The sequence below is a fragment of the Arvicanthis niloticus genome, chromosome 20 (genome assembly GCF_011762505.2).
Source record: "Arvicanthis niloticus isolate mArvNil1 chromosome 20, mArvNil1.pat.X, whole genome shotgun sequence".
NCBI lineage: Eukaryota > Metazoa > Chordata > Mammalia > Rodentia > Muridae > Arvicanthis > Arvicanthis niloticus.
Window position 1 is genome coordinate 12,399,002 of NC_047677.1, and position 212,999 is coordinate 12,612,000.

Sequence of the window (212,999 nt, forward strand, 5' to 3'; positions counted from 1 at the left end):
TACAAACTGAATCCAAGAACATATCTGTGGGGAGCCGACAGAAGGCGGCTATCATCCTTGCAGCCATCTTGAGCCATATAACCTGACAAGAGACTTGATTACAATAGCCTACAACAGCTGAGCACACTCTGATAACATCTTGTTTTAGATACCCAGGTTTTCCCTTGGTTTTCCCTTGGGTGTGTGAGACTTAAAGGTGTTTGACTTAAGGGTGTGACTTAGAGATCAGATTTAGAGACAAGACCTAAGGGCATGACTTAAAGATGTGGCTTAGAAGTGAGACATATAAAAAGGTGAGAGGCAGACAGAAGAAATTATTATTATTAAGTATTAGGCCCAGGGAGTAGGCACTTGAGACTCAAGACAGGCAACTATTATTAGGCACTTAGCACTTGGAGAAAAAACTTGGAACAGAGAAAGAAACTAGCAACTAGAACTAGGAATTAGGACCTGAGACTTGGTACTAGGGACTAGGGACTAGGGACTAGGGACTAGGGACTAGGGACTAGGGACTAGGGACTCAAGACTTGGGACTTAGACTAAGAAGAGAGACTGAAGAATAAATGGGATTGAGTTACACTCTGTCTGGTCTCCATTCTTTGAGTCCGTCCTCACTCTCTCTCTTGCTGAACCCCTACCTGCTGACCAGAGCAGCTTGGGGCAGTGTGGGCTCTAACAACTTAGCCCCCAAGGCTTTTGGCAGTGTGGTTTCCAACATTGACAGAGCGGTCCGCAACACATATCAAAATTATCATCAGCTTTATCAAGTAGGCTTTACCTCACAGATGCAGAAATGATTTAATATATGAAAATCAATAAATATAATTCACCATATAAACAAACAAAAGCCAAAAACCACATGATCACTTCATTAGATACAAAAAAGGCCTTTGACAAAACCCAGCACCACTTCATGACAAAAGTCCTAGATATTAGGGATACATGGGACATATATAAACATAATACAGTCAATTTACAGCAAACCAACATTAACTTAAATGAAGAGACACTCAAAGCAATTCCACTGAAATCAGAGATAAGACAAAGTTGTCCACTCTCTCCATATCTATTTAAGATAGTACTTCAAGTTTTAGCTAGATTAATAAGACAACTGAAAGAGATCAAAGGACATAAATTGGAAATAAAGAAGTTTTAAAGTATATTCATTAGTAGGTGATATAATATTGTACATAATCTACCCTAAAAATTCCACCAGGGAACAAACAATTCCTACAACAGATGATAAACCTTTCAGTAAAATGGCTGGCTACCAGATTAACTTGAAAAAATCAGTAGCCTTCCTATATACAAATGACAAACAGACACAGAAAGCACTCAGGAAAATTACACCCTTTTTAGTAGCCACAAATAACATAGATATCAAGCAAGAGAAAGGCTTGTATGATAAAACTTCAAGACTTTGAAAAATATTATTGAAGCAGTTATCACAAAATGAAAAGATCTCCCATGCTCATGGATAGGTAGAATTAACATAGTAAAAATGACCATTCTAGAAAAGCAATCTATAAATTCAGTGCAAGCTCCACTAAAATTTCAATATAACTCTTCACAGATCTTGAAAGGATAATTTTAAGCTTCATGTGGATACACAAAAATAACAGGATATCTAGAAAAATTCCCCCAAATCAAAGAACTATCACCACCCTCAATTTCAAGTTGTGCTAAGAACTATACTAATAAAAACCACATGGTAATGTCATTAAAACAGACATACTGATCAATGGAATTGAATTGAAGACTCAGACATGGTATTTTTTAATAAAAAAAATCGATAAATACACTGGGGAAAAAAAAATCTTCAAAAAGATATACAAGATGTCTGCTTGTATAAGAATAGATTCACACTTAATACCCGTCTCAAAACTTAACGCCAAATGGATCAAAATCTTAACATAAAACCAGATACTCTAAACCTGATAAAAGAGAAAAGTGGGGAGTAACATTGAACTCATCGGAACAGGAAAAAAACTTTCTGAACAGAACACCATTAGCACAGGTATTGAGATCAACAGTTAATAAATGGGGACCTCATGAAACTGAAACTCTTCTGTATGGCAAAGGACACAGTCATTAGAACAAAGTGGCCTCCTACAGAATGATTAAAAAAAAAAAACAACAACTCCATATACAAAAGAGGACTAATATCCAAAATGTACGAAGAATACAGAAAAACTTCATATCAAGAAATCAAATAACCCAATTTTAAAATGGAGTGGAGATATAAACAGTAAATTTTCAGGAAGGAAATTCAAATGGCTAAGAAACATTTAAAGGCATGTTCATCATCCTTAGACATCATAGAAATGCAAATCAAAACTACTTTGCGATTTCATCTAATACCTGTCAGAATGGCTAAGATCAATAACACAAAGTGACGTCTTATGCTGAGGAGGATGTGTAATAACAGGAACACTCACCCATTGCTGGTGAGAGTGAAAACTTGTAAAAAAATTACTCTGGAAATCAATATGGTGGTTCCTCAGGAAGCTGGGAATCAATCTACCTCAAGATACAGCTATACAACTCTTGGACATATAACCAAAGGTGCATCATCCTATCACAAGGTCACTTGCCCAATTATGTTCATTGTTCCTCTATTCATAATAGCCAGGAACTGGATACAACCTTGATGTCCTTCAACAGAGGAATGGATAAAGAAAATGTGGTCCCCTCTGTCAACAGGCAAAGAAACACTTTGTTGGTAGTGTTGTTCTTATATCAGTCAGGTGCAGAACAGATAGCAATCCTTTGTTAATTCTAGCTTGATGCCTGCCTTGGTGGTCAAAGTTGTTTTATGCCTAAGACACATAAAAAACTAAATCAAATCCAGGCAGTGCAACATGGGAAGAGGAAGACAGACACCTGTGTTCTACCATGCAACCCAGGGTTGGCTGGGAAGGATGCCCACAGACATGTCCTCCAACCCACAGCACAGGCAAGTCACAGATACACAGAGCTCCCCCACCACCATGCAGACAGAAACCTGGAGACTGCCATGCCACCCACAGACCTGCCCTTCAGCTCACAATACAGACAGGGCCATAGGCACCTGCCTGCTACAAGGCCATACTGTCCAGATGGAGGATGTCAGTCAGCGACCCACCAGCATCGTGACCAGTCTGTAGCAGGAGCCACCACAATGTGCGAGTATGTGGTGGACAGGTGAGAGAGAAAAAGAAGTAGAGCAGCTTGAGCATCATGAAGAGAGGGGAAACTGGGACTTGAGGATGAAGAGGAGGAGCCTGTTGTCAGCGGCCAGCCATGTCACTGAGAGCCATTCTGGGTCCATAGGTATGCATCTGCAGAGGTCAGCATTGATGTCTGAGGCTCATATTACCACTAGAGAACATAGGAATGTTACCGTTGGGGGCAACCCCTAGAGATCATGTGTATGTCCAGGGGCTGATCACCTTGGCGAGGCACAGGGCCTGCTCTCCCAAGTGCTGCGGCCTGTGAATGCTTAGACCAGCTCTCCAGATTACTCTAGCCAGTTAGGGGCTCTGAGGTAGCCTACCTCAAAATCTTTGTCATCTGTGAATGATTGGGATGTCCTGTTCATCCAAAGCTGAAGGTTTTTCGTGGTAACAACAGGAGGAGTCCCAGTGAGGATCCAATATCAATCATGTCACAGAGGGCAGAGACATGGAACTAGAGCAATGACTGGTTGCAATGAACATTTGCAAGTAAAAATGTGTGCACAGAGAGATACATTGTGAGACATACTGTGACATACTACAGCTTCCACAATGAGATGTTTTTCTGTGCTTTGTTTGGTTGTTGTTGTTGTTGGTGGTGGTGGTGGTGGTGGTGGTGGTGGTGTGTATGTATTTTATGTGGGGGGAAAGCTGCAAGATTGAAGGGAAGATATGCAGGGGCAGGGAGATGAGCAGGACTGAAGTACCTGATATGAAACTCGTAAAGTATCAATAAAAAGTGTTTTAAAAAAGAGAAAATTTGGTACATTTACCATAGTGGCATATTACTCAGTTGTTTACAAAAATCACACTGTGGAATTTTCAGGCAAATGGATGGAACTAGAAACAAAAATCATCCAGAGTGAGGTAGTCCAGACCCAGATAGATAAACATGGTACATATTCACTTTTATGTGGATATTAGCTATTAAATAAATGATAAACAAGCTACAATCCATAGACCAAGAGGGGTTAAATAGAAACCCCAGAGAAAGGGTTTAGGATGACACATATATCTCCCTGTAAAGGGGAAATAGAATAAATTTTATGGATGGACTTGGGGCAGGCAGGGATGGGAACAGGAAAATCAAGCAGAGAGGAGAAAAGAAAGATAGGCTTGAGAGAGAAAATGTGGAGAAGGAGCTGACTTTGGGGGGTATTGGAAATATAGTACAGTGGAATTTTTCTAAAATATATGAAGGTGACTTTTGAGTTCTCCTAATACTAGGGTATACAAAGTCTCAACTGGCTGTCTCTTGTCACCAAATGAGGTAGTGGAACTGAGTCGCATTAAACAGAGTTATTAGGCAAGGGGGTCCCAAAGAAATCCCAACCAACCCAATCTGTTGCCAAGACAATGGTTGCTCTCCACAAACTGACAGCATGACCCATTGCTGAGAAGAAAACCTTCACAACTCTTTGAACACAGAGAAGTTGAGCTAGCTCCCACATGAAGCCTTCACCACTTTGTTCTAGAGTCTTTGGTGTGGAAAGGTACTTTGCAGGCTACCAAAAGGGTAACATAAACACCCACCAAAACATAAAACCTTTGGCTGACAATCTAGCCTGCCTAAAAATTATGACAGGACAAGGTGGCACAGAGCTTGTGGGAGGAGCTTTGTCTGATTTGACTTAAGGCCTTCTCCATGAGACAAATTCCATACAGAACACAGCTTAGGTAACCAAGAACCAAAGACTAGATATTTCAGAGACCTAGAGTAAAACCAAACACTACTTCTCTTAAAAAAAAAAGAAAAGAAAAGAAAACAAAAATGTACCCATAACATTGACTCCTACTGATCTGATATTCTGCTATACTTATAGATCAGTTCTTTATTTACTCATTAAGAAGCTTTCTCCTGCAGCAGATAGCAATAGATGAGGAGAACCACAGCCAGACATCACACACAGAGGATCTAAACACACAGGTATGTTTCCATCAAATCCCTCCCCTCAGAGCCCAGTGAACCCTACGGAAGCGGAGACTGAAAGAATGTGTAACAGCCAGAAGGAAAGGAATGGAGCACACTAGGAGAACAAGGCCCTCTGAATTAACTCAGCAAGACTCATGTGAACTCACAGAGACTGATCAGCAAGCATGGGGTCTACACAGGCCTGCACCAGGCCTTTTACATATATATTTTAGTTTTTAACTTAGTGTTTTTATGGGTCTCCTGAGTGTATAAATGAGTGGGTCTCTGATTCTTGTGCCTGTTCTTGGGGCTCTTTTCCTTCTCTTGGGTTGCCTGTCTAGCTTCAGTATGGTGGTTTTGGTTTATCTTGTTATATTTTATTCTGTTGTGTTTAGTTGTTATCTCTTAGAAGCCTTTCATTTTCTAATGTAAAACCAAAAAAGGACTCTAGAGGGCAGGTGGAGAAAAACTGAAAGGAGTAGATGGATGAGAATCTATTGTCAAGATATATTATATAAGAAGAGGATCTATTTTCAATAAAAGGGGAAAAGGGAGCAGCCACTAATAATTACTTGACACAGTCACTATGAGGCTGTCTTGAAATATCCTCTGTCAACACCATTAATCCAAAATTCTTCAGTTTAGCCTCAGGCAGATTTTTTTGGAAAATGGCAGAAAGCAGCCACATTCTTTGCCTAAATTTCACAAGAACAGTTTATATGCCACTTACTAATACTCTTCTCCTCTAAAACTTCTTGAGCAGAGCCGTCATAATCTACATTGCTCTCAGAACCACTGTCTTCCATGGTCCTACCAGTATGACTCATTAAGCTCAGCTTAAAACATTCAACTATGTTCCTAATCCAAAGCCCCAAAGTCTACATTCTTCCAAAAGAAACATCGTTAGGCCTGTCACACCAATACACCAACCCCTGGTACCAACTTCTGTCTTCATCATTGCTCTATTATTGTGAGAAAACATCATTATCAAAGCAGCTACAATAAGAGAAAACATTTACTTAGTGGCATGATTATATTTTCAGAGGTTTATTCCATCACCATCACGGCAGGAACCATAGCAGCATTCAGGGAGACACTGAAACAGGACTGACACCTATACCCTAATCCATAGGCAGAGAGAGAGAGAGAGAGAGAGAGAGAGAGAGAGAGAGAGAGAGAGAGAGAAACAGAGACAGAGAGAAAGAGAAAGAGAGAGACAGGGAAAGAGAGAGACAGAGAGACAGGCTCTGGGCTTGGCATGGGCTTTTAAAAACTCAAAATCCACTTCTAGTGGCACACTTCTTCCAACAAGGCCACAGCTCCTAAACTCTTCAAATAGTGCCACTCCTTGGTGACCAAGCATTCAAATATATAAATTTATAAAGACCATTCTTATTCAAATCACCAGAGGTCACATAGTAACTTAGTATCCCATTATCAAGCATTCATTCAGTTTCTACCAAGGCCCAATAGAAGAAGGGAGAATAGTTGTCGGCAGATAGTGGTAGAGCCTTTCTTCAAAATCTCAAAGGTCTCTTCTGTGATTCACCTGTAGGGAATTACCAAAGGCTCCAAACAGCACCTGAGTCTGCCATTAACATTTCAAGTACCATTGAGTCACTGGATAAAATGGTTCAGTGGTGGAGAAGACTGCTCAGCAGTCTGGACCTGTTAAATATCCCTTTCCTGTTCCAAGCCCCACAGAAAGCTAGCAGCTTTTCAAGTCACTTGATACATGGGCCAAAGTAACCCACCCAAGTGAAGTTTTGCTGTCTCCAGAACCCAAATAGACCCGATAATGTTATAATTCTTTCTTGATGGTGGGAGGAGCCACCATCAAGAAAGAATTATAACTTAATAACTTTCAGCTTAGGAAACATATCTCTGTATGTCCCACATCACTAAATTAAGAATTTCACTGAGGCAGAAGGCTCTTGGATTTTGGTTGGATATTTTCCCATCCTCTGATGTGCATATGTGTTACTAAGAATCACAAAGTAGTTGCTACTTCCTTCTCACTTGGTCCAATCAATGTAATGCCATTAATATAATGAACTAGTGTGATATTTTGTGGGAAAGACTGATCAAGATCCCTTCAGGCTAAGTTATGACACAGGAATAGATTGTTAATATAACCTTGAAGTAAGACTTGAAAAGTATACTGATGGTCTTGCCAACTGAAAGCAAATTGTTTTTAATGATCTTTATGAACAGGTACTAGAAAAAAGGCGTTTGCTAGATTGATAGCTACATACCGTGTATGAGATGCGTTAATCTGTTCAAGTGAAGACATTATATTTGGTACAGCAGCTGCAGTTGGAGCTACTACTTGATTGAGTTTTGGTCATTTTCCATGATCCATCTGTTGTTTGCACTGGCCAGATAGGAGAGTTAAAGCAAGATGTGTGGGGGCTGCTACCCCTGCATCTTTCAAGTCCTGGATGGTGGTGCTAATTTCTGCAACTCTGCCAGAAATGCAAAACTGTTTTTGATTCACTATTTGCCCTGGCAAAGGCAACTCTAAAGACATCCATTTAGACTTTCCAACCATAATAAGGCCTCACTCCACAGGTCAGGGAGCCAATGGGAGAATTCTAAGTATATCTGCCAACTTCTAATTATATCTATCCTAATTATACATTCTGCGACTGAGAAAATATCCACAGGATGAGTTCAGGGACCCACTGACTCTATTGTGAATTGGACTTTCACCAAAACTCTGTTAATCACCTGATCTCCATAAGCCCTACTTTAACTGGCCATAATGTTTCTTGGGGTCTCCCAGAATCAGGGTCAATTCAAAGCCACTATCCAACAGACCCCTGAAAGTCTGATTGTTTCCATTCTCCCAGTGTACAGTTACCTTTGTAAAAGGCTTTAGAACCCTCTTGGAAGGACTGGAGAAGACTAACAGAAAGCTCTGAGGTATTTTATCAAGATCCTTCCTCAGGGGAACCTGGATATCCTTTATCCAATGGGCTGTCTATCTGCAAACTTGCTCAAGTGTGGAAACTGTTTCACAGGCTGAGATCCCTCTTTGCTACAATTATATGTAGCCTTTCTTTCATTTGTTTGAGATTGTTTTCCCATTTATACAGACCAAACAAAAATTCAGTAGGCTTTTTATCTATTTCATGCTTAGAAACATTGTAATCAACTAGCCAGTACCAAAGGTCCATACAAGTCATAGCACCATAAAATCTACTTTGCTGTGCCGACCATTATGGTTAAGACCACTGTGAACATTGTTTTGTCTATGCTTCTAGTCTTAGTTAGGGTTTATATTGTTGTAATGAAATGCCATGACCAAAAAGCAAGTTGGGGAGGAAAAGGTTTATTTGGCTTACACTTCCATATCACTGTTAATTGTTGAAGGAAGTCAGGGCAGGAACCCCAATAGGTCAGGAACCTGGAGGTAGGAGCTGATGCAGAGACCATGGAGAGGGGCTGTTTACTGGCTTGCCTTCCATGACTCGCTCAGCCTGCTTTATTATAGAACTCAGGATCTATAATAAAGATGGCCAGTCCAGGATGGCCCCACCCACAATGGGCTCTGCCCTCTCCCATCAATAACTAATTAAGAAAATGCCTTCAAGCCAGATCTCATGGAGACATTTTCTCAATTAAGTTTCCTCCTTTAGATGACTCCAGCTTGTGTCAAGTTGACATAAAATTAGTCAGCACAATAACTACGATCACCTTGACTTTGATGAGTCAATGCTGGCCCCTGGCCTGTGCGTACGCCCACTGCATTTAATTTATCCAGCTGAGCAGCAGTATCTCCAACCCTAAGGTCTGGCACAAGGAAAGGGGTGACAACAAAACTCTTCAAATATGCTGGTGCCCCCTCACCATTTTGTCTTGTAGGATTCGTCAAGGACATGCCTTCTGGGCCTTCCCATGTTGGAGGGTTAGGTTATTCACAGTTTACCCACTGGCATTTCAATGTCTCTGAGCCTTAAAATCCCTTTGTTAAACACTAAGCCAAAGGATATTAGGCATCTCCCATTCCTTTGCAGTAGGCCATTTTTCTGTCAAATGCATCAGCCAACCACTCAAATTTTGACCTCTTATAACTGTGCAAGCTTCTATACTAAACCTAAAATATCCACTCAGAGGGCCTTTGGCAATAAATCCATCCTCCTCCAGTCTTATGTGCTCCCACCATTATCCCACACCCTTAAAATCTATACTAGCACGTATCCCCCAGACTTCTACTCGAACGAATTTGTAAACTTACTAAGCTTTTTAGTAGAGTAACACACCTTCTCATGGACTATGCTTCCTCTCTGCCCTTCTAGGAGCCGGATAAGCTTTGTCCGATTACAGGTCCAGAGGCGGCTATTGGCGGGCCTTCTTTTAGGAATGTAATCTAATGATCGCTGAGTTCATTGTTGACCTTCACCACATTGTGAGATGCCAGAAGCTCATTAATATGATCACAGAGCTCATGTCTCCTTTAGTTTGCAAAATAGTTCAGGAAACAGCCAGAGAGAATGACACCCACTTGCTCAACGCTCAACAACCCAATTAAAACACAAAACAAAACAAAAATGTGGCAATGAAAATACTCTAGCCAGCTCAAGCATGCAAATGGGGCTTGGGCAGGCTGTTCCTGCCTTCCCATTGCCTCTGCCTTGCTAACAATCATTAGATTACATTCCTAAAAGTAGCCCTCAGCGTCTAGTCCTTTATTTGGCCAATTCCTCCTACTGAGACTATCAAAGGTTCAGCTATCAAAGTATCGAAGTTCTCAACCAAAAGCCCCCTTTGGCGCAACTAACTAATATACCCAACTAAAATTACATACCTCATCCTAACACAGAATTTCCCCCTTATACATTTATAAACTGCCATTTGCCTATGTATCACATCTGTCTCCTCTCTATCCAGAAGCAGTCCTTTGCCTGATTCAACAAATATAAATATCCCTTACCCCTTTGGCTGTCCGCCTCTTCCCCCTCTCCCTTGTTCCCTTCCCCTTCTTCATCTTTCTCTATCTCCTATCTTTGTCCCTCATCTCTTTGTCCCTCTGGGGCAAATAAGTCTCATTTGGGCTGAGAACTTGATCTTGGGGGTCCTGAGCCAATATTTCTTCTTTCACACGCCAACGGGAAGTCCAAAAATATAGCAGCTGTTCAATTCCCAATGTTGGATATCTCATGTGGTCTTCAGTATACGCCAGAATCTTGAAGAAGCAGGCTCTAATGCCAGTGAAGGAATGGACATGCCAGAGAAAGCAAGCAGACAAAGAAATCAAGCTTCTTTCCTCCATATCACTTATATAGGCAGCCAGCTGAAAGTCAGACACATGTTAATGGTAGATCTTTCCATCTTAAAAGACCTGGATTAAAAATAGGCCTTCCCACTCCAAATGATTCAATTAAGAAAAAGTTCCCACATAAGTGTGCCTAGCCGCTTGGGTTTGACCTAATTCCAGATGTGGTCAACTTGATAGCCAAGAATAGCCATCACAGTAAATATTCTACAATGGAACCACACGCCTAGATCATTGTGTTATAAAACTTAGAACATATATGGATAGCTACTGGATTGATGAGACGGTTCATTCATAAAGTGCTTGCCATACAAGCATGATGATCTGAGTTCAAATCCCTAGAATAAAAGGCAAGGTGTGGCAGCACGCACCCTGTAATCCCAGTGCTGGGAAGGCAGGAACAGAGGGATCCCTGGGACTCACAGGCCCATTTGAAAGAAAGTCCCAGGTTTAATGAAAGACTTTGTGTCAAAAAAAAATAAGGTGGCGAACAACTGAGAAAAACACCCAAGGTTAGCCTCTGACCTCTACACACATACACACTGTTGCATGTGTAGTTTCACATACATGTACATGTACACAAATAAATAATAAACTAAATCTGTTGCCTTGGATCAGATACTGGTCTCTGGTACACAGTATCACACAAAAAAAGAAAAAAGATCATGAACTACAAAAGGAAAACTATATAAGATATTAAAATTTTTGTTCTGCTCTACAGGATAAGAAGAAATATTTTACGACTATATATCTAATAAAGAGACCTGAACACAGAGAACATGTTCAACTCAGTAAAGACAAACAGCCCAATTTAAAACTGAGCTAAGGATTTGAATGACATTTCTCCAAAGATATATACAGAGCTCTTACACACGTGAAAAAAACATTTGCTTAAGCAAAAACATTATCGCTAGAGAAGTATAAATTAAAACCACAAGTAATATTTTATGATCACTAGGATAGCTGTGACTAAAAAGACAGATTATAATATATGATCACAGAAAATGTGAAGAAATAGAAACCCGTATACGTGTCTGTTGAGCATGTAAAGTGGAGTAACTCTTTGGAAAGCAGGCGATTGCTCAAAAATTTAGACACAGAATTGGCATACAACCAAAAATCACATACTGAAAGAAATGAAAATTTTTTTCCACACTAAAACTTATTCATAAATGTTCATACACTGCAAGCCAAAAAAGTGCTGTAGCTCGAGAGTAAATGTATAAAATGTGCTACATCCTAGCAAAAGATAATTATTCGGCAAGAAAAATGAAAGTACTAAGATTTGATCCAGTTGGATGGATTTTAAAAACATGCCAAAGAAATCAGTCTCAAAAGACCACCTACTATATGATTCTCATCGTAAGTGCAAACCAGAGTAAGCAAATCTGTATAGGAATAAAGTAGATTGGTGGTTGTCTACTGTGGGAACAGAACTGAGGATGTGGGGAGAGAGGTATGGCATGACGAAACCCAGGAAATCAGACTCCTGAGACCAGCATCAGGGTGCAGATATGAGCACATAAGCTTATATACAGCGTTTCAGCCAATCCCAAGCCCCTAAATCCTTGGCCATCTCTCCACACTATCACCATGCTCCAAGGAAAGCCCTGTCTGATGAAGTAACTAAGAAGGAGTGGGGTGAGGAGGTTGGGAAGATGGAAGGGTGGGACATCATGATCTGTTAGGACTTCTTCCATGAAGGCGGAAAAGCAGCTGCCACCCTTGCCTCGGTTCCTTTTTTGCTGCTTTACCCGTGTCCCAGGAGCCATCTTAGCTCTAATGCAGTGTAGGGCAGATCAGGACTCCTCGAGAAGTCGAAGGAACCTGTGGTGCCTCGCTCTCCATCCTTCTTTTTCCTCCATGAGGTTGCCTTCCACATCCCCACAGCCTAAGATGGAAGAAGTGTTGACTAATGGACACCTAGGGTTCTTTAGATGATGAAACTGTTCTAAGGTTAGATTCTTTGATGTTTGCAAAAACCCTACAACGGACATAGTAGCCCTTCTCTCAGTATACCACACTCTATGATTAACCCTAGATAGCCCACACATTCTGTGGCCTGGGTCTATAAGAATTGTGTTCACAGGGAACCTTTTACTCCTGAGCGGGAAGCAGAACCCATGAGACCAGGCTTTTATTCTCAGCTCTAATTACCCAGTCCAAAAAAAATTAAAAATAAAAATAAAAGCAATCTAAACACAAAAGAAGGCTGTGACAGAACTAAAGATGTGTCTGAGAACATCTCATTTCTCACACTAGATCCAAGCCACACTATTTGTTATGTGTCGCAGTTAGATGTCAGCTTGTATAATCTCAGCTTCCAGTCAGTGTCCTGCTCACAAATGCTGCCGATGTAATTTCCAGCATCAAGCTTTGTGCTGGACAGTTTTATGTCAACTTGACAGAAGCTAGAGTCATTGGAGAGGAAGGAACCTCGATTGAGAAAATGCTTCAAATAAGAATCAGACCTGTAATTGATGTGGAGGACCACCCTTGGGCTGGTGTTCCTAGGTTCTATAATAAAGCAGGCTGAGCAAGTTGTGGGAAGCAAGCCAGTAAGCAGCCCTTCATGGCCTCTGCATCAGCTCCTACCTCCAGGTTCCTGCCCTGTGTGAGCTCTTGTCCTGACTTCCTTCGATGATGAACAGCAATGTGAAAGTATAAGAAGCCCTTTCCTCCCCAACTTGGTCATGGTGTTTCATCACAGCAATAAAACTCCTAACTAGGACAATTTTGAATTTCACTTAAGCGAGATGTTCTGAGTTGTTTTGTTTCAGGGGCTTAAATTTTAGAAGACTCCTATTTTGATTCCATTGGTGTTAATGTTTCTTTTATTAAATTTCTGAATCCATTCACAAATGGAAAGAGAGAGGTTCTTATATATCTAAATACCTTTCACTACGCATCCCAGAAGACAAATCTTTTCTACTCCAGACTCTACATGGTCCGCCTTACATGAATACAAACTGGAGTCATATTACAGACATAGTAATGACTTAGCACATTGGATGCAAACTGCTATTAAAAACAGTGTATCTCTGCCTCTTCCTATACTCCCACACTGGCTTTTGTCTGGCATTCTCTCCCTAGTGTAGATGTTTCCTTTTGTTGTTACAAAACTGTATCCCTGAGTCTTGCTAAGTCAGTTTTCTCCTCACTAACCTCAATGTAATTTTCACATCAAGGTGTTTCTATAGTCTGGACAGAGTTAGAGTTCAGCTTCTTCTAGCCAGAGTGTTTAAATCTGACTAGACAGCAGCAATTGCTTTTTAATCTAAGCAAACTGATCTGTCCAAGGCAATCAACTCAAGGAAGTTATTCCGGGAGGATCCTAATGATACTGATGAATCACGCTGCCCCGAGTGAGACCCAACCACTGAACTGCTGCCATAGTGTGTCACAAGCACTTAGAAGAGTGAGTCCATCCAGCTGAACTCTGCGCTGACACTCACTCTCCAGCCTCTCATGCAGAAGTTAAAGATCAGGACAGTCAGCTGATGAAGAAGCCCTCTGCTGCTCTGCTGGGTGTGGTGTCAATTCATGTTCAATGATGTTGTAGCAACTAGGCCTCACATTCCCACTGCCGGCTGTCAGTGTGGTGCTGATCTGCAATGTTAATGAGTTGTCTAGAATCCAGAGTCATAGCGGGATGTTTCCTATCACCACTTCTCATCTTTTAAACCAAGATTTAAGCTAGCATCTGCAACATTGTAGCAACACCTGTATCTATTTAGAACTTTGCAGTAACCAAGAGCTGTTAAGCATTCAACATCCGCTGGATGGTAACATCATTGACACTGTGTATCAGTAAGAGAACTGAGAAATCTAGATCTGACCAAGTGAAGCTTGATCTTCCTGATGCTTTAAATTGGGCTACTGGGACTTTCGTTCTAATATTAGTATCACTGGGTTGTGGTTTGGATATCTGTCACCTCCAAAGCTTAAACTTCAGTTGCCATATGGCTGGAAACTGGAGCCTAACAAAAGGTTCTGACATTATGAAATCTCTGTGATGGTTACAATACCAATTCCATGATGAAGGAATGTTCAAAGGGACTGGAGAGATGGCTTAGCTGGGGATCCAACACCTTCTACTGTGTAGCTCTTCTGATACATGCATTCCTGTGCACAGACCCACATGCAGACACACGCAGGCACAAATAATTTTAAAATAAAAATAAATCTGGGGGTGGGCTGTGGCTCTTGGTAGTTCATCTGCACCCTTCCACTCCTCCATCCTAAAAGGACCAATAGCTAAGCACCATTTTGGAAGTGAACAGGTCCTTAACAGACAGCAAAATTGTCAGTGCTTTGATCTTGGACTTACTAGCTCAAAAAATAAATATGTTGGGTTTGGGGAGTTTTTTTATGACTAAGTCTCCCAAATCTTGTCACATCAACATCAAACAAACTGAAACAGCACTGAGGGATAGGGAAAGTGACAGTGCTGAAAGTTCTTTCTGTGAGTGGGTAGTGCTGCTGTGTCCCACCCTCACAGAAGCCTACTAGACTCTATATGAGAAAAGGAGATGAAGAGGCAGCCATGAGGAGTGGCATCTGCTCGGGGCTCAGGAGAACGTTCTCTGGGGTGTGGTGGGTGTTCTTCAATGGCCTCCTCTTATTAACAGTTGGGAGGTGGTTTTAAGAGAAATAATAACATGCATTTGATTCAACTGAAGGACGAAGAGAAAGCAGATTATCTAGAAGGCAAGGCTATAATAATAACAATACCTAATACAGAGAACATTTAATATTTTCACAAATCTAAAGTACTGTGTGTACCTATTTATTAGATCCTTATCATAAATCCATGAAGTATTATTATTTTGAAGAGAAAAGTAGACAGTGGGAATTTGTTTCACTTACCTGCTTATAAATGCTAGAAGACTTCAACCTACACACACTTTTTCTTCCACTTGTGTAATGATTAATGAAGAATTTAAGAGGACCTTCTGTTTTTAATAAAGCCATTGGCTGTAGGAGGTATAAGGCAATCTTTGGTCCATCCAATATGGAGCCTAACAGCTGACCTCAGAATGAGGTTGGAAACTCAGATCCTACTTTTGCACATTAGATATTAAAGGATGATGTCTCACTCCCAAGTGCTAATGTAGAAGAAAAAAATTCTCACCTAAGATTTTTAAAACACTCCCAGCTTGGTGACACACAGCCTAGGTAGGCAGAGTAAGCCTAAGATGACCCCCCCCCCCAGTTTAGGGTCATTTGTCTTAGGTATCAGACAATACCAAAGACAACCCCTGCCCAGTGCCACATGGCACAGCCTGGGCATAGCTCTCCCTGAGACCCCAGATACTCACCACCAAGATGAGCAAGTAAGTGATGAAAAGATGGAAGAGACAAAGAAACAGAAGGATGTGAGCACAGTGAAGAGAGGCAGAACTGGAGACTGGAGGATAGTGAAGTGAGTGTAGGGGAGCTAGCCCTGCCACTTGTCTGCTGTGCAGTGGCATGGGGAAGAGAAAGATACCCTTGCCACAAGCAGCAAGCAAGATAGCTGGCCCCCAACAAAGACCTGAGAACAGGAGAGCTGGCCCTGCCGCTTGCCAATTATGGTAGTGTGTTGGGGGCCGACTTTTAGCAGAAAGCGGCTATCAGCTTTGCAGCCATCTTGAGCCATATACCCTGACATGAGATTTAAATTACAATAGCCTACAACAGCTGAGAACACTCCGATAATCTTGGTTTAGATACCTTGAGATTAAAGGTGTGTGAGATTAAAGGTGTGTGACTTAATAGTATACTTAGAAGTATAGAGATCAGAGTTAGAGACGAGACCTAAGGGCATGATTAAAGGTGAAACTTAGAGGCGTGGCTTAGAAGTGAGACATATAAAAGGCAGAGACAGAACAGATCAGGATTGAGACATTAGGGAGACACAGCAGAGAGAAGACATTAGGGAGACGAGAGAGAGAGAATCAGACACATCAGACATTAGGTAGAGTCTGCCCTCACCCTCGCTGTTGCTGAACCCCCCCGACCTGAAGACCGGAGCGGCAACTTGGGCCGGGATACAGTGGCCACCCAAACATGGGTCGGCCCAGGCCTCAACATTTTGCCTGGGCTGCAACATTTATTTTGGCCGCCCAAACGTGGGGCTAGTGTGGACCCCAACAGTAGTGGGTGAGCTAGCTGGGACAGTGCTGGAGAGTTTGCCTGGTGCTGTGGGTGTGGGAGATCTGGTGGGCTGACCAGCTCAGGTACTACCAGGCCCAGATCCAGGCATTCAAGTTTGCCCACGCCAACATCTACCCCAGTTTATGAACTGCTGGACCACACGAAAGGGCCAGACCTACAGATCCAAAGCTGCAGGATCTCCATGACACAGGGAGACAATAGGATGACAGAGAGGATCCAGTATTCAGTGTGGCAGAAGCCAGAGGCCTCAAACCAGACAACTGACTCATTGCAATAAACATTTGCAATCAAAGCTATTTGGATAAAAGGGTACACAGTGTGACACAGTGTGACACATTACAGCTTCCACATCAAGATTTTTTTAAGAATTTTGGTGGGGAAGTTGTGTAGAAACTTAAGATTAAAAAGAAGCTCTGATTTTGGTTTTAAACTCAAACACGCCGGGAAGAGCACATTCCAAAGACTCAAACAAACATTCCAGAAAGAAAGACCCAAGATAGGAGTTTATTAGAGAGATTGAGCCCTTAACACAATAAACTTGGGTAAGCAGAAGCCACTTAAGCTGACCCTCTTTGTTGTAAAAGATAAGGTGCAAATTTGAATTACTTAGAAACTGGGCCTGGGAACAGCTGTTTAAAATCCTTTACGGTTACTGTCTAAAAAATGATTAACTGTCCTTGTGAACTCTGTAAAAATGGTATATAAGCTGCCCTTAACTTTAGTTCAGGGTTCCTCTTGTCTGCATACAGGGGAACCCCAGTATACTGGTTGTCATCTTATCATCAATAAACCTCATGTTATTTTAGCAAATCCCGTTCATGAGTGTTTCTGGGGGAGCGCATCCCCTGGTTTGGGATCTTTAGGTCCGACAGTTGCAAGGGTGGAAGGTGGATATGAAGGGCAGGGAGATGAGTAGGATTTAAGGCCCATGATGTGAAATTCACAAAGAATCAATAAGGAGTTAAAAAAAAAAATAAGAGCCTTCCCCAAAAAGATTTCTAAAATAGATGGATATAACTTGAGAATTGTTTTTGTTTCTAGTTCAAATAAAAAAAATACAGTGCCTCCAACTTATACAAAAGCCCATGCCTGTGGAGATTATAGGCCCTAGAAGAAACCTACTGTTGTTGCATTAGATGGCCATGCTGTCAAACTGCCTTCTATATACCCATGTTTATGCTCAGAGATTTGTGTTCCTCCCAAGTTTGCTCAGGGACACTTCTTTTTACGGTGGGCATCAGTTAATACAGAAACTCACAGCTAGTTAATGTGCTGACTAGAGTAACTCACAGCTAGTTAATGTGCTGACTAGAAGAAACTCACAGCTAGTTAATGTGCTGACTAGAGTAACTCACAGCTAGTTAATGTGCTGACTAGAAGAAACTCACAGCTAGTTAATGTGCTGACTAGAGTAACTCACAGCTAGTTAATGTGCTGACTAGAAGAAACTCACAGCTAGTTAATGTGCTGACTAGAGTAACTCACAGCTGATTAATGTGCTGACTAGAAGTAACTCACAGCTAGTTAATGTGCTGACTAGAGTAACTCAAGGCTAGTTAATGTGCTGACTAGAAGTAACTCACAGCTAGTTAATGTGCTGACTAGAAGTAACTCACAGCTAGTTAATGTGCTGACTAGAGTAACTCACGGCTAGTTAATGTGCTGACTAGAAGTAACTCACAGCTAGTTAATGTGCTGACTAGAAGTAACTCACAGCTAGTTAATATGCTGACTAGAAGTAACTCACAGCTAGTTAATGTGCTGACTAGAAGTAACTCACAGCTAGTTAATGTGCTGACTAGAAGTAACTCACAGCTAGTTAATGTGCTGACTAGAGTAACTCAGGCTAGTTAATGTGCTGACTAGAAGTAACTCACAGCTAGTTAATGTGCTGACTAGAAGTAACTCACAGCTAGTTAATGTGCTGACTAGAGTAACTCACAGCTAGTTAATGTGCTGACTAGAAGTAACTCACAGCTAGTTAATGTGCTGACTAGAAGTAACTCACAGCTAGTTAATGTGCTGACTAGAAGTAACTCACAGCTAGTTAATGTGCTGACTAGAAGTAACTGTTAGATGCTCAGCTGTGGATAAACCATCTACTTAATGTTCTCCATCCAAGGCTCAGACAACATCAAATTGAAGGCAGAAAGGATGTTGTAGCTGTTAGAGAGGAGGGGTGCTATGAAATGTTGACTTCTGGACATCACATAGCTGTTACACAGATCCACTCACAGAACCTACGGCAACCCTACACAAGACCAAACTGGTCAGCAGTCATGGGGCAAGGGCCCTTAAGAGCCAATCCTTAGCAAAGGAGATGCTGACAGTTGATGGCTGCCAATAGAAGGAACATGATCTGGTAGGCTTCTCATGCCACAGTGATGGTCTCATACCCAGGTGCATATGGGAGGTGCTAATTGTACCCAGGGGGTTATTAATAACCAAAATATGAGGTCATGAAGTTGGGAAAAAGACAGGGTGGAGGGGCATTTGGAGCAGTAGGAGGGGTTAATGGTGGATATGTATTTAATTGCATAGTATCATAATATAATTGCATAAATATATGTAATTTTCAAAGAAAAATTAAACCACTATTAAAAATAATTGAAGACTTGAAAATAAGAACATGTTTTTATGTTTGTTTTGGTTCTTTACATATTCTGATACTAGCAATCATGAAAAAAAAAAACGATGTTTTTTTAATATTCCTGGGTTGGTAGTATATGCTGATGCCAAGAAGATGCAAAAGCAAAAATAATTCCCATAATAAAATACCTCAGAATAAAGTTTTGAGTATAATGGCATAAAACAAGAGTGCCTCAAGTGCAGATCCACTGGAATTAGTTCTAAGACCGAGACTCAACCACATGACACTTGTGGAAAATGCTAAGTCCAGTCTGGCAGTGCCTGGCTCTTATTTCTCATTCTCTGTCTCTCCATTTCTCTGGCATCAGTCAGGAGATTTCAGAAATTGAGGACGTGCTCATTAGACATTACCCAGAAGGCAACATCCTAAGGACAACTTTGATGGATGTCCAGCACAATCCCTGTTTGTTCACTCGGATGACATTCGACAGCAAACTGTTTGCCTGAGAATTTAAAATACAAACAAGGGTTGGTTGTGATGGCACATACCTTTGATCCCAGCGCTCGGGAGACAGAAGCAAGCAGATATCCGTGAACTGGGGACTAGCCTGCTCTACACAGTGAGTTCCTCGCCAGCCAGAACTACATAGAGAGACTCTGTCTCAAACATACATACATATGTATATGTATATATATATATATATATATATATATATATATATATATATAATGTGTGTGTGTGTGTGTGTGTGTGTGTGTATTTGTGTGTGTTCTTGAAAAACAGACTATAAAGCATAAATAAGATGACTTTGGTAGGAAAAAAGAATTTTTAGAAATAAAAACTAATTTTAAGAGAGTGGTTAAATGTAGGAAAATATTAAGCAACTAAAAGATAAATCTACTTTTTATACAATACAAAACTTAAATGCAAATGTGGAAAATATAGACCAGCAAAGAGAAAGTAGCTACAAAAGTCAAAGTGAAAATTCTAAAAGGGACATTTGACAAGATAATAGTCAAAGAAATAGCTGTAGAATTTTCAAAATTTAATATCTTAAGTCTTCCAAGTCACAGAGTCCTACTGGGAAAAGAAAAGGGTATAGAAAAGCTTGAAAAATAAGAATATAAGTGAGATGATAATATTTGAAAAAGTATATTTATGCAAATGGGAAAATAAACCTATTCAAAAATCAAGATTATCAAGTTGAATTTAAAAATTAAATTTTACCTGTAAGGTATTTTACAAAGCAGGCTGTAACAACAACAACAAAAAAAACTGTTAAAGTCTGAAGAATGAAAATACACAGGCTGGAGAGATGGCGCAGTGGGTAAGCACGTCTGCGGATCAACCATGAGGGCTAGAGTTCTGATCCCAGCTCCCTTACAACCAACCAGCATATCACAAAGATACTGCCTACATCTCCTGCTCTATGGAACCCTATCACAAATAGTTAAGTATTTAAAAACTTGCAGATGAATACTAATCCTAATAAATCTGAAGTTATATATTATCACCAGAAAAAGTAGATTTTCACATATATATTCTAAACTCCTAAAATTATGTAAAGTAAAACTTAAAACACTTACAAGGCAAAATGTCTTAATACAAGGGTAGAGCTGAAGATGTCAGGATAGCTCTCTCAATCAAATAGAAAGAAGCATCAGTTAGAATGTAGATTTCAACAAGTTTTCCTTAATAGGCATTGCCATGGTTTGAAAGTGTTCACCCAGTTTCTTGTATTGGAAACAATTCCAAAATTCACTGACATCAGCAATATCTGGAGATAGAGCCTTGGGTTATTAGAGTCAGACAACAATGATGACGACAACAGTAATCACCAAGAAAGGTACAGCCCATGAATGTTGTGACATGGAATGAAGGCCCTCATCAGAGGCTGGGGCATTGCCAAGAACATGTTCCAGGACTTCCAGCCTCAGAGTCAAGGCACAAATAAATTTCTGTTCTCTTACTCAGCCTCAGGTCTCTTATGTAGCAAGAGAAAACAGGCAAAGATAAACACAAAGAGAACATTTTGCTCAAAGAATAAATAGGCATCCAAATATGAGATGGTAATTTACAAGAATTAAACATTTGGAGCTATAAAACAAGATTAAGCTATTTTTAAATGATTACTATCTTATAAGTTCATTTTATCTTGTATAGATAATAATTAGTGTAATTTATAGTACAAATAGCGTAATTTATAGAATGAAAAAAATGGGCATTTGTAGAATTTATAGAACATGGCCAGTAAATTGTTAAAAATTTTAGTATTGGAGGAAATAGAAATTAAAACTACAAAAAAAGAGAAAAAAACAAAAAAAAAGAAATTAAAACTACAGAGATAACATTTCTTAGTTAGGGTGTCATTACTGTGAAGAGACACCATGACCGAGGCAACTCTTATAAGGGCCAGCATTTCATTGGGTCTGGCTCATGGTTTCAGAGGTTTGGTCCATTACCGTCATGGTGGGAAGCATGGCAGTCTGCAGGCAGACCTTGTGCTGGAAAAGGAGCTGACAGTTGCACATTTATCCAAAGGCAGCCAGAAGAGATTGTGTGTCACACTGGGCATGGCTTGTGCTACAGGAGACGTCAAAGCCCACCCCCACAGTGACACACTTTCTCCAACAAGGTCACACCCAGTCTAACAAGGCCTCCTAATAGTAACACTCCCTGTGGGCCAAGCACTCAAACACACAAGTCTACGGAGGACATTCCTATTCAAACCACCACATACCATTTCATATAATTCATAGTGAAAGACATTTTTTTAAATCCGGCAATCTTAAAAATTTTAATACTGTACTTCTTTGCATACTGCTAGAAAGAATACTGATTAGTATCGCCATTTTGAAAAGCAATCAGGACCTGTAAAGCTGAACCTGTGACTTTCCCTGTGACTCAGCAATTTTACTCCACAAGGTCCAGCTCATATGCAAATGGACAATCTCCACATCAATATTTTTTCAATAATAGAAGCAGAAGTGATTTAAACAGAAAATAATATACCTTTCTGTACATGTGTGTAATTTCTCTGGAAAATGCAACAGGTGAATGTATGCCATACTGTCTATGTCATAATACATATAAAATTTCTTTTTTTTTATATAGAATCCTTTCTAGAACAGCCATACCAGTAAATGCTCAAAAGAAAGCAGCTGTCAAGCATTCTTCTTTACAGTTCGGTATTTTCCGTTCTCTAATATTTGCTATTCTGATATAGAATCTAATTTTTATTTTAAATTTGCCTTTATTAATCTACATGTTTAATATATTTCTTTAGCCAGTTACAAATCTCTTTCTGCAGAGTTCCTAACTCTATCCTGTGTCCATTGACTATTGGGCTTCCAGCCTTTTTCTTGTTGATATACAGGATTTTTTTTTCAATAATATATATAATATATAACATATATATAGTTGGATTTAGACATTATAGATTATAGATGTCTTTGCTCAGTGGGTGATCTCTCTGTTAACTCTATTTCTGCTATTATTCAAATGGCATATCATGCAGGCGAAACACTCATACACATAAAGACATAAGAATAAAGGGGTAAGGGCTAGTTATAATATTGAAAGTGGGGAGCAACTAAAACTCATGTGTATTAGTCAGCATTCAGTCACTGTGACAAAACACCTGAGGGTGTTGAGAGAGCAGATGTTGTTCTACAGGCCAGTAATCCCAGCACTCTGGAGTCTAAGGCACATGGGCACTGACACTCAGCCAGAAATACACAGTGAATTCTGCTGTGCTTGGTCTAAATGAAGCTTTTAGAGCCATGGGATGTCACAGGATTCTGATGTCATGGGACTCTCTGATGTCACAGGACCATCTGATGTCACAGGACTCTCTGATGTCACAGGACCATCTGATGTCACAGGACTCTCTGATGTCACAGGACCCTCTGATGTCACATGATTCTCTGATGTCACAGGACCCTCTGATGTCACATGATTCTCTGATGTCACAGGACCCTCTGATGTCACGGGACTCTCTGATGTCACAGGACCATCTGATGTCACAGGACCCTCTGATGTCACAGGACCCTCTGATGTCACAGGACTCTCTGATGTCACAGGACCCTCTGATGTCACAGGACCCTCTTAGCCACAGTTTTACTTGGGAAGATCTAGTCCTCAAAGATGGCATTGTACAAACTATCAGGCCTCTTGAGAGCTTTTGCTTTTTGAACTGGCTAAGACAGACTTCTCCTAGCTGTAAAAGCCACATCCTTCCTGCTGAGCTTTTTCTCCAAATCTCACACTAGCCAGACTTCAATTTTCTGGAACAATTTTGGTTGAAGAGCAGAAACAAAAATTCTGACAGGTTTCTGACCACCACCAGCTTCATTTTCCAAGTTGGTCAGATTTCAAGCCCTTACTGGAACTGAGTAAGCCCCTGACCTGCAGAACACCCTCTTGCTGGTCTAGGAAGAGCAAATTATACCTTCAAAAGGTAAAGTCTACCTAGATACATTACAGCCCAGGAATGAAACCATAAAACTTTCTCAGCTCAGTTCACAGGAGGAAAAATATCAACTAAGTCTGGACATGAACAGACCCAATTACTAGGGGCCTCTATTTTGAGGAATGGAACATGGCTGTCTTGTTCTGTTCAAAGTCTCCATTGCTCCTTTATTTTTATGTGTCCCCTTTTTAATTCTAAAATGTGTTTGCTTCAAGATTAATCATCTCCAATTTTATTCAGCAGTATGTGACATTTCATTAAAGGCTAGTCAAAGTGGCCTTTCTTGAAGTGTCATTATCCTACGGAGACACTGTCTCCTTTATTGGCACTCAGTTTCTTGACATGCAGTGTCATCTGCTTGTCCGGCATTTGAAAAGCAGCCTAATGTGACAGTTTAGTGAGGATTCCTCAGCCAGACTTTTTGAATTTACATTTTAGCTCTGCCCCTGATGTATGACTCTAATGAATCTGATCAATATGTGTGTCTCTGTTTCACATCTATAATACTGGTGTTTAAAAGATTTCAGTTATGTAAACCCACACTCCCATGGACACCTGATTTTTTAATAAAGAATCCAGAAATACACATTAGAAAAAAAAGACAGCATCTTCAACAAATGGTGCTAGTCAGACCGGATATCTGCATGTAGAAGAAAGCAAATAAATCCATACTTGATGTGGATGGCCCTGGTATTTTGTATTCTAATGTTAATTCGGCTCTCCTGGGCGGGGCTGCAGACAGTACTCAAGGACTTCTTGTGAACCATCCCAATGAATAAAGGAGCCAATCACTGGGCGAGTAGGAGGCAGGACTGCCGGGTTGCATGGAAGAAGAGAAAGAAGAGGAGAAAATAGGGGCTTTATTGAATGGGGTTAGCACATGGGTAAGATGTAGCTGACAGTGTTTCTCCATATCGTGGTGGATCTGCAAGATCTGCCACCGGAGGATTAGATTTAATAAGATTTACAAGATTAGGTTTTAGCTGTTGCACCCAGAGATTGAGTTACCACTGTTTGTGTGAACTAAATGTGTGTGGTGTTTTTCTTCTCAAGGTGACTCAACGGAGTTCAAGAGAGAATGGTACAGCAGCAAAGTGTGGGTTTGCGTGATGTGCCCCACAAAGGCCGTGAGGATTTGAAGCATGGCGATGGCAGGGAAGTGACCCACCAGTGAGAACTTAGCGAGCTGGGTGGTGAGATCTTGGAGCTCTGGAGCTCCGGTTGGTGTTGGCAACAGTGCTGGAACTTGGCAGGCAGCCGGTCCAGGAAGCTGCCAGTGGATCCTTTTTTAGTACCTCCTGTTACTCATATGTATCACCCTGCACAAAACTCAAGCTGAAGACCCCCATACTCGGGAGACCCTTCCTCAAGTCTCAGGAAATCACAACCACCCACAGATCACAAGAAACCATACCTGGATGCAATCAGCAGAGGCTTTATTAGGGAAATTGGCCAGCAGTCAAACCACAAGCACTCTCTCTGAAGAGCAAGGTTTGGCCCAGAGTGATGGGTAAGGAGTCTTTTAAAGAGCAAAGCCACAAACCAGGGCAGTGGGGAGGGAGTGAGGGGTTGCCAAGGATACATAACATAAGAATAGTGAAACATTCCAGAGAAACCCACCCTGAATGGTTTACCATGTCACTGTATCCCCTGTCATTTACCAACTATTTCAGATTAACTATCTTCACTTCTTCCGGCTATGGCCCCACCTAGGTGGCAGCATCTTTATCTGTAGTCAGGAATGTGTCTTCCTGCTTTGGGCCTCTCCCACCCATAGGTAGGCCTACTGCCTGAGGCTTGAGGAATGTAATTCATCCAGCAAGTGTCCTGGGGGGCCTGAAATCTTATTTTCAGTTCCGAGTTCTGGGACCTGCATTTTTCTGCCCAGGTCTAAGGGCAAAGAAATCTACACATATTTCATAAAATGGCCTTTATAATTTTTCACTCTACAAAGCTAAATGGATCAAAACCTTAACATAAAACCAGATACACTGAACCAGATAGAAGAGAAAGTGGGGAATACCTTTGGACACATTGGCAGAAGAAACAACTTTTTGAACAGAACATCATTAACCCAAGTACTAAGATCAACAATAATAAGTGGGACCTCATGGAGCTGAAAAGCTTCTGTATGACAAGGACACTGCCATTTAAACAAAGCAGCTGCCTACAGCTCGGGAAAAGACTTTACCAACTCCACGTCTGAGAAAGGGCTAGTGTCCAAAATGTATAAAGAACGCAAAAGAAACTTGATACGAAAATATCAATAATACAGTAATAATCAATAATACAGTTCATGCTGGTGAGGATATGGACCAAGTGGAACACTTGTCTGTTGCTGGTGGGACTGCAAACTTGTCCAGCCACTATGGAAATCAACATGGCAGTTCCTTAGAAATAGATCTCCCTCAAGACCCGGCTATATATACCACTCTTAGACATCTACTTAAAAATGCTGCATCCCACCACAAGAACACTTGTTCAACCGCGTTCGCTGCTGCTCTGTTCTTAATAGTTAGAGACTGGAAACAACCTAGATGTCCCTCCACAGAAGAATGGAGGCAAGTGGATGGAGCTAGCTATCCTGAGTGAGGCAACCCAGAAAGAGAAATGTGATATGTATTTACTTACAACTGGATACCAGCCATTAAATAAATGGTAACCAAGCTACAAGCCATGGACCCAGAGAGGTTAGGCTTAAAGCAAGAAACTCGGGGGAAGACACATGGAGCTCCCTGAGAGGGGAAATAGATGAGGGGTGTAGTGGAGGGAAGTGTGATGAGAAGGAGTTGAACAGGTAACAGTGGCAAGAGGAGAAGGGCTAGAGAGAGTGAAGGAGGAGGGGGACAGACAGAGTTGAAGAGCATCTGAGGGGTGTTGGAAACAGTGCACTGAAACTTTCTACAATATATGAAGGCAATCCTAATGAAGTCTCCCAGTAATGAGGGAGATGGAACCCCTACTGGCTATCTCTTGTCAGCAAACAGAGCTTCCAGTACTTGGGGACTGACTTGAGTTGTTGGACAACAGGGTCCAACAGAAATTCTCTAAACAAGCCAGGCTGTTGCCAAGATATTTTGTCTCTACAAAATGACAGTAAGGTCCCATTGCTGAAAACAAGAACCACACAACCCATTGATCGTGGAAAGTTCGAGCTGAAACCTTCACCCCCACGTTCTAGTGTCTATGGTACAGAAAGTTCTCTGAAGTATAATAAAAGAAAAAAACTAAACCCCAACCCAACCACAAAACCTTTGATCTACAATCAGATCTGCTTGCCAAATATGCTAAGGCAGTGATGGCACAGAATGGCAAATCAATGTCTGATTTGACTTAAGGCCCACTTCATTAGATGAAACCCATACCTGACACTGCTTCAGTGACCAAGAACCAGAGTTTAAATAGCTAAGAAGACGTAGGGTAAAACCAAATACTGCCGCTCTAAAAAAAATAAATGAAAATGAAAAAAGTAACAATAAAATGACTCCTAATAATATTCTCCTATACTCACAAATCAGTGCCTTCTTCAGCCACCATCAGAGAGCCTTCCTCCTGCAGCAGATGGGGACAAAGGCAGAGACCCACAGCCAGACATTATGCAGAGAGAGACTGGGAAACATGCAGCTCTAAGGGAGATGTCTGCATCAAATCCTTCCCCTCACAGCTCAGGGATCGCTGTGGAAGAGGAGGCAGAAGTGAAGACGCAGGAAGGCAGAGGACATCAGGAGAACAAAGCCCTTTAAAACAACTAAGCAAAGCTCATATGACTTTACACGGACTGAAGCAGCATGCACAGGGCCTACGCCAGTCTGCACCAGGTCCTCAGCTTATATACTAAAGTTCTCAGTAGTTTTATGGGACTCCTGGGTGTGTGAATACATGGGTCTCTGATTCTTGTGCCTTTTCTTCGGGCTCTTTTCTTTCTGTCGGTTTGCCTTGTCCAACTTCAATGTGATGGTTTCGTTTTATCTTATTATATTTTATTTTGTTATGTTTGGTTGGTCTCTCCTAGAAACCTGTTCTTTTCCAGTGAGAAACATAAATGGGAGAGGAAGTGGGAACTGGGAGGAGTCGAGGGAGGGGGAACTGTATTCAGATATTATTGTATGAGAATAGCGTCTATGTTTAGTAAAAGATTTCAGTCACTGGGGGGTGAGATGGCTCAGCAGGAAAGGCTGCTTGCAGCTAAGCCTGAAGACTTGAGATCCATCCCAGGGACTTACAGTGGGGAAGGAGAAAACTGAGTCTTCTAACCTCATATGCACGCATGCATGCCATAATACATGCTCCTCTCTCTCTCTCTCTTTCTCTACATATATATATATATGTGTGTGTGTGTGTGTATACATATATACACATACATACATATACATATATATGTATATATGTATAATACATATATATCACAAGATATAAATAAATGAAAAGAAAAAGCATACATTAAAAATGCTTCTATTGTAAATATATTTCAACACTACCACCTTTAACCCTATACACAAGACACTTGTCCACGTCCTAACCCCAGAACCTTTAGATAGGTTACATTTCACAGTAAAGGGGAACTAAAAGGACAGCATTAAGGTGGCTACTATGCTGACCTTGGCAAAGGGATAACCATGTAGTACCTTGGTAGACCAAACATAATTACAGAGTCCCTCAGAGTGGAAGAGAGATTCAGGAGAAGTAATGCATGTGAGAATCAACTGGTGTTACCATTGGCTTTCAGGGTCTAAGGGACTGTGACCCAAAGAATGCAAATAGCCCACAGAAGCTAGAAATATAGAAAAGATTCCACTCCAGAAAGGAACACAGTCTTGTCGACTGCTTGATTTTAGTCAAGTTGTATCCATCTCACGTGTCTGAACTCCATAGCTTATAACATTAGGAATGCGTGTTGTTTCAGCTACTAAATTCATGGTGATTTGTTACTGCAGTGGTAAGAAATTAATATAACATGTAATCCTCATCTTGCATTCCCATTACAAACTGGCATAGAGAAGTTAGTGTTGTGGTTTAGATGTAAAATGTTCTGCTCCCCTGCAGGTTGCTTCAGCCATAGACAGTGATGCTATTTGTATGGTTTGGTGGTGCCTAGCAGGAGGAAGTAGATAGCTGAAACTCAGGACTTGGAGTATGTATGCCTGCTTCCAGTCCTGTCTCTACCCAGATGTAAGCAAGCAGCATCATGCACATGTCAGCACAGTCTCCAGCCTCTCCATCAGCCATGGTTGACGGTGCTCTCTCAAACCATAAGCCTAAATACTTCTGCCCTAAAATTGCTTCTTATCAATGTTATCAGGTGTAACATTACTTTAGTTATGAAAGTTCTGAAGTTCACACAGATAATGAGCCTATCGCCTGCCCACTGCAAAGCCTTCGTTTGGGAGTCTCGGTTGGGGAAACCGTTTTGCAACAAAGGCCCTAGCACTGAGAATGCACTCCAGTCTCTGAAAGGAGCTGCAGCCCCAAACCGGGAAGTCTGACCAAGTGTGCAAGCCCCTTTCTGTTCCAAGCCTGATCTAGTAACCCACGGCCATAGACAGAGTGCTCTAGGTGCGTCAGCCAATGCATCCTCAAGAAGGATTTAAAGGGAAAACTTCAAAAACACTTTCTTTCTACCTGCTCTTAGTCCCTGATATGTCCACTTTTGGAAATGCTATGGACAGAGGCCGGGCTCACAAGAACACAAATGGCCCCTGATGGAGCTATGCTGTAGAGCACTACAGCAAATGTTCAAACTGCTGTGAACAGTCATCTCCCTCCCTTCGCCTGCACGCTTGCTCTGGGAAAGGAAACAGAGGAAGCCACAATACTTTCTCAGCTTATAGTCTTACTTATACCATCACAGTACGAGAGAGTAAAGGCTAAATACTTTTACTGCCTTTTTTTTTTCTGTCATTGTACTCTATTAACTCTTGATAGCTTAGCTTTTGTCCTCGATTCTATTGTGATCCTGGCAACCGTAAAAGCTGGAACTAAAGCTGAGGCTGGCTTGCTCCTACAGATCTGTACTATTAGCATGATAATGTACTACTTTGTGTGTGTGTTCAACTGTAGTTCCGTTGACAAGTTCATGAGCTGATTAATTGATGATATACTGAACCAGGTAACTCGACAACAGTTGATGTTGGCTTCTCTGGGTAAAGAACTGGTTTACTGCTGGAGAGAGAGGGCTCAGTGGGTAAGAGCACTTACTGCTCTTTCAGAGGTCGGGGTTTGAGTCGTAGCCCTGATATGGTAGCCCATAACCATTTGTAACTCAAGTACCATCTGATGCCCTCTTCTGGCCACCATGGGCACTGCATGCATGTAGTGCATAGACATTACATGCAGTCAAAATGCTTGTACACATAAAACAAATGAACAATCTTTTAGAGCAATCAATTAAAAAAATCTTCTTGAGCCACACATTAAATATACAAACACAAGCAAAAGATGATGGGTAAAAACAAGCAAATAAATACAGGTCTGTGTATAACTTGCCAGCACCGATAAGAATATATAATTCTAATTATGCAGAGTCCTGTTTGGAGAGTCTTTTAAAATTGTGGATCAAATCCCAAGTTTGTAATCATTAATCACTAACAAAGAAAATGGACATATCTAAGTAAGGGAAGTTTCACTGATTATTTTTATTACTATTATTAAAGAAAATTATTTATAGTATAGTATATATTACATAGTATATTGTCTATATTATAGTATATTATATATAGTATAATATATAGTTTAGTATATATAGTATAATATACTATATTATATATTGTGGGGACCCGTCAGAAAGCGGCTATCACCCTTGCAGCCATCTTGAGCCTTATACCCTGACAAGAGACTTGTTTACAACAGCCTACAACAGCTGAGCACACTCTGATAACATCTTGTTTTAGATACCCAGGATTTCCCCTTGGGTGTGTGAGACTTAAAGGTGTGATTTAGAGATAAGACCTAAGGGTGTGACTTAAAGGCTTGGCTTAGAAGTGAGACATATAAAAGGCGAGAGGCAGACAGAAGAAATTTTTAGACAGTAGGCACTTGAGACTCCAGACAGGCAACTAGGACCTAGACACTTGGACTAAAGAACTCGGATCAGACTCGAGACTAGAACTTGGAACTGGAAACTTGGAACGTGGAGGCACTAGAGACTAGGAACTAGGGACTAGGAACTCAAGACTTGGGACTTGGACTAGGAAGAGAGACTGAAGAATAAACGGGATTGACTCACAATCTGTCTGGTCTTCATTCTTCGCATCTGTCCTCACTCTCTCTCTTGCTGAACCCTGACCCGAGGACTGGAGCAGCTTGGGGCAGTGCAGGTTCCAACATTGATAGAGCGGTCCGGGACATTTCTGGCCCCCAAATATGGGGCAGAGCGACTCTTAACATTTTTGGTGCCCAACATGGGGCAGCTTGGTCCACAACAATATATTATAGTATATTATATATGATAATTATTATAAAATAAAATCAGGTTATCTTATTATATATAATATTATAAAAGAAAATAGGGTTACAGGCTATGGAGAAATCAAATTGGTACCGACCAGGATGCTTCCTCCCTGGTGGGAAGCTTTTATTGTACTAGAAGGTGATAAATAGGCTGCTAGGGGGTGGGGAGAAGTCATCTGCAGTCATTCCCAGCCTTGAACCTTGTGAGCTACAATAATGTAAAATCTGTGGTTTCCTCCCACCCCCAAGCTCCCAAAATAATAATACACACACACACACACACACACACACACACACACATCTTGGCCATAAGCTTTGGCTGTTCCCCAACATAATTACTACACCATTTATTCTGATCTAAGGTTTTCCATGTGGCTAGTTACCTGGTCCTAAGTTGCATGAGATCACCCTTCTCTCTGTGCAAGCTGACTCCTCTCCTACCTACCTGTCTCTTTTCTGGAATCCTTACTCCCATCAGATGTCCCACCCTCTATTTCCTGCCTCAGCTACAGACCAATCAGCTTTAATCAGGTGTTGCATCCAAGAGACATTCTCTACACTAATGATGAGCAATGTGGCAAGATCAGACCCTGGATACAACAGTAGCACATACACCAGGGGTTAACCAACCATTTTCTGATTGGATTTAATGCCCACTCCAAAGGAGGCTACACAGGCCTAGTATTGCAAATCTGTCCAAGAACCCATAGTTGGGGAACTCATATGCCCCAATAATGAAGCTACTACTATTATTTTGCTAAATGGGCACAATATCAAACTGCTCTCTAACTTCATACCAACTCCCTACACATAGGTTAGTGAGACTTTCACACCTCACTAGAAAAACCCCTTGTGCAGTGACTGGGGGTTAACACAATAACTCACAACTGGCCAAAGTACAGCATGGAACATCTTTATCACACCCCCTCACTCCAAAGTTCAGAGATCATCACAGAAGAGGGGGTGGGAAGACTGTGAGGGCCAGAGGCCAAGGAGGACTGTTGGAGATTGGTTCTAATGCTCTGATTCAATCGGGAATCTGCATGTCCAAATACTTATAGGTCCAGTTCCTAATTGGCTTTTGATCGATCAATAAAGATGCCAATGGCCAGTAGCTGGCCACGGGGTGGGACCCTTAGAGTTACGTGGGTGAAGATGCAGAGAAGAACGGGGCAGATTCGCCATGACTTGGGGAAGAAGGATGGGATGTCATGGCGGCAGGAGATAAAGCCAACCACCAGCCATGTGAGATTTCTGGTAAGTGGCCACTGGCTACTTCCCCCATTGGTCCTGGGGTAGCAGGGGAAGGTTTAGGAGTGCCCAGCCTTTGAGGTAACCAAGGCATTTAAAAATAAGCTTGTGTGTTTGTGTGTGTGTGTGTGTGTGTGTGTGTGTGTGTGTGTGTGTGTGTGTGTGTGTTTCATTCAAGAATCCATTGATAGCTCTTGGGCGGGTGCCCACATGTGATCCCCCGGTAGCCGAAGTGGTATAACAAAACCCACTGCTGCAGAGGACTGCAGCAAAGCTCTGTCTTCTGGACCTGGCAGGACCACTGCACTCAGGATCTCAAGGCTGCTGGGGCTGCCTGAGCAAGATCAAGTGGATCAGCATTCCAACCTGGACGGGAGAGGGGTTTTTGACCCCTGACCTTTAACAGCTGGTAGTTGTAGGAAGAAGAGTCAATTTTCTTTAAGTGTATGAGCCTTGGTAGACGGGTCATGCTATAGTGAATGGTCCCACACCCAGGAGTAGATGGGTAACACACATGATCATAGTATATCATTAAAATAAATAAATAAAGATATGAAGCTAGGCAAAAGGGGTTTGGGAGAAGTTAGGGGAAGGAGGGCTAAGGGTGGATATAATAAAAATATATTGTATGAAATTCTCAACCAGTTAATAAAAATGTTTTTTCAAGAAGAGACGCTAAAACTGGTGGGGTATTTCATATTTGAGAAACTAATGCTGTTTTTAATTTTTATTATATTTATCTATCTATTGATTTTATTTTTATGGTGGGGCACATGTATCACAATGTCTCTCTCTCTCTCTCTCTCTCTCTCTCTCTCTCTCTCTCTCTCTCTCTGTGTGTGTGTGTGTGTGTGTGTGTGTGTGTGTGTGTGTGTAGATCAGCCCTTCTCTTTCCACCATGCGAGTCAGATCAAACACAGCTCGTTGGGTTTGGTTGCAAGAATCTTTTGGTTTGATAGGAGTAACTGCAATTCTCATTGAGTTCTCAGCTGGTCATTGGATAATTTGGTTCTAATTTTACTCTTTGCGTGTTCATATTTGTGAGGTTTGTATGCACAGGTGTATGCATGTCTACCTGAAAACCTAAGAGAGGTTTTGCCTAGTAGCTGTGAAACCACACAAGTAAGAACATGTTTCACATAAAAAAAAAAAAAAACTTCATTATTAAAACAAGATAATGTGTCTTAAATGCTGAAGGCATTTCACATGCTGAAAATACCCAAAAATGTAATATTGGCCAAACAGCTACTGATATACACACTCTCCAACTGGCAAAACATTGCACTTCAAAGGCTTAGGAGTTCATTTCTGGAAACACCATAAATGGAGGTGGGGCTTCAAGTTTAGCTCCCAAGAAAACAAATGACCCTTAATACAACAAATACTAAAACTCTGAGTCCTACAAACAGGCCGTGTCATATAGAAGGTGAGTTTTCCCTTTTGTAACTTTCTAAGTTGGTATACAAGGTAATGCATTTATTATGGTATTTTTGTAAACATACATTAATATACTTTGTTCTTTTCAACCCTCTCCCACAGTGCCCTCCCCACACTCACCCTCAGCCCTGCTGGCTGGCTCCTTTTCCTCCCAACAAATGGTCCACACCCTAATCCATCTTCATACCACAGGCATTCCACAACCTTCTCTTTCAATCTCTTCCCTTAAGATGACTTCCTCCCTCCCGTCTCATGATCCTCTTTCTATTTTGTGATTCACGTGCTCGAGTATGTGCACACGCATTTAAAACTACATCCTTCATATGAGAAAAACATGCAGTGTTTTTTTCTAAATCTGGCTTATTTAACTCAAATATCTCCAGTTTCATCCATTTTTTTCTAAAAATTATTGTTTGGAGACATTCAATAACTCTATTAGTTCTTATTAGAACCCAGCCAGCCTCCCCTCCCCAGTAGTCGAGACACACAGTCTTATCAATTTATTTAATTAGCTTTAGCACAGTTTCTAGGCAATTGCCCCCAAAGTATTTTACTGTGCCTGACTGGCTGTTTCCAGTTGTGCTCCCCAAGATACTTGCTATTTGAGTCTCTCCTTGTCTCTGTTCCGCCGATCTTTCCTCAGGGTGCTTTCTCTCAGCCACGGGCTCCTGGTTCATCCTGGCTAATGGAGACCTGTTCCCTCCATGTTCTTTCTCCCTTTCTCTGTCTCTCCTCTCATATTCCCTACCTGAGACTCCCAGTCAGGGAACCAAAGCCCTGCCTACCTCTATTCTCTCCAGTAACTGGCTATCAGCCACTTCTATTTAACCAGTCAGAGAATAAAAATGATCAAAGTTTATACAACATCACTTGGTGTGTGTGAGAAAGTGCCCATCTGGACTAATTAAACCAGATTTAATTAGCATTTGAATACATAGCAGCTCCAGAACAACTCCCAACAAGAAAAAAAAATTTTTTTTTTACTTTGCTTTCTTTTCTGAGTGTTATACTTTATTCTGCATAGAGATATTAAGAACTTTTTTTCTCATTTGTCTAGGGATTTGGGTAATACTGGTGCTAAGAAAGGTTTGTTATTCTGCTCTTTTTTTTAAAAAATTACTTAACACTTTTTAAAATATAAATATATTTTGATCATATTCTTCCTTTCCCCCAAGTTCTTTCAGATCCTCCCCCTACAGAACCACTCAATTTTAACTTTTTTTTCAAAAACAAACAAAAAACCCAATGCTTTAACAAGCCTCCATGCACAAACCAAGAAAATATAATAAAACACCTGAAAAGAAAAACAAAACAACAAACTGTATGCACATAAAGAATAACTGAGGAGTTCGTGATCTGTTGGTCCACTACTCCTGAACATGAGACCTGCCCTGGATTGGTTGATATATCCAGTGTCACTCCACTCAGGAAAACAGATTTTCCCTCTCCCAGCAGGAATAATTGACAGTTCATTTGTTAATCTTTATTCTAGTGTCTAGGTTTTCATTCATTCACCCATCCATTCATTCATTTCTTTAAGTATAACAAAATAAAGTATAAAATAATAGATAAAACAAAAGTCATTATATTGAAGTTGGACGAGGCAAATCAACAGAAGGGAAAGAGCCCCAAGGCAGGCACAAGCATCAGAGACCCAGTCGTTCAAACACAAAAAGACTGAAAGCTTTAGTATATACGCAGAGGACCTGGAGCAGACCCGGCAGGCCATGTGCCTGCTCCTCCAGTCTCTGAGTTTCTAGAGGTTTGAATACGTTTGACCCAGAAAGTGGCACCATTTGGAGGTGTGGCCTTGGAGCAGTAAAACCCTAACTAAGATGGAGTTCGCATGAGCTGTGTTCATGTTGACTTAGAAGGTCTTGTTTTCTTGGTGTCCTCCATCTCCTCTGGATGTTGCACTCTTTCTACCTCCTTTTCTTCAGGATTCCCTGAACTCTAAGAGAACAGATTTGATGGCGATAACCCATTTAGAGCTGAGTGTTCTAAAGTCTAACTCTCTGCAGAACTTCTGGATTGCTGGATTATTTTTTTTCCCATCTGCTGCGGGAGGAAGCTTCTCTGATGATGGCTGAACAAAGCACTGATGCATGAGTGTAGCAGAATGTCTTTAGGGGTCATTTTATCACTATATTTTTATCTTTCATTTCCTTCCTTCCTTCCCTCCTTCCTTCCTTCCTTCTTTTCTTTCTTTTTAGGTTCAGTATTCTTTGGTTTTACCCTAGGCAACAGCAGTATCTAGTCTCAGGTTCTTGGACACCCAAGCAGTGTCAAGTAAGGTTCCATCCTGTGGATTGGGCCCTAAGTAAGATCAGTTACTGGTTAGTTGCTCCCACAAACTTTGTGGCACCACTACCCTATGTATCTTGCAGGAAGGGCACTATTGTAGATGAAGGTTTTGGGGCTGGCTTGGTGTTTGGGGGGAGTGTTTTTTCATGTTTGTTTGTTTTTGTTTTTGTTTTTGTTTTTTGACAGCATGAAGAGTACCTTCCTATACCAAGGATGCTGGATCCTAGGGGTGAAAGCTACATGTAGACACAAGCTCAACTTCTCCATCTTCAACTAGTTGTATAGGAGTTGTTTTCAGCACTGGGATTTTGCTGCCAGTTTTCACTGCGAAACTTGTTGTCTTGGCAACAGTATAGGTTGTTTGGGGATTCCCATGAGGACCCTTTGGCCAACACCTCAATTAGATGTAACCCAATCCCAGTACTGGAAGCTTCACTAAGGACTTTTTTTTTCTACTTCCATCTATTTGCCTGAAAATTTCATGATGTCATAAAAATAAAATTAAATTAAAATTAAAAAAAAAAAAAAAAAAAAACAATGCTTGAGTAACACTCCATGGAGCAAGTGGAACTGAATCACCAGACAGAAAAACTGGAAAGATTAAATCGATCAGATTAAGAGACCTCAGCAATTCTCATAATTGAGAATACTAGGTGTTTGAATCTGCTCCCGATCAAGTTCCTGTCCTGGAGCACATGACCACGACACTCCACTAAGAAGACCATGGCAACTGGCCATGTAGCATAGAGCCCAGAGTTGTCCATGCTAATGAGGTACCTAGATGGACTCTGAGGGTTTAGCCAATAAGCTTCCCTTCCTGGACATTCCTTCCTTCAAAAGATATTTAATCTCTGACCCATCCTGAGTAACTTGTATGTATCCATGTTCCTGTCATGAATAAACAGTTTGGACAAACAAGGATTCTTTCTCATCAAGAACTGACATGGAGAGAAGCCTTCATTACCAAGCCCTGCCACCTAAGTCTCCCATAGGCAGCCCCTCCGAGAACCTGGCACTCACCCTGAGCTAAGCTGGACTCCCTCCATGAACCACTCCCCACCCACCTACCCCCTGCCCCAGGCTCATCTCAAGCCCACAGCCCCATTCCCAACTCCCTATGGTTCCCAGCAGTGTCTGGGTGTCTCAGAGTTTGGGAACCTCAGCCTCAGCCTCAGCCTCAGCCTCAGCCTCAGCCTCAGCCTCAGCCTCAGCCTCAGCCTCAGCCTCAGCCTCAGCCTCAGCCTCAGCCTCAGCCTCAGCCTCCTCAGCCTCAGCCTCAGCCTCAGCCTCAGCCTCAGCCTCAGCCTCAGCCTCAGCCTCAGCCTCAGCCTCAGCCTCAGCCTCAGCCTCAGCCACAGCCTGCACCATTTCTCACCCGGGATGGGACCTCCATCTTAGGCTATGATGTTCCAACACCCCTGAGAGAGTGTCCGCATCCAAGAGCCTGGAACCCTGATGGCAGCGAGGACCGAATGTAGCAAAACACCTCTGCATTTCTTCTGTCTAGGGGCGTTCACACACACACACACACACACACACACACACACCACTAATGAGGCAAAACTTGGACCCACAACACTCCGTTTTGTAAATGTATCCCATTTTCTTTATCCATTCTTCTATTGAAGAACATCTAGGTTATTTCCAATTTCTGGCTACTATAAATACAGCAACAATGAATATGATTGGTGTCCCTGTGGTAGGATGAAGCATCCTTTGGGGATATGCCCAAAAGTGGTATCGCTGGATCTTGAGGTAAATTGATTACCATCTCCATGAGGAACCATCATGCTGATTTCCTTAGTGGCTGTGCAAGTCTGCATTCCCGCCAGCAATACTGTGTTTCTTTTACCTCACATCCACGCCAGCATGAGCTGTTACTTGTTTTGTTGACTTTAAATATTGGCAGGTGCAAAATTAAATCTCAAAGTAGCTTTGATTTGCATTTCCCTGGTGGCTAAGGATGTTGGACATTTTAAGTGTTTCTCATCCATTTGCATTTTCTCTATCGAGAATTCTTTCTTTAGATATGTATCCATTGTTTAATTGGGTTGTTTTCTTCATATCTACTTTCCTGTGAGTGTGTGTGGGGGGGGGTGTTTAATGTATTTTGGATGAACAGTGTGGTGGTTTAGATAAAAATGTCCCCATAGGCTCATATATTTGAGTGTTTGGCCCCTAATTAATGAACTATTTATGATGGATTTTAATGTGTGGCTTTGTGACATTATTGGAGTAGGTGTGGCCTTGATTGAGGTGTGTCACTGGGTGTTGGTTTTCCTGACACCAATGACTGAAGAGGTTATTGAGATCAGGCATTGTAATACCTCCAGCATTGTCCTTTTTGCTTAAGGATTGCTTGAGCTATTTAGGGTCTCCTGTGCTTCCATATGAATTTTAGGATTACTTACATAGTTTTGTGAAAAATATCATTGGATTTTTATGGCAATTGCATTGAATCTGTAGATCACTTTGAGTAACAACCAAGTGTTACAGTGTTGATTCTTCCAACCCAGGAGCATGAAAGGTCTTCCCATCTTCTAGCATTTCCTCCCATTTCTTTCTTCGGGATTTCATTTTTTTTCTTTGTAGAGGTCTTTCACTTCCTTGGTTAAGTTCATTCCGAAATTATGTGCTTGCTTATTTGAAGTTATTGTGAATAGAGGTTTTTTTTTTTTTTCCTGACTTCTCTCTTGCCAAGCCCATTATTGCTATAAAGACAGGCTACCAACATTTTGTTTATTTTATATCCTGCTACTTTGCTGAAAGGATTAGATTCAAGACTTTTCTGTTGAAATTATTAGGATCCTTTTAGGATTCTATCATCTGCAAATAGGGGTTGCTGTGATAAAACACCATGGTTGAGGCAACCTGTAAAAGACAGCATTAAATCTGGGTTAGAGTCTCTAGTTTGTCATTAGAGTCCATGGATAGCAAAGTGAAGGACCGGCTGAGAAGTCACATCTTGATTCACAACCTCAAGTCAGAGAAAGACTGGGAATGGCAGAAGTCTTTTGGAACCTCAAAATCTGTCCCCCGTGACACACCTCCTCCAACAAATCACTCCTCCTAATCCTTCCCAAACAATTCCACCAACTGAGGACCAAAGAGTCAAATATATGAGTCTATGGGTGCCATCCATTCAAATCTCCAGCTACTTGGACTTTCTCCCTTCCTAAACACAACTCTTACTTTTCTCTTTGCTACTACTCTGAGACTTTGAATACTATAAGGAGCATTGAGAGTGTACGCCTTTCTTCATATTAGGGGAAATGCTTTCACTTTTCTCCATTTAGTATATGATATTAACTGAAGGATTGTCATATATAAGTTGTATCATGTTGAGATGTGGTTTTTGAAGTTGAAACTTTTTTTTACAAAAAAAAATTATAATTTTATTGTATATTCAGTAACCACTACCCCACAGACATAAAGATTTATATGGATCCTCAAATTTTTTTATATCCTCTTAAAGTACAAATCCAATCTCCCTTAATGTCTGTCCATTGTTTGCTCATATATTACTTGATATGATGGAGAATCTAGTAACTGACTCATTGAAACCTATAGCACAGTCAGTTTGCTACTCCTTTGTTTATGTTTGATAGCATAATATTTTTCCTTTCCTTTTCCTCTCTCAAACCCTTTCTGTTCTTCAAAATTCATAGCCTCTATTTTCTTTTCTTTTTTTTTCTGGTAAGTAAAATAAGTATATATATATATATATATATATATATATATATATATATACACTACCTTTAATAAAAAATTTAAACTTTGCTGCCTGCTATTTGCAAAAACCAAAAACCAAAAAAAAAAAAAAAAAAAAAAAAACTGAACACATTTAGTCACCTGGAAAATGAAAACATAGACTAAGGAAATGCCTCCATTGGACAGGAACATAGGCATGTCTCCGGAGAATTCTTTTCTTTTTCTTTTTTTTTTGCTTTATTGAGGTCAGTTCTAGGTTGAGGAACTAGCAATACAATAGATGCACATAGTCATGAAACAAGCAAGACAATAAACACAAATAGTCAAAGAACAAGCAAGGCAATAAACAAAGTCTCATGATCACTGTTTCTAAGGGTTTATCAGGATGACCAAAATATCTGAGCCTACTTCCCTGTCCTAGCCCAAAGTCATTTTCATGCCTAAAGCCTACTTCTTTGTTCTAGCCTAAAATTTAGATTCCTGCCTGAGATTACTTCTTTGTTCTAGCCTAATGTCAGATTCCTGCCTGAAGCTCATTTCCTTGTCCTTGGCCAATGTCAGATTCCTGCCAAGCAGCCCCCAAAGCTCTCCATATATCCCCCTTTTTTTATTTCATAAACAAGACTGAGACTGTCTTAGATTGTTCTGAGAAGAATGCCTTCCTTACCCGTCATGGAATATGCATTATCAAAAGCAATGCACTTATGTCTTAGGTTGGTAACACTCTGTGCAGAATCGTATCCATCCTTCGCTTGTCAGCCTGTTAAATTAATAACTTTGTCTGGGGGTCCATTTTCAGTTTCAAGTCATGTACTTTGGCTGCCAACATGTTGATGTTGTTAAAGGCAAGCTTTAACATGACGAGCAGGAATAAAAGTATTCCTGAAGTGGAAACTTAAGGGTTATTTGGAAAGTCAGTTGTGTTGAAGGGTGTTTTCCTGAGGCAATCACATGAAGAAATGTTTTCCTGAAGTGGCCACAGGTGAAAGGCTAAGGCAGACTCCTGAAAGAGAGTTTGGCTAAAGCAGACATAGGACAGAGGATGTTATGCTAAAGCAAGCATGTAAAAGTATGTATGATGAAGGATTCTTTACCAATTACACGCATGTATTGGTCTGCCTTAATTGCATAGTTGAGCTCCATTTGTCAGGACTCCATAGAGAGAAACACATTAAAAAACTGGTGGTGTGCTACAGCTTCTTGCCACTTCAGCAGACTCAGGCTGATTGGCAGAGTAATGTCAGCTGAGACAGACACATATGCTGAGGCAAGACCCGTGGAGGACTCATGATCTTTGGAAGGCATATAAAAAAAATTTGAGTGACAGAGATGGAGACAGAGCTAGGCTTGCTTATAGAGCTAGCTGTGCAATGCTTGTTAGTCTCCTGTCACATGTTCATTGATCTTCACTTTGCTGAGAGAAGCACAGCCAAGAATGTTTCTTGGCATTCCTGTTGGCCCTGGTCCCTCCCTCCTGCTAACTTGTACTGAGGCTGAAGCCCGGCTGTCTCTGCTAGGTAGTGCCACTGTTGCTGATTCGTGTTTGCTATCCCAACTCTACTGAACTGCACTGCTGGTGTATCCATGAAGTATTTGCAAGTGGATCGAGCTGCCATGGCCAACCTGTGAACTGAACTGCCCATTTCCAGAAAACACAGATGGGAGTTGCCCCCAAGGAACCTTTCTAAACAGGTCCACTCCCCACCCCCACCCCCACCCCGTCCCCTATTTCCTTTCTTTTCTACCACCTGGTGGGTGGTGGGCTAGAAGAGAGGGTAAAACATTTAAGAACCATCATTAAAAGTAGACTTTGAAAAAATGTAAAATAACAGTTTTTTTCTATTCCTAACTTCTTTAGGACTTTTTATTATGAACAGATACTGAATTTTGTCAAAGGTCAATTTTGCTACTCCTTATGTTACATTTATTTATTGACATATTTCAAAATAATTTTGTGCCCTCAGTGAAGACATTTTGGTCTGGTGATCTTTTGAATGATTTTAAAAATTCAATTTGCAAGTGTTTTATTTAGAATATTGTGCCTGTATCCATCAGAGAAACTGGTCTGTAATTTTCCTTGTTGCTATGGTTGCTGTTGTTATGATGATGCCCTTATCTGGCTTATATATCAAGATAATACCACTTTGTAGAATGGATTTGGTAGTGTTCCTTCTATTCCATGAAACAGTTTTAGGAATATTGGTGTTAGACATTTCAACCTGTCCAGCCTTTGGCCCAACTCTGCACCTAGGCAATTAATTGAAAGTTTACATTGCACCTATATTTAATCTCTCTTTTTCACTTTCAAGAGTAAAAACACTAAAGAGTAATCAGGCCTCCTGCCCAGTTCTCATAACCATACTACATTAGTTGACTTTGTAACTTCCTAAATTGCAGGAGTGAGTGTGTTGTAAAGAAAGTACTGTGCTATTGGCTTACTGAAAGAATGGGCTCCAAGAAGTAATAATCTTCCTTGGAATCTTCTATTGCAAGAAGGGGCCAAAGGTCTAGAGACACCCAGAGAAGTAATTTGTCTCCCAGAGGAAAAGAATGTGTCTCCTAGAGAAAGATTTACAAGACAGATGGATTTGAAGGAGACTTACTGCTGAGACAGTGGTGTCAAGGGACCACATTTTGGGCAGACTGTTTATTTATATTAACATTCTATTTAAACCCTGCCCTTATGACAGGACCCCAGAAGTGAGCTTGGTATCAGTATACCTCTTTTATCCTCCTTTCACTATACTTTAGCTTTTTTAATTGGCTTAAGAGCAGGTGTCTGAAACTGGCTTATTGGGGTATACTTGTGAACTCCCCAAATTCAGTAACAATTTGATAACTGAAACAACTAAGTGACTGATGAGTGGGTACCATATACAGCACAGATACACTGGATAAAGGAAAGGCTCACCTCCAGGTGAGGCAGAGCAGAAGGGTACAAGATTGTATCATGTAATGTGAACAGCCAATTAAAAACCTATGGATTGTTTACTTCTGGTGCAAATTCCATTTAATCATTTTGGACTAGAGTTATCCACAGGGTAGCTGAAACAATGAAAAGTGATGGCTCAGAGGTTAAGAGCACTTGCTGCTCTTCCAGAGGACCTGGGTTCAATTCTTTCCACCTACATGGTGTCTCACAATCATCTATAACTCCAGTCCCATGGGAATCTGATACTCTCTTCTGGTCTGTGATGACACTGAATGTATGTAGTACATGGATAGACATGCAAACAGGTAAAACACTCATATACATAAAGTAAATGTTTTAAGATAAAAGTATACTTAGGTCCATTGACAAATATATCCTGCTGCACAAGGGGAAAAGGGGACAGGGTAGCTTAGAGTTGCTTATATTACATGAGGCTATAGGCTTGATTCTCATCACCAAACAAGTAATAGAATAGAATTAGCCTAGGACAGAATAGAACAGGAGTCTCCTCCACACTAAGGAAAAAAATCTTATCCTATTTGTTCCTAGAAATTACCAAACACATATTCATAAAAGTGCTAATATGTCATACAGTAGTTTAAAAAGTCACTTCCAAAGGAGATGGAGACATAGCTCAATAGTTAAGAGTTCTTGTGGCTCTTCTAGAGGACTCGGGCTCAATTACCAGAACCAACATCTCACAACCATCTGTAATTCCAGTCCCAAGGGATCCAATGCTGTATTTTAGTTACTGCAAGGACCAGGCACACATGTGGTGCACAGGCAAACATGCAGACAAAACACCCACACATTGAATGACTTTAAAAAAAAATTACCTCCTAGGTTTTCACTATAAGTTAAGATTAGCAAGTATTAAATTCTATTTAATATTTGGGAATTAACCTATAGGCAATTAAAGTAATATATATATTTTAAAAATCAATGGTTTTGTTATAAATTTTGTCCTGAAATAATAATTATACAATATGCACATGTAGAATCATCAAAGAACCTAGTCTCAAAAAATATGCAACTTGCAAGGCCACCCCACCTTGAGCTGTAGGACAGAGACAGCCAGGCCTCTCCACCAAGAGGCACAGGCAGCGGGCACCACTACGATGAACAAGTATGTAATGGACAGATGGAAAAAGATATAAAAAATGGAGTGGTACACGCATTGTGGAGAGAGGTGGAACTGGGGATGAGACAGCAGCTAGGAGCAGGCTGATTTGAGTGCTCTACACTGCCACCTGAGACCATATCTGGGTCCCTACTGTCACTGAGGGCCATGTCTGAGTCCAAGGTCCTATTGCAGCCAGGGTCTGTGTTGATGTCCATGAGCTGTATTGCTGCTGGTGGTGGCCATGTTCTTGGTCTGTGCTGTCACCAGGAACCATGTGAAAGCCCAGGATCCATGCTCCCATTGACTGTAAAGGGCAGTGATGTCAATGACTGCAGACGCACAGCTGAGAAAGAGGGACATGGAAGGCTGCTGTGATAACCCCTACCCCTGTCCCAACCCATCCCCCCACCAAAAAAAAAATCAACCCCCCCCCAAAAAAAAAACAAGTAGCAGGCTAAACAGCAAACCACTGAAGAAAAGTCTTTGAATGTGATATAGAGATGCTGAAATTAGCTTTCCACAATTGCTGGCTTCTAGAAGGGGTACCAGAGGGAAACAGCTATTTAAGGGGCAAGCCACTGAGAGTTTGACCATGCTCCATAGATGCACAATTGGACTTGTTCAGCTTTTTTCTTTTTAATTTTAATTTGGGGAGGGTGAAGGAAGTCACAAGGTGGGTGTGGTGGTGGGGGTGCAGACCTGGAAGAACCGGGAAATGTGTGTGATCAGGGTACATGATGTTTAACAAACAGTCCCATGCACCTGAACTGATTTGCATTTAAGATGTAAATCCACTACTGATCCAGGCAACCTTGACAGTGAGAACAGCTGCCTGATCCTTCCTGACTCCCCGAAGTGTCCATCTGTAACACTCAAGACTCATGCATGGAAGGGATAAAATGGTCCAAAATGTTTAAAACAGGACAAGCAAAAACAACAACAAAATGGTGTGGTGGCTTCTAAAAAAATTGCAAAAATGATTTACCCCCAATGCTTGGAGTTAAGTAAATTTCTAATCTGGTGTGTTGTTTTACCTTTAGTACACATTTTCTGATTAGCCAACACTTTTCTTGTGCGAGAAGTTCCATGCTGTAAGGGTCCATGATTCACTAAAGAATGACACCCAGACTCAAATAGTATGTAAACACAGAGTGTTTTATTCTGCAGAAGTCCAGCATGCGGGGGTCTCCCATTACCAAAATAGAGAGACAACCAAGTAGGCTTGCAGGCCTGATTTAAAGCACATTAGGGGATTCCAGGGTAGGTGACCTTTATCTTGCTCCATCTCTAGGGACATTCCATTACTGGGGTGTGATGTCCGGAAACTGTTGTTGAAGAAGTCTGGAAATTGCTACTGACCTCAGGCCAGGTAGTGGGGCAGCCTCTAAGGCCTGGACTTGCATGGACTTGCCTAGTCCTGAACTACCAATTTGAAACATGTCATGGAGTCAGCCTAGCCTTCTCAATGCTACAATAGCAACAGAAGGGCTACCTAGCAATCTCCTCAGAACCATGATAGAGGACATTTCACTAGTTATAAAATAACTGATTATTACAAATATAATTATCTCTGGGCAAAGACCACTCACCTGGATTGCTTGAATCAACCACTGAAGATAAATTCAGAAAGTTTAAAAGAGGAATTAAGCAGAGGTCCCAGCAGCAAGAGTTACAGAGCAGACGAAGACTCTAGGATACAACGGGAGAGCGGCCTGAGAGGGGATGGCCATTCAATTGTCTAGAGGCTTTTTGTAGGACTTACTGCAGAAACTGGACAGACAACTTTACTGAGAGGCTGATTAACTTCCTGGGCACATTGTGGGTAAAGCAAATGGGGTCCACATGGTACTGACATGTCCCAGTAGGGGGTTGCTTATGGCCATCTAGGGGGCTGTTCCTTCAATGATAACCTTGGTTCTTGTCAGTGGCTGGCCTTGCAGGGTTGCTGGTCTTCAACCTTGCTAAGTCTGCCAGCTGTTAACTAGACTAGAGGCCAACTGGCATGTACCATCCAGGCTGTGTGCACTGCTCTTACCATTACTACCAAGATGGAGCTGCAGTTTTTCTTGGCTACTTTGGTGGTCTCCTTTCTGAAATGGGCAAAGACTTTTTAGAAGCCATTTTCACTCACAGTTGAGAGTGAGTGAACGGCAATGTCTTCCCAATGTTTCTCAAGAGGGGCTTCACTGGAGACAGCTGGAACCTGACAAGAAGTGCTTGTGTTCTGTGATAGCCCTATGCTTCCTCTCATCTATTCAGGCAGGCTCTCTCACATCCAGCTACCAGGGCTCTTATTTACCTCCACAGCATTCCAGAACTCTGTCTACACTTTGGTCCTAATATTCCAAAGATCTGTTTTCACCATAACACCAACATGTCCTGTACACAGTGTATTAGCATTGTTTTAAACTCCACCTCCACAGTTACCTGGCAACAGCCAGGTATGCTCCTCCCCACAGTTACCTGGCAACAGCCAGGTAGGCCTGGCCCACTATAAAAGGGGCTGCTTGCCCCCTCCTCTCTTAATCTCTTAGCTCTAGCTTCTCTGTCCCCTTGCCCCTCTCCCTACGTGGTCATGGCCTGCCTCTGCTTCTCTGCTCCTCTACTTCTCTCAATCTCTCTCTTCTCTTTCTCTCTCTCTCCCCCCCCCCTCTCTCTCTCTCTCTCTCTCTCTCTCTCTCTCTCTCTCTCTCTCTCTGCCTCTACTACCTTCCTGCCCCCCCCCATGCCTTGAATAAACTCTATTCTATACTATACCGGTGTGTGGCTGGTCCCTCATGGGGAGAAGACGCCTCTGCATGGGCCCGCTGAGACATCCCCTTCCCCATACCTCTCCACACCCATAGAACATACTCTCTTTATCTTGTTACCTTTTTATAAACACTTCACAGTGGATGAATTCAAATACTGTTGTTGGGGCATGCTATATGAAATTGTCTCTGTCCCTCCTCACCTACCTAAGGCAATCTTTGATTGGCTTTAATAAAAAATCTGATGGCCAATTAGCTGGGCAGGAAGTGTAAAGTGAGACTTCCTGGGAAGAAGGAGTCCTGGGAGACGAGGAAGAGGAAGAGGAGAAGGAGGGTCTGAGATGACAGGCCTAGAAGATATAGCTAGCTATGAGGCTGGATGGGGCTAGATGGTTGGGTTAAACTTAGATAAGGTAGTTAAAGAGTCTGCCCGCTAAGACCTAAGCTTTGAAATATTAAAAGGTCTCTGTGTGGTTGAGAGAAAGCTAGTTAAGAAACTGCCGCTGTATTTGTTTCCAGCATTACTTCATATATACATAAAATAGTAATTTTTATCTAAAGCCCAGTTTGATTGTGAATGGTTCACTTACAAGGACTCTTGATAAGTGAGCCTCAGTCTTTCAGGGTTATTCTCCTAAATATATGGTCTCACATTTTATACAGCATTCACTGACTGCTGGAAGGCCCCACTTCCTTCATCAGAAAGAACACTATTCAACTGATAACCGAGTGTTCCTTACTTAGCTCCTGTGAAACTGACTTGTGAATCCACACTAAGATCAAATAAGCCGATTTATGATGGTGACAAAGGCACCAGTGCCTTAACATTTTTGGTCAATCTCTCAAAACAAAGAACTAAAAGGGAGACATAATTAGACTAAATATGACTTGTGACATCATATAAGCTGCATCCTAACTTCATACACAAACAACAATATCCTAATTTAGGACAGCTCACTCCTGTCAGAGAGGCAGCCACGTGCTCAAACTACCTGACATGACAAACGCTGAGCTATAAGGAACAACCTCATTTCTGCTTCTAACCTGAGTATTGTGCAGAGACCACACCATGTTGTTAGAATCGGTCATGGTGCTGAGAACTGCCAGATTCTAGAATCACAAATAAAAGCCAGTTATAAAGTCAAAAGCTAGGTTTGCTGTAATGTTGTTTTAACAAGGTTGTAACCTTTTCTATAATTTAAAAAAAAAAAAAGCACTTGAATCTTAATGTTAGAGCTAGTTATAAGAAATTTCTTTTTTAGTGCAATCTGTTTCTTAAACAACAGGCAATAAAACAAGATCCCAAAAGATACACTGTTTGTGTGTACTTTGGGTTCTAATTTACTACTTTCAATGTGTCTCTGCCTCAAATACCACTATTTGAAACCAGATCTTTAACTTGTTCCCAGTGGCAAAGTTCTAAATGTGAGAAAGGCCTCCCAGCATATCTGTGTGCGCACTCCTACCTCCCCTTAAAGCCAGGCTGTAACTACTCACGCTGTGACTGGTCCAGTGTGTCTTTTCCAAAATGCTCATCCAATGCTTTCTATCAGGCAGATACCACTTAGAACATAGCATTCTAATCATATAAGCAAACGTAAGAAAATATTACATATTTAAGTTATAATCTGCAGATTATATTACTTTTTCTTTCTTTTTTTATATTACTTTTTCAAGTGTGTCATCAAGCTTAGACCAAATAATGGAATATAAGACAAATATATTTTAATTTTTTCTTCAGTATAAATTAAGGCATAAGAAAAACAGACTACACAATATATATATATATGTATATATATATACACACACACACACATGCACACACAAAACCAAGCACAGACAAATGCAAGTAATTTATATAGTATAAGCTTTAATATATAAATTAGATGTCACTTTATCCATTGTTTGTCACACCAGTCTAAACTTTATACCATGTATCAAAATACTAAAAAGCTAAACAACAACAAAAAATAAAACCCATTGCAATATAAGTATAATGTGGGAAAATACATATTTATGGCTTTACACAATCTAAATTAATCCATTCTATACATTTTTCCAAAATAGAAATGCTACTTTACATGCACTGGAACATACCAGCTGGATGTCCTCACAGAATTTACAGAAAATATCCTTTAAACTAGACAGGTTCACAGCAGAGGTGGAATGGAGAAAAGGAGTTTGCCTTAACACAGTTTTAGATAAGATTAAAGAAACCTTAATTAAAAAAAAAAAAAAGACAGTGTCTACTTCCAATTAGCATTTTAAAAATGAAGTCTACTATGATTTTATATTTTCTAATTGTGTCACAAACATAGAAAAAGAAAACACGGCAAAAAAACGTAAACTAGAAAGCCTGATTGTTTCTGAGTTTTCAGCAGGAGCTGCGCCTGTGAGCCGCAGTGAGGCCTTTCTGACAGCGGCCTGTTATGTCTGCCACTCTGGACTGTGCATCAGTTGTTAGTTCCCAGGTTCACTATGCCATGGTGTAACCGTAGCTGCCACAGTGCAGTGCTACCAGGAGTCTGTCCTTGAGGATTTCTTTACTTGGGTATTCAGGTAACTTGAGCATGTTGATGCTTTAAAAAAAGAAAAAATAGACCACCATTAAACAGAGAATCTCTGAAATTCCTTGTTTTATCTAGCAATAAAAACACTGCTTATAATTAACATAAAACCATTCTCTCAAATTTGCATTGAAATTGGAAAACCCTCAAGTGATGTTTAAGAACTGCGGCTCCTCCCAGAATGCAAATGAGAGGATGAAAATAAATTTCCAGACTAAAAACAAGTAACAGGGTGATACACATGAAAGTGTCGCTGCACGGCATCTTAATGTTAGTGAGAACCAATTCCGTTTTGGGTGGTTTGTGCCTGCTCCCAAGTTCTCCCTACGAGAAGATGACCCAAACTTGTAAGCACTAATTCATTTGTACGTCCAGAATTCTGAGATTACGGTGATGCTCTCCTTTCACTACAGAAACACAGCAGACCACAACTGTCACCGGGCAGACAGGGTTCCAATAGTTCTGGACCGCGGCCAGCACCAGGCCCTCCTCTTACCCCATCTCCTTTCCTTGGGGTCTCACTGCGACCCTAGACCTTCTTCCTACCAGGAACCACAGCCAACACGTGTGGCACAGACCTAGGTAAGTGTGCAGTACACCTCAACCCTCAAAGAAGCTGTTTTCAGAAAGCCACCAGTCACAACGTAGAAGACAACTGACTACAGGAGGCTCCGTCTCCAGTGATACATGTACTACACAGCTTCTGCAACTAAGACTCGGGGGGGGGGGGGGCGGAGGGGGGGGAGATCAGCAAGAGGGATGGAAAGATTTTACAAGACAGAGGACCAGGAAGTCTGCTGTGAGGCCGTGACATCTAGCTAAAACAGGGAAGCAGCCTGTCATAAAGTCCCAACAGTATGGCTCCCTAAACAAGACCTGAACAATCCAACAATAGTTGGCGTCCCAAAGCAGGAAATCTTTCAGGGCCTTCCTGAGAGAGGGAGAGTTGGTCTCCCCACTACCCCTCTCCGGCTAAGCTGAGAGAGGGAGAGCTGGTCCTCCCCCTGTGCTGAACTAGGAGAGGGAGAGCTGGCTGGTCCTCCCTGGGGTTGAGCTCCCTCACTGGTTTCCAACACCAATAGTCTCCCTATTATCATACATACAATGTGTACTGAAAGAGTCTCAGGTGGCTGCAGTCTTACATGAATTCACTGATATGTGTATGTAACAACATTAAAGAAGGCTCTGTGAACCTGTAAGGGAAGGAGGAGTATATGGGAGGAATAGGAGGTAGAGGTGTAGGAAAATTAGGAATTTTGTATGATAATGAAGGTATTTAACAACAAAAAAAAATGCTTTCTCAAAAATAATAACATCAAAACAGAGCAATGTAATGTAACTACTGAAGGCTTTGGTTATTTTTTTCCCCTACTATAGTAAAATATACATAAATTTAACATTTTAACCATCAAAAAGGAAATATAGCAATTACTTTTGTTAATTCAAAATTAATAAAAATATTCCATAATTCATTTGAATAAGTTAGTTTAACTTACCATGTGCTAGAAGTTGGCAAAAGATTTGGAGTATATGGCACAGCAGCAATTGTAAAGTTTTGCAATCCACTTCCACCCATAATATTGGCAAAGCCACCATGCGGGACCCTGGAACTAAGAGTTTGTATCATCAGCTGTGATCAGGAAAGAAAATCTCAGTCTGACAGACACGTTTTAAGTTCTAAGTTAGGATAAGAATATATTCGACTCTCAAATGACAGAATGACATTTTTGAGTCTGAACCTCCCAACTCCTTCTTGTCTATTGCTTCATAGTCAGTTAGCAAGCTTCCCAGGAGAGACCTCTTTATGCTTCCAACAGCTAAACTATACATTTAACTGGCCACATGACGTGTTTACAACACTGTGCTGGCTAGTGTTGTGTCGACTTGACCCAGCTAGTCTTTCTGGAAGGAGGAATCTTGAGAAGTGTTCCCACCACACTAGCCTGTATCCAAGCCTGTGGTGCATTCTGCTGACTGATGACTAATGTGGGAGAGCCCAGCCCTCTGTGGGCAGTGGCTGGAGGTACTGGGTGCTGTATGAAAGCAGGCTAAGCATATAGTGCTCCTCTGTGGCCTCTGCACTAGCTCGTCTCCGGGTCCCTGCCCTGACTTCTTTGCTGTGGAAGTGTAATCAAAATAAACCTTTCCCCTCTGAGTTACATAAGGTCATGGTGATTTGTCACAGCAATAAAAACCCTAAGAGAATTGTGTGCCTCTCTATTAAACTAGGACTCTCGAACATGTCCTATTTTATGTTTTTTCACTGGGATTTCTATCCTCAGGATTAGCAAAACTGCCTGATAAGTAAAGCTGTTAACACTGGCTGAATAAACAGACTGTGGCTGTTCCAATGGGGAATGTCCTCCATAAACTCATGTGTTTGAATACTTGGTCCCTGATTTGAGGGTTGTAGAACCTTCAGGACAGTGGTTCTCAACCTATGGGTCACCACCCCTTGGGGGGGAGGGTCAAATGACCCTTTCACAGGGGTCACCTAAGACCACTGGAAAAGAGATATTTACATTATGATTCATAATAATAGCAAAATTACAATTATGAAGTAGCAGCAATGAAAATTATTTTATATTTAGGGTCCCCACAACCTGAGGAACTGTATTAAAGGGCCACAGCATTAGGGAAGGTTGAGAACCAGTGTTAGGAGGTAGAGCCTTACTGAGGAGAGTATGTCAGTGAGGGTCAGTCTTGATTTTTATAACCTGGCCTTACTTCCTGTTCCTGCCCAAGTAATGCCTGTTTGCTGCCATACATACACACCTTCCCCAACATGGTGGACTACATCTGCCCTGGAACTGTGAGACACAATATAGCCTTTCTCCTTGCGTGTTGTAATCCAGTGATTTCCTTATGTGTGAAAAACACCTAGGCATAAAGCACATTTCCTCTATTTTGTTCTTCAGTGAGAAAACAACAGTTGAGAAGTATCTAAATTTCTCTCTCCAGATATGGAGAACAGCAAACATGTACCGTCTGTGATTTACATGCGTGTGCTCACCTGTGCATGCACATGTAGAGGTGACTTCAGGCAACTCCTCTATTGTTCACTACCTTGCTTTTGAGACAGTGTCTCTCACAGAATCTGAAGCTCCTCAGTTCCTCTACAATGGCTGCCTCTGTCCCCTGGTACTAGGGTTATATGCGCACACTAGCGTACCCAGCCTTTATATAATTTTTGGGGATCCCAACTCAGGTGCTCACACTTATACAGCAAATAGTTATTTCAAACTATCTTTCCTCAAACATTATTTTTTTAACTGTTGTGTAAAAAAATTAAGACCACAAGAAAGCTAAAATTCAATGCATACTTCATTAACTGAACACTTTAACCCCAGACACACAGTTATAGAAAATATAATTACAATTTTTCAAGTTCTATACATTTTAAATTAATATTTCAAATTAGGCTGAGTATATGTCACGATTAAACAAATCCTGGGGGGGAAATATCTTGCTGTGAGCAGGGAATGTAGCCAGTGGAAGTGTACTTGCTTAGTAGCACAAGAGTTTGGACCCGCCACAAGAATATAATGGAAAAAAGGCTAAATTACAATGACACACTATAGTGTCTCGAGGATACATTAGAATATTGACACACATTTACTGCAAAGATACTAAATGTGAGCTTGCCATATCTTTTCATTGTTATCACACAGAGTAGCTGGGCTCCATGACAACGGTTTCAGGCACATTCATTCTGCTGTGTTCTTACTCCCCCTCCCGGCAGGTCTTTCCTGTGTACCTCTCCTCCTTGCTGACCCCTCATCTTTCCAACAGTCCTTCCTCCCATTTTCATGACACATATAAGCCCAACTGCCTTCTCTTGCTTCTATGGCCCCTCCTCGCAGATCTCCTCCCCTCTCATATACTCTGCTTACTCTCATGGCCAACATACATGCATGTTTATACATAAATTTTAATCTAGATTCTGTACGAGATGAGTCATGTGATAGTTTCATTCTGACTCTGGCTTATTTTCATTCTTTGTAGTTGATTAAAATTTCATTTTAGATACACATACATACATAATTTTAAGTTAATTTTTAATGGAAATTTAGGATGGACCAAATGTGAGCAGACTTAAAAGGTTTTCTGCTATGTAAGTCACAGCCTACAGGTGTCTGTGGTGCTGTTGACTCCTTCCTATCAGGAGCATAGCATAAGAAACTTCAAGATCAGTCTGGACTACAGGTACCAATGTAATTCAACACACTTTGAAAAGACTGTTGATTGAAAAACCCAAAACAAGCCTGGGAAGGGTGTGAAGATGCGCACCATTTGATTTTACATTTATTCTAGAAGTACAGTCAAGAGTGTTACGACAGACATACAGAGCAATAAGTAAAACAACCCAGAAATACGGCTCTCCAAATGTCATCTACTTATTTTTGAAAGAGTGCCAAGAACATACAGCAGCGTTCTGGAGATACATGCTAGGAGACCCTTGTTTATGTCTCAGTACTGTATATAACCAGGAACAGTAAACCATGTCTGAAATCCCAGTTCTCTGGGTATAGAGAGAAGAGAACCAGGAAATACAAGGTCATCCTTAGCTACACAGTGAGGTCAAAGGCAGCCTTCCCTTCATGAGAACTTGTCTCATTGCCCCACACCTCCTCCCCATCCCCAAAAAACTTCAATAGAATGGGGAAAAGGGCTCATTCAACAAGATGTGTTGGAACAGCTGAATTATTTGCTATAAAATTTTTAAATGAAGTTGGACCATTACCTTATATCATATAGAAAGATAAACTTAAAAATAGATAAAAGACTTAAGCATCATTATTAGAACTATAAAACACATAAGGAAAATACAGAGGAAGACCTCCTGGGATGAAGGTAAGGACAGATATCCAGAATACCTAAAGATCTTAGAACGAAACACATATGACCTCACTGAGACTGCTGATGCATGCACAAGGTCTGCACAGGTCTAAGCCAGATGGAGTCCCAGTGCTGCAGGAGGAAGTAGATATGATACCCCATCCCCAACCCAGAAGCTATCTCCAATTCACAACCACTCACAAAGAAAGAGTTAGTTTTCTCTAATGGAATTTCACAGGCTATACAAGCCACACTTAAGGTATATCCCATATCCAGCTCAATAGTATCTGTAGGTTCTTTCTCTTATGTTATCAGGTCTTATAGTTTCCAGTTTTGTTGTTATGGATTTTCTATGTGTGGGAATGAGAATGTCTCTGTGCCTATGTGTGTTTCTTGTGCCTTTTCTTTGGCACTTTGTCTTTCTATTTACTAGTTTTATCCTATTTCAGTTATTTTTCATCTTATATTCTTTCTTTTTTAGATGCCCCTTTGTTTTCTACTGAGAGAAATAAAAGGTGTGGATTTGGGTAGGTGGGTAGGATCTAGGAAGAGTTGGGGAAGGGAAACTATAATTAGAAAACATTTAAAAAACTGGTTTCAATTTTAAAAAAATACAGTAAAAGTTTTTGGCTCAGTGGTAATGTACTTGGCCTAGCACACATGAAGCCCTAGGTTCAATCTCCAGTCATTCAGAAAACAAAAATTCTGAATCTTTTTAATAAATCACAAATGTGTGAGGATAACAAAGCAAAACAAACAAAATGCCAAATGTAAAAAGCAATACAGCAAGCCCATAGCCAACATCAAATTAAATGGAGAGAAACTTGAAACAATCCCACTAAAATCAGGGACTAGACAAGGCTGCCCACTCTCTCCCTATCTATTCAATATAGTACTTGAAGTTTTAGCCAGAGCAATTAGACAACAAAAGGAAGTTAAAGGGATACAAATGAGAAAGGAAAAAGTCAAGGTATCACTATTCCTAGATGATATGATACATTACATAAGCAACCCCCAAAATTCTGCCAAAGAACTCCTTTGGCTGATAAACAACTTCAGCAAAGTGGCTGATACAAAATTAACTAAAAGAAATCAATAGCCCTCCTTTATACAAATGAAATTAGGGGAAAAAAGCCTTCACAATAGCCACAAATAATATAAAATACCTTGGTGTGAATCTAACCAAGCAAGTGAAAGATCTGTATGACAAAAACGTCACCTCCCTGAAGAAAGGTCTCAGAAGACGGAAAGCTCTCCCATGCTCACGGATCAGTAGGATTGACATAGTGTAAATGGCCATCTCACAAAAAGCAATCTACAGATTCAATCTAATTCTCATCAAAATTCCAACACAATTCTTCACAGACATGGAAAGAGCAATTCTCAACTTCATATGAAAACACGAAAAGCCCAGGATAGCCAAAACAATCCTGAACAATAAAAGAACTTCTGGAAAACTCACCATCCCCGACTTCAAGCGGTACTACAGAGCAATAGCAATAAAAACTGCATGGTATTGGTACACAAACATACAGATTCATCAATGGATTTGAATCAAAGACCCATGAATAAACCCACACACCTATGGGCACTTGATTTTTGACAAAAAAAAGTCAAAGCTACACAGTGAAAAAAATAAAAATTTAAAATAACAACACAACTGTTAACTGGCTATCTTAAGGGATTGAGAGAGAAGTGATTAGGCTGTTTATTTTGTCTGTTTTGGCTTATCTATATAAACGGTCTAGCCTTAGAAAATATAATGCTGTTTAATTATTTTAATTAAATTATTCAAATCTCTGAACATTTCTTAGCACTCATGCAGAAAACCAAGTTAACCAGGCTTTCTTTCATATCTTCAGTCTATAATCTGGTAAGAGTCATGTCTTACTAACTCATTAGAACCTGATTAGAGAACAGCTTCACCTGGTATCCTACTTTATATGCCTTAAAGATGTAGCAGGGAATAAGCAGATCAGTGTGGTCACCACTGGGTGTTGGAGATTACCTAATGGGATCTTCATTTTCTTTCATGTCCTTTATTTTCCAAATTGTCTAAAATTTTTGTATACTACTTGTAAAGTAAGAAAACAATGGTCTCTTTCAAAATATATATGATATATATTCACAATTATGTTGGTTGGTATTTTATTAATCTGATGGTACAAGGTTGGGTCTTCTGGAAAGAGGGAACTTCAATTGAGAAAATGCCTCCATCAACTTGGCCCGTAGGCAACAAGTGTGCGGGACATTTTCTTGATTAATGACTGACATAAGCAATCACAGCCCACTGTGGGGGTTCAGGGTCGTCCTGGGCTGTACAGGACTGAGCAAGCCATGGAGAGCAAACCAATAAGCAGCATTCTTCCATGGACTCCCGGGTACCCTTGGTGATACACTACAACCAGTAAGCCAAATAAATCTTTTCATCCCCAAGTTGCTTGTTGTCAGTGTTTTATCACAGCAACAGAAAGCAAACTAATATGACACTCGTAATATTTTTTAAATACACAAAAAATAAAGAGCAGTAAATACATTAAGTTGTATATAATAGCTGCTGCTGATAAAATAATGGAATAATACTCTGTTTCCTGACTTTTGGAAAAAAAAAACATTACATTCATAATGAAAATAACTGAACTACATTTTCATAAACAGAAAAAAATAAATGAAATTATAAAGATTTTTAAGATATATTTCCTAAGTATAAAAAGGCTTAAGTCAACTAGTTTACTACCATTTATTATATTTGATGTCATATAATTGGAATTCTTAAATACATATGTTACATAAATACAGGCTATGAATTTTAACATTTTAAAAATCAGTAAGAACTGGAGAAAAATGCCATGTGTACACAATGTGCACTTAAGTGTGTGTGTGTTTGCTGGGTGGTTTTATGTCAACTTGACACAAGCTAAAGTCATCTGAGAGCAGGGAACTTCAATTAAGAAAATACCTTTTTAGGTTGGGCTGTAGACACACCTGTAGGGTATTTTCTTAGTGACTAATGTGAGAGGGCCCAGCACATTGTGGATGGTGCTATCCTTGTGCTGACGGTCTTGGGTTCTATAAAAAAGCAGGCTGAGCAAGCCATAGGAAGCAAGCCAGTATGCAGCACCAGCACCCTGTGATAGACTCTGCATCAGCTCCTGCCTCCAGGTTCCTGCCCTGTGTGAGTTCCTGTCCTGACTTCTTTTAGTGATGGACCACAATGTGGAAGTGTAAGCTAAATAAACCCTTTCCTCCCACACTTGCTTTTTGGTCATTGTAAACAAAAACCCAAATTAAGACTATGTGAGAGACAAAGATCGTGTGTGTGTGTGTGTGTGTGTGTGTGTGTGTGTGTGTGTGTGTGTCCCCAACCATAGAAACTGAGTGCCTTTACTGTTAAACCAAACAGAAAAGATAAAAGATATTAAAAATTCAGGTTTACAAAATATATTAAAGATTTAGCACTATTATAAATATTTTGTCTTCAACATCTAAATAATCATTTGTTTAATACCTAAAATATAGACAGAGTAATGACTCTTCATTTTGGTTGTTTTTCTCTGTTTTTACTGTCTTGGTCATTAGAAATGAAATACAATAAATTCTTTCAATGTTATTATAAAAGCACTTCTTACCTGCCAGTAACAAACTGCAAGAGAAGAACTCTCTCTTCTTGAGTAATGTCTTCCACAACTTCCCAGAACCACTACCAAGAATAACAACAATTTAGCTCACATTTCAGAGCAAATCATAGACTTATAAGAAGCAGAGACCATGCAATATTCATAAAGCACATTTTATTCTCTGAAACTCATTTATCAAAGATGATTTCACAAAAGGCTTTCATATGCAATATCCCCAAAGAAGAATTTATGCAAAATCTTTACTTTGTTAATGGATGTAGACTTCCATCCAATAGAGCTGGAAAGCTTACAAAATTAAATAGCAAACTTAACTTCATTCTAAGCTCCAGAGAGATTTTACCTGAATAACTGGATCTTCTCTTTCATAGCCACTTGTGTATTCTGTGTTTTTGATCCAATCATTCACATCAATTTCCGGCATGCCAGAAAGCAGTAGCTCCTTTGGGGAAGAAGAAAAATATTTCATTAATTTTCCTTGGGAAAAAAAGCCATTATGTTTAAATAGTAAATGTGCCTTAATTAGAAACTAATCCCATATAAACCTGGTTTATGTCTATGACAGTTTCTACATGTCATCAATAATAAGTGCTACATAAGGAAGAATCTGCCACAGTGACACTTCAAATGTGACATGAGGGGAAGGATCCACTTTGATACACTCTAAAATATAAAAACCGTCTATATTTATAATAAGCATGTACAACAAAGATTTCTATGTACACAATTGGTAAGTACTCCCTCTGGTTCAGTTTTATTTTTATTTTAATATGCTTTATAAATGTGTTAAATCCCACCGGGTTATAGTCTCAACATGAAAATGACATAAAAGCCTAACTATTATGCAAATGAAAAGCTCATTAAGAAATAATCAATTTTTTCTTCTTTTTTTTTTTTTTAAAGGATTCAGCCTCATATGAATTCTATTTTGGAGTAATCTGGATCTTTTGAAGTCAATCTTCTCCAAGGTGGTGGTGGTGGTGCTGGTGGTGATGGTGATGATGATGATGATGATGATGATGATGATGATGATGATGATGATAAAAAACACTATTTCTAGTGGCTCTGTCTACAGTGCGAGGCATGGGTCCTAGGGGTCTTGTATATAACTAGGCGGGCACACAACCCCTGAGCATAACTAGGCGGGCACACAACCCCTGAGCAACATCGCTAGTCCTCCTACGTACATGACTGGCTTTTGTCCAAGATCATCAAACACACAAATCTTTATCATGTAACTAAAAGTTACATCAGGAAAGCCAAAATGTTCATTGTCAGGTGTTTGAGGGGAAGACAGGAGGAAAAGCGTGTCTGCATCTCTGAATCAGCCCACATTTCACAGATGGAAACACTACAGTGGAGTGAGGGACTGATACATTCTTTTAACGGGGACTGAGAACATACTTCACGTCATGACTTCCAACAATGATTATTAAGTGTATTGGTAATGTGTACTTAACTGGGGCGGCATATGCTCTATCAAAGGCAATACTAGGCAATGTCTGAGAGCCCTGAAGAATTGTTAAAGCTATTCAGTAGGTCAGTACTAGTCTCCATTTTCCATATGAAATTGGATTTTCTTCATATACTTCAGGCAGATAATGAAGTACAACTGATCATACACAGAAGCAGATATGAGAATACAGTATATTTAGCCAAGCATCCTACATCTGCAAACATCTTTCTCACTAGTTTTGTTCTGTTTTTGGATCAGCTTTTATATCTAAATGTCAGTTACGTTAACATAATTAAGAAAGCATGTTTCCCTTCTAATTTAATTTCAAATACAGGAAATATCCATTGGTACAATAACCCACATAGGCAAAGGGTTTTTTGAGGGAGATCACAAGGTCATGGAATTGAGAACTGTCGGTGTACGTGTCCCAGTCCTTAGCAGTCTCCTGACTCTGAGTTAGCCCCCTGACACTTTCTGCACGCCTCTCTGCAGACTGGCTTTTTTGCTTACTAACTGTAGATAAGACTTTGGCCACTAAGAAGCACAGGCCAGGCCAACAGGTAAGGAGACTTCTCTGCTCCCTTGAGGTTTCTGTGCTGTTGTTCTGTAGTGACTACTCCACAGAGCATCTCCTTGACACTCCTCTCTCACACAGGGCCCTTCACTTCAACTCTCCTACCTGTAGTAGCCACAACACAGGCTTCCTATTTTAGCCAGATCCTCTTTATCCCTTTAAACACTGCTTTAATAGTCCCTCTGTTAAGGCTTCCTTACTTGAACCACCTGAAAAATAGGAACACCTTTGCCTCCAGGCAAAAATTAAGGGCAGCATGTGCCAACCCCCCTATTTTAGGGGGCTGTTTTTGTTTTACATACTTAATAAACATTGGCTATTATTTTATTGTCAGAACATGACTCAGAAGGGAGTTGTATAAGGAGACGTCTGACTGCTTGTGAGGAAAAACCAAGAAACCAAGGCAAGAGTCTTATGACCTCAGTTTCTTGTAAAACACAGAATTGTTCTGTGTTTTTAAAATTGCTAACATGGAATGTGTTTTCATGCTCCTCCCAGGTGTAGTGGAAAGGAATGAGTTTACTTCAGACTATTCATTGCAAGTGGCTACTGTCACTTGTTTATGTACGTCCATGGAAAAACATTTGGTCGCATGAGGCTTGTACGCCATGTGTGACTTGCCCTTCTGCTGTGCATGTGATTCATGTCTTAACCCTTGGAATATAAATTGTCCGATGCTCTGAATAAACATGAAACTTTAGTCCACCTCATTTACGGGCTCCATTCTCCCAGGTCCTACTACCACTAGAGCAGTGACATTTAATGACTTCTTAAAATTCTTATAATTAACAAAAAAAGTTATTAAGATGACAAATAACAAAAGGGAAATTCAAAATAAGAAGTACAGATAGCAAAAGTATTATTAATATTCAATAATTAATTTCTTGACATTTGGGGAGGAATAAGGCAGGGTCTGACTATGTAGCCCTAACTGACCTTGAACTCACAGAGATGTGCCTGCCTCTGCTTCCTGAGAGCTGGGATTAAAAGGCATGTAGCACCACACCTAGACAATAATTTATTCTTGATACAATAAAAGAACTAAACTTTTTAAGATACAACAAAGTATAAGGCACAGTGCCCATACCTGTGATCAGCTCTTGAGAGGTGACAGAAGGATGACTCAGGAGTTCAAAGCCACCCTCAGCTACACAGCAAGTCTGAAGTCAAGTTGGGCTGTATGAAACTCTACCTCTAAACACAAATATAAAACTACAAACGTGTGTATACTCAGATGCACACATAATCTAAACATTATAAAGGTCACACTGATGGAAAAGCATCACAGAGATCAGAATGCCTAGAATCCGTATGACTTGGCGTTCTGATGCTCCAGCATCATAGATGCAACACCATATGAGAGGATAACCACTCGGGCATCTGGCATGAGCCTTCTAAGTGTCACTGCTTACACACGTCTTAGGGTAATCTTTGCCACTTCTTGAGCTCTCTATCCACAGTCACTAGTGACAGGATCCTGAGCTACTATATGCTTTCTCCTCACTAAAAATCTAGAATCAAACATGAAGCCTTATGTACACAAAATTATAAAAAGTTTTCTTTTATTTTCAAATATTTTTATTTTCAAAACAGATAAACCTGCCAAATCCAACACAGCAGGCAACACCCAGGTATACTTGGCCAAAATCTCAAGAAAATAAGCTGGTGAAAACCAGGGTATGGGAGAGGCATCAGAAAAGCAAGGGACAGTCTAAACAGCTAGGAAAAACAAGACACACTCAGGGCAGCAGCCAAAAGTAGAAAAGGAAGTAAAATGCTCCCCTTGGGCTGGCCACTTAGCACTGGCATCAACAGAACAAAAGCATCAGAATCCCATGACATCCTAGATCAAGTGGACTACAGAACATCATCCCAAACACTGAAGCTTACACTTCTCAGCAGTCCACATAACTGTCTCTAAGACAGATCATATATTAGGACACAAATCAAGTCTCAACACACACACACACACACACACACACACACACACACACACACACACATAAACTGAAATAACTTACTGCATTATCTCTGACCACAATGGAAAAAAGCTGCAAGGGAAACTACAGAAAATACACAAACTCATGGACATTAAACAATGCACTACTAAATAATGAATGGATCACTAAAGTAATCAAGAAACAAAGAAAAAACTTCCTAAAGTTCGAAGAAAATGAACACACAGCATTTCAAAACTTCCAGGATATAATGAAAGCAGTCCTAGGAGAGCTCACAGCGATAAACACCTACATTGAGAAAAGAACTCTGGAGAGACCACTGAGGAGGCAAAGGCACCTGCCGCCACACCTTGGGATCCAGTTGGATCCCAGGAGCCCACATGGTAAAAGGAGGGAACTCTCACAAATGCTCTGACCTCTATACGCACACACATGCTCACCATAGCAAGCAGACAGACACATACCATTTTTAAGGTTAAAAATGATAAAAATAAGGTCCCTAATCATAACAGAAATTATTCAAATAGAAGTTTTAAAAATACAAAGAATCAATGAAATAAAGAGTCAATTCTTTGAAATATAAACAAAATAAAAAAAAAGCCTTTGGCAAAACTAAGAGAAGATTCAAGCTGTAAAATTAGTGATGAAAAGGAAGGGATTATAGCAGTTACCAATAAAATCCAGAAAATTGTAGATGTACCTTGAAAACATATACCACTCAATTGGATAATCTAGAAGAAATGGAGAAATTCTAGACACATATGACATACCAAAGTTAAGATAAGAAGAGATAAAGAATATAACAGATTTGTAGCAAGGAAAAAGATGAAAGCAGTAATTAAAAATTTTCCAAGTTAAAAGAAAAAAATGTCCATGCCTAGATGTAGGTTCACTACAGAATCCTACCATCCTTTAAAGATCTAACACCAACCCCCTCTCCAGTTATTCCATAAAATAGGAAAGGGGAGAAGCACTATCAAACTTACTTTACAAAGCTGTATCATCCTGATATCAAAAACACATAGACACAACAAAGTAAGGCAACGACAAGGACTAGAGAGAGGCATCCGCTGGTCAAAGTGCCTGCTGCCAGGCCTGATAACCTGTACTCAAGTCTGGAACCCAGACAGGCAGGGAGAAAACCAATTCTCACAAACTGTCCTCTGGCCTCTACACTGATGAGCGGCACAAACCTCCTAAGAGTAGCCCATCATACTGTCTTCTAAGTAACTATATTTGTGCCCAGGAAATTAGTGCTACTGCCAACTTTAGTCAGAGAGGCTTCTTTATGCCTTCATCAACAATGGCTGCAGAGATCCGTGAATGAGTGTTACATGGCTAGCCATAAAGGGAACATCTTTATCACCCCTTCCAACGCCCAGGGAAACAAGACAAAATGGATAGAAAGCATGTACAAGCCAGAGAATACAGTCAGTAGTGGTGTGGACTGCTTAGCTCTGGGCATGACCTAACTGTCCAACTCACGAAGAGGAATTACTGCCTACACAAGACCTGCATATGGTCGGGCCATCTCAAACCCTGTCCTGGAGTGTGGAGGGACTCCTGGAACAAGCCTACTTCTTCCTTGGAATGTACCTGCAGTTAGACAGCAGGGTGTAGCCACTGATGAAGTGCCTATGCACCTGATCAGCCTTAAGAAAATTCAATGGGTCACCAAAAGCGGGGTGAGGGGCGTGGGGGGCAAGGGGAGGGAGATGGAGATGGAGGGAAAGAAGGGCCAGTTGGAAAGAGAAAAGGGAAAATAGGAGTGTGAGGGGATAAGAAAGGATAATGGGGGTGGGGCGGGGATATGATCAAAATACACAATGTACATGTATGAAAATAAGATAAAATCCATTACTATGCTAATAAGTATTTTCTTTTACAAACAGTTAAAGTTATGACTTTAGTACTCAGAGAGTAATTATTCTCCATGGGGGACAGTGACTAGAAGAAGACAAAAAATATCTAGAGTGGTAGGGTTTTTATTACTTTATCTGGCTGTTAGTTTGACAGGTTTGTTAATTCACTAACATATAATTAAATTAGAAGCATTCATAGTCTATAAATATCAGTAAATCATCAAGCAACATTTTGTCAATTATTTCTGCTGTTGCAATTTATTTTGTTCATATACATAGACACAAAAACTAAAATTCTGTCTTGAATGTCACAAAACTAATTTAAATGAAGTATAATACATCAAAATTCAGGTTCCAGTCATGTATATAAACAATTCTTAACTACTTCTGGGTTTGTTTTGTTTTGTTTCTGAGACAGAGTTTCTCTATGTAGCCTTTGCTGTCCCGAGGCTCTCTCTGTAAACTAGGCTGGCCTCAAACTCACAGAGATCCACCTGCCTCTGCCTCTGCCTCTCAAGTAACTATTTGTGTTTTTAAATGCGAATGATAACATAAAACTAAAAAAAAAGAAAACAATCTATGCAAAATAGCTAAAATAAGACAAAAAACCTTCAAAATTTAACATTCAATAAAACTGAGGCACAATGGACTTCAAAAATTATATTAATTAGAAAATGTTATTTGTATACTATGTTACATTTTTCCATTATCTAGAATTGTTTTGAATTATTATTTTTTAAACAAGAAAGCAATTTGGTTTGACTTTAAATTACCCTTCACAGACTCTGTGTTTGCACACTTGGTCCTCAGACTTTTAAAACGTAGTGTTCAGCTGGAGAAAGTGGGCAGCTGGGAGCAAGCTTTAGCATTGTGATAAGGCCTCTACTTTCAGCCCAATCTGTCACTAATTGTTTTCCTTCCTGGTCTGCCAAGATGTGAGCAAGCATCCTTAACCTTCCTGCTACCTCGGCGAGGAGGAGCAGCCCCCCTCTATGCCTTCCCCACCTGAACTAACTATATATAACTTCAAACCATGATCCAATTATGTGCACCTTTCCTCCCTATGCTCCCATCTGTTGGGCACTTGTCAAAGAAATAAGAAAAGTAAAATACTGTGTCTTATTAAGGATTTAGACAGATCAAAAAAGTTTGAAAATAATTTATTAGTGATAAGAAAAAGAAAACACCCAAAAATAGACATTAACATAACAGTATAAATTCTGTTAAACCACAGTAGAAGGCAGGCAAACTGAAGGACAAAACAAAACATTCACTGGGCACTTTCAACAAAGAAAGTAAACTACACAAAACACGGAAATAGAGAATTATAAAAATTATATACAGCAGATACACACACACTCACATGCATACATACATTAAGACAAAAACTGGAGAAGACACATAAATACAACAAGAAAAGCCCTTCTTAGTTATTTAGGTATAGGTATCCTTTACCTCCACGTCACCAAGTTACAATCTCAGAAACAGCACACTGTTTCTGAAAAGACAGGTCTTCTTCCATGTCAAAGCCAATAAAAACTTTATTTCATTTTTCGCCATCCTATCTGGACATTTCACTAAGGGAACTGTTAATAAGGTTACTCAGTTTAAGAGAAGTAAAACCACATGTCTGCTTATAAATTTCTATGCATAATTCTAAACAATAACGCTTCATTAAAAACATCCCATTCAGTACTCTAGAATCACTACTGCTTTTATTATTTACAGGTCTAGGGATGAAACCCAGGGCCTTCTGTGTGCTAAATGTAAGGCAAGCGGTCCACGCCTAAGCATCATCCCGGCACTCAGCATTTCTGAATGACAACAGATGGAGTTGTGCTCTGCTGTAACAAGAAGGAACAGGCTCTTCCTTACCAATTCATACTCGTCGAACAGCTGTATGAGGGAAGGTGGGATGAACATATGAAACCCCTGTAAAAACGCATTGATCTGAGGCTGAATGGCTCTTGTCATCCGGAGTTCAGTAACGAGCTGGACATACTCTGCCTAGAAAAAAGAACATTCTGTGATGATTACATTTTAAATCTCATACACTTAGGCCAGAATGGGTGCATCTGTTTCTCAAGTAAGACACAAAGGTTTAGAAGTAACCTGGCACCACACTCACTCCTCAGCAACCCAGTAAACACACTGACTAAGCCATCAAGGCCATATCTCAGCAACCATGACTTCCTGCATGCCATGTACAGGGCATGATGCACACTCTCGTCTGGCTCGGCTACAGTCTCCCCTCTCTCACACACCGCCGGCTGGGATTATGGCACATGTAGTTGCTATTCCCTTTTGCACCTCTGAACTGCTGTCTCCACAGCACAGGCACAGGCAACTTGAGGTATTACAACACATACATTGAAGTCACACCACTCTTCCCCTTCCAGACTTCCTGGGAGGGAAAAATAAAATCCAGATATACTTCTACTTCTAGTTCTTAAGGCCCTAAATAAGCTGTCCTCACCCTTTTTTGCTAACAGTATCCCCTCCCCTTCCATTTTAATTTCTTTGACCTTATGGCTACTGTCTAAATGCAAGCCTGTTGGCCTCCATGTCCTTAAACTTCCAGGGTTTTTTTTTTTTTTTTTTTTTTTTTTTTTGACCAAAATACTTCAACAGAGTGTATAGTATATCTCTGAAAATAAAAGCTTTCTATATCAGTATATATTCCCACATGCAAAAAAAAAAAAAAAAAAAAAAAGAGCTGCTACCTTATGTTCAATAAATGTTAAAAAAACAAATGTATACATCCTTCAAAATACTTTGAATGTGGTTAATTTTACTATAGCCAGTTCAATTCTGAGTTAAAACAGCTTACTTTAAACTAGCACATGCCTTTAATCCCAGCACCTGGAGGCAGAGGGCAGTAGAATCTGAGTTCGAGGCCAGCCTGATCTACAGAGCAGTTTCCAGGGCTACACAGTGAGGCGTTGTCCTAAAAGCCAAAATCAAAACAAAACAAAACAAACAAAAAAGCTTATTTTATCTATTTTTAAAATTTTTTTCTTTATTATCTTTTTCTTTTGAAATAAATCTAAGTAGCCTAGGATTTTCTTAAATCTACAATCCTCCTGCCTCAATTTTCTAAACATTCAAAATTATAATGCATTTTATTTTAAACCACATTTTCCTCATAGGAAGCAGAATCACTTAAAATTCATCAAGTAATAAAAAATTGTGTTTGGTATAAAATTACCATAGTGTACATAAACTATCAAATGTTAGGTTATTTATGTGTTTTTAAAAAAATGCTTCTAAGTAAGATTTATTTAAAATTATGATGCAAATACTATATACATTTCTCACCAACCAGAAATGATTACTCTACACACAAAATAAAGAACGCCTGCTATAATAGTGAGTAGGTTTCTGTCAGCTTGACACAAGCCAGTCACCTGGGAAGAGCGAACCTAACTGAGAAAACATGGCCATCAGACTGGCCCAGAGAAGTCTGTGAAGCTTGTACACCTCTGGGAATGCTGCCCTAGGTTATACAAGCAGCAGCCTGAGCAAGCCAGTAAGCAGTATTCCTCTGTGGTCTGCATCAGCTCCTGCCTCAAGCTCCCATTGATTTCCCTCAATGATGGCCTGTGAGGAAAATAAAATGAACCTCTGCCTCTCCAAGTTTCTTTTGATTTTTACCTCAATAACAGGAAGCAAACTAGAACATCTGCTTTAGTTTCCTTCTATTTTCTTGGCACTAATCTAATACTTTCTTTCAAAGGCACTGAGCCAGTATGTTAATACATGACTGAAGACTATGAATTCTCCACAACTCTGAGGCTACAGAAGTGTCAGAGTAGACTGATTCTTCATGATCCTCCTAAAGCACATTTGGCTACTTATATAACCTGGCACAAGGAAAGCAGTCACTTCTGGTTTCAATCCACCACCATCCCTGACTCCTATTTGCCCACTATTCAAAGTATTAATTACACAGGAATACTCAAAACTATCATACAGGAACTAGTCAGTTATTAGCAATTATACTCAGGCCATTATTTAAGAGTCAGGTATGTGTCCCAAACAATCAAACAGTAATAAATACTACATTTCCAGGATTTGACCTAGAAAAGTCTGCACACACACATACCTACCTAACGCCTGCCAATGACAACAGCAGAACTGTCCATTCATTTCTCGCATCCAACCATCATCTAGTTCATGTCTACTCTCACCCAAGCTGTTCACTGAACGATCCTCACGTTCCAGCCCCGTTCACTATTTATACCGTTAATATGCTCAAGGTACAGGGAACCCTGTGCAAGAGGAAGCTCGAAGAGTGTAAGGCAGAGGAGATGGAGGATGCCAAGAGAACAAGGTCCTCCAAACCAACTGAGCAAAGCTCATGTGAACTCAGAGACTAAAGTAGCAAGAACCAGGCCTGCATGGGTCGGACCAGGTTCCCTGCGTTTATATTAGAGCTTGAGTTTGGAGTTTTATGGGCACCTGAGTGTGTGAATGAGCAGGTCTCTGACTCTTGTACCTGTCTTGGAGCTCTTTTCCTTCTGTTGGTTTGCCTTGTCTGAATTCGCTGTGATGGTGTTTGTTTTATCTTATTATATTTTATTTTGGATTGTTTTGTTGTTATCTCTTAGAATTCTGTTCTTTTCTAATGTGAGGCAGAAAGAGCATGGCTCAGCAAGGGAGGGCAAGTGGGGAGGAAATGGAAGAAGTAGAGGGAAGAAAAACTATAATCACAATATACTGTATGAAAAAAGAATCTATGTTTAATAAAAGGAGAAATATGCTTAAGGTGCTATTTTTCCTAAGTAAGAATTACTTTCTTGTTAAGGTTTTGGTTTTGTAATCTTAAAAGTTATTATTTGATAACTATTGTTTGAGACCATATCAAATTACAAAACATTCATGCCATGGAAGTAGTGGCTCAGTGGCTAACAGGGCTTGCTGTGCAAATATGAGGAGGGCCTGATCCCAGCACACTGGTCAAAAGCTGGGCCTGGCCTCATGCAGGCCTGTGACCAAGAATCACTAGGGCCAGCTCCTGTTCAGGAAGAGATGCTGTCTCAGGGACTAAGGCTCCCATGCACACACCCCACACACATATGCATGTACATACACAATACTCACACATACATACACTTGTACACAATACCAATCTTATTGAGAGACATGAAAATATTCTGCACTGCTCAACTGAACCCTGCCTACTTTAGCTGCAGTCCACATGTGTAGAATAGCACTATCCACACACAGTGTTTAAATTGGCTCTTGTAATTATACTATTCTTCACATTTGCTTCTTTTCCTTCTAAAAGGATTTTCCACATTAATTTCAGTATCCAGACCATAATTACCAGATGCTGATTTGTAAATATCAGCTCCTTCATATGCCAATTTTCACACTAACACTAAAAGTATTTTGGTATCAATTATTTTTCAGTAGACTAATAAAATTCTAGCACTACAAATTTGAATTGCTCTGACAGAAACTGCATTGATAGAAAAACTCCAAACTGTTTTAAATGTTTCCTTATCTCTTTATAAAGAGTACATCTTCAAAAAGAATAAATAATAAAAATCAACATCTCTTGACAATTATTACTCAAACCTCCACTATCACTGTCCACACTAACATTCCAGCTGGAACTCAGGAGCCTCTAATCTTTGCCTTGTGAATGCTAGTATCAATTTTAAGGCAAATGACTATTTTTAAGAAGTGTTATATCTTAAAGATTTTACATATCAGCGAGGTGTGACATCACACACCTGTAATGCTAACACAAAAAAGCGCTACGACAGGACTATCATGGTTAGTTGAAGACTAGCCTGCAATATGTCAGAAGATCTAATTTGAATGAGAATTGCCTTCATGGGCTCATATTTTAATGTTTGGTCTGCAGTTGCTAAAACTATTTAGGAAGAATTAAAAGGTACGGCCGTGTTGGAGGGAGCAGGTTACAGAAATAGGCCTTGAGGTTTCAAAAGCCCAAGCTATTCCCAGTATGCAGACACAGACATACAGACACACACAGATACACACAGACACACAGACACACACACACACAAACTGCACATCAGGATGCAAGTTCTAAGTTACTACTTCAGCACCTGCTTTCTGCCTGATGCCATGACCCCTGTAATGATACATAGACTCTAACCTTCTGAAATTAAAAACAAGCCAACAATCGTTTTCTTCAATAAATTGCCTTGACCATGGAATCTCTTCACAGCAACAGAAAAGAAACTAAAACATGATCACAAAAAAAAAAAAAAAAAAAAAAAAGAGGATTGTATAATACTAATGACTGGTCTAATGACTGGTCTATATTATTAACAGCCATTGCCAATCCTAATCATTTCAAAATTCTGTAAGCAACTAAGTAACTAGTTAAATTGTTTTGAGGTCCTTATTACCACAGTATTTCAATCTTAAACAAGATTCACATTCCCAATGAATGTCCCCCTCAATATGATCATATTATCACTTATATTTATGCATCACTTTCAACAAAAGATGTAAATGCAAAATAACTAATAAAGTAACTCTTTTAGAACTCTAAATAAAAGTCATATGCGAGTGGAAGGGGCTACTAGGAGATGCTGCTCCTGTGTGCAGAGTTAACGAGCACAGAGTTGCATGAAAGCATCTTTGCACTCTGTCACTTTCCGTGCATCTGAACGGAGTGGAGATCTACTCAGCAGATGCAGTATCATATTTAAGAACTATGTTTAATGCCTACAGGTTCTGTTGAAATGTAATCACCTGTTTAGTGAAGACTACGATTTTGTACTACTGAGTGTAGGTCTTCAGTATAAACCACAACAGTAAATGTGATGCAAGGTGGACACGCCTACAAAGAGTGCTCAGAGGGTGAAGGCACGTGTAGCCCAGGCCAGACCACCCTGGACACCACACAGAGGTGGAAGGAGAGATCCAACTCCAAAGTTGTCCTCTGACCTCCACACATGCACCATGGAAAGTGCACATACCTACACACACATCATATACTCAATAAGAAAATAAATTTAATTTTTTAATTCATTAAGCTCATATAGATTTTAAAATACAAGTACTTTACTATTTGTTTTATTAATTCAGTTTACAGACTAACAGAGTTTGACTCATTATATTTTTAAAAATTAAGTAAGTTCTTCAATATCATTACTGTTGCACATAGGATAAAGCCACTCGACTTGAGCTCAGGAGGCTTAGACTCTGCTACCATTTTGCCACTCATTCTTCCTCCATAACCCCAAGGAAACCAAATCATCACTATATGGAAAAATCAGTGCCACCTGGGACCAGGGTCACCAGACCAGATGGAAAGTCAGCCAGTATGTGATGAGGGGCTGGAAAGAGGCTGTTCCCAGGGTCAGATAGAGCTGAAGACGTTGCTGAGGGCTGCCCCCCATCCCACACTATCAGGGCTCAAGGCTGCAGTCAGCACCGTGCACAATTAAGCCCAGGTAATGTCCAGGCCAGGGCCACACAGTAGCCGTCAATGCGAGGAGCAGCCCTGTAAGCAGACTGAGGATCATCCCCAACTATGTTACCACTGCAGGTCAAGAGGTGGAAGGTACTCAGTTCACTACCTACAGTGGCCAGGTACCAGCCCAGAAGCAGGGCCACACCTCCCTTAACACCCACATCAGTGCTGTGCTCACACAGAGGCCCAATACCTCTGAGGAGAACCCTTTCTGAATGCCCAGAGTCATCCCAGCCGGCAGTACATACATGATGAAAGCCATGGTGGGGATAGAATACACAGGTCAGAACCACTGGGGCCTTTCTGTGGGGCAGAGGTACATCATGTCTCTACGGCATTTTCCAGTTCCATGTGCGGAGGGGAAGATCAATAGCCCTAACTGCTTGGCTACATAGGCTGTGTCCAGCTGACCCCCTCACTCCCCGCACCAAAAAAACAAAACCAAAAAAACTTGAATTTGTTCACAGACACAGAACAATGCAACTCTTTGTGCACTATGTCCTTCCCTTGAGATGCTATGAAGCTGCCACAGGCTATAGCCAATCTGGCCCAAACAGTGGTTGACACTGAAGCTCCTGGGGCTGGGTACCCTCCTGGTTGGCTGGAATATCCACCACTTGTATCACCAAAAACAGAAGAGGGGTCTGGAGTTGCCTGGGCCCTATGCTTGGATCTGTGGGCTCCATATCCCGAGTGGTAAGCTGGCTATGACATGGCCAGCTGCCTCAAATTGTAGGTATGGACACCACTGAAACAGCTGCTTCTCTCACCCAGCACTGACCAGAGTGACCCAGTCACCCAACATGTCCCCGTGTTGATCGACTGCAGCCACCATGCTCACAGCTCACCATTCACTCTTTAGGCGTCCATGTGCTTTGTATGTAAGTCCACGTGGAAGATAAAAATATCTCTCAGTGAGTACAACCTCAGCTCCCAATTCTATCACCTATAACTGAAAGTGATCTTTTTATGTAAGTAAAATACATAAAGCTTAATGTTTTCAATTCATAACTATGTGAAACAACATACTTTTTAGACTACTATCCCCACCCACCCCCCAAAAAAAGACCATTTTGAATTGTTTTTTCACTTAACAAAAGTGTTAGTAACAATTCTCTATATAGGATAGAGTACTGAAGTCAAGGAGCTTTAAATGTGACCATGACTGACAAAGAGCCCAATGCAAGAACTAGATACTTCCTTCAAGTTATGGTAAATATGCCCTTGAGGCCTGTTTTCAATACAGCCTAATGCAATTGCTCTTGGTTTTGGGGTTGTTTGTTTGTTTGTTTGTTTGTTTTTTATCTAAGCCCCTACTGCTGAAGATGCTATACACACTGATCACAGGACACAGAGAGATCAAGTTCATGCTGATTCCCTCTTGCTGGTTAGCTTTCACAAAACTAGAAGGTGCTAAGTAGAAGATGCTCCTGGGGGACAAGAGGCATTCACAGTCTTTCTCAGCTGTGTGCCTTGCTGCAAACTACAATAATGACCAGCATGACACGATCTGGTCACAGGTGCAATACTAGGTCAGATGCCATGGGCGTGACCAACCACTTTCTGCTGGCAATTAAGGTCCACTCCACAGAAGAAAACACATGCTGTACTGTAGACCTGGCAAGGAGCCATCCCTAGGGAGCTCACAGGCCCCATGAGTGAACCTACTACATTATGTTGCTACGTGGATACAGTCTCAAGCTGCCCTCAGACTTCCGCGTCCCTCTCTGACCAAAGACTAGTGCAGCTCTTACACGCAGCAGAGCAATGCCTTTGTTCAGAGGCTGGTGGCTAGCCCAGAACGTCGTAACTGGTCAGAGTGCTCAGCTAGTGGAGTGGAGTGCTCAGCCATAGATGGGACATCTGTATCACACCGCTCCCTAAGGCGCAGGGTCACAGGAGGCGGAAAGACTGCAAGAGCCATAGGATGAGGATAATGGAATCAAACCCCTCTCTTCCAGACATGACAGGACCACTGTACTGGCGAATTCTCAGCAGCTGTATCTGCCTGCAGAAGACCTGTCCAAGAACAAGCCGACCAATGTTCTAGTTCAGATGGGAAGGGGCTTGTGAGCCACCACCCTAACTGAGGGGCCACCGTAGCTCGACGGCTTCTGGAGGCTGGGGAGACGTGGGAGCAATCGGTTCTCTTTAAGGATATGGCTCCTGATGGCTGGGCCACACTCCACTAGACGGCCCCACACCCTCAAGTAAAGGAGCAAATAGATGGCAAACCTGATCTTAGTGGACTATTTAAAAAACAAGAGGGGGGGCACAAAACTGATGAAGGGGAGGGAGGTAGGAGTGGATCTGGGAGGAGCAGAATGGGAAAATATGATCAAAATACAGTGCACGAAATTCTCAAAGAATAAAGATACTTTTTAAAAACATGATCATGTCTTTGAGCCTTTTACAAATATTCCACATTTTAATAAATCTACAGTCTGAACATTTTTAATATGTACAGCAATATAAAATATTATATGTCACTGATTTTTAAGTCAACTTTAAAACAAATACCACCTATATATAACCTATAAGAATAAAAACAAGTCATGTATATGTGTGTGTTATATACATAAAAAATCAAAAGGTATTATTTACTGGACCATAAAAGCACATACTAAGTTTAAACACTGAGATTTCTTCTCTATGTTAAAACTCTTTAACCTACTGCAGAGAAGACGATTCAGTAAGTAAAGTGGTGTTTGCTACATAAGTTTCAGATCCCTGGAACCCGTGTGAGAGCCAAGAACAGAGGGGTGCATCTGTAACCCCAACTTTTGAGGTGACAGACACAGGTGACTCCTGGAGAATCACTGGCCAGACATGGTGAGTTCATGTGCATGAGAGATACTGTCTCTCATGGAAAAATAAGGCAGAACAAGCAAAGCCAGTATTGAGTCAACCCCTCAGAGACACAGGAAGGATAAAAGTGGCTATCCTCTCAGCCATCCCTAGCTCTCTGAAGATCTTCCGTGTGTCGCTGCGAGCCTGTCCACAGGTGTCTGCGAATATGAGTGAGTAAATGCTCATCCACAGAGCTTCGCATCCACTTCACACATTACCCGGCCACGCGTTTTCTCACTCCGCAATGTATTCTAGAAAGCAGGCTATAGAGAGCTGTGTCACACAGTAACTGCTGTGTGTGTAACCTGCTTCTCAGATCACACCCACTCGTGTGGAGGATTTTTACACACACCTGCACCTATGCAAGTGTCCCCAGAGGATAAGTTTCTAAGACAACTGTCACACCAAAGTATATAGTTACACTGAGTGTCAATAAATACTGTTAAACTCTCCACACCCATAAAGGCAAAGAAACAACTGAGAAAAAGAACCCACTGTCAATACCTGGTTTCCATATGCATCTGTACTGAAGACAAACCTGCTCACACACATGCAAATACCATGTACATACATACATACAAATAAAAAAACTCCTGAATATCTAACTTTTAAAATATACAATACTGATTCCTGTACATGGTTCCATCACTTAGTTTACATTATCAACCTTTTCAAAATGCAAATGCTTAGCTTCTACAATCAGCTAAACAGTAGTCTAAGTTACACTAATAACCAAGACATCGCAGCACTGGACTCCAATGAGTCTTTCTAACTCAAGTCTTAATGCGTTAGTTTGTTTAACTCCACTGTTTTCATCTACTTGCAAATGACAAAGTAAGTTTTTCTAGCAAATGCTGGAATAGTTTAGAGAAACTGGCATCAGGCCATTCTGAAGAATGACTAAGGCAAACTCTGGATACTTACTTTGTTATTTTGTGTCACAAGAATACTTCCGCCCCCAGGCTTTAAAGGCACCTCTTCCATAGCTCCAAACACATCAGTCTCAACAGAAAAAGTCAGCTCTAGACCCAGGTCACTAATATCATTATCTAAAATCCATTGCAAATTTTTGGCATATTCTGGATCAATAGATGCTACATCTTGGTAATTTACAGGAATACCTAAAAAGAAAATTGCCAAGACAGCAGTTACAACATAGGCGCTTCTGACTTCCCTTTACCTATTTAATAGTGAAATGCTGCCCTCTACAGATACTCTGAAAAACCACAAAATATAATCAAATTTGCAGCATGTTCTAAATGGACGCTAATTTCTAAATTTAGAAGTCCATTAAATTAAGCTGCTGCTCCCTCTTCATCTTTACAATGCTGTCTTTCTTTGAAACAGCTATTTAGGAAGTTGTTATAAGCTTCAGAATTGCCAATTACTTTAGGTATACACATAAAAAAACGGATGCTTTGTATAAACACATACACACTAAAATAGAAATGCAAAAAAATCTAAAGGTGATTTAAAAAAAAAAAAAAAGGCAGAACATTTTTTCCCTCTAGCCCCCAGAAACATTAGGAACACAGATGGTCTCTAATCAGAACAGTAATTATTTCAACAAAAATGGAAAAATGGGCACTACTTATCCAATCCGTCCTCTCTAAACGCTGCAAGAAAAGCAATGTAAATGTCTTCAGAAGTGAGAGTAAATCCATACCAAGAATGTGCTTGTAGAATGATCGTGTGAAGTAAATATTGACCAACTGCCTGTGATTCAAAGCTAATCCCAAAATCTGTCCAGCAAACCGGAAATAGTTCAAGTGATCAGGATTGACATAGGAGTTGCTATTGGGCTGAAACGTTGTTCCTATTGAAATAAATGCGCACAGTAAGATCTATATGCAGAAGAGAGAACATCACAATGCAGTCACTATATTCACATGTAACTCAGCATGGCTACCGTTACATTATGCAGACTCCATCATGCAGTTCTTTGTGGAATCTATTCAGAGACAGTAGAACTGGAAGTATAAAAGATAATCATCAGATCAGTTCACACTTGAGAGAAAGTTATAAAATACTTCTGACTGACGCCAAAGAGACCCTGGTAAATACAATAAAAGATCTCACACATATGCAAACATTCTTCTAGGAACTGCTAGGGACTGCAGCAGTGACTGTTCAGCTATAAACCTGGTAGACACTGCTTTCGTCAACTGTACATGCCCAGTATTCACTAGATTTTGCATATTAAGATATACAAACTATGAAAATAACCATTCTTTAAAAATCTAATTACTGAATATGATGCCTATTAATACCAATCAATGACTGGAAAACTCTACCCACCTAAAGCTCATCTTGTTCTTTCAAATGACAAATAATGAAGTTTAAACAACTACTAATGATGTGAAAGTAAAAACAGCAACCGTATGGTCACCCAAAACTATACAGTAGTATGATTCCATCTTTATGAACCATATGAAATAGACAAATTTAGAATAGAGCCACAGTAAATTAGTAATAGAGGAAGCTGAATCAAAGGTACAGAGTTTCTACTCAGGTTGATGGGACAGTTCTGGACTTGGTGATGACTACACAGCATAGGAAAAGTACTTAGTGCTAACAAACCATCTACTTTCAAATGGCTCCAATGGTGAATTTTATATTTTACCAAAGAAGCAAAGGAGGAGGAGGAAAAGAGGAGAGAGAGGGGAAGGGGGAGGAGAGAAGAAAGAAAGACAAACTGACTTCCAAAAAACCTAGCAAAATTGTGAAATCTAAAGCCACACCTTGACTTTAAACACACACCCCCCTTAATCCTTTTTCTGGCCTTTAATGTGAATTACAAATTCATTTATTCATCGAGGAAAATACACACTGAGTTCGTGCTTTACACTACTTTTCTAGAAACAAGACAAACAAAGACAAACTGATAAAATGAATGAGATAGCACCAAAGCAAAGTGGGCAGGTGTTAGAAGATGGGTGGCTAGTCACCTCGAATACTTGCTGTTTCAGAGGCCCTTCATTTGTCTGTGCAATACTGAATTAAACTGCTGTTTACTTAGGTGCGAAGAAACAGATTTGGAAACCTGTTTGTGACTGAATGATTTAAACAGGTATGTGAAACACACCAGTCACCCTGAATTGCCTCTCATCATGATTTCCTATTGCAAGGTCAGAGGAGACGTTGACAGCCAAAAAAGACTTCAAAGATAGATAACCGTAATTCCAAAAGTTAGTCTGAGAATAACCATACTCTTACCAATTTATGTGATAATACTTTGGTTATAGATAAACTGACAGATTCTGGTGACTCTACTTTCTTCTCCCAGTTCTGCATATTCCTTCACTATCTACTAAGTTTCTGAAAAAGCTGGTTCTTAGAAAGAATAAACAAAAATAAACAAAAAACCCTAAAAATAGTACATAGGCAAAAACTTTCAGCAAAGTACCTTGAAAACTACTTAAAATAATAAAGGTTTATGTTAACCCTGACAGCTTAAGGTTCAGTATTAAAAACCGTTTAACTGGGCCTAGAGTGGTGCTCAGTGGTAAGGTGCACTTCCTGCTTTCCAGAAGATCAGAGCTCAGTTTCCAGCACTCATGTCTGGTAGCTCACCACTGCCTGTGATTCCAGCTCCCGGGGAATCCAACGCCTCTGGCCTCCATAATCATCTCCACTTGCATGAACATACCCACACACACACTCACACACATACACATAATTAAAAATAATTTTTAAAACTATAAAAATATTTTTAAAATTATTTTTAAAGTAAAAAAGGTTTATTAAAATGTTTTCAAGAAATAGTGAACATTATTTCAGGAGGAAAATCCTACTACATAAGAAAATATTTCGAAAACATAAGTAAGAACATCTAAAATTTACTGCACATTTCCCATCTGCCAGGGGCTGAGCTGTGATCATGTATCAACTAACTCAATTCTTATTCTAAATTACAGGTTATCATCATTACTAAGTGAGAGATCTGAAGCTCAGAAAGGTTAAGTTCCTGGCCCAATATTCATAGAAAGAAAAGTCCAGAGCCAGGATTCACACCTACCATCATCGCAAAGGCCAACTAAACAACTTTCAACCACTAAACTACACTATGTATTGATCTTAATCTGACAAGAAATAATTTTACAATACTATAAATATTAGGTTTATCTAACATTCCCCACATCACAAATTCTAAATCCTAAATTTAACCCCTTCATGACAATCAAACCTGTAACAGGGAATATTTCACTGAGTTTTAAGTTACTAATACTATGGACGTCCCTGCCCCACCACTGCTAAGAAAAGACTCACGTGAACTACAGAAATAACAAATCAACACCTTAGTCTGTATGAGTCTACAAACAGCTGTCACCAGCACCATTAGGAAGTACTCTTAAGGACTCCACATATGCAACTCAACTGACCCACAGTAAGGAACTATAAAGAAAAGAAGTAAGACTATAATACACTGAATCTAGCTTTAAAAAAAAAAAAGGCCTGTGTAATTAAGATTGGTGTTTTATTAAGCTTGTCATAAAAATCACAAACAGCAAATTCACCTCACAGCCAACGATCAAAGGTTCCAGGGTTGAAGCAGGCTGCCTCACATCCCCGCGTAACTAATCACTGCAGGTGTGCCAGAGACACTGCTGCCCGGTGCATGGCCACGGCCTATGCTTCCCTCCTGGTGCCCCCTTCACTCTTATCCTTAAACAGACATGTGGCCCTCTTTGCTAGCAGCAGTCAGAAGTTATAATCAGTAAGGTACTCTCTTCTTTCAAACACTGGGGAAATAGTATTTTCAACCCAATCTTCACTTCAAATATGTGTTATTAAGTTAGATAATTCTCAAATACACCTCCCAAAATGAGTTGTAACTACTAGTGTTTAGTTTACAGTATCATATCATATCTTTATATAGTTGCAAGAACCGTTTCCACAAGGGTTCATCATATTATATACTTAAGTACATGCTTCTCAGTTCTTCAATTTTGATCTCTTAAAAGGACTAAAAATAAAGTCAGTGAGATGAAACATCACAATTGATAGGCTTTGATTTTCATGATAGATTTTACAAGAAATGCAAATAGGGTTAGCAAAAATTCTGTTTCCAAATAAAAATGTAATTAAAATCCATCTACTACCATTTTATAAAAGAAAATGTTATCTAAAAATAATACAGTAAGGCAGTCGAAGACAGAAACAAATAATCCTTAAAGTAAATAGATTCTAAGGTTCTCAAGAGAACTTTTTAGGCCCTGAGACAAGCATTTGGAAACTGACTGATTAGAAGAAAGCTATGTGACCGAGCAGCAAACTCTGACTTCAGCTTTCTCCTCTGAGACATGGGAACACCCACCTAGACATCAGGGCTATTAAAGGAAACAAAGTTTCCTGATAGTTTGAGGACTATGACAGACACAGAAAAGCTCTAGACGACATAACTTACCATCTGCTGACTGGGTGAACAGTGCATAATCAGGATTGACTATTTCATTAGACAGAATATCAAACCACTCACGCACAACACCTTGACCCTGAATTCAAGAAAATAAAATTTAGCAACAAAAATATATTGTATTTAGTGCTTTTATCTTAAATAATAACAAAATTTAAATGATACTCATTTATTTATTTAAATGATACTTCATTTAATGTGTTCCAGTCTATATACCCACCATGCCTTCTTCTCCATGAAATCGTACAGCAATCCCCTGCTTTAGCTTTGCACAGTTTGCTTTTGATACAATTTCACAGCTACTCCTAAAAATAGAATCTAAATATGTAGTACTGGTTAATTTTAATATATTGAAACTTAAAATAACACTTTGAGGCTTATCTATCTATCAGTGTCTTTGTTACACATACCTCTGTGAACCAGGAGGATATCATTTTCATTCACTGGTCTGTGTACCATATCTGAGTCTGGCTGTCCTGAGTGCAAATGTTCATAGAACCATTCACAGCGATCTTTAAATGGCTATCCCAAAAAATGACAGTAAAAATGATATCAGTATTTAAACCACAACCATTAATGTTCTAACTTTTCAATAAACATTTGCAGAAAAGTGATCTTAATGAAAATACTTTAATGTATTTATAATTCCTGTTTTCGACAAAACTGACAAATTATGTCAAAAAACTTAATATCAGATATGTAATAAAATATTCTGTTTCTTTTAAATCTAATATTTATATGAATACATTTTCATATCCAGAAAATTTATACTGACTATATCATTTAATTGTTCAAAAAGTAAGCTTTGAGCTTGAAAAATAACTCAGTAGTGAAGAACACAGTTCCTGCAGAGGAACTGAGATAGGTCCCAGCACCTGCATCAGGCAGCTCACAAACACCTGCACTCGGCTCCAGGGGATTCAATGTTCTCTTTTGGCTTCATAGACACCTGTACTCAAATGCACACCTGTACCCACATGCACACCTGTACTCACATGCACATAACAACACACATACACTCATGTATACACATTACTAAAAATAGGATATTTTAAAACTATTCTTTCATACATAGTTCATTCTTATTACTTTTCTTAGGAATTTAGACAATAGATAGACAGAATGTTATCCTTTAGCCTGCCTCTCCTTTACCTTAAAAATAGAAAATTAAGAACTCTTAAAAAGTGGAACAAAGCTCTATATTTTACTCATCTGCAAGGGAAAGCAAACTCAAATTTTTATGGTTGTTTAGAAATTAATATTAAAGATATATGCAAATACTGTAAGTTACTGAGTATATAAGAATAATAGAAATTTTAATTTCAGATGAAAATTTCTTTACATAGTTAAAATGTTGAGGTAATATAGAATAATATACTATGTATATAATGCCAAGTTCTCAACAGTGACAATCAACTCACTAAAGACTAAAAAACTATGCAAAGGATGGGAAGAAAGGCTTCGCTGGACCACAGTGTGAACTATGACTTTAAGTTGAGTAGAACTTGCTCAGGAGGCAGGAAAACAGGCAAATCAATTTAAGGGAGACAAGGAGAAAAGCACAGAGGGTGAAACTGGGTCCTTTTGAAAGATGTTGCGAAGATACTGGCATAACTGGAGATGTATCCCTAACATGTTGAAGGAGGAATGATTGTGAAAGTCCCTGAGCACATAATTAAGGATACTGAGATCCACATAAAGATACAGGAACTCAGACAATCAGGTATAGGTGATACTTCAGTCCAGAACCCTATTTTGTTCTGCCTTCTAAAACCACACTTGACACACACACACACACTCTCAAAACAATGTACCAGGAAACCTGAGAACCACCTCAAGTCCCCAGCAGTACTGAGCTATATGCACTTCCATCTCTGACCGACCTACAGTACAGATTCGTGTATTCAGGTGAACTTCTAATATATCCAGTACAAAGAATTCGAGGATAGATCTGGCCTGAACTGGTTTTAAGTTCATGAGCAGTAACTGTTTCCTCAAGTAAAGTTTTCAGGAGAATCACCTATTTACTATCTTATGCCTATGTATAATTAGACATGCATATGATTAAAGTCAGATACATTATGGGAAGGGATTATATATTCTACAGTATTAATCAAACAGGAAACTGCCCATGAGTCCTGAGCAACCAAACTCCATAAAAGGAAGACCCTAACAACAATGTGACTCCTAAACACTCTAACTCATGGGGCCCACAGTCAATCTTGACAGTGTCACCATTTATAATCATACTATCACTTCCTTCTAATAAAGGCAACTTGTCGTTTTTGTAAATTTGGACAAGTCCTTATTTTCAATTATTTGGTTAAGAAGCCAAGAGCCTGGAATGTTCCAGATCCCCACTATTATGGTCACTTGGTCAAAGGAACCATGGTAACCATGGTAATCAAAGAGTACAGAATACAGAAAGATCACACAGGAAGCTGGGATGGGGTCTGGTTGCAGTTGAAAAGAGAGAAAATAAAGTAAATGTGGCCGTAGTGTTTTAGTACAGCAACAGTAACCTGACAAACACACTTCCTTTCTTAAGTTGCTTCCTGTCAGGGTATTTTCTTGCACCAATAGGAAAGTAACAATAATATACTAACTACCTTTTCTAAGGGACTGCCAACTTCTTCTATTTTGTGGTTTTCTGGTGACTAGTGGTTTAAGAGGGGAAAGATTTTATATTTCGGTATGAATACTATTAGGAAGAGGTTTTAAAATTAGTCTTTTTAGCAACATGGGCTATACCTAGCCCACCACCCCCCCAACACACACATATGTAGCAGATGTACAGCTTGGTCTTCATGCAGGTCCTGAACAACTGAAACAGGGGCTGTCCCTGAATCTATTGCCTGCCTGTTGATCCTGTTCCCCTAACTGGGCCACCTTGCCTCGCCTCACTGGGAGATGTACCTGGTACCAAAGTGATTTGATGTGCCATGGTGGGTTGATACCCAGAGACGGGGGGCTAGGGGGAAGGTCTCCCTCTCCTCAGAAAAGAAGGGGATGGGGATATGGGGAAGAGGTACTTGAGATGAGACACTGGGAGAAGTTAGGGCTCTGGTCAGGATGTAAAGTGAATGAATGAATGAATTAATTAATTAAAATCAGAATTTTTGTGAATTATATGGGGAGGTACAGTCACTCAGAAAGCTGAAATATAAAAGCATACCCCTTCAGCTGTACTGGTATTATGCATCTATATTTTGATCTTACAGATACTTTTGCTTGCTATTCTTTCTTTACTTCAAAATGTTGGCAGTATATCGTTTTCCTGAAGCAAAGTCACTCCTTAACACCCTAGTAAACATGAAAGACTCTTCCATCTGTCAATCAAACTCAATAGCATCTGATGCAAACCTAACTTTTAGAACTGTATCTTATCTGCGGCAGGCACCAGTGTTCAACACTTTCCTATTTTCATGCTCTCATCCTCACAATGGCTATGATACTCATCTTCTCTTTCACTCAAATTAAAAATTCACAAGTTTTTCAAGCTTTTCAGAGTCACTTTAAAATCTACTTCCTTTTTGAAATCTCTTCACTATAACACCCAAAGAAATCTCTTCTCTTAAAAGAACCTAGTAATATGACAATGACTAACTTATAGACAGAATAATTATCTTCCCTGTTGGATTTGGTTGCAATCTCTTGGAGGGTCTGAAGAAACAGCTCACTGATTAAGATGACTGGGTGTTCTTCTAGTCCCAGTCCCCATGTGGTGGCTAACAATTGTCTGTAACTCAAGTTCCAGAGAATCCAATGCTCTCTTTTGGCCTCCACGTACACTGTATTCATGTGGTATACACACATACATGCGGGTAAAAACACTCATAAAAATAAATATTTTTTAAAAGATCCCCTTTTAAGACAAGTATTTCTAGCTCCAAAACTACCACAACATACCAAGAACACACTGTAGTCTTTAGTCTTTCTGATTCCTATGGTCTCCGGGTTTTAGGTGACAAAATCAAGGACCCATGGGAATGCAGCTCAATGGCAGTGCTTGCTTTCAGGCTGCACAACAACTTGGTTTAATCCTCTGCACCAGGTAAACCAGGTGTGGTGAAACTCGCCTTAATTGAACACTCAGGAGGAGAAGAGACAGACAGGGGATCCGAGGAGAGGCTGGCCTGCCTGAGAACCTGTCTCACAAGTTTTAAGTTATTAAAAAAAAAAAAAAAAGCAAAACCCAAGGTTCAAAGCTATTTAAAAATATGGCCATATCACATAACTAATACAGAGCAAAATGAGCTTTCCCTCGCATATTTCATGAAACACAGACAAGTGGAAAAAACAGGTAGACCCCTAGTAGAAAAAAGGCTGTCCAATGAAGAACATTTGGAGAACTGTCATGTTAAATCACTATTTTTGCAAAAGGGTTTAAGAATCCTTTAACATACTACTGATGTGTTTTATAAATTCCTAAATGGCCTAGGTGTTATTTCCTAAATGTATTTGGAAAGAAAAATCCTTTCCTCAAAGACTTTACAAAACTAACTAACCTATTTTAAAATGTGACAATGTATTGTTATCCGTATACATTCCTTTCTACATAGTAGACACACAACAAGCATTCCTAAAATAGGAAAATCAATTTCTCATACTAAACTACCATGGTTTCCATCTTTCATGCAGTAATTTTCAAGTAAAATTACCAAACAAAATTTAAAATCTAAAAATTAATTTCAGAGGTCTGGAGAAATGGTTCAGAGGTTAAGAGGAGCAGGGTTCCCAGCATGAATGTGGCAGTGTACAACTCCAGTTTAGGGGACCTGATACCCTCTTCCGGCCTTCACAAGACACCAGCCATGCACATGGTACACAGACATAATACCCATATGCACAAACATAGAAATATAGTATTTTTTAAGTGACAAAATTCTAAAAATTACAATAATAATAATTTAAAAAAATATTTCATTTCCCTGTATCTTTTCCCTGTAAAGATGAATAAAGTCTGTACCTGTGCTTTTATGATATGCATGAATCTTGACATCAATTCAGGACATTCAAGAAGAAAGTGAAAATGGTCAAATATAATTTTGGGATTTCTAAAAGAAAAATAAAATGAACAATAATTATCATTGAGTGAAATGCATATTCAGACATACAATGCTGAAGTAGAAGAAAAACATAGTAATCTCTACCTGCTATACTTTTGTTAATGCTGAATACTATTTTGAATAATAACAGAATTAATTTTATCTGTTTAAATGAAAATGTATAAATAGAGAAAAGGCTGCCAAGACAGTCCAAGCCTTACCATATTCATTATCTTACCCACAAAGCCTTACCTATTCACAAAACATTTTAACACCTCATCATGCTTGCAGACAAATTCAATGAAATGAGGCGAAGTCATTCTGGGGTGTGGGGAGAGAAAGCAATCAGAATACACAAAGTTGGCGATACAGTATGCAAATCCAGTACAGTAAGGGGAACTGGCTTCTAGACAGAAAGGAAGAACTATATATCCTCCTTACCAACTTAGGCAGTCTGTACAGTGACATAATACCTGTAACGTGGTATTAACAAATGATAAACAAGTGACTACTAAAATTATAAAACTTAGTACAGCTCTTTATGAAGTAGCATTCACCAATTTACATAAAAATAAATGTATATACCTTTACAAAATGTCAATATTTTTACCAAGTCTGTATTAGTACAATGAGTACCCTAAGACAAATATGACTAGAACCTTTATAAAAAACTTTAAAAATTATGTCTTTTCTGAAATTATAGAAATATTGCAGTTTTTCTTCATTCCAAAGACAAATCATACTAAGCCGACCTTTCTTACCCTGGAGGCATCTGACAGGAACAGCACATGTAAAAGGCTTGAATGACGGCACTGAGCCGGTTGGCTGTCACAGAGATGACATCCTGACAGTCCACACTGGCTTCCTGCCTCCCTGTAAGCACATCTGGTTCGGACTCCCCTGGACCAGTGGACAGGCTTTCGTTGCTCCCAGACTCTGGGGGCTCAAATGCTGAAACAGAAGTGGCCTCTTGATCCTGGCCTTGTTGTTTCAGTAAAATAGAAGTGATATCCGTTGAGTCTTCTTTGTTCTTCATTAATTCTGTGGCTATTAAAACTAACCATTCATCCAATGAGTGCCAAAGCAATTCCAAAGGCTAAAAAGAAAAGAAATGGGCTTTTAAAACAACATTCTTAAAGTACATTCATTATTTTTTTAAAGAAAAAGACAAAACTAAACCTCACTTACAGATGTAGAGTATAAGAAATTTATTCAAAACATTTTTATCTTCCCAAGTCTTAGTAAAGCATAAAGGTAATCAAAGTATACAAATGTTAAAAAAAGTATTCATTTATTTAAAAAGTATGTGTATTATTCCTATAATTTATAAAGGAAATAAAATCTAACAAAAACTTTAAGCAATAGTCCATTTTCAAGCAAGTACTTTTAAACCATTTATTGCCTTTATAATCCCCTAACATTTATTATCATGATGTCAACAATTTTCAACCAAAAGTATTTTTTACTTAAAAACCTGAAAATTGCTAAAACTCTGAGCAAACTGTTTAGTGCACAGTGCTTCTTTAAAAGCATTCATACCTTTTTAAATAACTTATAATAATTAAATTATAAGCTGGAACATAATGTAGATGTGTATATATTAAAATATACTTACATATACAGTTCATCTCTAATAATTAATAATTTTTAGAATTACCTTATTATTTTATTGTGTGGGTGTTTTATGTACATCCATAGCTATGTATGCGTATGTGTGTGCAGTGCCCAATGAAGCCCGCGGAGGTCAACAGATCCCCTAGGCATGGACTTACAGATGACTGTGAGCAACCATGTGGGTGGGTGCTGGGAACTGAACCTGAATCTCGTAGAAGCGCAAGTGCTTTTAACTGCTGAGTCATGTCTCTAGCACCAGTAACCAGTAATTTGAAAGACAAGAAGCATAATGACTAAATTATCAAACTAGAGACTTGGCAGGACAGTGAGATGGCCAGCAGATTAAGGCATCTCCCTGCATGAAACAGAAGAGTAACTGGCCTCTGAGTAAAAATAATCGTGACACAACTATTGAAAAGCTACAGACTGAAATAAAGTATTAGGGAAAGAATTAAAAGAAACTGGAGGAAAAAGAAAATCATTTGGAGCTTTTCTTTCTTCTTTGTTGTTTTGTTTTTCCTCATTTGTATTATCCTATTTTCTTAAGACATATATTCAATAAAGCCAAATTCCAAACTGGGTATGACTTTACCTCCCTGAGTATGTGATAAGAGAAGTCATTTGTTGGTTACTGAAGAGAGCATTGTGGAAATACCAAGCTCTAACTATAATAACTAGCCACAGGGAAAAAAGAACAAGATGAAAATCAGAAGCAAAGTACTAGGGCAGAAAGGGGGGGCTCTGTGATATACCACTTGTCTAGTAGGTGCCAGGGCTCCAGGCTTGATTCTGAGCATAAACAAAAATTAAATAAACTATTACATGTCATAATTATGGTGCTTGCAACATTTATTTATGGATAACAAAATATATTGGAAGCAAAGCATATATACCAATGACTACTGAAAAAGGTGAGCTGGGGGTGCGCGGCTCAGTGATACTAAGAGTACTTCAGGACTCAGGTTCGATTCCACATGATGACTCACACCTATCTCCACATATGCCACAGGGAATCCAATACCCTTTTCTGAATTCCTTGGGTACCAGGCATGTGACTGGTATACAGACATACATGCAAACAAAATATCCATACATATAAAATAATTAAGAAGAAAAAGAAATCAATAATAATAGGAAATATGTTAAGTAGGTTCCTTGACAGTACCAAAATAACTGCTTCATTTCATAAACTGAGTGATCACAGTCACAAACTTACATTTCTACACACAGTAACAGTAATATAACATAATCACATATAATTCACAAACAACCTTAAGTTATACTCTAAGACACGTGTGTGTGTGTGTGTGTGTGTGTGTGTGTGTGTGTCACATACACAACCCTAGGCTTACTGGGAAACAGTCTTAAGATCTCAAGATATTCTGAAGTGAAATCAAAATCAGACAGGAAATGCAACTTAAGTTAAAGTAGTACTTTGAAATCCTGTTCTCAACTAGATAATATCCCATGACACACACACACCCCCAAAAAAGGCACAGCTTACTATTAGGAAGAAAAGGATATATCACCATGCATTATACTCACTGGTCCAATAACAAAAACAATATTCTTCAAATACTGCAAGGCTGCTAGACACTAGAGAAAAATCTCTTAACACTGCAAGAGTGGTGAATGAAGTGTTAGGATTAACTTAAAGGACTTCTCAAATAAATCAGAAACCTCTAATAACAGGATGTTAGACTATTTCACCCACTAAAACCAAATGGCCTATAAACACACTCAATTCTAATAGAAGGCCCATTAGGTAATCCTAACAATAAAGTGACATGCTATAGTGCACAGTTAATGAGATGGCAAGTAGGAATCAACTGCTACCTTAGAATGTGGTAAAGGGAAAACGAAAAACGTATTTCCAGTCCAACATTACAGCAAATAGTCCAGGAGTTTACAACTTGATCACCCCACAATGAACTTAACGTGAATGCATAGCAACAGGCTCTAATTTATCTTTACATACAAGAAGTCAGATGGTTTCCCCATCACTCAAATATGCCATATTTAATTTTAAAAGCTAGACAGAAAGAGACTAACAGAAACTTTAACCGTTAATACTTAATTTCTGTAGCATTTTATTTTTTAGTCAACTTGTAAAACACTTGCAAATCAAATCCAAGAGTACACAAAAACATCACCCACTATGATCAAGTCGCCTTCCTAGAGACTCCAATAGTTCAACATACGTAAACAGATAAATGCAATCCACCATTTAAACAAACAGAAAGACAAAAACCACCTGATCATCTCATTAGATGCAGAAAAGGCCTTCAACAAAATCCAACACTCCTTCATTATAAAAGTCCTGGAGAGATTATGAATACAGGGACATATGTAAACATGATAAAGGCAGTTTACAGCAAACTCATAGCCACATCAACTTAAATGCAGAGAAACTCAAAGCAGTTTCCATAAAACCAGGAACAAGACAAGACTGTCAATTCTCTCCATACCTATTCAGTACAGTACTTGAAGTCTCAGCTAGAACAGTAAGACAACTGAAGGAAATCAAAGGGATACAAATTGGGGGGAAAAATCAAAGTATATTTATTCAAAGATAATAAATAGTAAACATAAATATCCCAAAAAATTCCACCAGAAAACTCCTACAACTGATAAACACTTTTAACAAAATAACTGAATACAAAATTAACTCACAAAAATCAGTAGCCTTCCTATATACAAATGCCAAAGAGTCTGAGAAAGAAATCAGGGAATCAACACTTTCACAAAAGCTTCAAATAACAGAAAAAGTCTTGGAATATCAGTAATCACAAGTCAAAGAACAGTCTAATTAAAAGCATCAAGTCACTGAAGTAAGAAACTAAAGATATCAGAAGATGGGAAAACCACCATGCTCATGGATCATAAAATGACCATCCTACTAAAAGCAAATTTACAGACTCAATATGATCACCACCAAAACTCCAACACAATTCTTTAAGGATCTTAAAAGGACAATTTTTAGCTTAATATGGAAAAACAAAACAAAACCAAACAAAAAACCCAGGATAGCTTAAACAATCCTGAATAATAAAAGAACTATGACCATCCCTAATTTGTAAGTTGTACTACAGAGCTAATGAAAATGTCATGGTACTGACACAAAGACTTTCATCAATGGAACTGAACTAACGACCCAGACAGAAAATCCACACACATGACACTTGATTCTTTGTGAGGAAGGAAGGAAGAAAGGAAGGAAGGAAGGAAGAGAGGGAGGGAGGGAGGGAGGGAGGGAGGGAGGGAGGGAGGGAGGGAGGGAGGGAGGCAGGCAGGCAGGCAGGCAAGCAGGCAGACACGCATGCACTCATGCATGCATGCACACACGCGCCAGAAATACACCCTGGAAAAAGAGTATCTTCAACAAGTGGCACTGGTCAAACTGGCTGGCTACATTTAGAAGAATCCAAACAGATCCATACCTATTACCCTGCACAAAACTCAACTCCAAATGGATCACAAACCTCATAAAGCAAAATGCACTGAGCCTGATAAAGAAACAGTGGGAATAGCCTTGGACTCACAGGCAGATGAAGACTATCTGCCAACACTATTAGCACAAGCAGTAAGATCAGCAATAGATGGAACCTCACAAAACTGAAAACCTTCTGCACAGAAAAGGACATGACCAGATGAACAAAGCAGCAGCTTACAGAATAGGGAAAGGTGTTTTACCAACTACACATGCAACAGAGAGCTAATATCCAAAACAAAGAGAAGCCAAAAAACTAGATATCAAGAAAACAAATAACTCAATTTTAAAAATAGGGTACAGATCTAAACAGAGAATTCCCAAAGGAGGAAACTCAAATGGCTGAAAAACACTTAAGGAAATATTCAACATCCTTAGTCATTTGGAAAATGCAAATAAAAACTACTTTTGATATTTCATCTTACAGCAGTCAGAATGGCTTAGATCAATCAATAAGCCAATTGACATCTCTGCTGGTGAGGATGTGGAACAAGGGAACTCATCCATTGCTGATGGGAGTGCAAACTTGCACAGCCACTACAAAAATCAATGGAAATAGATCTACCTCAAGATCTTGGGCATGCTTCGTCCTACACAGAGACGCTTGCCCAACCATTTCATTTGCTGTTCTAGTCATACAGCCAGAAATTGTAAATATCAGATGAATGGATAAAGAAAATATGGTACGTTTACACAATGGTATAATTTACATTCAGTCAGTGATTTAAAAAGCCATAAAATTCGCAAGTAAATAGATGAAACTAAAACCTATTCTCCTCAGTGAAGTAATCCAGATCAAGTGTGGATGCTGGCTGTTAAGTCGATAATAACCAAGCTACAATCCATAGAGTAACAGAGGGTAGGCATACAGTAAGGGACTCCAGGGCTAAGAACAGATCTATCTCCCTAGCAAAGGGAAATAGAATAGACAGTTATGGAAGGATGAAGGGAGAGAGAATGGTATAGGAGGATAGAGTAAAAAAGGAGAGGAAATGGGGGATGAGGGAGGGAATAAGGGGACAGCTAAACTTAAGTGACATTTGAAGAGCACTACAGAAACCTAACACAGTAGGCTCTTCCTAAAATACATGCATATATGATAGAGATCTAAATAAAACTGCCAAATCACAGGGGAGTCAAAGCCCCAACTAGCTGTCTCTTGTCACCAAATGAAAATTCCAATATTGAGAATGAGATACATCTAATTGAGTTGGTAGCTAAAGAGGTCCCAGAGGACCCCATCCCTCAAACAAACCAGGCTGGTGCTGAAACTATAGTTCGCTCTCCACATACTGACAGCAAGACTCATTGATGAAGACAACACCTACAAAACACGGAAAAGGTGAGCTGGTACCTACATAGAATAGGCACCTGCCACACCTAAGTGGTACAGAAAGGTACTCTTCACCCAAAAAGGCAAATATTCACATCAACTAAGATGCAAATCCTCTCATCTATTATAGTGACCTGCCTGCAAGATATGCTACAGCAATGGTGGCACAAAGCCCATGGAAGTAACCAACTGATCTGACTTAAGGCCCACTCCACAATCTGGAACCCATACAGAACACTGCTTGGGTGACCAAGAACCTGAGACTAAATAGCCCAGGGACCTGGGGTAAAACTAAATAAAACTGGCCTTAAAAAAAGAAAATGTAGCCTTCCAGTCTGGACCAGAACACTGAGCAGATCTTGGGTGGCAGCTCTGCCCCCAATATCCAAGAACCCAGAGGAAGCAGGGATCCCAGGCACTCAAACTCAGGCAGTATCCTAGGTAAGCAGACAGCAGGGCCCGCCCTAAGCAGGGAGTAACTGGGAACCAAAAGGACCCAGGAAGTCACTCCCGGCCCCGAACACTGGTTCCTTCCAGTCTGGGCCAGAGCACTGAGCAGATCTTGGGTGGCAGCTCTGTCCCCAACATCCAAGAACCCAGAGGAAGCAGGGATCCCAGGCACTCGAACTCAGGCAGTATCCTAGGTAAGCAGACAGCAGGGCCCACCCTAAACAGGGAGTAACTGGGAACCAAAAGGACCCAGGAAGTCACTCCTGGCCCCGAACACTGGTTCCTTCCAGTCTGGGCCAGAGCACTGAGCAGATCTTGGGTGGCAGCTCTGCCCCCAACATCCAATAACCCAGAGGAAGCAGGGATCCCAGGCACTCGAACTCAGGCAGTATCCTAGGTAAGCAGACAGCAGGGCCCGCCCTAAGCAGGGAGTAACTGGGAACCAAAAGGACCCAGGAAGTCACTCCCAGCCTGGAACACTGGTTCCTTGCAGTCTGGGCCAGAGCACTGAGCAGATCTTGGGTGGCAGCTCTGCCCCCAACATCCAAGAACCCAGAGGAAGCAGGGATCCCAGGCACTCAAACTCAGGCAGTATCTTAGGTAAGCAGACAGCAGGGCCCGCCCTAAACAGGGAGTAACTGGGAACCAAAAGGACCCAGGACGTCACTCCTGGCCCGGAACACTGGTTCCTTCCGGTCTGGGCCAGAGCACTGAGCAGATCTTGGGTGGCAGCTCTGTCCCCAACATCCAAGAACCCAGAGGAAGCAGGGATCCCAGGCGCTCTAACTTGGACAGTGTCTTAGAAACTAGTTCTCAGATCTGAGGCCTAGATCAGACCTCTGCCAGGTCTGCTGTTGTGTGGACCCCGGATTCCACATGAGACATACTGGAAGGTCCACTCAATCCAGATCCACAGAGGAACAAATGAACTCAGAGCTTCAGACAACATATCCTGAGATATTCTAGAGACACTGCACCCAGAACAGCAGACACCTAGCTGGACTACTACCTTGGAGGCACCATATCCTGAGGCATCCTAGAGGTACCACTGTAATCAGTGCAGCTGGAAAAGATCACAGAGACATATGGACCCCTAGGAGATCAGACACAAGCTAGATAACTAGAAAGACAGGCTTCAGTCAGAGATAGCAAGTACAGGCAGCACTAGAGTTAACCAGATGGCAAAAGGCAAGAGCAAGAATGTAAGCAACAGAAACCAAAGTTACATGGCATCATCAGAACCCAGCTCCCCCATCAGAGTAAGCCCTGAACACCCCATCACACCAGAAAAGCAGGAATCAGAATTAAAATCACTTCTCATGATGATGATAGAGGGCTTGAAGAAAGACATAAATAACACTCTCAAAGAACTTAAGGAGAGCACTGGTAGACAGATAGAAACCCTCAAAGAGGAAACACAAAAATCCCTTAAGGAATTTCAAGAAAATGCAACCAAACGGGAAAAGGAATTAAACAGAACCATGCAGGACCTAAAAATGGAAGTAGAAACAATAAAGAAATCACAAAGGGACAATACCCTGGAGATAGAAAACCTAAAAAAAAATTCAGGAGTCATAGACACAAGTATCACCAACAGAATACAAGAGATGGAAGAGAGAATCTCATGTGCAGAAGATACCATGGAAAACATTGACACAACTGTCAAAGAAAATGCAAAATACAAAAAGCTACTAACCCAAAATATACAAGAAATCCAAGACACAATGAGAAGGCCAAACCTAAGGATAATAGGTATAAAGGGGGAAGACTCCCAACTAAAAGGACCAGTAAATATCCTCAACAAAATTATAGAGGAAAACTTCCCTAACCTAAAGAAAGAGATGTCCATAAATATACAAGAAACTTACAGAACTCCAAATAGTTTAGACCAGAAAAGAAATACCTCCCGCCATATAATAGTCAAAACATCAAATGTACAAAACAAAGAAAAAAATACTAAAAGCAGTAAGGGAAAAAGGCAAAGTAACATATAAAGGCAGACCTATAAGAATTACACCAGACTTCTCACCAGAGACCATAACAGCCAGAAGATCCTGGACCGATATTATACAGACCCTAAGAGAACACAAATGCCAGCCCAGACTACTATGCCCAGCAAAACTGTCAATCATTATTGATGGAGAAACCAAAATATTCCATGACAAATCCAAATTTACACAGTATCTCAACACAAATCCAGCACTTCAAAGAATAATTGGTGGAAAACTCCAACACAAGGAGGGAAACTACAACCTAGAAAAAGCAAGAAAGTAATCTTCCAAAAACCACAAAAGAAGATAGTTACACAAACATATCTCCATGGATGTTAGCCCAAAAGCTTGGATTAGCGAAGACTCAACCCACAGACCACATGAAGCTCATGAAGAAGGAAGACCAAGAGGGGATGCCTCAGTTCTACTTAGAACGAGAAACAAAAATGCTCAAGGGAGCAAATAGGGAAACAAAACACGGAACAGAAACTGAAGGAGGGGCCATCAGGAGACCTTTCCACCTGGGTATTCACCCAGTGTACAACCACCTAATCTAAACACTGTTGTGGATGGCTGGAAGTGCATAATGTGAGCAACATGATATAGCTGTCTCCTTAGAGGTCAGCCAAAGACTAAAACACTCAGAGGACAATGTTCACAATTAACCACTGATATGATCAGGGGTTTCCCAATGGAGAACTTAGTGAGAGGACTGAAGGAGCAGAAAGGGTTATTGACCGCAGGTGGAAAGCAACAATACCAAACAACCAGAGCCCCCCAGGGTCTAAACCACCAGCCTGGGAACACATAGGGAGGGAGGGACCCAAGACTCCAGAGGTATATGTAGGGGAGGATGGCCCTGTCGGACATAGGTGGGAGAGGAGTTTCTTGGTCCCATAAAAAAAATGAATGAAAAATGAATGAATGAACACACAGTGGGAGGGGGGAATGTGAGGGTGGGGAGGGGATAATGAGGGGGGTAGGTGTGGTCACTGCCTCATAGAAGCATGAGGAGGGGGATGGGATAGGTTTCTGGGTGGTGGGAGGAAGTAGGCTAAGGGGATAAAATCTGAAACGTAAATACTACAACCAATTTTAACAAGCGGGAAAAAAAAGTCTTCAGAACCAACATCTTTAAAAAAAAAAAATATCAGCCCCCTGGGGGTGGGAAATTTTTTTTTTTCTTGATACTAAAACTTGTTCTGAGAATTGTATATTGCAGAATACACAGCCTTGGTGTATCTACTCATCAAGCATACTGAGCAGACCTGCCCAAACCTCTGATGTCCTGGAATTCCATCTGGATTCAGTGAAGACACAGCATCAGAGGCTTATCAACTTACTCTTCCCCCCAACCCCTCTTCTAAAATCTCAACACCCTTAATCAGCTTGAAGAAGTTAAAGAAGAGTCAGCGCCCCTATTCCCTAAGCTTGGGGACTAATGTAATTAATAATGGTCTGTCTTTCTAGGGACAAGTAGTGGTTTTGTTGGAACAGGGGGGATTAGCTAGGACTTACTGCATAGCCATAACCTATTGGTAGAAATCTGTATAATTATTATCAAGATGAAGTTATAATTTCTTAAATGGTACAAAATTTACTTTGATCTCAAATTTAAGGTTTTCATTGGTATGAGGCTCTTATTAATATAAAAATGGGATGAATATTGATACAGTCATGGGCATTGTGCCTGTATAACACATTTAGGAATACAATGCCTAGACCCAGCCCTTTTTTAACTTTTTTAACTGATTTGGGACGGTTAACCTATGAGTTAAGGGACTATAGCAAATTCATATTTTTGAGTGTATTGTTAGGGTGTTTTCCATATTTTACTTAGAAATAGCTGAGAGGAGTTAACAGAAAACAGTCCAGGTTACCTTACATGGATAGTTGGTTTTCAAAACATCAGAAGTCCATAGAACTGATGCTACAAATATTTATATATTAATGTTCATGTTGATTAGAGACCTGTCTGCTCCTGACAGCTTCCTGTCGTGGATTCTAAGAAGAAACTGAGCATCCGTGGAGTTACTCCAGTTGTGTGGTGACAGCCACTAGGCAAGAATTGCCTCTCTCCATCTACAGACAAATTACTGTCCAGAAAAGGACACACATGCAGAATAGTCGACTGATTATATCTGCCTAGACAGAGTAATCAGTCCTTAATAATCCTGCATCACCAAGGTCTGTCAGATGATTCTGGGCCAGAAGGCTGAAGATTTGATGCTCCAACGTTCGGTAGTATAGGGGCTTTTCAGGTGTTCAGAGGTCTCTATAAATTGGCTAAGTTTTAGAAGCTATGCTTTGTGCTTCCCACAATTATAGTTAACTCAGTCATTCTGGATTTCTGACGGGGTTGAAAACTTATAGCTATTTACCGTAAGAGAAAAGATTTGAGTGGATGGTCGTCAGCTGACATTCATCCTAAAGCTAGGTTCAGAACTAAATGTTTTAGTTAGGATAGATGACAGAGGTGCTGGTTAGTCAACAAAATGATGGACTGGGTATTAGGACTATCTTGTACCTCACTGGTACAAATTGGCATAATTATGCTCTAATTGTATTTTGAGAGAAAAGTTTCATTTTAACAGGAAGGGTGATGTGTAGGAGGAGCTAAGGTAGGAGGAGTACTGAGAGGAAGAAAAGGAGTAATAAGAGGAGGAGAAGAAGGATAGGAGAAGCTAGGTGATGAAAGAGAGAAAGAGGGGGGAAGACAGGGAAGCAGATATTCATGTATCTCCACCAGTCAAAGATAGTTGTTATATCTAGGTTGGTCAGTGGGTTACACCTCTGATTGAACAATTCCAAACTTATAACACTTATGATTAACATTATTTTTTTAAAAAATGTATAAATGCAAAAAGGAAAAGGGGGCATAGGATAGGAGTTTTCTAAGGGGGCGGGGGAATGGGGAAAGGGGATGGCATCTGAAGTGTAAATAAAATATCTAATAAAAAAATACTATGAAAAAAAAAAAGAAAATGTAACAAAAATAAGAAAAGAAAAACATAGCAATTAGTGACTCCTGAAGAAATTCTCCTTCACTCACACATCAGTGCCTTGCTCAACCATCATCACAGAAGTGTCCTCCTGCTGCATTTAGGGAAAAAAATCTAGAAACCCAAGGCAGATATTATGCAAAGAATGAGAGCTCTTGGATCACTCAGCCCTTAAACAAGATGCATCCATCAAATCCTTCCCCTCAGGGATCAGCAAGAAGAGGCAGAAAGAGTGTGAAGAGCTGGAGCAGATGGAATAAGGGAAGAAAACTCTCTAAATTGAGGTAAACAAAGGTCATGTGAACTCAGAGACTGAGGCGGCATGAGGGTCTGCATGCATCTGCATCAAGTCCTCTGCAGATTCATTAGGGCTTTCACTTTAGTGCTTGCATGGGGATTCCTGAATGCAAACACAAACAAGGGGGCTCTGTTTCTTGTACCTTTCATGGGCTTGTTTCATTTTGTCTCTTTGTTTTGTCCTACCCTGATATGTTAGTTTTTGTTTTATCCTATTTTACTGCATTACTGTTCCATAGAAACAGGCTTGTTTTCTAGTGAGACAAAAGAGGGTGGACCTAAATGGAAGGGGAGGGAGAGGCTGAGAGAAGCTAGAAGTGAAGGTAGTGAAACCACAATCCATATATATTATATAAGGAAAAACAACTATTTTCAATAAAAGGAAAAATTAAGCTAGAAAATTAATTAATTAAAAGGTAATACCATAGATTCAGCGCTGTGCTCAACCCTCATCAGAATAAACTTCTCACAACAGATGGGAATTAGCACACAGACTCAAACTGGACAATGCACAGAGCAGGAGACTTTGAAGCACTCAGTCTTAATTGGATGTTGTGGTTGGCATATGTTGTGGCCTTGTTGGAGAAAGTGTGTCACAGTGGGGTGGGCTTTGAGGTCCTATGCTCATGTTCCTTGCTGCCTGCAGATGCCAGTCTTCTCCTGCTTTCAGATCAACATGTAGAACTCTCAGCTTCTCCAGCACCATGTCTGCCTGCAGGCTGCCAAGTTTCCGATCATGGTGATAATGGAGTGAATCTAAATCTGTAAGGCAGGCCTAACTAAATGTCCCTGATAAGAGTTGTCTTGCTCATAGTGTCTGTTCACAGCAATGGGAAGCCTAACTAAGACAGATGTTTCAACAAACCCCTCCGTCAAGGTTCAGGGAATTATCCAAAAGAGGAGGCAGGAACACTTTAAAAGCCAATGGTGATTCATGACCTAAGGAAACTGCTTTTCAGACACAGCAGGACTGATACTCACATGAACTTACAGACACGAGCACACACAAGCCCTACACAGGGATACGCCAACAGGGTCCTATCACTGAGAGGGAGAACTAAACATGGAGTTCCACCCCTAACCAAGAAGCGATTTACAACTGATACTTGCTGTGAAGTGGGAATCAGTTTTCTACAATGGAATGGCACTGGGTGTATCAACCACACTACTGGACAGGCCCTGTGCCAGGAGTAGCTGGCCAACACAAAAGGATCTTGGTTTTTGTTTCTGTATTTTTTTTGGAGGGGGGTGACTTTTTGTTTGTTTTATTATGTTTTTTCTCATTGACTTGTTGATTTTCATTTGATTGAGAAAGAGAGGAAGAAAAGTAAGAAGGGAGAGGAAAGACAAGACACAATGAACATAAAGCTTGGTGGGCAGGGTGGTGCGGGATCTTGGAAGAGTTGGGGGACAACATGATCAAAACATGGTATAAATACTTTTTAATTAAAAGCTATTAAATGATCAGAATACAGCTTAATAACAGAGCACCTGCCTAAAATAAATGAGGTTCTGAGTTCATTTCCAATACAGCAAAAAAGAAAACCCATAACTATATGACAAAACACAAAGTCTGGAATTCATTAAACAAAGAAAAAACATGTCACCTAGCATATGTGAGAACTTATATTTAAGTCTCAACACTGAAAAAACACAACAGGAGAGAGTAGTAAACAGTATCTCTGACATATTTTTCTACAGTTAAACCTGTACTGATTAAATAGAAAACTAGCACCAGGCAGTGCTGGCGCACACCTTTGATCCCAGTACTTGGGAGGCAGAGGCAGGCGGATTTCTGAGTTCGAGGCCAGCCTGGTCTACAGAGTGAGTTCCAGGACAGCCAGGGCTACACAGAGAAACCCTGTCTCAAAAAAAAAAAAAAGAAAAAGAAAAAGAAAAAGAAAGAAAGAAAAGAAAAGCCTAAAAGCCTAGCAATAAGCCAACTGTTATATGTTTCCACAGAGCACATCAGCAAGTCAGACTCAAATTTCAAAGAACAATGACCACTGCCTATACCTACTATAATTCCTACTTATCATTACAGCCAAGTAGAAAGTAAAATCCAGGGAGTCTGTCCTAACATAGTAAACCAAGCCATAGTAATACATTAAATACATTAAGAAGAACATCATACGATGTCGTGAGGAGTAAACCTCACTGAGAAAAGCACGGACAAAAGAGCAGGTTGGCCACTTGGGTGGAAATGCCACAAGAGTCGTAAACTGCCAATCCTAACTAAGGAAAGCAGGACTAAGGAAACCAAACAATGCTTGGTTTTCTTCTTCCAGAAGGTGGCACAAAAAGTGAAAAACAGAAGTAAAAAGAAACAAATTATATAGCTAAAAATTATCTTTCCTGTACTGATTCCAAAAAGGGGGCGGGGAGGAAATGTGGATAAACAGGTGCCTTTCTAAGGGGCTATCACACCTATTCTTAGATTAAAGAGTACAGTGTTGGCAAGCATAATGGCTCAGCAGGTAAACTGCTACATGAGTTCAATACTCATGGCCTACAGAAAGGCAGAGAGAGGACAACCAACTACACACACCTGCACTCAAATACACACATACTCACAACAGTAATACACAAATAATTTTTAATATACTATCAAAATGGTTGAAAGCCATTTATCTGTTAAGTAGGTCAAAAGTTTCATGTAAGATAGAATTATTTAGATATAATAACCAGAATTATTTAGCATATAACATTAACTTAGATTCAAGTTTTATAAACAGTAAATCTTTTCAAGTGATACTATATAAAAAATATATTCCTTACTTGGAGAGATAACCTAAAGATTGTTGCAAGAAATGTCTTTGTGAATCTCAAAAGTAAATTTTAAAACACAGAAACCTCATATTATCCTTAAAGATAATACAAACTAAACTGCTCAAAGTGTGACCCACAGGTAGAACATCTGCTATGCACAGTCATGCTTCTTTGTTGTTACTGCTTGATTTTTTTTTTTTTTTTGTTGTGTTGAAGATCAAACCATGGCCTTACATTAAAGATATAACAAAAAAATTAATATCAACAGAGACATAGCTACTTCATAAACATATAATTTGATATGGGTAATAACAATGATGCATGTTAAGAAAGGCAGCCAAAGTAATGCAAAGTATTTTTTAAAAGCCCCAAATACTCTTCATTAAAATAATACCAGGAATTGTTAATAGAACTATTAGGTGAGAGTAGTTTTTCTTCTAAAACACATAACACAGACACAAACACACAGCACGTATATAATACAAATGAACAAAAGGAGACTATTTTAATCTTCTAGTAAAACATTTTTAAGATGATGGCTTACATTTTGCATTAAAAATTTATCATTTGAGCTGGACCTGGTGGCTAAGAGTTGTAATGCAGCTACTTAGGAGGGACAGGATGATGGCAACTTCAAGGCCTGCCTCAGCTACCAAACAAGGAACAGGTCAGTCTGACCAACTTAATAAGATCCTGTCTCAATGTAAAAAGTAAACCAGGGTTAACTTAAGTCAAATCCTTGCACTGCACGCAGATCTTATACTACATAAAATAAATAAGCAAACCTGTAATTCCGTACAATTACTTTAATATTAAATATCTCTATCCTTAAAAACACCAATAAGATTAATTTATGTGTAAGAAAAACTTGACAAGCTTACCAATTAAATCTTGTTCATTCGACAAAACTGAAAGGGAAGATCCGTAACAAGTTACGACGCAGGCTTACACCCTGCTCATGGTTTTAGTGAACATGTGCTGTGTCACAGTCATGTCCCTTACGTCGACCTCCTAACAACGACGTTTCTCACCTTGAACACCTGGCTTCTTGGGGTTTTATTCCCATTGTAGCCCATATCGATCCCATTGCTGGGGGACGAGGGGCCGATCCGAAAGACATGACAGAAGATCCTCACAATCCTCAAGAGGCTCTTCATCTGCGCATCGTAATTGCTAGATAAACTGAAAATGAAAAGCGTAACACGTCAACAGATTAGGTGGACCCAAACAAATTCATCTTCAAATACTTATTTTAAAACATATTTAGTCCTCTAACCAATCGTCTTATGAATTATCTGTGGTAAGATAAGTTCTTACCATTCTAGGAGACACAATAGATTGTTGAGCAGAAAATATATTATTAGTATATATTAAAATGTACCATTAAATATATTAATATGTACTACTAAATATAGTATTTATTATGAATCAATGAATTTAGAATTTGTAAGCACGTAGAACATAACCAATAAATATACCACCAATATAGCACAAACTATCAAGAATATTATCTTGAGATACAAACTTGTATTGGGTGTATTGTTGGTAATTAGTAAATATACTTTTGGAACTAAATAAATTTCCTTAATTGCCAACAATACACCCAGCCTCAGTTTACCCTGGCTGTCAAAGCTACTGTTTAAAATTAGTATACAGTGTCTGAACTTACAACTGAATCTGGATGACTCCAAAGCCCATAGCCAATGGAGGTTTTTGTTGTTTGGTTGGTTCTTTAACGTATAGTTTTAAAGTCACAAATTATACCCCATTATATTATAAAGGAGCTGAATGGAAAAACTATGCATATGCTTTCAGAAATTATATATGCATACAATGCATCGTGATCAAACCCAGCCCCCACTCATCCCCCTCTACTTCTTCCCTCCTATGATTTAATTAGCCTATCTAAGTCTATGTTTCATCAAATACATGAAACTCCTGGGAATGAGTGAGGAAAAGTAAAAGGAGTACATTATGGAAGCCTCAGCTCCAGGAGTCTTAAAGACAGAAGAATATAAAAGGGCTTCCAAAGAGAGTATCAAAAGCAAATCAGGAAATACAAACAAGTAAGAAGATGACACTGGTCTGAATTAGCAGAAGACCTTTCAAGTAAAGAACACAGGAGCACAGAAAGTAGCCGAGAATAAGTAGCTCACAAATGAATTCCCACATCAGAGCATGGATCGTGAAGATAACAAGTTCAAAGCCAGCCTGAGCAAGACCCTATCGAGAAAGAGAAGGCAAGTTTTGGGGCAGAATGACTTTCATGGGAATAACAGTAAGTCTGACAATGTAGCTTTCTATTCATATTTCTTATATACTCCGAATATGTTAGAGAGAGAAAGGTTCTGTAGAACTACAAAAGTGAAAGGTCTCACAAACTGCCACTGTAGAAATAATTAGTGAAAAGTCATACAAAGAAGAATGCACTCAAATTACAAGAGGCCAAATCCGTAAGAAACAGTAACACATTAAGTACTGGGTAATAGCTGCCTATTCTCCTAATAGGAGTGGCTAATCATAAAGCAAGAAGTATAGCATATATAGAAGCTATACATAAAGGTAAGTAATATAAAGCCTAGCTCCTTAGACCTAGCAATGGGTTGTCAAAACCATACAATCTTCTAAAAAGAATTAAAAACTGAACTGGGGAGAGGCAGTATAAAAAAAAAAAAACTTTATAATGGATCATGAAGGAATACTGAACATTTAAACAGTGGGGGATTTACCCAATTCTCTAAATCAGAGATTCAGATTCCTGAACTACTTTCTCATGTAGCCCTGGTTGGCCACAAACTCCCTATGTAGCTGAGGATAACCTTGAACTCCTAGTCCTCCTACTTTTGGTCCCAACTGCCTGGACTGAAAGGAAGTATGACCACACCCAAGGTAACAGTGTCTACTTCACACATTTACTTTAGGACTAATCTTAAGTAATCATTTCACAAAATTCCATACACATATGCTACAATTCACATTAATATGCTCTGGGTTTCTTTATGAAGTCTCTTGAATGCGCTGATCAGGCAGGGCTCTTCGACAAATGGTAAATGTGGTGGTTTGAATGAGATGGTCCTACAGCCTGGGCATCTGCATGCTTGGTCTGAAGCCGGAGGCACTCTGGAGAAACTCGGGGGTGCAGCCTTATTGTTACTCAAGGATGCTAATGACCTGGACAGGGACTTTGAGAGTCTAAAAATATGCACCAGCTGGGCAATGGTGGCGCACGCCTTTGATCCCAGCACCTGGGAGGCAGAGGCAGGCAGATTTCTAAGTTCAAGGCCAGCCTGGTCTACAGAGTGAATTCCAGGACAGTCAGGGCTATACAGAGAAACTCTGTCTTGGGGAAAAAAAAAAAATGCACCACTTAGAGCCTGCTCTCTGCTTCCTGTTTTGAGTCAAGGTGTGACTCCTCAGCTTCTGCTCCTGCTGCCAAGCTTCCCTGCCAGGATGGACTTTTATCCTCCTATTAACCTTAAGTAATAATTACCTTATTTTCCCTGCCAGGATCGACTCTTATCCTCCTATTACCTTAAGTCAAATAAATCCTTCTCTAAGTTGCCAAAGACATGGTGTTTTATCACATTCTAGAAAAGTAACTAATAGGGTAAGTCAGCAAAATTTTTAAACAGCTCATCAATGACAAAAGATAGCTAATTACTGAGGCGATCAAGTGGACAGACACTACTGTGTGCTGACTCACTGGAATGCTTACATGGACACTATTATCTACTGAGTCACTGAAATGCTTACCTAAGCAGCTTATGGCCATTTGTTGTAGCAACTTCAGCAAGGCCTGTCAGGATCTTTAGGTACTGGCTTTCACTTTGCTGAGACAAATGCTGCAGAACTTGCCGTAACTGGTTTTATATAAATTAAAAACAAAAGTGACTACATAGTAAGTAACCCATTAAATTCTATCAATATATACACATGTATTTGTTTAATAAATGCCTTGAAGCCAGTTAACTAAAATCAAGAACTTTATAATTATTATACTTTATATAAACTTAAGAGCCAAAAATATGAAAAACAATCTTTCTTCAAAATTATCCAGTTTAAAAATACATACAGGAAATCAAGTATGCATGTAAAAATTTAATTCTAAACTTCTGAACTTTATGAAGGTTTCTAACTCTACAATTTTTCAACACTATCGCTATCACAAATACTGAGCTTGGAGTTGTAGATATAGCTCAGGAGGCATGAGGCCTCAGGTTTACACCCTAGCAGCACAAAACACCAGGAAAAAGAGCTCAGTGACATTACAAAGTATTCCTCCCTCACGTTCTTGTCCTCTATCCATGAGGAAGTTATCATAAGGAGAGACCAAAGAGTCACTCTGATGATTCAGAGTGTCACTATCAGATGAGATGTTATTATGTATAATTACACTACAATATTCCTAGTAACTCTAACTTGTCCATAAGTACCCAAAACCTCTAGATGCTCAAAATTTTTATAAGAACTGAATATATTCAATGCGTATCTTCTCATAAACTTAAAATCATCTTCACATAATTTCTCATGCCTAATAAAATATAAGTGCTATGTAAATAGTTGCTATACTGTATTTTTTAGGGAATGATGACAAAAAGTCTGATCATTTTTAATTGTAGTATTTTGATCAACAATTGATTTTTTTTGGCTGCAGAATCCCCATATATCAAGGGCTAACTATAATTCATAGTTACATAATCCACAACCAATTCAAGTTACTAAAATAAACATGAGAGAATTGTAATTATTACTCATTTACAAGCTATTAGCAAGCTTATGCTACCATGTTTTCCCGAAGGTCTTCATTCTGTGTCATTTGAACAACAGTCTGGAAAAGTCTCGGGTGATACTGAATTAACACTTCGCAAGTCTGTCCATATCCACCCTGAAACAACATTTACAGTTATTCAGGTTTAAAAACAAAGAGACTTTTAAAGATCATACTTTTCACAGACTAAACATCTTTACACTCTCGTTTACAAAAAACATAATTTTATTATTTATAATTTCTATCATAAGTGGACTTGGGATAATATATTAAAAGCATACCTGTACACACAGATCTAGAGGGGTTACTCCATTTTTATCTGGTAAATACTTGGCTCCTCGTAAAAGAAGAATCTGTGCAGTATCTCTCTGACCATGACTGTACAGAAATAGAACCAAATTAAAAACTTAATCTTTTAACTTAACTTTCCTCTATAAATTAGAACACTAATATCCACTACAGAGACACATCACTTCATAGCAATAAAGACTATGCAGATTTCCCAGAAATGTAAACAAATTAAAAACAAGCTGATTGTATTTCAATCAAATGGCACTGTATAAAACAATAATTTATAGCCAATTTGAATTAAACATTCATAGTGCCCTGCTATGAATTTAGTGAACAATTATAATAGGTTTTATCATTCTGTTGATAATTTATGACAACAGTAATTACTGTCCTTGATATATAGACCAACTGGCCAGAACTAACTTAAGAATAATAATCTAGGGAGTTGGAGAGATGGCTCAGAAGTTAAGAGAACCTCTGCTCTTCCAGGGAACCAAGGATCAATTCCCAGTACCTAAACGGATGCTCACAACTGGGTGTAACTCCAATTTCACGTTCCAAGAGATGTAACACCCTCTTCTGTCCTCCGCAGGCAACAAGCACACAAGTGGTGTACAGACATATACTCAGGCAAAACACATACACATTAAATAAATAAATAGACAGATAGATAGATAGATAGATAGATAGATAGATAGATAGATAGATAGATAGATAAATAATTTTGGTAGTAGCCAAATTTTGCCAGCAAAAAAAAAACCAAACAACTAGTAGATCAGTCCTTGAAAACAACAGTAATTAGCATTATTTTTAATATTCAATAAGAAATCTCACTGTGTAGTTCAGGCTGGCCCAAACTCAGGACAATTCTACCTCAGCCACACAACTGCTGATATACATAAAGCTTGGAAGTCTTCACCAGGCATCAGTGTAGTTATGCTGGTGTACCAGCCAAAGTATTACCCAGCTATTATAACAATTGTTAATTCATACTAGCCTATGCTGGGTGCTCCCTATCATGCCCAAAACTAAAACTGAAAAGTCACCAAGATAAACTGAATTTATGTCAGAACACAGTGAGGCCTCTGCTAGAAGTCAACAATCTAGAGTAAAAAATAAAATAAAATAAATAAATAAATAAAATTTAAAAATAAATAAATAAATAAATAAAATAAAAACAATTTCAATAACTCATTTACAGTTGCTTAATGCCCATATTTTCAGTCTTTCCATTGAAGTTGCCAACTTCAATTTTTTACATTTATTTTATATGTATGTTGTCCCTACATGTCTATGTGTGCACCATGCATTTGCCTGGTGCCCTCGGAAGTCAAAAGAAGGAGTCAGATCCTTTAGAACTGAGGTATAGATGGTTGTCAGTTCCCATTTAAATGCTGGGAACTGAACACTGGTCTTCTGCAATAACAAGTGCACTTAACAGCTGTGTCATCTCTCCAGCCCCTAAACTGCCAATATCTAGAAAGTAGACTTATTCTACAGCGCTGAGAATTGTAGTGGGCATATAACACATACACGTCACATTTTATAAATCATACTCTAAGCTTTAACATCATATTTTATACAATTGATAAACATTACAAAATGGATGAATAAAGAAAATAACAAGTAGAAGCCTAACACAATTTCCTAGAATCTAATAGGTGACAAAGGTTATCTTAGTCCTTTTGTCATCAGGGATGTAACTGTGACAGTTATGTTACATGAGTTGCTAAGTAAACAGGAAACCATTAGCCTAAAACATGTCCCTGTGCTTCAGCTCCAATGTTGTTCATAACAAATCTTCAGATGTGACAGTGTGTGTGTGTGTGTGTGTGTGTGTGTGTGTGTGTGTGTTCACCCACTTTCTAGCTCTTACTTATTAATTTCTTGTCATAAGTAACTAGAGAGATAGGCTAAAAGTATTTGGCCTTCTGGCCTTGGTTCTTGAAGTAGCTTTGGAACAATCAAGTAAAAGACAATTTTTGTTAGACTGTTAGGACCAAAACCTCTCCATTACTATCCTGTCCCTCACTGAGCAGCTCCTTGTTTCGCCAAGGCAAACTAACCTAGTTGAGCCAGAGAAAGTAAAAATATACTATTCTGACATTTTTCTGACCTACCTTGTCTAAGGATCCATCACAAGATCCGAAGTTCAGACAGTGCCCTACCTCGTACCTAAAAGAAAAGAATGTTGCCCAAAGACCATGAAGACTCTGAACAGAACATCTGCTGGGTTTGCCACTCTGTCCTAACATATGAAGTCAGACCTCTTTTGGTCCAGTAACATTTCTGCACAATTGTGCATGTTTCAATCACACCAATGCAACAAAGCTTCCATTAAAAAAAAAGATCAGGACTGGAGAACTCCTGGTTGGCTGAGAAGAGAAAGCCTTACAAGAAGGTGACTAAGAAGCTATCCACCTGCCCTGAGGATAGTGCATCTCACTGCACTATCTACAAGAAATGAAGCTACACTTGAGAGCCTTCTAGACCTTGCTCTATGGGTCTCTGTGTCTGGTGCTTATTTATGTCCCTTAAAGTATCTGTCATAATCTAGTAACACAAGCATAGTTTCCTGGAGATCTAAGAGCCACTCTGGCAAATTATTCCAACCCAAGGAGGGAGTCCTAGAAGGCCCAGCTGGCAGCCCGGTGAGAAACTGCAGAGAAGACCTGCTCCAAGCACCCAGGATGCAGAGCAATCTATCAGGACTGAGCCCACAGCTTTGGGGATCAGACACTATCACCCAGTAGATGGAATAACAACTGACTCAGAAGAGGTTCAACTGATGGTCACTGCATAATCAACTGCTGCTCCCTGACGTGAGGAAACGCCTCGCATCTCTGAGTGACAGGACCGGTCTGTATGGTGAGTAGGACACACTGAGTGTTTTACCTTTGTGTTCACAGATTAGGTTTCAGCCAACACATCAAATCAGGTACAAATAAGCCAATTCCATGGCTGTCATCACTCCACACCATCCACGCGCCTCAGAGCTCATGTTCAGATACTAGTAGCACAGAGCTCTCTGAATCCCTGCTGGTTCTGAGCACTATCTAGTTTATGTGGTGTTCTTTGTGCAAATCAACTGTGCTTAATCTAATCTATCTAACGTTTCTTTTTAAAAGGTGCAGCCAGTGTTTCAAGAGTAAATGTAGTTGCTCGAGATCAACAAATAAATACTACACAGGTGTTTTTTAAGCCTCCATATAAAAATTTTTGTCATACACATAGTAAAACAAATAATTACCAAGATGGCTAGAGAGGCAGCTTAGTGGCTAAGTGTATCTGAGCTCAGTTCCCAGCAAACCCATGTCAAGTGGCTCACAAACACCTGTACTCCTGCACGGAGGGATCCAATGTCACCTGTGGACACCAGCACTTCGGTACATACGCCTATATACAGACACATACATATATGTAAAATAAATCTTGGGGCTGGAGAGATGGCTCAGCAATGAGGAACACTTGCTACTCTTGCAGAAGATCAGGGTTCAGTGCCGAGCACCCACACGGTAGCTCACAGTCATTTGTTACTGCAGTTCCAGAGGATCTAATGCCCACTTCTGAATGCCGTGGGCACCAGGCACTCAAATGATACAAAGTCATACAAGCAGACAAAACACATACATAAACATTTTTAAATCTTATTGTAAAAAAAGTAATAAAAATAAGTCTTTAAAAAGAATAATTCACATGAATAAAAAGAAATGTCACTACATTTTGAGAAAGCTGTATTTCTAAAACTACCTGAAAAAAGAAAAATCACACTTACAATGAAGTGATACTTCATTTCAAAAATGGATTAAAAACAAGAAGCAATTATTTATGTGAAGAGCACAATTAGTATTCCAAATGCCACATCTATAAAGCTGTAATAGTCTACCACTATCCTATGACAGACAATAAAGAACTGCAGAAAAAATTATTTTTTGTTTGTTTGATTTTTGAGATAGAATCTCACTATGTAACCCTGGATGGCTTGGAACTTGTTTGGTAGACCAGAATAGCCTTGACTACAAAGAGATCTGCCTGTCTCTTATCAGCAACTAAATACTAGGTGATACTAACCAGTATCAATTCTACTGATACTAAAAACAGTTATATTCTGCCTGTGTACTTACACTAAAAACCAGCACTACCACACCTGGCTAAGAATTTATTTTAATTGCCAACTGTTTTTAATAGGCAGATTTATAGCTATATCCTTTCTCAGCTTTATAATTAAATGCACTAAAATAAAGAGAAACATAAAGGATGCTATGCTATACGCCGCCTTGTATCTAAGACACAAATGGAGTACAAATATACTCAATGGGAAACACTGCAGTGTATTTTGGGTTACCCCTCATAGACCAATGTTTCAAACAACTGACTGTATTAGAGCATTATTTAGCACTAATATTTTTTTTAAACTAAGTAACTACAGAAGTTTACTGAATAATTATTCTTTATAAAAATTAAGGCTAATTATATATAATACGTTTATTAACCTTGATAATTTCACACTCATCCTACCATTCCTCCTCCTAAGTCCTCCCAGATCCTCCTCCATCCTTCCATGTCCTTTTTTTCTCAGTAACCCACTGAGTCCAGTTTGTGCCAACCACATACTCTCGTGTGGGGCATCCCGTAGAGTGTGGTCACCCCAGCAGGGGCCACACTTAAAGAAGACTCCTCCTCTCCCTAGAAAGACTTGTATAACACTCTTTCCAAGGTCATAATGTAGTTTATGAAAACAGAACTGTTTCTTCCACTCAGCTTTCTAACGCTGGGCTCCTTCAGCCTTAAATGTCTAAGAACTTCCACTAGTGCATATAATAGTGGGAGCCAATGCTGTAACATTTTTAATTGATTATGAACAGAATAGTTTACTAATTTGTATATTTAAATTTATGGGTTATTTTCCTTACATATTGTTCTAAGTTTTCTAAGTGAAAAGAATTGCTTGGCAGGAGTTCCAATCTATGCTCTGAAGCTTGTATTTTTGTAACAGTACAAAACCTCTAAAACTCCACCGACAAGTTACCTATATATGTTCAATTTATCTTACTTTACCTAATAAAAGTTATCTGTAAACAGAGAAAATACCTGAGAATCTAGAAACCATAGTATAATTAAACCCATGCCTTGAGGGCTGCAGAGAAGGCTCAGTGTGTTAAGAGTGTACTGGGCAAGCATGAGGAACTGATTTGAAATCCCCAGCACCTATATAAATAGCCAGGCACACACACCTCTAACCCCAGCACTGTTGGAGGAGCAGAGACAGGAGGATCACGGGGGCTTACTTAACACTTAATGTTCTTCTCTGGCCTTTATGTGCATGCGGTAGCTCACACACACACAATCAGGTGCCACCACACAAATTAAGACACAGTTTAAAAATAAAATGAACAGTGCCCCATATATCATTCTCCTACAATGAGAAATTTGTTTGTTTGTTTCACTTCTTACTACCTTTTCTCAAAAAGATCCAATGCTTGCTAAAGTAAAACTTAACAGCCAGCTCAGTGGTCATGCCCATGCTGAGCATTTAGCTGAGGAGAAAGGACTGTCATGAGTTCTAGGCCAGCCTTGTCCATGTAGTGATAAGCCAGACCGGACTAGAACAACACTGTCTTTAACATAAAAATTAAGAACAGCTTAGCATAGCACAATGTCCCCGTGTTTAATTCCTAGTACCGCATACACAGGCACACAGCTGAGTTTTAAAAAACTCTTTGGTATAAATATGGAACAAAAAGTAAATACTTTTAAAACAATCTCTTAATCATAGTCTTGTGTTCAGACAAGCTACAGGAATAGTCCAGTTCTGCATAAAATACATTATATTAAATATTTTAAATGTCATTGTTTTGTATGTAACTATAGTGATTCACTCGCTTAAAGCACTCACTTGAACATATAAGTACAAAATACTGGACGAATGTTAGATAAAAAGCAGTAAAAACAAACATTCATTCCACTTTCCCTGAAGCTGAGACACACGACAAACTAGTACATAAGTAGTAGAAGTAAGTAGCAGCAAGTAAGGAGTACAACACACCACAGAGGCCACACTGTGAGACCACCATAGAAAATCTGTGAAGAAATTTTAAATTGATCAGAATTGTGTTTCTAAAAAGCAAGTTAAAGCCAGGTTTTTTGGTTGTTTGTTTTAACTTGACAGAAGCTAGAGTTACCAAGGAAGAGAAGCCTTGATTAAAAACCTGACTCCATCACACAGCCTATAGGCAAGTCTGTAGGGCATTTTCTTACATTAATGATTGATAGGAAAGACTAAACTGGGCAGTTCACTGTATCAGTGCCACCCCTGGAGTGGCGACCATAGATGGCAAAAGAAAGCAGGCTAAGCCTCCACAGTCTCTGCTTCAGTTCCCGCCTCCAGGTTCCTGTCTTGAACTGCTGCCTTGGCGTTCCTCAGTGTCCTGTGTGACCGGGCATATGTAGGCCAAATAAACCCTTTCTTTCCCAAGCTGCTTTTGGTCAGTGTTTTGTCACAGCCACAAAAGCAGACTAAGACACCAGGTATACATGTCTATAATCCAAGCTCAGGAAATGCAGAGGCAGGAGAATCACAAGGTTGAGGCCAGCCTGGATCACACTCCTCTCTCCACCAAAAGCAGGTGGCAGGTGTCAAGCAAAGTTAAAGCCACACCGAATGCCTAGCAAAACTCAACAGACAAAACATCATGGAGAAAACCACAGTGGATATTTGCACTTAAAGAACGCAAAGGACAAGCATGGCTAAAGCACAGTGAGAACTGAGTGAGTGAGTCTCAGGCCGCGAGCCAGGAGCTAGGCTTATGTGAGATGCACCGAGGACACACCGAAGTGGCAAAAACTTTATTTTTTTGGTTGTTGTTTTCAAAGGGCCTTTACTGAGGAAAGAATTTACTAGCCAGAAGCAAGAGCAGAGTGAGGGAGCAGGTAGACTTCGGCAGTTCTCTAGATGTAACAACTTTCAAGAAGCTTCAGAGAGTCTCCAGTTGCAGGAAATGTTCTAAAGGAAGACCTTAAAGAACTTACTAGTAACAATAGGTTCCAAATGCAGTCAACATGCAGTAATGATCTAATTTCTGCATTCAACACGTAGGAAGCTCAGATACATGTGAAAGAATAATATGAAGAGGAAAATAAGATGTTATATTCTCGACATGTTAAAATCTGAGATTTTCTATGATAATGCAACCAAACTGGGAGCCTCAAAGGAATTTCTAATCTAAAATAAACACCAAAGATATAATATAAAAAAAATTTCTAAAGTAATTCGGCTGAAGAAATGATTCAGCAATTAAAAGCACTGGCCACTCTTCCAAAAGAACAAGTTTCAATTCCCAGCACCATGGAATCTTACAACAGTCTGTAACTCTAGTTCCAAGAGATCATAACCCTCTTCTGTCCTCCAAGGGCATTGTATACACATGTATATAGACATACACATAGGCAAATCATCCATAAACATAAAAATAACAAAGTTTCCAAAAAAGCTTTAATATAAAAGGTAGAATATTATTCCAGAAACTCAAGCTAATATTTTTCATAAATTCATGACATAATGAAAATTGGTTATATGTAAATGTGAACGTTGCTTTTATTTTTTCAAATAAAGTAATAAGAGCCATACCCAGGCTTTTGAAATACACGGCTTTGGCTAAGCCCATATAGCTAGATTCTATCTAAGTATTCCTAGACCTAGGCCTAAACCTGGAAGCTTCTAGACCCCATACAATCTAATTTTCTACAAGCCTAGAACAACTTCAGCATCTAACCCCCATCTACTAATCTAGGCCTAGAATGTTTCAGCTTCCAAGACTTACTGCTGAATAAACTCACACTTTCTAGCTCTTTCTGAACTCTGGCTGGTTGGTTCAACTCAGCTGTTCTGGCCCAAACTCCTCAAAGCTGACTGACTGTTTCAAATTGTCTTCTCAGCCTCTCTCCAAACTGCTTTTCTTGGAAACACTGCCTCTGCACTCCATGAACTAAACTGAGCCCTGAAGTGAATTGAATTCAATTTAATTCTCTATCCCTCACTACTCTTCAAGTAGCCTCTTTCCTGTCTGTCTTCATGAGAGTTGGGCATATCCTAGCTCTGACTCATTCTGTCAAATCTTTCTCTGATTTGTCACTTTGTCTGCCCCTCAATTAGACATCATTGTTTGGCATCAATGGTGTGTGATAAGGGTGTGTATTCCAGCCACAGGGATTAAAGGTGTGTGGCCTGTTTACATTCCAGCTGGATTGTAAATTTGGATGTGATCCCTTGTCAGAGCAACCATGTTGCTGGATTAAAATTCCTATACATTATTTATCAACCAATGACTTAAATCATAACAATAAGATAATACTGAACTCAGACATGAACTAGAAGACTAAAACTCAAAAAGCTGCTGTATGTAAAAGCCTCAAATATAACAGCTTAACTAAGTTTTATAACTCACATAATTTAAAAAATAACAACATGGGTTATATTTACATCCTTAGGTGTGTGTGTGTGTGTGTGTGTGTGTGTGTGTGTGTGTGTGTAACAACAATTAAAGAAAAAGAGGCCATGAATTTTGAGAGAGGACAAGTGGTGTTACATGAGAAGAGATGGAATGATGTGATTATAAATTTTAAAAATAATAGAGAGAGATACACACATAACTACAGTATTTTGTAAACTGCCTCAAATAAAGGGTTTAAGAAGGCTGGAGGAAAAGCTCACTAGTTTAAAGTATGTTCTATTCTTGTAGAGGGCCTGAGTTCAATTTCCAGAATGGGAGGTCATTGATAATCACCTCTAATGCCAGCACCAGGGTATTTGACATCTGACACCCTCTTCTGGCCTCCACAGGCACCTATAATTACATACGCATACCTCCAAAAAACACACATACACATAATTAACATTGAAACTTTTTAAATTAATGGATGGTCTAAATCAGTCTGAGGCACCAATGACAACCAAAGCAGGAAAAAAGCACATCTTTCTGCTGAAGATAAATCTCTAGTAAAATGATATAAAAGAGGGCTGAAGAGATTGCTCAGCACCTAAGAGTGCTTGTTGCTCTTGTAAAGAATGCAGGTTCAATTCACAGCATCCAGACGGCAGCTAACAACTACCTGTGACCCCAGATCCAGGAACTCAGACACACTCTTCTGGGCTCCACAGGTACCAGGTATACACATGAGGCACATACGTACAACACATACACATAAAATCAAAATAAGCAATTTTTAAAACATATAAAAGAACAGTTTCTAGAATCTCTTAAAAATCAAAATGAATGAATACAACTAACATACAATCAGCCATCCACACCTATTGGTTCCATATTGACTGAAAATACACACAGCCCGTACAACTATTGTACCTATACGGAGTATGTACATACTTTTCCTCTTATTTCTGAAACAATATGGTACAACAACTATATACACAGCATTGACATTAGATGCAACCAATGGTTAATCTATATAGGAAGATGTTTAAAATTTGTATATAATTTATATATAAATTTTATAAAATTTATATACTATAAATATATAAACATATGTATAATAATATATTATAATAAATAAATGTATAAAATATACATTATACAATTTATAAAATTTTATAAAAATTTGTATATAAATAAATGCATTTTGCAACGGAGACTTTATATTAGATATGGCTATCCATCAGTGGTGAAATGCTGTTTTAGAGCCAATACACAAGGCTACCAAGGGACAACTATAGGACTGTAAAGCAAACAACAACAACAAAATTAATTACAGTAGGATTCTACACATTCCTAACTGCAAACTCCCTCTATGTGACACATTACAAACATCCATCTATAGGTACGTGTGTACGGTTACAAGTATAAATATAATTTGTACATTACACTTCAGGGTTTGTTTTGTGTTGCTGATGCTGTGGCTGGCTTTTTCACTGCCCTGGTGCTGGGGACAGAAGAAAGACCTTTCACACATGCCTAGCCAAGACCTCTAGTACACCCCAGGCCTGGTTTATCACTGCTTACTAATTCTTACATGTATATCTGATACAGAGTGAATAAGCTAAGTACCTGCTGCTTACAAGCTAGAAAACAAAAGAACAAGTCAAGAAAAATAACTAAGACAGGAATGCAAAAACAGAATACATGACACAAACTTACAATGATTCAACACTTTTTTAAAAGTTATATAAATAAAGAAAAGACTTAGCTCTGAACCAAGGCACACTCAACAGTTTATCTCAAAGGAACAGACCTAGGTACTTAATAAACTACAGAACTCACTGAATTACTGCTTTGTCCTAAAACTGAAGTAGTCAAGTAAATAAAAACAGCTCCACTGATAAAAACACAGGATTAAATGAAATGCTAAGTATGATTGTTTATACTTATAACCCCAGCATTTAGGAGGCTAAAGGAGGAGAACCTAAAATCTAATGCCAGCCATGAGACTTTACAGTAACGTAAACTACACTGTGCATTCTAAGCAACCCTGGGCTACAGAGGAAGACCTTATTTCAAATGACAATATTAATAGAAAATGCTTTCTCTCCTGCAATTAAGTAACAGAATGGTATTTATCATGCTACATAAAAGCAAAGCATTTGTAGGAAAACAGAGCTTTAAAAAACATACACAAGTCTTTATGTGTAAAAATATAGTTGAAACATAACATTCATTAATGAAAGTATATCTGAAAATGCAAAGTTTGGTACCTGCAAGCAAAGTACAGTGGCGTGGCTCCTGATACATTCGGCCTGTTAATATCAGCACCGCTGTCTAGTAAGCACTGCACTGTCTGGGGAAAAAGTTAAAACAGTAAAGCCAGAAAGGCAAACAAAAGATACAGTTATTAGAACTTCAATCCACATAAGAAGAATTCTCCCCACAATTAAGGGTTAAAAAGAAAATGGGTGTGCAGGCTCATGATGGTTATGACAGTGAGGAAGTCCAACTCCGTAGAAAGCTCTCTGACCACTCAGGTACACTGCGACCTCTGGGCACCTGCCAATGGAATAGGCAGTGTACTTGCCTGGGAGAGCCCTCAATCATGGGGCAGTCAAAAGTCATGACTACGCAAGACATGAAATGGGGCTAATGAAACCAAGACACAATTATTTAAAGTTGCATAGCTACAAAAGGCTAGCAAAGTAGACACTATTACATTTAAGTACCTAAATTTTAAAACTAAAACTTTTTACCTCTTGAAATATAAAATTTAGACCCAGAGCTGTACGTCTCCAAAAGCCAGAGTGTAAATGTTGAAATATACCATGCTAAAAGCTAAGACCTTTCCAATCAATACAAGTCCATCCTAGCACACATTCTCGGAAACTCAACGATATATATACTTTGTCATATATATACTGTAGTCAGCCATCTGATTCATACCGAAAGTGAATTCACACAAAATCTTAAAAATACATGTTTGAGATTCAGAATAGAACAAAGCCCACCTAAAAAACCTCAAAAATAAGGTTTTCTAATTTTATTCCTATGGTCCTCATTTGAGTTTCTCTTAAAAAAAAAAAAAAAAAATGAAGAAAGTATACAAAGACATTAAAAAGAAAACAGCTTCAGAATTAAATTGTTTTAGTATTACTTCTGGATCAACCACACATACTGGTACTCTAAACCTTAGTCCCAGGTCAAAAACAAGATCACAATGCACACCCACACAAAGAGAAAGAAGAGTCCAAGAGCACACTAAGTCAGTTAAGTTCTCCACAGGGAGCATTTGGCAACACCAGATGATATTTTGATTTTCCTGACTAGGGAAGAGAGGACACTATTGGTTAGCTAGTGAGCAAAGATCAGAAATACAGAAAAACATTCTACCATGTAAAGCACAGCACTCCCACCTCCCCAACCCCCAAAAATTGAGTTCAAAATATAGACAGTGCCACTAGAAACCTTAGTGTACAGCTAAGCCAGGCAGTAATTCTTCTCCATGCAATGACCCTAGTTGGTGCCCCTTACTATCTCATTACTAAATATGAGTGAACAAACAATATTTAAGATACAACTAAAGCAAACCTCTAAGAGGGAGACGAAAATCAAATCAAAACAAAACTCAGAGAAATACAGAAAATAAAGGGAGCCATACAAAAAAACTAGAAAAGTATCTGGACAGGGTCTCAGGGGGCTAACACAGTATTCCAAGTATAAGGACAGCCTGGGCTATAAAGCAAGTTGGAGGTCAGCCTGGACTACATAATAAAACCTTGTCTCAGAAAGACAGGATGGACGGAGGAAGAAAGGGAGTCCAGGAAGAAGAGAGGACGATACCCTTAAGGGGGAGAAAAGGGCATTTTAACCATAAAACAAGGGTAGAAACCTGGGGAGAAAAGTATTTAGAAAATGAGAAAAATTACAATTTGTAATAGAAATAATAACATTTAGAAAGATAATATTTGGGACCTCAACAAGACAGAAAAAACAAATAAACAAAAAATAAGATGAGAAGATCGGTGAATCCACACAGAGAGACTCACTGCAGAAACCGGGAGCAGAAGGGCCTGGCATCACACAGACACCAAGAGGTAACCAATCCCAAGTCTGCCCAGAACTGAGCAGCACAAAGAGCCAGATCTGAACAACTCACCAAGTACCCAGTCTCAACACATTTAAAGAACTTCAACAAAGCAATGTCGCTGTAACAGTTTTTAGTAGGAAGTATGAAAGACCTCAGAGATGACCTGAAATCAGGTAAATATTAAACTTCATAAATGTAACATTAAATCATTTTAAAGCCTTCCAGTTTTTAATTATTTCAAAGGTATAAATCTCTAGTCACTCATGATAATATTCAAATATATAATCAAAATGTCTTTTTTTATATCTGAAATATCTTTTGTAAAAATTATAAATTAGGGGAACCTTTGCACCCCCCAAAAAAATGAATTAAAACAAAAAGAGAGATGATATAGAAACCAAAATAAAAGATATTGAACACAAAAGACAGTAAAAATTATCCAGATTGAGGGGGAAAAAAACAGAATTGGCAGACTACCTAACACACTTGTCTTTGTAGACAAGAACTCTGCAATGCTATGGCCATATGAGGAAAACTGCTGATCCACACAAACAAAACTGAAAAACTGGGGCTCACCGAGTGGCTCAGCCCTGACAGCCCAAGCTCAGTGCCCAAGGCCTGCTTGCTACAGGAGATAAAGGGCTCCACAAACTTTTCTTCTGGTTTCTACATGTCCATGGTGGTATACCCATACACCCATAACACATCATACGATACACCACACAAACACCAAAAAACAAAACAAAACAAAAAAGACCACAGAGGAACTCAATTACTAATTTTAAGAGTGTTCACTGCCCAATAAAAAGAGCCACGTTATTCAAACCTTCCCCTCAGGGTTCAGATAGAACAGGTAGAAAGACTGTGTCAGAGGAGACGGAGGACACTAAGAAAACTGACTTCCATACACAAGAGCACTGATGCACATATAAACTCATGAGACTATGGCACTGCTACATGGGGTCTACACAGGTTCAAGGCAAATGGGGTTCCACCCTAAGCTGGGAAAGTGGACACAAGCTTCCTCCCCTAACCCAGAAACTATCTCCCACTGACAACTGCTTGCAAGGAAAAATGAGTTTTCTCCAAAGATTCTCACTGAGGATACTAACACACTTGGGGCTGGACTCACATCAGCTGAATATGGCCAATACAGAATGAACTGGTAATTTTGTACTTTAGTATCACGCTGTTTTGTTGGGGATTTTTTTTTTTTTTTTTTTTTTTTTTTTTTTTTTTTTTTTGTCTTATTGAGCTTTTGCTTCTACATGACATTTTCTAATTTTGTTTTTATTAATTTTTGTGTTTCTTCTGTTTTGGATGTTTTTCAAATTTTTATTCTGCTTTGTTTGTTTTCTAAAAAGAAAAAAAGAATATGGAGAAGTGGGAAGGAATGGGAGAGGCTTGGAAAGGGGAAACTATGATCATATTATATTCTATGAAAACCTTTTTCTAATTCTTGACCTTAGAGCCTGAGCCTTTGGAGTTCTGTTTAGGAAATTTCCCCTGTGCCAATGACTTCGAGGCTCTTTCCCACTTTCTCTTCTATTAGATTCAGTGTATCTGGTTTTATGTTGAGGTCCTTGATCCACTTGGACTTGAGCTTTGTGCAAGGTGACAAATATGGGTCTATTTTCATTTTTATATATACAGTCTGCCAGCTAAACCAGGACCATTTATCGAAGATGCTTTCTTTGTTCCACTATATATTTTTGGTTTCTTTGTCAAAGATCAAGTGTCTATAGTGTGTGGTTTTATTTCTGGATCTTCAATTCGATTCCATTGATAAATGTGACTGTCTTTATTCCAGTATCATGTGGTTTTTATCACTATTGCTCTGCAGTATAGCTTGAGGTGAAGGATGCTGATTCCCTAGAAGTTCTTTTATTGTTAAGAAGGGTTTTCTTATTGATTGATTGATTGATTGATTGATTGCTATTCTGGGGTTTTTTTTTCCCCCAGATGAACTTCAGAATTGCTCTTTTTATGTCTTTGAAGAATTGTGTTGGGATTGTGATGGAGACTGCATTGAATCTGTAGATTGCCTTTGGTAGGACGATCATTTCTTTTTTCTTTTCTTTTTTTTTTTCTTTATTGGCTATTTTCTTTATTTACATTTCAAATGTTATCCCCTTTCCAGGCCCCCACCCACCTGGAAACTCCTTATCCCATCCTCCCTTCCCTGCTTCTATGAGGGTATTCCCCCACCCACCTAATCCTACCTCCCCACCCTCAAATTCCCCTACATTGGGGCATCAAGCCTTCACAGGATCAATGGCCTCTCTTCTCACTGATGCCCAACAAGGCCATCCTCTGCTACATATGCAGCTGGAGCCATGGGTCCCTCCATGTGCACTTCTTGGTTGGTGGTTTGGTCCCTAGGAGCTCTGGGGAGTCTGGTTGGTTGATATTATTGTTCTTCCTATGTGGTTGCAAACCCCTTCAGCTTGCTCCTTCAGTCTTTTCTCTTACTCTTCCATTGGGGACCGCATTGGGAACCCCCGTACTTAGTCCAATGGTTGGCTGCGAACATTCCCTCTGTATTTGTCAGGCTCTGACAGAGCCTCTCAGAAGACAGCTATATCAGGCTCTTGTCAGCATGCACTTCTTGGCATCCACAATAGTGTCTGGGTTTGGTGACTCTATATGGGATGGATCTCCAGGTGGGGCAGTCTCTGGATGGCCTGTAAGATGGCCATTTTTACTATGTGAATTCTGCCAATCCATGAGCATGAGAGATCCCTCCATTTTCTGACATCTTCTATTTCTTTCTTGAGAGACTTGAAGTTATTGTCATACAGGTCTTTCACTTGTTTGGTTAGAGTTACCCCAAGATATTTTATATTATTTGTGACTATTGTGAAAGGTGTTGTTTCCCTAGTTTTCATCCTGTTTATCATTTGTAAAAAGGAAGGCTACTGATTTATTTACTTAATTTTATATTTTTTTTGTATATTATATTCAGCCACTTTGCTAAAGTTGTTTATCAGCTGGAGAAGTTCTCTGGTAGAATTTTTGGGGTTGCTTACGTATACTATCATATCATCTGCAAATAGTAATAACTTCACTTCTTTTTTCCCAATTTGAGTCCCCTTGATCTCCCTTTTGTTGTCTTATTGCTCTAGCTAGAACTTTGAGTACTATTTTAAATAAATCGAGAGAGTAGGCAACTACACAGAGAAACCCTGTCTCGAAAAACCAGAGAGAAAGAGAGAGAGAGAGAGAGAGAGAGCGAGAGAGAGAGAGAGAGCAGCCTTGCCTTGTATATGACTTTAGTAGGATTGCTTCCAGTATCTTTCCATTTAATTTGACACTGACTGTTGGTTTGCTGTGTATTGCTTTTATTATGTTTAGATATGGACCTCGAATTCCTGATCTCTCCAATACTTTTAACATGGGGGGAGGGGGGGTTGTCAAATACTTTTTCAGCATCTAAGAAGATGATCATGTGATTCTTTTCCTTTGAGTTTGTTTATATAATGGATTACATTAATGGATTTTCAGATAGTTAACAGGACTGCATGAAACTGGAAAGCTTCCATAAGATAAAGGGCAGAGCCAACAGGATAATCAGCTGCCTGCAGATCAGGAGAAACCTTCACTCACCCCACATCAAATAGAGGGCTAATATCCAGAATATATAACGAACTCAAGAAGCTAACCACCAAGAAACAAACAACCCAATTATAAAAATGGGGTACAGAACTTAACAAGGGAATCTCAAATGGCTGAGAAGCACTTAAAGAAATGTTCAAAGTCCTTAGTTATCAGGGAAATGCAAATCAAAACAGCCCTGAGATTCCATCTTACACCGATCAGAATGGCTAAGATCAAAAACTCAGACAACAGCACATGTTGGGGAGGATGTAGAGAAAGAGGACACTTCTCCATTGCTGGTGGGATTGCAAACTGGTACAACCACTCTGGAAATCAGTCTGGAGATTCCTCAGAAATTTGGAAATAGACCTACCTGAAGACACAGCTATACCACTCTTGGGTATATACCCAAAAGATGCCCCACCATACCAAAGGGGCACATAGTCCACTATGTTCATTCATAACAGTCTTATTTGTGATAGCCAGAAGCTGGAAACAACCCAGATATCCCACAAGAAAAGAATGGATACAGAAAACGTGGTGCATTTACACAACAGAATACTTCTCAACTATCAAGAATGAGGACATCATGCATTTTGCAGGCAAATAGATGGAACTAGAAAATGCCATCCCATATGAGGTAACACAGACCCAAAAAGACATGCATGGTATGTACTCACTAATAAGTGGATATTATACAAGAAAGTAAAGAATACCCAAGATACAATCCACAGAACTCAAGGCTAACAAGCCAAAGGGCCCAAGTGAGGATGCCTCAATCCCACTTGGGAGGGAGAAGAAAGCAATTACAGGACAAAACGGAGGGAACCTTTCCCTGGGTGGGAAAGGGGACATGGAGGGAAAGAGGGGAACATGATTAGATATGGGGATGGGCGGACAGGAGTAAAGCCCTGAGGGTCAGCAGAAAGGATGGAAACAAGCAACCGCAACCTCGGGAGGTAGAAGGTGGAAGGACCCTCTAGAATGTACCAGAGACGGAGATTCTCAAGTCTCAAAGGGAGGGACCTTAGATGAAATGCCCTACAGTGGACAAAGGAAACCTGTAGAGTCCACCTCCAGTAGAAAGACAGGGTATCAAGTGGAGGGATGGGATTGTCATCCCACAGTCAAAACCTTTGACCCAGAATTGTTCCTGTCTAAAAGAACTGCAGGGACAAAAAATGGATACGAGCCTAAGGAAAAGGAGGTTCAGTGTCAGGCCCAAACTGGGATGCAATTCAAGGGGAGGCCACAAGGCCTGACACTCTTACTGATATACTATGGTGTGCTCACACAAAGGGGCCTATCATGACTGCCCTCCGAAAGACCCAAAAAGCAGCTGAAAGAGTCAGATGCAGATATTTACAACCAACCAAAGGACAGAAACTGGTGACCCCTGTGGTTGAATTAGGGAAAAACTGGAAGAAGCTGAGGAGGAGGAGGATGACACTAGAGGAAGACCAGAAGTCTCAATTAACCTGGACCCCAGGATCTCTCAGACACTGAGTCCCCAACCAGGCAGCATACACCAGCTGATATGAGGCCCCCAACACATATACAGCAGAAGACTGCTGGGTCTGGACTCAGTCAGAGAAGACGCACCTAACCCTCAACAGACTTGAAGCCTCAAGGAGTGGGAAGGTCTGGTAGAGTAGGGGGAATATGGACATCCTCTTGGAGATTGGGAAGGAGGTGTGGGATGTGTAATAGTCAGAGAGTGAACCAGGAGAAGGATAAAGTCTGGACTGTTAAAAAAAAAAAATTAAAGAATTTAAAAAAAATTTTTCCCAGTAAGGAATATATATTTTAAAGATGTTTACAATTTGACTCATCAGTAAAAAAAAAATAAAAAATAAAAAATAACCTAGCTATATATAAATATTACCTAAAGAAAATGTATAAATCCATAAAGAAACAATATACAAGTGTCAAAGATTGAAAAATAGTCATAGCAACTTAACTATTTGAAGACATACACCAAAGAAAAGCTTAAAACTTGAACATTACCACTTCAGGTGATCTTGGTTTAAAAGAAAGAAGGTTTAACAGACTGTTACATCTTATTAAGAGATAATGATAAAAGACTTAATTATACAGTAGTCATATATTGCTGCCTGAATTGCCTAATATTTCACATGAATTCTAAAATCTAAATAGTCTAACACAGTTGTAGGTTTTCTTTTTTTTTTTTTAATTGAGCAAACACAGATTAAGGGAAACTCAGAAATACTTGATGATAGGAGAGAACAATACCACTTGAGTGGAGTTGGTTGTTTTGTTCTGTAACTTTAGGTGTGTGCTGAGTATATACAAGGCCCCAGGTTCAATCTCAAGCAGCAAAAACAAAAGATTATAAAAAACCATGGCATGGCTTTTCTGTAACTCAGCAGGCCTGGGTGTTTCAGTGTGATGTGTTCTGAGTGCCTCTGCTGGGTGCTGTAAGAGGAGCTCGGCAAGCTCAGAACTCCACACATGAAGGTAGTGACCTATGAATGACGTGCATGTGGACTTCACTCAGGAAGAGTGGGCTTTGCTGGAGCCTTCTCAGAAGAGTCTCTGCAAAGGTGTGATGCTGGAGACCTATAGGAATCTCACAACTATAGGCTACATTTGGGGAGACCATACAATTGAAGAACATTTTCATAGTTCTAGAATACATGGAAGGCATGAAAGAAGTTGTGCTAGAGAGCACAATCTGAGTTTATTCAATATGGTAAAGCCTTTGCATATCAGAGTCATACTCAAATGCATGAGAGAACACATAATAAAGAGACACTCTATGAATGTAACCAATGTGGTAAAGCCTTTGCAGGAAGCAGTGATCTCGAGAGACATAAATGATCACATACAAGAGAGAAACCTTTTGAATGTAACCAATGTGGTAAAACTTTTTCAAAAATCAATAGTCTTCACGTACATAAAAGAACACATAGTTGAGAGAAATCCTTTGACTGTAACCAATGTGGCAAAGCTTTTTCATAAAGCAGTGGTCACCAAAATCATACACGTACAGGAGAGAAACTTCTGAATGTTATCAACATGGTTTTAAATCTTTTTCACAAAGCAGTGCCTCCAAATATATAAAGGAGCACATACAGCAGAGAATGCCTATGAATGTCATCAATGTGCTGAAGCCTCTTACATCGCAATCATCTTCAAATTCATAAAAGACCATGTACTGGAGAGAAATCCTCTGAATGTAATTATTGTGGTAAAGCCTTTCCCAAAGAGTCATCTCCTAACACATAAAAGAATACACACTGGATAAAAACTCTATGAATATAAGCAATGTGGTAAACCTTTTGCAAGTCGTAGTGTAGTACTCTCCAAGTAAATAAAAGAAGATGCACTCAAGAGAAATCCTATAAATGTCATCAATGGGCTAAAGCCTGTGTACATTGCAATCCTCTTCAAATACATAAAAAACAGACAGGTGAGAAACCCTATGAATGACAGCAATGTAGTAAAGCCTTCACATGTCAGTCATAATCAAAGGCATGAAAGAAACCATAATGTAGAGAAATCCTGTGAGTGTATTTAATATGGTGAAGCCTTCGCACATTTCCATAGTTTTCATCACCATGAAGCAATCCATACTGGAAAGAAATTTATGAATATATTTAATATATTGAAGCCTTTACAAATTTCCCAAGTCTTCGTCATCATGAAAGAGAAACCCTATGAATGAACTCAATATGGGAAAGCCTTTGCACATTTCTACAGTCTTCATCATCATGAAAGTAATCGTACTGGAGAGAAAGTCTGTGAGTGTAAACAACGTGGCAGAGCCTTTCTGGTATGGGGTCCTCTCAGATCCAACACCACTCAACCTCAGGTAATGGAAATGAGGACTTTATTGTAATAAAGCTGCTGCTGGATCATGACCAGAGAGCATTCTCAGAACCTCATGTGTGACCTACAACACACTCACCTCCCGACTGTGAGCCAGAATGTTACAGAGCCGCCACCCTACAGTCAATAACTTTGACCCAGAATTGTTCCTGTCCAAAAGAACTGCAGGAACAAAAATGGAGAAGAGCCTGAGCAAAAGAAGGTCCCGTGAAAGGCCCAAATTGGGATCCAACTCAGTGGGTGGCCCCAAGGTCTGACACTATTACTGATGCTATGCTGTGCTTACAAACAGGGCCTATCATGAGTGGCCTCCAAAAGGCCCTTCTCAACAGTTTCTGGCTATCTCAGATAGTTTGAGCTCAGAGGTGCTGTATGAAGAGACAGGCTGCTCAGTAAGCAGAGAAAGAGGTAGACAGTAGAGGCTGCCTGAAAGCTATAATCAAATAAAGAAAGGGAGATAGATGAAATTTGTTTAACTGTTTTTAAGGATAAACGAGATATAGTGGTAACTGTTTAAGTATTTGTGAGTATATATGAAATAAAGTAATCCAGGCCTTTGATCTCAAATATAGGAAACAAAGGCATGAAGACAAAGAGATACTCTATCTCAACAAATAATAATAAGAGGAATTAATCTCTACACAATGGAGAATGAATAGAAAAAATGCTTCAAAGAAAATTTTAAAAGTCTATGCCAGGGCAGGCCCTTTGGTTCTTTGACTGTGGGCAACACAGGAATGCTGGTATTGCTTGGCCAGGTATGACAAATTAAGAGCCTGAAACTAGGCTTATATACAGTAAGTAGAAGGGAATTTAACTGAAGGTAAATAAATAGGAAAGAATGTTCAAGTCATATAAAGTGAAAGAGGATGTGAGGGTGTGGGTGTGTGTGTGTGTGTGTGTGTGTACACACTGATAGAGATATTAAATCTCCATAGAAGGGAGAATTTAAGTATACATAGATAAATAAATAAATAGAGTCTATTGATCTTAAAACTGTAGGCCAAGAGCACAAGATAGGCAGAATAACCTTATCCCAGACAGACAGTATGAACTCAGGCCTTGATTTCATGTAAGAACAAAGCAGGAAATAGTGGAGGAGCACTATCTCAAAGGATAATAACAATTGCTTAGATTGTTTTGATTGTTTTGAATTGTTTTAATTATCAAAATGTGTGTGGTTATAAGTTTGGTGGTTATGATATTAAAAATCCTCTGAAAGAGAAGTCAAAACAGAGCTGAAGAGAAATAAAACAGAGCTCTCAGGAAGAGCCTTCTTCCTGAAGAGGAAGAAGGCTACTGATTGAATCAATCCATACCATTGATGATTTTGGGTTACTGGAACAAGGACATGCTATTATGGGAGAGAGGCTCTATATTTGTGCTAATAAAAGAAGAAAAGGCTTTGGACCCCCTTCCAGAGTGATATGGATCAGATATGATAGGAGACGTCCCCCTGAAGATCTTGGCTACAGAAAAGTTTGAGAAAATCCAACAGGCAGGAAACATGATTTGCTGATTCCTCCACATGGGACAGCCTTGTAACTAGCCTAGACATAAAAAGTCTCTAGCCAAAACTTCAGCTAAAATTAGATAATACGTATTGTTGGTTATGGAGAACTTAAGATTCATCATGTCATCCTTCATATGGCATGAATGAAGATTACAATTAGTTATTGATCAAATTAACTCCTAAAAGGATAGTTGTCTTTCATCTGCTCAAACAAGAAGCAAAAATTAATCCTTAACTGATCTGTGCACCTTGCACAATCCATATGAATATCTTAATAGTACTGAAATCTTGGCTGAAAGATTCATATATTGCAGAATATGTCCCTCTGACAAGATTCATTGGTGGGGATGCTGAGATGACTGTTGTTCCAGCTACCTGCCTCCAGATGCTGTTTCCAGAGACTTGCTTCCAGAACAGTTTCAGAAACTGCTGCTGACTCAAAATGGATTCTGTTCATCTAGTCTTTCAAGACAGATCCCTGAACTTCAGTCAAACCCTGAGTCATTTAAGCATGAGAGAACAAATGCTAAAGCTAGCTTTCTTAATTGTAACCAATTTTTCTAATCTTCCTACCCCTTCCCACCCCTTTAACAATTGCATTGCCCTAGTTCAACAGGAAGACATTGTGGAAAGCTGTCATCCTGATCCCTTACATTTGGGTATCTGGTTATGCTATTTTATAAATTATAGTTATGTTGTCATTTTAAGGGATAATTTGGAAATGGTCCTAATTTTAAACAGTGAAGAAATATATGAGATGGGTTACTAAATTTATTGAAAAAAAAACACCGTATAACAATAAACTTACATTGGTAGGAATCTTTTTATTTGTTGCAAATGTGAAGTTACAATATCTTGCATTCATACAGAATTTATATATTGATATAGATTTGAGTTTTTCATTGGTATAAATCTATGTATACTGGTACAAAATTTGAAGTTAATATTGTTACTCTTAGATAGGCATTGTGCTTCTGCAACTTATTGAAGAACACAAGCCTCTGAAGCAGTCCTTCTATAGCTATTACAAACTGTTTAAAATCATTAACTTATGCAATTTAAGGGCCAGATAGTAAACACATGGTTATATTAGATTGTGATTTAATTATAATAAAATGTTTTTAATATTATCCAAATAGAAATAGCTAAGCATAGACAAGGTTTAGCAGTTCAGATATATTTTATATACAGTCTTCAAAAACATCAGAAATCCACAGACTCTAGCATTTGTAGTATTTCATTATTATTAGAATTTTGACTAAGAAACATGTCGGCTCCTGACAATGCCCCCGTCATGGTTCAAAGAAGATACTGTGCATCATAATCTCCATATGGAGTTGTTCCAACTGTGGCAAAATAGCCACTGGGCAAGAACTGCCCTACTTCATCTACAGACAGAATATTGCCCAGGAAAGGACACAAGATGCAGAACAATTGACAGCTTACCTCTATCAAGAAAGAGTAAGCTAGAACTTCATAATATTTCTGCTTTACTTAAAGTCTGTCAGATGATTCTGGGCCAGAAGGCTGAAGACAGTTGCTCCAACATTTTGAAGAACAGGAAACTGTACAGGTAGTCAGATGTCCCTGCAATTTGTTTCAGTTTTGAAAGTTACATTTTTTGTGCTTCCTATAAATGAATTCTTTCTCGGATCTCTGATGTGGTTGAAGAGTTGTTATAGTCTCATAAATTTAAAGTTGTTTAGCATTGAGGAAGATGATGTAGATTTGAAAGGATGGTTTTCAGATGGTAATGCAAATTAAAATAAAAATGTAATTCAGGTCTAGAATTGTAAACTCTTTAAGCTATGTTAGATGCTAGAGTAATGTACCTAAATTGACAAAATTGATGCACTGGATGTTATTAGTGTATGTTATACCTTATAGTTTACATAACTGAAGGCTTTTTTAATGGATGAAACGGGTAAAATGTTGTGGATTGGTTCTAATGCTACTTGTATGAAATCAGTTCCCAAACTGCACGATAATCAGACATGTGAGATGCTGTGAGTTCCTATCCCCAGCTGGTTCTAACTGATATACTTGTGCTGCTGCTGTCAGGGAGTAGAGGGAACTAACCAATTACCATTACACCCAATATTTGGCTATCAGTCATTTTTCAATAAATAAGACAATAACCACATTAGAGAGAAACCCAACCAATGTAATTAATGTGATAAGGCCTTTTTAACAACACAATTATCCACAAATAAATAACACAGACTGGACAGGAATCCTATGAATAAGCAATTGGTAAATCATTTGCATGTAGCCATATTCTCAAATATCGTAAGAAAAAGTCACACTGCAGAAGAAGCCATATATGTAGTCAGTGTGGTAACATTTTGCACTTTAAGGTTCCTTTAAACAGGAGTAAAACATTCACTGTATAATCAATCTTCAATTCTCTGCATATGACAGTAGTCTTTGAAGGTGTAAGGATCCACACTGAAGGGAATCTATGACTATAAAGGATTTAATAAATCGATACCCAACACACAAGATTATTTTTCAGAAGAATAAAATGTGTCAACAATCTATTCAAGCTGTATGATGTGATGTCCCTCTATATTTTGTTTTAAATTGAATCATATTTCTCTTCAATTCCTCAACCAGGTGTTACACTTGTAGTAATGCCTTCTCTGTTGCTATAATAAAACCCAATATCTAAAGCAACTTATAAAAGAATGTAATTTGGCATATGGCTTTAGTGGTGTATGAGATCACATGTGATGTGGCAACACAAGTGTTAAAAATTCCCTTCAGATGTTATGAGTTGTTATGTAGCCTGGCTTGGATGTCAGTCATTATTAGTCAAGGCTATATTTTACCTCTTGGTTCTCATGTGTCAGCCTACTGAATACAAGTTACAACATAGAAGATGCACCCCAATGTACCCTGTTTTGTCAACACATTTTAACAATGCTAATGTTAAAATGTTTAATAGAAAAGAATAATATAATAATCATGAAATACTTCATATGTATCCAAAACAGCATTTTCATATATCTGTTAGAGATATCATTAAATTGGATAATCAGCAACTTAAAAAAAAAAAAAAACAACAACAACAACAACCTTATGGTATCTCCTATCCATTTCCTAGGCAAGCAGGACCAGGGAGAAGGCTCAGTGGGTAAAAGTGCTTGCTATGAAAGCAGGAAGACATGAGTTCTATCCCCAGTACTCACATAAAAGCAGGCATGGCAACACATGCAGGAAGTAACCCAGAGATGACATAAGGGGCCAGGCAGCTCAGCTGAATTGTGATGAACATCAAACTCAATGAAAGGCACACTGCCTCACACAAGTGCCAAGGAGTAAGAAATGACTACCCAGCATCCCCCCTCTGGCATCCTCCACATGAGCATGGAGGAGTATTTTAAGACCGAGTATTTGGGTCCCTGGTTTTCAAGAAAAGGCTTATATGTGCATTTTGATGCTGGCTTCACCTTTCAGATTTCTGCCCTGAAAAGTCAGCTGCATCTGGTCTCAAAGCAGGAGTGAGATGGGCAGTCATTAGTGTCCACTGATATTACAGAATTTATAGACAATGAATTTTAATTTCCCAGAAGATTCAGGAGTGATAAAAGCAAGTACATTGAAAACACATTTTCAGGAGCCAGAGACATGGCTTAGTGGTTAAGATCACTGGCTGCTTTTCCAGAGGACCCAGGTTCAATTCTCAGCACCTACATGGCAGCTCACAACGATCTCTAAGTCTAGTCCCAAGGCCAAGGATGTGTACCAGGAATGCACGTGATACATAGACACAGATGCAGGCAAAATCCCATACAGAAAAAAAACTCATATGTAACTCAAACCTAACAATATAAAAGTTAAGTATTATAACATATATAATAGTTAAAACTACATGATGGTATAATAATATGAATAACCTTAACATGTACCCAGATACTGTGCTGATAAGCACCTATCCATTCATTTAATGTCTCCACTTCTGTAAGCAGGATATTGTATTTCAAAAAGGTCAAGTAATTTATACTCCAGCATATAATAAACAGATATTAAAAACCTAGGCCATGATCAAAATAAGAATCCTTTTCTCCATAAACTAGAAATTCCAATTTTTATAAATTCATATTACTCCATAGTTTTATCTTCATAAACTACATTTTATTAGAATATTCTATTGACTTTTAAATGTCAACTTGCCACAAGTTAGGATGAGGTGGGAGGAGACTTCTGTAGAAATGTCTGTGATGGATGGACTGTCTAACGGCTGCAGCAGGACTCACCCTGAACACTGAAGGCACCAGCTCATGGGCACCAGCTCATGGGCTGGGCCCTGCCTGGCTGGAGGCTGCACTGGCCACTTTTCTCTGCTCCTGCTGATGAATATGGTGTGAGCAGATGGCTCTAGCTCCTGCTGCTATGGCCTCCCTGAGGCAATGAGTGTAACCTGGACGTGTAAGCTGAATGAACCACTTGCTCCCTTTGGGTGCTTTTTGTCAGGATATCTTATTAAAAGAGAACGTACTGATGCCCTAATCCTTACCACAATCTATAAAGCAGTCAACTAGTGCCTAAATAGTAGCTTGTTTGGTTTTTAAATACTGCCATCTTGAAATCATTCCACTTTTTACAGTGCTTTTGTATTTTCAGTTATACTGTAGAGCTTTCAGGATAAAACTAGTTTAACCACAGACTAAATATTTCTTTACTATTTTCAAGAAAGTGGTCAGACTATCTTCAAGGAAATCATAGCAACAAAGTGTGACCTACAGTTTGAAGTGTCAATGTTGCTGTCACATCCTCGTATATATCTTGCAGACATTAAAATTCTCTTTCTTATGTACTTGTCATCTGCTTGCATGACCTAACAGACACTAATAAAACACACTTGATTATGTTAGTAGCAACGGCTGATTCTAGCATTTTCTTTTCCATCCAGGTAAGTACTTTTTCCTGTTTTAACAAAATTATCCCAATTAACATCCTCAGTACAGACTGGAGAACTGGCTCAGTGGGAAGAGCATTTACTGCTCCTCCCAGTTCACTTCACAGCACCCATACCAGGCAGTTCATAACCACAAATCTTTTTTTTTTTTTTTTAAGATCCTCAATCTATGCTACTATTAAGGTATTTTAAGGTTTCACTTGTAGGTAAATGTTGCCTGCAGAAGAACAAGGGGAAACTACTTGCTCTAATGTGAATGGAAACAATGTATAGCTAAGAATCTGAATGTAAAAATATTACTTTTGTAATTGCATTAAAGTGACTGAAAAGTGCATGCCTTTAATCCCAGCACTGGGAGGGAGAGGCAGGTGGATTTCTGTGAGTTTAAGGCCAGCCTGGTCTACAGAGCAAGTTCTAGAACAACCTGGGCTACAAATAGAAACCCTGGGGGGAGGGAGAAAGAAATTTTTAAAAAGTCATCAACCACTGAATTTTTTAATTGCATGCTGATATCCTTTTATGAAAGCTCTAAAACAGGAAGAGAAATGACAGTTAAAGCTCATTCAACTGTTGATTCCACACACAGGAAAGGTAGCAAGAAAGGGCAGGCAACTGCAGTCACAGCGTTTCTGTAGGTGTCCAGGCACAGCAACTGAGGGAACTAAGGAGCGCTCATGACAACAGTCAGCACACACACACAACTCCCCATCACCTTCCAGGTCTAGCAGTTCCTGCGGAGCCCTGATGGGAAGCAGCCTTCCTCAAGCCCTTGCCACGCCTCCAATCCACAAGGCCAAGGCATTCCCAGATGATCCAAAGCAATGGTAAAAAGGGTCAATAGTAAAACAGAAGGCCTACTTGCAACAACAAACTGATTTCTTGCTAAAAAAAAAAAAAAACTCTCATGATGTAGAAGTGAAACATCATGGAAAATAAAACCTACATAAAATTACACTGAAGTATTTGTTGTCAACGCTTGTGCTGCTCTTGCCAACATAAGTTTCAAGACAGTATGCAGTCTTAGAAATACTAAAAACTAACAAATGCTTCCAACTTTGTAAAGATGCTAGTGTACAGATAATGGATAAAACTCAGGTGGGAGAACACATTCTCTGAGCATTACAATTATGGATTAATTAATTATATAATTAATCAATACACCAAGGGTCTTGAGGCAATGCAATTTATAGATTTTCAGTCATACCAATAAGGCACAACATAATTATTAATTTTCTGAATCAATTTTTTTAAGTCCTAAGTATTCTCAAACTGTAAGATTTTTAAGCAGACAAATAAGTCAGATACAGTTATTTGTAGAACTAGAGCTACCAATATACACACACTCCACTTAAAGATTCAAAAGAGAGAGAAGACAAGTATTCACATGCAGTGCAAACAGTGGACAAATGCCACTCACTTAAGCTCCATCTTAAACAATCAAACTCTCACAGCAGATTGACTGAATTTAGGGAATCATGAAATATTTAGCAACAATAAAAGGTTTCTGAATGTGCACTGACTGAGGACTAATTCGAAACCAACTGTGCAGTGGATGGGAGCTGCTCCCAGAAGCACTGGCATACACCTTGGCAGCCTTGGTCCTGACCACATGCCATGAACTGCACAGGCCCTCACACCCAACACAGCAACTCTTGACTCAGACTCAAGACAACTATTATGAACTACTCAAGTGTTTTTATTGAACATGCAAAGCTTTCTACTCTTTAGAAACAATAGTTTCATTATGAAAAACAAAGACTTAATATTTTAATATTATCTTATAACCATTCCTTGGCATGTCAGTATCAAGTTAGTGGTTTTTGGATTACACTGGTTTTAAATTTTGTTTTTGAGTTACTAAATATATATTTACACACACACATAAGAATGAATGAATGAATGAGCTAGAGAGATGACTCTGTGACTGAGATCACTACCTGCTTTTCCAGAGGTCCCAAGTTTTATTCCCAGCACCCAAGTAGCAATTTACAATTGTCTATAAATGGGAGATCTAGCACTCTGACTTCTGAGGGACTAGGCACACATATGTAGACAAACATGCATGCAGACAAAACACCCACACATATAAAAATTTAAAAAGGAATCTCTTTTCAGAGGCTTAATTTTTTAAAAGAAAACATTAAATTAATTTTGATTTGGAATAACTTCTGAAGTAGCCCAAAACATACTTCTGCCATGTATACGATTTATTTATGCAAAGCAGTGGTCTCAACATTGGTTATAACAAAAAATATTGATCAACTCTGAAAAACTGTTGAAGATGCTCTATGTCCTGTAGTATTAAATAAACAGCCAACTATTAATAAAAGAAATTCATCTTAATAATATAAAAATGTGTCTATCTTTAATAGACAGTAAAATTATATTTATATAAATGAATTGTTTTTAAACTTTACTTACAATTTATTATCAAAAAATATTTTATTTATATATCTATTTTATGTAATGATATACTAGAGGTTACATAAAACTTTCTCAGGCTTTTGAAAAGAGGTTGTAAATAGAATTTTTAAAACCCTGCTAGGGACTAGAGAGATGGCTCAGTGGATAAAGTTATTGCCAAGAAAATAAAAGAACTGGAGTTGTAATCCCCTAAACTCCAAACAACAGTGCACAGCAGCTACGTGAATCCCAGCAAAGAGCAGTTGGACATAGGAATCCCAAGGCAAAGGGGCCAGCCAGACACGCTAGACTGCAGCAACAGCAGCAGGTCCAGACTCAACAAACGAGAATGGGAGACTGATCAAGGAAGATGACCTAACCCCAACTTCAGACGTAAACACATACTCACATACCTACAAATACACACCCTCAAAAAAAAAAAAAAAAAAAAAAAAGAGGCCACAGTATAAACTATTTTAAAAACCAGAAATATGAGAAAGAAAGGACACAATGCCATCTTTTGAGATAGGGTCTCACTGTGCAACCCAGACTGGCCTCAAACTCCAGATCCTCCTGCCTCTGCCTCCTGCATACTAGAATTAAAGCTGTGTGTCAGCATGCCCAGCTAAAACCCTTTTCATGAGTTTACATTATACCAAGGAAAGAGAGACCAAGAGATAAAACAAATAAATAACACATAGTAGCCTGCTAAGTGTGCTGATCAGTTTTACCCAGAAAATAAAGCAGAATTCTCTTTCATTTATTTTAGAGTGCCTTGCCTTGAAATCCTACATGCAAGCACCTTCATGAAAATGGTCTGCATTGAGCTATAAGCCATAAAAGGTCCAAAACATGTAGCTGCAATTTGCAATGATGATCATTATTTCTCATTTTCAAACTACACAGCTTCTTGTTTACCTGTTTAAAAAAAATGTGTTCAGAGCCAGGTGGTAGTCCCAGCACTTGGGAGGCAGAGACAAGTGGATCTCTGAGTTAGAAGTCTGAGTTTGTTCAAGGTCAGCCTGATCTACAGTAAGCTCCAGGACAGCTAGGGCTACACAGAAAAACTCTGTCTCAAAAAGAGAAAAAAAATAAATAAATAAAATAAAAAATAAAAAAAATAGTAAGTTCAGTAGATCACAATAAAATATAAACATGTAAAAACATATCAACATAAATATCTAATGATTACCTATATGTTTTTAAAATATAAAATTTTTGATTTATTCTTGGACAATTTCATGAATGTACACAATGAATTTTGATCATAATAATTCCCACTCTTCCCCTCCATAATCTCCTCCAACACCACATCCTCTTTTTTTTTCTTTTTTAAATATAACCAATGAGTCTAACTAGTTCAAGTCAGATATACATGGGTATGGGGGTACCCATACATTTTAAAGTTAATTTAATAAATATAACTTTAAAAACTACTAAACTGAAGTCATTTTTGTATGTCAAAATCACTACAGCAAACTAAGCTCTTTAAACAGTTGGGGGATTCAGGGACAGAAAGATGGCTCAATGGATAAAGTACTGGACTTGCAGCCTAACAATCTGAGTTCAAGTCCTAGAACCCATGTAAAGGTTCTCATGCACACACACACACACACACACACACACACACACCAGTATTGTCCTTAAAATTAAAATTTTGCTGGGGGAATGATGCAAACATGTATCCCAGAAATCAGGAGTTCAAGGCCAACCCAGACCACATAGTGATTTCCAAGACAGTGAGGCAGACATGGTGAGACCCAGTTAAAAGGAGAAAAGATAAACCAACTCCGATAGCAGTCACGAATTAAAACAAACAGCGGTCCCTTCTCTCTATAGAATGAGAGGCTGTTCAGCATAGACTTAGATGGGAGGAAAGCATGGAAAGGATTTCCACATGATAAGAGATCCTTAAAAACAAACAAACACAAACAAACAAAACAAAAAAGACACATTTTTAACAAATTTCATAGCCTTCCAATATCCCTGCTCTTCCAACACCCCTGCTCTTCCAATACCCCTGCTCTTCCAATACCCCTGCACTAACATGCAATCTCATCACTTAATTGAAGGTGGTAATGAGACCACCTGTACCCAATATACTGCCGAAGTACAATTCACAGAAATCCCAAACAGCTCTGCTTGATCACTGTCAACTCTCAGAATAACACTGATTAAACTGTAAAAACAGTAAGATGTGTACAAACATCGAATAAAACAACCTTGGAAGCATCCTCCTTTTTTTATTTTTCAAGACAAAGGTTTCTCTGTGTAGCCTTGGCAGTCCTGGAACTCACTCTGTAGCCCTGGCTGGCCCTGAAATGAAGACATCTGACTGCTGTTAAGGCCTAGTTAAGTGTTGTATGTCTAGTCAGCCATCTTATGCTGTTACTAGCAAACTTTCTCATGCCTGAGTTGATTGCATATTCTGTTATGTTCTGTGCTCTGGTGCTCTTGGAAACCAGTCATAAGAGGTCACTTAGAACTGCTTTGCATAGTTAACTACAGTAAGCTTGGACCTGAACCAACCACCTGGCAGCACTTGCCATGACTGCATATGAGCTTTTAAGATGCTTTTATAAGCTGGTCCTGGGATGGACCCCAACTTAAGAAAAACACCTGCACCAATATAAGAAGCCATTTGGAATAAGACTTCCATTTTGAGTAGAGGTCAAGTAAAGTTTTAAGTTCCCAAGACCTCCCTGGGAACTGACATCCTACTTGGCAGAAAGGTTATAAACCTGGGTAACTGACATCCTGGTTGGCAAGTTAAGACATGAATGTTACACAAGGCAAGTGCCTTACCACAGCTGAATACTCCATCCAATGTGAACAGGATAAATGTACCACAACATGTTCATAAGGAAGCTCCCTATTCCTAAATCCTGAGTGGTGGAATAACGTGGCACAGATGTTTGTCTATTTCAGGCTTTAAAGCTCCGCCCGATTTTGACTCATGGTCATAGTCAAACCGAGTCTGATCTGTGGCCCTGATCACTCAATCCTGGGGCGAATGCTAAATAAATTATCCCTGTCTAAGATCAGTATATGTGTGGTTTGTGGGGTGACTCCTGGACCCCAACAATTGCCTCTGCCTCCCAAGTGCTGGGATTAAAGGTGTGAGCCACCACCACCCAGCAGAAACACCCTTATTTATTAAATAATTCTAGTGATGAATTACAGCAAAGAAGAGTAATTTCTATCCCAGCTCCACGCTGAGTGATGAGCTGCATAGCTTCCTTACAAGCCTACCCTCTTACACCTCTGGACTCTGACCCGTTATGTGATAGCCAACAGAAATCATTACTATTCAGTGGTGTTAGACAGACAAGGATCAGGAGGAATTTTTATCATCTGCTCACATTTTCCAGAAGCACTGGAATAAAATCACTCTGAACATAAAATATATTCTGAAACATCTGTCTGCTTACCTCTATGCCCCAAGGCACAACTGTATTAATGTTTTACATGTGTGTAGGTAACTCTAGAGGGAAAAAGCTTGAAGCCAGCTTAAGATACCAAGAGAACCAACAGTACAGAAATGGCCATTATTCACAGTAAGTCTGTAAGTGCATCCGTACAACAGCAGAATCACACAACTGTGTTCATGTTTCAAGAATATAAATCTACCCAAACAAGTGTTCAACTGAAGTTTTATAACGCTTGGGAAGCTTCACATATTAGGTTATATGAATTTAGGGATTAAAATTTACTCTTTTAAAAGTAGAATTTCTTTTGAAGTAAGTTATAGTTTGGAGTTTAACCCTCTATGTAACCTAACATGTACACTTAGACTGTCATTCATGAGATTTCTGAATCCAAGTTTATCCAATCTATCATTTATGGCCCTTCGGGACATTTATAATCTTAAAGATAACAAGAAAAAAAATGTACCAAATAGTAATTTCAGTTCTCTTCCAAAAAACCTCAGTGAATTGTGGTTGCGTGTGGACAAGAGTCTCACTAGCATTCCTAACAAAAGAACAAACAACAAAACCAAACAACACAACGCCTTGCCTCCAAGCACTTTCCTCTACCAGACAGAGAAACATCAATAGCTATTGCTAGTAGAACAGCTCCGGAGGCAACCATAACAAAGTAGACCCAATGTCTTTTTTTTTTTTTTTTTTTTTTTTTTTTTTTTTTTTTTTTGCCTCCTTGGAGCTAAGAACCAAATCCAAGGCTTTGCACCTGCCCACTGAGCCAACTCCTCAACCCCAGCTCAAATTCTTAATCATGAAAAGAACCTATTTTCCAATTCTTTTATCTTTGAGGAAAGTAGTATGAATCTGAAAAAGTACTGCTTGTCAAAAAGGCAAGAATATATATTTATTTGTAAATTTCATAGTGAGTCCCTATATCAAAAAATAAAATAAATAAAAGTATGCACCTATATGCAGATGGACAATTAGATACTTTTTTGTTACTGGTAATGACTGGTTTTCAGCTCATTTTGGTATTGTTATGGTTAGTTAGCAAATAAAGAGACTATATTCTATCATCAAGGTTAAGAAAAACCAGCATACACAGAACAGGAAATACAGTAAATCAGAAAGGCAACCTAAAACCTTATGCTCTCCATCTGTATACAAAGCAGCAGTCTCCTAATGAAAAAGCTATCACCAGTTAACTGTCTAAATGACAGTGACAGGAACCTAATACCACAGGACAAATACGCTTACAGAAATCTAACAAAGTACTGACAACTCTGGTTCCTTTAAAAACCCAGTAATGTATGAAAATGATTTTGTTTTAATCTCAAGTGTGGTATAAAAGGCTGCTTGCTTCAAAGCAGGTAAATATGACTCGCCTCATGCACTAGGTCACTAACAGGGATGTGATTTTTGCTAGCTGCAGATAGTTAAATTCTGGGGACTCTAGAGAGAGTATAAATGAGAGAACCCCAAGAGGGCCTATGAAGGTTTATGCCCTGCAGCTCCTGGTTGCTATTGTTACAGTTTGACAGAGGATGTGAAAACAGAGACTGGCCTTGCTCCAAGGAACCTAACTCTCTTAATCAGCAGGAAGTAGTCTATGTTGTTGGTTGACAGAGATCTACGACCCCTTTTCCCTCTAACCTTCTTTCTCTCCTACCTAGTGTTGTGGGGCTGGGACTAGGGTGGAATAAGGGTTGGAAGGGAGGCAGAAGAATAAGAACCCAAGTAAATAGCAAAACAAATGTGCCAACAGAAAGTCATTTGCATCGTGTGGAGAAAACAGAACTGTGATAATCCAACTGAAAATATTAAAAAGCAGTATCAATGTTCCCCTTACACACTCTTTGTACAATTGATACTTAATAATAAAAAATGTTTGGTACTTGTTAAAGCTGAGATTAAACATAATTGCTTAAAATACATATAAAGACACACTAATTTAAAAAACTTAGTAATCATTTATTTAAACTAGAATCAGAAATAACATCAAAATTATAACTATTCTGAACAAAGGCAAAAGCACTACTTACTATTCCTCTGCCCAGACAGAATGTTAGTCAGAAGTCCATTCAAAACAGAAAACAGTATTTTGCTATAATGCAGCCATGTTCCCAAATGCAAAATGAAAACATTCTCATGAATTCAAACATCTTTAAAACAACACATGCACTCCCTTAGCATCTCCATGGAGGGATTTACCGTTTTGTGGCCGTTCTGGCAGGCTACGTGTAGTGCTGTCTGCCCCATCGCATCCTCCACATCCACGTCCGTGACGTGCTGCACGAGGTCATGGAGTAGCTCTGTCCTCCCGTTCACAGCCAGCCAGTGGATCTGCAAAGCCATGTTGTTATGAGCATGTGTGCAAGGCAGGTTCACTTAAAGTTAGTACATGAAGAGTGCTATTTCTCTACTGAGCACAACATTCAAGCTAAAGATACTGTAACAGCTTTTCCTTGCTTTTAAGAAAGAAAAACACATGCACCAATACGTTGGCTATACCACCATATATTATAAAATCAAGAATTGAAGGACTCAATACAGTAAGTATCCTAGGCGAGGTCACCAGACTCTGCTTCTTAGATGGCACTGGCCTCTAACGGCTTACTGCTACAGAAAATAGGTTAGTATTCTTCCTTCCCCAGAAGCAAATGCATAAATAAATAAAACAACACAGTTCTTGTAGTTATAAATAGCAAATATATCCTACACTAATAATAAAATATGTAACAATTTTTAAAAGAAATACAAAAACCTATACCACTAAAAGATAATATTAGAAATTTCCAACTAGAAACAAACGAGGAAGCTGGGCAGAACAAACCTGTAATCCTAGCACCTGGTAAGCAGGAACAGGCAGATCAGGAATTTAAGACCAACCTTAGCTGTACAGCACACCTGAGTCTAGCCTAAATGACAAGAATCCCAATGTCAGAAAGACACCTTACATCTCAGCACTGGAATAGCAGAGGCAGAGGCCAGCCTGGTCTACAGAACAAGTTCCAAGACAGCCAAGGCTATACAGAGAAAGCATGTCTCAAAATGCTTCTCTGTTGCTGTAATAAAACACCTACCTAAAGTAACCTGAAATGGACAGGGTTTATTTGCCTTGCAGGTCCACATCACAGCCCATCACTAAAGGAAGGCAGAAACCTGGAGGGAAGAACTCAAGCACAGACCACGGAAGAATACTGCTTACTGATCTGCTTCCCCTGCCTTGCTGACCTACATTTTATATACAGCCCAGGCCTACCTAGCCAGGAATGGTACCATCACGTCAACCAAACACAAAGAAATATAGGCAACAGAGTACAGTGAGAAGCAGTAGAGGTAGTCTTCCTCACAGAGGAGCACACCAAGACAGGCAGTCCAATGACAAAGGACAAAGGGTCAGCTCTGAAAATATACATACAGAGAACATTAAATGGACTGAACAGGTTTTGTGCTTGTGTGCATGTGTGCTGTTGTTGCATACATATATGTATATGTGTATGTGGTGGTGGTGGGAGGAGGGGTTGATCTAATGCTGCTTGTGTTATGTGAATCTGGGTTCCCAAAATTGCACAAGAATCCACATGTCCACAAGACACTGAGGGTCTCTGTCCCAGTTGGTTTTGATTGGTAAATAAAGATGCCACAGCCAATGGCTGGGCAGGGCAGACAAAGGGGGTTCTTTTAGGATTCCTGGGCAAGAAATGGAAGAGGGAGGAAAAAGGAAGGAGAGCCGCCATGTTGGGAGGAGCTGGAGGAGAGGAGACAGTGCATCTGAGGAGTGGGTCAGAGAGCTTAGCCACCATGTAGGAACTAGAGCAGCCCCAAAAGGGCTGCCTGACTGGGTCCTGGGCAGCAAAGATAAAAATAGAGAGCCGGGCGGTGGTGGCGCACGCCTTTAATCCCAGCACTTGGGAGGCAGAGGCAGGCGGATTTCTGAGTTCGAGGCCAGCCTGGTCTACAGAGTGAGTTCCAGGACAGCCAGGGCTATACAGAGAAACCCTGTCTCGAAAAACAAAAAAACAAAAAAACAAAAAAACAAAAAAACAAAAAAAAAAAAAGATAAAAATAGAGATTTTAGTAATAATGACTTGGGAATATCGGGGGCTGGAGGGGATGGTGGATTAGCCACATGGAGGTTCAAAAGTGGCCCAGCATATAAAAATATAAAAGCTGTGTGTGTATGTCTTTCATTCAAGAACCCAAAACATTGGGGTAGGTAGCAGAGAACGGGCTGCCACCAGCAGGATCAATTTCAGTATTTAAATGGATATTACATGTATATGTGTGTATACTTACACATACATGCATACAATAACTAGTGAAAAGAAGAGGCCATGGATTTGAAGAAGACTAGGGAGGGGTGCATAGAAGGATTTGGAAGAAAGAAAGGGAAAGGAGAATAAAAGAGAAAAAACTATTGGAGCTGGAGCAAGGATGTGGTGATAAAGAGTATGTACTGGAATCCTTCACCGAGAATCACCTTCTTGCCAGGTGATTCTAGTTTCTGTCAGGTTGACAAAAATGAGGCAGCACAGACACTAATATTATAGCACAGTAGTCTTCAACCTTCCTAACACTGTGACCATTTAATATAGTTCCTCATGTTGTGCTGACTCCCAAGCACAAAATTCTTTTGTTGCTTCTTCATAACTGTAATTTTACTATAGTTATAAATCATTATGTAAGTATCTGATAGGCAGCATATCTGATATACAGCCCTCCCCAGGGGTCATGATCCACAAGGTGAGAGCACTGTTATAGCTCATATGCTTAGCACATATAAGGCCTCAGCACTAAAAACTGGGGTGAGGAGCCCTGCCCCTCACCTACTACAGCACTCCAGAGAGTGGGCCCTGCCCCTCACCTACTACAGCACTCCAGAGAGTGGGCCCTGGCCCTCACCTACTACAGCACTCCAGAGAGTGGGCCCTGGCCCTCACCTACTACAGCACTCCAGAGAGTGGGCCCTGGCCCTCGCCTGGACAGCACAGTAGAGCTGGCCCTGGATGTGGGGGTTGCAAGTGAGCTGTCCCGAGGGTATGAGTCTGAGAGTCAGACTTCCTGAGAGTCAGTCTGCTGAGTGGTAGCATTGAAGAGGGAGAGATTTCCCTGTTTCCCTCACCACCAACAGCAGGCAGGAGGGAGAGATGGACCCAACAGGGTGGTAAGAGCACAAGAGCTGGCCCTGCCCCTCACCTGCTGCTGCACTTGGGAGAACAGGCCCTGCTCCTCACCTGGGCAGCAGAATAGAGCAGACCCTGGTCGGGTGAGCCAGCCCTGAGAGTATGAGTGTGGCCCTGAAACTTGTCTGCTGTGTGGCAGCGAGAGAGAGACAGATGCTTTCCTCCATTTTCACCCTTGCCACCATCACAACAGGCAGCAAAGCTGGCCCTGAGATCCTGAGAACAGGAGAGCTGTCCCTGCCCCTCACCTGGGCAGCACAGTAGAGCTGGCCCTGGTTCAAGAGGAGAAGCTGTTACTGGTGAGCATATAAAACAAGCAAAAGCAAAACCTAAAAGTAAAACAAAAATGTAACTGTGAATATTAAAAAATGTATCTTAATACTCTCAGAGAGAAAACAGAGTGTACCCTTTAAAAAGAATGTTATACTAATTTTTGCAAAGGAAAGTGCAAAAATAGAATTTAAGAAATCAATACTGTGACGGGGACATGAAATAGTAAAAAGAAATTCAGAAGAATATGTTGAAGAAGTCTCCCAAAAGCACACAGAAAGTAGAGAAACAATAGAAAAGAAAGTGGTGCTTTACTAAAACTGACCCACCTGAGAGGTTTAATCTCCAAACAGTAAGAGTGACAGACAGGGATGAAGAAATCATCAAAGTCAAAATTAATGTAATGTTTCCTGAGTTCCTATTCCATGGGTTTCTATGTTAATAGTGTCTGATTATTATGAAGCATATGGATAAAACATACAAACAAGACATATCATGAAATTCTAGGATGCTCAGGACAAAGTAGATTACAAACATTTTTAAGAAAAAAAAAAACAACAAACAAACAAAAACAGGTTTCATATAAAGAATCAAGAAACAAAATGGCACCCAACTTAAAAACAGAAAACCAGAACACAGAGATGCAGCACTCTGGACATACTCAGGAATAACTATTATGTCCAACCTAGAATTTTATTGTGAATTATCAAATAACAAATTCATAGCCATTTTCAGATATACAGAATAGCAAAAAACTTACCATGATTTCCTCAGTAAACTATCAGGCTAGAGAGATGGCTCAGTGGTAAAGAGCACTGCCTGTTTTTCCAAACAACCCAGTTCACTCCCGAGCACCACATGGCAGCTCACAACTCTAACTCCAGTTCCAGAGGACCCAACACCCTCAAAGCATACATGCAGGAAAGAAGGTGGAAATTTCTACAGTGATGAGAAGGAATAAGAAACACTCTGAACACCAGGCAGTGGACCTAGAATCAAATCAGCTCAGCATACAGAAGACACAAATTTCTATAAGACATTCCTTCAGGGCTTTATTAAGTATATAAAAGACACTGAATGCATTTAAGAAAGATGAATAAAAACAGGCCCGAGAGGGCAAAGGGAGGGCATAGTGAGAATTTGGGTTTCTTTTAAAACACAGGAATGTTACAGGAATATGTTTTGGTTTTATTCCAGGTGCGGGTGCTTTACAGCAGGTGACTATTAAGTGTTCCTGCTCAAAAGGAAGGGTGTCCTGGAACTTGGAAGCCCAGGAACCACACAGCTCTGAGAGGAAGCCTCCTCAGCAAAGGCCCTGCAGCTCCCAGGGAGGGGATCCCAGCTGAGCTGAGGAGCTCAGGAGCCTCAGGCCCACGCCTTCTCTTCACTTCTCTTCTCTTCATTGCTTCTTGGCTTCTTCAGGTAAGAGTTACACCCGGCAGCAAATCTCATAAAAGAGATTTATTCTAGGGTCCATGGTGTGGAGGGACACATCCAGGAGTGGCTCTCTGCTCCTGGGGACAGACAGCAAGGAACAGAACAAAGGGCGGGGCATATACAGGATTTCTTACAGGAAGGAGCTTTGGGGGCAGATTTGTAGATTGAGGACTGGTAGGATTTCAAGTTCTGAGCTTGGGGGAGCCCAAGAATTGGTATGGTTTCCTTTTCAGGAATTGGTGAGTTCTTATGCTCGGGGATTTGTAGGGTTTTGTAAGAAGCTCAGGGATTGGTGGGTTTTCATGCTTGGGGATTGATGGCTTTTTTTCATCTCCCTTTCCGGGCATCAGAACATGGGTTAGGACAGGAAGTCCTTTCTGGTCACAGGCAGCTCTGGTTAAGGGCATCATCTCTGTGGAACTTCTCAGGGAAGATGGAGCAAAGGTGCTGCCACCATGGACTGCTCATGACAGCAGCAGGATTGAGGCTCCTGTAGTGGCCTCTTAGGGCTGCAGGCTAGGGCAGAAGGAGGGGCCTGCTGCAGCTCTGATGGCTCTGAGCACACTGCTCAGGGTCTGTATCTATAACTTAGCTAGTGTGCTAACAGGGCATGATTTCACCAGCTGCAGATAGTTTCTGCAAGTGCATGACATTTGGGATTCTAAGGGCTTTTCAGAGGATATATAAATGCTAAAACCCCAATAGTGGAGGCTGCATGGCCAGTTGATGGCTGGATGCTCTTGGTTGTAGTTTGTCAGCAAACAGACAAAAAGAAGCTATCCTGATGGCAAAGATCAAACTTGTCCCATGGAACTGGATGCCCTAGTTAGCAGGAAGCAGTCTAACGATATTGTTACCCCATTTCCCATCTCTGACTTTATACCTGGGTTTCTTTCTCTCTCTCACACCTCCTCTATCCTTCTTTCTCTCCCCATTAGGAGGTTGAAAAGAGAAAAGAAGAGGTGGGATTAAGATGGAAGAAAAAAGAACTCACAAAGTAGTCAAAAGTCTGTGTAAGACTTTTACTGAGAGACTGTCTCAAAAATAAATAAAAAGGCAGATAAATGGATGGATAACCATTGTGTCATTTATCCTGTGTGCCTGGTCCTTTAAAGGATTCCCCAATTTCTCATCAACTACTCCTTTAAGAAGCCTTAGCTGGGGCAATGGTGGCGCACGCCTTTAATCCCAGCACTTGGGAGGCAGAGGCAGGTAGATTTATGAGTTCGAGGTCCTGGTCTACAGAGTGAGTTCCAGGACAGCCAGAACTACATAGAGAAACCCGGTCTCGAAAAACAAACAAACAAAAAAGAATCTTTAGCGGATAGAACTGCTTGACCCTATGACCTTCGGCGTTGGTTGCCTCTTGGATTTCTGGGAACAGCATTTTTTTAAGCCAGCTGAGGTGGTCTAGTGAGAAGAGAAATCAGCTGGAAGTGAATTAGACTTATATATAGCATGAGAAGTCAGTCAGTGCAGAAGACACTGTTAGGAGACAGTTGAGCCAGGAGAAGCCAAGCTGATAGGTTAGAACAGTTGCTATAAGTTTGGAGAGGCTAGTACTGGGAAAAATGGGAGAAGTGACTATTTGAGCAGACTGTTGGGGGACGGAGGGAGGAATGGCTCAGGGAAACATTTGAAGGGGCTGAGCTGGAAACTGGGAGGAAGAATTGAGAAAGAAATTAGATTCAGAGATCTTCCCATCTCTATCTTCTACCTTCTACCTTCTCTCTAGCCTATCTGTTAGGAAGCGAACCTTAGGGGATAAAGGGTAGGAAAAAGAGGAACCCACAAAGTCGCAAAGGCCAGCTAGTGATAACAAACAGCATCAAATTCATAACAGACGTCAAAGAAATAAAATAAAATTTGAGACTTGAAAAGAAAATTATCTATACTTACAGATTATATTACCTATGTAGAAAATGTCACTGAACTCATAAGGAAAAAAAACGATGACGAGTTCGGCAAGGATGTAGACATAATCACACACACACACAGTTTGCAGAAATCAAGGGAAGAGTGAAAATACTTGCTGTGACAGCTCAAGACCATGAGTTTGGTCCACAAAAAGACAAACGTGGCAGCACACATTTATAATCCCAGCGCTCCTCGGAAAAAATGGGAGGCAGAGACAACACATCTGCAGGCTCACAAGCAAGCTACCCTGGCGCATGCTCCAAAGCAGGAGAAACAAGAAAGGCACAGCCTCAAAAGGTATATTCAGGGCAGGAACCAAGTCCCCAAAATTGTTCTCTGACATCTACAAACATGCCATGGTACGTGTGTGCCTATACTCCCACACATACAATTCAGACACATGTGTGCATGCACACACAAAAATATTTTTTGTAAATTTTGCACAAATCCAAAGTAAAAAAACAAACAAACAAGCCAGTAGCACTTAGAAGTGCCCTGAAGAAAATGATAGACAAGAAATGCTATGTGCTTAACAGAGCATGCAAAGTCCCTTGCTAAGCAGTACGAAATGCTAACGAGAAAAATCGAAGACCTACATGAGTGAGCACAACGGCCGAGTGTGATTCCAATCAATATCCCAGCAAGTACTTCTCCAGACACAAACCAGAATAACTAATGCAGTCTTCATAAAGAAAACATAAGATGGGGGGAATTAATCTTCTGACATCAAGACATACTACATACCTACAATAATCAAACCTGAGTGGTAAGAAGCACATGGATATGACAGAACGAATAAGAAGCCTAGAAGAGCATCAACAGAATGAATAGAAAGCCCAGAAGAGGTTGACTCAAACATACCCAGCTCATTTTTTGAGAAAGATGCAAAACCAATTTCATGAAGGAATAGATTATATATATATATATATATATATATATATATATATAGAGAGAGAGAGAGAGAGAGAGAGAGAGAGAGTTTGTTTCTTAAGACAAGGTTCCTCTCTGTAGTTGACTGGCCTGGAACTCTGTAGACCAGGCTGGCCTTGAACTCAGACATCCACTCACCTCCACCTCCTGAGTGCTAGGGTTAAAGGCGTGTGCCACCACCTTGAGCTACAAATACATATATAGATTACACATGGATTATAACCTTTCATCAAATGATTCCAGGAGAACTGAACTCTCACACACAGGCGAAACTAGTGAGCAGCAACCTAAAACTAGTGAGCACAACTCATAAAATACTAAATGAAACCGGAAACGTAGAAAACTAAAACTATTAATACTTTCAGAGAGAACAAAACTTTCAATACCTAGGGCTAGGCAACAAGTTCCTTTAAAAAAAAAAAAAAAAGTATGCTGTATAAATAAATTAGAAAACATGTCGAAATTAAAACTTTTTACTCTTCATATCATCCTGGTAGTCCAGCCTCATGTCCCACACCTGTCACCTCAGCACCCGGGAGGTTGAAGCAGGACTGTTTTGAGTTCTGGAGCAGCCTAGACTACATAATGAGACTGTCTCTAAAAGAGACCCTATTAAGTATTTGGAAAGACAAACCAAAGATTTGGAGAAAATACTTGCAAATGAAGTATATGATAAAGCACTACTCTCAGGGCTGGAGAGATGGCTCAGTGTTTAAGAGCACTTGATGTTCTTCCAGAGGTCCCAGGTTTGGTTCCCAGCATCTACATGGCAGCTCACAACTGTCTCTAACTTCAGGTCCTGAGGATTCAGTGCCCTCTTCTGACCTCCGTGGGACCTGATTGTGCACGGCATTCATGCATACAAGCAAGCAAAATACCCATACATATAAAATAATAAAAATAAACTTAAAATAAATAAACCAATAAAGCACTCTTTAACATTAATAGTTTTAAAATTAGTAACTGGACAAAGAATACTGTGGTAGTTTGAATGTAATTACATCATTGTAATTCCCTCAGGCCCACAGAGAGTGGCACTATTACAAGGTGTGGTCTTGTAAAAGTAGTGTGACCTTGCTGGAGAAGTGTGGGGTTGGGCTTTGACGTCTTGAATGTTCAAGCTATCCCCGGTGTGGCACAGTCTCCTGCTGCTTGTGGATCAAGATGTAGAAGTCTCAGTTCCTTCTCTAGCACCACATCCACCTGCACATGGCCACATCCTGCTATGATTATGGATTAACATCTGAAACTATAAGCCATCCCCAACTAAATGGTTTCCTTATAAGAGTTGCCATGGTCATGGTGTCTCTTCAAAGAAAGAAAACCCCAACTAAGTCACATATGAACTGGTATTTCATTTCACATAAGAGAGATATATATGCCAGCCAGGGTGGCACATTGCTTTAGTCCTAGAACTCAAGAGGAAGAAGCAGGTGGATCTCGAAGTTCAAGTCCAAACTGGTTTGCAGAGAATTCCAGGACAGCCAGGACTACACAGAGAAACCCTATCTTGAAAATACCAGGAAGGGGCAAGTGTAAGGTCCACGAAAAATAAGCTTATAAAAAGATACTCAATGCAGGCAATGACATGACCTCTACAGACAATGGTTAGGTAGTGTGCTTTAAAAGCAAGCACAAAACACAGCAACTGCATTCCCAAGTATTTATCTTAAGGAAATAAAACGCATACCTTACCATATATGTTTATATTAGCTTATTCATAACAGCTCAAAACCCAGGACTCAACTGTCTTAACAGGTGAGAAGGCTGAAGGGCACGTATGCACCATGCGATTCCATCCACCATTATAAAGGAACACACTCTTGATATATACAACCCAGATGAATCTCCAGGAAATAAGCACAGAAGAAGCCAGGTCTGAAGACTGCAGTATAGTAGAATCTGCTAATTAACATCCTTGAAATGACAGAATTTAGAAATGGAGAGAATGGCTGCCAAAGGTTGAGTGTGGCCCAGGAAGGAGATGGCAAAAACTTCTTGTGGTCCTGGAAATCTGCAAACTCTGACTGTGGTGGTGGTAACCACATAAACACACAGAATTTAATTCCTACAAACAGGCGTATAAATAAAACTGGAGAATCTCCAAGAGATGAACTGTATCCATAGCCTGGTTGCAGGATCATATTATAGCTTTATAAAATGCTTAGGAAAACCTGGAAAATGTGCAAAGGATTTCTGCACAGTACCTACTGGAAGTCTATAGTCTACAATTACCTCAAGATTTCATAGGCAATTATTAACCATAGAACAAAATGCAAAGAAAAGAGGAATAGATATGAATCATACTCAGTTAAAAGTAGATTTTGAAAAGTTAACTAAAATGACAATGACTATATTGGATAGACATGAGAATTGTTCTTATATATGAAGAAACAAGTGGAAAGACACTAAAAAAGGAATAGATTCAGCTGCAAAATGTAATATGGTCACATCTAAAACCAGAAAGATTGCTACCATGTAATATTCAATTACAGAGGCATATAACTATTTAAAACACCTGAAAGACATTTCCTAAGAAGACCAGAGGCTTGAAGGGGGGAACTAAAGGGGAAGAAGGCCAAGAGCCTACACAGAGGTCTTGCAAAACCACTAATTTTTTTTTTAAAATAAAAGATGTTAAATATTTTCTACTCTAACTTCCTTGAAGCTCAGGAATGAAGATATGTTGCCAGATACAAAACTATGCAATTAAAATATGACAACAGTTGAACTGGCTGGTTTTATGTGTCAACTTGACACAGCTGGAGTTAACACAGAGAATGGCGCTTCAGTTGAGGAACTGCCTCCACGAGATCCAGCTGTAAGGCATTTTCTCAATTAGTGATCAAGCAGGGATGGCGAACTGTGGGTGGTACCATGCCTGGGCTGGTAGTCCTGGGTTCTATAAGAAAGCAAGCTGAGCAAGGAAAAGAAAGCAAGCCAGTAACATCCCTTCATGGCCTCTGCATCAGCTCCTGCTTCCTGCCCTGTTTGAGTTCCTGTCCTAACTTCCTTTGGTGACGAACAGTGCTGTGGAAGTGTAAGCTGAATAAACCCCTTCCTCTCCAACTTGCTTCTTGGTCATGATGTCTGTGCAGGAATGGAAACCCTGACTAAGACAGCAGTGAACATGTTATTCTGCCTCAACTTGCTGTACTAAAGAAAGATCTGTGTCAGTTCTAAAGTTTTTTAACTCTTGTACATCTCACATCTCTATGCATTCTGTACTCAGAATGCAAGATTACCTTACAGAGTAGATGCTATCATTCTACTAATATATACAAAATCTGGACTGTCACAGGACTTACAGATACTATATAATAATCATGGTTGAGCCTACCCTATACTAAGCCACTAACAGATCATTTGAAAACTCAGGGAAATGTTCTTTATGCCCCATATCCAAAATAAATAAGTAAATACACACACACATATACATATATGTATATATCATAAGAGCCAGGCATGGTGAGACACACTTGCAATCCCAGCACTCAGGAGTTGAGGCAAGGAAACTGTCATAGGTTCAATGCTAGCCTGGACTATACAAAATCTTATTTCAAAATTCAAAAGAGATTTTAATTAAAACTGTCTGGAAAACAAGTTTGATAAGTAGGTATTCAATATTCTTCTTTATTCACAAAAAAAAAAAAAAAAAAAAAAAAAAAGATTCAAAATCTACAAACGCCAGGCAAAGGTACACACTTTTAACCCAGCACTTGAGAAACAGAGGCAGGCAGATCTCTGAGTTCTAGGCCAGCAGAGTCTTATACAGAAAGTTCTAGATAAGCTAAGGCTATATAATGAGATAGTATCTATGTTACCATAGGAAGGTTAAACTCAATTTAACAAGTTACATCTGCTATGCTTGTTCTTAACACCTTCTGCTATGTCTTCAAAACAGCTGCTCGGTGATCATCACATTACTCTATTTTATCTCTACTTGAAAAGTAAATACTCCAAAAGTAAATTATAATTATTCAATTAAAATCTTGAGTTTTCTTAACAATCCCTTCAGCAGTACCCAATACCATTTCCCAATATGTAAATCAAAATTATATTAACTGGGCCGGGCCAGTGGTGGTACAAGCCTTTAATCCCAGCACTTGGGAGGCAGAGGCAGGCGGATTTCTGAGTTTGAGTTCTGGTCTACAGAGTGAAGTCCAGGACAGCCAGAGCTACACAGAGAAACCCTGTCTCGAAAAACCAAAAAAAAAAAAAAAAAAAAAAAAAGTATATTAACTTATTTTTGCATGGAAAATGGTAAGAGCAAAATGGATTTTAAAAACTACTAGTTTAAATACAATAAAAGAATCTGAAAGAAAATGATGTTAATAGTGGTTATCTGAGTACAGGGACTAGTGCGTTCTCCTTTGTTACCTTTGACCCTTTCTACAGAGGCATACAATTTCCCTACAATAGATAAAACAACAGTTCTTTAAAAGACATAAAGGAAACTAGCTCTTGTATAAAACACTTTTTCCCTTTAGTTTATATTTAGCTTCTAGAGACAGGTTTCTCTATGTACTCCTAGCTATCCTGGAACTCACTATGTAGACCAGGTTGCCCCTGCCCCTGCCCCCCCCCCCCAACCCCTTTCCCCACCCCTGTCCCTGTGTGCTTGGATTAAAGGCACATGCCACCATGCCCAGCCCAGCCAGTAATACACTTTAACAGGAAAACTCCCTTGAAAGTCACTGACAAAATCAAGAAGAATAAGGCTTCAAAATAAATGAAAGTTATGAACCTAAAGAAGAGTTGAGATGAACATGGCATCACTTTTCTTAATAAACTTGCTGAATACCTCACAAGCACTTTACAGATGTAACTCCAAAACACACTGGGATTGTAATTTGCATCTGCAGCACATTCACCATTTTTTTCTAGAGTATCTTTTTAATCTCAAATAAAAGTGATAGCACATACTGCTGTGAGGCCTTCATTATTACAAATGTTGACATCCGCACTGTACTCCAGTAATTTACTCATGCATTTCTTCTGTCTGAAAAGAAAAAAGACAGCAACAGATAACTATGATAGGAAATGTACAATGGCAACTATTTGACTGAAATACTAAAGATAACCGACATTAAAATACAGATATCAATATTAGATAACAGCGCTCTCCAAAATTTCAAACTAGCTCCAATATATAAACACTATTTTGAGATAAAATAGAAAACTGTTTTTATGACCTAAATAATAGATTAAAGAAAGGACACAATCCATTTTCTTTTGTCTTGTTTTGTTTTGTTTTCCATTTCATTGGGACAGATTTACCCTTCAGATTGCTGAGGAATTTTTAACGTTGCTAAGTAAATCAAATTACTAGAAATTTCTAGCTTTGGCTAACTAAATGGAATAGCAATCTTCATCTGAGATTTAAAAACATATACATCTAATGGGGTAGCAATAAACACAACAAATACCACAACGTTGCGCCTCTACTTTGTTGATTGCAAAATGTTTAAAACACTAAGAAAAACTAACACAAACAAGGTTGGGAGAATAACATGGTGACAAAGCACTTGCAGGTTTGAGACTCTGGGTTCCATTCCCAGTGAGATGAAAATACATAACTGGAGAACTGGTAAACCGCACATAGATGTACCCTCTCCACCCATAGTTTTAAAATTACATTATGTGGTAAAATGTATCTAACATAAAATTTATCACCTTAAACCATTTTTGTTTGTTTGATAGATTGACTGACTCTCTGAGACAGGGTCTCAATACACAGCCCTGACTGGCTGGCCTGGAATTCACTGTGTAGATCAGGTTGGCCTCAAACTCATGGAGATCACCTGCTTCTGCCTCTGAAGTACTGAGACTAAGGCATGCTCTCCTTAACCCTTTTTAAGTGTACAGATCTATATGGTATTTTACATAACATAAAGTCTTCAAGACCTAACTCTGTTTTAGCACATCAGAAATTCTTTCCTCTTAGGATTGAAAACTATCCTGTTATTTGTATACACCAAATTTTTCCATCCCTTCATCAGTTGATGGTACTCGGATACTTCCACATTTTACCATTATACACAATGCTGATATGTATGTAACAGCGGGTATTTTTGGACCTTGCTTTTGACTCTTTTGAGTCTATCTAGACGCAAACAGGCTAAGTCGTACTGCAGTTCTATTGTGTCTGTGGAATTATCACACTGTTTTCACAACAGCTTTACCACTTTACACTGCCACCTACGTGTGTTCCACTTCCTCCACACCCTAGCCAATGTCTTATTTTGTGTTTGTGGTTTTTGATAGTCACTGTTTTCTAGTAGAGCTGGGAGCTTGTTCCATCCTCTAACTACTGATGCTGAGCTGTCTATTCAAATGAGTCTGCACTTCGGAACTGCCTACCCACTTCATTTTGCTCATAAAACTCCCTTCCAACTTGATCCGTTCCTAGCTACTACGCAATATAAAGTATGGAACCAGATACTTAATAAAGACTCATTTTCTACTGATAGCCCTCATATGACAATCAAACTATGAGACAGACAGAGATAACTAATACATATTCCGTACTGAATTGAGAACTGTGAAGTAACCTCTGACTTGAAGTAAGAATCTTATTGACTGCCGGGCGGTGGTGGCGCATGCCTTTAATCCCAGCACTTGGGAGGCAGAGGCAGGCAAATTTCTGAGTTCAAGGCCAGCCTGGTCTACAGAGTGAGTTCCAGGACGGCCAAGGCTACACAGAGAAACCCTGTCTTGAAAAACCAAAAAAAAAAAAAAAAAAAAAAAAAAAAAGAGTAATCTTACTGACTAAAGCATAATAAAGTATATCATGTATGCATCATATAATATATACAGTGTTATACCGCAGTATACCTAACACAGTATATGGTATATAGAATACATAACATATATTTAATCAACTAGTTCAACAACATTTTTGTGTCATGGATTATAACTGTTTAATCAAGTGAGTGACAAGCATAGCAGTTACACAGAAATTCTCAATAAAACGTTACCAACTGATTATTAATAAACATTCAACCTGTGAATAAATAAATAACACTGCAAAATAACTGCTTTTCTCATTTTGATCTTTGTACTTGAAACAAGACTAAATCTCATTTTAAAATCTTAATTACACTCAAAGAAATGAAAATAAAGCTGAGAATAAATGTTGAAGTTCCAATATTTACAGTTTCTTTATCTAAAACATTGTAATAACCAAGATCCTAGAATAAACATAAGCATAAGGAATGCACGTGACAGCTCTATTAAGTGACTAATACCCAACTCCGACAGATACATATGCAAAGCTCGTTTATCTCAGAGTTAGGGAAAACCACACACAACAAGGGCAGAAAGACTGTATAAGCCTTAAGACCAGACCATTTGCTGTGCAACAATGTCTTCCTCATATAACAAGGAAGATACATCTATGAATCTCAGTAATATGGTTGTCTAAAAAAGAATAGCATAGTGCTAACACCAGTTCACATGACAGTGTGGACAGGGAGTCCAGTCTCACCCTTAAATGAAGAGCTTCAGGTGATCAATGCCTGCTGAAAGAGAATCAGTCTCCTAAAAAGATGAGCTCACACACAAATCACAAGTGGTCAGCACTGAACAAACATACAGCAAAGCAAAATGAACTCGATAAACTCAATGACCTGAGTCTACTCACAAACTTCCCTTTAGGCTGATCCAGTCCTAGATATTATTATATACATGCATGTATGTATGTATGTATGTATGTATGTATGTATTAATAATAATAATTAAAAGCTCATGAACTTGGTGAGGGGACTGGGAAGAGCTGGAGGGGAAGGGATGGGGTGGGAATGATGAAGGTACAATGCTCAAATATGAAATTCCCAAAATAATAAAATTATTAAATTATTTAAAAATATATTGTTCCAAATGTGGTCCTGTGACTATGTTTATACAGACAGAATTTTAATACTAGTCAGAATCCAATGTAGATCATTGGCCTAGCTCCAAAATAAGCAGTCAGATGGAAATGGGCCAGGAACAGACACGAGAAGCTGGTTGAAGAAAGTATCCATGTAATGTTCTCCCTTCCAAAAACAAAGAGCAAAAGGTCCAGGGCAAGACAGACAAGAAACCTTTCTTATTTAATACACACTACTACAACTTTCTACAATCTCAGCCAGACAACCCAACAACTGAGCACCTATTTTGCTGGGATTTACGGCTAAAATATTGAGGCTAGTTTGGCTCTTTATGAACTCGTAATTTACCCACCAAATATTTTTAAACTCATGTTTCAAACTTGACCATCTGTAACCTACAGATAGATGATAATCTAAAATTTATAATTTCAAAGTATTTCCTTTAAATATTTCATATAATCAAGAGTAAGGCTGAATCTCCTACTCAAAAAAAGCAACTATTTCCCTGCCCAGATACTTTAACGATGGTTACAGAGGTCTAAATGACACAGAACCTATGAAAGCTTATGGGGCTTATATTAGAAAGGAGATGATGGGCAAGATGGCTCACAGCTGAAATCCTACCATTTAGAAGACTGGGGCAGGAGAACTCCTGAAAAGTCAAACCAGCTTGACCTTCAAAGATGTAGTGTATGAAAGAGTGAAAGTGACAGAAAGAGAGAAAGAGAGAGACAGAGAGAGAGAGAGAGAAGGAGGGAAAGAGAACAAAGAAAGAGGGCAATACAAGATAACAGAAGATAAGCAATACGGAAGCTAAAAGATACACACCATCCACCTGATAGAACAGGTCGACAGATATACACTATCCATCTGATAGAACAGGTCGACAGATATACACTATCCATCTGATAGAACAGGTCAACAGATATACACTATCCATCCGACAAGGACAATTGAGAGAAGCAAAAGAAACCAAATTAAACCAGCCAAAAGGACAAACTTCTTACATGACTTACACCTCAGTATTGATTTCATACTTCAATTATAGTTTTAAAAAATGCTTGTTGTTTTTTTTTTTGTTTTTCTTTTTTTCCAGACAAGGTTTCTCTCTGTACCGCTTGCTGTTCTGGAACTCGCTTTGTATACCAGGCTGGTCTAAAACTCAGGGATCTACCTCCCAAATGCTAGAATTAAAGGTGTGCACCACCACTGCCTGGTTATTAAAGGAGGAAACTTCCTTCAAGGCCTCTTTATTTTATTACATTTTTATTTACCATATGTGTGTGCCATGGCCTGCCTCTGAAAGTCAGAGGAGTCCTTATAGGAGTCCCTACTGTCTTTCCACCAGGTGGGAGCCAAGGATTGAACTTAGTTCATCTGACTTGATCATAGGCACCTTTACCTGGAAAGCCACTTTGCAGGCCCCATAAAAAGCTATTTTTAAAATACCAGTAGTTCCAGAAGTATTGAGTACTTGACTCATTTAGCAAACACTTAGTAAGGACCTCCATATTGTACAAGGCTGTGGGGAGCCGACAGAAGGCAGCTATCATCCTTGCAGCCATCTTGAGCCATATACCCTGATAAGAGATTTGATTACAATAGCCTACAACAGCTGAGCACACTCTGATAACATCTTGTTTTAGATACCCAGGATCTTCCCTTGGGTGTGTGAGACTTAAAGGTGTGTGACTTAAGGGAGTGACTTAGAGATCAGATTTAGAGACAAGACCTAAGGGCATGATTAAAGGCGTGACTTAGAGGTGTGGCTTAGAAGTGAGACATATAAAAGGGGAGAGGCAGACAGAAGAGAATAATAGAGAATCAGACACTTCAGACAGTACAACTTGGAGCAGGTTATTAGGCATTAGGTAGAAGACACTTGGAAGAGAACTTGGAAGAAACTTGGAGAAAGGACTTGGAGGCACTAGGGACTAGGGACTAGGAACTAGGGACTTGGAGAAAAGAAGAGAGACTGAAGAATAAATGGGATTGAATCACATTCTGTCTGGTCTCCATTCCTCGAGTCTATCCTCACTCTCTCTCTTGCTGAACCCCGACCCATGGACTGGAGCTGCTTGGGACAGTGTGGGACAATTGAGCCCCCAAGGCTTTTGGCAGTTTGGGTTCCAACACTGATAAAACGGTCCATGACATTTTGGCCCCCAAACATGGGGTAGTGCAATTCTCAACATTTTGGCCCCCAAGTGTGGGGCAGCTCGGGCCGCAACACAAAGCAACCATTCAATAAGCAATAAAAGATAAAATATTTAAGTACTGAATGTCACCATTATTCTTGGTAGACATAAGAAAGGCATCTAAGAAGAGAATACATTGTCTGCACCTTTTCATCTTGCTGACTGCTAAGTGAATTATGCATTACCTGCCCTACTTCTGAACCTTTAAAATGCTAATGTATTTTCAATTACTGTTGACAATAATGATCAAAAGTACTTTGGATGTTATACTTAAAAGGCCTTTACTTCAGAAGCACTGTACTTGAACAGTCGTCCTAGAAGAACAAGACTATTTTGTCTTTTGAGTTTGACACGTTGGTCTTCACATACTGTGTCTAGAAGAACTTTTTAATCCCTCTCCTGCACCAAGCTGTCCTTTCCTCTGGAGCTGTTCAAAAGCATTGTAAGATATATAACCATTCAAGAAAGATCTGCCATTATCCTGCCAATATAATCAATGTATCTAAAAAGTAACTACCAGTTATGTCTTCAGATGTGACACATAACATACCTAACATTCAAACAGTTGCTTACTTAGTATGTGGTTATTTATCAATTAGTGCACAGTTAAATTGGCTCACTCATTAAGTGGGGCAATCAAAGAGACTTTAGCTCAAATAGTACAGCTTTCTCCTACCCGACCTAGATATAATTATAGTTCCCTGTCTTCATGGTTCAATATATATATGCCTCAAGCTAATGGAATGGATAATCTTATCTCCATAGCCATTTCGTGTATGTAACCACTTCAATTACATACAATGCCTGTTCAGAAAATAAAAATATCTGTAAGATTAATTAAAAGACACACAACAGTAGACTGTCAGAGAAAATTTACAATCTTTGAAAAAGATTTTTAAATCCTAAATTCCTCAAATCCTAGATCAAAAACTGATTATCATTGTAAGCTTTATTTGAAATGATATTTTATTTTCTTAATAAGCAATGATATATGCTTATTTAAAATCCTGCTGGATTAGGGAATGCTACCAAAATGATTGTTTATTTTAGTATCATTTATATCTTAATACAACCCAGGACCATCTGCTATAACTTAATTTTTTCAAACCTTATTTTTAATGATGGTTCTTATACACTTTAGCCTCCCTTCTAGTGCACCACCCACCAGAGGTGGCAGAAAGAAAAGATACCGTGGGGGGCGTTGGGTGAGGAGTGGATCTATTTAGAAAGGTTCTTTGGAGCAGATCCTATCTGTGTTGTCTGGAAATCGGCAGTTCAGTTCACGGGTCAGCAGCGGCAGGTCCATCCACTCGCAAACATTTTATGAATATACCAGCAGTTTAGTTCAGTAGTGTCAGGAAAGCAAGTATAATCAGTGGCAGTACCTAGCAGACAGGCAGGTGTCCACCTCAGCACTAGTCAGCTAGTGGGACTAGTCAGCTAGGGACTAGGGCCAACAAGAATGCCAAGAAAAGTTCTCAGCTGTGCCTCTCTCAGCAAAGGTCAGTGGAGACTTGAGACCAATAAGCACTGTACAGCAAGCCAAGGTCAGCCTCAGCCTCCATCACTATACTCCCTCCAAATATCATGTATCCTCCATGGGTCTTGCCTCACCACCTCAGCACATGTGTCTGTACCAGCTGACATCACTCTGCCAATCAACTCAAGCCTGCTAAAGCATTGAGAAACCACAGCACACCACCAGAAGTTTTTTGGTGCATTTCTCTTTATGGAGTCCTGACAAATGGAGCTCAACCATGCAGTATAAGGCAGACCAATACACATGTATGTCTTTAGCCAAGAATACTTCATCACATGTCCTTTCACGTGCTTGTGTTAGCAGAACATCCTTTCACTTGTGTCTGCTTCAGAAAATGTTTCTTCACGAGTCTGCCTTAGCTTTTCACCTGTGTCCACTTCAGGAAACCACATGTTTCCCCAGCAACACACCATCCAACACAACTGACTGTCCAAAGATCCCTTAAGTTTCCACTTCAATGTGCCCTGGGGGTGATACTACCAACAGCAAGATGGATCCTACCACAGCAATCATTAATCAAGAAAATGTCCCATAGACCTGCCGAAATGCCAATATGATTGAAGCATGTCTCAAGTGAAGTTCTCTCTCCAAATAACTTTAGCTGGGTCAAGTTGACAAAGGTCTAACCAACACACAGGATAAAGGCAAAGAGATGTAACATTTGAAACATGTGGCAGATAAAGACAAGAAACACCATCAGCAGCATAGAAGAGCTTAAAAATAGCACACAGTAACAGTATTAATCAATAATGACCAGAATTATCAGGAATAGGCAAACAAATATACCTAATATGCCATGTCTAAGTTTTCACATTTTAGAAACACTAGTATTGTATTGGTTTGGCTGTTTCACTAAACAGGCTTACTTAGGAAGCTTCTCACACAGCTGTGATTGTGAATCCCCTGAGAAGCCTCTGGCCATACCTTTGGGGGATTATCTTGATTTCACTACTTGCTGTGGACATGCCAACACCAATACCTGATTGAAATCCTGGCCAAACCAAGTAGAGAAAGAGCTGAGCTGAGAAGCAGCAGCAGAAGCAGCAGCAGCCAGAGCTCCTGCTTCCTGCCTATGAATGTGATTTCATCAGCTTCTTCCAGCTCCCAGCACCCTGACTTTCACACCACAATAAACTGACACCCCGCCCCCCCCCAGCTGTGAATAAAATAAGCCCTTTCTCCCTTAAACTGCTTTTGTCAGAGCACTTTATAAGGGCAACAAGAAAAGCAACTAAGACAACAGTTAAATGAGAAACAAAGTGGGAGTTACACATTTACATACTGTGTACAGTCTCCAGCACTGCCAATAAATAACTAACTAAAATGAAGAATAGCATTAGTATTAGAAGCTACCGTTCACTAGAAAGATTAGTCATACAATTCACTCTCAAATAATTAGAAACTGTGTAATTATATTAATAATTTACCTCCACTAACAATATAAACTAGACAAGTAGCTTACATTATATTATAATATAAATGTATAACATATCATTATATATTACCATATATTAAATATTATATATTATACATTAAATAGTATGTATCATATATAATTATATAACATAATAGTTTATATCATATTATGTTATATGGCAAGGCAAGTAATATAAAGATTAACAGAGAAAGAAACAAGAAAAATATAAAATAATTGTCATTATATCCAAATAATAATAAATATTCATTTACAAAAGGAAAACTATCAGAAAAATTCAATAAATTAAGTATGATCATCATCTGCAAATTCAACAATATTATCTGAGGCCAATTTTAAGGAGAAAAGTAGACAAATATCCTTAAAAGACTAAAAATTGTTAAAAATACACACACAACACCTTTGTAATTTTTCTCAAGATAAATGTTAGGAAGAAAAAAAAAATCAAGAATGAGTTCCTTGAAAACTTCCAGGACTGACGATGCATCATTACAAAAACAAAGCCTACCCGTTTCTGGCAGCCAGATGAAGGGGTGTACAGCCTGAAATATCCTGGTAGTTAGGGTTTGCTCCTTTCTTTAACAGGAGAACCAGGCATTCCACAGATCCACAGCTAAAATAATATAAAACACAATCAGATACATGCAACAAACAGCCATAGTAGATAGACAACATTTAAAAACTAACAAAATCTACCAAGCACTATTTTTTAAGGTCCCAATTTACCTACCATTTAACTCAGAACAAAAATGAATTACCCTCCACCTTCAAAATAATAGTTCAAATATAATACAATGAACAATTCGTTTCTGAAAGGAACAAAACAATGCTCTTGACTTTCTAGCTTTCTGGGAGCTAGTTAATCATGAACAATTGGTTGCAGCACTGCTGCCTAAATCCTGAAAGGAAGACTGGGGTCAGCTAGTCCAAGACAGGCTGTGGATAGACACGCCCACCTAGGGAAGCAGGAGAAACCTGCTGAGTCCACGGACATCCACCACCCCTTTATCCCTTAGAGTGGTAAGGTAACAGATGTTGGTGAATACACACTCTACACAGATCCAGACTAAGCCTCACCTAAAGCAATCTACAAGCACCTGGCCATGAGACATGAATTCCATATCAAAGCTAACAATTTATGAAGCACAGCACATCAAGGACTAAACAGGACCCAGGTCCCTTAGGTGCCAACTCTCCTCTTTCCCCAGAGCTGTTGTAAGTCAACTGATCCAAAGCCTCCACCCTTACTCTAGACTAGAGTTTAATGTCAAATACTTCAGGCTTACTTTGCTGCTATGTGAAGCAAGCTTCTCTTCACACGTCCAAATGCATAATTGACATCAAATTTTGAATTTGATAGGAGTTCAGAAACAGACCTATACCCCCCCAAAAATAAAAAGAGCTGATGATATATAAGTAATAAAAACATTTTTAAAACATAGTAAATCAAGGCGAGAGCTCTTTAACAACAGTTACTAACTCCAACAATTCTCTATCTGAAGAATGACAGTCAATACAACACTGTTCAAAACCAGCTAAGCAAAGCCTGGCACAAACCTTAGCAGCCGCGCGCCCTCACCTGTGCTGATCGGCCATCACCATCGGCATTAGTGTGTAAACAGCAGTCTCATTATCTGAGTAAGAAACAAACACGAAAAGAAGTCAAGTATCCCCTACGTTCACAATAGATGATAGAAACAACTACAGTTTTTCCAGCTGTACATAGAAGCGAGGTCCAGCAGGGCAGAACACCAAACGCACTGCCAACGTCACGACACCACAGACTTTCTCGACTCCTTTCCTGTTCATGCCTCCTACACTACCACAGAAAAACTTAGCTTGTGGGTATAACACAAAATTGGAGAGCTAGGATCTCCTGTAACTTTAACAAGTGACATTTTATTTCCCCCAAAAAATGGGCTTTTTAGACATGATTTATTGTTTAAGCATAATTAGAGAGATTTTTTTTAAATTTAGGAAATTTTAAAACCCCAGTTTTAAGTATTAGGGTATTAAAAGATATGTGTGTGCTAAAATAATTCTAAAATGTTAACTATATGCCAAGCTTGGTGGCTCTACCCACAATCACAGTGCTCCAGAGGGAGAGGCAAAAGGACTATTATACACTGTTCCAGGACAGCCTGTGTAACACCTTTTCTCCTCCCCCACCCCTCACCCACCCCCCAAAAAAGAGGAGGGAAGTGGGTATTTTAAGAGACAGTAGTAGAGATGGAAAAAGAACAAATACATATGAAAACGAAAGGAAGAACACTGGCGAAAGATAGGCTTAGCTGGGATAAACAGCAGGGAGATGGGGGGCGGGGGGGGGGGGCAGACAAAATCAAATATGTGTGAAAATGCAAAAAAAAATAAAGCCTGAACGAATGGAAGGATGTCTCAGCGCTAAAGAACACCTGATGCTAGAGGGAAGACCCAGCATCTGGAGCCTGGTACCCACGTCAGGTAGCTCACAGACACTCAAGCTCCAAGTGATCTGACCTCTTCTGACCCTCACAGCCACTCAAACACATATATGGACTGACACTATTCAGACAGACAGACAGATGAATATCTTTACTCAGAAAGAAACCTTAACTGTATGCTTACTGCTTTACTTTCTTAGGACATACTCATGTTTCTGGATAAAAGTACAAACTGTGCCTCAAAAGCTAAACATCAACCTCTACCAGGCTGGGAAGCTGTCTCTGCAGTGGGCAGAAGCAGCTGCTCCACCAGCATGAGGAGGATCTGAGTTCCGAGCCCCAACCCCCATCCATCTAAGAGTGCACCCCGAGCCCTCAGCACTACCAGACATATCGACAGTTGGAGAGGTTTGCTGTCTACCCATTCAGTCTAGCCTCCAGGTCCAATGGGAGACTCTTATCTCACAGAAACAGGGTGGAAGACAGTGGCCTCTGTACACACACACACACACACACACACACACACACACACACACACAGTCAGTGTCTGAGATGCCACATTGCATTATGTTGTTTTTCAGCCAGTGTTTTGAACTTATTTCTTTTTTTACATTACTAACAGTATCATATTATTTTAGAAATTTTACTTAGCCTTTAAAATAGTGAGGCTTATACCAAAATATCTCCCAAAAATTATAAAAGAAAAAGAATAAATTTACAGTAAATAACCCAGCACCTTGCACTTTAATGGACTGATAATAGGCAACATCATCACAAATAACTCCTACAACCCACAGAAAAGGCCATACTCCCCAAAATGTGTGACCTCACTGGGATCATCAGAAGACACTTGACAAAACCAAGCAACGCCGCAAAATGCATGAGCAGCCCTCCCTACAGTGATCAGAAGATGAACTGGGGAGCCTAAAGAACCCAGCCAAATGTGAGAGAGCATCCTGGAGTGCATGTTAAAGCACGAAACAGTGGGAAAGCTAAAACTCTAATCGAGCCTGTAGTGCAGTTCACACTGGCATTGTGCACATGTTAATTTCTTAGATTTGATAATGGTACTATGGTAGTACAAGATGCTGAAAGGAAAGCTGAATTCTCTATAAGCCTGTAACAGCCAAAATTGACTTTTGTTGATGATACATATTTTTCTCTCTATGATAAAAACAAATACAACATTAGCCATTTTCAAGTAAACAACTCATTACTATTAACAATATTCACATGATTGTGCAACAGAGTTCAAACTGTCTAGACGTTTTTTAGAGACATTAAGTCTTTTTGTTTGTGATAGACTTTCTCTGTGTAACAGCCCTGACTATCCTGGAACTCTCTATGTAGACAAGGCTGGCTGTGAATTCACAGAGATATGCTTATGTCTACCTCCCAAGTGCTGGGACTAAAGCCATGCACCACCACACCAGGCCTGACACATTAAATCTTGAGAGATCAATCAGCTAATGTGCTGAGCATGAATACTGACTTTAAGAAAGCAACCTGAAGAGCTGAGAAGTTGGCCATAGCAGACGGCTTACAGAGCATGAGACAGGCCCTGTGGTCCTGGCTTTGATCTCCAGCTCTGACACACATTTTGAGAGAGAGAAAAAATAAGCATGCACTGGTTAAGAACAATTTAAAAAAAAAAAAAAAAAAAAGACTGCTAACTGTATTGATGCTGATAATGGCATTATGATTATGTTTAAAATTAAGAAATAAAGGACTGAGTCATATATAGGGAATATAGAAACTTATTACCATTTCATTATTTTACTATTTGTGAGTTGTTAATCAACATGCAGATATAAATCTTCAACTACAAAAATAATACTTTAATAATCATTATCTTTCTTTTGGGGAATGTAGGTGAGATTGGATTTCAACAGGCTGGCCTTAACCAAAGCTAGCCTCCTGCCTCCACCAAAGGTATCACAACTGCCTTATAAAATAGACACTGTGATCCCTATTTCTCCCCTGAAAAGCCAGCTGTGTAATGCTGGCACTTAAGTGACTGACTCCAGAGCCCCAACAGTACATGTTACATAATAGCCAGTGTTCTCTGTACACAACACCAAAAGGTCTGCAATACAATTCTCTTCTTAATATATGCACTATACTCTAACCACTTCATCCATTTCTTTAAAATGCTGATTGCACCTCAGTAAACTGTCACTGCGTACCAACAGGTCATCATCAGGACTGAAAACACTGTCCTTCCTAACTACTGCTGACGTCATGGCACTCTTTCTCACACTGCCCACTTGCAGCTTCTAGACCATAACAATTCCAATTAAGTAACCTCATAACGAACTGTCAGAAACAGGTAATACCTGTACTTGTGAACCTAAATGTTTTAATCATGACAGTACAAGCCTACCATGACAGCACACCTACAATCTCAGTATTTGGAAGGCTGAGTCAAGAGGATTTGCCTTGAGTCTGAAACCAACTTTTGAGTACTAGGCCGGCCAAGGCTACAATGACTCTGTCTCAAGAAAACAAAACAAATTAAAGCACACAACTTAAGTGAGCATCAAAAGATTTGCATTATTTATAAAGCTTTTATTTATATTAAAATTTAGATACAGGTCTTATATTTTTAAGTCACATCAACCTTATAAAGATAATAGATCACAACCAGACATGGTATCTCACACCTTTAATCCCATCCAGCACTAAGTTCAAGGCCAGCCTGGTCTACATAGAGTCCCAAGACATCTGGGGCTACATTTGGTGACCCTATGTCTCTCAAAACAAGATAAATATGAATAGATGGAAGGAAGATGGACAGAAAGATGATAGATCACAAACATTAAATGTAAGGATAATAAAAATAACAACTGGAATGTTAAAATAAGACTATCAAAGGCCTGCTCTTTCAGAGAATGCAGGCTCGATTCCCAGCATGGTAGGTCACATTATCTCTAACTCTAGTTCCAAGGCATCTGACATCCTCTTCTGTCCTCCACCAGCACTAAAGTATAGAACATACATACATTTAGGCAAAAATACCCATATGCATAAACTAATTAAAAATTTTTAAGAGACTAAGAAATACTATACTAAGAATATTTGTTCTCAGATAGTTCCTTCTCCATATTCACAAAGATCCCCTGAAAAGTAGAAATAAACACTTTCTAAGACATGAGAAAATCAGATAGGTTGACCACTTTTATTAATATGGTTTTAGAACTAAATTACTCAACAGAAGAGTGTAATGACCAAAGTGTTCCTATTCGTGGTACGTTCATTTCCTCTTCAACCTTCCGGTGCTTCCCCTTGCTGTCTGGAGTGAAGGCTGTGTCAGAGTCCTCCCCTCAGTCCTGCCTGGTATCTGCCCTTCTCCTTTACCACATGCAGGATTTGCTTTTAGGTTCCAAGAGTGACTTTTCTCCAGCATCTGTCCAGCCTGAACCCGGTGATTCCACCTCGCTGGGGTGAATGACCAGAGGCAGCTGAACCACTAGCCTTTCCTCACTACACCATGTAGGTGTGACAGCTTCCTTCCTGTAGACCTACATTACTTTTACCAACCTGCTGGCCTCTGTAATGTCCTCATACAGCCAGGCCCTCACCAGCCTTTCAAATGGGCACAGGTAGAAAGAACATCAGACTTCTGCCTCAGCTCTTTGAAAAGTGGGAAAGACGCATCTTCCTCCACACGTGAAAAGGACACTGAGATGCCTCCTACTGTTCCTGCTTTGGTCAGAAGTCATGACAAACTTCAATCTGACTGCTGCTCCAGCAATGACCACAAAAGGGGAAAGATGTGATGTGTTGTTGATGTTGTTGTTGTTGTTGTTTTAAAGGCTGGCAGTTATTCTGACCATGATTCAAATACATATGCTAAAATGCACTCAAATTCTATCCTATTCAACAAACTACCTTCAATGTAAATTTAGTTTTCTCTACATAGTGCGCAGTACATGAGCCTTCTAAAGCTCCAGAGAAGCCATATCTCCAACTTAATTGCTTTGCCTCTGTGAATTTTCTGTCCCACTTTGTTATCCCTGCATGGGATGACTCAACCACATACTCCCCATCACTCACTGGTAATATAAGGGGACCTCTCAGTATCCCACTCAAGTATCAACTTCCTACATATTCGTGATATGCAGCAAAGTTAATTGTAGGCTGAAAGCTGATTAGAAACATACTTTAACAATTTTTCTAATTACATAATTAGTTATTTATTGACTGCTAAATTCTAACAAAGCAAAAAAAAAATTGATTTCTTAATTTTAGAAAGACCTTAATCCTTCTGTTCAGTCTTTTTTATTATTATCTGTGGGCTCAAAAGCACACTCGTGGAGGTCAGAGGACTGCTCTGTGGAGTCAGGACTCTTTCTGTCTCTACATGAGGTCTAGGGATCAAACTCAGGTAGCTGGGTTTGGGGAGGGGGCAAGCCCCTTCACACACAGACCCACCTCACCAGCCCCTGTTCAGCCTTAAAATGCAACCACAATAATCTGTATTTTTAGACTTCACTGAACATGATCTACCTAAAAGAGCCAAACTAAGAGAATTCAAAAAGATTCATCAAAACAAAGATAAATTCAAAGAACAAAATGAACAAATTCACTGTAATCAAATGAAGATTTATAATCAAAGAGACGTAAGCAGTATGCCATTTTTGCCTAGCAACAAGAAGAAACACTTTGTTTTTAACTGTAATAGTCAAGACTCCAATCACAAGACTGCTGACCAGAACTCCCCAAAAAACAGGTTAAGAGACTGGTAATTAAAATCTTTTAAATGTTGGTTATGTAATTAAATCCTGCTCATCTTCTAGGAACAAACCCTAAGGACGCAGATGACTAAGTCTTAAGGACAAAGCTGCTCCTCATAAAATCAATTTTAAAAAATTACAATTTAAAAAAGCAAGTTTTGTTTCATTCATCCTACCAAGTCCTGCCAAAGCATTAAATATATTTATGGTGTTTTCTAAACACAAAACAAGACACTGTATGAAATACGTTAGGTAAAAATGCCAACATTGCTTACTGTTAGGAATGGAATGACCAATTTTTCTTTAGTTTTATTATCAAATCTTTCTACAATTAAAATATACGAATATTTAAAACCAGGAAATATTATCAAAACTTTTTATACCTTATTTATGCAAAATGCTGGATACACGTTACCAGTACAAACAGCGACATCTATAACCTATGCACACACACAGTCTTCATCAACTGTCATCAACAGATAGCATGACACCAGAAAAAAGAGTGAAACCAGCCCCTAGTGATTCACAGATGGAAATAAGAGAAAAAGTTGAAGCTGACGTTTAATTCCTGAAACTAGGATTGTTCTACATTAATTGCAAGATTCTAGCAAGCAAAGTAACAAATACAAAAATATTTTTGAGAAACAATTGCCACAAAATTTCGCTACTTAGAATCATAAAGAATAAACTTTTCCAAAAAAAAAAAAAAAAAAAAAGTATCCCCCAAACTCACCAACTCCACATTTATTTTCATCACTCTCCTTAGCTAACTAAAACGAAGTTTGGGGTGGAGTGGGGCAAACTAAGCAGGACAGGGTAGGCGAATGCCTAGAATCCACATTCCTGGAAGGCTGAGGCAGGAGGCTCTCACGTTTGCAGCCAGCCCTGGTTACATGTCTCACGTCCACGAAAACGTCTGACTTCACAAGGCACCAAACAAGCGCTCCCACCCCCCCCCCCCCGCCCCATCGCCTTTATTTGGAGTTTTCCAAAGCAAAAGTTCAGAACAGAGCTTTTATCCCTCTGTGTGAATTCACCCCCGTTGCTCAGCCAGCCCACTCAACACAGGTCTGCAGGACTAAATGATGGAGGCAGGCAAGCCTACCGCAGGAATGCCTACTACACCGACAGAGCTTCGCAAATACCCGTCTGGTGGCTGACAACCTTTGTCTACTGCCAAAAACCGAGCTGCGCCCCGTATTTAAAATAAATACCAGCCCGCCTACCTCACTCTGCAGCTTAAGCAAACCCAGCGCGTCCCCAGCCCGCGCCCGCGCCCGCGCCCGTGCGAGGCGCCACCGCACCCTTTCCCGGTGCGGGCCGGTCCCCGCGGGCATTTCCGCTCGGACTGAACCCCACAGGGCAGCCCGTCCCCGCCCCCGCCGGCAGCGCCCCCGCGCCTCCCCCGGCCGCCAGCCTCAGAAAAGTGCGGCGCGCGTTCTCCGGGCGCCTCACCCTCGGGCAGCTCCACGGTGCGCGCGCGGCGCAGCGAGCGCGTCAGACGGTTGAGCTGCTCCATCGCTCTCTCCATCCTCGGCGCGGCCTCCGCGAAGCCCACGCCGCGCCCGCGGCCTCCGCGACCCGCGCCCTACATCCCGGCACAGGCCGGGCCCGCGGGCGAAGGAGCGAGCTCGCCGCGGCCGGCGCTCGGGAACGCTAGGATGCTAAGCCGAGTCAGTCCGCGGCACCGACGGCTGCCAGCCAGACCGCGCCGGGGTGGGCACCAGCCGCCGCCTCCGCTCGCTCGCGCCTTTCCTGCCGCGGCCCCGCTTCCCTCCTGGGCTCGCGAAGCCTTCTGGGAACTGTAGTTCCGAGCTGGCTGGGCCACACTCCCCGACGGAGCCCCGCCTCTATGGCCTCTGAGCAGTCATCCCTAGGTTAGGTTGAGCAATTTGTGGAAATACATTCTCAGCTTTCAGACGCCCTCTTGTTCTCCCCTCCAAAGTTGTAAAAGAGCATCCTCCCTCGGTTCTAACACACCCCAGTAAAGCAGATTAGAGAATTGCAGTTATTCCTAAATCCATCACCACCAGGCTAAAATAGATGCACTTGTTATAAGCAAATCCCTTAACTATCCTGCTTACATAAGTAAATTTTGAAGAGTAATAAAACTGAAACTCGAAAGCAAAATGTAGATGTTTTCCTTTTTCTGTGACTTAACAATGCCTTAATTATTTGTTCCTCTTGCTGAGTACATTTCTAAGAACAGGGACACAGCTCTAGCCTATGCTCTGTTATACATCCCTGTACTTAGCACAGAACAGGACACCAACTCCAAACTTTGAGGAAGATATAAGTGACAAAGTTTCAACCTACAAGTGACAGTCACTTGCGCTATAGGCTGAAGGCCTGTAGATCTTCATCATCTTCATTTAACCAGTTAGTTTGGTTGAGACCCAAACCTGACTGGCAAGAAGGTTGGAAAAACCAAAGTTTCAAAGGAAGATACCATTACTCCACTCCCTGGGCTGAGCACATACAAACCATAACAGGGTATATGAATAGTATTGCAATAGGCGTATTACCTCTTTATCGAGTGGAGAGTCCAACAGCGATAGAAGTGTTCTGTAATCTGCACAGGCCGAAGCTCTAAGCGCTACCTACCATATATTCCACACCAGAAGTGCAGCTGGCATGAAAGGATTTCAAACCCATAATTAAATAAAAACTTTAAGACATTGAAGAAAGAAACCAAAGAAGACCTCAGAAAATGGTAAGATCTCTCATGATCATGGATCACTAAGGTCAATATTGTAAAAAATCAGCCATCCTACCAGAAAAACAAAATCTACAGACTCAATTAAATCCCCATCAAAATTCCACCACAACCTAATAGAAATTGAAAAAATAATCTTTAGCTTCACATAAAAACACAAAAACACAGGATAGTGGAAACAATCCTGAAAAATGAAAGTCTACCAGAGGGATCACAGTCCCTGATTTACGTTGTATTGCAAAGCTATAATAACAGTATGGTACTGACATAAAATAGACATATTGATAAATAGAATCAAACTGAAGATACAAACCTAATCCACAAACTACCCATGATGGTTTGAATAGGTATGTCCCGCATAGATTCATGTGTTTGAATGCTTGGCTGAATGTAGAAAAATGCAAAGAGATCCATATTTATCACCCTGCACATACTCAGCTCCAAGTGGATCAAGACCTCAACTAAAACCACATACAATGAACCAAATAGAAGAGAAATAAACAGTCTTAAACTCATTGGCATGGAAAAAGACTTTCTGAACAGGACTTGGATAGCACAGACACTAAGAAAACAATAAATAGGACCAGGCAGTATGTCAAACACCTTTAATCCTAACACTCAAGAGGCAGAGGAAAGCAGATCTCTGTGCATTCAAGACTAACCTGGTCTACAACAGTGGGTCCCAGGACATCCAGGGTTGTATAGAAAGACATTGTCTTAGAAAAAAATCAACAATTAATAAAAGGAACCTCATGAAACCAAAAAGCTTCTGTATGGCAAACACCACCATCATTTGGGCAAAGTGGAAGGCTAGAGAATGGGAAACGAGTTTTACCAACTACACATTCAATAGAAGGCTAAGATCTAATATTTAAAGAACGACGACAACAACAACAACAACAAACCCTGAACATCAGAAAATGAATACCCAATTCTAAAATGGGATACAGAATTAAACAAAGAGTTCTTTTCTTTTGGGGGGTTGTGTAATCCATTTTATTTATTTTTTATTGGATATTATATTTACATTTCAGATTTTATCCCCTTACCCCATTCCCCCCACCACCCAGGAACCCCTTATCCCATTCCCCTCCTCCTGCTTCTATGAGGGTGTGCCCCCACCTACTCCCACTCCCACCTTCCCACCCTCGAATTCCCCCCCACACTCAGTGTTCAGCCTTCATGGAACCTAGGATCTCCTCTCCCACCTATGCCCAACAAGGCCATCCTCCCCTACATATACAGCTGGAGTCCCTATGTGCTCCCAGGCTGGTAGTTTAGACCCTGGGGAGCGCTGGTTGGCTGGCACTGTTGCTCTCCTCATGGAGCCACCAACCCTTTCAGCTCCTTCAGTCTTCTCTCTAACTTCTCCATTGGGAACCCTTGATCTGATCACAAAGAGTTCTTAAAATATAAAACACAAATGGCTAAGAAACACTTATAGAAATGTTCAACATCCTTAATCATCTGGGAAAATGCAAATAAAACTTACTTTGAGATTTCATCTTACATCAGCCAGAATGACCGAAGATTAAGGAAACCAGTGACAAGTCATGCTGTGAGCGTGTGGAATCAGGGAAACACTTACCCATTCCTGGTGGGAGTATAAACTTATACGCCACTATGAGTAATCATGATAACCAGATGGTGGTTCCTTGGAAAGCTAGGAACAAATCTACCTCAGTATCCAGCTGATCCACTCTTGGGCGTACACCCAAAGGACTCCAGCCTACTACAGAGGCTCTTGCTCAGCCATCTTCATTCCTGCTCTGAGCACAATATCCAGAAATTGGAAACAGAGTAGATGTCCACTTACAGATGACTAGATAATGAAAATATGGTACATTAACACCATGAAATATTATTAAGCTTAACAAAAAACATCAAATAATGGAATTTACAAGTTAATGGAGCTAGAAAAAAAATGATACTAAATGAAGTATGTAGTGGCAAAGAGTTAACTCCTCTGGCTCCCAGCAGTTCCAGTGCATGTCCTCTGCATCCAGGAGCTCCCAGCGGTTCCCATGCATGTCCTCTGCATCCAGGAGCTCCCAGCGGTTCCCATGCATGTCCTCTGGCTCCCAGCGGTTCATGTGCATACCCTCTGCATCCAGAAGTTCTGTATTTGCAAATGAAAGACATACATATACCAGCTAATTTTGATATGCCTTGACTAGCTCAATGGCTGGGCACTTTTAACGCTCCATACCCCTAGCACACACTCCCCAGTAATCCTGAGTTAACATCTTTTAAAAATCTATATTTCATCTCTGCTATGCCAGACCCTAAGGCCACTTTCCCAGAATCTTACATGTTGGCGGACCTTTAAGTCAGTTCTCCTTCCTCCCCATCGTGGTGATTCTCTTGTTCTTCTCTCTCGGGTCACTTGCTGGCTCAATTTAAAAGTCCCACCTCTGTCTCCCTGTCCAGCCATTGGCTGTACAGCAACTCTTTATTTCTAATTAAAGCCAGGTGGGGACAGGGACCCACAGCATCTGGAAGTGAGGCTTTGGGGAGTCGAATTAAGACAAAGCATTAGAACCAATTCCCAACAGAAGTAATCCAGATCCAAAAAGATCAATATCATATCACTCTTTTATAAGCAGATGTTAGCTCTTAAGCGTTGATAGACCTGCTACAATCTGGACAGCCCCATCGATTAGATATAGAGAAAAGGACTAGTGGGGGATGACCACCTAAGGAAGGAGAAATAGAATACATAGTTATGGAGAGACATGTTGAGGGGGAGCAGTACAGGAACAAGAAGAGGGGAAAGAAGAGAGTAAGGAAGGGAAAGCTGGAGGACAACTAACACTTAGGGACATTTAAGGGGTTATATGGAAACTTATGTTTCTAAGAAGCCTAGAAATTTCTTAGAAAGTATACAAACATTCATACATATGCACACAGACACACACACAAAACACACACATATGTATATATGGAAGAAATCTGGCCAGGTGGTGGTGGCGCAAGCCTTTAATCCCAGCACTTGGGAGGCAGAGGCAGGTGGATTTCTGAGTTCAAGGCCAGCCTGGTCTACAGAGTGAGTTCCAGGACAGCCAGGACTACACAGAGAAACCCTGTCTCAAAAAAAACAAACAAACAAACAAACAAACAAACAAAACCAACAACAACAAAAAAAAGAAATCTGAATGGAGTCCCCAAATAATGGGGGAGACAGTTTTCCAACTGTAGTTGTCTATATCTTTCACCATCAAGTGAAGCATCCATCCCCAGGGATAGTTTACATCTAGGTGGGTTGTTGGTCAAAGAGATCCCATGAAAAACCACAAACAACTCAAGCTATTGCCAAAGCTATTGATTGCTCTTGACAAACTGGTGGTAAGACTTTATTGTTGAAGACAGCACCTATATAACTCATTGAACATGGAGAAGTTGAGCTGGTGAACCTTTCTCCCTACTGAATAGTATTCGTGGTGTTGGAAGGTACTCTTCACTTTAATGGAGGAGAAAAGTAACCACCAACCTAGCTACAAACTCTGCAATCTACAATGTGACCTGGCCACATGATATGCTGGTACAATGGTGGCACAAAGATTGTGGGAATTGGCAACCACCATCTGACTGGATTTGAGGCCCACTCCATGAGGCTTCTCAGGTGGCCAAGAACCTGAGACTAGAAAGACTATTGGCCTAGAGAGAAACTAAATACTATTATTCTGCTAAAGGAGTGAATGATTCCTAATAATATTCAAATGATTCCTAATAATATTCTGCTATACTCATGGATCACATCGGCAGCAAAACTTCCTCCTACAGATAGACAGGAGCATGGAGACTCACAGCTGGACAATGTGCAGAGAGCTTTAGAATTTGAAACATTCAGTCCTAAATGGGATTTCCTCATCAAGATCCTCCTCTCAGGGCTCAGGGACAAGAGCACAAGAGGAAGCAGAAAGATTGAGAGATTCAGAAAGGATGACATTAAGTAAACAGTGTCTTCTCTATACCTCAAGACTGATGTATATGTGACCCCACAGATAGACTGTGGCAGCAGTATACACAGCTACTACAGGTTCAAACCAGATGAGGTCTAACAAGGGGGAAGTGGACATGGGTTCCCATCTCAAACCAAGAAGCTATCTTCCATGGACAACCATTTGCCAAGGAAAAATTAGTATTCTCCAATGAGAGTCTCACTGGGAATATTAACCACACTCACTGGTAGACCACACACCCCACAGTAGACAGCTAACACAAAATGAATGTAATGGTACCTGTGTAGACTTTGTGTTTCATATGACTTGGTTTGGGCATGGTTTTTGTCTTACTGGTCTTTTGTTTGTATACTACAGTTTCCAATTTTGTTCATAGGCTTTGTGTATGTGTGTGTGTGTGTGTTTCTTGTGCATTGTCTTTATTTTCTTAGGTTGATTTGTTTGAAATATTTGCTTGCATGTTTGAGGAAGAGAGAGAGAAAGAGAGAGAGAGAGAGAGAGAGAGAGAGAGAGAGAGAGAGAGAGAGAACCAGGAAGAAGAGGTGGACACTCTTGGACACTCCTGACCAAGAAAGCTACTTGCAATTGATGCCATCTGGAAAGGGAAAATCATTTTTTCAAAGAAATATCACAGGGTATTAATATACCCACCCCACCCCCCGCAGGGCAGACCTTATGCTCACTCAGTACTTGATCATACAAAAAAAATGGACTCCACGTTTTTTGCATTTATATATACATTAACTTATATTAATTATATAATATATAAAAATTATGTATATTCATAATGTCTTTTTCTTCATTAATTAATTAATTTATTTATTCATTTACATCTGATCAATGCCTCTTTTCAAGTCTCTTCCATTCCTTTCTCCTCTGAAAAAGTGGGCTCCCCCACCCACTATTCCTCCAACCTAGCACATTAAGTCTCTGCAGTGTTAGACAAATTCTATCCCACTGAGTCCAGACAAGGCAGCCAGTTGGGGAACGGATTCCACAGACAGGCAACAAGGCTACTTGGCATCATTAGAACCCACAACGAGTCCTGGATATCCCCAACACACACAAAAAGCAAGATTCTAATCTAAAATCACATCTCATGATGATAGAAGACTTTAGGAAGAACATAAGTAATTCAGTGTACCTTGTTTTTTGTTGAGGTCCATGACCCACTTGGACTTGAATTTTTTACAGGGTGATAAATATGAATCTATCTGCATTTTTCAACATGCAGTCATCCATTTAGACCAGCACCACTTGTTGAAGATGCTTTCTTTGTTTCCATCGTGTGGTTTTGATTTCTGTAAGCTTCTTGTACATTTATTGAAGATATTTTCTGGCCCCTTGAACTGGGAATCTTCACCCTCTTCATTTCTATCTGTTATTTTTAATTTGGTCCTTTCATGGTGTCCCAAATTTGTTGGATGTTGTACATTAGAAACATTTTAGATTTGACATTTTCTTTGACCGATGTATCAATTTCTTCTATTATATCTTCTGTGCCTGAGAGTCTTTCATCCATTTCTTGTATTCTGTTGGTGATGCTTGTGTTGAAAGACCCCCAAAGGGAGATCCCCACTCAAGTCTCAGGACGACGCGCACACAAGGACTCACGAGAGTCTGGCTTGATGAAAACATATGAGGCAGTTTAATAACAGAGCTCTGGGTCAGCACGTATCTCATTCAGGAGACAGAGGAACTGACCCAGAGGCTCAAAAGTTTAGGACTTTTATAGGCAAGGGGTGGGGGAAGTGGGAGATTTTCACGCGGGTACACATGATTGGTTGCTTTACATTTTTGAACATCAGCAGGCTGTGCAGGCCGATCAGGGCAGAGTACAGTTCCTGCAGGCCGATGCTTATCTAGGCTAACAGAACATCTGGTTAAACTACTTTCTTGGAAGGCCAAGCGGGCCCAAAAGGGGGAAGGGTGGAAGAACACCAGATGGCCCATTACTCATCTGGACATATCTCTGTTCTTCTAAGGATGTCCTTACATACTTTTTATCTTTCATGGCCAGCCAGTTCCTTGGATGATTCAACAGTCCTTTGTCCTGTAACTCCAGATCCTCTAACTAATTAACTGGGCCCAAACCTGCTGACAGGCATTTTTAACTATTTAGGTTAGGGAAAAGGAATCACAGGGCCCTGCTATTCTTATTAGTTTGGGCCTATTTCAAAATTTTCTTTCAGTGTCTGTAGCTCCTGCTCTGTTTTCTAGGTTTTCTGTCTCCAGGGTTGCCTCTGTTCATGTTTTCCTTATTGCTTCTTTTCCATTTTTAGGTCTTGAACACTGTCATTCATTTCCTTTACATATTTGATTATAATATTTTCCCGTATTTCTTTAAGGGATTTATTTATTTCCTCTTTAAAGACCTCTATCATCTTCGTAAAATAGTATTTAAGGTCATAGTCTTGATCTTAATGTGTGTTAGGATATCCATGGCTTGCTGTAGTAGGAGAGCTGAGTTCCAATGGTACCATATTACACTGGCTTTTGTTGATTGCTTTCTTGCCCTTGCCTTTCACCATTTGGTTGTCTCTGTTGTTGGCTGACCTGGTAGTCTCTGAGAGTAACAAGCTTCTGGGACTGATTTTCTAGGGTGGCAGCGGGCCTCCCAAAAGGCAGACAGAGCTGTGGCCTGGGGTGTGAAGTGCAAATCTGAGATTGCAGGTAGAGATGTGGACTGGAAGCAAGATGGAGCTGCAAAAGGCAGACTCCATAATTTTCATGTGGGCTTTTTGTTTCATTTGTTTTGTTTTGGTACTTTGTATCTTAATATTTTTTGTTTGTTTTGGCTTTCTGTTTTTGTTTTTTGGTAGAGAAAGGACATGAAGCTGGGTGGAAAGGTAGGTTGGGAGGATCTAGGAGGAATTGGGGGAGGGAAATCTGATCAAAATGTATCGTATAATAAAAATAATTGAGTCCAGGTTTTATTTTAGAGGAGTGGATCACACATAGAAGCCCAGTCTCCAGGAGCCAAAGGCTTCGATAAAGAAGACTGTGATTGTGAATTTAATCTGGATCATGTAACAAAGTTCCAGCACAGCAACCTAGAAAGAGCTTGCCTCAAAACAAAACAAATGGAGGGGCCACAGAGATGTCTCACTGGCTGAGAAAGCACTTGTTGCAGAAGACCCAGTTCAGTTCCCAGCACCCACTTGGTGGCTCACAATCATCCGTACATCTAATTCCAGGGATTCGGCAGCTCTCTTCTGGCCTCCAAGGGGACCTGGTATGCACATGTGCATATACATACATGCAGGCCAAATTCTCATGTGCATAAAATAAAACAAACTGAAAAGCAATTAAGCATATATATATATATATATATATATATATATATATATATATATGAAGCTTAAGTTTCTCCTAAAATAGGAAGAAAGTAATCAAATCAACAGAGACCAAAAAAATTGTAAAATAAATTCTAAACTAAGATAGTATAAATTTGTCCAAATGCATTCAAAACACATTGAGTAAACTCAATGGTTAGAACACAGAGGGCAGATGGGCAGTGGTGGCCCACACTTTTAATCCCAGCACTTGGGAGGCAGAGGCAGGCAGATTTCTGAGTTCAAGGCCAGCCTGGTCTACAGAGTGAGTTCCAGGACAGCCAGGGCTACACAGAGAAACCCTGCCTCGAAAGACCTAAAAAGAAAAATAGAAAGTAAGAAAGAAAACAGAAGGCTGGAGATGCAGCCCAATTGACAGAATGTACAGTGAATGCAGAATGTTGTACTGCAGTCTCAGCCAGTGATGGCAGAAAGACCAGAAGGTCAGTCACTCCTCTCACTACTGTCTACACAGAGAGTCCAGACCAGCCTGGGTTAAATGTGACACTATTTTTAAATAAATAAACAAACCAACAACAAGTCTTGGATTACATGTATGAAAGAAAAAGAAATTGAAATGGATGTCCCATTTAGACATACCCAAGGCTAACTTACTACTCTGTATTGGAAACTGTACACTAACTTCATTGGTACAAGGTAATCTTTAATGGTAAACATAAAAGATAAGTTTTACATTCTTTTGAAGACTATTTCCGTTTAACTTTTTCTTTTATTGAAAATACCTTTTTCCCACACATAATATGTCCTGATTATAATCTCCCCTCCCTCTGATCCTCCCATGATCCCATACCTCCCCTCACATCTGGATTCATTCCTTTTCTGTCTCTCATTAAAAACTATGCACAGTTCTTTTTTTTTTATTATTTTTATTTAAGTATTATTGCTCTGTCTGCATACATGTATGCAGGCCATAAGAGGGCATCAGATCCCATGATAGATGGTTGTGAGCCACCATGTGGTTGCTGAGAACTGAACTGGGGATCTTCGGAAGAGCGGCAGTCAGTGCTTTTAAGTGCTGAGCCTTCTGTAACACACAAACAAACTTCTAAGGGAATATAGTAAATATAGTATAATATTGTAATGTAATATAGTAGCTATGCACTACAACATCATATTATATTATAGTATAGTATGTAAAATATAAGCTGAAACAAAAACCAACAATTGGAACAAACAAACAAACAGAAGGACAAAACCCAAGAGAAGGCACAAGAAACAGTGACCTTCTCACTGCCACACTAAGGAATTCTATAAGAACTCTGAACTGTAAGCAGAGGACCTGGTGTAGACCGGGCAGGCCCTGTGCTTGCTCCTTCTGTCTCTGTGAGTTCAATGGGCTTTACGCATGTTGATTTAGATGGCCTTTGTCATACAGAGCCACACATACCTACATCTTCTACCACAGAAGTCCCCTCTGCCCTCTGGACTCAGACACTCACCTCCTGGGCTAAGCCAGAGTTCCAGAGCAATGACTGGATGCCTGAGAATTTGAGAACCCCTGCCTCCTCAGTCTCAGCCTGCCTCATTTCTCACCCAGGCTGCGGGCCCCCATCTTAGGCTATGTAAGTAACCTAACACTTCCCATTTTGTCTGCCCAAGCAACCTTCACACACCCCAGCAGTGAGGCAGAACACAGACCCACAATCTTATTCTATTCAGAAACTCTTTTCTGTATCAATGAGTGCAAGGCTGATTCCCCCTTTCTCTTCTATCAGGCTCAGTATATTTGGTTTTATGTTGAGGTCTTTGATTCATTTGAAGTTGCTTTTTGTGCAGGGTGATAAGTATGAATCTATTTAGACTCTTCTACATAGATCCAGCCAGTTTAGCCAGTACTACTTATTGAAGATGCTTTCTTTAGTCCACTGTGTAATTCTGGATTCCTTACCAAAAATCAGGTGTCAGTGGGAGTATGGATTTTTGCCTGGTCTTCAGCTTGGTTTTCTTGATCAACATGTCTGGGTTTGTGCAAAGCCCTGGAGTTCTCTTTGCTCTAGCTCTGTAGTATAGCTTGAAATAGGGTGTGCTGACATCTTCAGCAGTTCTTTCACTGTTCAGGATTGTTTAGCTATCCTGGCTTTTCTTGTTTTTCCATGCAAAGTTGAGAATTGTCTAAAATGAATTGTGTTCGAATTCTGATGGTGATGGCATTGAATCTGTAGAGTGCTTTAGGCAGGATGGCCATTTTTATTATGTTAATCCTATCAATCCATGAGCATGGGAGATCTTTTCATATTCTGATATCTTCTTCTTCAATTTCTTTCTTCAAAGTCTTGAAGTTTTTATTTTACAAGTTTTTCACTTGCTTGGTTAAGTTAACCCAAGATACTTTATATTATTCAAGACTATTATAAAAAGCATTGTTTTCCTGATGTCTTTCTCAGTCTTTCATTTATAAAAGAGAGATACTGATTTTTCTTTCTTCCTTTTTTTTTCTTTTTTAGTTAATCTTGTATCCAGTCGCTTTGCTGAAAATGTTTATCATCTGTAGGAGTTCCCTGGTGGAATTTTTAGGGTCACTTATGTATACTGTCTTAATTTGGGTTTTATTGCTGCAAAGAGACACCATGGTCACAACAACTCTTACAAAAAGGAAAAAAAAAAATTACTTGGGGCTGTCTTGAAGTTCAGAGGTTTAGTCCATAATCATGATGGAGAGGAGCATGGTGGTATACAGGAAGAAGTGGTGCTGAAAAGGTACCTGAGAATACTACATCTGGATCTATAGGCTGCTAGAAGAGACAGTGAGTCACTGGGCCTGACTTGAGCTTCTGAGACCTCAAAGATCACCCCAATGACACAATTCCTTCAACAAAACCATGTCTACTCCAACAAGGCCACACTTCCTAATAGTGCCTCTCCCTATACACATATGGGGGTCATTTTTATTCAAACCACCACATATACTACCATATTATCTGCAAATAACAATACTTTTACTTCTTCCTTTCTGTTCATATCCCCGTGAACTGCATCAGTTACTTTATTGCTCCAGCTAAACTTGAAGTACAGTATTGAATATATATATAAAGAAAATGGACAACCTTGCTTTATTCCCAATTTAGTGGAATAACTTGGATTTTTTTTTCTCTACTTAATTTGATGCTCGCTATATATAGGCTCGCTGGAAATTGCCTGTATTATATTTAGGAATATCTTTTGTATCCTCAATCTCTCTATCATGAAGGGATATTAGATTTTATAATCAAAGGTCTTTTTGGCAGGTAATGAGGTGGTCATATTTTTTTTCTTTCAGTTTATTTATATGGTGGATTACATTACTGACTTTCAAATGTTAAACAATTCCTTCTTCTCTGGAATGAAGGCTACATGATCATGGATGATATTTTTATGTGTTCTTGAATTAGGTTTGAAAGTATTTTATTGAGTATGTTTGTATCTATGTTCATAAGCTAAATTAGTCTGTAATTCTCTTTCTTTGTTGGATCTTGATGCATAAAAGGCAATTTTGTCCCCATCAAACAAATTGGGTGATGTGCCTTCTGCTTCTACTTTGTGAAAGAATTGGAGGACTGTTGGTATGAACGCCTCTTAGAAAGTCTGGTAGAACGTACTAAGGCTGGTTTTCAATAGTAACAAAAACAATAAAAAGCCCACATACATGTGGAAACTGAATAATGCTCTACTCGATGATAACTTGGTCAAGGAAGAAGGAAAGAAGGAAAGAAAGAAAGAAAGAAAGAAAGAAAGAAAGAAAGAAATTAAAGACTTTTTAGAATTTAATAAAAATGAAAGCTCTTCATACCAAAACTTATGCTACACAATGAAAGCAGTGCTAAGAGGGAAACTAATAGCTTTAAGTGCCTACAAAAAGAAACTGGAATAAGCATTCACTAGCAACTTGTTAGCACACCTGAAAGCTCTAGAACAAAAAGAAGCAAATACACCCAAGAGGAGTAGACAGCAGGAAATAATCAAACTCAGGGCTGAAATCAACCAAGTAGAAACAAAAAGAACTATACAAAGAGCTGGTTCTTTGAGAAAATCTATAAGCTAGATAAACCCTAAGCCAGACTAACCAGAGGGCACAGAGACAGGATCCAAATTAACAAAATCCGAACTGAAAAGGGAGACATAACAACAGAAACTGAGGAAATTCAGAAAATCATCAGCTCGTACTACAAAAGCCTGTACTCAATAAAACTGGAAAAATCTGGATGAAATGGACAATTTTCTAGACAGATACCAGGTACCAAAGTTAAATCAGGAGCAAATAAACCATCTAAACAGTCCTATAACCCCTAAAGAAATTAGCCGCAGTCATTAAAAGTCTCCTCACCAAAAAAAGCCCAGGACCAGATGGTTTTAGTGCAGAATTCTATCAGACCTTCCAAGAAGACCTAATACCAATACTCTTCAAACTATTCCACAGAATAGAAACAGAAGGAACACTACCCAATTCATTCTATGAAGCCACAATTATGCTTATACCTAAACCTCACAAAGACACAACAAAGAAAGAAAACTTCAGACCTATCTCCCTTATGAATATCAATGCAAAAATACTCAATAAAATTCTCACAAACCAAATCCAAGAACACATCAAAACAATCATCCATCATGATAAAGTAGGCTTTATCCCAGGAATGCAGGGATGGTTCAGTATTCAGAAATCCACAAATGTAATCCATTATATAAACAAACTCAAGGAAAAAAAACCACATGATCATCTCACTAGATGCTGAGAAAGCATTTGACCAAATTCAGCGTCCCTTCATGGTAAAAGTCCTGGAAAGAACAGGAATTCAAGGCCCATACCTAAACACAGTAAAAGCAATATACAGCAAGCCAGTAGTCAACATCAAACTAAATGGAGAGAAACTTGAAGCAATCCTACTAAAATCAGTGACCAGACAAAGCTGCCTACTTTTTTCCTATCTATTCAATATAGTACTGGAAGTCCTAGACAGATCAATTAGACAACAAAAGGAAGTCAAAGGGATGCAAATAGGAAAGGAAGAAGTCAAAATATCACTATTTGCAGATGATATGATAGTATACTTAAGTGACTCCAAAGTGTCCACCAGAGAACTTTTAAACCTGATAACTTCAGCAAAGTGGCTGGATATAAAATTAATTCAAACAAATCAGTAGCCTTCCTCTAGTTAAAAAATGAACAGGCTGAGAAAGAAATTATGGAAATGACACCCTTCACAATAGTCACCAATAATATAAAATACCTTGGTGTGACTCTAACCAAGCAAGTGAAAGATCTGTATGACAAGAACTTGAAATCTCTGATGAAAGAAATTGAAGAAGATCTCAGAAGATGGAAAGATCTCCCAAGCTCATGGATTGGCAGAATTAATATAGTAAAAATGTCCATCTTGCCAAAAGCAATCTACAGATTCAATGCAATCCCCGTCAAAATTCCAACTCAATTCTTCATAGAGATAGAAAGAGCAATTTGCAAATTCATTTGGAATTTAAAAAAAAAAAAGAATAGCGAGAACTATTCTCAACAACAAAAGAACTTCTGGGGGAATCACCATCCCTGACCTCAAGCTGTATTACAAAGCAACAGTGATAAAAACTGCATGGTATTGGTACAGAGACAGGCAGGAAGATCAATGGAATAGAATTGAAGACCCCGAAATGAACCTACACACATGTGGTCACTTGATCTTTGACAAAGGAGCTATAACTGTCCAGTGGAAAAAGGACAGTATTTTCAACAAATGGTAGTGGTTCAACTGGAGGCCAACATGTAGTAAAATGAAAATCAATTCATTTTTATCTCCTTGTACAAAGCTCAAGTCCAAGTGGATAAAGGACCTTCACATAAAACCAGATACACTGAAACTAATGAAAGAGAAGATAGGGAAGAGCCTGGAATACTTGGGCACAGGGGGAAAGTTCCTGAAAAGAACACTAATGGCTTATGCTCTAAGATCAAGAATTGACAAGTGGAATCTCATAAAACTGCAAAGCTTCTGTAAAGCAAAGGACACTATCAATAGGACAAAATGTCAACCAATAGATTGGGAAAAGATCTTTACCAATTCTATATCTGATAGAGGGCTTATATTCAATATATACATAGAACTCAAGAAATTAGACTTTAGAAAACCAAATAACCCTATTAAAATGGGGTATAGAGTTAAACAAAGAATTCTCAACTGAGGAAACTCGAATGGCTAAGAAGCACCTAAAAAATGTTCAACATTTTTAGTCATCCAGGAAATGCAAATCAAAACAACCCTGAGATTCCACCTCACACCAGTCAGAATGGCTAAGATCAAAAACTTAGGTGACAGCAAATGCTGGCGAGGATATGGAGAAAGAGGAACACTCCTCCATTGTTGGTGGGATTGCAAGGTGATAAAACCACTCTGGAAATCAGTCTGGCGGTTCCTCAGAAAACTGGACATAGCATTACCTGAGGACCCAGCTATACCACTCCTGGGCAAATACCCAGAAGATACTCCAACATATAACAAGGACACATGCCCCACTATGTTCATAGCAGCCTTATTTATAATAGCCAGAAGATGGAAAGAAGCTAGATGTCCTTCAACAGAGAAAGAATACAGAAAATGTGGTACATTTACACAATGGAGTATTACTCAGCTATTAAAAACAATGTATTCATGAATTTTTTAGGCAAATGAATGGAACTAGAAAATATCATCCTGAGTGAGGTAACCCAATCACAAAAGAACACACATGGTATGCACTCACTGATAAGTGGATATTAGCCCAAAAGCTCGAAATACCCAAGATACAACTCACAGACCACATGAAGCTGATGAAGAAGGAAGACCAAAGTGTGGGTGCTCTGGTCCTTCTTAGAAGGAGTAACAAAATAGTCATGGGAGCAAATATAGAGACAAAGTGTGGGACAGAAACTGAAGGAGGGGCGGTTCGGAGACTGCTCCACCTGGGTATCCATCCCATGTGCAGTCACCAAAGGCAGATGCTGATGTGGATGCCAGGAAGTGCATGCTGACAGGAGCCTGATATAGCTGTATCCTTAGAGGTCTGCCAGAGCCTGGCATATTCAGAGGCAGATGCTCACAGCTAACCATTGAACTGATCATGAGGTTCCCAATGGAGGACTTAGAGAGAAGACTGAAGGAGCTGAAGGTATTTGCTGCCCCATGGGGAGAGCAACAATACCAACCAACCAGAGCTCCCAGGGTCTAAATCACCAGCCTGGGAGCACATAGGGAGTGACCTATGGCTCCAGTTGTATATATAGGGGAGGATGACCTTGTTGAGCATAGGTGGGAGAGGAGGTCCTTGGTCCAGTGAAGGCTGGATGCCCCAGTATGGGGGAATTTGAGGGTGGGGAGGAGGGAGTGGGTGGGTTGGTGGGAGCATATCTTCATAGAAGCAGGAGGGGGTTTCTGGGTGGTGGGGGGGATGGAAAAAAGGGGATAACATCTGAACTGTAAATAAAATATCCAATACAAAATTAATCTAAAAGAAAAGAGTCTTATAGAATTCTGTACTAAAACTATCTAGCCCTGGGCCTTTTGCAATGGTTGGGGGGACATTTAATGATTACTTATATTTCACTGAGGGTTATAGAAGTATTGATATTGTTTATCTGATCTTAATTAGACTTTGGTAAGTGGTACCTACCAAGAAAGGTAACCATTTCCTTTTAGATTTTCCAATTTGGTGGAGTACAGATTTTAAAAGTATTTCTTTATGATTCTTCAATTTCCTTGGTATCTCTTGTTATATACATCTTTTTTGTTTCTGATTTTGTTAATTTGAATTAGTTTCTTGACTTCTTTGTATATTTTAAATACTAAACCTCTATCAGATACGATGCAGTAATGCAGTAAGCCTGGAGATTGTTTTTTTGAACAACAGACTTTCCTAAACTTGCCTGGACTTGCCCAATTCTTGGAAACAGATTTAGGCCTAGTCTCTTGACCTGCCAATTTGAATCCTGTCATGGAGTCAGCCTAGCCTGTCTCAATGAACTGTTTCTAACAGTCTTCAGTTCCCATAATTTTCAAGAGCAAATGAGAAAAAGAAATGCTTGAGAAATACTAATAAAGAAAGTCATGTATTATAGCAATATGTCCAGAGAAACAACTGAAGACCCCCAAACTCGGGAGACCCTTCCTCAAGTCTCAGGAAATCATGACCACCCAAAGATCACAAGAAACCATACCTGGATGCAATCAGCAGAGGCTTTATTAGGGAAGTTGGCCAGCCAAGGTCAAACCACGAGCTCTCTCAAGAGCAGAGTTTGACCTTACCAAAAGTAAGACAGTAATTTGTCTGTTCATTACTTTATATAAGGGTTTATCTATCTTGTTGATATTCTCAAAGAACAACCTTTTTTGTTTTTCTGATCCTTTTTTGTTTGTTTGTTTTGTTTTTCTGTGTCTATTTTATGGTTTTCATCTCAGAATTTGGTTATCTCTTGCTGGCTACTCTTTCTGGGTGTGAGTACTTCTTTTTGTTCTAAATCTGATAGAAGAGAAACTAGGGAACCTTAAAGCATTGGCATAGGAGGCAACTTTCTGAACAGAACATCAATATCACAGGCAGTAAGATCAATAACTAATAAATGGGACCTCACGAAACTGAGACACTTCTGTAAAGTGAAGACCATTAACCAGACAAAGCGGCAGCCTAGAGAATGAGAAAAGATTTTTACAAATATCATATCTGATAGAGGTTTAATATTTAAAGTATATAAAGTAGTCAAGAAACTAGATGTCAAAAAAAAAAAAAAAAAAAAAAAAAACCCCACAGTTAATCTAAGTTAGAAATGGGGTACAGATCTAAACAGAGAATTCTCAAATGCCTGAAAAACATTTAAAGAAATGTTCAACATCCTTAGCTGTCTTAGGGCTTTTATTGCTGTGAAGGGACATCATGACCATCGAAGCCCTTACAAAGGCAGCCATTTAATTGAGGCTAGCTTGTAGTTCAGAGGTTTAGCCCATCATCCTCACGGCAGGAAGCATGACAGTCATGCGGGCAGACATGGTGCTAGAGAGGTATGTGAAAGTTCTATGTCCAGACTTTCGGGAAGAGAGAGTGACACTGGGCCAGACTTGAGCTTCTAAAACCTCAAGGCCCAGCCCCAGCAACACTCTTCCTCCGAACAAGGCCTCACCTATTCCAAAAATCCCACAACCCCAATAATGCCACTCCCTGTAAATCAATAGGAGCCATTTTCTTTTCTTTAACATATTTTTATGGATTCTTTGGGAATTTCACATTATGCACCCCAATCTCATTCACTTCCCAGTCCTTTCATGTCTGCCCCCAACCCTTGTAATCTTCCCTCAAAACAATTTTAAAATTAAAATATATATTAAAAATAAGTTCAATTTGTGTTATCTATATACTCCCTGGAGCACACTCAAACTCTCTGTGGCCTGCCCATAAAATAAAATGAGTCCTTTCCCTCCCAAATCCCTGTCAGAAACCATCAGTTGTGGGAAGCTACATTTCAGCAACCTTATCACACCATACTTTATAAGAGTTCCCAGCCAGGCGGTGGTGGCACACGCCTTTAATCCCAGCACTTGGGAGGCAGAGGCAGGTGGATTTCTGAGTTCGAGGCCAGCCTGGTCTACAGAGTGAGTTCCAGGACAGCCAGGGCTACACAGAGAAACTCTGTCTCACAAAACAAAACAAAAAAAGAGTTCCCTTTGGTGACTTCCTGTTTAGGCTGTTACTCTTTGCGGGAGGTGGAGACGAGAGGCATTTGGATTTTTGAAAAAGAGTAATTCTAGGTGCTTGCCTTTGTTGGGTGTATGCTTTGTCTCTTGGTTTGTGTTATTCTCTCAGGTTTTTAAGAAAGTATGGTGGCCTGGTAGGAAATTCTTCTGGAATCTTGATAGGTGTGGTCAAGAGAAGTAGACATTTCCAGGATAAATGTGTTTCTAGGTATTGGGGGCAGACACTTAAGAATGAGGATGGGCTAGGAGAACGGGGTAAGGGGGTATACAGGAGGGAGGAAAGTAGGGTGTTTTTCTGGGATCTGCTTAGTCCTGTGAGAATCAGGGCAGAGTGAGGAAAGGCCAGAGCAGGTGATCTGCTACAGAGTTGGGGGCTGGGGTAAAACATGAGTGAGGGGAAAGAAGTTTAGAAAGATAGATCTGTGTGATTGACTGGAGATGAGGGCAGGATGGGGGAAGGGAGGCTGCCACAGGTGGTCTGCTACAGGGCTGAGGATAAAACTGAGGGATTGGTTCTTGAAGAGAGGAGGGAAAGGTGAAGATCTGCACTGAGCTTACCTGCTTCCTTCAGCTCTACATTCTTATGAAGGAAATTAAACCAATTGACTACAGAAACACAGGCTTAAATAACTGCCCTAAAAATAGTTCATTGTAGCAGCCCATCGCAGAAAAAAGTATATATATATATATATATATATATATATATATATATATATATATATTTCTTCATAGCTTTCTGTAACTCGGTGAGAAATGCTCTGCTTACTTGTTCAAGGTCTCCTGGACCAGGATCTGTACTCTGCATATAACAAAAGTTAATTTTATTTTATGTATGATAAAGATATGAAAATGGGCTGGAGAGAGCTCTGACTGTTCTTACAGAGGTCCTAAGTTCAATTCCCAGCAACCGTATGGTGGCTCACAACCATCTGTAATGGGAGCTGATGTCCTCTTCTGGTGTGTCTGAAGACAGCAATGGTGGGCTCATATACATAAAATAAATCAAAAAGAAAATATAAAAATAAAACAGCTAAGTGTAAGGGTTCATGGTTTGCTGAAGAATGATACCCCAAATTCAAATAGTATGCAAAAGCAAAGAGTGTTTTATTCTGCAGAGAAGTCCAGCATGCTGGGGTCTACCATTACTAAGATGGAGACACCCAAGTGAGCTCACAGGTCCAATTTAAGGCACATTAGGGGAATTTCAGGTTTGGGAGGTAGGTGACCTCTATCTTAATCTGTTGGTTTTATCTCTAGGGACATTCTAGAACCATTACTAGGGTATGGGGGGGGGGCTGAAAACTGTTGCTGGGGAAGTCTCGAAACTGTTGCTGACCCATTGACCTTGACTCAGGCCAGGTGGTGGGACAGCTTCTGATGTCAGGGCAGTTTCTGACTGGCTGCCTAAAGCCTGGAGATTGTTTTTTTGAACAACAGACTTTCCTAAACTTGCCTGGACTTGCCCAATTCTTGGAAACAGATTTAGGCCTAGTCTCTTGACCTGCCAATTTGAATCCTGTCATGGAGTCAGCCTAGCCTGTCTCAATGAACTGTTTCTAACAGTCTTCAGTTCCCATAATTTTCAAGAGCAAATGAGAAAAAGAAATGCTTGAGAAATACTAACAAAGAAAGTCATGTATTATAGCAATATGTCCAGAGAAACAACTGAAGACCCCCAAACTCGGGAGACCCTTCCTCAAGTCTCAGGAAATCACGACCACCCAAAGATCACAAGAAATCATACCTGGATGCAATCAGCAGAGGCTTTATTAGGGAAGTTGGCTGGCCAAGGTCAAACCACGAGCTCTCTCAAGAGCAGAGTTTGACCTCGAGTGGCGGCCTAAGGGGTCTTTTATAGCATGGGGTGGGGAAAGGAAGGCATTTTTGCATGGTTACACATGAGTGGTTGCATTTTCAAGTGGTTACACATGATTGGTTGTTTTACAAATTTTGAACATAGCACTGGGAAGACCAAGGGATGGAGGGGTAACCAAGAACAGTGGAACATTTCAGAGGAATCTAGCCTAAATGATTTAGAGTCATGTGAAAATCACTCTGCACACTCATTCTTCTCAAAAATGTGGTTTTACCATGTCACTGCCCTACCCTGTCATTTACCAACTATTTATTGACTATTTCTCACTTGTTTCGACCGTAGAGCCACAGCCCTGTCATCGTGTTTTGCCACCTGAATGACTTTCAGCCAGTTCCTGAAAGTGGCCTGGCTTGCTTCAGAGAAAATTTTCCATGTCCCTAAAAGAACTTAAAAAGCATCTATACATGTATATATTCTATAAAAATGATTTTTATAATTTTTCATTCTTCACAACCAATACAACATTTATATACATGTTTATTTCTTAGAAGATTTATTATGGGAAACTGGCCCACATGATTATGGAAGTTTGTGAATCTGATGTCCATGGTGCCAGCTCTGTCTAAACTCCACCTCCACAGTTACCTGACCAGTTACACAGCCAGGTATGCTCCTCCCCACAGTTATCTGGCAACAACCAGGTAGGCCTGGTCTACTATAAAAGAGGCTGCTTGCCCCCTCCTCTCTTTCTTAATCTCTTACCCTCTTACTCTCTTACCCTCTTACCCTCTTACCCTCTTACCCTCTTGCCTCTCTGGTCCCCCCCCCACTCCTCTCTCTCACATGGTCATGGCCGGCCTCTACTTCCCTTCTCTCTTATTCTTCCATCTTCTTCCCCCCACCTTTGCCCTATCTCCTGAATAAACCTCCCTCCCCCCCCCCCCGGAACCCGTGTGGTCTGGAGTGATCTGTTTGCTCCAGTCGGACGTCTGATAACAACTAACAGTGAGAGTCTCGGGATAGCCAGTGCCACAGATCAAGTTGGAAGTAGATAACTGGAGAGCATCTTCTTGTTCTGGTTTGTAGTTTTACTCTGGTCTTCAACTGCCTACACAAGTTCTATGCTGTGGAGCACAGTCACTTTGCCAAAGTTTCACAAACTTAAATGGTAACTTTGGGTCAGCAAGATGGAACACTCCCTGCCTATCCTCAAACTTGAACTTGACCTCTAAGACCCATGGACTGGAGGAAGAGGAGAACCGATTCCCTCCCACAAGTTGTATTTTGACTTTTATGAACGTGTTGTGGCATGAATGTATCCACTCATGTGTGCACAAGTGCACATAAACACAAAAAAATATTAAAAAAAAAAGTTTAAATGTTAACCACTTGTCAAAAAAAAGCCAAAAGCCAGTTGACACATAAAGTTAACTATTACAAACAATATCAGTACGAGCAAATTAAACTTTAAAGCAAAAAAAAAAGTTTATTAGAGAACCCCTAGGGAATTGATAATATGAACCTGTAACTAGCAACACAGACTAAAAATAAAACTTCACTGGGAAAATTATAGGAAGAAATTTTATCACCACCCGGGAGGATTTTTTTAAAACACTTTTCCATATGAAACTGATAAACCTAGCAGAAAAAGGCAACATTCAAACTAGTCAATGGCTCACCTCATCCAAGAATATGTATGGACATCCTCTTCACCTAATAAAGGGGATATATGTTATGTTTACAGGAATGCACAGAATAATAGTTCTCTTCTGAACAGCTTCAATGAGAAGGCAGTTGAGGACAATAACTCAATCCAGATTAGGGTATGAGAGACCCAAAGGAGTGGAATGCACAAAGGCAGCTATCCAAGGAAACCAAGGCAGACTATGGTCTTGTAACTGCAGGAAAGGCAGGGCACGCTGCAACCAGGAGACACCCTGAGACAAGAGAGGCAGCCACAGCTCTCAGCCAGCTCTGTGGTCAAGTTTTCCCTGAGCAGAAGAGTTTGAAATTTTTTTTTATGTGAAAATCTTTATTGGATATTTTATTTACATTTCAGATGTCATCCCCTTTCCCCATTTCCCCTCTCTAGAAAACCCCTATCACACCCCAACTTCTCCCTTTTGCTTTTATACTTTTTTAAAATGTTAATCAAAGGCTTTATATGTTTGGTAATGCTCAATAACAAGATGCCCATACAATTAGAAGTGTAACCCAATACCCAACCTAGATATATCAACTATCTTTGACTGTCGGGGACATGCAAACATCCACCTCCATGTCCTTGCCCCCTTGTCACCTAGCTCCTCCTCTCCTTCTCTTCCTCTCCTTACTCTTATCTTCCTCTCCTTACTCCTCCTACCTTAGCTCCTCCTACATATCACTGTTTCTGTTAAAATAAAACTTTTCTCTTAGAATACAATTAGAGCATAACTATACCAATTTGTATCAGTAAGGTACAAGATAGACCTAATACCCAGTCCATCATTTTGTTGACTAAACAGAACCTCTGTCATCCCTCCTAACTAAAAGACTTAATTCTGAATCTGGCTTTTTTCTTGGCTTTAGAATGAATGTCAGCTGAAAACCATCCTATCAAACCATTTCTCTCAAAGTAAATAGCCAGAATTGGCTATGAGACTATAAGTCTTCAACCCCTTCAGAAATCCAGAATGACTGAGTTAATTGAAATTATGAAAAGCACCAAGCATAGCTTCTAAAACTTAGGAAATTATAGAGACCACTGAGCACCGGGACATTCCCTATACTACAAAACTTTGGAGCATCTGATCTTCAGCCTTCTGGCCCAGGATCATCTGACAGACCTAGTGATGCAGAATTATTAAGGGCTGATTACTCTGTCTTGGCAGATATAATCAGTTGACTATTCCGCAAGTGTGTTCTTTTCTGGACAGTGATTTGTCTGTAGATGAAAAAAGGCAATTCTTGCCTAGTGGCTGTCTCACCACAACTGGAGTAACTCCAAAGATGCTCAATTTCTTCTTAGAATCCAAGACAGGAAGCTGTCAGGAGTAGACAGGTCTCTAATCAAAATGGACATTAATACAGAAATGTTAGTAATGTCAATTTTGTGAACTTCTGACGTTTTGAAAACCATGAAATCCATGAAAGGCAATCTGGACTGTTGTCTGTTAACTCCTCTCAGCTATGTCTAAATAAAATATAGAAAACACCCTAGCAATAAACTCAGAGCCATGAATTTGCTATAAGCCCTTAACTCACAGGCTAACCATCTCAAATCAATTAGAAAAGTTAAAGAAAGACTGGGTTTAAGCCTTGTATTCCTAAATGTGTTTATACAAGGCACAATGCCTATGAGAGTAACAATATTAATCTCACTTTATATCAATAAGAAGCTCATACCAATGAAAACCTTAAATTTGAAATCAAAGTAAATTTTGTACCATTAAAGAAATTATAACTTCGTCTTAATAACAATTATACATATTTCTACCAATAGGTTATGGCTATGCAATAAATCCTAGTTAATCCTCCCTGTTCCAACAAAACCACTACTTTTCCCTAGAAAGACAGCCCAATATTAACTACCTGAGTCCCCAAACCCAGGGAATAGGGGTGCCGACTCTTCATTAACTTCTTCAAGCTAATTATGGGCGTTGAGATATTAGAAGAGGGGCAGGGGGAAGAGTAAATTGATAAGCCTCTGACACTGTGTCTTCACTGCATCTAGCTGCAATTCCAGGACATCAGAGGTTCCAGCAGGTCTGCTCAGCTTGCTTGATGAGTAGATACACCGAGGCTGTGAATTCTGCAATATACAATTCTCAAAACAAATTTTAGTATCAAGATAATTTTTGTTTGAATTGTGGAATCTAGTCTTCTGGCAGCCTGCCTCTGTGATTTCTAATCTATATAATTCTGGGAGTTTCTATGAGGGTGTACTCCTACCATCCTCCCATTTTCACCTCCCTGCTCTCAAATTCCCCAACACTAAGGAATCAAAACTTTCAGGCACCAAGGCCCTCTACTTTCACTGATGCCTAACCCCTTACCCCATCCTCCCTCCTCCAATTACTATGAGGATGTGCTCCCACCATCCTCTCATTCCCACCTCCCTGCTCTTGAAATTCCCCAACACTAGGGAATCCGAACTTTCAGGTATCAAGGCTGTCCACTTCCACTGATGCCTGGCAAGACCTCCCTCAACTACCTATACAGGTGGAGCTATGAGTCCCTCCCTTTGTGTTCTCGGGCTGGAGATTTTAGAATGGCTACTCCAGCTTGTTTCTTAGGACCATTTGCTTGAAAAATTGTCTTCCAGCCTTTTGCTCTAAGGTAAAATCTGTCTTTGTCACTGAGGTGGGTTTCCTGTATGCAGCAAAATGCTGAGCCCTGTTTATGTATCCAGTCCATTAGCCTATGTGTTTTAATTAGGGGATTGAGTCCATTGATGTTAAGAGATGTTAAGGAACAGTGATTGTTGCTTCTTGTTATTTTTGTTATTAGAGGTGAAATTATCTTTGTGTGGCTATCTTCTTTTGGATTTGTTGGGAAAGGATTACCTTCTTGCTCTTTCTAGGGTATAATTTCCCTCCTTGTATTAAAGCTTTCCTGCTATTATCCTTTGTAATGCTGGGTTTGTGGAAAGATATTGTGTAAATTTGGTTTTGTTGTGGAATATCTTGGTTTCTCCATCTAAGGTAATTGAGAGTTTTGCTGGGTATAGAAGCCTGGGCTGGCATTTGTGTTCTCCTAGGGCCTGTATGACATCTGTCCAGCATCTTCTAGCTTTTATAATATCTGGTGAGAAGTCTGGTGTAATTCTGATAGGTCTGCCTTTATATGTTATTGGCCTTTTTCTCTTACTGCATTTAATATTCTTTCTTTGTTTTATGCACTTGGTGTTTTGATTATTATGTGACAGGATGTATTTCTTTTCTGGTCTAGTCTATTTGGCATTCTATAGGCTTCTTGTATGTTTATGGGCATCTTGTTCTTTAGATTGGGGAAGTTTTCTTCTATAAATTTGTTGAAGATATTTATTGGTCCTTTAAGTTGGGAATCTTCACTCTCATGTATACCTATTATCCTTAGGTTTGGTCTCTTCATTGTGTCCTGGGTTTCCTGGATATTTTGTGTTAAGAACTTTTTGCATTTTGCATTTTCTTTGACAGTATGTCAATATTTTCTATGGTATCTTCTGCACCTGAGATTCTCTCTTCTATCTCTTGCATTCTGTTGCTGATGCTTGTATCTATGACTTCTGATTTCTTTCCTAGGTTTTCTATTTCCAGGGTAGTCTCCCTTTGTGATTTCTTGATTGTTTCTAGTTCCATTTTTATGTCCTGGATGGTTTTGTTCAATTCCTTCACCTGTGTGGTTGTGTTCTCTTATAATTCTTTAAGGGATTTTTGTGTTTCTACTTTAAGGGCTTCTACCTGTCTACCTGTGTTCTCCTCAAATTCTTTGAGAGTGTTATTTATGTCCTTCTTAAAGTCCTCTATCATCATCATTAGAAGTGATTTTAAATCTGAATCTTGCTTTCCTAGTAATATGGGGAATTCAGGACTTTCTTGTGTGGGAGAACTAGGTTCTAATGATGCCAAGTACCCTGGGTTGCTGATGCTTATGTTCTTGAGCTTGCCTTTTGCCATCTGGATCTCCTTAGTGCTACCTGCCCTGTCTCTGGCTGGAGCCTGTTTTTCCTATTATCATGGTTTTATCAGAACTGTGTGGGGTCGGTGTTACTACTGTGGTTAGAGCTGGGGCCCAAAATCTGCTCAGTGCTCTGGGCCAGGAGTGATTTCCTGGGTCCTAGTGGGTTCCAGTTACTCCTTGTTTGGTGCAGGAGTTGCTGTCTGCTTACCTAAGATACTGCCAGGGTTAGAGCACCTGGGAGGCCCGCTTTCTCTGGGTTCTTAGAGATTGGGGGGCAGAGCTGCTGCCAGGGATGTGCTCAGTGCTCAGGCCCAGACCGGAAGGAGAGTTTGCGATTCTTTATTTGTACTTTTGGAATGCTGCTTTTAATCTCAAAGCCACTAAAATAGAACATGAGAGCTTTGGAATTCCATCTATTAAGTAGATATTTGCCATCTCTCTGTGCTGTGTATCTGTACAGCTGTAACAAGCTCCCTTTCTATGTAGAAACTTGAGGAAAAAAAAATCATCAAAATGGGTAGTTTTGAAATCTCTGTTTAAATTACCTAAGTATTTCCCTAGGTGTCATTGGTTCATTATCAGACTCCTCGAGGTCCAGTTCCAATCACTCATTGCTATTCTGTTTGTAACAGAGTCTTTTATAGCCTAGGCTGGGCTCAAACTCACCAAGACTTCCAAATGACCTTGAACTTCTGGTATTTCTGCTCTGAGTCTTAAGCGCTAAGATTAAAGGCAAGTGCCAGGAGGCACCGTTTAGTTAGTGCTGGGAATTGAACCCAGAATGTTTGCATGTTAGGCAAACATTCTACAAACTGAGCTACCTGCCGGGTCCACAGGTCTATTTAAAAAAAAAAAAAAATCACTAGAACTAACCTGTAAGCCCTTTCATTTCCTGACTGCGCACTTAACTCAGAGATCCTGAAAGATAATGACAAAGACAGATGTTATAGCACCATCTATCTGTTTCTGTCTTTCTAGGTATATTTTAGTGTCTTTTTAACCTTTATTGCTGCTTTATGTTGAGGACAGTTTTCTCTGCAGTTTGTCTGTACACATGTGCACAGTGCTCTTGGAGTACAAAAGAAGGTCCTGGATCCCCTAGGACTGGAGTTAGAGGGGATTGTGACTGCTATGGAGCCCATATGTAGAGCAGGCTAGCCTCAAACCTTCAATGAACTTCCTACCTCTGATTCCGAAGTGCCAAGAATGCAAGCATGTGTCACTCACTGTATTTGTGTATCCAGTTACACCATACGGTCTTTTCTGATTTTTTTTTTTTTTTTTGAGATTACAATTACACCATCCACCCTTCTCATTCTTTCTTCCAAACCCTTCCTTATTCCTTGAAAATCCATGGCTGCTTTTTCTCTGGTTGTTAGTGTGTGTGTGTGTGTGTGTGTGTGTGTGTGTGTGTGTGTCTGTCTGTCTGTCTGTATGTATGTATACATCAATAAAAGAGAGAGAATCTATATTGAATTCTGTGACTTCATGGCCCTGTGGATATTTTCTTCCCATCTACAATGAGCGATGCACGCTAACAACAGCTAATCCTTGTGGATATGGTTGCAGGCTGACAAAGCTTTCTTGGGGATAGACTATTACAAGCCTGTTTGTACATTATGTTTGGATTTTAAAGCTCTTAGGAGAAATGTGAATTATAAGATTTCTATAAAGCATGACTATGTTAAAGCAGAGCTCCTGGCTATACAATAAATTTGGTGTTTCAATCTTTCATATAGAACAAAAATGAAATGGTTTATGCTAATATTAAAATCAGTGCTGGATCTTCCAAAGTCAGTCTTTATGTTACACATAGAAATATTAGGAGTAGACACAGACACGCCCATGCTCTGACTCGTGCTGAGAATTTACACTTTTTAACCAATCAAATGTTTATAGGAGGCTGGCGAGATGGCTCAGAGGTTAAGAGGACTGGGGGTCTTCCAGTGGTCCTGAGTTCGATTCCCAGCAACCACATGGTTGCTCATTACCACCTACAAAGTGATCTGATGCCCTCTTCTAACATGCAGAGTACTCATACATTATAAATAAATAATACTTAAAAAATATTTTAAAAACTTTATAGAAGTCTGTGTCTTTTGTAACAAAATAAGAACAGTAATCAGGGGTTGACTTTTCTGGCTTGTATTAAGTTTGATTACCTCAGTGATAAAGTGGAAGATGCACAGATCTGATTTCCTTCCAAAAATAATGGTTTCAAGAAAACTAGTATTACTGAACTTACATATTTGATCCCATCTATTTTCACTTGTGTTTAGGTTTTGTTTCAGTAAGTGCTGCCTCTTTAGTGTGTGTGTGTGTGTGTGTGTGTGTGTGTGTGTGTGTGTGTGTGTATGCGTGTGCATATGTGTACATGTGTACATGCAGTGGGGCAGAGATCTCACAGCAGGTCTCTTCCTCTATCTTTTAACACCTTGAGACAGAGTCTCCACTGAGCCTGGAGCTCCCCAGTTTGGTAGAGCAGGGATTTGATTATCTCTACACTCCCACCTCTATCTCCACCCCACCCCCACCCCAACTGGGTTACAGACGTGTTATCACACTCAGTTTTTTGAGTGGATGCCGAGAATCAAAACTCAGGTTGTCAGGCTTGCACACCACACAATTAGCCACTGGACAATATCCAAGGCCAGTGATGCCCTTTTAACATTTACTTTTGGTCAGCTGAAAGATGCTGGTGAGTTCATTTCATCATTGATAACTTAATCCCAAACTCAATACATTTGTGTACTTAATTGAACAATAAAGTACAATAAGAATAAAATGTTAAGTATTATGAGTAGTTAATACAAGTATAATAAGTAATATACTAAAGTAAAATGAATAAGATTTTTTTTCTTACTTTCAAGAGACTTTATTTCTGGAAGTCAAGCTGTATTAGTAATATATAATAAACTGCAGAGAACTCGTCAAGTTTTGACAAAACCCCAGGGGTGTCAGGAAGCAACTGAAGTGATCAGGATGATCGGCTTAAAAAGTAATAGCAGCTGAACATTAGCAACTGGTTTAGCTGAGGCCCATGCTTTTAATTTAGGCAGGCAGGGGGTAGGGGGCAGGGAGAAAAGGGGGAAAAGGGGGGAAAGGGGGAAAAGAGGAGGGGGGAAAGAGGAGGGGGGAAAAGGAGGGGGGGAAAGGAGGGGGAAAAGGAGGATGAAAAAGGAAGGGGGGAAAGGAGGGGGAAAAGGAGGGGGAAAGGAGGGGGAAAGGAGGGGGAAAAGAAGGGGGAAAGAAAGAGGGAAGAAAAGAGGGAAAAGGGGGGAAGGAAGAAGGGGGGAAGGAAAGAAGGGGGAAGGAAAGAAGGGGGAAAGAAAGAAGGGGGGAAGGAAAGAAGGGGGAAGGAAAGAAGGGGGGAAGAAGAGAGAAGGAAGGGGGAAGAAGAAGGGGGAAGAAAGGAGAAGGAAGGGGGAAGAAGGGGAAGGAAAGAAGGGGGAAGAAGAAGGGGGAAGAAAGGAGAAGGAAGGGGGAAGAAGGGGAAGGAAAGAAGGGGGAAGAAGAAGGGGGAAGAAGAGAGAAGGAAGGGGGAAGAAGAAGGGGGAAGAAGAGGGAAGAAGAAGGGGGAAGAAGGGGGAAGAAGAAGGGGAAGAAGGGGGAAGAAAGGGGGATGGGGGAAGGGAGACAGGGGACAGGGGACGAGGATCAGGGCAGGCAGGGGCTGGGACAGGCAGGGGCAGAGGAGAGGAGGAGAGGCAGGGGAGGCAGGGGAGGCAGAGGAGAGGCAGAGGAGAGGAGGAGAGGCAGGGGAGGCAGGGGAGGCAGAGGAGAGGCAGAGGAGAGGCAGGGGCAGAGGAGAAGCAGAGGAGGCAGAGGAGAGGCAGAGGCAGGAGAGGCAGAGGCAGTTGATCTCTGTGAGTTCCAAACAAGCCAATGCTTCATAGAGAGACCCTGGCTCAAAACAAAGGATAGATAGATAGATAGATAGATAGATAGGCAGGTAGATAGATAGATGAGAGTTAGATAGATGATAGATAGGTAGATAGATGATAGATAGATAATAGATAGGTAGATAGATAGGTAGATAAATAGATAATAGATAGATAGATAGATAGATAGATAGATAGATAGGTAGGTAGATAGATGATAGATAGGTAGATAGATGATAGATAGGTAGATAGATGATAGATAGGTAGATAGGTAGATGATAGATAGATGATAGGTAGATAGGTAGATGATAGATAGGTAGATAGATGATAGATAGACAGATAGATAGACAGATAGATAGATAGATAGATAGATAGATAGATAGATAGATAGATAGATACTCCTCTGTAACTCCCTTGGTCATGGTGTTTTATCACAGTAGTAGAAAAGTAATTAATACAATCACTGTTTCATGAAGAGCTAGCATATAAGAACAAACAACCAAAGGTTGATGATATCAGGAGATGGAAAACAGAAATGGACGGGTCCAGCATTGCATAGAGTGCTGCTTATTAGAGATTTACAGACATCAGAATACCTAGGGTAAGAGCAAGAAAGTCTCCCAGAACAATGAGATAAGATGGTGGAACCACTAAAACAGATGGGACAAGCAGAACATACCTGGGCTTTCTCAAACACTGTTAACATATCAAGACACCAGTTAAGTGAAGTGAGAATTTCTGGTTCATTGAAGAATCAATTGTATCATGTGATATTTTTCTGGAAGCTGCCTTATGAGAGTATGTTTTGCTGAAGCACGCATGTAAGAGGATGCTTTGCTGAGAACAGACACTCAGTGTTTTTCTGGAAACTGTCTAACAAAAGGGCACGTGATGTTTTGCTGGAACGGACACTTGAGAGGGCACAGGATGTTTGAAAAGAGTATAAGTAAAACCCAACAGACAGCAAATGATGCTCTGGCATTGGTTCACCTTGCCAGTCTTCCTTGGGCGTCATGGACACTGGTCTTCACTGACAACACTATTGCACTGGTTTGCCTTGCTTTCTTTGCTGATCTTCATTTGTTGGGACTTTGTAGAGAGAAACACATCAAAGAATTTCTGGTGGTGTTCTGGCTGCTTTTTGCCACTTCAGCTGACTCATGCCAATTGATGGAGCCTTGAGGTTTCTTCCAGATGGAACTGCCGTTGCTGATTCATGAGTAGTGACTGCCAAGTGGACTAGACTGTTGCTCCTGATTCATGTTGGTGTTGACTGGACTGCTGACAATGAAGACTGGAATTGCAAAGAACTATCTCTGAACAGGTCCACAGCCCCTGTGTCCTATTCACATTTCTTTCCCACTACCTTTGGTGGGTGGTGGGCAAGAAGGGAGGTTGAAGCAGTTAAAACCCCTTACTCAGGTAGGTTTTGAAAAATTAAAGCCTGCAGTTAAGGAACAGTGAGAGAGCACAGATGTGTGCATAAGTGAGAAGTCTCTGCACTTTGAGGCTGAGTCAGGATAGTCAAGAGTTCTAGGCCAACCTGGGATTACAGGGAAGCCATGAAAGGGATGAGAGTCAGGATGGGAAAGGGGAGGAGAGGGGAAGAGAAGAAATCTTGGGGTCAGTGCTGTGGCTCAATGGTAGAGTGCTTGCCAAGCATATGACAGGCCTTCTATTTCCAGCACTGCCAAAAAGAAAATGAATAAGCTAGAGCAATTGTTTTTAAAAAGGAAAATAAAGAAAAAAACAGTCTGCTAGTGGCCAGGAGTAGTCCCCAGCTGACTTAGTAGCTCTGTTTATCCTGAAGGGTTTGGAAGGCAGGCCAAGGTCACCTTGCAATCAAAACAGCCCTTACAGTGAAGATGGCTGTAGTTTGCTCAAACTGGATTTCTACAATCATCTATGAAGAATGATATTTTTCTCCTTTTCTTCAGGATAAAAGCAGTGAGACCAGTAAAGGTTTAATGTCTCAAGGCAGAGTAACTAGGACTAGGAAGAAGTAAGGTCATCCTATTGACCTGTTGAACTGATAAAAAAAATGTGATCCACTCAAATTGTCTGGCAAACTTTACTTGTCTTTTAAGTTGAGTAGTATAATAATGTGTTCGTATACTGGTATAAAAAATTATATATAAAGAAAAATCATCCAATACCAGAGAACACCTGATCCCAGAGAAAGAGGATGACTGATTTTTGTCAATAAAAAAAGGACACTTTATATGCAGGCAATATTACAAGGGGAGACAAAATGTATCAATACAGAAGCATATAGTTGGAAAATGCAGGTTTTCTTTTTATTACTTTTACTATATCAGCAAACAAATAACAAGCCCTGAATATAGCATAACAGATGGACATTGGAATTACTGGAAAGAGAAGAGCATGAGTCAGCTACTTAGCGAGTAAAGGAAGAGGTCAACTGAGATTATGTACAAGTTACGTTAGGCCATGGATTTAAAGACCAGCTTGTGCTCAGATTTGTACTCTTTAAAAAAGATTTATTTATTTATTTTATGTATATGAGTGCACTGTCATTATCTTCAGACACACCAGAGGAGGCCATCAGATCCCATTGCAGATGGTTGTGAGTCACCATGTGGTTGCTGGAAATTGAACTCAGGACCTTTAGAAGAGCAGCCAGTGCTCTTACCCACTGAGCCATCTCTCCAGCTCTGAGATTTGTCCTTTTATCCAGGCAAAACTCTACATCTTAGGCATTGTTTCAGATCAAATAGTTCGCTTTATTTAACTATGCCAGATATAGATAGGCAGACAGACAAGCAGACAGAATAGTTCTTTATCAGAACCTGGGAATTACCAGGTGAGCAAGATGAGGGGGAAAACTGGCAAATAAATTTCGTGTGTATGCAAGGAAAAAAACAGGTTCTAGCAAAACAGATTCATTCTTTCCTCTTAAATTTCCTTTCTCTCTCATAGAAAGAGCCCATCTCCAGTATAGACTGGGAGATATTGATACTTGTAGAACTAAAACCACACCCTTACACTTAATTTAAACCAAGGCATCCCAATGTTTATAAACAAGTGTTAGTTTGTTCAGTTCCAGAGTCTTTGACTTGGGGTTAACTTTGTTCTCACGGCATGCAGGGCCACAGGCAGGTATCCCTGACAGGCCCTTCCTGTTCCTCCCAGATTCGAAAGGCTCACTTATTACAGCAGCCTTTGCCCAGATTTCTCTTTATCAGAGAACATTTTGTTTGCTTGGGTTTTTTTTTTCCAATTGTGGTAAAATTCACATAAGCTATAGCTGCCCCCTTAGTTATTTTTAGTGTGTAATGTGACTGTAAAGAGCAGTACTGATCGGGTATAAGGCACGGAGCAATTAGAAAGTCCACACAAAATGTGCCTTTTGATTATAATCGATCTTTCCACACATACATTCCTTACGGTATACCATGCTATTATAAAGATTACAGTTATCTCACATAAAGACACATCTCACCAGGTGCAGAACAATGGGCAGGAAATGCTTCAGGATTCTGTTGGAGAATCCTCTCTGGTGAGGGTTCTTTAAGAGCAAGCTTGTCCCTTTGGAAGTCCTTCCCCTGTGGCAGACAATAGGGAGGATGCCACTGTTGCTAGTTCCAGAAGGTCCTCGAGAGCTTCGGTGGGCTTCCAGTGCTAGCAGACAGGTACAGGAGAACTCAGCAATGGTACTGGAAACTCAATGATCCCTGGAGCCACAGTCACACACCGTGGCCAGTCTCAAAGTCCCTGTGCTAATGAGGATCAGCGCAGAGGCTTGAGATGCCTGTCTGGGGTCACCTCTAAAGCTCCACCTTAGGCTTGGCTCACATAGGAACTGCCTTATGGCTGGCTCCTTATCCTGTAAACATTGTATTATTTCAGGCATGCAAAAGAAACACCTAACAATAACTCTATTAAGTACCTTTACAGTATTGTGCAACTGCCACCACGATCCACCTCTAGATTCCCCGCTACCCCAGAATGATCTTCATCTTGACCATATAAAACTCTGGGTAACCTGGTGGCAGGGGACATGACCCAGCACGAACAAAGCCGTCAGTGATTGGTTTTTGTCATCGTGGTACAAGCCACAAACCAGAGTCATCTGTGAAGGGGAACCTCTACTGAGACAATTGTCTCTATCAGATTAACTATAGCCAAGTCTGTGGGGGCATTTTCTTGATTAATGGTTGATTTAGCAAGGCCCAGCCCATTGAAGGCGGTGCCACATCTGTGCAGGTGGTTCTGGGTTGTAAAAGAAAGCAATCTGATCCAGGCATGAGAACCAAGCCAGAGAACTGCACTCCTCTGTGGCTCTGAAGGCAAACTGGAGCAGGAGTAGCATTGGAACTCTGTACCCATTAAACAGTTAATGTCCCCATTCACCTCCCCCCTAGACCCTGATAACTATCATTCTACTTCCCATCTCTATGACAGTTGTTTCTGAATGGCCATCTCGAGCCTTCTTCCTGTTTTATTTTTTTCCAGCTATACTCATTATTGTTAGGTTCAGTGAGAAAAGCATTTCTATGCTAATTTCCTAATCAAAGGATTAGTCTGTCTTTGGAGTGTTTAGTCTCCCAGTTCCTTGCTGGTTTCTCAACTATCAGACCTCTGACTTAGTATCATCTTGTCAGGACTTCATGTCTTTTGCCATCACTCCAACTTTGTAGTCCCCTCCCTCTATCACATCCCGAACAGTGTGACCTGCAGTCCATTGATGTCTCCAGACATCTATTGATTGTTTCTATCTAGCCATGTTGACCACCATTATCTTGAATGCACAAATCAAGTTTCCGGAGTAGAGACAAGGCGGTTACTCTTCTGTCCCAGATCCTTGTACTAAAATGATGCACCAAAAGTCATGTCTATATTCTACAAATGCAGTAATTGCATTGTGGGAGTGAAAGGCAGAGAGAGAGAGAGAGAGAGAGAGAGAGAGAGAGAGAGAAACCTGAATATTTATATATTCAGAAATATATTCAAGAAAGGAGCATCAGTCTTTTCACTGTTGAGACATCTTTGGAGATGGTATAACAAGAATTTTTACGGGCTGGAAAAATGGTTTAGTGGTTAAGAACATTGGCTGCTCTTCCAGAGGACCCAGATTCAATTTCCAGCACCCACATGGCAGCTCACATCTATCTGTAACTTCAGTTCCAGAGCATCTGACACCCTCACACAGATACATATGCAGGCATACCACAAATGCACATGAAATAAATTTTAAAAATTAAAACAAACCAACCAACAAACAAACAGTTTTGGGAGTAACAGTCTGAGCTCTTGCGGCCCCAGAAAGCTGGGATTATCTACCCATCTCTAATATGTCAATCAAAAAGACAAGTAATTGTGAAAATCAGAAAGAGATTTATTCAGTGTAGTGACATTGTGAAACGAATTTAAAAGGAAGGTGGGCAAATGACCCTAAGTCTATTTTGAGAAGTACTGACACAAAGTTCAGGTTTAAATAGAGGAAGAATTGGAGCAATGGAGCAAGAAGCATTCACAATTAAACAGTCCTAATCTAGTTGAGGTCCGGTTATTATAGTCTCAATTCTGGTTCTTCAACATGGTCCCCAAAAGTCAGTATCACCGCCATCATTTAAGGGGATGAGTCTCAAAGAGCCATTAGTTTTCCTCTGGAATACAGCCACATTATTACAGATAACTATCTCATGGAGAAGAAATCTGTCCTGTGAGGTTCTTGTGGAATCCAAGATGCCTGAGGGTTTCAGACAATGACCTATCTCTGTGCCTCCAAGCTTGAAGGAGGAGAACATAGGTTAAACAAACACTCCTCTGAGGATGGGGCATGTGACTGAATGAGCCTAGGGCAGATTTCTGCTTTAGCTGAAAATGAGGTGAGCACAGTGAGCTTGCTTTAGTTTCTGTGGTGAAAATCAGGTTCCCAAAATAGCTGATACCCTTAGTGTTCAGAGTTAACCATAATAGAAGGCAGTTCGGATGCTGGGGTTATATGTAAATACTGGTTGTCCAAGTTTATACTGTTTGTCCTAGTCAGTGTTCTATTACTGTGAAGAGACACCATGACCACAGCACTCTTAGAAAGGAAAGCATTTAATTTGGGGCTGGCTGACAGTTTCAGAGGTTAAATCCATTGTTGTCATGGTAGGGAACATGGAGGCATGCAGGCAGACATGGTGCTGGGGAAGTAGCTGACAGTTCTACATCCAGATCCACAGGTAGCAAGGAAGAGAGAGACTCAGGCCTGGTTTGAGCTTTTGAAACCTCAAAGCTCACCCCTACACTTCCTCCAACAAGGCCACCCCTCTCAAATAGTACCATTCCCTAATTACCGAGCCTTGTTCTTCCTCTACAATCTACGATGTATAGGTTGTAAATTGTTTCCATTGTTTCGTGGTATGATCCAAGAATTGGCTGGCCACAGAACCACAACATGTATTTTTCCCAAGGCCATAAAAATAACTAACTGAATTCCACTTTTGTAATCACTGGCTATGTACCTCGAGCTTGAGCTTGACTGTAAAACAGGCTCCTGTGCTTTTAGTCTTGGTTGCTTCTCTCTCCTACTTCAGAAGTGACTGCAAAATTGACCCAGCCGTGAAATAAATTTTTATCCTTGCAACAGAACAGTGGTTGCTTCTGGTTTTCGACACCACAGCAGATGGCCCCACCCACAATGGGCTTGGCCCTCCCACATGAGTCACTAATTAAGAAAATGTTCTCAGGCTTGGCTGCTGCCCAATGTTGTGGAGACATTTTCTCGATTGCGGTTCCCTCCTCTCAGATGACGTTAGCTGTGTCAAGTTGACATAAAACTAGCCAGCACACAGAACAAACACTGAGCATTGCCCCTCCACAGTCTCTGATTCACTTCCTATCTTTGCTGCCTTTGATGGTGCATTGTGAGCGGGACACACAAGCCAAACAAATCTTTTTCCTCCTCAAGTTGTTCTTGGTGTCAGTGTTTTGTCATATCATTAGAAGCACCTCATATAATTCCTATTGCATCCTTACATTTTGCATAGTTGAGAAATTCTAGATCCTTGAACTCACGTTTTCAGAGTTCTTTCCCTCAGCCTTAAGGGCTGAAAGCCGCAGCATTTGCCATTTTGCTGAGGTACACATTCTCACCTCCCAGACTCATGCTGTTTCTAATTATCATGGAGTCAATAACATTAACAAGGAGAGCATTCCCCAAAGGAAGAACATGAAAATATGTACAGTATTATACAAACAAGCCCCATGCCCACAGCAAACATCAGCACTCATGGGGGCCCACACCCTGCTAGCTCTGCACCAGGGATGGGAAGTGTACGGCATTATCCCTTCTACATAGCAGGACTTAGCATAATAGGAATCTCCAAGGATCTATAATCCAGCTTCAGTGACTACTGCTCTCTGACCCTACAGATTCATTGGCCCCAAATGGAAACTATTTTCTCTCCTCATATACTTTCTCTTTTCATCAGTTTTCCTCTAGATATACAAGATTTTATGTGTACAGATTCAGATCTAAGTTCAGGCCCACCTAGGATCCTCTTGAGGCAGGAGGATCATTTGACAATAGAAGGTTGAGTAATGTCTGGATGTAAAATACCAAGACCATGTCTCAGTGAGAGAGAGAGAGAGAGAGAGAGAGAGACAGAGAGAGAGAGAGCACTTTTATTACTTTAAGATTCTCTCTTTCTCTATTATTCATGACTATAAAAATTCTGTGCAAGAGGCACCAGAGAGTGTTCAGTGGTTAAGATCAATTGTTGCTGTAGCAGAGGACATAGGTTTGATTCCCAGCACCTACATGACAGCTAACAACCAGATGTACCTCTAGCTGGTTGTTGCCCACACACCCACATGAATGCACACATACACTTAAACATAATTTTAAAAATAATTAATTAATCTTTTTAGAAATTCTCTGCAAAAGCTGGAGAGATGGATCAGTAGTTAAGAACACTGGCTCCTCTGGCAGAGGACCTGGATTCAGCTTCCAGTACCCACACAGTGGCTAACATTTGTTTGAAACTCCAATTCTAGGGGGCTGGACACCATGTTCTGACCTCTGCAGGAATTTTTAGTATGTAGATTTTGCTAACTCAGGGCTGGAGAGATGGCTCATTGGTTATGAAAACTGGCTGTAAAGGACCTGGGTTCAGTTCCCAGCATCCACATGGCAGGTCATATCTATTTCTAACTCTATTTCCAAGGAATCTGATGCCTTCTTCTGGCCTCTGTAGGCACAGACGTGGATATGGTGCACAAACAGACATATGTGCAGGCAAACCACCCATACATAAAAAAATAAATCCAACATTTTAATAAACAAAAAGAACTAAAGAAGAAAAGTTTGAGGAAAATAAACTCAAAGTCATATCTACATTCAATGCTTTCTCTCAAGCTGTGATTAAACTTTGGAGACAGCAGCAGGCTGAGTTAACTACATCAATGCCTCCACGTAACAGCCTTCTGTTCTAGATTTAAAACAGTGTTTATGTTCCATGTGTGGCACAGCAGGGATGGAAGGCCTTGCCCATGAACTGGACTGGGGAAACAAGAGGCAAGAAATGCAAACATTTCAGAGAAAAAGCTGCCAACAGAGCCCATGATGGGGCAATGCTGATTCAGGACCACGGACAGAGACACGCGCAGGTGCACAGCTCCTGAACTATCTTTGCTCTGGGTAGTAACTTAGTGAAGGCATCCGAGATGTGTGTAGCAAGGACTCGAGTCAAAGCACTGGTACAGTTTGAAAGTTAACTGTGGAGACCACCAATATGGCACCCACAGAACTCAGGGAGAAAAACGTAAAGACTGTGAGGGGAAGGGCAGGTTAAATCTGAGGACAAAATGAATAGTGACATGACATTATAGCCAAGTCTGACTAAAGCAGAGGAGGGAAAGCAATCCAGAGCTGAGGATGAGAAGAAGCAGTACTTTCAGGTGAAGAAACAGGCAAGCAGATCCCCACACAGTGCACAGGCAGTAAGGCTTTCCTCCCTTACGACTAAATTCAATGTAAATTGATTTAAATCCCCAAGCACACAACCATTGCCATGACAATGAGACTGAAGTTTAAGACTGTGACTCTTTGTAGACAATTACAATCTGGCAGATTTGCCGGGATTCCACGTGTAAACTGGATTGAACAGATGCTACTGAAAACATCTGTGGCCTCAGCCCTCAGGATCCTTTTGGTCTTGACATATAGAAGCAGGTATCTTAATTCACTATAAATCATTTTGCACTATTCCAGAGGAGATAAAGACAAAATAATGAAGCCACGTGTGGTGTCACAACCCCACAAATCCAACACTTGGGAAGCTAAATCAGAAGGCTCACATGTTCAAGGCCAGCCTGGGCTCTTGGTTTCATAGTGATAGCCTGTATCAAAAATCATTTTTTTTTAAATGGCAGAGGGTAGAAAATAAAGAGACGGCACAGTAGTTAAGAAGACTCATTGTTCTTCTAGAAGATTTGAATTCAGTTTCTAGCGCCCATGTCTGGTGGCTTGAAACTACTTGTATTTCCAGCCTCTGCTGGCCTCTACCACACTGGTACACATGTGGCACACACTCATTCATATACAATAAACAGGGATAAAACAAAATAATTAGCAATTTAAAAATATGAAAAGAGCAAGAAAAGGTCAATAGTGGGACCACTGATGAGAGAGGGCAAGGTTATTTCTCTACTCTCATTTTAGACATTTCACTTTATTTATTTATTCATTTATTTATTTATTCATTTATATATCTCAAAAGTTATATGAGGAGAATTCTGAGTACTTATGAAAACACTCTAGAAAAACAAGTCAGGAATCTTGGAACCTGTTTCTTCAAAACAAGGAATTGTTCTTGCAATGTGTTTTCATGCTCCTCCCAGATATAGTAGCATGCACTGCTTTTCCCTGAGATTGTACACAGCATAAACTTCTGAGAACTTCACTTCATCCTTAACACTCAGAGTATAAATTGTCTGAAGCTCTGAATAAAGTGGGCCATTGCAGGAGACTTTAGTTTACCTCGTTTATTGGTTTAATTCTTCTGGGTCCCACTACCTCTAACGAGGTGACAGAAGAATGTTATCTTTTATCTGGGACAAGAAGGGAATCTGCACAATCCCCTTTATGTGTGCTAAATAAACACTTTTAAAAGACAATGCAAGAGCACAGTGTGCATAGTTCTCAACGCTGGCCAGGTGTGGTGTGTACTGGGTGTGGTGTGTATGCTTCGTTAACCCTAGCTCCTGGTCACTGAAGACAGAGGCAAGAGGGTCTTTGTGAGCTGAAAGACAACCTGGTCTACGATGTGAGTTCCAGGCTAGGCAGAGCTATATATAAGACCCTCTCTCAAAAAAAAATTAGATGCTTCTTTTTCAGAAATTTAAGATTAATAAACTAAAGTATAATTCATCAAGTTAGCAAAGATATGAGATGTGAGACCACATGCCAGCTTCATTTTTCAGCATTATTGGCATTTGTCATAAATACAAATGTCATGGTACTCTCCACGGACCTCTGAGATAGAGCTGTTATGATGTAACCTGCTGAGGCCGGTCATCAACCCTTCATTGTTTTGGTTACTGTTCAGTGGTGCTGGAGTTGAATCTAAGACTTCTCACATGCCAGGCAAACACTCCAAACTACAACCCTGAGCATGGTTGTATTTTTTAACAGTAATTTAAAAAGATAAACATAATCCTTAATGTGTGATTTTTTTTTTTTTTTTGAAAATGAGCTCATCCATGTTATAGCCTCTGACAAGTTATCTTTGCTTTAGCAAGTAACCTCCCATTCATGCTAAGGCCAAAGACTCCGATTAAACTCAGTGGTCATAAACAAGAAGGCAGCACGGAGGTAGGAGCTGAACTTGTTGGGAAGAAAGGTTTTAACAAGAGAGGGATGGGTATAAGATAGGGAAATGGAGGTTACAAATGCTGAAACTTGTTACATAAATGTGAGATTGTCAAAGAATAATAAAAGTGTTCTTATTTTTAACAAAAGAAAAACCAAATAGATATGAACTAAAAATTAGACCATAAGACCTAGTTTGCCAATTTCTGCAGAGAAATGGTTTAGATGAAAATTAGAATTGTTTGACCCAAAAAAAGTGTTGGGATGAGAACTTATCACTGGAAGCAGAGGCTACAACAGGCTTCTTAAAGTCACAGTACACCTTTCCCTTGAAGGAAATTGTATGGTCTTATAAACTGCATTTGGATTGACGAGTAAAGTTCTTTTGTCCTTTGAAAAAGCACATGGCTTGTTTATTCCATGTGTGGTATGCACGGGAGTGAACAGAAAAACTTCAAATTGAGACTTTCCCCACTCATTGGACTTCTTAAGCAACAATTCCAGAAACCAAATCTTTCCTTCTATACTATGTGGGGGAAATATGTATGTGCATATGCACTTATGTATAGGAAATAGGCTTTTATATATAAAGATGAATATGCAAGGCGTATTAAATATATATGTTCAAATAGTTTCTCTATCCACAGGTCCTACTTTTGCAATTTATTTATTTAATGTAAATGAGCGTTCTACCTACATGTATGTATATATATCATGTGTGTACAGTCCCTGAGGCAATTAGAAGAGGATATCAGAGCCTATAGAAATGAACTTACATATGGATGCTGGGAGTTAAACCCAGGACCTTCTGCAAGAATAAGAAATGTTCTTTACTCATGAGCCACCTCTCTAGCTTCAGGTCCTACATTCGTGGAGCAATGTTTTCACATATTTAGAAAAAACATGGAAGGGACCTACTGTGTGCCAGTCATGGTTAAGAACCCTATTATGCACATGGTCAAATGAAAACACTCTGAAAACTGTATCAGCCTTTCTACCTTATGATCAGGAGATCTGCCCCAGGTATCACCTATGTAAGGTAGAGGGCACAACCTCTAGGACAGCAATGAGTAACATGGAATTTGAAGTGGTCCTCATTTCTCTTGAGCAGCTGAAGGATTCTGTAAGTGATAAGAAGAAATTGATAGTGTACAACTTACACTAATAGGGTACTCGGGGCAACTACAACATCTCTGTCCCTCCTGTCACAGATGTGGGAACCAAGGCCAAGTGAGAGGCACAGAATGTAAATAACAGGATGCCCAAGATGGACATGAGGAAGGTCTATGTAGCCAAAGTGGACAATTTGAAGGAAACTGAGGCAAACAGAAGAAAGTAGCATTGTCTCCACTCGTGGGTAACAGGCTTCTGAAGAGAGACTGATGATTGGGAACACATTGAAATTACTGAAAGCTTAGCTGAAATGGCAATAAATGATTTAAAATTTTAAAAGTGGTGTGATATTACCTAGTGGATGAGTAGGCGTGGTCATTCCCTGCATCTGACTACACCTCCATAAGGTACTGGGAATTCTCAGTAATATAGTCAGGGGTCTCTAGTGTTGGTCCAGCCTGGAGTGAAGGGGTTCTACATTTGCCTGACTGCCATCACCAAGATATAGAGTACTCATTTTCATTTAATCAACCACTCAATTCTCTCAGAGGAAGTTCTTCATAAATGCATACATTCAGGTTAACCAAACTCATTGTCAAGCTGGAAGCACTACCAGCTACAAGTGGATTCCATGAACGCCAGTAACAGGAAGTTACAAAGAGATTACAGTAACGACTTGAATGGATGAATAGGTCAGCTAGAGATGAGTGAACTGATTTGTCTAATATTAGAACTGAGTCCAATTTAAAAAAAAAAAAACCCTGCCTAGATGAAATAATTCAATTATTTCTGAAGCTTTTAAGAATTTCAACTATATTTAAACTTTCAGAGTTCTAAGTTTGCAAATCTTCTGCTTCTAGAGAATTACAAGAGATATGAGATATGAATCTCAGAGAACTGCATTTCTAGAGGCTTATAATTTCTCAAGAGACTATATAAACTGTCCTGTAAGGTGAGGTTTTTATGATATCCCTAATAACTCTTATAGAAAACATTAAAATCTCCATTTTCGGTTGGACAAGGATCAATGGTAGATGGTCTCCCATGTGCAAATTCATTCCAGGAGCAGGTCCCAGTGATATTGTCCAAGAAAAAAAAAAGGGCCTATCACTGCCATTACTGGATAATCTGTAGTGGATTATGTGATCACATCAGCATAAAGCATGTGGAAACATGAGGAAGTGGGCTATCATCCTTGAGAACAAGGTGCAGAGGACAGGTTGAGTTCCTTGTGGAGTAGCGGTTGTCTTGTCAGTCAAATGCTGGGCTTGCTGCCCTTACTATTTCTGAGAGTTATTTTCCCACACTCTGTGTTTCCTACTCTAGCAGCTTTTCTTTTCTTTTCCCAGATAGAGAGCTTCAGGGAGTTGGGTGTAGCAGAGGTCACACCTACTGGTGGGCATGCAACCCTAATGAGCTGGTGGCACTGCTTCAGGTCATCTAGAAATGGCTGGCTTAACACTTGTTCTAATTTTCTAAGGTAATCAAGGACATCTCATCTTGTAATGAGTATGTCAGAGAAAAATTAAAAAAGATTTGCTTCAATCACAATAGGAAAAATAGAAGGGTGCCTGTCTTAGGGTGTCTATTTCTGTGAAGAGACACCATAACCAAGGCAACTCTTATAAAGGACAATATTTCAGTGGGGTTGGCTTACAGGTTTAGAGGCTCAATCCATTATCACCATGGTGGGAAACATGGCAGTGTCCAGAAGGGGATGGTGCTTGTGGAATTGAGAGTTCTACATCTTGTTCCAAAGGCAAACAGGAGAAGACTGACTCCCAGCCAGGCAGCTAGGAGGAGGATCTCAAAGCTCACCCCACAGTGACACACTTCCTCCAACAAGGCCACACTTAGTGCCAATCCCTGAGCCAAGCACATTTAAACCACCACAGTGTCTGTGCTTAAATACAATGATGCTTCTGTCCAAATAAGCATTTAAAGATGTCCAAATCTACTTTTAATTTGCTTTGTTTCTTCTACTTACTTTATTTTCCACCCCCACCCTTACCTCCTACCTCTACATATACACGTACACACACACACACACAGAGAGGGAGGGGAAGGGAAAGAAGAAGGGAGGGAGGGAGAGAGAGAAACATGTATCTGAATCAAAAGATTATGACCAGAATGTGTTGCTTAATTGGGATATCACTGAGATATCATAAATAGTTTGCGTCCAAGGCATCCAACATGGCAAATACCTGTGCAACGACTTCACCATGAGCGCATCACACAAGTCAAGCAGTGGACTTAACCATACTCCCCACGGGTTTCCTTATGCCCTTTGTAACTCTTCCTCATCTCTTTTTGTATTAGTTATGTTGCTTGTTGCTGGGGCAAAATACTTGACAAAGGCTATTTAAAGAACAAAAGGCTTTATTTTGGACCATAGTTTGAGGTACAATCCTACAAGATGGGGAAGACACAGTGGGAGCATGTGGTGGTTTGAATGTACTAGGCCCAGAGAATGACACTAGGAGTTGTGGCCTTGTTGGAGTAGGTGTGGCTTTGTTGGAGGAAGTGTGTCACTTTGAGGGTGGGCTTTGAGAACCTTCTCCTAGCTGCCTGAAGACAGTCTTCCTCTGGCTGCTTTCGGATCAAGATGTGGTAGTCTCAGCTCCCTCTCCAGCATCACGCCTACCTGCATGGTGCCATGCTTCCTGCTATGATGATAACGGATTGTAAACAAGCCCCAGTGAAATGTTTGCCTTTATCAGAGCTGCCTTGGTCATCCTGTGAAGTAGAACTTTTTGACCGTGTCGTGTGATGCGGACTCACATGATGTTTTGCTGAGGCAAGACCAGTGAGAAAACATGTGATGTTTGGAGAGAGTGTTAAGTTTGACCCAACAGACCTTGACAGAGCATTTACATAACCAGCTGTGCAACTCTTCATTGGTCTCATGTCTTTGCTGACCTTCACTTTGTTAAAAGAGGCACGGCAGAGAACTTCTGGCTTTGCAGCTGGTCCTTGCTGCCAGTTTGGTGGAGCCTTGCAGTTTCTGCTGGACTGTGCCACCATTGCTGATTTGTGGTTGGTGACTACTACAGAACGGACTGCTGGTATTCTGACAGAGATTCAAATTTCCCCAAAGAACTACTTCTAAATAGGCCCACATCCCCTTGTCCTATTTACTATATATTCTCCCCTACCTTTGGATGGTGGGCTAAAAGTGGGGGCCAAAGCATTTGAAAACCTTTATTAAAGTAGGTTTTGAAAAAGCTAATCCCACAATGGTGTCTCTTCACAGCAATGGAAACCCTAAGACAGAGGGGTAATTTGTATAACTTAGATAACCTGGTATACTGTGACAACAGTAGGAAGCAGGAAGAGATGACTGCTGGTACTCAAATCAGCTTCTCCTGTTTTTCATTCTCCCAGATAATCTTAGAATCTCTCTGGCTGACAATCAAAATTAAACATCATTATCATTTATTTTCAGACAGGTGCTAATCTTCCTTTTGTCACTGCATATTAATTTAAATTTACTTACCCCTTCATTGATAGATATATGGATTATCTCTATCCAAAGTTCTTAACATCAAAAAATAAAATAAACTTTGTCTCTTTGGGCATT

The 212,999-nt window shown here is 39.9% G+C and overlaps 1 protein-coding gene, 1 non-coding gene and 2 pseudogenes across 6 annotated transcripts; 2 read left to right on the forward strand and 2 right to left on the reverse strand.

The window, feature by feature from the left end:
- Positions 1-2,688: 2,688 nt before the first annotated feature.
- On the forward strand, positions 2,689-2,832 carry LOC117725017 (small nucleolar RNA SNORA48). The gene has a single exon (XR_004608884.1). It is a non-coding gene; the product is annotated as a small nucleolar RNA SNORA48 (small nucleolar RNA).
- Positions 2,833-48,429: 45,597 nt separating this feature from the next.
- Positions 48,430-168,217, reverse strand: Hace1 (HECT domain and ankyrin repeat containing E3 ubiquitin protein ligase 1). 5 transcript variants are annotated; one of them, XM_034524205.2, is made up of 24 exons: positions 167,886-168,217; positions 160,851-160,905; positions 160,558-160,647; positions 159,780-159,884; positions 151,151-151,226; positions 138,696-138,827; positions 114,954-115,036; positions 104,242-104,338; positions 103,976-104,077; positions 102,946-103,052; positions 100,224-100,374; positions 85,008-85,342; positions 84,499-84,567; positions 84,168-84,255; positions 79,609-79,720; positions 79,419-79,516; positions 79,190-79,277; positions 75,449-75,598; positions 74,707-74,903; positions 65,346-65,477; positions 57,964-58,062; positions 57,615-57,685; positions 50,643-50,756; positions 48,430-49,158 (listed from the first exon to the last, which is right to left on the reverse strand). In XM_034524205.2, exons 1-24 carry the CDS (start codon positions 167,959-167,961, stop codon positions 49,056-49,058), a joined length of 2,730 nt encoding a protein of 909 aa, XP_034380096.1. In that variant the 5' UTR covers positions 167,962-168,217; the 3' UTR covers positions 48,430-49,055. The 5 variants fall into 5 exon arrangements, with proteins under 5 accessions (XP_034380096.1, XP_076773009.1, XP_076773011.1 ...); XM_076916894.1 differs by lacking the exon at positions 84,499-84,567 and having other exon boundaries at positions 167,886-168,215; XM_076916896.1 differs by lacking the exon at positions 114,954-115,036 and having other exon boundaries at positions 167,886-168,192.
- Positions 70,682-71,767, reverse strand: LOC117724347 (protein YIF1A pseudogene; annotated as a pseudogene).
- On the forward strand, positions 122,843-123,823 carry LOC143435266 (uncharacterized; annotated as a pseudogene).
- Positions 168,218-212,999: the final 44,782 nt, after the last annotated feature.

Coding starts and splice junctions, on each gene's coding strand:
- Hace1 (XM_034524205.2), bottom strand. CDS start 167,961: ATGGAGAGAGCGATGGAGCAGCTCAACCGTCTGACGCGCTCGCTGCGC. Junction 79,278..79,418: donor TTCATGGAGAAGAAGGCATG/GTGGGTATATAG, acceptor TCTTGAATTCAG/GGTCAAGGTGTTGTGCGTGA. Junction 74,904..75,448: donor ATTCTACAAGCACATTCTTG/GTATGGATTTAC, acceptor TTTTCTTTTTAG/GTATTCCTGTAAATTACCAA.